The 239,441-nt window shown below is 37.8% G+C and overlaps 10 protein-coding genes across 16 annotated transcripts; 5 read left to right on the top strand and 5 right to left on the bottom strand.

The window, feature by feature from the left end:
* Positions 1 to 2,771: 2,771 nt before the first annotated feature.
* LOC115625281 (zinc transporter 2) lies at positions 2,772 to 14,599 on the top strand. 3 transcript variants are annotated; one of them, XM_030520294.1, is made up of 10 exons: positions 2,772 to 2,889; positions 10,044 to 10,806; positions 11,056 to 11,199; positions 11,345 to 11,507; positions 12,325 to 12,478; positions 12,544 to 12,750; positions 13,559 to 13,676; positions 13,805 to 13,974; positions 14,040 to 14,110; positions 14,180 to 14,599. In XM_030520294.1, the coding sequence occupies exons 2-10, from the start codon at positions 10,432 to 10,434 to the stop codon at positions 14,287 to 14,289; spliced, it is 1,512 nt and encodes a 503-aa protein (XP_030376154.1). In that variant the 5' UTR covers positions 2,772 to 2,889; positions 10,044 to 10,431; the 3' UTR covers positions 14,290 to 14,599. The 3 variants fall into 3 exon arrangements, with proteins under 3 accessions (XP_030376154.1, XP_030376170.1, XP_030376162.1); XM_030520310.1 differs by having other exon boundaries at positions 2,783 to 2,889; positions 10,548 to 10,806; XM_030520302.1 differs by lacking the exon at positions 2,772 to 2,889 and having other exon boundaries at positions 9,967 to 10,806.
* On the bottom strand, positions 6,188 to 7,064 carry LOC115625301 (putative phosphatidate phosphatase). Its single transcript, XM_030520322.1, has one exon. It carries the CDS (start codon positions 6,942 to 6,944, stop codon positions 6,243 to 6,245), a length of 702 nt encoding a protein of 233 aa, XP_030376182.1. The 5' UTR covers positions 6,945 to 7,064; the 3' UTR covers positions 6,188 to 6,242.
* A 2,734-nt stretch (positions 14,600 to 17,333) lies between the features above and the next one.
* Positions 17,334 to 45,631, bottom strand: LOC115620042 (nuclear pore membrane glycoprotein 210). The gene is made up of 19 exons (XM_030513161.1): positions 45,466 to 45,631; positions 44,310 to 45,387; positions 42,879 to 44,249; positions 42,070 to 42,820; positions 41,583 to 41,900; positions 40,885 to 41,013; positions 40,590 to 40,789; positions 40,227 to 40,490; positions 38,800 to 38,925; positions 37,231 to 37,336; positions 32,786 to 32,907; positions 32,585 to 32,683; positions 32,276 to 32,509; positions 31,994 to 32,140; positions 26,439 to 26,591; positions 22,831 to 22,966; positions 21,082 to 21,132; positions 18,243 to 18,344; positions 17,334 to 18,173 (listed from the first exon to the last, which is right to left on the bottom strand). The coding sequence occupies exons 1-19, from the start codon at positions 45,621 to 45,623 to the stop codon at positions 18,043 to 18,045; spliced, it is 5,676 nt and encodes a 1,891-aa protein (XP_030369021.1). The 5' UTR covers positions 45,624 to 45,631; the 3' UTR covers positions 17,334 to 18,042.
* A 327-nt stretch (positions 45,632 to 45,958) lies between these two features.
* LOC115620044 (hydroxysteroid dehydrogenase-like protein 2) lies at positions 45,959 to 47,167 on the bottom strand. Its single transcript, XM_030513163.1, has 4 exons — positions 47,043 to 47,167; positions 46,827 to 46,990; positions 46,559 to 46,772; positions 45,959 to 46,496 (listed from the first exon to the last, which is right to left on the bottom strand). Exons 1-4 carry the CDS (start codon positions 47,054 to 47,056, stop codon positions 46,028 to 46,030), a joined length of 861 nt encoding a protein of 286 aa, XP_030369023.1. The 5' UTR covers positions 47,057 to 47,167; the 3' UTR covers positions 45,959 to 46,027.
* A 92-nt stretch (positions 47,168 to 47,259) lies between these two features.
* LOC115620045 (DNA repair protein complementing XP-A cells homolog) lies at positions 47,260 to 48,389 on the bottom strand. Its single transcript, XM_030513165.1, has 2 exons — positions 48,100 to 48,389; positions 47,260 to 48,041 (listed from the first exon to the last, which is right to left on the bottom strand). Exons 1-2 carry the CDS (start codon positions 48,249 to 48,251, stop codon positions 47,348 to 47,350), a joined length of 846 nt encoding a protein of 281 aa, XP_030369025.1. The 5' UTR covers positions 48,252 to 48,389; the 3' UTR covers positions 47,260 to 47,347.
* A 213-nt stretch (positions 48,390 to 48,602) lies between these two features.
* On the top strand, positions 48,603 to 51,559 carry LOC115620043 (probable peroxisomal acyl-coenzyme A oxidase 1). Its single transcript, XM_030513162.1, has 8 exons — positions 48,603 to 48,783; positions 49,027 to 49,189; positions 49,248 to 49,540; positions 49,604 to 50,009; positions 50,263 to 50,769; positions 50,837 to 50,942; positions 51,005 to 51,160; positions 51,221 to 51,559. Exons 1-8 carry the CDS (start codon positions 48,660 to 48,662, stop codon positions 51,479 to 51,481), a joined length of 2,016 nt encoding a protein of 671 aa, XP_030369022.1. The 5' UTR covers positions 48,603 to 48,659; the 3' UTR covers positions 51,482 to 51,559.
* Positions 51,560 to 53,449: 1,890 nt separating this feature from the next.
* Positions 53,450 to 56,931, top strand: LOC115628546 (probable peroxisomal acyl-coenzyme A oxidase 1). The gene is made up of 8 exons (XM_030524711.1): positions 53,450 to 53,653; positions 54,024 to 54,186; positions 54,242 to 54,534; positions 54,595 to 55,000; positions 55,062 to 55,568; positions 56,054 to 56,159; positions 56,223 to 56,378; positions 56,447 to 56,931. Exons 1-8 carry the CDS (start codon positions 53,512 to 53,514, stop codon positions 56,705 to 56,707), a joined length of 2,034 nt encoding a protein of 677 aa, XP_030380571.1. The 5' UTR covers positions 53,450 to 53,511; the 3' UTR covers positions 56,708 to 56,931.
* Positions 56,932 to 57,872: 941 nt separating this feature from the next.
* On the top strand, positions 57,873 to 62,442 carry LOC115621898 (probable peroxisomal acyl-coenzyme A oxidase 1). The gene is made up of 8 exons (XM_030515731.1): positions 57,873 to 58,002; positions 58,060 to 58,216; positions 58,293 to 58,585; positions 60,553 to 60,952; positions 61,016 to 61,522; positions 61,589 to 61,694; positions 61,762 to 61,917; positions 62,144 to 62,442. Exons 1-8 carry the CDS (start codon positions 57,876 to 57,878, stop codon positions 62,402 to 62,404), a joined length of 2,007 nt encoding a protein of 668 aa, XP_030371591.1. The 5' UTR covers positions 57,873 to 57,875; the 3' UTR covers positions 62,405 to 62,442.
* Positions 62,443 to 64,549: 2,107 nt separating this feature from the next.
* On the bottom strand, positions 64,550 to 231,761 carry LOC115621866 (syndecan). Of its 5 annotated transcripts, none has more exons than XM_030515699.1 (7): positions 231,636 to 231,761; positions 230,414 to 230,724; positions 108,667 to 108,771; positions 74,154 to 74,502; positions 73,149 to 73,700; positions 66,219 to 66,389; positions 64,550 to 64,940 (listed from the first exon to the last, which is right to left on the bottom strand). In XM_030515699.1, the coding sequence occupies exons 2-7, from the start codon at positions 230,486 to 230,488 to the stop codon at positions 64,768 to 64,770; spliced, it is 1,425 nt and encodes a 474-aa protein (XP_030371559.1). In that variant the 5' UTR covers positions 230,489 to 230,724; positions 231,636 to 231,761; the 3' UTR covers positions 64,550 to 64,767. The 5 variants fall into 5 exon arrangements, with proteins under 5 accessions (XP_030371559.1, XP_030371568.1, XP_030371550.1 ...); XM_030515708.1 differs by having other exon boundaries at positions 74,367 to 74,502; positions 230,414 to 230,786; XM_030515690.1 differs by having other exon boundaries at positions 230,414 to 230,786.
* A 632-nt stretch (positions 231,762 to 232,393) lies between these two features.
* LOC115630440 (zinc finger FYVE domain-containing protein 9) lies at positions 232,394 to 238,941 on the top strand. Its single transcript, XM_030527003.1, has 7 exons — positions 232,394 to 233,398; positions 233,460 to 234,948; positions 235,011 to 235,280; positions 236,415 to 237,432; positions 237,560 to 237,680; positions 237,870 to 238,034; positions 238,089 to 238,941. Exons 1-7 carry the CDS (start codon positions 232,583 to 232,585, stop codon positions 238,239 to 238,241), a joined length of 4,032 nt encoding a protein of 1,343 aa, XP_030382863.1. The 5' UTR covers positions 232,394 to 232,582; the 3' UTR covers positions 238,242 to 238,941.
* The last annotated feature ends 500 nt before the right edge of the window (positions 238,942 to 239,441 follow it).

Below are 239,441 nucleotides of genomic sequence, written 5' to 3' on the forward strand. Positions count from 1 at the left end.
AAATATTTGCTTTTGTTTGACGGTGGCTTGGCGGCGTGCTCAGCAGACAGTCCCACTTTTTGTACAAGTTGTGGCAAGGGGGCGTATACGCAACGTTTTTCTTGTTTACAGGGGTTCGCCATACCAGTTAAGGCTGTTTCTATTAGTATATATATGTAGTATTTATGTGTGTGTCTAAGTGCGTGTGTGCTCATGTGTAAGGCGTGCCACAAGAAGTTAGATGTTGTCGCAACATTTTTACAAAAATCTGAGAAATTTAATTTATTTGACTTACTTTTTCTCTTTGCTTTAAATTTCTGCTGCGGCTTCGCCGCTTACCCGCAGACAAGATTTTGTTTTGCTAGCGAGGTGTTACAAGTACACATACATATATGAATATAAACACACGCACACACAGAAAGAAAACCCGCATACTCACACCTGTACAGCCACATGGGTTTTAAAAGTAGGGTCTAAAGCTAACTTTTGTGCTACATGAGCTGTACTTTTCATGTTGCAAACTGTTAAAGGACGAAGACGACTGTTGCAGCAAGTAGAAATTTTTCAGACATTGGGATCCCGGCTGCGGCTGTCAGCAGTCGTGCGTGTAACCTAATATTTGAATTCGTCTCAAATAATTTAATACGCTCTGTTATTAATTGAAATTTTATCGCAGAACCCATTTGGGTACATTTCAAATCGCTTTTCTTATGTGCCTCTAATAGTTAACGTTGCTTTTTGCCCCCATTTGCTATGATCAGCCAAATACAGATAGATGAAGGGAATGGAATGGAAAAAAGAATGAAGGCTGTTAAGCATCTACAAGTAGTATATCTTTTCAATTCAATTTCAGCTCAATTTGTTGTTATTACTTTTATGTGTGGGGTAAATTTGTTGATGTATTTTGTGTGATATGTTTTACGGCAAAATTGATATTTCCAATTAATATATTGATATTTGAATATGTACTAGCTGAAAAAATAAATGGTTAAAAAAAAAAACAATTTTTTTAAATGCTTGTAATTTCCACTACAACTGCAGTTCAGCAGCAGTGCAATTTAGTTGAGGTTATCAGTCAAATGGTGCAACAACCATAGCGTAATTTGTATACCCTGTACCTGGTTAAAGGGCCTACTAGAAGGTCGTTTAGACCAAATGTATGTAACAAAAAAACGGAGGCATGGCAGATCCGATGTTATAGGTACACCAACGATCAAGATGACGAAACAAATCGACAGAGATACATATGTGTTCAAATAATGATGCGCATTGTTATCATAAGCATTAATGTACTATTAATGTTAAATATTGACACATACAAATATACACATTGAAATAATAAATTCGGAAGATACACTTTGGATTTAATAAATTCTTCCACTATGTTTCAGCTATGTACAAGTATCTCGCGGCACGATAAGCCCGACCGAAATGCCTTAGAGGCATCCAAAAAATTGACAGTCATGCACATATACAAGTACATATGTACAAGTACAGTATATATACTTGTACAAAGTCTATATAGTGAATCAGCAGAGTGTTACGTGCTGTGTGAAGCATGCACGGATTTGTCATTTAATTAAATTTAATAGACAGCAGCAATAACAGCAAATAAAACAGTTGCCCATTAGCTTGGCTGTGCACTTTTCACTGGCAGCCTTTTGATTTTTTTTTATGTTTAGATACAGACACGCATTTATTTGGCATTCATATATGTATGTATATTTATAGTATATTTGTGTGTATGTATGCACCCTAAATATTTACCAATATATAATAAAAAATAAACACTTATAAAAAGCGCGCACACACAGTTTTGTTTACAAATGTCAGGCGGACACTGTGAACGATGCGAGTATAAACAACTTAATCAGCGCCCCATCCGATCGAGATACGCAAAAGTGCCAAGTTGAGCAAAATAAACTCGTAGTATGCTAGCGGTAAATACATAAATACATGTAAACATATGGAAATTTTCATTCAAGCAGAGTCAAATTAAAAACTCAAAATCGAGCACTTTCGCTCACAAAGCAAAGCACTCCACTCTTCCAATGACAGACCGCAGACTTGCAATGAGCGCTAAGTGAGCGAGTTCGTGAGCGCGTGCACTGATAATCACCAGTGTTGCCGGGTTAGCCATTTTCTGCCAGAGCTTCTCAAATGCTTTTGGGGAGAACATTCAAAACAAAAAACAAACGGCTAGTGGTATTTATGAAAGATCTTAGAATAAGAAGCGCTATGCTTTTAGCTCTACTCCACTTTCCTTTATATATTTACAAGCATGTGTTTCACTTGTCTACCGACCAGATCAGCCAATCTATGTATATCATAAAGCAGTGATTGGAATGTTGTCTTAAATAGAGCAACATTTTCGGTTTAAATTGGTTTCAAACTGCATATCGTTATATTGTAATATTTGTTTGCTGTATATTATGGCAGCTAATACTTTTTGGAACATACTTCTCCCACACCACTAAATTGGAAGAGTTTGCGGCGTTATTTGTCACATTTTCTTAATAACAAGTATGTCTGAATGTCTCATTTGTTGATCCAGCTTTTTTTGACACAACTCTAGAGTAACACTAGCACAGCCTAAATAAAATTAGCACCGCCACACAACCGGGAGCTCTAAGAGTGATTATGGCATTGCGGTTAGACACCCAGTGCTCAGTTGCTTCCTCTACTCTCTCTTCCATGCTCTCTCTCCCTCTTCATAAGCAGTCTCCTCGACTGCCGCTGCCGGAGCCGCTGCCGGTGCCGGTGCTGCTGCTGTTAGTTGAACTTCATGCGTCGCTGGCGATGAGCGCGTTTCGTGTGAAGCTGTCGGTGAAAACGTTCGAGCTTTCTTCTAATGATCTTGCTTTAAAGTTAAGCACGTGAATTGAAACAAATTTGTTAAATACACAAAAGGTGATTTGATTTGAAATCTAAAGAAATTGAATTGTTATCAACAATTTGCAATCAACAAGCAAAGCTGGTTGTGTGCTTTCTATTACGAAATGAACTACGGGTGTGTGTGTATTAAATAGTGTGACAAATTTCACGCCGCATTTTATTTGCAATTACATGACCAGGAAATTGCTTCGAGTGCACAGTTTTTTTCAAAGATTTGCGACACTGTGAAAACGCCAACATATTAACATACAATTGCCTAGAAATTCCCCAGCACGCAATGTGTAAAAAAAACACAAAAGAAATAGAGCTCAGAAGTTATGTTCGTCTGCACCGAAGCTATATACCCTTCACCACAAGGAACCACTGGGTCCATATTTGAAATTTAATTTAAACTCTTATCAAATAGTGATCTGACATGATCGGTCTCTAGGAATAGTGATTGAGCAAACGAACAAACATGTTGAAGTGGACTTATCTCGCCATGCTGATCACAAATCAAGCTCTAATACGTGGTGTATGATATTTTCTAATGGGTGTTACAAACCGCCACAGCAAAAACAGTATACGCTTAATACAGTTTTCAGTGAAGGGCATAAAAACAGCGTTTTTCATAATGAAGTCCGCATTAAAAGTCTCACAACTTTGCCGCACATGCTCTCTTGTGGTATCCGCCTGATAACAGCTTCTCGCCATTCACCAGACTCGAAATGAGAATAATTTAATGTGTTCTTGAGCTCGAGCCAGACCAGCTTTAATTTCTGCTCAACAGCGAATGCAACAAATGCACAAATGAAGCTGTAAAAGCAACAGCAACAACAATAAATTCATTAAGCAGTGGCAAAGCCGGACTAAAAACAAAGAAAGAAAATAAAACAATAACAAAACCTGTTGATAAGGTCAATGTACAACGCCTTGCATGCTGGCTGCTCTTGTTGTTTTTGTTGCAAATACAATTGCGTGTTTCAATTATTTTTGCTCTGGTTGTCATTACTTTTTATTAATATTTTAAATATCGTTATACTTGAGTGCCGTTCTCTGAACAGCGGTTTCATAGAATGAATAGCTAATTATTACTAATAGTTTATTTTGGATGTGCAAAAAATATTACTCTATTGCGCATTTCCCTCTTCTGATCAAAATATGTACATAGTATATGCATTCAAATAAAGGAAATGCTCATATTAGCTGTTTATTGTTCGGTGCATGTTTGTTTGCCCACAGAAGGCCAGAAATAAACGGGCGCTGCAAAAGGTCTAAACAAAATGCTCCAGCAGGAGGAACCCAAAAATTGTGCGCTGCCATAAATAAACTGTTATAAATTGAAGTGAAATGAAATAAAACTGAAAAGAAAAATGAAAATGAAATAACAAAAAGCAACACAAAACGGCCAATTTTGCCCACAAGATGTCTACAAATAAGTTTGTGCATGCGGGTGTATGTGCGTATGTATGGATGTGTGCATGTTTAAATGTGTGTATTTGTGTGTGTGTAGGCAAGAGCTCAACTCATGACGCTGCTGTCAACAATAAATTTCTCAAAATACCATTCCCATTCCATTTGCCCGAGCTAGACACTTCGGTTGCTTGTGTAGGGGCAAGGGCGCCCGAGCACGTACACTTTATCAATAGTCCGTTTGCATTATTTTGATACCTACCCATCGATATGGCCAGGAAGAGGAAGAGCACTATCAAAATGTTAATATATAGAGCTCATTATCCATACTAGCCAACCAAATAGATTGTTGCGATTCCTGATATATCGCCTTTATCAAAAAAGTGTAACTTTCCAAATGTAATCAGTGCTCTGCTTTGAGCTTCTAACAAGAAATAATGATCGGTAAGAGCTATTGATACAGCTATTTGATATAATCTTAAGCACTTGAAACGGATTTGTTTTTTAACGCTTTTCCAACGCTTTTTCTGCTTTTTATACCCTGTACCCGTAGGGTAAAAAGGGTATATTAGGTTTGTGCAAAGTATGTAACATACAGAAGGAAGCATCTCCGACCCCATAAAGTATATATATTCTTGATCAGCATGACGAGAGAAATCGATCTAGACATGTCCGTCCGTCTGTCCGTCTGTCCGTCCGTCTGTCCGTCTGTCCGTCCGTCTGGATGAACGCAAGGATCTCGGAAACTATAAAAGCTAGAATAACCAAAGTTGGCATCCAGATTCTCCTAGGTCCGAGTAAGGACGAGTTTAATTTTTTTTTTTTAATTTCCTCCCCCTTCCCCCGCTACAGAATTTCGTCAATAGCGTCCACATTTCAAGTGCTACCTAAACCAAACTTTGCACACATAATTTCTATACAATTATCTACTGTTGTTTAAAATTTTATCAAATTCGGTTAATTCTAAGAAAAGTTATTAGCAAAACAAATTCTCACCAGTACAACCCCCCCAAACTGCAGCAACAAGTTCGCTCTTCTTCTTCCTCTTTATGCTGCTGCTATGGGCGCATATAACTCAGTGACGGAAGTTTACCTGGGTACAGGGTATTACACTGTCGGGCTTGCTCGACTGTAGCGTTCTCTCTTGTTAGTACTTATATTAAAGACAATATCTAACTTTGATCAAAATGAATAAACAAGAGATCGGCCTTGCGAACTCTTTATTTTCTCTCTACGACAGCATATATACTTGTATATGTACTTACTATATTCATAATAAATAATAATCATAGAATTGTATGATGAGATAACGGGGTTATTATTGCTTTCGTCTGTAGACTTTCCTACCTGCACAGCAAGCATTATAATGCCTCTATGATCCAAATTATTGTCATCTCCATTTTTAGATTATTGGTTAAGTGAAAATTAATTAATAAATTGGGCTCTTCTTTTATACACAATTCTAAATTTGAAAATTTAAAAACAGTAATTTGGGAATTCTCGCAACGTCTACATATTTAAGTTAATGTTCATGACCAATTAGAAATAAAATTAGGCAATATAAAACATAATTAATATTGAATATTTTTTCGGCCTAATTTCTAGTTGCGTTTGGTCACTTATAGTACTATATATCCTAAAACTGTATGTAAGTCGGCTTTTGTTCCACTATTGCAAGTATGCTTAGAGTGTCTATGGTCTCGAAGATTTATTAGTGGTTGACTTTACTGATCAAAAAAGTGAAAGAAAAGCAAATCTACATATATTTGTAGGGAGATTTAAATAATGTTTCAAATAATAAGTAAGTTTATTTTTACAACACTTGCAATATTTTCAAGTTTTAAAAGAATTTTGAAATATGTACATAACTTAGATTCGATAATGAAGATTCAATTAATGGTTCAAAATATACATGCTATTATTAAAACTTGTATTAAGCAGGTTTATTTCCATCGGCAAAATTGGGTTTTTTGATCTCATACCCGGTGCAGTGGGGGCGCCTGTACGCTGCTGACATGTCGCAGCCGCTGCCTCTCCGCCAACGCCTCAGCCATAGCCCCTCGTACTGTGACAAAGGCAATGCTGGCACCCAGCAAAGCACCCGCCAGGACATCCGACCAGTGATGCTTGTGGTCCACCACCCGGACTAGGGCCACAAAAGTGGCGAACATCACACAAGCCAGTTGGCAAAGAGGCCATAACAATGTGCTGCCCACACCAACCGATCTCCAGCGACGTCCTCGATGCACTTGCAAGTAGAGAGCCATAAAAATCAACCCGTAGAATATTCGAGCCGAGTGGCCACTGGGGAAGGAATAACGCACATTATAGGGCATATCAGATCGGCAGGCGTAGTTTGTGTGATAGAACCCATTTGTTGAATTCAAGCAGGTACTCCCATGGGTGAGAAGCGGTTGACAAACCGCAAAGAAATACGGTCGTAGGCGGCCCACGGTGTGTTTGGTCATTCTGGCCAGCAACGACTGCGCCTCGTAGCCAAAGAGAAAATATCTCAAAGTGTTGTAAAGTGGCCAGAGATGCAGTATTCCAACATCTTTATAGTTGTATCGGTGCCAGCATTTGCACAACTCCAACAAAATGATCACCACAAGCGGCACGTAAAGAGCCACAACGAAAACCAGGCTAGAACTTACAGTGCTCTCCTTTAAAGGAAACATCAGCGTTCGATCGTCGCAGTAAAAGCCACTTTGTGTAGTCGGAAACCATAATTTCCAAAAGTTCAGAATCCACGCCAGTAATCCCCCTAACAACAATCCGTCGATCAGCAGGCGAATAAGCAAGAATTTTAAGTGCATAATGAATGTTGATGAGTACTCCGCTGAGTATAATGAGGAACTGAATGACACTGCGGAGATATTCTCATCTCAGTTTGCAAAAAAGCTTTTTCTTCAAATAGCTTATGAGGGATTATAATCATCTGGTAAAAAGTGTGCGAAGTGCAAAGTGATGAATAGCACTAGTCAACTTAAATCTTGATCATTAAAAGTGAAATATAATTGGTCTTTCGCCATAACCAATATTTTCGAAGCCTTATCGGCCCAATGGTTTTAGCTTATTGTGTTTAAAACGGAACATATTTGTAATTTCACCTTAAACTTTATTGCAACCAATTCGGAGAGAGAAATATGGCACCCCAAGCTGAAGAAAAATACTCTCCCGATATGCCGACCCATACAAAATATTTCTACGGTACACCGAACGTATTTACAATTCAGTTTGATCCTTGAACCCAACTTTCCCCCACTTGTGGTAACTTCCGTACATTTTCTAATAAAGTTCTATTTTTTTAAGTAAAACCTCAAGTTTTGTAGTCCAGTGAATTCAGCTTGTATAACTTTTTATCAGTTGAAATATAAACTGTTCGCAGACTAATTAGCAGCATAAACTGTCTTATCTACGCCGCTGATAGCTGCAGAGGCCAAATCTTAAAAACACTGGCAGCAGTCAGCCAGCTGGGGACCAGCACAGCGGTATTCAAAGATTTTGTGTATATTTATTTTTAGAGTCAGCATAGTGCTAGCTACATTTAATAATTTTTACACCATTAGAAAAATACTACCGCTTCATGTTATCAAATTGAAAAGCGCCGTTAGCTTATATCTAATCTTAGTACAATTCTTATTTATCAGAAAACAACTTAAAATGCTATAAACTTTTGTGAAAGTCAATTTGAGTTGTATGTACTATACAACCAGAGTGCCAGGGTGAATAAGTCGCATTGCCGAAGGCATGTGTGAGGTGTGGGGTGTAACTATCGAGCTCAAAAACAGTTTCAAAAAATTTAAATGTCGAAGCTCTTATCAAAGCTTCACGAACACCGCAACGTGGCGCTTTATCGCGATGCAATAAATAAATCAAACGAAGTTAACTAAAATGTGGAACAAGCACTAGTTACATGCCAAACAAAAACGAGCGATAAGCAAACTTATTAGCAAACTGAACATATGGGGAGAAACACTTTAACGACAGTGTAAATACCTTAAGGCATGCCAAAAACAAACAACTGGGGGAGAACCTTTTGCTTTGATATTGATAAAAAATATAGTTCACTTTGAAGTTATGCATTTTATTTAATTGTGTGCAACTATCAGTTCTGTTCCCGTTTTAAGAAATCGGTCATTTTTTAAATGGCGAACAGCAATTGATTTATTTGGTACAAAAAGTTAACCGCAGGGCAAAACTCAATCGGTATCTGAACGTTTCTTAGAATTGGGAGTATTGGTTAATTATACTCTGTACAAGAAATGTACAATTTAATTTATCACAAATTTCACAATTTTAGTTTTGTGCGAGTGCACATGGAACACACAGAAGGAGGCTTGGTAGACCCCACAAAGTATATATATTATTGATCAGCATGACAAGCCGAGTCGATATAGCCATGTCCGTCTGTCTGTCTGTATGAACGCAAGGATCTCCGAAAGTATAAGAGCTAGAATAACCAAACTTGGTATACAGATTCTCCTGAGACCGAGAAAGGACGAGTTTGTTCATTTTTTCTGATCCGCCCCCCCACTCCCCTTATATTACTGATTTTCTATAACTGTAATTCTTGGAATTTTGAACTAAAATTTGGTAGTCACATTAGGTTGGTAATTATATATCCGTATACCAAGTTTCATTATGATAGAATGATCGGAAAGAAAGTTATAGCCATATAACCAGGCCCAATGCACACATACATACATATGTACAAGTACACAAACACGCATAAGGCACGATTCTGATGTAAATGTAAATGTATGTATGCATGCATGGAATATTTTATATTTAATTAGTTAATATTTAGTTAATTAATTAAATTAAATTAATTAATTAATTAAATTACTTTTTTGTGGGGTGGTACAGGGTATTTAAGAGTTGAGCCTGCTCGACTTTAGCATTCCTTTCTTGTTTTTATTTAATTTAATTGATCAGAAATTGCACAATTTAAATCTCGATTGCCATCTCTTAAGTACTTAGTATGAGAATGCAGAGGAGGGCTGCCACAATATTTATTTTATTAAATTTAATTTATCAAAACATTTCACAATTTATCTTTATTTAATTTAAATTATCAGAAATTTCACAATTTAAATCTCGATTTGCCATCACTTAAGTACTTGGTATGGCAGATCCCTCATAGTATATATGTATATTCTTGATCACCACGACAAGACGAGGCGATCTAGCCCCGTCTGTCCGTATCAACACTTGGATCGAAGAGACTATAAGAGCTAGAGACCCAACCTTTTGCACAAAGATGCCTTATTTGTGTAGGCTATATTTGTTTTATTTTTTGATTTTCCCCCACCTATGGGTTATTTTAGGAAACGCCGTTAGCATAATCACCTAAATCTCTATAAGGCCTAGGGACACAAAATTTCATTCCAAGATGCCTTATGTAAACACGCAGAAAATGTGTATTTTGGAATTTCCTCCCCCCTCAGCTCCGCAATTTCTGATACCATAACTCCCGTAATTCTTGGAATTTAGAACTCAAATTTGGCAAATACCCCCAGTTTTGTTTAATTTTTTTTTTTAATTTTTTAAATTTCTATAATTATTCTACACACACATAGTATGTACAGAGTATTTCAAAGACGGGACCCGACTTTAGCTTCTCTACTTGTTGTGCGGGGAAGTATACAATTGGTTTCTGCAGCTAACATTAAGGATTCCTTAATTGAGTTTATAAATTTGATTTAAATGTCTTACGATGTTAGAACTACACACAAATATAACACACAAATTTCGTATCTATTCCCCCTTTTTAGTCCCAAAACACCACGCACCACAACCACAACACCGCAACAGATTAACAAAAGAGAATCCGCTATAATATAAAAGATAATGCTTACAAAGGCCACTCTAATACCGCATGCTAGTGCACCCGTTCACTAATTATGATAAATACACAATACACATTACACAGAGCATAGCAAGGACGAATTAAAACAAAACACAAAAACAGAAAAGAAACGGAAAGAGGAACATCAAGGAATCACAGAATCACGACAACAGTATTGAGGCAAACAGACATACAGACGAGAAAACACAGACAAGGACGAGAAAGAGGGCGGGGACAGGGATCGGGACGAAGGCGAAGGCGAAGACGAGGACGAGGACGCCGACGAGGACGAGGACAACAAACCAAACAAGACAATGTCAAAATATCAAAAGCTTGACAACGCATCGGTTCCCATAACACACGATGACTACGACGAGAGTTTTTCACTTTACTTCGATGATAATCAACACAGCAACAACAACAATTTCAGCGAGAACGTTAATGATAACAGTGGCAGCATAAGACTGAATATTGTGGCAGGCAATCACAATCACAATCACACTCACAATCACACACTCATGCCAAATGATAATCCCAAATACAGTAGTGTCGGGCGACACCACAACAATGGCAGCAGTCGCAGTGGCAGTGGCAGTGGCAGTGTCAGTGGGAACGTGGTGGCACATGAACTGGAGGAGCATACGTGGGAGGTGCCGCTACTGAGTCGGGAGGATAGTGGCAATAATCTGGCAAGTGTTATTGTTGTTATTTCTGCTTTTAGTCGTTGCTGTAAATATGCATATGCATGGGAGATGTTCATGATGATGATTGATTAATTTAAAACGCGCAAAAAACATCGCGCTGCCCTTAGTATGCCATGAAACTCTTGCGCTTTAAATATGCAACCCATTTATATGCATATACTCTCTCTCTCTCTCTCACACACACACACATACACAAAGTCTGTCATATTTATAAGCCATTTGTGGCACTTGCAGTTACATCAGCAACATCATGAGTCCGGGAATCCAGAACATTGTCATCACGCCCAGAGTGGTTTTGGTGCGAACCTCAAAAGCAAATCGGCGCAGGAGGCCAAATTTAAAATTCTGCTCGCAATTTCGCTCTGTTGCATATTCATGGTTAGTATACACGCACACATACATACAACCACACGCGCACACACACAGACACATATGTATATATATATTCACACTCACGTGTGTGTGTGTGTGGGCTTGATACTTGATTTAATTATGATAAATTTACCGGCACACTAAACCGCAGATCATTGAATTCCTTGGCGGATACATGGCCGGCAGCTTAGCGATTATGACAGATGCCGCACATTTAGCCTCCGATTGCATTAGTTTTGTCATTGGTCTGGTTGCCATTTGGTTGGGCGGCCGACCACCGGATGCGCGCATGTCATTCGGCTACAAACGCTTTGGTAAGTATCCAATTATATCCGACACTATGCTAATGAGATATGTTATGTGTCTGTATCACTAACTGTGGCTGTTATAATGCCTGTCTGCCTGTCCCGTGTTTATTACTTGAAGGCTAACGTCAGTGAAAAGCAGTAGAGAAGCATGATTACAAAATTGATTTAGTCTAATAGTTTTGACGCCTTTGAAGGACTGGCATTGATATTCCCCTATGAAATTGTCGCTTAACATGGCTTCGATTAAATTCATAGTAACTTAATGTCCTCCTCACATATTCGTTCTTATGTTAAGAGAGTGCTGCTAAAACTTGATATTAAATATAATTCAAAAACATATACTTATTAACTCGTCTTGTCGGGTTTTGTCCAATATCATCGAACTGATTAACTAGTTTAATATTTTAGTGCAGTAAACCAAAAACTTCCTAGGCGTAAATCGCTTTTAACTTTTGAACGAAAATATTAAAACATATATCGTTTCAGAAGTAAACAGAATTCAAGATAGATAGAAGATTGATTTTAAGAATAATACCTTTATGGAATCACAGTCTTTTTGAAAAGTAAAGCTTTAACCGCAACAACATCTTATTAGTCATATCTTTCTGTTTTTCTGCACATTTTGCAATATTCTTTTTTAGCTCTCCATTTTTTCATTTTCCCCACTAATTCTACTTACAAAGCTCTTGGCACGTACCCATCTCTAACCCCTGTAATTGCATTTAGCTTCCTATTATTAGCACCACATTATTAGGCCATGAACTGTCAATTTTCCCAGCGATATTATATATATGTACAAGTATATGTGTTTACCCTTTCACAGAGGTTCTGGGCGCTTTAGCCTCAATTCTGGGCATTTGGCTGCTCACTGCAATGCTGGTTGTGGTGGCCATTCAACGCATCTACTCTCGTGATTTTGATTTGGATGTCGATATAATGATGTTAATTTCGGGAATCGGCATAGGCATAAATATTATGTGAGTACATACACATGAAAGCAGAGTTTAGTGCGAACATCTAAAGTTGAAGACCTGCCCCACAGCATGATGTTCGTTTTGCACGGCTCCTGGTTTACCACAGGTCATGGGCATAGCCATGGAAATGGACATGGACATGGGCATAGTCATGGTGGACACAGTCATGCGCATGCCACGCCCCCAAGCCCAACAGCGCACAGCGGCCTAACAATGCCAAATGGCCATAATGTTGTTGTTGTAACAAATGGCTTAAAGCCGACGCATCAAAATGGGTGAGTTACTATATTTTGTTTATTTTCCAATTTATGTGTGTTTGTGATTTCCAATGGCATGCGGTTAACGGTTTTAATCGACAATTCAAAACAAATTATAAAGTGAAGTGTTGGATCAAAGGCTGTCGTTTGCTTTACCGTGCGTAGCTTAAATTTCATTTTATATCGCTAATTGGTTTGTAGATTGGTTGTTTTAATTTGTGGCTGCCCTTCTAGGAAGGGGACTTAATTACATTTGTTAGTTATCTTTTATTAGAAATTATGTTTATCATCATTCAATTCAGAAGTCAAACTCATGATTATTTTATTAATAATTTTATGTTCATTTGAAGTGAGTCATGAAAAAAATTTATTAACTGTATTCAGCTAAGATATCGGTCTTCAACTTATTACTCAGTTGGTATAAGTACGTTTCACAGAATTTAAATGAATTTGATTTGCCTTTGTCGGATGAACAATGAACGATTGCAGTAATATATTTTTCTATCCATTTGTTGGTGTAGGGTTAAAGCTGACAGACGAAATATACACATTAGCTAGAATGTGGGAAACATATTTGATAAAGTTTTATAAATAAACAATAGTTCCAGCTATTGGAAGACCGCTTCGAGAATGTTTGACGATATCGACAAAAAAATAAATAAATGAAGCTAACAGAGTGGAGAGGTTATTATTACAGCTGAGCTAATTAGTATCACATGCTTCGCGATCGTACTTTATGCCTAATTGGGAGATCAGAGAACATGACTTGCCACTCGTTTAGTAACACACTTTAATAGGAATACAAACATATGTATATTCCACACAGACACAGTCACAATCATTCGGAGCGAAATATGAACCTGCGAGCGGCGATGATTCATGTCATTGGCGATTTGGTGCAGAGCATTGGCGTCTTTCTGGCCGCAGTATTAATCAAATTTTGCGTAAGTTCGTGTCTAGACAAGTCAATTAATTAAAGCAACTATGTTTATGCAATTACTAAGGGGTACACGGAGCAATGGCAATAATTCAATTCACGTTCTCACTCTTTCAATCGCCACCCACTTAACAGCCAAGTGCCAAGTATGCGGATCCGCTGTGCACACTGCTCTTCTCGATAATTGTTATTATGACCACGGTGCAGCTGTTCCGAGAGTCTGTGGCCATATTGCTGGATGCGGTGCCTGTCGGCGTGAATCTGCCATCTCTGGAGCAAGAGCTGCGTAGCGTAGAGGGCGTCAAGTGAGTCCAGAGTACAGATTCCGCTTGAATAGAGTCATTTAACTCGAATTGAATTTTCCTTACAGATCGGTGCATCACTTAAATGTATGGCAGCATACCAGCGAGCACAGTGTGCTTATGGCGCACATAGTCATAGGTAAATGGATACTAATTACTTACAGTAGTTTCTTTTCTCATTTCCATGCTCCTCATATTCCTATTGCAGATCCATTCGCCGATGGCGACAGCGTACTGGCGCAGGCAACGCAACTGGCCTCGGGACGCAAATACAACATCAAGCATGCGACCATACAAATCGAACGCTTGACTGACTAATTAAATTATAAACAAACAAACATTAGCCATAAGTTAAATAATTGATAGCAACAAGCTATAATGCTGATGACCAAAGTCTGCGTGCTATAGCATTTTTGTGATGTATGTATGTATGTATGATTATTCACTTTTTATGACATAAGTTGCGCGCTTTTAAAACCATTTTTATGATTCCCAGATAAGTAAATTGTTTTTTTTTTGGCATTGTTCGCGCTCCCCATTTATCCAAATTTTATGTATGTATTCCATTTAAACCAAATGTGAAGAGGAAAAAAATTAAATGCAATATAAATGCAACTGTATTATTGAATTTGTAAGTAAATTTCTGTGAAACAAGCTGGATATCATTGTGTCGAGAGCGATAATAATTTTTTACCCGGAATTTAAGAAGGAAATCAAATACAAAAACCATAAATCAAACTTTCATAAATATGTTCATTTGTTTTCCTGCGAAAGCACTGTGTGATTCATATAATATTTGTGAAAGAACTAAACTTGAATTAAACTACACAAATGTATTCATTACAGCAGCGTTGTAAAGACTTTCAGCGATATTATCACTTTTAAATGTAAAATTGTAATTAACATTTTACAAAGTACAATAAATCATATGCTTTAAAGTACCAGCAACAACGTCAGCCATTAATGATAATCACTTTTCTAACTTGACAACATAAACAATGAGAGCAAGCCACAAAAAAAGAACTAATTTTAATTAGCCTAAGAAAATGAAAACGTTGCAGTCCATAAAAAGCTTTTCAAACGCACATCTATACATATACATGAAACTGTAGATGTTGTTGTAATTCATATGACTGTATAATTAATTATAATTGGCCATATCAGCGAGAAAAAATGCGCGAGAAGCAAAACTGCTTTGTCTGTTCGTCCTGCGACGGGCATAATGTCCTGAGAGGCTTGCTGTGCAATTGATGCCATTATTTCTAGCATTATTTGTATTTTAATTAAAATCAGCAAACAATTTATTGTTTGTCACAATACAAAGGAGTTTAATTCGGAAAATTGATATACTTACCTACTAAATGCGATCAAGTAGCTGAAACAGAAACAAAACTCATAACAATTACAATGGGACCATGCTCAGCAAAAGCATTCAATTGCCAATCAGACGATGAAATCAATTGAAGTTAATAAATATTATTAATTATTATATTGCGATAATTCAAGACAGCATTCGATTAGTGCCAAGACACATTCTCACACAACAGCAGACGCATAAATAATGGTCTGCTCTGCCAAAAATAAATTCAACATGAACTTGGGAGCAGTTTCGTGCTCGTACAATCCTCAGCTAACAGTTATGATTAGTCTGGGACAAAGAGGGTCAATTTCATTATATTCAAATAAATGAAGTGTTTTAACTATGAAAACTATTAAAAGCTTCGCTTACTTGTTTACTATACATTCAGGTAATTTGTAATAATATTTATTCGACGTTCGTTCGTTCAGGCCTATAAGCACACACGAATCATTTGACCCCCAAGTTATTTATTTATGCATTTGACTGCCTAACACACACACACACTACTAAGTTTGTTATTAGGTGCATATGAGTATATATAGTATGTACGTATATATATTTATGTAGTTACATATATGAACGAAATTACATGCTACTAATTGTTGTTTTAATAATTCATTAGCTTGAGGACGCACGCACACATATACACATGAGTTTTTCACAGAAACACAAGCAAAAGCGCAAATGCCGTAGTTAATGCAATGAGAAATTGTCATAATTCATATATTGGACAAACATGTAAATCCGATTAGAATATCGCTTGGCAACATACACACGCACACGCATAGCAGCTTGCTTTCATTGAACCGGAAATGACCAAATCAAGCATGCCGAATGAGCGTGCGGCACACAACTACTAACGCATATCGCTCAGTACATATTGTTAACACATGAATGAAGTCAAGTCTGAGCATCTTAATCAACAAACTCACACACTCAAACGCATTTACACACCCGCAGCATTTGTCAGTTGTTAAGTCTCGCGGCAACTTAAGCCTCTCAAGTTGGGCACCCAAGGCGATGCCCTTTTTTCTGCTTCAAGTTATTCAGTTCAATACTTTCGGACACGATTAAGTTATTTATAATTTATGAAGCAAAAAGGCAACACCGAAATTTCCATTTCACTGCCAAGGAAATTGCGTTAAAATGATGAAGCTGTAAGTCGCAGGCAAGTGAAAATTGAAAACCCTTAACCCATATGAACAAAGTGGCAATCACTCTCTGAATATACGAGTATAGTATGTGTGTACGTTAATAAATCAAAACGATGGCATATTTCGACCACTCATACTCCCATACTCCCGCACATTTTGCTCCTTTTACTGTGGGCTCATTAAAAATGCAAATGGCATATATTGAAAGACTTCACTGACCCAATTACTATATATACATAGTATAGTCGTATGTATCCTCCTATGCTGACTATTTAGTCTAGCAGATTGGACTGCTTTAAATCCATTACTATATTACATTTAATTATGGAATGACAAAAAATTGCACTCGAAGGCAAAGCCCTTACCACTCACTTTTTGCCACTTGCTTCGTTCCTCAAGTGTGTGGCACTTCAAATCTGTGTGTAAATCTAAAATTAATGGCATACTTGATGCGTCACTAATTAGAAATGCATATAACGAAAATCGTAGCATACTTTTTGGAGCAGCTGAAAAAGCAAGCACAAAAGCGCTTAAAAATGAAAACTCAAGTTGCACTTAACACTTTCGACACACACACACACACACATACACACTCGCACTCACGAATCCAGATATGGATACGGACATTGCGATTGAGAGAGAAAGAAAGAAACAGAGACAGGGCGATAGGACGACTGTAATTGAAGTGGCTATGCACGTGCACGGCACTCAAAGCTGCAGCCAAATGTGCCATGTGCCGTGTGCCACACAAGCGCACACACACACACAAACACACATATATTAATTCGGGGACAAAAATGAAAATTTAATTTCACAACCGAAACGAAGTTGGCAGACGCGTTTTTGCATTTACTCTTTATTTATTATAACATAACAAATGCAGTATTTACTTTACGCGCAGACTCCTCCATCCGTCGCACCGTTATTACAATTTACAAAAAATTCCTTCCTATACTTATATATGTATGTATTAGCTATATATAGTATGTCGGTGTTTGCGCTTAAGACTATCATAAGATTTGAAAACATTTGCGAATGATATTTATTTCTAGCTCAGAATAAAGAAATTGTCGTAAATTGTACATAAGAAATTAGAAAGAAAGGTAAGGTAAACGAAAATGTTTTTAAGCGGCTTAATAAATTTTTGAGTACTTTTTCGTTGCTGAACCTAAGCCTTAAGTAACCGGATTGCTGTCTGTAAGGATTTTGGGCATACACAGCAACACATACATGTGTGTATGAGACAATACAAAATGAGCTTATATCTAAATGCTGAATAAATTATATGTACGACTGTGCGCGATTCTCTGGCAGTTAAGTTACAACAACAAGAATAACAACAACTAATATACTGGCATTTCAAGTCGTGTGCTTAACATATAAGTATATAACTATAGCTACAGCTAACTTCCTATCAACTGCATATAACCTGAGCATTTACAATTTGGTCTTACAACTATAGCCTTAAATATGAAACTGTGGGAGTGCCATCCAAGCGTTTTATCATTTTAAAAAAGTTGAACACAGTTCAGAAGCTGCCACTGAGTGGACAGCTTGTTAGTTGTATCCTCGTCTTGCGCTCCTCGGTGAGCCCAGATGTGGATGGCCATAGATAAAGGACTCGTCACTCACCACGGGGGGACTCAAGTTGTGCTGCATGTGACGGCTTTGCGAACGTTGTTGTGGCTCTGATGAGTAGTTAAATGAGTAGTTACGAGTTAGGCATCATTAATTGTGCGGCTAGTCGTAGAACTCACCTGCAAAAGGACTTCTATTCGGGGATGCAATGAACGGGCTACGAGGACTGGACATAGGTGACGACCTTTGTGACGATATATTGGATTTATCGGACTGAAATGCTAGAATATAAAAATGTTGAATATAAAAATGGAGATTGTAATAAAGTTAAAAATTAAACCGTAATAAGGACGAAATTTGCAGTAAACAGGAGCCAGAAAAATAGGCTTAATAAAGCCTGCATAACATCGGGGCTCAAGAAGTTATGAATTTTCAAATCCACGAGTTCAGAGAGTCAAACAGATTGACAGAGGGGAAACATGTGAGTAAGATAATCAAAAGATATTGGGATGCTTATTCTAAATATAATATTTAAAAGAACGATCTAATCCCTCTCAGTGTAGATATGTCTTTGTAAGCTCTAAACTGTGCGACACGATCTCTCTGTCTTTGAGATAAAATTTCACAATTTTCAAATCACAATTAATCGATGTGTTGTGTTCAGAGCAGAACCGTTGATCTCTATTTAACTTTGTTATGCTTGTTTTGAGTTCTTTCACTTTAATATGGACGTGCTCTTGCCATCACTTTTCTGGCAGAGCTTTTGTTCTTTCTTCAGTTCTAGGCACGCCGCAATAATGATAATATAATATTAATATTAATATTCGAAATATCCTCTAATGAAATTGAATACCCTAAAAAAACAATGTTCTTTAATTGGAATGGGCTACTAACTTTCTCGCTTACAGTCTTTCAAGCTCGAAATAAATGTTGATGGCAAGTTCTCAACTTAGCCGAAGCTCAAGTTGATTTCGGTCTTCAAAAGTAGTCTTGCACATTTGACGAATACATATATACAAAGCCCTTTCATACAAATATAAATGCATGCGCAATCAAATGGACTTAATGTACCAGACATCATTTTTGTGTGTTCCTTTTTAGTTATTTCATTTGTATATTTTTACGAGTATGTTTCAATTGGCCACTGAAGCCAACAAAAAATTGCTCATGTTATATAATGTTTTCTGTTTTTCTGCCGGCCATTAAATTAGTGATAATTGCCAAGAGCGCAACACCAACGGTATCGTAAAACATAAACTTAAAATAAAAAGAAGGCGCTTGTTTAAGCTGGACAAGCTCACACACGAACCAGCAATGGCGTTCGTGGCCAGGCGCCAAGAAGTGGCACGACTCGGGCTCGGAAAGTAATTAAGGCATGTAGACAGTTTGCCGCGTCGACGAGCAAACATGAGGAATGGCAGAAAAACATTTTTGGCAACAGAACAGAACAGAACAGAACGCAGAACAAATAATTTAGCTATTAAAATTAGTGTGAAAATTACGTGAGGGTGGCAAGTTGCTGACCTCGCAAACTGCTCATTAGAGAAAATGCCTGAACGAAATCTTAAGTAATTAGACTAATTTCGTAATTAAGGTAATTTGAGCGACTTGTGGGGCGTTGGCAACTTTACTGATAAAATGCAAAATACGCCGTGCCACGCACTTATCGCACAAACAGCTATAAAAACAACAACAACCACTTGCCACGGCCACCTTGACTTTTTCTTCTTCTGCGGTTTCGTCTGTCCAGTTTATTTTGCTTCTTTGCGGTCGCAAAACAACTAAAGAACTAATGCGCAGAGTGCTGTAAATGATTTAAAGCTTACAGCATCATCTCGCATTCAAGTCAAGGACGCTTTTTATGAGCGCATCTAGTTTATGTGCTTTCTATAAATTCAATTTTGGGCGTCTTAGCAAAACATTCACCCAATTGTGCTAGTAAAAATATTTTACGCAGTTCTTTTTCATTGCATTTGACAAAAAAGACTGCTCGTAATGTTGTTTAACCTTGTGTGATGGTATGGGAGATAACGAGACTAATCAGTGCTAAGCGCATGCAAAGGCAAAGTTTAGAAACTGTCCGCATATAACACCCAATTTTATTTATTTGAGTAACGCTTTGGTTAGTTAAGATAGAAATTAGTGCGTTGCGATTCCATTATCACACTCGACTAAGAACCAAAATTAAGACTACATTCATATATGTTTCTGAAAGTCTGAAAGTTTTGTTGATGGATTATTCTTCTATCTTTGTAGTTATTTTTTGTTCGCTTGCTTAGGTCTATTTGCCAACTGAAGATCAAAATGATGTTTTCTATATAGTTTCAGTTACTTTTGAACCTCATTCTGCTAACTGGCAGCAGTCAGGCTAGCCGTCTGGATATCAGATGCTTAGAATTCTGACGTTTTTCATTTGGCTCCTCATACAGATGCTGCATAAAACGACAATAAGGTATAGGTAACTGATCTTAAAAGAAATATTGTCGTGTATGTACGAGTATAGTTAAGCAAATAATGTATTTTCTGGGACAATTTTTTGAGATAATACCACAATTCCCAACTTCATTTGCAATCCCATCACGCATATTCTTTACCCATTTTTTGAGCAGCTGACTGCAAAAACTTAAGCAGAAAGTGCACAAGCGGACCGATGCCCGTATACAGAAAAACTACGAAAATCAAAGTTTAAGTCATAAATAAAAAATGTAGTAAACGCAAGACGCCAAGTATACGATGGCAAGGCAAATCTAACGTCTCTGCCTCGGCTCCCTGCTGCTGATACTACTGATGATGATAGTGCAGAGACTGCGGCTGTTATCGCTACAGTCGCTCAAAAGTTTTTGGTATTCATGCACGAAATGACTAAAAACTTAAAACTAATAGAAGTGTAGCAAAAGTTATGCGTGGCTGCTGCTGCCATTGCCCCTCAAAAAGGGCGAGAGGTGGTGGGCACTGGGCGATGGGCGTTAGGCGTTGCCTGCCAGAATGTACGTACTCGAAATTATTAATTAAACTTACCCTCCGAGTTGAGTGTTATGACGCCCTGCGTTTGGAAGCAAGTGATGTACACTGCAAGAAAAGAAGAAAAGAGAAAAATTAATACGAAAGAAGAGCATGTAAGTACTCATGTACGAGTATGTGTATGCGTGCTTGTGCGACATCTCGTGTGCTGCAAGTTGTAAGTTGCAACTCCCTGTTGCAAGTGAAGCGTAGTTGCATGCATGGGAAATGCAATTAATCAAGTTGCAAGCTGTCGAGCGCCGTGATGTTGCTGTTGTTGCTTTTGTTGCAGCTACTGTTGTTGATGTTACTGTCGTTGTTACTGTTGAACTGTTAACCCTCGCACGCACACACACGTACGCATGTGTATAGCAGTCAGTTGCATGGAAAACGTTTACTGCCATGCAACTAACAAACAAAACTTCTTATCAGTTGCGGTTACAGAAAGAAAAAAAAACAAAGAAATAACACACCAAAAAGGAAAAACAAAACATTGGACTGCAGTAGAGGGTGGAATAGAGATGTGCTGTTATAATCCACAAGTTCCGCTATAACGAGCTTCCATACAGGACAGACTCCAAAATAAAAATTAGACATTCCTTAAAGAGATAACACAATATACATAATTAGAAGCTTAGCACACTCATCGAATCTATTTGCGAACAGGAACTTAAGAAAAAGACTTTTGACGCTGAGGGTGATGATGTTTACAAAGTCTGAAGTATTTTTCATTTAACATGTTATTTAAAAGGAAATTATAGAAAACATCTTATTCATTACAAAATGATACAAATATCCTGACTGTAACATTAATTAAAATTTGCAGTAAACAAAACTCACAAATATTTTCTAAGGAGAGTGCGTCTCTTGGTTCTCATCCACTGAACTAAGTCGTAAGTAGCGTAAAAGTGTAAAAACTAGTTCACTATTTGCCATCACTATGGTGTGTGTAACTGGAACAACAACTACTGTGCATCCTGTACAAGGTAAACGTTAAGTTTGTTAGCTACTTTTTATTGGGTGTAAAGTGTTTTCAAACCGATAACACTGCGATGGACCGACCAACCGACCGAACGAACCAACGAACGAGCGACGGACCGACGGACCGACGAACAGACCGGCATCGACACAGACCCCCTTCTACTTGTAGTCCACCCAACTCTCAACTGAACTGGCAACTGCCAACGTGGGATCCGCTGAAAAACGGGAAACAACAAATTCAAAAAGGGCAAAACTTTTACTCAACTACTACAACTACAGCAACATTTTGCTGCCAGCAGTGGGCGTGTAAAAATATCAAAACACAACAACAACAACAGCTGCAGCAAATAAAAAAATTGAAGCAGAAAGCTGAAAAGGAAGAAGCAGCAGAAAGTTTAACGAAGCGTTCTCTAAGCGCAGGTCGCTTGAAGCGTCACTAAAAAGGTCTGCCGTCAAAGGATAAAACAGCGAGTCGACTACCTGGTCGGTCATCCAGCTACAGGTTACGTTGTAGATTAAAAATGCATGGAATTTGCGATTAACTGTAGAATCAACAGCAGGAGCAGCAACAGAAACAGAAACAGCAACAACAACAACAACGATATTACAGTTATATTTTTGGATATACATATACTAATGTTGCTCTGCAAAGTTCCAATATTACACTTATGATTTATGACATTTGGCCTTACGCAAAGAAAGTTTATCAAGTTCACGGCGCTCCATAATGATTTATGTGCAAAATTTTTCCATCTTTGAATTAACCCTTCACCCATATGTACTTACCCCAGAAAGAAAATACTATGATGATGACGGTTGTAATTATGAAGCCCAGATTCTCGATAAGTCGATAAAATAATGTGCTACTATACGGTCGACTAGAGCACTTTTGGGCCAACATTGTGTTACCATATACGGGCACCTGAAATGAAAATCCAAAAGAAATATATTCAATTTAATAAAAGACGCATTTTTGAATACAAATCTCACATTTAAAGCAATTGAAAAAGAATTAATAAATAAAATCAAAACAAATAAATCAGCAGAGTTTCGTTTCTGCTTATCTTAACTGACAAGCCAAGTAATTTGTATGTAAACCTGCAGTTATTTTTACTAACAACATTTACAAAAGTTGATGCAGACTTCAATCTGGTAGACAGCTGTCTAAATATATCTGCAATGCAAAAAACTTGAGGCATCAACACAAATGGTGTGCGACCGCAGAGCAAAAGAGCAAAAGTGTTTTAATTGAACTTTAACTTTATTTTGAACTAAATTTTAAATGATGTTACGCAAAAATTTCATTTAAAGTAAGCCTTTACATCAAAGAAAACCATTAACTCAGTCTTTGGAGTTTAATAACAGTTTAATAACTTAACATTCGAATATTAGATTAAAAACATCTCCGGCCTGAAAAAAAGTGATTTGTTGCTATAACAGCCAAGTAAGCAATCGTTGATTACCGTCAAATATAAAGAAACGATATTTGGTTGCCCAGCAACAACGTTGTCCTCCCATTCTTAATAATATAAGCTGCCATAAATAGAAACTATTAAGTAACGAAAATTGAAGAGCGAAAAGGGCGGTGTGTATTGCAATTTTCCACACACTTATTTGGAGAGAAGAGTATAGTTTCAAAATGTTTTCAGTTTGCTGGAAATGAACTGCTTTTATAACCTTATTTCTTGCAAAGTTTTAATTACTTGCTTTGAAAAATATTGAATGCTTTTTTTTAAAATTCGGTTTTACACAAAATTGGCAATTGCAATGAACTTGTTTTGTTTGGTGTTACTTCCCATAATTTTGGCTAACAAATGAGCACTTGGAGGTTTATTGTCCCTACAGCCGTTGCCATTGAAGACAACGCACATATACTCGTACAAAAAAGCGATCGACTTGTGCTCCAAATTTATTGGCATGAATTGTGTCTCCCCAAGTATGGTTGTACATAGCAATCTACACACACACACACACACACACACGCAAAAAATAGAACTGTGCGTGAATGCGTGATTCACGAAATAATCACTACACGCATATAATCAAATCAAAGTCGGTAAATGGCTATTAAAATTAGGCCTTCAGAGTACGCACATATCATGAGAACTAGGTACTTCAAAAAGCAGCTTAGACAATTCAAAGTAAAAAATTGTAATTGTAGTTGAGATTAAATAATATTTTATTGCCTTTTTCAATCAATTTAAAGGTTATTCTTTTAATGCAAGAAAAAAGCATTATTGATTTGCGAAATAGATGACTATATAAGTATATAAATAAAGAAAACCTTAGTACAAAGAACACTCCCATTGATTTGTAATTCTCACAACAATGTTTTATTAAACATGAAAAATTTGTTTCACATCTATAAACTCAGGGTAGTCGTTGGAAAGTATAAAAATATGAAAATAATATAATTAAATGCCATTTTTATTTAAAGCAAGACAAAGTCCGTGAAATAATATTGCTGCGCTTAATAGATATAATGTCGAAGATCAAACGTGCATGATCGTGACAGAATGACATTATGAATCTTCGTGAACGAACGAATTTTGTTTTATCACGCACACACCTCTAAATCAAACATATAGTACATGTACGTATGAAACAATGGCCGGGGCAGCAAACTTAATGACTTTCTGCCCTTGTTTATGGGCAGCTGCTGGGCGATAGTGTTTATAGACGGCAAACATACACACACACACACACAGAGAGTGTAAATGCACATACACACACGCACTAAAAATTAAAGCACGCACCAAATCGAGCCACGTAAAGAGCTGCGCTGAAATTTATGCAACGCTTCCTTGCGTGTTGTTGTTGTTTGGTTGTGCTTTTATTTTTGTTTTTGCTGCCGAACATGCTTTACGCCATTTTGGTGTTGTAGTTATTGTTGCAGCCACGGTTGACCAACGATAGGCAGCTAGGCAGCAAGGCAGCAAGGCAAGCAACGCCTGGCAGGTAGATAGGTAGGTCTATAAAGGAAACTTATTTATGCAATTTCGTTGCATTTTGGGCGTCCGCTTTTTGCATGCAACAGAGCTTCTGTTGTTGTTTTTTTTTGTTTTTTTTTTTTTGGTGCAACAGAATGTTGCCTACTTTAATGCGCTGCAGCCAAATGTGCGACGTGCACAGGAAGTCGAATGCAACCGGGTAAACGGCAGCGCCATCTGGCGGCCAGCCAGCTTGCCCAACATAGTGAGAGAATAGGAGTGAGAGAGAGAGAGAGAGAGAGAGGGTGCGCTGGCAGCTCAGTCTGGCCAGCAAATTGATAAGCGCGTTGTTGCTATCACTATGTTTGCACAATCTAATGGCATCAGGTAAGCAATGAAAAATGGCGTATTTACTTTTGTGCTTTTCACGTTGCTCCTGCCGGCTGCGCTGCGCTCCTGCGCTGGCTATCAATGCTGTTGTGGTGGTTCTGGTGCTGTAACTAACGTTTTAAGGGAAATAAACAACATTTGCCAAATTGAAAACGTAGCCGCATCGCACACTCACATAAAAACTGCAATCTACGCTTACGTTTTTGATGAAATATTACCAAATAACGTGATGCAGCACAATAAGCACCGAGCATGTCAACAAACTTCCAACTTGGAGAGAAGAGCTCACAAGCTTACAATCTCACAAGCATTGCAATTTGCACTTATTGTTCTTGTTGTTGTGGTTGTTATTGCTCCTGCTGGTCTTGTGAATTGGTTAGCATCGGCACACAACCACTGATAGCATGACTGACTGATAGTTTACAATATTGCGTATCTTATTCACACACACTTCTATCTCACTGGCTCTAGATATACAGCCGACAAAGCATTGTATTGAATTTTTAAACGAAAAAGACAACAAAAACAACATCTGCTTTCACTATAACAATGGAAAATGGAAAATGTTTACAGAAACGTTTTTGTTTTCAGGCAAATTCAAATACACAATTGTTTTTATACTCCATTTCCGTGCCGATCGTTCCGATTGCGATGAATTTCAGAATATAGCAAAATACTATAAAAAACTCGTAAGTACTAATTCTTTTTAGAATAAGTATGTTAATAAAAAAAATGGCATCATACTTGTATCATTGTTTAAAGTTAAAACAATGCATTTCACTTTTGTGACTTCTCCTATGATTGAATAATCAAAGAATTAATCATAGAATCAATCACAAGTGTGACACAATAATATATATACTATATAGCTTTTATTAATGAAACGCTAATAACTGTTAAGATTGAGGAATATCAGTATTCAGTTCTATATTTTTTAGCATGGACTTGAACTTTAGTTATTTAGATGAATCACAATCAAATCACAAAAACCAAGTTTCTTAGTCAGTTTAGTTAAATAATAAATAAAATTCAGCATATTTACACATAAATATGTACAAGAACGAAAGCACTTACCTCAATATTTTGATCCGTTTCCGGTGATTTAACTAGCACATATAATTGTACATCCAATGGAAAATCGTCAGCAAAATGAATTTTGTATTTGCCCTGTCCGTGAGCATGCTCAATAAATTCCACAGATAAATACTTTGTGTCAGATGGTATTACCTGTTGGATGAAAATTAATACTTACTATTAATATTTAACTTATTAGTGAAACTAAGAATGATTTGAGCCAACAAATTATTGAAATGTTTCCAGCTCTTTGCTTAACACAAATAACCTTTTATACGTATATTTAATTGTTAAAAATACTTGCAATTAAATAGCAGCAAAAATTCAGCACACACCCACTAATCATTAGACAGTTGTAAGCTAAGACATCATAAATATTACATAAATACTTTTAATTAAAATATAAGAAAATAAAACCTAATGATTACATTTATGTCACACACCTAGATACACTATTTCTCTGAAGTAATCACTTTAGCATCTTGATGTGAGATTTTCGTCAGCATTATTATTATTAATGCAGGTATTTTACAGTGCAGCTTCCATGAAGAAAGCTGCCGTTCAAATGTTTTGAATGGTAATAATTTCAAAAATTAATTTCTCGAATTCATTTCACGAATAGCAAAAATTAAAATCAATTTATTATTTCAACGGAAGTGTGCAGGGCAAAAGGGCGAAAGAGTCAGCTGCTGACGTCGACAAACAATATTTCATATTAATATGGAAACAAACTACATTCATACAATATGTATGGGGGAAAAAAAGTACAAAACATTTATACAATATATTAATAATCGAAGAGTTGGTACAGTTATGGCAGCAAACGGAAGTGTGGCACATCAACAATTGCAACAAAAACTGCTACAGCAGCCCATAATGAAATAACGCTCAATGAAATGAATATTAAATTATTCATTTAAAATTATGCGAACATTGCACATCTCGGGACTGACAGAAATAATACATAGTCGGCATGTGAAAAAAGCGGACGGATGAAACTATTCAACAGCATTTATTTCAAGTCACTTGTATATCACTTTTTATCACCGCGCATATAATATATTATTGAAGCTGTTTTTGCTCCGAAGCTTGGAATACCTGTCCACATACTACTACTAATAACAATAGTAATAAACAAAGTGCAAAGTTGTAGTTTCAAGCATTTACGAAGTAACAACATAAAATTTAAGAAAGGTTTTATATTCTTAAGGCTCTAAATATTATTTAACAAAATAATACAATCAGTTGACATATCTTAATTTTAACAAGGATATTACATATATGTATATCAGCTTATATACTCATTATTTCTCATCTTGTGAATATTTCAAATCATGTGTTTGGATAAAGACTGATTATAGAACCATTATCTGTTCAGTATTAGAAATGATACAAGGGCTGTCAAAGATATAGACAAGCTTCAACGTTCATTAAACAATTATTTTAAAATAATGTTCATTTATTGTTGACAAAAACTACTGGGGAAAAATAAATTAATATGTTAATCCTATTTTCACAATTTCATAAAATGCTGATAATGGTAGATTAGTCTCATCAAATGCACAGCAAAACCTCCCGCACATTGAGCTTATTTGTAAATTCACGTTTTTAAAAGTGGTATCAAACTGATTTGTTTTTAAGCTCTTGGCGGTTTACTTCATTCATTTCCGATTTTATCGCAATTTTTGGAACGGAGTCGTCGAACCCAAAATTACGCATAACTGTATGTGCTATATATTCTTTTTCCTCAATCTAATATAAAGAAACCACAGAAACCAAGTTACTGCATAAATAATAAAATCAAACAATTAATAAATTAACCTTAAATTTTAAAATGAAATTTAAATTTAAATATTTTAAATATCTTTCTAAAATTTGTGCTATTTTGCTTTGCAGAATACAGGATACTAGTGGATTCAACCTCGCAAACTGTGAATTGGCAAATTATTTGTAGATATGTAGATACATATGTGGGTCTTCACAAAGAAATGAAAACAACAAGCATACACATTACATGCATTTCTCTACAACGATGTGCAGCTTTTAATTATGAATTAATAACCAACAGCGTTCAACTATTTATAAATATGCACATGTGAAATATTTCAACATGCATGAATTAAATGCAGTTTAAAACATATTTATGCATTTAAAAACATATTTATTTGGTATTTAAAGTTCATTGAATTTATTAAAACACTCGTAAAATAGACAAACGGGCGTCATCATCCAAAAACTGACAGAAAATGAAAAGTTCTAAAATGCCTTGCAGCTGACTAAGCTGTGCCCATTGACGAATTAATGGAGCCATTTACGGATTACGTCAAACTAAGTCGGCTGCCACTTCACAGCAACCATAGCACAAAGTGTCGACTTTTTAAAAAGAGAAGTGAAAAGCGATTAACGCGACAATAAAACGCTCAATTACAGAAATAATAATATTGACTGCTGCAAGCTTGAAGTGACTGCAATTGTCGTTGAAAACAATAAGCAACTAAAACCAACAACAACAACAACAACAGCGAGGCACATCAAGAACATGTCGCCACCGTGTTTCCAGAGTCCAGCGTTCAATGTCCAAAGACCACTTGAGCTGTGACAGCAGACAAGCGCAGTCTTTAAGTACCAATATTGAAATGGCAATGTACTAAGTTCCAAGTTGGATGGCAGTCGCAATATAAGTGAATTGAGCATTCAATTGCCTGAACAAGTGCCTCTGATGCATTTCAGTTTCAGACACAAGTAGGTGAAGGTACACACATACTTGTAACTACATGCCACACTCATGAGTACTTTAAGAATAGTCGGACATATAAAAAGGACAAACAACTACTATAAATGAGATAGCGATCCTGCTCTCAAAGTGCTGGCAAGGAAGAGAATCACATTTCAGAAAAATAAAAAGTTTCCAAGTCTGCCTGAAACAACATCTCTTGCAAACTAAGCAAAGAGGGGAATGACAGGCAGTTTCCTGTCCTAGAGACTATGTCAATGCTGGGGAATCGAACCAGACTCGTAACAACTAACTAAAATAAATAAATTAAAATCCAAAACACAAGATAAATACGGTATAAAACCATAAAATATAACCAACAACTTTTGGTTAAATAAATACTATAGACGTACATATATTCAAAACGCCGATTGGTAGCAAAAATTGTTTGAAACACAAAATAAAAACGTATCAGAACCGGAAATGAAATGCTATTCGGTTTTATTTCATGATAAAAACAGAAGAAGAACTTTGCAAATAAATAGAACATGAGTTGATAATCTCATCGAACCATCGAACCATCATTAACATATATACATAGGTACATATGCACGAATTTGTTTTCTCCTCCCACTTACAAATACCGGCTCTGAAGACTTGTCTGTATTTCATATTCCGCAGGGCCTTGAGCAGGAAGGAGGACAGTTTAACAGACTTTAAGAATATTGGTGATAATGGAGTAGGTTAGAATTATGCTTAAACAATATTTTGTGTTCAGTTTGAATTTTTCATAAAATTACACGTTGAATTGAAAAAATATTAATACACTGAAGATATGTGACTTAAAGTTCTCAAAACTTGTGCTGGCCATTTAAATTGGCAGCTGTAGGATGCCACATAAATGCCAGACAGCTATTTGTGACCAAATTGTACAAAGTGCGTAAAAATTCTGAGCAATTTTTCAAACGGTTCACTTAACTGCAATTAGAGTTGTAGAAAACGCAGCTAATAATTCAGACAAGGGGACCATAATGTCAGGGAGTACAGCAACAAAAGCAAAAATTGCTGCTCCTGCTGCAGCAAACTAAACCTCAGGCTAGCCGGAAATGGAAGTCAAGCAAAATGCTGTCATTTTACATTTTTCAAAATGCCAAGACGGCGCGTCTTCTTGTCTTCTTATCTCACTAGCCAGCCAGGGGAAGTAGGTAGCAGCAGCGACAGGGAGGCCACTTAGCCCACTTCCATTACCACATTGCAGGAACAGCCAACAGCTGCAACAGCAACATTGACATTGCAACTGCTGCAGAGCGTGAAGCAGTTGTTGCGAATGTAGACCAGCTACTTGCGGCAGCGCTTGCGGCTGCGGCATCTACAACAAAAATAGTTCGGTCGCTGACAGGCTGGTCGGTTGGCTGGAGGGGTGGCAAGACCAGCAGCCTGCAGGAACTTATACGCGTTCGAGTATTCATAGAATACTGGCTGGCAGCAATCGCAACAGCACTTGCACTCGCACTCAACATCCTTGTTGTACGTACATAATATTGTACTTTGCCAAAGCCACTCGCAGCTACATCTTAGGATGAAACAGCAGCGAACATTGTAAAGCAATTTCCTGTATTTCATTGCCACACATAAGTGTACAGAGACCAATATATTTCTAGTAGTTCATATACTCGTAGCAAGTGAGCGTCCGGCATTGTTCCCTATGATTATTCCTACTAGAGAAATGACAATAAATAAGAATCGAATGCAACTTAAGTGTAGTTCAAAAGATGACTTTAAATTAAAACTTGCGCAAATGCAGCAAATGTTATATGAAGCGTGGCCAAACGAAAAAGTTGCGCCATAAAACTTTTCCATAGCAATCAATCTTTGAATGGACAGGCGCCAAAAGTTTGCCACTGACCATCGCAGTAGTATAATGTCGTCCCTAGAGATTTTCTTAGACAACAACAAGAAAACAAAGTGCTCAAACATTGTATGCGCGAGGCTTGAAAAATATCAAAACGATATGTATGTACATAACCATATGTTTGTAGTTGGGATAAGAAGTTTTAAGAAACTCTTTGGGAAACTTATTCCCAAACTTGCCGACTTATCGAGTAGAGTTATTTGTAGTTCTTAAAACCAGCAACGTTACACTTTTAAGTAATTAAGCTAGGTATTATTTTTCAAAGTATTGATATAAATAAATATAAGACACAACCTCATATTGTAGTTTGGAATTACATACATTATTTGATACTGGTAAATAGTTTGAAAAGAAAAGAATATTACGACTAAATAGTCTGGTAATATCTAAATTATTTGTATATACATACTAGTAATAGTTCGTATCCTCTTCAGCATTTTAACGTTAATGCAAACAACCGGAATGTGTAATGCCAAAGGCCGTTCAGCATCCAATTTGTTACTGAACTTTCAGCTTCCTTTTTCTAGATGATGTTATCCTAGTTATATAACCAGGCACATTTTATTAGTTGTTATTTTGACGCGTAGCTCTATAGCTATTGCAATGCAAAATGTGTTCAGCTTTTTAATAAATAGTGTAGAAAAGTCCAGCAGCTATTTCAAACTAACATTTCGAACATAAACTATGGCCTCTTCTTACCCCACAGGCAACACGAATTTATCAAACCCGCTTTTTAAGAATTTAATTAAAGCACGCGCACGAAAGTATTTCAAAATTTGATACCGACTTTAAAGGACGTTCTAACTTAACATCAAACCAAATAAGAAACACAATTAAAAATACTCTTTTCTAATATAAAGAGAATTCAGAATTAATTTGTATAGGCTCAAGAATACTTGTATGTATGTAAAAGCTTTTTGGTAAACTCACCTGCAACTTTTGCAGCACTTTGTCCAGTCCGCTGATGAGTAAATCCTGTGATTTCAAATCACCCATTTGTAGCGCTTCAGGGGAAACTTGAATGCCGGGTACCAATTTCAAAGACATCGTATCGAACACACCGGTGGGTATTAAAGCCTGCAATTAGTCCACAATTCAACGGCAATCAGACGACAATATTATAACAAAGTGTATTCTGTTGAACTCAATTAATGTTGTTGTTGCTGTCGCACACACCAACCCCCCACACCCAAAATCCACATACACACATACCTGTATCTCCAAAAGGACATTGTTTGTCTTGACAATGGAGAGCAACTCATTGAAATTCGAAAGCAATTGCAGCTCGCAAGCATACTGACTGTTTAAGCCATCAAATATGGCTTTGACTTTGTAAAGCGACAGCAGTTTCCGACCGAGGGCGTCATTGGCCACAAGACGACACGTGAACGCATCAACGTGCACATTGTCCAAATGATTTATGCATCTGGATACGTTCTGTGCAATCTGCAGGGACGAACAAAATTTACATTGGGTAAGTCTGCCAGGATGCCAGTCGAGTTAACATAATGCTGAACTTACCAAATTTGTGTGCTTGTCTGTTTGAATGTGATTGCGCAGCACCAAATGCGCTCGATATTCCGAGCCGCTAAATATGTCAAGCGTTTTGGCAAACAAAATCTGAAAGGGAACGCAAAAATAATTTCAGTTATGGCTACGCCAATTGCGACCACAGGCCGCCGCTCGTCGCTCGTCGCTCGCCACCCGCCACTCTCCACTTACCGCATCCGATTCGCGTACTTCCAAATCATATTTGAGGTAACCGCCGAGTCCCACTTTATCGCCGCTGGTGACCACGATTTTCTCGCCCAATTTGTGCCGATGCTTCAGTACGCGTGCAATGCCTGCAAATTTGTAGACAAGGGAAACAAATTCAAAACGAAATTCATTGAACGCATATCAACATTTCAGATCAATTAAAAGGGCAACTCAATGGCAACACAACACAGCGCAGCGAAGCAAACAAACGGGCAAACAAAAATCAACTACTATTATATGGACTCTTTACAATTTGTTCAGCAAAAATTTGGCTTCAGTAAACTTACTGCAACTTGAACTACTTGAGGCCTACACTCACAGTTCAATTAACTTTTGATTTCAACGCCGTCTTTTGTGTGCGTTTAATTGGTGCGATTCGTTTTGCGAGTGCACACAAGTATGTAGCATTCCGGTAAATTAAGCCAAAACACTCGAGGGATACTCCTCAAAGCCAAATCTCAATGGGTGCGTATTCGTACAATGTGTACGAGTATGACCAAAAATATTCAACATGCGTCGCCATCTTCATCGTCGTCTTTGCGCGTGGCCAAACATTGATATTAATATTTGATGGCATTAAATATGCTTCAATGATTTTTTACCTTTGCTGCCGTGGCATGTCACATTGAATAGTAAATTACTTGGCATTGGGAACCCAGCAGCCAATGGACCAGCTTAGCTCCATCGAAGCATAAATGCTGCTCCAAATTTACTTTAAAGTGCACACAGCTGTCCAAGTCTGTTCAACTAAACTGTCTGTCGCATTAATCTTAGCATTAGCATCAGACGAGGCAGCATGCTAATGGACATTCTAAAAGGAATTTATTTTTACCGCATTGGACCAAATCAGAAATTTGTATTTTGTATTTCCATTAAAGGGAAATACTAGTATAAAAATACATTTTATTGCCTGTGCTGCACATTTTAAATTGTTCTAGCTATTAGTCATCTATTAATAGGTAGGTATCCATCAAAATATTGTGAAATTTTCCACTTTAAACTATCGACCTTTGAACAAATTCAATGTCATATGAGTGCAGTATTACATTTCGCATTTTAAAAGAAATCTGTGGTTGAGGCTGGTTATTGAAACTTATGATGAATTTTCAATAGGATAGAGAATATGCTCTCCTAGGACTTGCTAGTGGCTGCTGAAACCATTACAACAGGAGTTTTCTGCCGATGACGATGCAATTCAAGCAAAAAGAACGGTATAAAAGAAAAGGTACGACTTGTCATTTTCCAGCATCACAACGCTCGGACGCATGTTGACTGTCATGTCGAACTATCTTCGGAATGCCATCTCATCTGACTATCGCCCTATTTCATACTCCTCTTTTTGAACAGTACTCTTCACGTTTGAAAAGATCAAGCTATCATTTTTGTCGGACTATCATATTATCGAACTATAAGTCTTTGAACTATCATCCTTTCGGAGTATCATATTTTCGGGCTATCATCTTTTTTTGCTATTAATATTACGAGGACTATAATTTATTATTTAACTCAACAAATATTTAAAATTAAGCAAAAAATACGACCTTTTATAAGTACGTTGAGATCAAAGTTGAAAATACAAAATCTATGTTCTAGTTACAAATCTGTCAAGGCTTTGGAATTCCAATTCACTTAAGCTGTCAACTTTTCAGCTACAACTGTGTAAGATTTCAAGTTTTTAAGTCAGTAAATTAATTATGCTAAAAAAAAAACGAGCACTGACACTTTTGGGTATTAAGGTAAGCTGGACTTTTCAAGTAGTGCTGACAATAGAATTGTATTCTTACAATATATAAATACATATACTATTCAATTGAATGTGTAATTGAAAGCACAGCAGCAAATATCAATGCAGCCAACTGCCCTGGGAGTTTTGTTTTGTCCAGCAATGAAAATGGCACAAAATAACTTTGATTTTCCAGCTTTGCTTTTGCTAACAAAAACAACACACACACACACACACACAAAGAGAGAGGGAGGTAACTGCGTATAACTAATCCAAAGGCGTGAACGACATGGTTCACTAAATTGCTTTGGGATCTCTGAGTAGGAAACTGCCTTGAGTTATAGAAATAGAAATGCATAGCAAATGAAAAATAATATACACTTTTCTGACACATAGAACTTTAAGGAATTTATTTTCTTAAAGAGTTGCCTTAAAGTTTTGCCATTCAATTAAAATGAGGGTTTCAAGTTTTCTACATGTTGACAATTTTAAGCAGCCGGTAAGTAAACACAAATATAACTTATTCAATACGTAAACACAGAGGGCTTTCTGCCTAAAACAATAAAGCGACTGTAGGCTGTGGGTACATACTCGTATTTATAAACACTGTGTATTCAAAAACACACCCACACACAAACCAATTCCTATATTCGCGTGTGTGTGTGTGTGTGTGTGTGCAATCGTAAGTGGATGTTGTTTTGATTTGCCTATTTTTACTAGAGATTTTCATGTGTAATATGACATTGTATAAGTATATATACTTGTATAAATACAAGTATCAAATCAATATAAATGTCATTTCATATCTCATCACAAATGCTTGTAGGCCAACAAATACAGTTTATGTATAAAATATGTTCACTTTCCCAACTGCGACTGCACAAAAAATATTTTACTCAATAACAGTATACTTTTTACGTTGCCATACTAGTAACCAGTTTAAAGAAAGTTAATTAAACATTGTGATGTGACATTTTTAAAATACTATCCTAACTCCGTTCGATTCAAGCTGACATTTGAAAACAAAATAAGATCTTGTTCTGATTACAGCTTGAACCGATCTAGATGCCACTATAATGTGAAAATTTTATTTCAAACCAAATGTTAGAAATATAGTAAATGTAAATATGTAAATTTACGAATTTACGGCCAGACGATATGGCTAGAGAATCAAAGCAATATAGAATACAAGTATATCATAATCATTGTGTTTTCTATTGTTCTAATTAATATCTTTTCATAGTTTCTTGCTATACCAACCATCTTTTGTGTCGACTTGGCAAAATCAACTCTTATAATAGAACGGTTTTGTGTGTAAATAATTTGTGCGTGTCTGACCATAGCTTTAAATTTGAGAGATTTCCATCCAGGCGGGTACCTCTGATACAAGTATGTTGAATCTGCGAAGTTTTCTTCCGCCTTTCACATACACTCATACACACACACATTGGTTTCGTAGCCAAAAAAAAAAAAAAGGCAACAGAATTGCTGGCTGTCTTTATCCATTGCCTCCCCCCTCTTTTCAGTTATTGGCACACACGTCGCATATTGATGTTTGGAAATACGTTTTCTTTTTCGCCAGATACTTCATCTTTATGCTCGAGCAATGACAACAAGAACGATGACAGTGGCGGCAAGAAAGTACAAAGTCCTATAATCGCTCAGCAACAGAGCCCCTTCATCTTATACACATACATACGTATGTATGTATGTATGTATATAGTGTGTGTATTCTTATGTATCTCTGAATATGAGCACGTAAATGTCGCTTGTCTGCACGTCTATTTTATTTGCGTTTTCTTTTCGCTAGCGACGTGAAAAGTGTGAAAAATTGTTTCTACTCACAATTGAGTTCGGAAGGTAATTTTATGAATAATGCATTGTGCGGTTGGCCACGTTAGTGTCGCGTAAGTCTATATATGCGAGTATGTGTGTACATACATGTATATCTATGTGTGTGCGTGTGTGTTTTATTCATCCACATAGGTATGCAATGAAAAGTGCACTTGTTAGGAGCAAATCTACATTTATAAAGCGCTCCAAAATATATTTGTTTGCTCTAACCAATGCACAATTGCCAATTGAAAAGTTGGAAAATGTTATCAAAAATTGAAAACAGTTCTAACATCCGCCCCTCCGCACTATACTATAATCAAATAGGCAAAATTAAAGCGAGCTAATTAATGCAAAATTATTGGCGAGTGTGGCAACTGTGAAAGTTTTTATTGTCTGTTTGTTTGTAACTATTATTGTTGTTATATTTCGGTTGTTGTAAATGCAACTGAAAATAGACCTAATTGTGTTATCAACAAATCGGGCATACGCATCTATATTAACGCATACACACACACAAATTTATTTACACACGATTTAAATGCGCGAATTTGTAAACAAACCAAACTGTCAACATTTGAGATAGTACGGCAGAGTAAGTGGGGCGGGAAGGGTGTAATGGACATTCCGAAACAGCACACATCAAATTTGCATTGAATTGCTTTTGGGGCTCCCAAACAGAAAATCATAGCATTGGAAATAGTTAGAGCATAAAATTAGCGCTATTCATTGATTATTTATAAAAAGCAAAAATCTATGCAAATTAAATGAGATTAAAATCGATAAGGCACAATACGAGCATATAGTGGTTGAGAGGTATACCAAACGTGCAACGTTGCTGCAACCTACTCACCTGTATTTTTATTAATCGCCACAATCTGCTCATTGGAGCTCGTCCAAATCGATGACAATGTTAGCGGTGAATCGAAGCAAATAATGTCACCAACAGAGAAAATCGTCTGTGGGTTCGTTCAGTAATGCGCGTTCGTATTGCATCTCAATAGCAGTTGCAGGGGTGCCGGATGCACAACCGGTCGTGCCGAGATAGGCAGGGGAGGGTGCAGGATGGTTGGCGGGATACGCGTTTGTGTGCGTTTCCGTTTGGCAAATGACAAATCCGTTCGGGCAGCATGAAGTCACAATTGACGCAGGTTTGCATGTTAACAGTCATATGGATTAGATGGTGGAAAGGTAGAAAATATGAAAAGAAAAGAAAGGTACACAATTGATTTATGAGTAAGGACATTATCTCTGGCACGCACACACAAAAAGTTTGCAATTGTACTCTTCCTTAAAGAAAAACGGTCTGATTTTTTAAAAAATAAAAATTTGCCAATAATATTATTGAAACTGTCAATCCAGGCACACATTTTTGCCAACACACTGCTTAATTCAGATTGGACAATTTTTTGATGGTTGCTTTTAATAAAGATTTAAATTTGGTTTAATCTTTAAACCACTTCGCACGCTCAACCACTGGCCATAGATAGCCTAATTAGTAAGAAAATGTTTGTGTTTTGCATGGCATTTATATTTAATTTTATAAACTGCGAAGTTAATCTGCATATTAAAGATTCGCCTAAAGCATCAATTCATTTATATTCAAGATTCCTTTACACTTTCAGTCAATTCACGCATTTTAATAATATATTTTAGCGCAAAAACAGTTGGCAGACAAGCTAACAGCTGTTCGCCTAATTGATAATTTAGCAACTGTTTTTCTTTTCTTTGTAATTTTTTGCGCTCGTAAAATTGGCTGATTAAGGTTTAATAATTAAACGGTTACGCAGCTAATTAGCTTTTGTTGAGAACCTCACATTCTTCGTGTAAGAAACGAAACCTAATCGGAATACTTTTGGAGAGCTCAGAGAATTTTTAATAGGCATCAGACCCACCACACATTAAGAAACGTTTATATGCAATGTGAGGATGCCGGATGCCCGATGGCATATGAACATTAAGACATAAACCTAAATTCAAGCAAACGTGCCTCAATAAATCTCATCAGATTGCATTAAATGTGCGACAACAAGCTGAAGTAACAGCGTCTGCCTCGGCAGCAGCAGCAACACCCAACCAAGCTACATGCATCAACAACATTTTGTGGCAAAGGCATAGCCGCAAGCTGCTACAAGTGGACTGCTACCAGGACAATGTCGGAGTCGAGCAGGGGCTGCACCTACATGCCAGCTTTCTGGGCACAACTTGAGGATTATACAAAATGAATACAAAATAATAGACAACAAGGTATATGACAGCTAGGCACTCACATCCTAGCTACACATAGTACAAGTATGTGTGCATGTGTAGTTGCACACCTGTTTGTACATATCTGTGTGTGTACGAATATATACTTGATATTTACTGCTTGTTTTGTGGCCAGACAAATGACGGCACACTCTGCAGGCAACTTGCCACTCACCTTGGTAGGGAAAATATGCTCCGACTCAGCCACCGACAGTTTGATGTAATCCTCAGCATGTTTCACTCCGGTTATATCCTTCAGACTTATGGCGATCATATTGTTTGTCTCACGTGGCATATTTAGCTGTGAACGAAATTAATTTAGCAGATCAATTATAGAAAATTAACAAGTACAATGTATATTATTTACTTAAAAGTTAATCCGCAAAGATTTCAAATATAAATATATATTGCTATACATACAATTTCTTGCACAGCCAAAGATAATATTAAGCTCGTTTGAGGATCAATGTGAGCAAACAGTACAAAGTAAAAACGGACATCCATTGATTTCTATTTAAACACCAAATTTAATAAGCTATTGGTGATTCAGTTCAGTGATTTACATGAGAAGCGCAAAGGATGTCTATGTTTTAAAATAATGGTTAAACATATAATATTTCTCTGTTCTCTTACTTCTTATATTTGCCATCGATCAAAATTGATTTAAGATAAAAATAAGATGTTTTTTTAAAATATAAAACGAATATATATTCAAAATAACACATGGATAAGATATAAAGATATAAAGTTAAAATTAATTTTAACAGATTGAAACGGGCTCAAACAGAACGGATTTTGTTCTAAAATCACGTCCTCAAGGGATATACTCGAATTAGAATTTATTCGGACCATATGCTACTATATATATTTATCTTGTGCTGTTATGCTTGACAGACTTTTTTCGGAGCTTTGCGGCTTGCGGTTACTTTGCACCGATTTTAAAAAGTTCACAAAAAGCAAGCACAAAAAGAAAGCAGCACAAGAACTAGGCTTCGTCGCATTTTTGTTGCAAAAACGTGGGCACCTGGGTGCTCTGCTCAGACGAAACATGCCACAATGCTGCGCAAATCGGATGCTACACAGAAATAATAAAATATTAAAAAATAAAAAGAAACGTTGACCAAACAACGAAGAGCAAGGCGCTAGACACATTTTTTTCTGTCGCCAAGAGCGAAGTTGTGGCCTTTTGTTAAATATATATGCACATATTATATGTATGTATATATGTGTTTATGTACTTATAGTAGTATGTCAGCCGCATGAACGGAGCTTGCATTAAAATGCAGCACCTGGCCAAGAGCTAAACAGCTGAGGTTTTGTTCGGCAGCAAATATGAAATTGAAATAAGTTGCCACTTTCAGCAAACAATGGAAAGGAGGAGTTGGGCTTTAGATTTACATTTTGGCAAAATGTAACTAAGTACTTATAGCATAGCTAAGTAACTTGAAACTTTCAGCCCAATGTGTTCTTAGCCAACTTTTAGCAACTTTCAAACACCCACACACACACACCTTTCCCGCGCTCACTGTCTTCAAGAAGAATAAATAGATAAGATAAAAGTTTAGCTTTGGCCAATGTCTGACAAAAGCCTGTTGGACTTACCGCTATCGTTAGGTTATTGCCAATCTGCACATCGACCACATCCTTGGTGGCCAGATCGTAGCGCAGCCCATTCACCTCCTCGATGTTGTGCGAGAACTCATTGCCGAGATTGTCGTGGAGCGAGACTTTAAATACAAAATTCATGCCACGCGGAATTTTATGCTCCAAATGTTTCAATTTGATGTTCGGCAGCAATGTGACCAAAATATATTGTACATTCTTCACTTCGATGCCAATGGGCAGCGTTTGGTCGACAGTTTTGGCCTAGATAAGGAAAAATTCAATTTCAGACTAAAAACTAAGCGCCTTTCCACACACACATCCCACACACAAAAGTAGGGGAATCGGTTGAGAGGTACTTACAATTATCAGATCACGGCCAAGCGTATCCTTTGTGTGGACAATGCCATCTGGCGTGACGCTAACAATGCCGCTGCTTTGCGAGTCCAACTTATAGAGAGCATCGTCCATATTACATTTTAATTGCAGTGTGCTGCGTGGCGCGGTCAAAATCCAGTCCATTGTTATGGGCTTAGGCGCGACCAGCTCGAGAGTTTTGAAAACTGCACCAAACCATGTTAAAAGATAACAAATTCAATTTGAGGTTTCCTACCACCTTGTTTGTTGTCGTTATTTCGGCTGGCCATGAGCCACTTACCAATTAAGTCAACGGTCGAACTCAGTTTCTGGCCATCGGCTAAACGGGCAACGGCTGTAATGCTGACCTTGCCGGGATTCAAGGCACGCACGCGAATCGAAATCATGTCATTGCTCTTGTAGTCGATGCCTGAGGGAGTTCAAGAGTGTGAGACTTATTAATTAAAAGTACATGCAAATGAAAAACGTTGGTTTTATATAAATTATACATATACAAAATATTATATTGCTTGTTTGTCGAGACTAGTCCGTTATTTTGTTAAAGCTCCAAAGCTGTTGTAATTTTGGGAACTTATTACCCAATGTAAGTGATTATGGTTTAACATGGAAAGTTTAATCGTGGTAGGCCAACTCTATAAGGAAGTTATTGCTAAGTCGGCCAATCGTTCCTATCGCAGCTATATCCACTAGACAGTAGTACGATACGGATTTGACTGTAAAAAGCTATATTAATGGCTAACTGAATATTAGGAATATAGGATATTAAACTTCCTCTTTACAATTTCACTACAAAATACAACGAGTGAGATCTGTATGTTCCGTATCTGTTCCTACCATGAGACTCAACCGGGCAGGCTCATCGAAGAACATATCTTTGTTTGTTCTTTGTGCACTTGGTGGGCATTGATCTGAGCTCTATGACACAATGCGGTATCTGTGCACGATAGAATGAAAAATATATAAAGAATATACACGTACCTGCTGTTGTTAATACATTGAAGATCTCAACCACATCATTTTGGTTAGCACTCCATGTAATGTGCATATTCTCCAGGGTTCCCAGGACCATGGGCGACAAGTCTGGCTGGCCCCATAATGTGGCTGGCATGACGGCACCACTGCGAATTCGCACCAGGGGTGTGCGTATTTCCACAGCTGTTAGAGATACAACACGCAACTCCACAGTGTCCTCGGAAACGATCTCATCCTTGCCAGTAACAGGATTTTTGAGCAGACACTTGCCCGTGATTTTCGTAGAGCCCAGCTTGTGCGCCGTAACAATTGCGGAATTCATGGCTGTGAAATAAAAAGAGTAACATTAGATATTAATTTACTTAGGTTTTCAAACAATGGGTTTTCGCAAAAAGAAACGCATATCTTTTCCATATCTTTATAAATATGTTCTCCGCTTAGACAAACAAACATCCCCTATAAATAATAAAAAAAAGATACAATCCATACTCACTTGCCACTTTGTTATGATGCACACTATAGATCATATTGGTGTTTGGTTGTGGTCCACCCTGGTAATAGATTTGTATGCTGGAGCCGACAATGAGCGTCGAATTGCGTGGATACAGGCGTATAGGTGCAAATACTTGTACATTAAGGGGATCACTGGAGACTTGCTTGTCTCCCTTGCCGGCCTGAAATACAATCTTTGTGTCGCCAACATTATTGCCCGTTATGCTGTAGCGAATTTCGCCCGGCCCAAGGTTTTGCTGCTCGTCCAGTCGAACACTCAGAATGTTCGAATCGAATACCAATTCGCTCAACTCATACACATCCAGCTTGCTCACATCGATGTGCAGCAAATTGTCATTCGAATCGTAAAGTTTGACAATAGCATCAATAGAATGGGTGCGCTCCACACGATCGAGGGCCAACACATTGATGGCGCCTATGCCAACAACTGAGATGGAAAGATGAGCGGGTTCGTTCATCAGACAGCGATCGATCAGCTCCAGACGAACGTGCCCCAAACGAAGTGGGGTCAACAGCAACTGTTTGGTCTTCTCATCGTAGTCCACCTGCACAATGCCCGACTCGGACAGCTCCAATTGAAAGAATCCACTGCCCTGGGCTATAGATATACCCTCCCGATATGAGGGTGCCAAGTAGATGCTGACATGATCATTCGGCAAAAGCGTGCTGTTAACCGTATGGAAACGTATTTCGTTCTCAATGACTGGCTTTGTAATCACACCCGTTTTATGCTGCAATGAATGTTATGGAAATTATTGGTATTATATTATTTTAAGAAAGAAAACTTACGTTTTTAACGCCAAAGGGTGGTCTCTCAGGGTATATTTCGTTTTTGGCTAACGCTTTGTCATCGTATCGGGCAACAGTACCCTTAATGCGAAAGTTTGGCGCCACTTCGTTGAGTGTTATCACAAGAATATCACGAGCCGGCAATCTGACTGTCTGATAGTTCTCCTCTTCAGTGTGCTGTTGATGCGGAATGCTGTCTGTGTGATAGCGCTCGTCTCCAGCTGCAAATTCCCACTCCAGAACGAGGGAACTTATGTTCATGAGCTTGCGATTCTTAACGTCCTGCACTTCGATCTCTATCTCAAACTTGTCCTCGCGATCCTTGAGGTAGAGCAACGACGAGCGCTGCTCCAAAGGACATGACTTGCGCAGCTCCTGCCTGGCATAAAGCTTCAGGAAGCGTGGTCGCACACAATGCACCTTTGTCGTAATCTGAGCATTGTATGCGGCAAAGTTCGATTTGGTCAGCATGTTGTGGACGTTGTATGTGAAATCTGTGCTGCCAACTTCACGACACAGCACTGTAAAAGCGGTAATGGAATTCTGAGTATCAAATTCGATTTCCGACACTTTAATAAACTGAGCATTGTATTTGGTGGCCTTGGTCAGTGTCGCCTCCAGGGTGAAAATGCGCTGCGGTCCGTCGGCGTAAATTACATTGCGAGAAGCACCAATGGGCAGCACAATCTCATTTTCTAGGGGATTCAGCACACTTAATGGCTCGAAGACGTGCAGGTCGACCGAGTCCTGCAGCACCTTATCCTGGAAGGTATACGAGATACGCAGAGATGTGGTGCCCACAGCGGTGGCGCGCAGACGGAGCACGTGGCAAGCATCTGGAGCCAGCTTTTCTCCCTCTACATTGTTCTCCAGTTGAAAGATTTGATGTGCATAGTCCAGTTGGTACAGCAAGTTGTCGCACTTCGTGTAAGGGACATAGCTATTGTTCACATAAGCATAGATGCCTACATGCAGATGCACGTAATCCCTAAGAACTGTCTCAAAGTTGTACTGTTTGATTTCGAGTCGTTCCGGTGGCAGGAAATATATTTGTGCCATTTGTGCAACCTTCTGGTTTTTAGCCAACGCCACCTTGACAGTGGTGTGTGATGATAGCAGACTACCCGAGTCTAACAGCTCTTTAGCCGCTCCTTTTACTCGATCATCGCGTATTTCGGTAGTAGCCAAGCCTTTGCTATCAATTTGCAACACTTGGGGGTTACCGGAAAACCACACGTAGTTGCCATCGCCGCCTGTTGACACAAATTGCAGCCTCTGTGGTTTTACTGTATTGGGGTCATATGGCAATATAACTTTCATTGGCTGCAGCACCAATTTGTCGAAAATTTGCAACTCCGCTTGCGCCGAAAGCTGTAAACGATATGCATTCGCAATTACACATATAAATTAAAATAAATGGTATTTACTCACATCCTTGTACGTGCCATAGACCTGTGTCACACCAGCCTTGTACGCCTCGCCAAACAATCGACTGCCATTGCGCGTCTTTTTCAATATGGTGAAAAGAGATTCATCCAGTTCCGAGCCAATGGAGTAGCGCGTGCCCAGTGTTATCTTCTGCCCGTCGGACGCATACAAATCGAAGGCAACGTCATGTCGCTCGCCCTTAACCGTCAACCAGTTGTTGTGTGGCAGCAGACTGATGCCCAGTTTTTGCGGTTCGGCCACAGTTAGCTGTGCGCTCGGACCTTTTGGCTTTTCCGGCAAGTTGTCACTGTCGTCTCGCGGCACATTGCGGTCCCGCAACACCACAAGCGTGCGACCAAGACGCGAACCTGTGGCGCTACTGCCTTTTATGTACGCCACATTGATGTCCTCCACCTCAAAATAGTACTGATCATTCGGGGTGATGTCGTGCAGCTTTCCCATTTTCAATTGTAGAATGCGAAAGCTGACAGTATCGCCAGTCATGATATGCACCTCGGATGGCTCAATGATAATGTTGGCCAGCACACTGATGTACACTTCAATGGGCGCCACATTGTTATACTCTGGCTGTGGCATGGTTACAGTAACCTTGGATGTGCCCGTGTTGATGCCCTCGAGTAGTGTCATGTAACCCATAATACCCTCGGCTTCGAACTTCTCTAACGGCTTAGGTACGGTGTGAAACGGGCTATCCGAGAATGTCAAAAATCGCAGTGCCGGCGGCACGCTTCTGGTTGGTGACGAGATAGTCCATTTAAATTCGACGCCCTCCAGCGTAGAGAACTCGTTGCCTTGAGAGTCGAACGCGTGCAGCTCATATGTCTCGGGCGCCTCCTCTAGGTACAACTGCCGTGTCGTAGTCCGCACATTTAGCTTGTCAATCACATCAACAATCACATCACAACGCAGCGTGGCGCCCGTCGACACCTCCTCGGCAAATATAATGGCCGTGTTGCGGCGTTGCTCCCGCGTCTGTACTGTGATGAGGGCTTGGTACGCACACTCACTGAAGCCATGGTATACAGGAGCAACTGTAATTAAATCCTGCCTCGAAGAAGTCCTACAAAATACAGAAATTATATGTTAAGGTCATGCTTTTAGGTTAGAAAAAGAAATAGCCGGCAAAAAAGTGACGCACCATTTGAAACAATTATGTTCGACCACTTCCAGTGTAAAATTCACAGATTTGTCCTGAAATATTGGTAGCAGGACGCGCGGGAAATTGAGTTTCGCCGCATGTACTATATTTACTGCCACAATAAGCAATAAAAACAAGTTAAACGCAGCGGTTCGCATTTTGATCAAAGTCTTCCCGCGAAATGTGTTTACTTCATAGAGGTGAGCAAATTGTAACTATTTGTATATTTGGCACGAGTATTTCGCAATAAGATGCAATCCATGTAGTGACGAAACGATGACAGTGACGTCAATGATGACTTAATCTTGATTTAGTTATTTTAGCCAATGAACACTAAGAACTGATTGTTTTTATTAAGACATACATAATTGAAATTGAAGTAAAACAGCAATATTCGTTTCATTTTTGAATAACATCACCTCTAACAATACACTTCCAAACAGTGTGTACATAGCACGCACAATTTAAATTACACATAGTGGGCAATACTGTATTTAACGTCTTTTTATAACATATGATTTATTTTGAATTTATTTTTATCCCATCACCAAAAATTTTTGTTTTATATCTTTGCCATTGGCCCCTCATTATCCAAAAATACATCGGTTAACAGCAAATGCATATTTTCCGGTACACAGGCATATTTTCCAAAATCCTTGACACCAACATCGAGCAATATTTCATCATCAATGAAAAAATTGCCTGTATAATCTCTTGCATCGCGAGTAAGGATCGCATAGGCGGCATCTGCCATTATCTCCGGTTTCCGTGCATATTGAGCTCCAATGTCTCCATGCAACATCTCAACAGCTGCCGTGTGAATTATGGTGCGAGGCCACAGAGCATTGACGGCCACACCCTCTGATCGAAACTCCTCAGCCATACCTAAAACACACATAGACATACCATATTTGGCAATGGTGTAGGCTGTGTGATTAGCAAACCATTTCGGATTCATGTTGAGTGGCGGCGATAGGTTCAATATATGCGGATTATCGCTCTTCAACAGATACGGCAAGCAGGTCTTCGATCTAATGTAGTAAAAAACTTGAATACGGCGTTGTATAAATGGATATTTGAATGATCTACTCACACCAGGAAAGTGCCGCGCGTATTTATATTTTGCATTAAATCATAGCGCTTCATATCTGTATCAAGCGTAGGTGTAATTGATATAGCGCTGGCATTGTTGATCACAATATCGATGCCACCAAATTTTGCAACTGCCGCATCAACGGCCTGTTGGATTTGCTGTTCATTGCGCACATCCACGATGCATGGCAACGCTTTCCCACCAGCCCTTACAACTGCAAAAAAAAGATACTGAGCAGTTCAAAGTGCAAATTCCAGTAAATACTTACTCTCCTCTGCTGCTGTATAGATTGTTCCAGGCAACTTAGGATGTGGTTCTGCTGTTTTGGCCGCAATTACTATGTTGGCACCATCCTTGGCTGCCTTCAGTGCAATTGCCTTTCCAATGCCTCGAGATGCTCCCGTGATAAACAAAGTTTTACCCCTAAGCTTACTGTGGATTCGGAATGTTATACGCTGGCCTTTATCAGCTTGGCTATTCTTACCCGTTGTTCTTCATTGCCGTTTCTATTACCACACAGGTCTCGCAATCAACTGAGCAACATATAGATCAAATCAAAATATTGCCTCTGCCAATCCTTATCAGCCATAAACAACAGAAAACACAAACAGCTGTAGGTTTCAGTGTGTACACAATAAATAAATAACGCGATACATGCAGCACTTTAGTAGGGCGCTGAGTTTCAAAAATGCCAGCAAGGGTAAGACTAATTTATATTTATAAGCAATTCAATTCACTGGTAAGCAATCCAATTCACTTCTAAAGTAATTAAATAATAATAGGCGTTGATTACATCTTCTCAAATGTTTCGGTGTACGGACAACTGACACAAGCATGCGTGTAGTTGTCCTCCTCTTCATTGTAGGTCTCCGGGCCAAATTCGTGTACGTGCAACTCAGTTGTCTTCTTAGTGTAGACGCTGCTCCTAACCTCCATGCGCAGCTGCTTCATTTGCTTATTATATTTGCGCGCCTTCCCCACCTCGCGCTTATCTTCACGCGACTCATGCTGTCGCATCAGCTCCTCCTCACTGCCCCACACGTCCATGGCGCGCTTTAGCACTTGCAAATGAAGGTAAAGCTTCATCTCGCCCCAGCGCACATTGTGGGGATTCTTCCGACTAATGTAGCGCAGTGGCGGCTCACGTTTATCGAAATCGCAGTCCTTTAACAAGTACTCGGCCTTGGCCTCGGTGCGTGTGATGAGCGAGTGACGGTCTTCCGTGTCCCGGCATTTGTCGCAGACGGAATGTCCGAAGTTATTGAATAGATAGGAGTCTGCAAACTGGTCGCCACAGTCCAGGCACTCCTCATACTTCACAGGTATGTTAATGCCATCGTCAATTACTACCGGCGTCTCAGCCTCCGCGTTACTCTTCTGTCCAGGAGCTGGCAGCACGGGCTGCTCCAACAAAAACCCACCGCCACTGTCGATGTATTTAGTGCCCTGCACCTTAATCACCGAATTCCCCTCAGGTCCACCACTAAGAAAGGATTAATTGTTTATGTTAAATATGGACTTTTCATTGAAGTATCGCTTACTTTGGTCCAATTTTGTAGGGATGGGTCACAAGCTTGGCTTGCCGCAGGTTTTCCGCCTTTGCGCGATTGCGCTCGATGCGCGCTTTCTGTGCATTTGTTAGCGTGGTGTTGGAACTGCTTGCAGGCTTCTCAGTTTCCGTAGCCTCTGACATTTTCTTAGGATTTTAGCGCGACAATGTGAAATTGTTTATTACGATATTGAGACATCAGGGTTGTTTCCTTTTATTGGCACTGCCAACCTACTAAGAATGGTTATGGTCGCCGGCTGCTTACCACCAAACCCGCTAGGTGGCGTGCCGAACTAACCTGCCCCAAATTCGTTACGTTCGCTCTCTGAGAAAATCAGTTGCAAAATAATCTTGAGATATGTATTTGTAGATTTAAGAGCACAGTCAACAAATGGATTGTGTGCTTTCCTTATCAAGTGAACTATCGCATTTAATTGTGTGTATAAATTTGTCTACTTAGACAACGGGTGCTCAGTCAGAGCCAGCAACCAGTTTCGAGTGGACGTTCGTGCAAAAATCAAATCGGCTGCAATCACAAGAGTAAAGGAGGCGATGGTGCCCAACAGTGTTAATCCAGATCTGCAGAAAGAGCGCGATGGAGCAAGCTTCAATAGAGAAGAGTTTGCCAGCTGGTGGGCGGGTGGAGCGGAGTCGCTTAAATTTAAGAGAGACGTCAGTGAGTAAAGAGTAGAGAGAGAGAGAGAGAGAGAGAGAGAGAGAGAGAGCAGACAAGGTTTGTTTGTTTGTTTATTTTTTTTTTTTTGTTTATTGGCCCACTTACGAGTTCGAGTTTAAATCTAAACCATTACGGGTGTCAAACCAGCACAAACACTGCCTTATCGCTGCTGCAGCTGATAATTCGAAAGCTCAAAGTTTGCAATAATAAAATAATAATTGTTTGTGCGTCCCACCCCCGCAGAGGAGTATATGCTAAAAGGACTGAATCATGCTGACCACGCACTTTTGTACTACAAATCCCACGAAGAGATCTGCGACTTTTCCGTTAGAACTGCAATTGAGACGGGCAAGAGACTGCGCCGGCTTCAAGAGGAGCGCAATCCTGGTGGCGATGAGTACTGGCCGTGAGTAAAAGAAGGGAACCCCCTACCCCCCTTATTTAAAGTTATCCACTCCCTGCAGAGAACTCTACGCGTCGCCCGAAGTGTGGGCTGCAACGCCCGCCGGCAACCCCTTTGGAGTGCAATACGTGATGCTGGTGAAGGCGCTGAAGGCTCAGTGCACGCCGGAGCAGTACGAGGAGTTCGGCAAACGGGTTGAACGCTTCGAGGTTTGTGCCACCTATGCCCAGACAGAGCTGGGCCATGGCACCTACTTAAGGGGATTGGAGACGCGCGCCGACTACGATCGTCAAGCCGATGAGTTCGTCCTAAACACGCCCAAGATATCGTCCTACAAGTGGTGGCCCGGCGGCTGTGAGTAGCTGGATGAATACCAGCTTTTTAGCACTCCAATAACCTATCAGTATTTTTCTCAAGTGGGTCACTGCTCCAACCACTGTTTGCTGGTGGCTCAGCTGTATATCGACAACCAACCCAAGGGCATTCACATGTTCTATGTGCAGGTGCGCGACGAGAACACTCACGAACCATTGCCTGGAGTACACATTGGCGAAATAGGCAAGAAAATGGGCTTCATTGGCGTCAACAATGGGTTTCTGGGCGTGAAGAATGTTCGCATACCGCGCACCCGCATGCTGATGCGCCACGCCCAGGTGAAAGCCGATGGCACCTACGTGAAGAGTCCAGCCGATGTTCTAACTTATTTCGCAATGGTCCACACGAGATGCATCATTGCGCGCAACAATGCCCTTTTCCTGGCCATGGCTGCCACAATTGCAACGCGCTACGCTGCCGTCCGTCGCCAGAGTCCCATCAATCCCAAGTAAGTATTATCGATTGAGCTGCAAGCGTAGGAATATCCTTTCTTATTCTAATGGGACTTACAAAATTCTAAATCCCAAATACATAGAAACGGATTCATGATCAAAATGCCGAGCCACTTTTGAACCATAACAGCTAGAGACACGAAACATAGTGTGTTGACTTGTTTTATCCAAGATATAGTCTCAATTTACATAATTTCTGTTCTCCTATTATCTTTGTTAATACTGCATTGTATTCTTTTTACTACACAGAGCCCCTGAGCCGCAAATCATCGATCACGTAACTCAACAGCTGAAGGTGTTTCCCGAAATCGCCTCCAGTCTGGCGTATCATCTGGCCTCGAACAACCTCTGGGGCTTATATAGTGTTACCATTAATGATATTGCCAGGGGGAAGTACGAACGCTTGCCCGAGCTCCACTCCTTGTCCTGTGCCCTTAAGGTCCTCTGCTCGACTGATTCAAGTCTGGGCATTGAACGCCTGCGTCTGGCTTGTGGCGGCCATGGCTATTTAACTTCGGCCAATCTCTCCAATTTGTATATAAGTGCCACGGCTGCGTGCACCTATGAGGGCGAGAACACAGTCCTGTTGCTGCAAATCGGTCGTTTTCTGATGAAGTCGTGGCGTGCCGCTCTGGCCGGCGCTCCATTGGCACCAACCGTAAATTACTTGGCCGACGGGGTGAGAAATGCTGAGTTCGGAGCATGGACCGGCAGCTGGGAGAACCTGGTCGATGCCATGAAGTTTGTGGCGGCCAAGTGAGTACAATTCTGGAAAATATACATGTCTGTTGAGGCTATATCCAAGTGATGTGTGTGGTTGCAGCAAGACACGTTTGGCCTACAAGAGCTTGACGAATCGGTTGGAGAAGGGCGAAACCGAAGAGGAGGCTGCCAATCATACCGGCATAGAGCTTATCCAGGCCGCAGAGGTTTTTACTAGCAATGTTTTCTGACCATATAGAGCTCTGAATTGCAATCGTATTTCCTTTAGCTGCATGGTCGTGCCTTTGTTTTTGGCTCATTCGTGTCAGAGGTTACGGGTGCAAAGTCCAAGACACGGTCGGCCTCTTTGAATGCCGTATTGGAGCTACTGCTGGAGCTCTATCTGATCCATGTTACGCTAAAGCAGATGAGCGATATTCTACGCGTAAGTTTCAATCCACCCTAGTGCTCCCTAAGCCTAATCCTCGCTTTTCTCGCTACACAGTTTATCAATCTGTCCGACGCCGATCTAAGCAAGCTGCAGGAACGCCTCGAAACCACTTTGACCAAACTACGGCCCGAAGCTGTGGCTATTGTCGATGGCTTCGACTTTACCGATCAACAATTGAGCTCCACGCTGGGCTCCTTCGATGGCAACGCCTATGAACACATTTTTGAAGCGGCCATGAACAGTCCGATGAATCAGAAGTCTGTGCCGAAGTTCTTTCACGAGCATTTGGGCCCATTTATGAAGTCCAATATTTAGGGAATTATTTTGTTGCATATGAATTGTATATTGTTTGTAAATACACTGGTCGGCACAATTATTTTGACGAGAAGAAAATCATACATTTTTGTCAATAACTGGTTATTGGTTTAAGATATCAAAGGAAATTTTTTTTCTCAATTCCATATTGGTATTACAAACTTAAAAATAATTCAAAGGATATATTTTTATAAGGACTTTTAAAATTATAAATCAAGGTAATTTTCATGGGTTGGCATAAGTATTTTGACAATGGATATTAACAAAAAAAACAAAGCTTAATACTAAACAAAACATAAGAAATTGATGGTAGATTAATAAAATGTATACCCGCCTTTGGCTTCGATAACTTTTTGAAGACGTCTTGGAACTGAGTCCACTAAATTTTGAAGGACCTCTAATGGTATCTCTTTCCAAAGAGAAGTGACCTCGGAAATAGTTTCTTCTTCGGTTTTATGCAAAGACGCATTTCTTTTACGTTTTACAAGAGACCACACATTCTCAATAACGTTTAAGTCCGGACTTTGTGGTGGCCAATCCAGAGTAGTAACACCAACATCGGTTAAAAATGCTCTTATCATTTTGCTTTTGTGGCATGGGGCGTTATCCTGTTGCAGGATAAATGATTCTCCAATCAGCCTGTCACCGGAAGGGAATGCGTTTTCGTTAAGGGTACTCAAATATTGTTGCTGGTTCATTGAGCCGGTGATGGGAACGAAATCACCTAACCCATTGTACGCAATGCATCCCCAGAACATGACTGAGCCTCCGCCATGGCTCACTTTTTGACATACGGGGATATTTTTTTGTCTTTGAAACTGTGGGAGCCTTACAAAAATCTTTGTTTTTGATGAATTGTATTCAAAGGAGCTTTCATCTGTCCATAGAACGCTTCTCCAAAACTCTTTTGGCTTATGCAGATGCTCCTTTGCAAAAGCCAATCTTTTGAGCTTGTTCACCTTTGATATGTAAGGTATGTCCTTCGCTTTGTATGTCTTAAAATCTACTTCTTTTAGGCGTCGCCGAACAGTACGCTCACTGATTGGAGTCTTGGTCGACTTATTCCATTGATCTGCAGCAGCTTGCGGCTTTAAATGAATATTTTTTTTAAATTCCCGCAATAGGACTCGATCTTCAATGGGTGTTGTTTTGCGGTTAGCACCTGATCTAGGCAAGTTTTTGACGTGATTGTGGGTCTTATATTTGTTAATTTGATAGTGGACTGTTTGCCGCGACAAATTATATTCATTTGCAATGTCTTTTGGTGCTACGCCGGCATTAAACTTCGCCACTATTGAGGCTCTAACAACATAACTTAATTCTGTCTTTTTTACCATTGTATCGATTACTTTTGAATCAAATTTTAATGAAAATAATGTAAAAAGGTCAACAAAAATTGTTACACCAAAGTTATTTTAGTATCACTTGATAAAACGTACGCGAAAACGGCGACAAAGATTTGGTCAAAATACTTATGCCGTGCCTGAATCCGCAGTCAACTCACATTGTCATTTGTAGAAAGAAGGTGTGAAGAGTAATAGGCAAAATATTTTGCCTACATATTGTTGTTGCTATGAACTCTATATCCCGTATGAAAATTGTACCGTTATTCCTTGAAACTAAAAGCAACCAGCACCGATAGTCGTGAGTACAGTTCGTCAAAATAATTGTGCCGACCAGTGTAGGTAATTAATTACAGGGGTCTCTGGCATTTATTCGCTTAGATATGCGAACTTCATTATCTAAACACACGATCGTGGATTTTGATGTTGACTTAATAAAATGTTTGTCATGCTGAGTACTACGTAGTATCCACTTAAGAGACCTGATGTGCCGAACTACGAGCATACCGGTTTTGGCTCTGTGCAAGCTTTTATGGCGTCTGTGGTGCCCTTTGCTCCCAAAGCTCTTTACTTGCTGAGCAGCGTTCGCTCTGACATATCAGTTCGCGTGTGTAGCTCTCCAGAGGCGGTTCGGCGTGCTTAGTCAATATCTGAGCTTTATATTCCAAAAGAATTTCAAATAGAATCATGTCTGAGTTCAAAAGTGTTGTGCCCAAAACTATAAATCCCGATCTGCAAAAGGAACGCAAAGCTGCCACCTTCGATGTGGAGGAGTTTGCCACTTGGTGGCACGATGGGGAGGCAAAGCTAAGGGCCAAGCGTGAAGTCGGCATGTAGAAACAAGCTATATACTATGTATATGTTATTACATATGTTTCGACAGATAAGACAGTGCATTTCTATGCACGATTATTGAGCGATGCATGCTAATACGTGACAAAATTCCAGTGGCAGACATTAGACTCTAATTACTAAAAGTCCAAAAGATTGTGCGCCTGATATCTAGTGATATTTTCGGACTTTATTTTAGATAAGCTAACAGAATAGTGATTGGAAAGTGCAGCGCTGCTTGTTTCCCTTTCTATTGGACTCTAACTTTCGACTTTGTTTGCCGACAATCTTATCAAAACTTATCGCTAACACAACATGTCGTATGAAGTACATATTTGTAATGCTCCCGTGTTTCCAAAAATTTGCAGAGCGTCATATCTTTGCGAATCTGGAGGATGGCTATGGTATTAACCATGAGTATATGTCCCACGAGGACGTCTACAATACGGCCGTGCGCAGAGTGGCGGAAGCGGCGCCCAAGCTGAAGGCACTGCAAAAGAAATTGAATCCCGGCGGCAAGGACATTTGGCCGTAAGTCCTTAAAATCTCTACCAGAGCTGCTTAACGAATCAACCATTATTCACAGGGGTAGCCTCTTCAATACACACTCCCATGGACTGTTTCCTTCCAATCATCCGCTTGCCACCCATGCCACGATGTTCACGGATGTCATAAAGGGTCAGGGGACGCCGGAGCAGGTGGCGAAGTGGAGCGAGGCTGCGGAGAACTGCAACATAATTGGCACCTATGCCCAAACAGAGTTGGCCCATGGCACCAATGTGCGTGGCATTGCAACGCGCGCTGACTTCGATGCCAAGACGGACGAGTTCGTCCTGAACACCCCCAATCTGGAGGCCTACAAGTGGTGGCCCGGTGGTTGTATGTTAGAATTTATATTTTTATTTGCTTGACAAAGCTTTAATGGATGATATTTTCCAGTGGGTCATACGGCCAATCATGCCATGGTTGTGGCTCAGCTTTATGTCAAAGGCGAGCACAAGGGCATTCAGATGTTTATAGTGCCTGTACGGGATGCGGAAACCCACTTGCCATTGCCAGGCATTGATATTGGGGAGGTGGGGAAGAAGCTAGGCATGGTTGCCGTGAACCAGGGATTCCTGGGGCTAAAGAACGTACGCATTCCACGCACCAACATGCTGATGAAGCACGCCAAGGTGCAGCGCGACGGCACCTTTAAAGCAAGTCCTGCTTCCAGGGTCAACTACCTGACCATGGTCTATACGCGTTGTCTCATTGTCAACCTAAACAGCACGCTGCTGCTCGAGGCGGCGACCATTGCGACACGTTACTCCGCAGTGCGTCGGCAGAGTCCCATCGAGGAGAAGTGAGTTAAGGACAACATTGTTGAGAAACCTATAATAATAAACTTGTTTTTGGCATTTCAGTGCACCAGAACCCCAGATCATTGATCATGTGACGCAGCGTTTGAAGCTCTTCCCGGAGATAGCTAACGGCATCGCCTACCACTTGGTCGCCAAGCATATGTGGGAGCTGTACGATCAGACTGTGCTGGATGCGAACAACGGCAAGTTCGAGCGCCTGCCCGACATGCATATCATGTCCTGCGCCCTCAAAGTTCTCTGCACCACCGATGGCTGTGCGGGCATTGAGCGCCTGCGCCTGTCAACTGGCGGACACGGCTATCTTATTTCCGCCAATCTGAGCAACATATATGGAAATGCTGTCGCGGCATATACTTATGAGGGTGAAAATACAGTACTCCTGCTCCAAATAGGACGCGCCCTGATCAAGGCCTGGAGGACCTACACTCAGCGCGAGCCGCTGTCGCCTTCATACGCCTACTTCGAGGAGGCCATGCGCCAGCGCGAGTTCCCCAAGTGGGAGAACTCGTGGCAATGCATTATAAGGGCGCTCCAATATACAGCGGCACAGTAAGTCGTCGTTACATCGTCAATAATCTTAAATACGGACTTTCTTACGAACCTGATGCTATTCTTCTATTCTATTATGTTCCTAACCCCTTCCTGGCTGGAGTTTCGAGAAGTTGTTTAGGAACGTCCAACACATTATTAACTTTAATCTTGAACCTCCAAAGGGGGGGATTTCAGAATCAATTCATTTTGATTCCATACTATCGGAAATAATTTTCCCCAACTTTCCATGCATATTTATTTATAATCTTAGGAGTTAAGTAGAAGAACGACGAGTACGTTGAGAATGCAATTCTGCCATAACCCCTACAGATTTATCAGTAGAAGAGAGAGAGACAGATTCTTGAAGACTGATCCCCACAACAGTTATCTCGAACATGTAGAATTTGTATATCATATTGACAGACATATTATATTTTTTTACTATCTGGTTCTTAAATTAATTTTATGTTTTATTATAAACCATTTCTCCCCACCGCTTGCAGTAAGACACGCATTGCTTACGAGAATCTTGCGGAACGTATTGCCGCCGGACAGTCGCAAGCCGGGGCAGCGAATAATACCGGCATAGAGCTGACACGCGCCGCTGAGGTTCGTAAGCTCCACTAAACCCAATATGATTGGTACTATAACCGTTTAATTGTTTTATTTCAGCTGCACGGTCGGCAGTTTGTCTGTAATATATTCCTCGAGCAAATTATCGGAGAGAAGGCGAGTCGGCGCTCAAAGGCGCTTAACGATGTTTTGGAAAATGTTCTTGAACTATTCCTCGTCCAAACCGTGCTCAATAATTTGAACGACATCTTGAGAGTAAGTCTACTGCTTACAAATTCATGTCCAATATATAACGAATATTTTAAATACATTTATCTTTGTAGTTCATTCGATTGACTGATGCTGATTTGAGGTCTTTGCAAAAACGATTGGAAGTGGCTCTGGAGAAATTCCGTCCCAATGCTGTGGCCATTTGTGATGGTTTCGATTTCCACGATTGTGTTTTGAATTCGTCCTTGGGTAGCTATGATGGCAATGTGTATGCCCGTCTCTTCGATGCGGCCAAGCGCAGCACAATGAACCAAAAGCCAGTGCAAAAGTCTTTCGAAAACTATTTGAAGCCGCTGCTTAAAGCCAACTTGTAAATGGCTTATGATACGAGACTAGAACGACACTTAAAGGAATTATTTGGAGTCAGCAAATAAAATAAAAGTCCAACACACAGTTGTATTTTTGATTGCGATTCTATTTCATCTTTGTCGAGTTTCTATTCCTCAATCGAGCAAAGTCTAGTCTGGTGTATATTGTAGTATTAGGACCACTTAAATCTGTCATTGTCTAAAAAGAAAGCAATTAAAACTAAAAACTATTTATACAACTATCTGTTTTTGTAGCCGAAACCCATAACTTGCAGTGTATATGAACATATATTAAATTATTGGATACAATTCAAGTTTCATTGTACTATTCAGAAGAAGAATTTGTTTGTTAATTATTTGCCTGTCTGAACATTTCTTCAATAAACTTTCTTCCATTTAATAAACTTGGAATCATACAGAACAACAGCTAAAAACTTGGGGAAAATTATTTAAAAAGGACACCAAGGATCGGGCTACTGTACTATATTAAATGTGAACGATATGTAGATTTGCACCAACTTCCTCCACAGCTGCCATGTTTTTGAAGCTACGTATAGAAGTACCTCGGTCAATTTTGATAAATCATATACCCACATATGAACTTGAACCAAAGGTCCGATCTGGAAAGATCTTTAAAAAATTTGTTTGATCAGTGTACCATTTGAAAATGCACTTAGAGTTCATCTGTAAGTAGGCTTTAGCGAAACATTTTTATGCACCAAAAATTAACTATTTGTTTTCTATTTTATTTTATTTTATTTTATTTAAAGTGTATATGCTTCCATATACAATGTATATTTATTAGCTCCCAATAAATGGTGCACCCCTTATCAATAATTAGCTGGTTTAATCGCGAAATGGGGACCTAATGCACACCTGATGCTTGTTTGGGTTTATATTTATGGCCTTTTATCAAATTTTGTTGCATTTAGTTCGCCCCTCTCAGCTGTTTATGGCCCCAGCAACAGCTGTGTCTGAAAAAAGCTCCTCCACAGCTTTAAAAGCTTAATACTCTGAGATCGCTCTTCAGCAGCAAACAGTTGCTATTTAAGTCTCTGCGTTGGCACTTCTAGTGGCGCGTTCCAGCAGCGAAAATAGAAAGTTTTGTTTTCGTTTTTTTGCCCCATCGGTCTTTTGTTTTTAAGTGCAAGTTCAAAGGTCACTGCCTCCAGCGATGTCCATACCAAGTGCCGTAAATCCTGATCTGGTCAAAGAGCGTCAAAATGCCACGTTCGACGTCGATGAATTCGCGAGCTGGTTTTATGGTGACACGGCACTGATGGGCATGAAGCGATTGATCAGTGAGTTTTTTAATTATCCAATTTGAAAATATTGCCAACGACTTATTTGCTTTGCAGCGGAGGAGCTTTATCGGGGTTTGGATGATCCGCTTGATCTCGAGTACATGTCCTATGAGGATGTTTACACGGCGGGCGTCAAACAGGCTGTGGAGTCCACAGTACGCATGCGTAACATGCAAGAGAAAATAAATCCGGGCGGCACTGAAATCTATCCGTAGGTAGCAATGAAAGCAGCATATATACATATAAGCAGATAGTATATCTATAGACCTTTCCTTTATCAACAACAGTACATTGCTTAGCGGCCTTGTGGGTAATGCAATGATGCCCGCTGGCAATCCCATGGCCGTACATCTACTGATGTTCACGAAGGCGCTGAAGGGCCAAGGCACATCCGAGCAATATGAGAGATGGGGCAAGCGTGCCGATAACTTCGAGATTATAGGCACCTATGCCCAAACTGAACTTGGACATGGCACCTATTTGAGGGGTCTCCAGACACGAGCCGACTACGATCGCCGAACGGATGAGTTTGTGCTGCACACGCCACATATTTCTGCGTACAAGTGGTGGCCCGGTGGGCGTAAGTATTACTGGGGCATTCAGAATAAACACTATTCGGTGAGGGGTTGACAATCCTACATTATTGAGAACAATGGGCTATAAAATGTTGCAGGAAAAAAGCTAGAAGAGAAATCAAACGTTTCAAAACTTGTGTCCAAATGGTTAATATACAAGTAGTAGTAAACTAACAGGTTCCGAGCTTGTTGCAGATATAAACGTGTAATCAGCATGACAAGACGAATCGATATACATGACGTGAACGTCACTTTTTCCTTCCACCCATAGGTTCGTAATAGCACTATGCTATTATGCTATTGTATGGTTTAAACATCTGCCGATACCAAACTTGGCATGTAAACTTATCTAATCTATATCTACGAGCATGGGCAAACAAATTTATTATAGAATAGATATAGCCCCATTCTTTCACATACTATAGCTTTCATAAAAAAGTTCGGTGAAAAATCACATACTTAAGTATTCAAAAGTTGTCTGGTATTGTAATGATGTTTGGCAATTGTTGCTATTTTTTTTATAAAGCTTTTTTGAGTAAAGCTTTATCGAAGCTATAGCGAATTTATTTTTATTTAATTTAAACGATCAGAAATTTCTCAATTTAAATCTCGATTTGCCGTCACTTAGGTACTTACTATGAGAATCGCAGAGGAGGGCGGCCACAATATTTATTTTATTTTATTAAATTTATCAGAAATTTCACAATTTGTTTTTCTTTAATTTAATTTATCAGAACTTTCACAATTTAAATCTCGATTTGCCGTCACTTAGGTACTTACTATGAGAATCGCAGAGGAGGGCGGCCACAATATTTATTTAATTTTATTAAATTTATCAGAAATTTCACAATTTGTTTTTCTTTAATTTAATTTATCAGAACTTTCACAATTTAAATCTCGATTTGCCGTCACTTAGGTACTTACTATGAGAATCGCAGAGGAGGGCGGCCACAATATTTATTTTATTTTATTAAATTTATCAGAAATTTCACAATTTGTTTTTCTTTAATTTAATTTATCAGAACTTTCACAATTTAAATCTCGATTTGCCGTCACTTAGGTACTTACTATGAGAATCGCAGAGGAGGGCGGCCACAATATTTATTTTATTTTATTAAATTTATCAGAAATTTCACAATTTGTTTTTCTTTAATTTAATTTATCAGAACTTTCACAATTTAAATCTCGATTTGCCGTCACTTAGGTACTTACTATGAGAATCGCAGAGGAGGGCGGCCACAATATTTATTTTATTTAATTTACCAGAAATTTCACAATTTAAATCTCGATTTGCCGTCACTTAGGTACTTACTATGAGAATCGCAGAGGAGGGCAGCCAAAATATTTTTGAATTTAATTTGATTTATCTGAAATTTCAACATTTGTTTTTCTTTAATTTAATAGAACTTTCACAATTTAAATCTCGATTTGCCATCACTTAGGTACTTAGTATGAGAATCGCAGAGGAGGGCGGCCATAATATTTTTTTATTTAATTTAATTTATTTGAAATTTCAGAACTTAAATCTCGATTTGCCGTCACTTATTCCATCACAAATCCCACAAAGTATATATATTCTTGATCAGCATGAAAAGGCGAGTCGATCTAGCCCTGTCTGTATGTCTGTCTGCCCGTCTGTCAGTTTGTCCGCCCATCCGTCCGTCCGTATGAACACCTGGATCTCGGAGACCATAAGAGCTAGAGACACCAAATTTTGCACAAAGATGCTTTATTTGTGGAGGCTATATTTGCCTACAATGCCGATATAAATATGCAATTATACACCCATTACGTGAGTTCGAATACGAAGGGAGGTAAAATCGATCAAATTTTTGTTTAATTTGCTCAATTTTTTAAATTTCTATAATTGTTCTTCGCTGCTTTAGCTTCTCTACTTGTTTTTCCTTTATTCAAGTCACATGAGTACTTCTGACCTACCTTAACTTCTCGTATGTTCATAACTCGTTTTCAGTGGGCCACACGGTCAATTATTGCATAGTGGTGGCACAACTGTACATCGATGGCGAGAGCAAGGGGATCCATTTGTTTTTGGTGCAGGTGCGGGATGAGGAAACGCATCGCCCGTTGCCCGGCATTGACATCGGAGATATTGGGAAGAAGATTGGCATGCCGGGCGTAAATAATGGCTATTTGGGCTTGAATAAGGTGCGCATACCACGCATCCAGATGCTCATGCGAAATGCTCAGGTCCTGGAGGATGGCAGCTACGTGAAGAGTCCCGTTTCGCAGCTCAACTACTTTCCCATGGTGTATGTGCGTGCGGCCGTGGCCTTCGGCAATACGTTCTTTCTCGCCCAAGCAGTCACTATTGCCACACGCTACTCCGCCGTGCGTCGCCAGAGCCCTATTAAGTCCCTGAGTAAGTCCAGCACGCAGTTGATTGGAGAGGAAGTTTCTAAAAGTTAAGGTTACAGCGAGCCCGAACCACAGGTGTTGGATCACATAACGCAGCAGATGAAGGTGCTGCCAGAGATTGCAAGCGTGGTTGCGTATCGCTTGGCCGCTGGACAGGTGTGGTCTCTGTACCATCGCACGGCCAAGGATGTGAATGCCGGTGATTACTCGCGCTTACCGGAGCTGCACGCCTTGTCCTGCACCCTGAAGGCCGCCTGCTCCTACGACTCCACCTATGCAATTGAGCGCATGCGACAGTCCTGTGGCGGCCACGGTTACTTGGCGGCAGCCAATTTGGGCAACATTTTCGGTCTCGCCTCGGCCGCCTGCACATACGAGGGCGAGAATTCGGTGCTTTATCTGCAGGTGGGCAAGATACTGCTGAAGGCTTGGGGCGATGTGCTGGCGAAGCGTCAATTGATGCCCACCATGAGCTATTTGGGCGAGTTAGCTGCCTGGAAGCAGTTCCCCCAGTGGACCGGCTCATGGCAACAGCTGGTCGAGGCCTTGCAATATGCGGCCACCAAGTGAGTTGCCATACACTGGCTTTTCTGCCTCGGGTTTTAACAAAATTTGCATTTTTTCTCCGACAGTAAAACGCGTTTGGCCCATCAGCACTACACGACGCGTCTGGGCGCGGGTCGCACCCAGCCGCAGGCTCTGAATGAGACGGGCATTGAGTTGACGCAGGCAGCAGAGGTGAGTGGAGCTGCACCTTTTGCCAATTTCCCTCCCCAATTGAACCGAAAATGTTCGCCTTCCACAGTTGCACGGTCGCGCCTTCGTTACGTACACATTCTTGCAGGAAGTTACGGGCAAAGCGGCTGCCAAGCGATCAGCGAACCTTAATAGGGTGTTGGAGCAGTTGCTGGAACTGTATCTGGTCCACACGGTGCAACGACATATGGCCGACATACTGCGGGTAGCTATATATTTTATCGTGTATTAGACATTATGTGGGTAGTTCAGATAGTTTCGTCATTACACCAAGGACTCTTTAGATAAAGTCTAAAACCATAGATGACGAAACTAATAGTTTGTTGGTAGTATATACACAATATTTCCTCGAACCATTATCATAATCTTATTCATATATTGAAAAATCGAAGACTGATTATTGATATCTATCTTTTCTGTTTCTCGTACAGTTTGTGCCGCTCAGCGAGCAGCAGATCGATGATCTGCAGACCCGGTTGGAGCTAGTGCTGAAGCAGGTGCGCCTCAACGCGGTGGCCATAGTAGATGGATTCGATTTGGAGGACCGTGAACTAAGCTCCGTGCTGGGCAGCTACGATGGCAACGTGTACGAACGCATATTGGCGTCGGCCAAGAAAAGTCCCATGAACAAGCGGCCAGTGCCCGTTGCCTTTGAGCGTTATCTGAAACCCTTTATGCGGGCCAAATTGTGAATAAAGAGTGCTGCATTTTGTTGTTGTTTTTTAAATTAGTTTTATACCATTTTTATTATTATATTTAGCAAATCAAAACCAAATTTTCAGTACATTCAGCGCATTTAGAAAACTAGCAAACTAAACGCTTAAAAAATATTTAATAAGAACAAAAAAAATTGAAGAAACTTGAAGAGTTTTAGGTTGGTGTGAAAATAATCCTCAATATAGTTATATAAAAAGTTGCAGTTGCTTGTTTTTTACAGTGTAGAAAAGGTTGTATTAAGATTTCGTTCAATGTTTGTTAAGTTTTGTTCTGTTAGTTGGTTGGTTGGTTGGTTGGTTTACATGATTTTTTTGTTTTTCATTAGTTGTAGTATTTGTTTTCTTTCTAACATACACCATATACGTTTTGTTTCCGGTTGCTGTGTGAATAGATACATACATATAAATGTACGTATATACATATACGTTACTACATATGCATTATAGTACACAATTACACACACAATTGATTTATGTATTCGCTTAATTGTATTATATTATTAATATTATTACATACATTTAACGAAAATATGGCGTTCGAGAGCGAGTTGCTTGACTAACAAGTAAACAGTATTGCGACTAATTGGATTTGCGGTCGAATGTGTGTGTGTATGTGTGTGTGTGTGTGTGCGTATATGCCTGTATGTATGTGTGTGTGTGTGTGGTTCGTTACAACGGTATGTGTTTAATTGAATTCATTTGAACAAAAGCACAAAAATGTACAGTAATGCTAATGCTTTATTTTTCAATATATTTTTTTTAGTTCTGCCGCTTAAACTTAACAATAAAATTTGTTTACTATTGCAATTAATATGTGGCTTGTCAAGAGAATTCCAACATATGTATGTATACAAGTATAACTAAATAAATGCACATATGTGTAAGTTATTGCATAATTTTGATTCTCAGCATTGGAAGCAATTGGGTTAAGAAACAATCAAAAAAACTTTTAATTAATAGCACACTAAAGCTGATCAAGGTCTTAGAAAAGGTTAAGCGACTGACAACTCGCGGCTTAGTGCAGACACAGTTAATGCAAATGATTATAACAAAACTAAATTAATGTACAATTGCTTGCATATTCATTTGTAATTCAATAAATATAAATATATTTATATATATACTATATATGCTTCGTTTCGAGTTTAGAAAAGAGAGTCAAAATATATTTGTATGAATTGCTGTTATGATAGCTTCAACCTCTCGTACCTCTTTAATTATTAATTTAATTTAATATTCAACTTCATTTTGGTGGCCAGGGAAAATGTTTGACGCTTAGTTTTGCTATTTTGCTTTCATTTTTCTTTCGTTCTTGCTTTCTTCGTGTTTGCTTTTTATTTGCTTGTTTGTTTGTTTGTTTGTTTGTTTTTGTTGTTTAGGAATTACACTAATAATTACATAATAATGCTTACTAATAACTTAAACACATTTATGCTTCAATTTAAATGTGCCACAAAGTATTTCATCATAATTGTCTGGTTATGTAAATCATTTACTTGTCTATGCGCGTGTGTGTGTGGGTGTGTATGGGTGTGTGTGTGTGTGTTTTATTGCTCTGCATATGAAAACTTATATATGCAATTGTTTTATGAATTGGTTTATGTTTTTGTTTTTCTCGTCCAAATTGAAGTACATTTGTTTACATCTATGTGTGTTGTAAATAGTTGAGTGTTTGCTTGCTTGCCAGTGTCTGTATTATTTGCATTTGTTTTATATTATATTATTATTATTACTTTTTCTCTACATACACATATTCATAATTAATTTCCGCCCGCCCTTATAATGGTTTCACTATAAAGTGTTTTAATTTCGCTTGTCATAGTTACCTTTCTTCATACATATTTGATATTTTCCTTTTACACAATTTGCTTAAAATGTACTTAATTAATAAAAATGTGCACACACACTCAACAACATTTAGTTACAAACTCTTTGATGTTGTTTGTACCCCTTCTTTCTATATATATACAAGTATATATATATATATATGTATGTATGCATATAGATTTCTAAAGTAGATGTGTGTGTGTGTGTGCAGCATTAACTTAAGTTCAAAATTTGTATCCCCTCACGAAAAATTGTGTGATCTCAAGAGTTTTCATTTTTGTTTGTTTTCTTTTGTTTTGTTTTTAGTTTGTTGCCCTCTGCTGCGACTTTTCGCGCAGTGTATTAGTTGAGCTTAACCAATTCTATTGCGTATGCTTTTATAAATGCCTCCCTCATATCATTCCAAGTTGTTCCTTTTGCTCCTCCTGCTACTCCAGTTGTTGTTGTTGCTGTTGTTGTTGTTGTTGCTCATTTGCATTGTCAACTTAATACCTGCGCGCTGAGCCATTATCTCAGGCGTAGAACTCGCGATTATTCGCATTTTTCGCATACGAGTTGTTGGCCGGAGAACGCTTTGGCTCGTCCAGCGCATAGGAGCCCTCGTCCTTTTTCCTCATGCGATAAACAATGAACATAACCACGAGAATGGCACACAAAAGGCCAACAACGGCGCCGCCAATGACAGCTGTTAACGTGTAGAAAGAAGCAGATTAAATACATAGATCACAGATACTCGTACGTGTGAGCTTTGTCAGAAATATTAAAACCATAAAATATATTCAGATAGACACATCTCTTCACTAGCAATGTATATAAATTAATATAAATATATTGTTCAGGTCTAAAGCTTCTAGATAAATGCAAGCAGTCAATCTAAATAAATTGTATTTAAATATGTAATTTGAAAATCCGTTTCAAGAATGGTTAGAAATCCATAAATGAAATACATTTCTGTCAATCACCTGCCAAATGAGATCCCAATTTGGAAATCTCCATCATCTATCAAGTCTGATCTTATTACTCAAGCTATGAAGTTCGACTTCGATGATCTATTAAATGCGATTTCATTCCATAAGGTGTGATCTCAATGTATTAATTGTAATCTCAATCATTAGTTAAGTGCAATCCCGATCACCCGTTTTTATATTTTAATAAAAAGGGAAGCTTCCAAAACTTGGTATTAGTTATGTCAATACTTTAAAATTTATATCATTCTTAAAAAAAGAAAAACTAAAAAAAATGCATTTCGACTAAAATAAATGAAATTTGTTTAATTCGGCAGCTTAACATGGAAGTTGGCCTGCAAAATTGGTTTTAAAGATTTTTAAAATAAATCATTTTTTCCAACACGTTTGATGATATTTTAATAATATTTAATAATAAGTATTAATATTTAATCCTTTTAATTTTCTACCCAAACTTGAAGTCTAATCAGTTTAACGGCTAAGCCCATTTTTGTAAAAACATGCCTGAGAATGTTTTTTTTTTGAATTTAAAATAAAAAGTTGCACTCGTATTTTTTATTTACAAAAAAAAAAAAAAAAAAAACTATGCATCATTAATATCGATTTAAGTACAGATATTTATTTATGTGACTAGTACAAGTAAAATTCGAATAATTTTTGTGTTCAATCATAAAGACAAAAGAATTCTATCCGATTAGTTTAAAACTACACGAGGACAAGACATAGGATCATGTTTTGATTTATTAGATATATTTATAAAATGATCTATATTTTCGTTTGGTTATACTTTGTTCTTAGTTTATTAGCAGTGAAGTATAAAGAAATCAGTGGCAGCGTGGCCCTTTTCTGATCGGGTTGGGGGGCTTTACCATTATTGATGGGGATTTTCATTGGGTACACTAATTAACTATTTTCCTGTCTGACTGTGCAGGTGTTGTAGTAGAAAATTGTGCTTTCCCCCATGTTTAAAGGAACTCTACTTTATGATTTTTACATACCTGCCAAAATGCCGGGCTGCGCAAAGAAGCTCGTCGTGCGATCGTCGTCGCTCATGATGACTACCTCGTTGATAGGCGTGTGATCAATCGGTTTGGTATCTGTTGGCTGGCTATTGATGTTGTTGTTCGGGTCCAATTCGTGAATGTTGCCCTGAATGTTTGTAGTGCCCGCTGTGTGAATGTAACGAGAAAAGAGAGCAAAATGCCAGGCGGCGTTTGTGTTGAGTTGCATTCAAAAAGGATTTCGTTTTAAAAATATAATCAATAGGTAAGTATTATGTGTGTATGCATGTACATATATTGTTGTATGTGGAATGTTTAATGTGCGTGCAAATAAAGAAACTTTTTGAATACTATTATTAAGTGTCAATATTGGTTTTAATAGATAGCATGTTTGTACTGTGTGTGTGCGTGTATTCGTTTGTGTGCTTGCGTGTGTTCATGAATATAGGTATGTATTCATGGAAAGCTATGCAATGATTTTACAAAACTTAAGCCACAAAATTGCAGGAGTAGAGACAAGTTGTCAGTATATCCATAGAAAACAAACTTAAATTATATTCCTGTTGAAAATGTTAGTTTAGATTGGCAAAAAAAAGCAATATCTAGGGGCATGGGTTGTCGAGGGCCTTACTCCAAGTAAATACACACAAATTGTATTAGTTGGTTAGTTTATTTATTATTTAATATTTGTTTGACTCTGTCTGATCTTTTCTGCACGAGCACACTCAATACTTGTTTTCGCCTCAACAACTCACGCCCGACTGACTGATCTGATGCTACTTATGTTATTCCTTCGTTTCCTTTCCTTGTCATTCTCTTTGTCTCTCTACTTATGCCGACTGTCAATTTCTAAGCCGGGCTGCTTTATAACAGGGCTACTGTATATTACTCTACCATTCCTACATATTTTAAATAATATTATTGTTAGCTTTTTAAGTAGCAACTTTAAATTGCGCTACAAAGTAGGCAATACTTTTGTGCTATTTACATTATTTCCGCATAACAAGGAAATTTAAAGATGGCAGGAAAAAAGAGATGTCAAAGAAATCGCTAGACATTTTTTTCTTTTACTTATTTTGCAATCCTTTTGAAATTCCTTGAATAGAAAGTGCACTTTTGCAGACAAGTCAAACGTTGCCGTCACAAGAAAATATTTCGTATATTATTTGATTTTTCTTTTCTTTAAACAAAAATGTTTAAATTGAATTTTTCTTCATTTTACGGTTTATTTATAAAAAAAAAAAACAGATATCACAAGAATAAATATACAAATGTTGAAATTTCAACTTTAACCCGCTTAAATTAAAGTTCGGACAATTTATTGCTACTCAGTTGAATTGCTATTTATTTTTATTAAAGTTACTTAGCGAATGAAAAATGTGTTTATTTTGCTAAAATTGTTCTCTTTTCAAAAACTCTTTGAAGACATTTATAGAAAATTCCTGACACACAATGAAAGATTAGAGCCCAAGGAAAATAGCTTCTCAGAAATTTCTCAGCCATCCCCGATTGAAACGGGAAAATACTCATTACACGCTAATGAGTGCAAAGCAAGAAGTTTAAATGAGAGAAGCGAACAGTGCGCGGGGCAGATGCAGAAAATTGTCACAAATTTTCGCCCAAGTTGTTTTCCACATTTTTGCGGCTCATTGTCAGCTGCCATCGACTGACAACTGACTCTGTTCTTCCTGTTGTTGCTGCTTGCGTTGACAACTCAACTGTGGGCTGTAGGCGGTGGTCGGGTAGGTGGTTGTGAGGGCGTGGAACTTTCTGAGAGTCACAAAGAGAGGGGCGTTGGCTGCTGTTGAATTTCACACGCACCTAGCTTTTTAGATGGGCCACAAAACAACAAACTTTTGATCTAATTGGGTTTCTTGAGTTTTTTTTCTGTTTGCCACTTTGCCACTTTGCCACAGTTGGCGCATATTTTGCTGCGCATTTAATTTGCATAATTTTCGTTATTGAAAAATGAAAGCAAAGCCTTCTTTTTTGAACTTTGTTTTCTCATATTTAGGTGCCTTTGTGATAAAATTACATTAATGCCAATTAGCTGTCGACCAAACGATTTTTTATTAAATTAATCGGCATTTGTTTGTTAAATCATATCATGAGGGTCCTTTTGAGTGTACGAGTATGTGGGGGATCCTCCCATACCTCTGTTTGAGTTCAAAGCATGTTTATTGCTTGATTAGCCTTTGGGTGTTGTTTTCTTGAGGTGAGTGTTTGCTTATTTGACAGCACGTTCGCAGCTTTGTTCGTTGAACCAGCAAAGAGCGTCAATTAAATTAATTATGCAGGCAGCCCATAATAGCCACTCAATACATCAAAATATGTGTGTGTGTGTGTGTTTAAGAGTCTGTGGCTTGAACTGCATTTGCGGCATTTGATTGCGTACCCGGGATTGCATTAAATAGTAGCTTTGGGGAAAGCCGCAGGCTCAGACTAGTCTGAGTCCATTAACAATGGAAAATACTATACGTATGTACAAACATACGTTTTCGTTCGAGTTAAGCAAACAAATTAACTTCGCAACAGCACAAATAGAACGTGAGTGCTTGTTGTTTCAGACAGAAACTGTTTAAGTGTAAAACTTGAGCATAACAGCGACCGGTGAGTAAATACAGCTGTCTAAAGTCTTTATAGGATTTCAACTCAAGTTAAATTGTCCTGTGGCTAAGGAAGAAATTAAGTTGCAAGTGCTGCTGGGGATAATAGTTATGTACACAACAACTTTTCCGTGTGTGGAAAATCAAGAGCGAGACACAAAGCCAGTAAAATTGGTTTTTGCGGTTGAGGTTCTTTAAATCTTCTATGAGTATTCGGGTTACTTTAAGCTCTTACTTTGGTGTTTGTTTGCAGAGAATAGTGTTTAAAAAAAGGAAACCTAAATACGGAGTAATGAAAAAGTTGTCTAATAACCAATATAATGGAACACTCTTCCTCTGTGAGTTAAAGAAGCCCAATAAAATATACATTTAGGTTCCAACTAATTTAGGTAATCCACAGCTTCCCAGCTTCTATTTCCTTTTAAAATTATGCGCAAACGGTTCGCTAAATAGAACAACAAAAAGTTAATGCTGATACAGGAATATAACATTTTTATGAAAGCTTTTTGTTGATCTTCCAGTAGATAGTTTTATCTGTAAGATTCTTATTTTTAATTTTATTTTTTTAACGGTAAAAAACGTTAAAAAATTATGCCTGTTTATGTTCAAAAGGTCCTTCAAAATTCCTTATAATAAGTACTTTCAGAATCCCTTATAATAAGGTCTCTGTTAATTCCCTGTTTAAAGTTTTGTAAAAGCGCCAGCTCTGGCCTTTTTAAATATATTTTGCAATTGCAAATATTTTACTAAAATCTTACATCTGTATAAGGAACGGAGCAATATCATGGACAACAGAAAGACTGAATTGGAACTGCATCGTAAATAAAGTTTGGAATTGGAACAACTGTAAGGGCTGTCTCTTTGTGCGAGACGAAACGCTGATTGATGGCGAATCGGATTGCAGTCGCAGTCGAACGCAGGCAATGAAAAATTGCAGAGCCTCCACAACTGCCGTTACTGTTGCAAGCTGTCACTGCCTTAATAGCTTGACACACACACTCATACACATGCGGATGACGCATACACGCACACAAAAATTCGATTAACAAGCGACGCGCACACATTCTGGTACATTGGTGCAGTTTATGAGCGAACGTGCAAATTGCAGAGCTTGGGCCAAGCTTTTAGAAGCGTCTACTTTGATTTGGGGACGAGTGTGTGTGTGTGTTTGTGTGTTTGTGCGGGTGTGCGCTCTGCCCTCAATCACAGTTAGAGTCACAGTCAATCACCAGGATGAACTGTGCTCTCGTTGTACGTGCCAAATTATGGCAGCGCTTTGCTCGTGAATGCAAAAGTGTTGCCTGCTTTTAGGCTGCAGCGCAACGACTTTGATTTTGTGGTCCTTTAACAAAACATTTCGCTGGCCGTGCATATGGTGATGCAGAGGTGGAAAGAAAGAGTGCCACATATTTGCCATGCCTTTCAGCAACAGTCCATTATATGGGGAGCACTCGAGCCCGGCTTAAAGAGTGCTTAGCACGAAGCAGATGTGTGTGTGTGCGTGTGCTGCTTAGACTATAAATAGCGTTTGTCAGCGACAACATGAGCCAGAAAGTACTGTGAAGCATGCGCCTTAAACGGAGCCCGTGGTGGTGGGAGAGGGGGCAAGTGTAGCTGTATGAGCAACAATGCTTCAAGTAACCGAACACATACAAATACACAAACTTATATGGGAGCCGTCACCGTCGTCGCCATTGTCAGGGCTTGTGATTTTTCATTTGAAGTGCTTTGAAGCAGCGCAGCAAGTGCTTTTTTCTTCCCTCTACTCTACACATTTTGTGTATACCCTGTATGCCCGAGGAGTATACTAAAAAGCCTGAATGTATGTTGCAGGAAAAGAAAGGCGTGACAGACTGCTCGACTGTGCGAACATCGAGATCTTTTCAACCATAGCATGCCAGCAACACAAATCTGGTCATGTCGAATTAATTGTCCTACCTATAGGCAGCCGAATTGAATAGACGAAGTTTATATAGTTTCTATTGAGCCGATACACGATAAAGTAACAACATGTGGGATTCACGAGTTTCTAATAATGTCCCACTGCATCCTGAAGTTTCGTGGAAATAGGAGCAAAGGAATATAGAAGGGTGGACGGGCATAGGATATACAATAGTCAGTCTTGCGCGACTTTAACATTCGATTCATTTTTTCTTTGCAGCTGTCGTATGACGACAAACAACAACAGAGACGCGTGCAACATTGCTGCACAGCTTAGTGGGATTTTTATTTTAAAGCTCTTGACTATGAAGCAGCAGTGCGGGCGTGTGGCGCTTAGTTCGCCTGTTCGCCCTTGCGCGGTTGTTTGTTCGTGTGTTCCACTAATGGAACTTTACGCCTAAGGCAACAATTGTGAATTGAGCTTCTGACTGAGATGGAGTATTTTACAGGCAGCCACCTGCTCGCAAGTTGAACGGCTTCTGCTCTATGCTGACTCTGACTTATCGCCTGCCCATTACTGATAGTCATCAAATTTATCGTTTCTGCCGCCAAGAGTTGACGTTTGTTTTGGGCGAGGAATGAGTAATTAATGGCTTGTCCTTGCCGCTGATGCGGTTGAGGTTTCAGCTTTAACAATTCATACCCAACTCGAATATAGAAACAGACACATTTAGGAGATATAGTTGAAATGCAACTTTCAAGTGTAGACTTTTACTTGTAAGCTGGTTTATAGATTTCTGGTAATTCGATATAGTTTTAAGATTTATATCTCTGGTTGATCATATAAATAATCTCATCATCTCCAAAATTTTAACACCTTTGAAATGCCTACAAATTCTGTTATCTCGTGGTCTTTCGGTGGCCTTCCTTGGCCATTTCTGGCTTTGATAACTTTTTCCACCTGGGCAGCTTGCCGGATCTCATTTAAACGATGTTATCCAAAATGTTACTTTTATAAACGCAGGAGTAGATTTTCCTAGAGAGTCTCAATATCAGAATTTCCTTTTCTTTGATTTGGGTAATATTTTTATGACTGAATACTCCTACATATATAAGTTTTTGTATTAAATCCATGTTAAATAAATAAAACTGTCAAAATTTCATCATCAATGCTTTGTGGTTAAGGTCTATAAAATAATTGCAAATTTTCAGAAATATATGTGTGCTTGATTCATAAATGGATAATTATACCATGGTGTGCTTATAAAACGCACACATGTATGTATATACATATATGTGTATGTATATGCGTCTGTGTATCATTATTTTCGATGAATATGTGGGAATGTTTTTGTGTGGGTTGTGTGGCATGCTGGCTTGGTTCTTTTGTTGAGCTGTGCAAATGAGTTTTAAATGGAAAAACACAGCATGTTGCAACAGATACATACACATAAATAATCACACACACACACACACAGTAATGTAATGTAAAGTGAAAATGAGTAAATGAAGCGCGATTTGCTTGTATATGAGCGTGAAAATTGATTTCGTTATGATTTGACTTAGGGGAAATTTTGGTGTAGATTTTGAGTGGCTACCACAAAATGCGATTAGAGCGAGAGAGCGATAGAGAGAGAGAGAGAGAGAGAGAAAGAGTGTGGGTTCGTTGTCCGTTGTGTTACGACGCGCTTAAAAGTTGATCGCGACGTGGCATAGACCTGACACTTGACAATTTAAATAAAAGTATTGTATAAAATTAACCTAAAATGTAGAACATAAAATACAAAATTACTTATAATTACAGCATACGCTCCCTATAGTGACAACTATCGACCATAAAGAGCGTCTACTGCAGCCAAAATACTTCAACTATTTAAGCTGCTTATAAATTAAAATCAATTACAAAAATATGAATACCAACAATTAAATAAAATACATATACATACATGCATGTAGGGAAAAAGTAAAATTGCCATTGCTAATGCACATGTGGCCGAGTTGCGGTTGTGCGCCCAGCAGTATGCAACGAAATGGCAGTTTCACATTGTGAACGAAAGCAAATTGACAAAACCCAATTGCAAAATGGTCAGGGCAAAGCATAAAACCATTAAAACGGCCACAGACACATACACATGTACACACACGCACACACTAGTCAACAAGTTATTGTTGTGTGCATTTCTGTGTGTGTGTGTGTGAGTGTGCGCGTGTGTGCCTGCAGCCATTTGCCAAACCGAACATGCCGCAACAAAAGCAACTTTACGATACATACTTAACAAACTAAAGAATAAACTGAAAAATGCAAGTGCAGGAATAATTGGGAAAGCAACGTTTACAGAAAAAGTACAAAAAACACAAATGAAAGCAACAATACAATATAAAATGTGGAAACAAATTATAGAAACCAGGCAAAAGCAAAAGAAAATTAAAAACCACTGACGTTCGCGTTGGCCGGCACTGGGATCGCTAATATCCGTATATAGCTCCTCATCCTCGTCCTCACTGCCATCGATCGGAGGGTTAATTTCCTCAACGCCCTCAGGGCGTTTTGGCGTGCCCACCGACTCTTGATCTGTTTTAAAGATTTGGTGTTCGGTGTCGTAATCATCGTCACCACCACCATTGCCAACGCCCTGCAAATCATCGCCGTCGTTGTCGTCATTATCGTCATTATCATCATTATCTTCATTATCATCATCGCCGTCGGCACTGCCTTCGTTCGTGTCGTCCAAGTCAATGACATCATCTTCATCATCCCCATCGATGGTGGCATCGGGAAGAGCACTGATGGGCGTCTTTTGTGTGCTGCTTGTGGTGGAGCTTGGAACGCTCTCCGGCGTGGGTACATCGGGTTTAATAATGTGGGTATCACCGCTACTGGAGGAGGAAGAGGAGGATGAGGAAGAGGAGGAGATGCTGCTGTTGTTGTTGTTGTTGCTACTGGTGCTAGTTTGGACTGTTGTGGAGGGATGTATTGGTGTTGCTGTATGAGCTGGTGGATATAAAGATGTTGTTGTTGTTGTGTGTAAATTATTATCGTTATTATTATTATTGTGATTATTAGTAAAAGAGCTGTCGCTATTATCATCAATATTATATTTGTGAGTATCGTTTATCTTGAAAATTGGGTGTGATGATGGAGATGTGGGCGCTATGATAATGGTTGTTGTTGTAGTGGTGGTTGTTTTTGTTTTTGTAGTGTTTGGATAACTTTGATTTGTAACTTTAGAAACTGAATTGGAGTTGATTGGAGTTGAAAAATTGTTGGTAATTGTTGTTGTTTTTGTTGTTGTTATTGTTGGATTTATTGGATTGATTGTGGTAGAAATAGGAGTAATAGTAGTAGTAGAAGTAGTAGTAGAAGTAGTTGAAGAAGAAACAATTTCTGTTGCTGTTGTTGTAGTTGTTGTTGTTGCTGTAGCATTATTACTATCTTGATCTTTACCGATTGTATGACCACTGATGTCACTACCACTGCTGATGATGCCGTTGATGTTGTTGTTATTATTATTGATATTAATGTTGTTGTTCTGGTTGTTGTTGGTGCTACTACCAATGATTGTGCCACTATTCGTTTGATGGTTGTTGTTGTCGATTTGATTGTGGTGGTTGACTCTACTAGAGATGAGGTCGTTGTTGTCGTTTGTATTATGCTTACTATTTGTATTCGCGTTTAGCTGCGTATTGTGGACTCGCGAATTGTGCGAACTGTGATGATCTGTTATGGCGTCCTCGTCATCGGGTCCGAAACCGGAGCCAGAATAGTCCGCTTCTTTATCTAGATCATCGTGTACCTGCAGAAGATAAAAAATTTAAAAAAAAATCATACATTAGATTGTGTGTGAGTAAGGGGTTAATTACAGTGGTGGTATATAGAACAATATTAATTATAAATAGTGCCATTATTTTGTGGCACATTTGTGTCAAGAGGTTCAAATTATCTGAGTGGACTTTAAGTATAAAACTGCCACAAGTTTCTTTGCAACATTTATCACAATAAAAAAGGAATTTTCATTGAAAGTTATGCGACGCCCAAGTCCTTGACTTGACAGTGCCTGTGTGTGTAGTAGTGTGTGTGTGTGTGTGTGTGTGTGTGTGTGTGTGTGTGTTAGAGTGGCGCAAAATGGCTTCTGTGTGGCAGTGGGGAGTTTCTTGATTGCGGCACAAATTTCGAGCTCATGCATATCTACCCATAGTGAGGGAAAATTTTATAAATAACACTAGTTTACGTTGTAATATTTTTAGTAACAAAAAAATTACAGCAGAAATATTTAAGTCTCTAAACAATTGCTTATAAGTAGATTGTTTTTATGGGCGAATTTATAATAAATCGAGAATATTGCTTCAAAATTGTACCTTTTTTTATTTTAAATGTAAATATATAAATAAATATATAAATACTGTTTAATGAAGTTATAATTCTTCGTTATTATTATACTATCTTAAATTTGTCCTTCTTTTCTAAATTTTGCCAAATACGATCATTATTAAATTCCTTAATCCGCTTAATAGCTGTTTAGTTGCCAAAAAGGTGAAATTTAGCTCGTAAAGTTCAATGGTTTTTCTCAGTGCAGAGCCGCAAACCAAGGACAATGGCAGTCATCGTTCACACTGGGGACACATCTATACATATGACCATTGCCTGACAGTGTGTTGGCCAATGTCTCTCTGCGGTTTCGATGTGTTTGTGTTGCCAAAGTATTGCGGTTTTTGGCCGTAAATGGAACTAGACGTTTGTACCTTGGGGACTTCGCCACATATGCGTATGTGTGTGTGTGTGTATGTATGTATATATCTATGCGTTTTGTTGCGACAACTGTGACCAAGCGCGCCAATTGGCGTCTCATGGCATCGTCTCGTTGTGGAATGTGCTTGTTTATTTACTTTAATTTTGCTGCCGTTTGCTTTGTGCAACAAAAACCAACACCCGCACAAGTTGTACATCCATACATGTAGACATAGAGACACGTGCACAGCATAGCAGCGCGGCAAAGACGCAAACTTAATTGAATTTTTGAAATATGTACGAAAACATTAGAATGGTCTTTTCTAAAGAGGAATGACAAATATGTGCATGAAGTTCTTCAGCGAAAAACTTTTCTTTTAGTTTAAAATAAACATGTTCTGGCAAGAGAGAATTGAAAATATTTTCACTTTATAAAAGCTGAATTTTTATTCTGGCAATGGCAAATAAAAGTGCTTAAACAAATGTTAAGGAATATTAACTCTAGTCAAATAAATCAGTAAAATATTAATTGAAGCAAGTAAATCCTGTCCAACAAAAAGAACTAATAACAATTTGCATTTGTTTTGAGAACTAGCTGAGCTTGAATTCACGGCCTAGATGTGTTAGATTCTAGCTCTTTAGCAAAGTTTCGATTTTTAAATACCCTGCATCCACCCTATTCTTTACGACAGCTATACAATAATTGTTGTATCAATAATAACTAGTCCAGAAATATCAGCTTGTAGTGAGGCACTACTCATAAGACACAATTTTTCGTATAATAAATTAGTGTAGTGTGGTAAAAAAGACATCTACAAACATATAGAGAGCATTCAATTCAATTAAAACACATCTATATGAATTATACGACATGTTACAAAATATCTGTTTTGAAATATTAAAGAAGATTAGAAAAAAAAACGAATTCGTTCCAATTCTGCTAAGTCGATATTGGCAAGTGTTTTGAATTCCAAAAAAAAAACGATTGCGTTATTTGTTAGCTCAACGAGATAACAGGTACCCTGAATATGACTCGGTTCAAATCGCATGATTCATAAAACTACATACAGTCTTTAAAAATTTTATGAACTGGTCTATAATAAAATTAAATTACAATATATAACTGACGATATATAATATTGGTCAAAATATGTTTATCGATATTCAGAATAATGTACTTGCTTGGCTTGTTTTATTTACATTTAATACACAGATGCTCTTGACAATTGAAAAACGTACAATTAAAATTCCTTTGCACGCAAAAGACTGTTACTGAACGTTTTTCACTCGCACGACGCCTTGTTGTTGTATAATAATTTGTTGCACCACATGAAAAATTGAAAGCACATAAGCCGCAGGCCAAATTGCGCCCAGAACGAATTTCCGTGTAATGCGATTATGGAGATATTTAACAACATGCTATTGGGGCGCGGATATTTTTGTTTAAAAAGCCCGTCCTGTTCCTCTGTTTGAATTTAATTAAAATGGAAAAACGTTATATTTGTATATTTGTGAGCATTTATGTAGGTAAAAGCTTCAATTTGGTTGTGCGGCGCATTGCGGCAAGTATACACACTCGTATTTTATGGCTCAAGAGTCTACACAAACATGCTTGCCATAGCGCTAATAAATTGCCACACACACACACACAGACACACACAAGTGCGTGGCTTCAAGCACCGTTAGGCAAATGGCGACGGGCCCTCGGTTAGCCTCTAGCAAAAGCATTTATACATATCCATACAAGTCATTTGGTCAGGAGTGGCCATAAAATAAAAAAATATTCTTGGCATACTCTCCACTAGGTCATATTTTTCCCACCCCCCTCTGGCCAGTCTCTGCCATCCAGTCCCTGCGTTTTAAACTTTTGACACTTTGACCGCAGATCGTTTTAAGCAATTGCAGTACTCATAATTGTGCTGCGTAGCGTTTGTCGTAATGCATGATTTATGCAGCAATTTGCTCGGGCATGTACGCTGTTTTAATAACAAATATGATAATACCAATTTATGATATTTATGTTTATTAGCTGCTGCTGTAAGACGTACTAAATACCAATTAACTAACCGTTCATATTTCGAATTTGTGTGTGTCTGTCTGTTTGAAACAGAATTTTCCATCGCTACGAAAACGTTCGATTTTAGTTTATTTAGATAACATAGTTTTTGGGCTTAAATAGCTAAATGGTGTTGTAATTAAACGTAGACAAATGAATTGGATTATTATATTTAAATATGGAATGTACACAGAATGCATGCTATCTGCTGAGATAATTCACGCAACTTATAATTATAATAGGTTGGTATAATAATTCAAGGTTTTTTTAAATGCGAAGGCTCGCAAATGCCTAGCTCGGTAAGTTTGTAATTTGTGTAACGATATTGCAATGCTTTCAGCACTTGTATTGAACTGACATGCCTCCAGAGGAGAACAACAAATATGAACATTGGCCACATAATAGTTGCAAAAGACAGAAAATATTGTTGTTTTCTCAGTAAATGCACAAAAGAAAGCCTTTGACTATTATTTACTTGCCCGCCCAAGTACCAAGTGTAGTTTCAAAAGTGATTACTGATATTTTATAAGATTCTCTTTTTATGTTGAGTTAAAATAACTCACAGTTAGTTAACATATACTTCACTTAAGAATACATTTTTATTATTACTGTCCGGTACATTAGATAATACATTTTTCCCAATTTATTTTGCATTCTCCCAGGGCAGCAGAACATTTGCCAGTTTAATTGCCATGTTACGTGCTGAGCTCTAAAGTAAAGTAAAGTAAAGTAAGTGAGTGGGCAAGTGGAAGAGCAGCCACAACGGCCTCCTCTAATGGCCTGGCACGCTTTTGTAGGCACATTTGTTGCATACTTTTCAGCGCGCGGTGCCTCTTCTTCCCGCAGAAGGCAATTTCTTAGTCGCCCATTGCAGCACGTTTCGCATCCGTTTCGTGCACAATTGCGCCTCACCACCTCACCAACTCGCCATCTTACCAGCTCCCCACCTCACTAACCCAATTTACTGCTGTTGCTCTTGTTGCTGATGCCTCGACTACTTGGGCAAACTTACAAGTTCCAAAGTGCACTTTCATAGCTGTTTTGTTAGCCCCTGCCGGTTACGCTTACTTAGTCCGCTGGTCATGGTTGCCTGCCTGCCTCTGTGCCTGCCAGCTGGCCTAGTAGGACAAGCAGACAGACACACTGTGGCCTCATTAAGACGTTTTGCAGGCTAAACGTTTTGCCAATTTTTAAACAGCAGTTTCAGTTGTCAGTTTTTACTTTTAAATTTTAAGTTGCACCCGGACATTACGTATGCGCCACGTTGCCGAAATGCAATCGATTTAAAATGGAAATTTGTTTGCAACTCGTAAAATATGCGATGGCATGTTAAACGAAATGTATGCAATAAATTGCTTTGTTAATAAAATATGAAGTGTATTGCGGCGATGATGTTGCTGCCACTCCTCTGAGAGCAACATTGCTGACGGCTTAAGCTGCAGCTGTAAGTGGGGCGTGCATGAATTTAAATGACGTCATTTGCCAGGAGTAGGGTTCAGCTGACACAACGGTGGTCATTGCCAGTATTTAAGAATATTATAGTCCTTGGGTATTAAGCAGGCTTACAGTTCTCTAAAAATCATATGTAGCAGCATATTTGGCTTATCTTTTCCACAATGGCTTTTGTACAACAATTTTATATGCAACGGATAAATAATGCTTAAAATTTAAGCCATGTGGCTAGGGGCTTGGTTTTGGTTGCGAAAAGTAAGTAAACTGATAAGCCTTTAATGTATATTAAAAATGGCACTCATCTTTTTGGCCTTAATATTGGGTTGAAAATATCAGCATAATATGTAGAAGAAGGTATAGCATGAAACCCAGATAGACGCGTATATACTAGCTAAGGATATAAAAGTGACTCGGCTACTTTTGTTCTAAGCAAAATTTTGACTGGAGTCTCTACAGATTCATTCAGCACTATAACTAAAAAACTAAAAAATAATAATAATTTAAGTCTAAACCTGTAATGATAACTGTCGGACATTTTAATAGCTGGGAGGAACGTAAGACTTTACTTCAACAATAATATTAATTCTATAGTTTCAGGCATAAGAAAATACTTTTCAAATAATAAAATATGGAAATACAATTCAAATTTGGTTTAAATTGATTTACAATTTGTGGTAATACAACATTAAAATCAGATTCACAAAAAATGTGTAACTCCTCTCGTCTTTTCTACAAGCTTCAATGGATTTCTATGATTTTCTTGACAGACCAAGTTTCCACCGATATATAAGTTTTATAATACAGTCCCCGCAAACAACATCTAAGAAAAATGCGAATAACACGAAAGAAATTGAAGTTTATATTCAAATTTCCATTAAAATATTTTCGCGATTTCTCTTTTTTCATTTGAAACACACCGGTATGTTGCACACTCAAATAGCGTGCACCCTTGCTGCCCTTTGTCTCCCACAGAGACGCAGCAGCAGCTGCTGCTTCCAAGTTAATGGCACTGTTGCCTCAGTTGCCATTTCGTTGCATACTTACATGTTAAATATTTTTGCACTCTGCTGCTCGACTGGGTCGGTGCTCGGTAGCTGCTTGGGTGCTCGGTGCTGCATTAAATTTGCAAATGTAGCCGAGCTGGCCACATGGCGTATGCTTGACACAATTTTTGATATATGACACAGCTCGCTACTCCACGGTCGAAATGAAATATGAAAATGCATGAAAATTTCAATAAGCTCGCAGTTAAAACGTTTAAAAGTTTTTGCCTTTCGAAAACTTTGGGTAAAGTGTTTTCCAGCTTCGTTATGTGACTGAGTTTGTGTGCCAAGTTCAGGCAAGTTGAAGCTCTTGCTGCAGCAGCTGCAATACGTGGAGAGCCGAAACGACGACTGCCCGAATTGGAGCAAAACAATTTAACAACTTATACATTGTACTATAGTACAATATAAGTATTGCAAGTATGGTATATGGTATATGAAGTCAAGCGAAAATGGCAAAGTCAAGCATAAGCAGTTGCCAACTTGAGGCCAACTGGCAACATAATAAAAGCGCGCCAAGTGCTGCCTTGAAAAGCTGGCGAAAATTAATAACAGAAGGGCAAAAAATGTAATGTCAGAATAATGAAAAATACAACAAAATGAAAAGTTTCAGTGAGAGAGAACAAGCACACAACCTTCGAGCATAATGAGCGCAAATTGTGTCAGGCAGTGCGTCCAACCGCTGCAGAGGCGAGCCCTAAAGGAGGCAAAGCAGCGCGGAACGGAGCGGCACGTTGCATGCATAAACAACGAGCAATGCTGCAGTTGTTGGCATTTCTCGTTTATTCTTTTCTCTTTTATGCTTGAAAACATCAAAAGTTGTCCTGCCTAAAGATAAGTTCCTTGGCTGTTTCCTTAACCCCAAGAAACACCATCAAACGCCCAACATTGTTGCCTCACATAATTAAGACGAATTTAAATTTCAGTTTAAATCCCAGCGCTTGCCAGCTTGCCTATAAATAACTCGTGCATAAATCCAATCGACATTTTGCCAAAGCGCTCAAAGGCACAAATGTCAAAGTACGTGGCTTTATACAATAAAATCCTACAAAGTCATGTATGTATAGTATGTACATATATAAGTATATTTGTATGTATGCATAAGCCACTGTAAGATTTGCAAGTAAATTGAAATTAAACACAACGACTTTCAATTCTTTTTCTTCTGGGCCCTTATTGCTATTATGTGTATTTGTATACGCTGCGATTCAGCCAGAAGCGGCTTTGTTGTTATTATTTGTATGCCCTACAATGAGAACATTCGAGAGTACTTGTTTGTATATTGTTTTTAACATAATGACATGCCTTATTTTATGGCTACGAGGAAGTTAGTAGCTGCAGTTTCTGTTTGTATTTTCTTGTAAACTACTGTTCAAGTCAAAATTTAATTTATTTTATAAAAACTCGTGCTTGTGTAATAATTAGCATGGTAGGTTCATGTTAAAGCAGACGTTTGTTATATGCATCATGAGAGTGAACATGAGAGGTTTCCGTGAAGGATGGACAACGCTGTAGAAAGGAGTACGCCTTGATATTTGTACTATTTTGTAAAATATTCTAAATATCAACTTAACAAAAAAAAATAGAATAATATTCTGCAAAATTACACTTCATCCAAATAACAGCTACCTAATTCTTTAGCAAAACAAAATAGTAGCTCAGCAGCTGCACGGAACTGAAATAGGGACTTGAAGCCATTAGAGACATACTAAGTATGTAATTTGAACATCGAACTAAATCACAACTTCATTAAATATCTAAACACTAAACACTTTTTAAACCATTGATCATAAATCATTCTGATTTTAAAAAGACATGCAATCTAGCTGGAGTCTCGTTGTTATAGCTTTACCTACAATTAAATGAAATTCAAAATATTATTTATCATATATATTATTATTATATTAAAAAAAAACTGTTAAAACTGTTTGCATTGATTATTTTTAATTTTCTCATATTTTCGTCGTATTTTCTCGATCAACAACAAGCCCCAGCCTTCCTTTACAAGTTACAAAGAATAACCAAATGAGAAAAAAATTTAATGGGGATCACTCATGGTTGTAGAGTACTATACTATAAGTAAGTTTTATCATAGCCACAGAAAACTTTTTCGATTCATGTTGCTGTTGTAGGCGCGTGTCAAACTGCTGCAAGTGCTTTAAGATTAATTTTGTAAAAAGTTAGGGGCAAACATTTTGGCCGCAACAAAACTTGGGCATCAAAATGCCAATGCAGGAAAAGGTGGCAGGGTGTGGTGGCAACATCGTTGAAAAAGTTTTACAAGTTTTTATAACGAGTAAATTGTCGCTTTGACAAGTTGGGCTGCCCGATGCGTATTGAGCTTGCAAAATAAAGCAAACATCAGAGCCACACAAAAGTAGCAGCCAAGTTTTGTGGCAGGACTTACACACACACACACACACACACACTCACACACACAGTTGGTGGCAAATTTGTTCAGCAGCAGAGGAAGCAGCAAAACACACGTCGTTTCCGCAACAGCTTTTACTCGCTAGCTGATATTTTCGACAGGCACACGTAATATGATTCCGACTTTGTTTGGAAACTAAATGCGGTTTCTTGCACGCCTGACAGCAACAAGCAACCGACAACTAGCATAAGAACAATAACAACAATAGTTACAACATCGCTGGCTCAAAGTTTTTGTGCTGCTCTCCCTTTTTCCCAGTTGCCATTGTGCACGCATTTTCCTCTAATTTGGCATGAAAAGTACAATGTTGACCATTAGAAGCGCCCTGACCGCTTCTCCTATTGTTGTTCTTGTAGTTGTTGTTGTACACTCCTGCCTCGTATCTCCTGCTGTTCTAGCAAATGACAAAACTTTTACATTTCGTGGAACTGCAAAACCTGTAAGCTGTAAGCACAATTCTACAGCACGCTGATTGCAAAAACACTTCGTATTGTGCAAACCCCATTGGCATTATTTTTGTTGTTTGAGTTTCTTTTCCAGCTCCTGCCGTCAATTTCATTTGAAAATTGTGAATACGCCACAAACATAGGTCGAGTAGTTGTTATTTTTCCCACGGCCAGAGGCGGATTCAGACACATCAAATTTTAATTTATTTACAAGCATTTTGACCTTATGGTCTTACCCTTTGCGTAAAATAAATAAAAATAAAGAAAATAAATAAAACCTAGTTCCATTTTGCTGTGCAAAAATATCTTACGGCTTATTTTCACAACGAAATTGAATTCGTTGCAAGGGTAGAACAGTTCTCCTGTTCCTTTTTGCTTGTTGGGTGGCAATTTTTTCCGATTGCGGTTGGTCGGGACCAAGTTGATGCGGTCAACAGACAGGCGTAGCCGTCACTGACACAGACACTGTTTTCGGTATGGCCCGATAGGGACAAACAGACACGGACACGGACACGGACACGGACATGGGCACGGACATGGACCCGGGCACATTTCAGCATCATTTGGTCATTGGCCCAGTTGCGGTTCGGTTGTGGCAAATAGGATTCAAATTTTTTACTACCCCATTTCTCATCGTTTTTCCACAAAACATTTTCCAATTGCTCATTTACATTGGACCGGGTGAAAAGAATGTGTAGGTATACATACTACTTGTATAATGGACCCCAGGGAGGAATGACAGATACATACAGTATGCGTATTGAAAAGCCTAATAAGTACTTTACGTAATCGTTTTTCAAATGCAACGCTTGGAAGCCCAGTCGTATGAAATTTGCATAACACAAAACCAGAAGGAGCACGGTAAATTGAAAAAGTTGTAAGCAGTTTAAAAATAAATTCTATGCATGCTAAGAGAAGCCCTTTGGTTGGCACGACAAAAGAGTAGCACTTCCACATGAAAACTTTTTGTGTCGGGAAGGGTGTGCACTGCCAGCTGGCCTTGTCTTCTGGCCGCTCTACCAACACAAAAACAAAAGTTGGCATACTTCTGAGCACATAATTTGCCCATTGTTGGTACTGGCTTTTATCTGGCTGTTGTTAGCTTAGCAACAGCATTCGGCATGAGAGCTAACAATCAGCAAAGCTGCTCGGTGCATACTTTTCGGCGAGCCGCAAAACAATTCAACAAACAGCAAAGCAGCTGTAATACAAAACCTCAATGGCTTCCCAGGTATCCAAATTGCATGCACAGTGGAGTTACGCTGCCGAGGATTTGCAGCGAACATAAAACAAACTATATACTCGTAATGTAGCAAATTGGTTATTAAGAAATGATAATACACCTAATTCTGTTTTTACACGGTAGATTGGTCCCAGAAACAAGCGTGTAAAAAAAGATGTTGACCAAATGAAAAAAAGGAGATTGGCTCCTCATTTTTAAAGAAATTTATATGAAATTTTTAATTTTCAAACCGTGTTATATCAAAATCATGTAAAGAAAAGACCGTGTAAAAACAGAAATAGGTGGTGTATATGCAACTCGTATAAAAGGGAAGGGAAAATGTAAATCGAATCGTATTTATGCAATTTGTACAATCAAAAATTTAAATATTAATGTTATTGTAATAATTGAATTTTCAAAGAAAATACAAATTTTTTTTAAAGATTTCAATCGGACTGTTCTTTCAATGTTGCGCTCTGAAGAATATCATCGAGAATGTGTAAACCTTTATGAAACTACTTAGGGGACTATCAATAAGAATCAAACATGCAATGATATCATACTCAAAATTGGGGAAATTGGGTACAAATTAACACTTGAATTTACCCGCAACTTGATTGAACCAATTCCAGTCAGATTGCAGGCAATTATACTTCTCAACCAAATAAAATGTGTGCACCTTGGACAACTAAGCATCAGTACTTTTGCTTCTATTATAATAATATTTAAATTCTCTTTTCATTTGCTTCCATATTGATCAAGTTATGCTACTACTACTACTTTTCAACTTGCTTCCAACAGTGACAACTAAAAGCTCCCGCAGTGGAATATAGTTATAGTAAGTTAAAAATGTTCTTTGTGTAAATACTTTTGACTATCTCTGTGTACTCCAAGAGTGAGTATTGAATGAGATATAAATGAAATGCAAATAGTAAATAATGAATAATATAACGAATGCTTGTTATAGCGAAGTTCGTTTTCATGTGGCTTGCGTGCATTTGCAGATGTTTGCTTTCGTACGACTATGTAGTGTCCAGTTTCCTACTGGGCTGGTGGTCTAGCTAGCTTTTACAAGTGTTGCATTTATTTTTAGCAAACGTTATCGCGCTCTTAGGTCACCTTGGATAAGCAGCCGTAGCATCGTATGATTATGCCGTTGTTACTTATCTTATTATTGCACCCACGCATATGCATAGCATTGTTGTTGATTTAGTAAGTTCGGCTTCGGCTAAGTGCAGCTTCACGCTAACTAGCGGCGCGCCGATCGAACATTAGTACAGCGACTTTTGAGCAGTGCTGACGAATATTTCTTTTGTGCGTGTATACTATACACATATATTTAAAAAGTTAAAGCGCATGTTCTTGTTACACAACATCTAAGTGCAAGTGGTTCCTGTTTATTTAAGCGAGGAACAGAGCATTCGGAAGAACAGTATTGTGCAGTTTGTGAATTTTGGCCAGGTAAGGGAAGTTTTTTTCAAGTCGGCCAGAAAAGTCAAGTGAATTCTTTTATTCACAGTGCTTCGCGCCTGTGCCCCTTTGGCTGGGCCACTAAAACCTTTGGCTGGGCCACTAAAACCTTTGGCTGGGCCACTTAAACCTTTTTGCTGGATTTGAAACCTTTTGGCAGAGCACCTGTCTCGTGCCTGGAAACCCATTTTGGCTGATTTAAAATCGGACATAATAATATACCGTGCTTGGGAAACCCTTTTTTTTGCTGGACCAAGTATTAGTGCCTCGGAAACTCTCCACGCTTGTTTCCTTTGATGGCTGCACTATTTTCATAGACGACTGCAAGCTTTTTATGTGACCAGATTCCGAAGAACGGACTCCGCATTGCCACTCCAAAGACAAGCTGCTAGATTCCCCACTATGTGTTAGGCCCATACATACTACTCTATGTTAGTTTTTCTTTGAGGCAGAAACGTGGCCATATAAATCGTAATAAATTTGTGCTGCGACACAAAAAGCCACTAAAAGTTACTGGCGGCGACCATGATGCTGTAATGGATCTAATGCTAAGCATCATATCGTCTATAAAAATTAGTTTTGTTTTTTTTTATTTTTAAATAATGATTTAGTTTAACTTCCTTTAGTTTTTTTGTAATCGAACCTAAATTTCGCCTCACTACAAGGTTAAGTTAGGAAGTATGTATGTAGTTTAAGATCATTAACATTTTTTTTGTGCCAGCAAGTCCTCTTGAGCTCAACGACGGCAGTGCATGGTAAGTGATTTGCATTTTTATTTGATCTTTTGACATCATACTTTCAAATCTGACCTTATTTCCAATTTACGTTCGATTCCACTTCTTATGTTGAAATTTAAATGAATTTTCTCTAATGTTTTTTTTTGAATAATGTACATATGAGCCTTATTTTGGAATGTTACATACGGTAGATACTGATGCGCTGCAAACTATTTAGTATATATACCTATATATATATATATAAGAGAATGTTTTTGAACTATAAATTATATACCTTTAACTTTGATATGAATTCGTAAATTTCCTTTCGCTGGTCCATCACTAATCAAGATGTCATCGCCAAACCCAAACTTAAAGTAAGATCAATTTGCTATAGGGGCTACCGACCATTATTCTTATTTCCGGTATGCCAAGGTAGGGTGGGTACAGAATAGGGTATACCTACATCTAATACCCTAGAATCAATGTACTCTACATTAGTCTGTTTGTCCGATTCTGTCCTGATTGTGGGAACAAATCTAAATACTCCATTTGTTCGTTTTGCTAGTTTCTGTTTAGTGCACTTATTTTCTTGTAGTGGTGTGTCCGCTATGGTAAGGAGGAGAAAGAACCCCACCCCGTCCGACGAGCTAAGTTAGAGCAACGCAAGAAGTGCACGCCTCGAATCCTCCATAGCACCGTGAGAGAAGGTAGAGCACACTCGATCACCCGCTCCCTCTTCACCAGTAGCTCCCAAATTTAGGGGCTTGCTTAAAACAATAACAACACATCCCGCCACACTACACAAGTGGCGCCCAACGTGGGGCTCATCGCTGTCAGCTGGCATGACCGCTGGCACCCAAAAGCAACACCAGTTCTCAACAGGTGGTGCCGTCCGAATAGATGATGCCCGAAAGATAGATACCCGAAAGCCATCTAGGCTGAATGCTCTTATATTCCATCCAATATAGTTTCACAATTTTGAATGTTCAGTAGATTTATATGTCTACAGCGTAGTGGTTTGGGAGCTCAGAACCTCGTCTCTTGGAACTGCGATTGCAATTCGGTGGTTTCGGATTGGTCGACCAGAGCGAATCTGTTCTCCGAGAACTCTCACGCTGAAAATGTATAATATCTAAACTAAGCTTGCATTTGATGTGAGTTTTGATGGCTGGAATTGCAGATCGCTAGAGATACTTTGGTGGTCTGACCAACATCACTGTTCAGTCTTATCGCAAGTAAACAATAGAATTCATTAATTGCAATAGTAGATAAGGCAGACGAAAACTTTTGTAGATTAGATTGTCCTTTTTTTTGGCTATGGTTTTGATATCTAGTAAGTGGTGGACCAAAAGTTTTGATTGTCTTTTTTTAATCAGAAATTTGTATTTATTAGTATAATAATGGCTGTGCAACATAGTAACGAAAACTTAGCGCAGTCTTTACAAGATTTAGACCCCTTTTGTGGCATTTGTCAGGAAACCATTCGTGAAAACGAATTAGTGGCAATTGCACCTTGCGAACACAAATTTCATAATCGATGTATAGTGGAATGTCTTCAAGCGTCATCGATTTGTCCAGTGTGCAAGCGAGTCTGTTCTGTAGAACAACTGACTTACATAAATAACAATTTGGCAGTGGAACTTCAAGAAGCCAGTGGTAGCAGTGGTACTCAAGCTAACGTGGCTACGGAAGTACTTTCCGAGGCACACGGCACTTTTAGAGCTTCAAGAAATAGAGGAGCAACTCCAAGGCGGGGCGTGCAAACTCGATCTATGAGTCGTGTGCAAGGAGATGCATTACCCGATAATTTATATACTACAGAAGGCAGGGTTATAGATCGCGTAGAAGTAGCAAATTTGGTACAAACGGCCATACAGTCGAGTCAGAATCAAATGATTCAGACCATTAATTCAGTTATGGCGGACACAATTGAAAAAACAATACGTGCGCAACTAGCGGCACTACAGATAGGCCGTAGTGAGCCGAGCGAACAACAGAGTGAAGAAAGGACTAGGTTTAGACGTCCTGGTGAAGTAACCCAGTTGGCTTCGGTTCATCGTAATCCTGACGGAGCAAACATTTTGAATTTATCGAATTCTTCTATCCCTATTCAGAAGGTGTCCAGCATAATACAAAGCTGGCATATAAGGTTTGATGGTGGCAAAGATAGTATGCAGGCCCAAGATTTCTTGTACAGAGTTCGTTCACTTGCTGTTCAAAACTTGAATGGAAACTACCAACTTTTGTGTGACCATTTATACATGCTATTCGTTGGGAGAGCCAACGATTGGTTTTGGCGATTCCATCGTTCCAATCCTCAATTTACTTGGGAAGAATTTTGTGTAGAATTTCGAAAGAAATTCGACGACATAGATGACGATATGGATGTTTGGGAAATGATCAATTCGCGTCGGCAAGGCGAGCAAGAATCTTTCGAAGACTTCCAATTCGCAGTGGAGAAACTCATAGGTCGATTGCGCAAGGACATTTCAGAGCGTTCTCTTGTCCGTATTCTGATTCATAACGCTAAAACTTCTTTGCGTTATGAGCTCATGCATCTTGGTATTACCACCTTGGCTAGGCTTAGGGAAGAAATACGTACTCATGAGCAATTCTACAAACAAGTCCGATCGAGTACTGCAAGAGGAAAATTTGAGCACCGTTCTCGTGTAGCAGAGCTAGAAGTTCCAGCTCAAGAGCTTTTGAATGAGGATGTATCAGCTATTCAACGTAAACCCTTAGTGTGTTGGAATTGTGATAAGCCAGGACATCGTTTTGATGACTGTTTAGAGCAACGGAAAATATTTTGTTTTGGCTGTGGTGCCAAAAACATTTTCAAGCCCCTGTGTCCGACTTGTAACCCGTCGGAAAACCAGCATGCGGATGCGCAGGCCCACAACTTCCTGTCGCATCCGAGGCATTAAGCCCAGCTGGTCGCTTGCAGACTGGGGCCGATCAGCCCATGGAATTGAATACTCCAGTCGCACGCAACTCATCTAATTCACATTCGAGTGCAAACCAATTTTTACCTTTCCATATAAGGTTAGCCAAGTACGCAGCAGCGCGACAACGCAATTTCGCTGAGGTGAACGGTATGAACTGGAACCTTAAGCCAAGACGCTCAACTCTTCGACTTAGAACTTTTTGGAAAAAGATTCGTTGTACCCGGAAAAGACTTATTTCCGCAATTTTCCTAAGCTCAGATAATCGCCTATTTACCGAACTTACTTTGGAGAACAAAGAATATATCGCTCTTTTGGATTCCGGTGCTACAATTAGTTGCATAGGCAATCAAGCGGCTAGCGAACTCAGATTTAGTCCGAAATGCCAAAAATGTTCAGGCAATATTAAAACGGCTAACAACTCAGAGTGTTCGGTGATTGGCAAACTTACATCGGAAGTGACATATCGTGGCAGGACAAAGCCCATTGAATTTTATATAATACCAGATCTTAAACAAGACGTATATTTGGGTATAGATTTTTGGCAGTCATTTGGTTTATTGACTCACATCCTGAAACCTGGGGAACGAGTATCCGAACTCGACATCGGTTATGATCAGACCGAAGAAATTCCAAATATGCATGTCTTGAACCCCACTCAGAAGGACATTCTCGATTATGTGATTGCTAAATTTCCCTCGTACGAGAAAGAAGGGTTAGGGCGAACACACTTGATCGAGCATAGTATAGATGTTGGCAATGCTATAGCGGTTAAGCAACGTCATTGGCCTGTTTCCCCAGCTATAGAGAAGCAAATGTTTGATGAGGTAGATAAAATGTTAGACATGGACATAATCGAAGAATCTAAAAGTCCCTGGAGCAGTAATTGTGTTTTAGTACGGCGTGGAGAGAAGTTACGTTTGTGTCTCGACTCAAGAGTTGTTAACAAATTTACTCGCAAAGACGCATATCCTCTACCACATATCGACGGAATCTTAAGTCGATTACCTCCAGCTCGCTTTATAACAGGTCTCGACATGAAGCACGCTTTTTGGCAGATACCTTTAGAAGAGAAGTCTAGGCAATATACAGCGTTCACGATTCCTAACAGGCCATTATACCAATACAAGGTAATGCCCTTCGGATTGTGCAATGCACCTCAAACACTTTGTCGACTCATGGACCATGTTATTCCTGCACATTTACGAACCAGAGTTTTTGTCTATCTTGATGATCTCCTTGTTCTCTCGGACGACTTTGAGTCGCACATACTTCTTTTACAGGAGATTGCAGGTTATCTTCGCAAGGCAAAATTGACAATTAATATTGGCAAATCAAAATTCTGCATGCGCGAAATTAAATATTTAGGTTTTATCATTGGCGATGGGCAATTGAAAACTGATCCCGGCAAGATACACGCCATAAATGATTTCCCTGTCCCCAGGACGGTCAAGCAGTTAAGGAGATTCTTAGGACTTTCAGGTTGGTATAGGCGATTCGTAGAAAACTACGCCTCTGTAAGCTTTCCACTCACGGAACTCTTAAAGAAGACCAAAGAGTTAGACTGGAACGAGGGCGCGGAGAACGCATTCAAAGAATTAAAAGCTAGATTAACTTCAGCACCCATTTTAAATACACCAAATTTTTCGAAACCTTTCGTTCTGCTATGCGATGCAAGTCTGCATGGTCTCGGTTGTGTTTTGGCACAAAAGAATGAAGAAGGTATAGAGTTACCTATTGCATATATGTCGGAAAAATTAACGAAAGCTCAACGCAATTATACGGTGACTGAACTTGAATGTTTAGCAGTAATTAGAGGCATTCGTAAGTTTCGTGCATACATCGAAGGTCAAGTATTTCTAGTGGTCACAGATCACGCATCTTTAAAATGGTTGATGAACCAAAAAGACCTTTCAGGACGCTTGGCTCGATGGGCTATTAAATTGCAAAGTTTTTCGTTTGAAATAATACATCGCGGCGGCTCACAAAATGTCGTAGCCGACACCCTATCTCGACGCGATGAACCAGCGATTTGTGAATTTGACACAAGTGGTCCGATCGTAGACCTAACATCTAAAGAATTCAGCTCATCCGAATATTTGGACTTGATTCAGCGTATTCAGGAAAATCAGTCGAAACTGCCCGACTTAAAAGTGGTAGATAACTTTGTGTATAAGCGCACCGAACATGCTACAGGTGACGCAGCTCAAGAATTTGATTCTTGGAAATTGTGGATTCCATCTGGTCTGACCAAAGTTATTATGCTTAGATCACACGATTCACCGGATTCAGCTCATTGTGGGACAGGCAAACTTGTAGAAAAATTGAAGAGATATTTCTTTTGGCCTGGAATGGTGACGCAGATAAGAAAGTATGTTGCAGATTGTTCGGTTTGTAAGTCTACTAAAAGTCCAAATATCGTTTTACGACCACCTTTGGGTAAACCAATGGTTTCGGAAAGACCTTTCCAAAAGTTATATCTTGATCTTTTAGGGCCGTACCCTAGATCGAAAAGCGGAAATATTGGTATTCTCATCGTTGTTGACCATTTTACAAAATTTCATTTCTTGTTCCCTCTAAAGAAATTTACATCAAATCGGATTTGCGACTATTTAGAGAACTATTTGTTTTATACGTTCGGAGTACCGGAAGTAGTGCTTACCGATAATGGTTCTCAGTTTCGTTCTGGCTGTTTTGAGGCTTTCCTCACCCGTTTTGGGGTATTGCACATTTGCACCGCGATTTATTCACCACAAGCGAATGCCAGCGAACGACTGAATAGATCTGTTTTAGCTGCTATCCGAGCTTATATCGGAACTGATCATGCTAATTGGGACAAGAACTTAAATGAGATAAGTGGAGCTCTACGAGCAAATGTACATCGTAGTACTGGATTTTCACCATATTTCCTAGCGTTTGGTCAAAACATGGTAATGAACGGCAAGGACTATGAGCTTCTGCGTAAATTGAATCTGTTGACCGACGATACCCTCTTAAGGCAACCACAGGCGCTGCAGGTTGTTAGGCAGAAAGCGAAGCAAAACGTTTCAGCATCCCATGACATAAATGCTAGGATTTATAACTTGCGCAGCAGAACCGTGCAACTTCGAGTAGGTGACTCTGTCTTTGCACGCAATTTTGTACAGAGTAACGCTGGCAGAAAGTTTAATGCCAAGCTTGCCCCTGTTTTTGTTGAAGCTAAGGTTAAACGCAAAATTAGTCCCGCATATTACGAACTCGTAAACAAGTCAGGGAAAACCTTAGGCGTTTACCACTTGAAAGACATTCAAATAAAGAAGTGACGTACTTGTATGTGGGAAACTGTTCTTTTATTTTCAGTAAAAGACGTCTCTAGTAAGACTCTCGCCGCTTTGACTGTGGTGTAGTGTCCAGTTTCCTACTGGGCTGGTGGTCTAGCTAGCTTTTACAAGTGTTGCATTTATTTTTAGCAAACGTTATCGCGCTCTTAGGTCACCTTGGATAAGCAGCCGTAGCATCGTATGATTATGCCGTTGTTACTTATCTTATTATTGCACCCACGCATATGCATAGCATTGTTGTTGATTTAGTAAGTTCGGCTTCGGCTAAGTGCAGCTTCACGCTAACTAGCGGCGCGCCGATCGAACATTAGTACAGCGACTTTTGAGCAGTGCTGACGAATATTTCTTTTGTGCGTGTATACTATACACATATATTTAAAAAGTTAAAGCGCATGTTCTTGTTACACAACATCTAAGTGCAAGTGGTTCCTGTTTATTTAAGCGAGGAACAGAGCATTCGGAAGAACAGTATTGTGCAGTTTGTGAATTTTGGCCAGGTAAGGGAAGTTTTTTCAAGTCGGCCAGAAAAGTCAAGTGAATTCTTTTATTCACAGTGCTTCGCGCCTGTGCCCCTTTGGCTGGGCCACTAAAACCTTTGGCTGGGCCACTAAAACCTTTGGCTGGGCCACTTAAACCTTTTTGCTGGATTTGAAACCTTTTGGCAGAGCACCTGTCTCGTGCCTGGAAACCCATTTTGGCTGATTTAAAATCGGACATAATAATATACCGTGCTTGGGAAACCCTTTTTTTTGCTGGACCAAGTATTAGTGCCTCGGAAACTCTCCACGCTTGTTTCCTTTGATGGCTGCACTATTTTCATAGACGACTGCAAGCTTTTTATGTGACCAGATTCCGAAGAACGGACTCCGCATTGCCACTCCAAAGACAAGCTGCTAGATTCCCCACTATGTGTTAGGCCCATACATACTACTCTATGTTAGTTTTTCTTTGAGGCAGAAACGTGGCCATATAAATCGTAATAAATTTGTGCTGCGACACAAAAAGCCACTAAAAGTTACTGGCGGCGACCATGATGCTGTAATGGATCTAATGCTAAGCATCATATCGTCTATAAAAATTAGTTTTGTTTTTTTTTATTTTTAAATAATGATTTAGTTTAACTTCCTTTAGTTTTTTTGTAATCGAACCTAAATTTCGCCTCACTACAAGGTTAAGTTAGGAAGTATGTATGTAGTTTAAGATCATTAACATTTTTTTTGTGCCAGCAAGTCCTCTTGAGCTCAACGACGGCAGTGCATGGTAAGTGATTTGCATTTTTATTTGATCTTTTGACATCATACTTTCAAATCTGACCTTATTTCCAATTTACGTTCGATTCCACTTCTTATGTTGAAATTTAAATGAATTTTCTCTAATGTTTTTTTTTGAATAATGTACATATGAGCCTTATTTTGGAATGTTACATACGGTAGATACTGATGCGCTGCAAACTATTTAGTATATATACCTATATATATATATATAAGAGAATGTTTTTGAACTATAAATTATATACCTTTAACTTTGATATGAATTCGTAAATTTCCTTTCGCTGGTCCATCACTAATCAAGATGTCATCGCCAAACCCAAACTTAAAGTAAGATCAATTTGCTATAGGGGCTACCGACCATTATTCTTATTTCCGGTATGCCAAGGTAGGGTGGGTACAGAATAGGGTATACCTACATCTAATACCCTAGAATCAATGTACTCTACATTAGTCTGTTTGTCCGATTCTGTCCTGATTGTGGGAACAAATCTAAATACTCCATTTGTTCGTTTTGCTAGTTTCTGTTTAGTGCACTTATTTTCTTGTAGTGGTGTGTCCGCTATGGTAAGGAGGAGAAAGAACCCCACCCCGTCCGACGAGCTAAGTTAGAGCAACGCAAGAAGTGCACGCCTCGAATCCTCCATAGCACCGTGAGAGAAGGTAGAGCACACTCGATCACCCGCTCCCTCTTCACCAGTAGCTCCCAAATTTAGGGGCTTGCTTAAAACAATAACAACACATCCCGCCACACTACAACTACGAGCATTCTATGCGGTTTGTTTGGTATAATTCTGCACTAATTGGAAGACAGGTAACTGGCTTAGAGTCCTGCGAAGGAACTGTTAGACAATATTTATCAAGTTCAAGCTCGTTCGCATTTCGAATGTTTGCTCTGCTTCCGTTTTCCCTGACTGGAATAAATAGTGACTGCAAATTGATTTAACTTTCGTGCATTCTACGTACTTCTCACAAATTACTTGGCCAAGCCATTGTGCTCATTGTTATCGCTATTTTGGTAATTTTTACGCGCCATTGCCTCATTCAAGTTGCACGCCAGCGGATGCGGAAATACGCAAATATCCGCGCGTTCGTATTATACTGGAATGTTTCGCGTCGCTTGCAGAAATCGCGCTAAATTTTGCTAAATGATGGGCACGAGCGCACAGATTTCACACTTCTTTGTTTTTCATTATTTTATGGTTGTTGGCAAGCTGCTTTGATGGCAGACGCACACGGCTGGAACGGCCGACATTTGCATAAAACAAATGTCGCTGGGGGTTTTGAGTGACCGTTTTGTTTGTTGAAATTTTGCTTGGCTAATGCGATTTGTGTGTTACGCGTTTTATGTATGCTGTCGTTGTAGAGCAGAGCCTATCAATTTTTTTGTTTTTGGCACGCATGCAAAGTAGAAAGCCCGAAAAAAATACTTTTGGCACGGCTTTACTGCCATAATATTCAATGATTAATATTTATATACATATATAACAGTATATAAAGCCAAGTCTATCGTTTCGTTTAAGTGTATAAACGCAAGATTCTCGGGAAGCAGAAGTCACTAAATTTGGCAAGCAGGTATTTTAAAGTCTTATGAGGGACAAGAATACATACTAATGTATTAGAAAATTGCTGTCACAAAGTATTATGTGTATATCCTTGGTCAGCATAAGAAGGCAACTTGCTCTGTCCGTCAGTCTGTATAAACACTAGTAGCTTTGAAAATTTAAGAGCTGGAGTCACGAAACTTTGTGTGCTGCTGTCCAAACATTGACATCTAGATAAATCTACTTGCAGATTCGTGTTCTAGGTTCCTTACACCGTTCACTTTTGTAAAACTTTGTGAACTCTTGTGAATTCCTGGGCCGCATTCTTTTAGAGCCCGATTACCCACATGTGCAATTTTTTGTATCATAACAGCTCAGTAATTAAAAAAAGTATAATTAAAAATTAAATCTCCGAGAGAATAAATTGTCAATTCAAAATTCAAAAAAATTCAATTGTATACTGACAGATTCGGATAGCATTCCATTCTTCTATTTGATTACGTTCTCTCCATTTATTCTTCTTTCGATTGTTTCACAGAAATGAAATGCTAGGACACAATTCCTCCAAAGCAATACCATTAAATTTGGAAATACGTGGCATTGTTATTGTGATATTTGTTCAAAATTTATCATGAGTCATACGCCCCGTGGCATATTGATAACTTTTCCACTGAATTGTCAAAATACATAATTTGCCACACGCATATTATAATGGAAAGACACAATATTTGTTGGCGAATTGTATTTGCTTTTAAGTAAATGGAAAGCGTGAGACTCAACAGCAACACCAATGTCGCCTTGGTCGCAAAAGCACAGTAAATAATAATAAAAGGAAAGAAAATCAATAACCGCACCCAAGTTGCGCGATTTTTTTCTGGTTATTTTTTTTAACATTATTATTTTTTGACGCTGGCCATTGCGCATTTCGTTTAGTTCTGACCGGGAGATTTTTCTCTCCATCTACCAACTGTCTGAATCACAATAAATTAAACGCGAGTGTGCAGCATGCCGCATCAGCATTAGCAGCCAGCACGCTGTGTGGCAAATTATGAGCGCAAATACTTCTTGTTGACCAACTGTGCCACAAAGTAGACGACGACAAACAAACAAATCCAATGGTGGTTGTGTAAGTACGGGAGTTATTTTATATGTGTATGTGTATGTGTGTGTGTGTGTGTGTGTGTGAGTGGCAGTTAGAAATAATCTGTATTTTTAATGCGAGCGCAAATTTCATTTTCATGAAAATTTATGCTCTTTGTCGTTAATTAATAATAAAGCGCTTGAGACAGCCCTAAAAAGTATGCTACGCATTTTTTGCAAGCACGCATAACTGCAATTTATGTGCAATCCTTGCATTATATGTCCTTCCATTTTCTTCGCATTTCATCGCAGCGGCCAGCTTAGTGCGTTGGTTTGTAGACCGTTGGGCTAATTAGCTGGAAGTGCGGCTGGAAGCCCGAGTCCTGCTTCTTAATGTGTCCCTTTTTTTTGCCCCGGCCCGCTGTTGGTTATGACATAATTAATCCTATTAAGGGGTAGACGGCCAGGGAGACCTAAAAATGTTCTCCCCATTGGCCGTTTGCGTCTGACAAGCAAATTAGGAAATGAATGAACGGCTATTTTTGTTTAGCCTTTAGAGCTGTTGCGCCCCAAATTGTGTGCAGGCAAATTCAGGCAATTCAGACAGACAGGCAGACGGATAGATAGACTAATCAGCAATAATCAAATGCCAAAGTGCTGTCGACTCAAATGAATTTCAGTTACATCAATCGATAAGGAAAGCCAAATGAGCGGATTTCGTATGCCTTTTAATGAATAGCAGTTGCATCGAGCAAATTAATTCGATAGACACATGATGCGAGCACCGTTGGGGACTGTTCAGACCAAGAAATTAAGTCTATGTGACTGTAAAATACGACTGCTTTAGAGATTATTGTACGAAATTTTAAGTTATCGAAATATCCATAAAAATTATGGGCAACAAAGACCCAAGAAAAAAGGCCTATTTTTCGGTAAAAAAAACTCGATAAACATAAACGTGCAAATGTGTCTAAGAAAAACCAAAAATGTCAATTCTAAATAACATTTTCCCTTATAATCGCTCGCTGCTAAATCAGGCAAATACGGGAAGTGGTGTATGGTTAAAAAGTGACTTTTTATCACAAAATGTCCTGCTAAGGTCGAAAGATCCGACACATTTTTGTTTGTTATCAGTGGGAAACAAACAAGAAAACATTTTTCTCACACTATATGCGATAGATAGTTCATGCGGATATATAAATTGCATATTTATTAATTTGATGGCTTGGCAGTACTTCAATAAAAAATTGTTAGTTCGGGTCCATATAAATATATTGATATTAAGTCGGCATTTGCAAAATCAATACTTTAAAAAGTTTTGAACTGATTTCTAGAAAATAACAATATATAACGCTTAACCAGAATTCCGATTTAATTTACGGTTTTAAAGCAAGAAGGTCAATGCTTTGTAAAATTGTTTCCACTCCATGCTTGATGTGTGTGTTTAATCCCTGAGAAATTTGCATGTGAGTACAAGGAACGATCAAAGCTATAGCAGCATATTGCACAAAGTTGTTCAAGGGTCTAAGACCTTTTGCGGAGCTAATAAGGCAACATTCGCAAGATGCTTTCCCGGCAACAGAACAGAGACACAATCAGTGCACGCCTCATGTTGCACGTACATGCTGCAAAGGCGAAAGAAATGGCTGCTGATGAGCAAAGCTGAGCAATAAACCGTGTCAGCTTATGCCGGTAGTAGTAAAGACGTTGCTAGGGTGTGGCATGTTGCATTTTAATTGCGCCATCAACTTAAGCAGGGCAGAGCAACGGGAAGCGCAGGAAGACGACAATGCGTCGCTAGGGTAGCGGCTCATCAAGCGTAATGCGTGCCGAAGTTTCGAGTGAACTAAAGGAAGCGCGCACACAGAAAACTGTAAATGTTATGTTAGCTTAAAAGCCCTGTGCACGACAGCTGCCTGGCAATTGCTTGACTGCGGCTGCTGCCTCTTAACGTTGCACATCATTAAAATTTTAATGAGTTTTATTTGTGGGCAGCTGCCCACCAACAAGCAAGTCAGTTTCCTGTCTTTAATAGTTGCTAAGTCAATTGCGTAAGTTCAGCAACTTTCTACAACTTTCTAATGCTACAGATGCAGACTATAGAGAACGAAATAGAATGCATGCATTTTATAAAGGGTTATGTTCAATTAATGAAAATATAGTACGCTCTCTCTGACTGTTCATAGAAATTCCATTCCAGTAGAGACACTTCTCTTTTCAATACACTTTAAAAATAACAAGAATAACTGAATGCTCTCCTCTCCCTTGTTCCCTTCTTTGCGTTGCATCATTACCTTGAACTGACACTGCAAAGCTAACAAGCGTGCTCATTAGTGGCTATATGCAAAATCAATGTAACACTCTATATATACAGCTGAATGAGTTGTACGCGTGGGGGTGGTAATTCCAATTAAACCTCAGTTGCGAACAACATAGCCTTGTCAGTTGCTTGCAATTTAATTAAAATCGGAATGTTGGACCGAATAATTGTTTTGACGAGCATGACATTATGTGAAATGTGCTATGCAAACATTTAATGAAGCTAATATTTGGCTACATTCCTGGGCGACTCTAAGCCATGTTGCTATTATTCAAAGAGGTCAGAGTTGGTTAGGCTGAGGTAACTACACATGAGTATATAGCTGTGTTTGTATTTGAAAGCTTAACCTTGCGCCCTTTGTCAAGAGCACAGTGCCACACACACACACACATACACGCACACAATGGTGTCTGGCAGTGTTACACCTTTGTGCGGGAAATTGGAATCCACACAGACCAAACGTTGCATTTTAGCCAATATAAATATGCATGAGCTTTGGCATACGCTTTGCGGTTGCATTCAAATAGAAGCCACAAAGCCCAAATGCACGTACGCATACTTGCAACAGCAACAGCAACAACAATGCCAACTACTGTGGCAAATGCAATGGCCGCTTGTTCACGTAGCATCAAATGTAATTAACTACCATGCCACATTTTCATTACGTGCCAGCCAAGCTGGACTCACAGGGCTACGTCCTGCCGAACTCTTAAAGCTACACTAGAAACTTTAAGTAAAGACCCGAGTGCCGGGCAAAATAAAAGTAGCATGTTTAACTAACAAATATAAATTCGAACATGGTGCTTTACTAACTAAGCAACTGCTGGCTAGATAATTAATTTAATTAATTTTTATAAGAAAGTTACGAATTTCTTAAGAGTATTTGTAGCATACTGCAAGTAAACGCAACCCTTACATAACCTGCAATATAAAGGCTTTTACTCAAACTTTTTGAATTTAAAAAGATTCTTAAACTCATAAGCTTTTGTTAGCTGAAGACTGCCCAGTCTTAGCACTGAGTGAGTGAGGTAGAGTGCTTTCCAACAACTACCAATTAGCCTGTATATAGTTTTAAATAACTTACAGCTTAAGTAAATTTGACCAACATTTTTATGCTGTTGGTGCGGTTGTGTTAGTATTGGGGAAAAGATTTTCATCTTTGGCTTTAAGCATAAGAAACTTTATAAAACATTTAACATCCATATGTGGGAAGAAGTAGGCAAGTAGCAAGTTGTATCTGCTCTCAGCGATTTTTGTACCCATCAGAGCTCAAATTTGATTACAATATATTAATAATTGGGAAAGTCGTTGTTCCTATAGCAGCAAGAAAGTTCAATGCAGTTAATATTTTGAAAACATTAAAGTTGGTTACGATTTTGATCACCATTGAATTTTTTAAATGGTCATTTTTTTCAGCTCCATTATAGTTTTTTGCAGTGTACAAGTGTTTGGCCGAAGACTGAAACGGTTGAGGCACGTAAATTGTGTCTGAATTATTCATATCATTACCGGGCGCTTTGTATGGCAGCTGAGACTCAAGTTGCTTGACCCAAGCTCTGGAAGAAAAGTGCACAGCTGAGTTCAACAAACCCGCAAAGACATTGGCCCAAGTAGGAAAGCGCACGTTGCGCCTAAAAGGAGGCAACACACTCAAGTTTGCGGTTGCAAGTCAAATTGCTACGTGGTGCACGGAGCAAAGCAGACGACGTTGACAAACGACAAATGGCCGCAACAAGCAACACGACGAACAGTCAGCAGTCAGGCAGTCAGGCAGGCAGGCAGCTATCCGGGTTCTCTAACTGAGAGAGCATTGCCTAACGAGTTTAGTTGCTGTCTAAAATTTATGCATGAAAAACTTGTGGCAGCGCAACTCACACACACACACACAGACGGGCGAGGCAAATAAATAGAGGCAGGCAGCTCGTAGACGTTTTAACTTTTAAATTGTTGCCCCAACGAAGTTGCAGCGTGGCAACTTGCTTGATCGAGCGACGTGCAACGAGCACCGACAACATCAACTCAAGTCATGCCAAAACAGTCAAGACAAGTGGAAAGTCTCATTCAGGTATAATTGAAGTTGTGGCGTACACACGAATAATATGCACCGAAGTTGATGCTACCTGGCATTTGTAATTCAAAACGAAATCCCTTCAAGTGCTGCAGTAATATGTAGTTGCACCATGGCAAGGATTTCCTTACTGGGATATGCTTGAAAGGCTTCCTTGCCTTGCAGTATAGTGAGTTTGGATAAATATTTAAAATCAGATTATATAACAATAATATTCAAATAATTGCTAGCAAATAGAACATTTATTTATACAGAGAACAGCAAAAACATAAAAGAATAATACCGCACCTTTTTCCAAATTACTTTTAAAATAATAAATTCAATTAAATGTGCAGTTTGTTTGCATTGTTGTTTGTGTAAAAGATTGTAAAAATGCCATTAAATTCACATGTGAAAACAAAGTTTCAATATGTTGGATGCTGCCGAGTACAATAAATTCAAGTAAAATAAAATTCAAACTTGTTAAGCCATGGAAAAATTGTTTTTAATGATTCCAGCAAATTAGAAAGAAAACAAACTTTCACATACTCCTTTGTTTAATTCCATGATGTCGTTTGTGGAAAGTCAGGCATGCAATCAAATTTGACAGTAATTGCCATTTTAAAGCCTTTGAAATGTCAAAAAGGTGTAAATGAAATCAAGTTAATATTATGTTTTCGTTGTATTTGATGCGTTGTTGTGCGCAAGAAATCCTAAATCATGTAATGCTTAGCCCAACTTTGGCTTTGGGTTTGGTGTTGATGTATCCTTGACTGTGGCCTGTGAATTAAAGCGGAGTGAATTTTATGGCACACTTTGCTGCTACAAATTGTCGTAAAGTTAAGCGAATTTATTGTCATAAATTATGCATGTGAGAGCGACACCAAAGTAGTAGACGATGAAAGCTCCAAAAAAGGCCAAAACACAGTCATGGCGGCAGCAGCAACGGAGCTGATGCGGCAAACAAAATGGCGGCTCTGTGCTTCAATACATACCCCGCCCCCCTGGGGCGTCGTCAACAGCCCGCCACGGTGGCCGCAATTCAACTTTGACAACGGCTTGCTTGCCTTCAAAATGTTATCGTGGTGTTGTGTTTGTCAGCGACTTTGTTTACATATTTCGGTATGGGTTGTTGTGCCTTTAATTCAATATACTTGTCGCAACATATTGTACAGCTGTCTCTTGTTGTGCTGTCTGTGTGCCAGCTTGTCAGCCCGCCACGCACTGTGAGTTTAAGTCTACATTACGACTACGTGGCGCATACGCAATAACGTACAACCAACACTGCCACCAGCTGCCTCGTAAAATCCAAAGAGTTTCGCTCTCATGCTTTCATGCTTGTGCTCCACATTGTGAAGCTAGTCGTCATTGCTATTGTGATGTTGTTGTTGTTCTTGATGTTGATGTTGTTGTTGGTATCTGTGTACCGTGCCCGCAGTGTCATCTTCATTTGGATTACTAGGGGAATTATGCTTGTGAAATAATGCTGCATCATTTGTATTTTTGTAGACGACATTGAATAATGAATGCTTAGAAAGCAACCGGGACAGGCAAGGACACAATACTAGATTATGTCGCTCTCTCCCTGTGTGTGTGTGTGTGTGTGTGTATATGTGTCTTCCTGTTTCTGTGTCTCTGACATTACAGTCTTAGTCATAAAAAGCGCAATACGATTTGGAATACACAAATCTATCAATGTATCTAATTTTTTATAATGCTAGTTGACAGTTGCCTTTTGCATTGTCTTATTTCCTCATCGTTAGCGTAATAAAGTTATTTTGCTTTGATGTCATTGCGAAAGTAATAAATTTCTAGTTTGATATTGCACTGAAAAAAACTTTAGTTGTTAGACTTTAATATAATATTTATTTCAACATGGTTGGGAATGGGTGCGGAAATAAAATTGGAAATAAAATATATGAACTGTATAAAGTTATTTAACTGGAATTGAATCAAACAAAGGAATGCTTTTAAGATACATATTAAGAGTGCTTGTATATGTTTGCACTTTCTAATCAAAATTGCTTTAATAATTTGACCTAAAATATGGGTCAACTCAAAGATATATTATTTTTAAGCAAATTTTAGTTGTGCCGTTCGTTCTTAAGATGGATTTCCATTAAACCTTATAGAATCATATAACATATGTAGATATATATAGTTTTTTTCTGTGATATTCTGTGTTGACTGTGGCTTTTGTTTACTTTAAAATGCGTTGCACACTACCAAAAAGCAATAGTGTCGAGAAGTTATCTTCTAGTTCCCTCCAGTGGTTCTACTAGTTTTTTCTTCCCTTAGCAGATTTTCCCTTTTTGCTTTCTTCAGTACGTATTTATTTACAGGCATCAGGATACGTGAGTGCTTACTACCAAAATGTATTATGTATGTACATTGTCAACGATAAATTCCAATGTAAGCAACTGGTATTGACAGCTTGTGTGAAAAATTATGCACGTACTTAAAAGCAGACTCAAGGCAGGAAGTCGGATTGGCAAGCATCAGGGGACATGAGGGGCGCTTTGTTTTTCACACGCCAGCTGTTTACATAATGTAAAATCCATAACACGCCCAACAATGCCTCTGCTCGAGCGTACCCATATATGCCGGGTGTCGGTTTGTCTAGCATACTTTTGGACTGGGCTAAGCATAACGGATGGACTCGTTTCTAATGCCAACAACAGCAACAGTAAGAGCAACATGGCCGGTCTTGTCAATCGATGTTAATTTATTGTCAATGCACATTTACCAATGTTTGTGCGTGTGCGTGTGTGTGTGTGTGAGTGTCTGTGTGACACAAATACGACATAACAGCATAGTAGGCTGCTCCCTCTTCCAGTTTCTACCTCTATTTATTCCTGTTGTAGTGTATGTTATGCAAACAGCCGGAATGCCTGAGCTAAATCACGTGGGCCATGTGCACGATATTAATCAACAAGGACACTCTGACTAAGCCGACACGAGAAACCAAATGGGCAGCATAGTAAGAACTAGAGTTGTGCGCGTGACTAAAAACCTGTTTTCGAGCAGCTTTTGGACATTTCTGAATGACAAGCGAAAATCTTGAAAACTGTTTTATCTTGAAACTGTCTATTTGTACTAATTAAGTAAAAGTTTAAGTTGAACCAAAAGTTCAAAATCTCATGTAACTAATCTTAAGTGTACATTCGTATTTAAGTAGTAAGTTATCGGTTTCTCAGCAGCATTGAAGTTTTGTTTTCAACTACAAGTATACATTTTTGCAGTCGTTGCAATTTTAATTTCACGGCGTTTTCTTTAGCGAGTCAGAATCACGCAGGTCCTCTCGCACAGGTCTAGTGGGGAATACAACAGGAGTAGGCAGCATAAACAGTTGTTGCATGCTATAAATGCAATGTATGCGGACTATTGCGACAACAGCAACAACCACAGCAAAGGCAAGCATAGCAACTTTTGGCATGACAATGGCTTCGCATTGTTGCTCTGAGCCCAATCCCCATTCCCCATTCCCTAGTGTAGTTTATTGGCCAACAGCAGCAGTCTTCCCCTTTCCCTCTGCCTCTCTACCTATCTCTGTGTCTTTGCAGGCGGCTGGCGTTGGTCATGCTGTGCAGATATTTGCATATTTGCTGAACGCTTTGCGTGCACAACAAAAGCTCATTATCTTGTTGACACGTCTCGAAAATGCCTGTTAACCGGCAATCTCTTATATGCGTAGCATTTAGACATTTGTTTTTCCAGTGCAAATTGAACAAGTGTTAAGTGGCAGAGACGTGTTGGCAAATACATGAGCTGGCGGCAGACAGGAGGGCTTAAAAAGATGTGAATTGTGTGAACGACTAATTGCTTTCGAAGAGGAAATCCATTTAAAATAAAACTTCTTACGATAATGCACCAAGTTTAAAGAAATTGAACGAGAAGTTTAGAACAGTTCAGTCCTTTGGCCAAATTAATATGAACAGCAAGGGACGATATGGCAAACTTTGGCAATTTAATTTGCACAAAGACGACAAGCGAATTGTAAAGTTCATAAACTTGTGCTACATTAAATTTTTAAATGCCCCGCTGGGTGTCGTCGTTTAAAGTTTTTGTGAGGAAAGACAGTTTAGGCTTTTAGCGGTGAAGCTTAAAAAATTAAGATAAAATATGTTTTTGCACATTAGTGGGAACATTGGTTGAACAATGTACCGCATACCATGACATATTCTTCGCACATATTTTACCAAAACAAGTTCCAACTTATTGAGCTGAAACCGCAGAGCATGAATGCCAAAAATTTATCATAATTTATAAGTCAAACCACAAATGGTTGGCAGTTGAGCAATTCACACATAAAACCATTTCATTAAAAATCATTAATAATAATCTAATGAAAAGCAAGAGCAGGCGAAAGCAAAGAGTAGCGACGATAAGCCCCAGGAGCTGCCGCATTGTTTGACATTTAAGAGATTAAAGGATGGGGAATTCATGGCTGACAAAACATTTTTCCCAAAAAGTGGTACGGGAAAGCTATGGCGACGACAACGATGACAACAGCAACAACAACTGACATAAAAGTTTTGCAGAAAATTGAAGAGCTATTTTTTATTTCAAGATGTCAAGTGGATGGATACATTCTGTAATATACAAGAAAGAAAAAAAAACGCGTTCTATTAGCCATTCTCTCATTTACTTTAAGCCAACGCTTGGCACAGTAATAAAGTTAGAGCTTTATGTCAGCCTAATCACTTTAAACTGTGGCCAAGCGAATGCGGGCTTGCGGTTTAGCCCACTGAAGTTTACTTGCCTGGTTTGTGGGACTATTGGCCCAGTAAGGCAGCGAGCGTGTAATAAATTACATTTGTCTGGCTCTACGTAACTTTTGCAAAATGCATGAACAAGTTAGGTTATGTTACCATACCACTCGAACGCATACACACACACACACAGATACACACATGCGAGACGCTTGTGTCTGTCAGTTGCATGTATGAAATGCCAACTCATACACTGTTTGGCGTTTAGTTTTTTGCCTTGACGTTTGAAACGGAAGCTGCCCGCACTACTCACACATACACAGACATACATTCACGCACACATAGCCACAACCATAAGGCTATGTGCAACGGAAATGGTATAACGAATATGAAGAAGGGGCACGGCGTGCAGAAACGCCTTCAAGGGAAATTAGAAAATGCCACAGCGCGCATGTAATGACATTTAATAGAACGTTTCACTGACGACAAAGCTATGAGTCAACGAAAATTCCTGCGCGAGGATAAATCTGCAACTAATATAACATTCATTATAATGCGTAATGCGTGTTGTAATCTTTTATGTTAATGAGAAAGTTATTTTGTTCCACAAACAATCCAGCGATTCATGCGTAATTTTTGCTGTATTATGACTAACTATTTGGGTTTTTTAATATTGAGGTATAATATAGTTTGTTTTATTTTGTCAAGGAAATACTATTAAAGTAAAGATGAATTAATTATAAAAACCTTTTAGACTCAGTTTAATCAGCTAATCTGTGTGGTATATGTATATGAGAAGCAGTTATTGAAAATCATGTTTAAAAGCTCATGATTTTCAATTTTCCCGATTTTTTTGTTAACTTAAAACGGTTTTTTATTCATTACTTTTATTTGAAAAATATATTTTTATCTTATAAATGGTTTCCATGGAAAAAGACGATTAAATGACACAATTTATTTGTGCTTTAAAAGAATGATGTGTGTTTGTGCGTTAAATGAAATTTCTCGGAAAAAACGAAATCGCTCATCAAAAACAGTAAGCTGAGTGGCTTGTTCATGCATAACAATGTGGAGTCAGTAGCGGCTAACATGTCTGTCCCTCCCACTGCCCCTTCCCACACCCTTGTCCTTCGTTCAATGCCATTGTTGCCATCATCGACGCTGATGATGCTGCTCTTGTTGATTTAGTAACAGCGGACAAAAGTACGCGAGGCATGGCATCCTCGCTGATTGAATTAAATGCGATTCTTTCCCACTGCCCCGCTCTGCCTTGCCAGACAACAGGCCATTACTTTTTTGTAAATGCAGTCCACAAATACTAAGTAAATAAAATGGCATCCAGCATTGGGGAATATTTAATTAAATTTACGCAACAGCAATAGAAGAAATCAGAAACCGATGCCAGACAGAGAATTTAATTAAACTTTTGTATGCGAATAAGTATTTTTTTGGCACTCGTCGTTGGCAGCAACGCATTTTAATTAGTTTTTAGAAGTGTGTAACTTTGAGCATGTGCATGTGTGTGTGTGTGCATGTGTGTGTTCGTATCTGCACATACGCGTATGTAGGAGTATATGGGGCAACAAATCAAAAGTATGCGCCAACGATTGACGTAGAGCACAGTATGACATGTCCTGAATGTATTTGTATGCGTGTGTGTGTGTCGAGTGAAGCCGTCAGAAAACTTTTAAACAAATGTCGCTCACACGCACACGCACACGCACACAAAACAACAACAAAAACAGCTACAAGGTGTTGGCATTAAAATTTCATGCACATAAACAAATAAGTTTTTAGCAGAAAATGCAGAAAATGCAAAAAAAAAAATCTACAACAACACAGCATGCACCCGCAATCGCACACACACACACAAAACACACATTTCACACGCATGGTAACTTTTGATTACATTAACAGCATTGCAGGAAGACCATCAGTTGGCAGGAGAAATGTTTTTACGTTTAATGCGCAGGTACAGCAAAAGGAAGAAAAAAATGTTGAAATGGGACTGCGCGGCACTGTAAAATGAGCCACAAAAAGTAGCCAACGCGTCATTCTGTATGCAAACATTCGGCTTGTATTACGTATAGTACTTGCCTTTGGCGACCATAAAATAAAAAAACAGAAATGGACATAAAATACTTTTCACTGCTCTCTAGCTAAAAGAAAGGAACGCAGGCACTCACATAGAATTATGAAATTGTTTCGGGGTTTTATTAAAACGTAACAGCAATTTGTATGTCTCTGGGGAGTAGACTTTAAAGTCGTGCCAGCCAGACTTCAAAATTCTCTATAACCACTCTATTTTATGTTCCACACAGACGTTGTTGTGCTAAGCATTTCTATGACAGCTATGTGATATATTGAACCGATTTTGGTTATGAAACTCTATAAAAAACATATAAATACAAGATTTGTTTAAGACACCTTTAAAAATAACAAAGACTAAGTTTGTTTTCGGCGCCGATCGTGCCTTTGGCAGCTAGTTTATAGAACCACAAAACCAACAACAACAAAAACAAAAATAAACTAAGAGTGTTTTTTCTTTAAATTGTTCTTATATCAGCTATATAAATAGAGGAGTTCTAGATGGAATTTTATAAACTTGCCCTGCATATATATATGACTTTGTTGTATGTAACTGTTAAATTTCAATATTTCTCAGAACATCTTACAAATTATATTTGTTTCAAGCGTACGAACTCTCATATCTATATATATTATATTATTTTTTATACTCTCTATTTTCAAAAATTATGTAATACAAGTAGCTTCAAATAAGATATGCCAGAATTAAAACTAAATAATTGAATGAAAGTTCTTCATTTTAAATACAAGTATAATATAGAGTATATAAAAATGTGGCATTTAAAGTTTAAAAGCAAGATAAAAGTTAAATTGACAAGCGTTCACAACTTGTAAAGCTTCAATTATTGTTTGGTCAATCAGTTTTGGGTCTTTGCCACCACCAGCCACCACCAGCCACCACCCGCCCACTCTCTTGATTGTTCGCTCATCAAATGCATTTGCTTAGCAACTTTGCAGTGTAAACTGAAGTGTGCGCTCAAACAATGCCGAGAGCAAAAGTTTTGCAGCACGCCCGCACTTCAATAAAATATTTTATTTCAATTAACTTGTTTAAACTTGCGACAAAACTTACCCCACTGCGTCCGCCGGAACCATCAATGCTATCATCGTCGATATAAATTTCATCTTTGGTCGCTGACGTTGATGAAGGCGCTGCTAGCGAAGATTTAACGGATTTCTGCAAATAAAAAAACAGCCGAAAAGCATTTGAAGTTAGCAAATGGTAGAGCCATGTTCAAGCTTTTAAACAAAACAGTCTGCGAAACTGAGTGCAAAAATAAAATTCAATAAAACTTTTTTAATTTGCGCCAACTTTTATTTCAAATGCAAATATTTTCATTTAATTAATTTGAGGGGAGAAAAAAGTAAATCAAGAGTGAACCGTGCACATTTGGCGTCAAACTTTTCTGGTAATTCAGGGTTCGGCCAGCCGTGAATGACTCTCACATCTCCCGAAAAAAAAACCAACAGAAAACTATAAAACTTATGACAGTTCCGATGTTGCATTCACTTAATTAATAAGAGCGACTTTTGCTAATGAAATTTTCCATTTGTTCTCTGGACGGCAATGGGCATAAAAACAAAAGACCACGCCGTAACATATGCTACATTAATTTTAATTTGCACACACATACATCCACTTCTTGGCCTCTATAAAGGCAGCAGGAGTGAAAACAACAGACACAAATGAGAGGCGATTTATTTACAAATAAGAATATATAGCATGCTTTTCAGCGATGTCACAGTTGTCAACAACATGAGGATTATACACTGAACGGTCAACCACAACAATTTGCAAGCGAGCAACCGCATAAAGCAATTAATTAAGCACACTACAAATATATGCCACACCCACGCCCCTGGCAGACTCAACTCAAACAGCATCCCACAGCTGGTGGAAACAACAATAAATGCATTTTTTACGATGCAGTGGAAATCAATGAAAAATGCATAACACAAAGCAAGCATAAGCGACGCTTTGGGGAAGTAGTGGTGCACTGGGGTGGAGTGGGGTGGTATGGGTCGTATGTATGACCAGTGGTTGTGGCAAACTTTACGAGCAGCAAAAAGCATTGCAACAAACGCTTGCAGCATCTCTGGTCAGGTCAGCCCACAAGGCTGGCAGGCGGCACATAATTAATGCGAAACATCGACAATGCTTCCTCACGTTGCGCTGACATCGAGGTTTATAGTTTCGCACATAAAAAGCAGGCAGAGGCCAGTTGCTGGTATTTTTGCCTCATTAAGCGTGTTTGCGGCTTTAGTAGAGCTGCACTGCATAGCTCCATGGCTTAAGTGCAGATTGATGAAGCTTTAATTAAAGTTTACGATGTCAACTAGAGTAGAGCGCGTGACAAAATCTTTCCTATTCAGATATCACACTCACAATTTTTCTTTTATAAAATACTTATATATCATACATACTATATATCACTTGCATGAAGTGCAATGAAATAGCATTTTTTCTTTCTATTTTATTTAATGAACCTTTTTTAGAAACCTAAAAGACATATAATGCTGAGACATCTATTACTCCTTTGAATAATACCTTCATGTCTCTTCATTATAGAATTAATTTCGAAAACTGATTGTATTTTATATACTTTTTATCCTTGCATACCAGCTGTTGTTACAACGATTAGATATCCTGAAGCTATCACATATTTTTAGCGAAAATGTAAATGTATTTATCGCAATTCTCTGTTGATTTTGATGTGCGGATTGCTGTGAAAAGTTACATAACTTATGATGAAGATTGACGTAAGATATAAACAATAAAAAAACATAGAATCTATGAATTCTTAATACCGATGAAAATCTTACTCTATTTCTGGGTAACAGGAAAAACTATATACTATATTAGTATATAAGTACTATAGATTTTTAGTTAAACTTAAGCTGATATTTGACCAAAGCTTCCACTAGAAAATGCAAGTACTAGATGACTACTTTAAATGTTGGCATATAGGGAAGCATGCATATTTTCTAGGTTAAAAATACAATTCTGTCGCGTACATGTCGCCTATTCATGATTGCGTCTCACGTTCATCTTTTATGGCTGCGACAATGACGAGAAAATCACGTTTGTGCAGGCGGATATTAAAAAAGAGTCCAGCAGCAAACAACATCAGCACAAAGTGCTTTGATATTTGCCAACAGTTGACATAAAAAACAAAAATAGAAAGCAAAAAGCATTTCCATGCCACGCGCAACAACTATAAACCAATTTATTTAAGCCTTTTTAGGAAGCTTTTGTTATTGCTGCTCCAGCTCAGCTTAAATTGCATTCTGCAGCATTATAGATTAGCTCGGCAGCTCCACCCGGCATCCCCAGTCAAGAAGTCTAAGTGGAGAATATAAAGACGGCAACATTGACGCGAACTAACTTGTTTCTAAGTTTTGTTGGCAAAGTCAACGTGGCAAAATGTCAGCATTCAGCGACGTTGTCATTCATTTTCATGAATTTTCCGGGCATACACACATACCTGCCATGACGATGTTGTTTAGTTCTTGCCTGCGCTCAAAACAATTCATCTTTGTTTGGGTTTGGGTTTGGTTGGATTGAGTTGGGCTGGGTTGGGCTTACTTCTAGATGTAGATAGCTATTTGGCCTTTCTCTGTTGGCAGTTAAAACTTTTCCTAAAGGTGTGAATAACCGTTTTCTGCGTCTTCGGCTTCCCACAAGAAGAGGATAAACCCATAGTCATCGTCATCGTCGTCGTCAGCGTCATCGTCATAGCGTGCCAACTTTTGCATTCGTGGCAAGCGGGATAAACTTGTTTGGTTGCGGTCGGTTTTATTCTGGTCTATGATTTGCTTCTGGCTTTGCTTCTCGCTTACTTGCCGGCTTCATAAAGTTTGAAGAGTTGCATATGTGTGTGTGTTTGTCTGAAGATGTGGTTTTTGGAGTCTGTACAAAGTTGAACGCGCTCACAGACAATAGTGTGGCTATACAAATGGGCTTAACTTCAATAACCGATTATGACAATCAGGAAATGAGAGAAACGTGCATTTATGTGTGTGCGATATTTTTATACGCGGTTGGGCGTGCTTTTCTTAATAACAAAAGGAACTTTTCTTCTCCTGAATAATAATAATAATACAGTCAAAAGAGACACTCAAATGTAATTATCTATATTCCGAAAGCATCTTAAATGAAGCTATATGTATTTAGTATTTTATAGGATTTTTGTTAAATTAATTTCGAAAGGAAAAATAAATTTAAAATTCAAAATTATAACCACTTTAAATTATTTAGTATGAATAATATCAAAGCTGCATTAAAGACAATATATCGGCAATGCACTACATTTTACATGTAAATCAAAAATATCAAATTGATAACTTCATAAAAAAATGACCAATTAGAAACCAAAAATATATTAATATTCAAAGTAAATATAAATTGATAGTATTCTCTCCTCAGCCCTAGTGCTTGCATCTTCCCTGATATCGGGAGCCTAAATAGTTGTATTTTTGCGCCGGTTCTGTTGCCTTTTTTTTCAGACTATCGACATGTCATTTGTTTTCTTACGCTCCAGATTTTAACCGCAGAGTAAGAATATATGCTTACTTTGTTTTATTTTTTCAGCTTCTCGAAATGGTTTCTGCTGCAACATGTTTACCCATCTTGTTTTTTTCCTCCATGCTGTGCCTTATTTTCTTCGAACTTTGTTTACTTCATGCATAGTCCTTTGCTAGTTGAAAGCGTTCCACAATTGAAAATTTTCATCAGAACGTTGTCTATAATTTCAAGTTTGTGCTTTCTCAATTTTCTGCTATGTTTAACAGCAAAATTGGTCCTTAATTTACATACAAGTATACTCGTATACAGGCACACATATTTATGTATATGTTGTTGTACATATGCCTGCCTATTCGTCTGTCCGATTGCAATGCTTGTGAAATGCAAAAACTTTCGAATGCATTGAAAAATATTTTGCATTTTGTGCAACATGCAATCATCCGTACAACTCTAGCTACTCGCATAAAGTAAGCATTTCTGTGGCGTAAACTCAATTCCCACCGCAATTGTGTAACTGAGAAATAAAGGAGATGCCACAAGATTTGTGCGTCAATTTGATTGCAATTGCAGCTTTGGTTGCAAGAGACAAAACCTATGTACGACAAATAACATTTATTGTGTCAATCGAAATAGTTTGCATCTTTTTGTGAGCACATAACCAAAACCAAGTGATAAATCAATATAAATATTGACAGTTATACATGGGGGTATCTGTGTGTGCACAATTTATAGGCGATTCATTCACAAAAAAAAAAGTTGGTTTTTTATGCTGCCCATTTTTATGGCTCGAAAATATCGTCGTTGTCGTGCACTATTCTGCACTTTCATTTGTCATTGTTTGTTTGTTGGAATACATTTTAACCAGATTTTATTTATTCATTTTTTATGAATGCTGTGACTTTTTCGTTATTTTGTCGACCGAAAGATAAAAAAATGAATTGACATAAATATATGGGATATTTGTGTGTACAATTTTGTTTATAGTATTTTAGTTTTATGCTCTATTTTGCATAAATCCTTGATGCTTATTCAGCACTAATACCAAAAATAAAAAATGTGATTCTACATCGACTGTTGGTCACAGCTGCGAATTTCCAACAGCGACGATGGGCTGCAGTCATGAAAGTGTTTTTGGCAAAAAATGAAAATGTCCACACAGGCTTTACAGTGCTATATAAATGTATATATTATTTTAAAATCAATATTTATTGTTATGCGGATATACTTTTAAATTTTAAGAAATCTAATTCAGCCTAATTTGAATTTTACAAACATTCCTGTTATGGCAATTCAGCAATTATAATAGTTCATTTTGAATTTGGTTTCTCTGTCCGCTCTCAGCACTTGTATTGTTCTCGCACTCTCAATGGCTAAACTAGTGCCCACCAAAAATTTGAAGTTAGGCTTAGGCAAAGGCATGAATTGTAATAAACTCACTTGTTAATTTAAATAAATACCATGCAGTTGTTTTGTTTGTTCCTATTGGGAACATAGTCTGCCAATAACTCTTTGGAACCTATTAGCTTTTACCCACCGGCAATTCATCGTGTTCTGGAGGAATAAACATATGTATGCGAAAAGTCCCAGAAATACTCGATCTATCAATGGAAAAAGAATTGGACAAAAATATTATATATAAACCTACGTAGTCCCCATTTTAGCTTCATACACCATTCCCAGCCCTGTTCAATAGCTTTGATACAGTGTTTATAGTAAGAAACGTCAGCAAACAATCGTATACTTATTGTTGACAAATCTTTTACCATCGAGAAATTATTCAAATTTTTACCTGCAAATGGAATTCGCCTTCTTTGGAGTCGATGCTCGTCTTATAGTTATTTATCACTATTTCTTCGTCTCAGGCATAAAGGGATGGACCTATATTTCATCTACAGCTTTAAATTGACGCAAAAAGTCGGATTTGTGGCTAGTGCATTTTACGCACAGCATTGTCTGGCAATATGTGATGTTCAGCACTTATTGAAATGCCCACCAATTCTGTTGTAAGCGAAGGATTAGACTGCCGCAGAGAATTGTCTAGTGCAGCTTTGATATTGCAGAACTGAGTTCTTTGAAATGAATTGTATTGTAACATAACAATGTTTACAAATTCACGGAGAGCGTTCACTGATGACAGCTGCCCGAAAAATATTAAAGAACATTAGCAATCTATGATATACGTCAAATCTATTTATTTTACCTATTTAAACAAATAAATATTAAGAAAATAAATCTAATACCAAATTGGATTCAATGCGCAATGTTTGCAATTTTCAATGATTGCATTGCGCAAATTGAAAGCAAAATAATAATAATTTGCACACATTAAGGCAAATGTCAATTGCAGAATTTCCAAAGATAGTCGGACAATTTAAATCGGAATGGCACAAAGCCAGTCAAGTGCATAATGTCTGATGCAAAAGACACAGACAATGTAGAAGGGGCAAGCAGACAAGTGGCAGAACGGGCAGGAGATAATCACCTCATCAGCTGCGCTGTGAAATGAAAACACAACAAACAACATGAAATGCGCAATGTTTAGTTTTGCAGCAAATCGAAATGTTTTTATTAGATTTTCAGTCAGATACTCAAACTTAGGCAGTTAGGCAGTTTTAGGCAGATAAGTGCGTTTTGTTTAAATTATTAGCATTAAATGAAAAATTGGAGCACTACCTATATTTCAAGGTGTATATATGTTGATGATACAACTTCAATCAATTATGATACCAAGAATGGTAAACGATTGCGCCCAAGCAGGGGTTATCAACAATCACAGCCAGTAACATTTCAAGGCTGTGCGTATGAGAAGGTATTTTTTCAGTGGAAATAAGCTCTCGAAGTATTAGTTTTATTATCAATTTAAATTATTATAAGATTTTCAAGAAGCAAAAACAAAAGTGTATTTACTTTTTGATACATGTTGATAAAACATTCCTTTAGCTGCTCAAGCAGTTGTTTTTGTTTAAAATGTTTAATAACAAGTAATCCTATGTAGTGGGTAGCACTGTTGATTTTTTTTAACCCAATTCCTTTTTCTAACCTGCCCGTATCGGTTTATTTTTGCATTAATTTTCGCGGTGGTATAAAAATAGTGTGAGTGGTTTTTGGTGGAAGTGATTTCATATTTTTATAGTATTCCTACGATCACGTTCTTTTCCCTTCTCTATTCGATTTTTGGCCCAAAGCTCTAAGCCAAAACATATTGAAGCTATCGCCGTTGATGATGATGATGTATTTTTGTGTGTGTTTAGTCTGACTGCTGACTAACCACCACACTCATTTAACCTCAACGCAAGCAAATACAAATAATAAATAAACCAAATTTGATGACCAGTGTAGCACATTTTCGGCAAAACACAAATTGGCAGACAATGTTGACGTTCTTGGTGTTTGTGTTGGGCTAGGCCTGCCAGTGTGCCTGTTTGTGTGGAGACGCATTAAGGTGGCAAGAAGGTAAGATTGTTAGGCCAATAGGTTGCGCATGTTTGCGTGTGGCATTAGGCCAAATAAAAGCAAATCAAAACTTATTATGTCAGACACTAGAGGAAAGTCTTGAACTGTATTTTATTGAGGGCATAGCTATGCTATACATACTTATGCTCGCTGCGAGGGGGTTTCTTTTACGTATACATGTATATGTTTGTGCGTGCTCGTAGCTTCACATGTGTGTGCCCGTTGTGGGAAAACTTTTATGTTTATAGTAGTCATAAAAAACTTGACGGCCATTTTCCGTTTGGTTGTGTGCATAAAGCTAATTGAACAGCAAAATTATTGCATACCTTTGGGGGCAAATAAACATGACGCTTTTACGATTTCCTGCACCGGCCTCACTAAATATGCAAAAGCATATGCATATGCATGAGGGACATGTCGAACGGCTCGTAATTACACAGACATGAAGAGCATAAGGACCTTTGTTATTTGTGTTAATGAAACAATATTAAAAATTAATTGATTCGCAAATAAAAGCGTAGTATATGAACATAAAATGTTATGTGCGATGCTTGGTTCATCAAATATGCAAAACATAAATATCAGCTTTAAGTTGCCAACGGAAAGGCTGGCTTTAATCATTTTGACAGCACGTACCGAATGTGGAAATTTGCAAGCAAAATGAAAATGCTAGAAACATAATAATGGCACAAATGAGGCAGGCAACAGAAAAGAGTGTCATACAAAGCAAATGCTCCATACGCACATGGCATACAAATAGAGGCAGGACAACAAAGCCAAGCAACAACCATGTAGACTAAGAAGACGACAAAGACGCACTGAAATGTAAATAAGGCGACTCCCTGGCAAAAGAAGAAAAAAAAAGGTATGCCCTGGTGTATGAAATAGCAGCGGCTAGAAGTGCTTGACACAAAGCCAAAAGCGGAAACTTCGCACACGCATACACTAACACAAGGAAATCTGACACAATAGGACTTGAATTGACAGTTGGAAGACAGACAGGCAAGCAGTTGGACAGCGAAGGCTTAAGCGGACAATGCGAATGCCAGTGCTGCATTTGCCGCGAGAGTCAAACAGCAAAAGTATGCCAACACACAAACAAAACACTCAGCATACCCACACACGCACACACACATACACATTTGCACGGAAACTTTGTCGCCAGTGGCTGTGTAACACTGACCTACAGTTGACAAATATGTGCCTGCTACTGTTTGCTTTTAATTCGAATCAATGACACTGTGCCACATTGAAAGCAAATAAAAGAGTAACAACAAGCACACGACAACAAGGGCAGAGCACAATAAAAAATAAGGTTACAAATCTTCAAATGTATACGCACCGTTGGTCCGCAATAGCGACACCCCAAAAAGTAGGCAATGAGTTTTTGTTTTACTTTTATTGCGCATTCAATGGTGCTGCACAAGCAAGGCGGGCATTTTACACGCTGTCACTGTACACAATGTTGCCACGAATTGACTGAGCCGCTGCTCGCACGTCAGCTGAACAACCGCACACTTCACCAGAATGTTTCAAACTGACACCAAAAATAACTTACAGAGGCAACGACGACGGCTTCCCTATCTGTTGGCTTGCAGGCACCCGAGAGCGCCAAATGTTGTGATAAAACTCGCATACAAACAGAAACACATACACACAAGGACTCACCCATACATACATCGATAGAAGCATGCGGCAAAATACAATAGTCGCTTTGGTCCAGGTGGGGTGTTGCCGCATTTTGGGAGGCTGTCTTGGGACTCACACATGTTCGGGTCATTTCTCACCGCGCATATAAGGTAGAGCAAAAACTGAAAGCATACTCTCGCTAGAGAGAGAGAGAGCAAGAAGTGCTTAAAGCTCTCCATTAGGTTGCGCACCCACCGGTAAGTGTAGGAAGTTTTAAAATAAAAGCTTTTATGCTAAACAAAAATGCCATAAACCTTATAAAAAAAACAATAAGCTCTAAGGACTATTTACCTGTAGACTTTGGAAAGAGTAGTTTGTAAAAATAAATATTTTTAAAATTTGAATCTAATAATATGTTTGTTTAAAATATAAATCTAGGAAAACAAAAAACGTAAAGTTTAGGTCCTATTTCAAACTATCGTTTTGAGCTTGAACCTTGGAACTTTGTAAATCAACAGAGCTTTTACTTGAAAGTTAACTTCGGAAGAGAAGGCACAGCCTTAAAAGCGTAAATCAATCTTCGAAAAATCACGTCCACAACTTAATTTTGTTCCTTTAGCTTTCGTCCCAAAAGCTTTGCTAAAAGTCTTTGTTTGTGTTCCACAGCTATGTTTTCCACCCAGGACGAAAGGTTGAGCTTTAATCGCTAGTAGTTTGGATAAAAAAATAATAATAATAAAACACAAGGATAACGAATGGAAATCATGCTGCTACAGGCTGTGAGCAATGCACAGCAATTACCGGCCAACTAACCGAGAAGAGTCTGCAAGTTGACAAGAAATAATTATGCAAAAAATTGCAAAATGAAGAGAAATTAACAGGGAAAAGAAAAAGGCTGTGCCGAGAGCAGCAAAAAGCATCACAAAGTAGCAGAGCGCACACAGCTCATTTCCGTTTATTCAGCGTTGTCGGAACGCATAATGAATTACAAGTGTCCATCTTCATAAAACAAGGCAGCGGAAGGTGCTGTCAAAAGGACAAGCGCATAGGGCGCTCGCGTTTATACGAATATGTAGGATAGCTACCGCTAGAAAGAAGTAGAGCGACTGTCAACTGCGTTTGGCTTGTTCTATTAGTTTCGTTTAATTTGCCCATAAATTACATTTTTCATCTACTTAATACTTTTTAATGATTTTCTTGCTTCTTCGTTTCCTACTTGCCGCCTAAACTTTGACACGGAAACGTACATATATCATTATGAGTGCCTCGAGCCCAGGCATCGGTGCGTAACGTAGAACGAACAGCTGGACTCGTGAACTGCATGCACGAAGCGAGACCGGCCACCCATTTGAAGGCTTAAGCGCCAACTGACAGAAATAAAAAAGAAAACTGCCTTAGAACTTAAAGCAGATAAGTGGAGCTACAAGCAAAAATCGACTATTCAAGCGCAAGTCGCAGCAAGGCAGAAAAAGCTGATGAAAAGAGCGCCAAGCGCCTTTAACATTTCAATTGTAATTAAAATGTAGCAACAATCACAAGGAAGGGAAATAAAAACAAAACAAAATGGCCAACAACAGGCATAATTCCTTGCCTGACAAATTATATTTGTCGCGTTAAAGGAGACAGTAATAAAAATAAATTGCTTTTGCTAATTAGAAATAGGAAACGCCTACACGAATTTCCCAAACCAAAGCGTTGCAACGGGCTTTGTATCTCGCGGAAAATCTAACTTCTCCGCATTGCGGTGTTCACCTTTTCTAATCTAAAATCTAATTGCTTTCTTCAATTCGCGTTAAAACATTGGAAGTAAAATAATATTTGTTTGTACTTGGAGTATGTCACTTGGTATAGAATAATAAAAATAATAATAATAAATAGGACAAACCAATGTTAAAATATAAGTTATGCATTACTATTACAAATAGATTAACACAAGAATTGCATTTTATAGTTTTGAGTAACTAATCAGGCATTAAATTCGGATAACAACAACAAATTGAATAAAATTGAATTTTAAAATAGCAGTTTGAATACAAAACGAATAGAAAATTAGATTCCTGCTAGCCCGACTTTTAAAAACCCAGAAGCCACCTTTTTAGACTTCGGAACTTCAGAACATAGTGAAGCATTACAAAAACAAAAGAGCTTTTGGTACTAAGAGGACTTTTTGATATGGTGAAATGACTTTAAAGAAAATGTTTTTTTATACTGATCGCTATTACGGCAGCTATATACATATGTTAGATTATGAGGCCATTTACGGTTTGTAATAAATTTGCTCTGCATATTCTTAAGACGATGTGTTCACATGTACGAACACGCAGATAGAAAGACGGGCAGTATACTGATTCACCTTGTCAAGCTGATCATATACACGTACATATAGTGAAGTGCCCTAAACTTGGGAGTCTGGCATGGCTCCATCAGCCTGTTGCATACACTTTCTGTTAGAAAGGGTTTTCTTCCTTCCTTTTCTTAAAATTTCACAGCCTTGCGCACTGAGTCATATCTGCTCTCACTTTTTATAAAGTATATTAAGGACTTAAAAGCTCCCTCTTGCTAAAACTCCAAGCCAAAACCAGCATTTTGTCAGTATTCGTTTGGACCTTTCAGCAAATGATAAATGCACAATTCTCACGTATGTGGTGGCCACCGTTATGCCACACCATAGAGAAAAGGAAAGTAAAGAAAAGGGGAATAACAAAAAACAGAAAAAATAACCCAAGTACATGGGGCTACGTAAATATATGGCCGCAGTGCATTTGACTTTTGGCGCAGTCTCGCCGACATAAATCAGTTTTAATTGCTGCAAAATGTGCGAAGCGGGCGAAATAAAACAACACCAACTTACGTTCTGCTACCAGGAGATTCTCTAATAAAGTGCACAGTAAAGCAGACAGCCGGAAGTGTGTTGTTGTATCGTAAAAAAAGGCCATGTCAGACTACTACGCAACAGTGGTGTACGTTGCGTCAATGCAGTTCATAAAATATCATTTATAAATAATCAAATTGGAGGCAACAAAGCTAAGTTAATGAGCCAAATTTAAATGTTGATATTTCTGGCCAAATTCAATCAACGCATATTTTCATAAATTATGAAAATTGCACAAATAGCAATCGTAATTGTAGAAACTAATTGTGCTACACAAATGAATTTTCCAATTGCAACGAATAATGAATAGTGGACAGACGTCTAAATACAAATATTGCACGTCAACCGGCAGCAAGAGTATGTGTACGAGTATGCGTGCGTTGGTGTATGTGTGTACTTGCAGGCAAAGAACGTCTGACGGCGCTTCACAGATTAATTTTGGTGCTTGATGGATGTGTGCTAGGACATTCGTTACTGAAAACTAAACCCACTCCAAAGTACGTATTCACTGGAGCAGGCAAACTGTTCACACAAACGCTGAAGAGGAGATTAAATTGGCTTTTCTAAATGTTCTGCTCATATCCTGCCGTTGATGAGGTGCTTCTCTTTAAGCAGTTGATGAGAAACTGGAATCGTGCAATCGGGAAGTTCGCTTAGGTGCAACCACATATAAATTATTCCTCTGACAGTCTTATGTAATATTCACAAGCACATCTGATATTTACCACTCAATTGTGCTCAGATGAAAATGCAAATACAGAGTGTTTGTCAAGTGCAAAGATTGAAATATCCAATTATGCAAAGACATACGGGTTACTTCACATATTAAACAATGAACTTCAAACCTGATTCAAAGTTCATTTGCCAAACGCAATTAGTACTTACAAGTATTATGCCTTGGTGCTTGCTTCTCCTTTCAATATATTTGGCTAAATAACGTTTAAATTTCATCACCGGTTTTGACTTTTAATCACTTTTGTTACTGGCTGATAAAACTGAAGTCATAATAAAAACAAACAATAAGTAAGCAGCACACATAAAACAACAGCAACAGCAAAAATGGCATCAAAAATGTTGCATTAAGAGTTTTCATAACAAAAATCCAATTAAAATATAATACGTTATTTAATTAAATTGATGCGCATAATCAAATATAAATATGGTAGGGGAAAAACAATAAACAAGCGCATGCAGATGGATATATGTACACTGACAGAAAGAGTGGTGGAGATTTTTTTCTTGCTAATAATTTTAATAATTTAGCTAATTGTCTTTAATAAGGAGGCGAATGAATCGAGTGTAAAGCAAAAACTGGTAAAAATATTTCGTGGAAATGGTTAGAAAGTCTATGGCCAGAAGGGATCCCAAACATTTTCAACATCACTTTTACGCTTTTTACGATGGCACCCACGACAAGGAAATCTGGAGGTGCTTCGCGCAAGAAAAGTATCGTTACAACTTTTTCTTAGACTTAGCATTTATTGCTGAAAGTTAATTCTATAAAAATAGATGCTCAAGCGTAACAATTCGTGGAACAACTGCAGCTCATTGCGCAAGAACATCGCCACAAATAACATTTGTTTTTGTTTCAACATCGTTGCATTCTTATCAACGCCTTAGGCTTATAAAGGAATGATGAATAATGATTACGTGCACCAAAAGTCAATCTTATTTTTCTATTTTCATTTTCTTCGACTCGTATTTATAGCTAAAATCATATTAATTTTCTATAATATTAAGTAACGTTAAGCAAAATGTTTGGACTTGAATCTAGTATCACAGTTAAGCGAATTGTGCGAGATTGACAGGAAATCCTAATCTGTTCCTATTATTTATATTATGTAGGTTGAATTGAATCAGTTTGAAATGAATAGAGCTGAACTTTTATAAATTTTAATTATAACTTCAATCAGTGGGTTGAAAGCTATACTAATTTAATGTACCACTTGGTTTTATGGTTTATTTATGCTCTTCTACTACTATTTGATTTGGAAATAATTTTAAAATTCCTACCTGTTTTTCTCTGTGTACATACATGCCTATATGACTTGACATCTTAATGCAAATATCAATTTGTTTTTAAATTTACTTTATAATATTTTTTCATTATGAAGCTGGCAACTTTTTGCGCATAACAGTAACTTTTTAATTGATATCATGCCGAGCTTTTATTCATTCATCTGCAGTTATTTAGACCATTAGTAGTAGTGAACAATTTCTTCTGAATGGTGCAGGATATACAGAATGTGCTAAAGTTGTCATTTTGGGCAAACATTTATTACGAATTCCGTGTAAAATAAACACTTCGGCTAGAACACAGCCAACTGACGCCACATGAAACGCAAATATTTTACAATTTCAATGCGTACCACTTGCAAATATTTCGAGGGAAAAATATGTGAAAAAGAACACACACACGCACACATATTTTCAAAGGCCGAAGCGGGCACAAATACCCGAAATGCGTTGGCGGAAAATGTGTGTACGTGAATTAGGTGTGGGCCTGTGTGTGTATGGGTGTAAGTGTGGATGTGTGTGGGTGTGTATGTGTGTGCATGTGAAAAATACGGCCGACTCACATGTGCAGTCGACTGGCTGCCAGGCTCTGTAGATACACAGTTCGCGTTTGTTCTACAATTTCAACATAAACGACGCTAGAATGCCATTTTTAATTAAGTTAAGCGCTTGTTTAGACTGCTGGTTTAGTTCATTATGTCGGCACACACATAAAATACACACACACACTCACATACACATACACCCTCTATATCCGTGTCCGTTTATTAGAAATGCAACCATGCGGCCCCGCATTCGACGTGTTGCAGCAACTTTTAACGCAAATTTATGGCAAGCGGCACGGACTATACACGTAGACACTAATCAGCGATTATGCACGTGCTCAACACGTCTGGCAGCTTGCCAGCTTGCCAGTTTTGGATAGTTTTAACATGCCCATTAAAACAATGCACTTTTCGCAATATATATTGCAAACAACAGGCGAACTAAACTAAAAGCTTCCGTTCCCAGATATTAATTTCAAATATAAAAGAAAAGTGGAAATAGCTATCCATGTGTAACTTATAAAAGTTTATTTCAAAGCGACTGATTTGGGGTCAAGAAGAACTGTTGAAGGTCAAGAAGTACCTAATTCAAAGCTGCAGAAAAGTCTACATTGAAAGTTTGCTCTTAAATTTATACAAATAACAATTTCTGAAAGCATAACAAAAATTACACCTTGCGGCAATACAGTTATTATAAAGAACTTGAATTGCCTTGTAAAAATGACAAGTTTTCCTCCGGAATACTTGTTATGCGGCCCATCTGATTCCATACATTCGGTAATCATCATACCAAAATCTTTAAGAAATCTGCCCATACGTGAGCTAGTTGTCCGTTCTCCAACTTTGTAGAGAAACGCTGAAAAGGTTGCTATTATTGTAATATTTTACTTCTTAATATTTTATCTCCCTTAAGTGATAATGAAATACATTTTTGGCATAAAAATGGACCAAAAACCCAACTCAGAAAAGTGGTTGAGCATACAACTTAAAGGCGTTCGTGGTGTTTAAGCCACAGACATGTGTGTGGCCCGCCTTTTGTTTGTTGTGCCACGCATAAATTTATAAAACGATTATAGAAGATTTGCAGGCGGCCATAGGGAAAAAATAGGAAGGTACTTGTATGCATATTTTTGATAAGGCTTAGAGCGTAAATAATGTAGCAGCGTCTAAGCCTTTTGGGTATTTACGCTTGTGTTGTTAACAAAGTTTTGCGGCAACGGCATCTTACCTGCAAAGAAAAGTTGAAGATATAAATGGAAAATTAGTAAACGGAACAAAAATTAAACTTTAAGGTTTACTTCGAGTATATAAAGATAAGATAAGTCAGATTTAAGATTTAAAGATTTGTTTACTTGTCGTTGACATTTGACATGTTTTTGCTGATGAACAATAATATTTGGTCACAACAAAGTGACTCTAATTAAGAAAGAAAAGAGTGAGCAAAGGCAACAAATTACAACTGTATACAGAGTTGCTGTTGTTGTAACTTCTGGTGCTGGCAATGCTGCAGTCTCATTATTTAGCAGTCTGATTAAATTAGAATACACAGAGACAGACACACAAACACAACAACCAGAAATATTTGCATGCGAATGCTTTGCATACTCATACTCTGTCATAGACTTGCACACAGGGAGGGAGACTGACGAGAGGCAGTCAACGTCTGTCGTCAGAGTACAAAAGACGAAGCTGTTTTAATGAGTTGGCAATTAGCATATCACAGCAACCACACACACTCACACACACTCACACCCACTCACGAATACATACACACACTCAAATGCACACAAGCACGCACAATTTTGTTCTAAATACTTTTCTAGCATGGGCGTGCGGTTGCGTCTTTTATTCAAATGTTTTGCACAAATATTTTGATTGTTTGTTTGTGTGTGAACGCCACTCGTTTAAAGTTATTTAAAACTTTTGACATGGCAGGCGTTGTCAACAGCAACAGAGACACTACAACAACAACAGCAGCAGCTGTTGTTGTATTAATAGTTCTGGCAAAATCAACAACGGCAACGCCCTTGGTTGCTATAAGAGTACAACAACTACAACATGTTCAGCATTTAAAATGCGCTTAAAAGTATGCTTCAAAATACGCGTATTACGAACAACAAAGCGACAATTTTTTACTTTTGTGCTACTTTTTGTTTACTGCGTATGAACTATTTTATTTTCAAGCATCCTAGCCTTAAAAGTTTTTCACTTCTGCATAGTCATGTCCGACCCGTTGCACAATTGTCCCTTTCTTTCAGACTTAAAGACTTTAAAAGCCCTCAGCTATGCGAGAGCTTGGGTTTGTACTTGTGCATGAGTATATTTTTATATTGTTTACACCATACACACATAACTCGACCAAATGCATGGCATTGGGTTTAAAAAGTATGATAAAATTAGTACACAACTTTTATAATTGCAGCTCTCCCTTGGCACAGAAAACCAACAATTTGTGTGCAGCAAACGCCAAGCCTCGAGTTTGCTTTTGTGGTTGTTTGTGTGTGTCTTTAAGATTTATTAGACTCTGTTAGTATGCACACTTTCTGTTTGTATATGTGGCTTAATTTCTATAATTTAATAAGTTATTTCTCAATATAAATACATTTGTGAACGCTACTAAAACTTAATTGAAAATATGTATATGGGCTATGCGTAAATGCAATTTTATTTACAAATATTTTTCCTCATGCAGGTTAATAATTTATGGTGAGAACCACAAGTCTCGACATTCTTCGATGTGTACATGCAAAATTCATATTTAACTACATTCTTTGCTGCCCGTAATGTTTAAGAGAATCCGAATATTATTTAACAATGTCTGCTAGAAATCAAAGGTTGTCATGGCAGAGTGTGTGTGGTTATCTGCACACTTACCAGTGGTTAGTTTATTATTTAGTTTAAATAAAAGTTGGAATGCTTTTTATAGTAGATTAGCTGACAAGGAATATCCGAAACAAATAAAACGAGTCCGCTTAAATAATTTCTCCTTTTCAATTAATATTTTAAAGTATAAGAAAAACCACTTAAATCGGTTTATACATGCCCTGCTATTATATCTATTCAGAGGTAAGTTTAGTTGTGACTGATAGATCGATCAAAGCATAATGCTCGCAAGCAGCAATGAAGAACAGTTATATAGATTGGTAGGTATAAAATTTATTTTAATCATTATAGCCTGTACCCAAAGGGTGAAAGGCTATACTAGTTTTGTGCGCATGTATGTAACACACAGAAGGAGGCGTGGCAGACCCCACAAAGTATATATATTCTTGATCAGGATGAGAAGCCGAGTCGATATAGCCTTGTCCGTCCGTCCGTCTGTCCGTCTGTCCGTCTGTCCGTCTGTCCGTCTGTCCGTATGAACGCAAGGATCTCAGAAAGTATAAGAGCTAGAATAACCAAACTTGGTTTCCATATTCTCCTAAGACCGAGAAAGTACGAGTTTGAGTTTTTTTTCGATGCACCCCCCCACTCCCCCGCAATTCGTGTTTTTTCTTATAACTTCCGTAATTCTCGGAATTTTGAAATCAATTTTGGTAGGTACATCCAGTTAGTACTAATGTGTCCGTGTGCCAAATTTCATCATGATAGGTCAATTCTGAAGAAAGTTATAGCCATAAGTAAAATCGCTGCTCATGCGCTGCCTCTGTCGGCAGCGCTGCCCGCAGCTGTTGTTGTTGTTGCTGCTTTGGTTCAACTTTGTGCTGCATACATACACGCATATAAACACGCATAGGTACGTGATGTAAATGTATGCTGTTAAAACTAAACATAAACATATATTCTAATTTAATTTAATTAATTAATTCATTAATTTTTTTTAATAATTTAATTTTTTTTTTAAATTTTTTTTTTTTAATTTTTCTTTTTTTGTGGAGAGTACAGGCTATTTTACTGTCGGGCTTGCTCGACTGTAGCGTTCTATCTTGTTTTAAATTATTTTCTTATTTGTGAAAGTGGGGTCAAGGTATTCAAGAGTTGAGCTCGCTCGACTCTAGCATTCCTGTCTTGTTTTTAAATGTTAACTTTTCAAGTATTGTTAATACTTGATTTCAATAGAACAATTCTTGATTTTTCTCTGAGTGTTATCTTAAAGAAATTTGTATTTATAGTTGATAGAACACAGTAATAAATACTTATAATTATTATAATTATTTTGAAATGTAAAAATTAAACTCTTTCATAACTGATTCCTAAATCTTAATATCTTTAAAACTGATAAAAAGGTGGCAACACTTAGGCGTTGGCCAATTAAGATGACAATCTGCTTATCTACAACTTTAATAAATGCCTTTGGCATAACACGATAACTGAGCTATTGAAATCAAAACTCTCAGCTCTTTAACTAAAACGATACCTGAGCTCTTTAATTCAACGTTTTGGCATTACTTTCAAAATAAAATCCGGCCTTCGCATTAAAATTGTCTTTTATGGCACGTTTATCCTTTTGAAGGTAACTTTAATTAGAGCACAATGACACTTTCAAGGTAGATGCGAAAAGTTTCTTGTCTAATTGTCAAGCGACACATCAACGTACACATGTACTCGTAAATAAATAGACGGATGTATATACATAGTATGTAGTCCTCGGTGGTGGCTCACGCACACACACGCACACACACATGCCAATGACTTGCACAAGTTGGAATTTAATTAAAACTTTAAAGCATACGTTTGGGCGTCAAACATAATAAATTTATGTAAATTATGACACTTTACTAATTAAAACTTACGTTCACAAGCTCAAACGATGGCACCGACGTCTGGGAAGCCGGTTTCGTAATAGATAAAGAAGAACGCGCAGGTGAGGATAGGTAAGGACTCTGACGATGACGTTGACGGAGAGATGTGCAGGCACATGAAAGCGACAGGTATGAACTTAGCCAAAGGCGCAATAACTGTGAGTAGATGAACATTTTGCAAATCACTTGGATCTCTCCATTTTGTTGTATGTTTCTTTTCCTTAAATATCAATTTTTATTTATATCCTCGCGTTGTGTTCTGTGTGTACCTTCTTACTTTGCTATTTTGCGCACCATCAAACATTTTGATGTTGATTTATGGAAAATATATTTCGAGGCAAAAGCAACGCAACAACAACTTGAGCTAAGTGTCTCGAGAGTGCCAAGGATGAAGACTAAAAAGAGGAAATCGCCAAAGCCGTGAAATGAGGTAACGCCATGCGCAAACAAACCCAAATAAACACAAGTAAGTTGTTGGTGGAGAACCCAAACTACAATGAAGAGGTGGACAACGACAAGAAAAAAAGGAAAAGCGCACAAAAAGGAAAAACGAAAAAGGAAATGAAAATTTTAAGAAAAAGGCAGCAGAAAGTTAGGAAGTGTCGGTGTATTGGGTGGCTTCATACCACACCATACCATACCCAATCGCCTGTCACTCATTCAGTCATTGACTGGAGTTTTGGGAATTGTGCAAGCGATTTGCTTTCAAAATGAAACCCTCGAGTGGCAGTGAAGCCAGCCAGTAACCGCAGCAGTCAAAGCAAATGCCAAATTGTTCGCTAGACCAGACCAGTCCAGTTCAATTCAGTTCAATACTCTAGTTTATATTACAAAAGTTTTTATAATTTATTTTCATTGCGTTCCGTTCGCGCTGCTTTCCTTTTGGGTATATCCATTTGAAATTTGATTTTTATTTGACGTGTTGACAGTGGCTCGTGTCGATGTTGGCTCGCCATCATCTTTATCATCGATTCTTAGTAGAGCGTAAATTGAATCCAATTGCTTTCATTTAATATATGTACGAGTATATACATAGGTTTGCTCTTTTCTCTGCCCATCGAGCATTTAAAAACTTTCCTCATTATGCTCAGCCATTTGAGTTATTTGCCAAGACACTCACACTTTCATATACACACACACATGAACACTAATTAATATGTTTAACGAAAACAAAAACAACGACATCAACAACAACATCAATACGCATTATAATGCCGGCACAGAAAATAGCTAGTGAGCATATCGCGTGCCTGCGTTACATATTTTTGCATTAATTATGCAGAAACTTTATGCGCTCATTTTCATGGTTTATTTAGTTTTACTTTTTTCTCGCCTATAATCCGCAGGAATTCATGTGTCTGTACTTTATTGGATTTCATTAATTAAAATGTGTGCATGTTTAGCTGCCTTTGCCTTTGTGTTGGGTACTCATATAAATATGCTTATGCACATGTATTTATAAATATATACATATCTGTGTCACGTGCGCGTTATTGTGTGAGTCAATAGAACCCATTTGCATTGTCTTCTACCTATAATTAAATACATCCTGCTGAAAATGCACGCATGAATGATAAGCATCAGCTTTAATATGATATATAAATTACATAGTGCCTGAAATAATTTGTCGTTTTAAACAATAATCAAATAAGCTTCGTATAACAGGAAACCGAGGTTTTGCCGGTTGATGGGCTTTGATAGTAGTAGTAGGGACTTGGAAGCTTTAGTGGAATTAGAATTAGCTTTACAAACCAATAATTGAGATAATGTAACTTCTGATACCATACATAAATATTTATGATTGTTATTTCAAATGTGTTGTAGGAGGAAAATCGAAATCCAATTTACCACCTCACGTATAACTATCTATTGCCATTTCCTTAAGAAAATAGGTAAACTCGATTTATTTTCCAGCAGGATTATGCACGAATCCATATAAGTGTACAAACTATATATCTAGTTCAGTATTTGATCCAAACCGTGAAGATTTTAATGTTTAGAAAAACTTTATGTAATGAGTTTATAGGAATGATCTTATTTCAAAACAAGAAAGTGTTTATGTACAATTTCAACAACATAGATTTACATCAGAATCGCGTCTATGCGTGCTTGTATGCAGTAAAAAAATAAGTCAAAGCAGTAACCCCTGCTGGCAGAGCATGGGCAGAGATTATGTTTATGGCTTCATAATTAACCTATCATGATGAAACTTAGCACAGACACATAATTACTATATGGATGTATTTGCCAAATTTGAGTACAAAATTTCAAGAAATACGGGAGTTACGTGAAAAAAACACAAACTCGGACTTAGGACAATCTGGATACCGAGTTATTCTTGCTCTTGTACTTCTTGAGATCCTTGCGTTCATACAGACGGACGGACGGACGGACATGGCTACATCGATTCGCCTTGTCATCCTGATCAATAATATATATACTTTGTGGGGTCTGCCACGCCTCCTTCTGTATGTTACATACATTCGCACAAAACTAGTATAGCCTTTTACCCTTTGGGTACAGGCTATAATAACTTATTTCAAAGCTTGGATTAGCTCGACAATTTTCTGTGGTAAAGGCCAGTGGTGGTCATAGAAAATATTAATTGACGTTTTTGTACATTAATGTTATATTAAGATTTACTTTTAAAGTCTGCAATTTGTTTGTCTTTTGTCAACGAATTCCATAATATGTCTACGTACTATATTGCCAGAGTTGACTTTAATTATTCAAACGCCAATTGTAGGTAAACGGTGTAATATATTAGACAATTTCCAATGCAATTTCAAAGACTAAACATGGTGGATTGCAGAAAAATATACATTCCGTTAATTATCTATTTCCTGTTCAGAATATAACCCAAAATATAACCCAATTTTGACCTGTGTATATACACACAATCAAATTATAAATAAAAAGTTCACAAGATGAGAAGAAATACTGTTTAAAATCATTAAATTGCTATCTAAGCAGCTACAAGAGTAGTTTAGTCGCAAGGAACTTACGTACTTATTTAGAATTTATAAGAATTCTCCTTAACGGAATACTTCAACAAATCAACGAAGGAAGTAAAAAAATATTATTTCTGTCACAAACTACTTTAAATTGGAATTGAACAATGAATGCAGTGCTTCAGAAGTGTCGCTCACCTGCTGCTTCGCTGATGGTGATATGGCTGGCTGTTGCTCTCATATTGTTGCCATAACTGTATCGCCATACTGTTGCGGTGCTGGCAAGCCGCAGCATGCCAAAGGACATTTATCACAATCAATACGGTTCCGGTGGAGAGAAAGCGACACATAGTCGACACACACACTTCATAGACAACAAGCAGAAAGCAAGCAAACTGTGAGCAGAGTGAAGCGTGGAGCGTCGAGCGTTTGCCTCTTCTATACATAACTGTACATCATTTCTCTAACTTCCGTACCATTTTCTGTGCTTACACGGATCATTGGACAACGGATGCGGAAAAAGCGCGCAAGCGAAGCCCAGCACAGCACCCCCACCACCCATCCTTCCGCTCTAACCCATTTCAAGTGCATCTATCTGTGTGTGTGTGTGTGTGTGTGTGTGTGTGTTGGTGGCTGCCTGTTTGGTTAGTTCGCTGGCTGGCTGGCTAGCAGCCTGGCTGGCTGGCTGAATGGCTGCTTGGTTAGTTGGCTGGTTGGGTGACTGTTGCGCGAGGAGAAATGTGTCATAATTAAGTTATGCGTATATGCCAATAAGCAAGAAAGAATTCTATTAGCAGCGCTAAGTGCGGCAATTGAACTCGCTTTATGTGTAAGTGTATGAAGAGCAGAATAGAGTACATTGCGAATGTGCAATTGCAGAGGCAGGCATACATATAGTATGTACATATGTACATATATGAGTTATACGTTAATTCAATGATGCCATTTGCCTTGTCAAAGGAAACTATGTTAATAAGTTGCAGTTTCATTTTCATTGAGTGACCTCCTCTAATGAGCTTACTAATTAGATTTGGAGAGCAGCAGCAACTACGGATCTATCTTGTATCTATCTATCTTTCAAAAGACAGAGAATGAAAACTGTTTGCCTTTGACTGTCGCGCCTGTCTGCGCTCCAAGCAAAAACCAAAATATTTCATTAGAAACTGCTGTAGTCAGCAGAACCAAAGCGGTTTGTTGTCGCTCGCTGCCGAAAGTGTGGCTTACCACCAGCAACATGCCCGGCTAAAATGTACAATGTAACATGTCAGATAATGGCCGAGCGTACAAATTCAATTAAATTTCGTAACGCTCTAAACTTGCCTGCTTTGCGACACGGCCAAGCTTGAAGCCCACCATAACAACAATAACAACAAGCAACACCATAGAAATTGCACATGTTCGTCCTTGCTTAGATCAGGCAGGCCGGCTGGAAGGCTGGCAGGCAGGCAGGCCAAAGGGCATTGCATTACAAGTGTAATGCAGTCGACTTCATTACTCAAACACACGTTGCTGAAATCAGAATAGAACAACCGACCATTTGATTCGGATCAATTGCCTAGTTCTCACTGCCCACTGCCAATTGGAATAGCACTGAATGCGTTCAAGTGCGTCTCTGACTGACCCGCACACTATTAGCCGTGCCTGAATTGCAGGCAGCGTAAAATGAGGCAACAAGAACACTTGTGTCAAGTTTGTTAAGGTAGGCGGAACAGACGGGCGGGCAGACGGGCAGATAGTATGCTCCTAGTGCCAGTGGGCGATGTCGGTGGGCGTGGCTTCACCTTCACATTTTCCATGCACTTTTTGAGCGTTAAGGTAAACGTTGGTAATTGAATATTGATTGATTGCATGCCGTTGACACTGAGCATGAATGATGATTATGGGATCATTATAAGGTGTGGCCGTTTCAGGGTGGCCCAGCGCTAAATTTCTCGTTTCTGATACAACAAATATTTTGCAGAATCGATGTAGATGCACACAACACACACAGTGAGAGAGAGAAGGAGAGTCTTTCGTGTTCCAAAGATATTTATATGCACATGCATAGCGGCAAAATGTTATGAACATTCCTATCATGTTCCCAGAATAAAATACCAAGCGAGCAGTTTAAGGAAAATATTTTGCTGATGCGTAGCAAAAGCTGTTGTTGGCATGTCCGGTGGACTAGCCACTTACAATGCAAGCATCCAACAGTCAGGTCGGGCAGGCAAAATATGGAAACAAATTCTTAGAGTGTGCGTACATATTCTCCATGTTGCTGCTTGTAACTGCTTGGACCTGGACCTGCACTTGTATATGTGAATATGTATATGAAATGTGAATGAAATGCGTTGTCGACTGAATTTGTAAAAAGCACTTGAATAATATGAAAATAAATAAAAACATTTTACAGTTCCGGGCTTTTGCATGCAAAAATGTGCAAAATATAAATGTTAAAAAACAGATCAGATAATTGTTTCAAGTTTTCTGACAAACGAATAAAAAAAACAATAGAGAAAAGAGTGCTTTCGAATTTATATTTTGATAAAATCAATTACAAAAGCAACCAAGGCCGCCTTTGTTGCCAAGAAATATCAATATATTTAAAATAGGAATAGAAATACATATGAATTGCTTTTTCTTTTATCTGCCTTTAAATTCAGCCAATTTTGTCTTTAAAGATGTTTTTCCGAAATATTTTGGATTAAATTTAAACTTTTATGAAATATATTATTCCTGACGACCTTGGTGCTTGGCTAAGCACTTGTACCTGAATTGCTCTAAGTGCAAGTCATTATCGACCTATTCTCTATTTAGCCACTCATACGATTGGCAATGCGCCATTGGAAGGCATGTATATTGACAGTCGATGATCTTGGGGTACTCCTTGATTCCTAATTATACTTTCGAACTATCACTGAATTGGTTGAAAGTCAAACTATACTATATGTAGACCCCTTTCATTACATATGGCTGTTAAGACTGAAAACCCGAGATTAATTGGCAGCAGGACAATACTTAACCTAACCTCTGAGGTCTTTGGAACAGTAATGTCAATTGCACTCATTAAGCTGCCGGGCCAACGCGTCTGGGGCTTTCCATAGCGGCTGCGCTCGACACTAAGCCCTTGCCACTGAGGCACATTTGGTTTCAAGGCGATATTGACAGCAGCAACAATTACAGCAAGAGTAAGACAATTCGAAATTTGCAAACCAATCTGTTGCCTATACATTTTTGTATGCCATGTTCGAGCTGCCATTTTGTGCCAATCGGAATGTTTAAAATTAGAACTAATTGACATGGCAGCAATAGACATTAATGCTAACTGACAGTGTGTTGACAGTGAATTGATGAAACCATTTTCTTTAGCACGTTGCAGAGGCAAGGTTCGTTGGCTTGGTTGCTTCGTTAGCAGCGTGTAAGCAAATTATTGTGACAATCAAAAAAACCAGAATAGCATTTAGATAAATGCTCAACTCACGTGTACTCTTTAGAGTAGTCCGAGCTTGACAGCTTGGGTTGGAATTTGTAATTGGATTTGCTCCCTTACTGCTAATCATCTTATTTACGGTTTGGAATGTACGGTTTTAATAATGTTAAAGATTCTATTGAGCTCGGTAACAAGCGTAATATTTTCCTTTCACATCTATTATATATTATCTATACTAAACAATAGCCACTAGACTAAGACGCATTTATTATATATTCATAAAGACGGACGAACCGGAATACTATAAACAAGTGTCCATGGTGGTGCTTTTTATATCAACTCTTTGCCGTTACATTCAACAGATCAATATTATAGAACCCTATACCTTTTATGTACAGGATACAGGAACTATATCTGTACACGCAAGCAAACACATTCAAATGTATATATGTTTGTGTATGTGAAAGCACACATCTGCTAGGCATTGCGACAGCTGGAAAATGAGATGGTACTTTAGGAATATCGTTGTCATATTCGTTCAGAAACATCAAACATACAAACGCTTATAGCTTCTAAAATATATCCTGCGTACGTTAGATTTCCTGCAGCATTCATCTCACTAATGTAAGCGCGCTCATCTGTGTGCTGAGGCATATTGAAAGCTTATAGTATATACATACATGTATGTATGCACACACATTTTTATATGTGTAAGTAAAACGTTACAATATATGCAAATAAAATAAACATTTCTTGATGTTTGTCAGCGACGCTTGTGTTGCATTTCAAATGGTTGCCAACAACAGGCGGCGCAACAGGAGCAACGTTATCCGGCAGAGCAACAACAGCAACAGCGACAAGAATATATAGCAGCATTCGTCATATGTACATATATATAGAGGTGTGTGTGTGTGTGTGTGTGAGTGTGCTATACACATTTCGCTAGACTTTCATGTGTGCGCCTGTATGTATTGGTGTTTGCTTTTGATTTGCTCGATTTATACATAGGAGTATGTGGATATATATGTGTGTGTGTGTGCGAATGTGTGGATGGATGGCAGACTGCTGCTTATTTGTCTGCTATTATGCCAATGTTTGTTTATTGAAATAGCTAGAAACAAGTTTTCATTCCGTTTTCCTGCTTCTACGCGCTTAGCATGCCAGCAAAGTTTCAACCAAAAGCTTGACATGAGCTGAGAAAGGATGATTGGAGTCTTACGATATAATCAGCAAGAAACCACAAATACGACTCTGATGTTTTTCTTCTCAAGATTTCATAGATAATTATCTTAGGCTTAAATTGATGTCATGTCATATCCAAACACGTTTATAACCTGCTGCTTTGCCAAAATCCTCCTTTTTTTTGTTAATCACACAGACTGTTCATTATAGGCACGTTCTATATATATTAGTATGTTTGTTGAGCACACTTAGCTTTGCATTTTGCTGCACAATTTGCTCCCCACAATTTTTCATTAATTTATGCAAGCAGTGTAGTTTTTGTGTATACACAAATTAAAATGTGCCTACTTTTACAAAATGGCGATGCCTGTCCGACTCAACACAACTAGGAATCATTTTAGAAACAAAGAGATTTAGAGTGATAATTGTAATAGTTTGTATAATAGAAAGTAGATAGATGGGGAAATGCCTACCACCACAATTCCCTTCCTAAAATGTTTAAATAAGATTACTCAACCATTTTTCGATATTTATTTTAATTATTGCATTCGGAAACGGGAAAACGCATAATAGAGTTGAACAGTTGAGAAACATCTAGAGCTATATTAACTGGGCACATCTGCTTACCAGTATGCTGATTGATTAATTGAATATCCCTATTACAATTTTTTTTGTCGATTGATGATGGGTTTTCGTTAAATCTTTGAAGGTTTGGAATTTTTAACTATTGTAAAATCTCAAGATGATGAAGATGTTCAAAATATAATTGTCGAGATGCCGAGTTATCTATAAAAGGATCGTCTGGATGTACAACTAATGCTATCTCAAAATGGATAGATAACGACGTTGATTTCGAACCGTTTCTTAAATAAATGAAGTCCAAATTGTAAACATCAAGCGTCAGAGGACGGTTTTTGGCTTAAATTTCGAGCAATTAAATGGAGGAAATAAGAAAACGCCTATAATGCCTCTAATAGAGCTAGTAATGTTTTACTAAAGTTGTTAGAAAACTACATATCGGAAGATTAACATGACTAAAAACTATTATTACATTTTCGCACTTTAAAATGCAATTTTTAAAATTAAATATATATATTTTTAAATAACTACCCGCATACGTGTATATATTTTTAAATAAATATCTGACTTAAAATAAAAGACGTACTTAATTAATGACACCAAACTGATTTCATTATGAGCGGAAAAAATATAACATTAAGTTATGGAGGTGCTCGATATTTTCGAATGTGTTTCTAAAATAATGTGCAGCAATGTTTGTCGCGCACCTAAAAAGTATGCAGCATTAAGCTTGCCGCACGCTACGACACTCACAACATAAACATTTACCTTAAGCGCTTTCACTTGCAACTAAAACGATTTTCTTTTAACGCTTTGCTGCATGCTTTTTGACTTAGTTTATGAAACCAGTTTTCATTCGCGTTCACATGCGTATATACGCTTACATACAAGTATATGTACGCGTGTATACATATGCAGAGCATGTGAAGGCAATTTTGCACTACCACGCATCGTGCACCACACAAACATCCAAATGCATGCAGCCCTGGCCAATGTTGACCCAATTTGTAGCTGCCTTTGCCATGAAGCGAATTTTTTCCCCAGCCACTTTAAAAGTCGTGTGCTCATTTGCCCATCAACGCTAGCTGGCTGCTTGGTTGGCTATGTGGCTGCGTTGGTTGCTGGTTGGTTGTTTGGCAAGTTGGTAGTTGCCTCATCACGCTTAAAAATTCATAAAGCGCCATGCACTGACCTGGCCTCCTGCATAACTAAACAAGCCGCGGCCTAATGAGTTCGAGTTGTGCGACACAACAATTGACAGCCGACGGGCCTCAGTCAGCAATTGCAGTGCCAAGCTTTTAGGTTGCAGTATCCTTTGGGATGCAGAGCATAGGGATGAGCAATTATCCAAAAGATCAATTGTCTTAAAAATCATGCACGTTTTGAACTAATTATGAATACATTTTCAAATTTAATCATAAAACTGTTCAGACATTGTTCTGAAATCAATAAAGTTAATTAAATTGTTCAAAACATTTTTCTTTTTTTGTTTTAATTGCTTTGTAAAAATATTAACAACATTTACTTAAAACGAAAAGTTGCACATTCAATGCTATTTTGTGATGTTTTTTAGTTTCTTGATAGAAAACAAAACGAAATTTTAGCATTTTAAGTTTTATTGGACACGGGGAACGGGAGAAGAGCATAGGATGATGTGTTATCTAGACTCTAAGACAACCAACATTTAACATTATCTAGCATGTTTTCTTCATTTATTTGCCATCAATTAAATGTGCAAAGTTTTCTAACAGATCAAGCAACCAGAAAGGCCCCAAAAACCAACTAGCAAAATAAGAGACCACTTTCCCATAAGCAAGTGTACGGAGAACAATTAAAAATTTAACTAATATGTGTACAGCTCATCGTTCTTATTAGATCGTGCACGATGATCGTGTCACGCGCACATCAATAACGCAAACACACAATCACACACCTGAAAACACACTGTCATAAATGCAAATGTGCAGCACAGGAAAGTACCATACCCATTGTTTCGCACTTACACCTGAAAGCTGCTCCAGGGGTGCGGCACTGACAATTGTGCCTTGGGGAGCAACAACTATAGCGGCTGCAGTGCCAACTGCGACTAGTCGGTTTAAGGTCTTACATAATTCACAACTGTGCGACAGCTCTCGCTGTTGGGCTAAAACAGTTGAATTGAGTTGTGTTGAGTGTGGAGGCAAGGCAGGCATTAAGCTCTAGGCTGCATCAGCAGCAGGTGGTTGGCAGGTGTTGGGCACTGCCAATTACACACAGAGCTGTTTACATGCAGAGCCTGGTTTTCTGCGAATTTACATGACAGAATGCCCGCGTCAAAGTATTGTGTAATAGCGCAAATAATTGCTGGCACACACAAGAGAAGAGCATTTATTCATCCACTTGTTCCATGATAAATCAAAAAAGAAAGAAAAAACACAACCTTGCTCTTTTTCCATTCTATAATAACCTGGAAATCAAATTCGATTATTCTTTTATTGCTCTCGCAATCCTTGCGTACATATATTCACACAAACTTATTATACTATCATTTGACACCCTATGCTTGCAGGATTTAAAAATGGAAATAGTTAAAAGTTAATTGTAGGAGAAAATATAAAATTTTGTAAATTGTGTATTCTTTAAACGTTTTCCAAATTCAGACCAAAATTCTCCTCTAGTGCAGCATACTTGTATAATCGAAGTAATATAAAACAAGAAAGGAATGCTAAAGTCGAGCAGGCTCAACTCTTAAATACCCTGTACCACCCCACAAAAAAGTAATTAAATTAATTTAATTAAATTAATTAATTAATTTAATTAATTTAATTAATTAACTAAATTAATTTAATTAATTAACTAAATTAATTTAATTAATTAACTAAATATTCCATGCATGCATAGATACATTTACATTTACATCAGAATCGTGCCTTAAGCGTGTTTGTGTACTTGTACATATGTATGTATGTGTGCATTGGGCCTGGTTATATGGCTATAACTTTCTTTCCGATCATTCTATCATAATGAAACTTGGTATACGGATATACAATTACTAACTAGATGTGTCTACCAAATTTTAGTTCAAAATTCCAAGAATTACGGGAGTTATAGAAAATCGTTAATAGGGGGGGAGTGGGGGGGTGGATCAGAAAAAATGAACAAACTCGTCCTTTCTCGGTCTCAGGAGAATCTGTATACCAAGTTTGGTTATTCTAGCTCTTATACTTTCGGAGATCCTTGCGTTCATACAGACAGACAGACAGACAGACAGACGGACAGACGGACAGACGGACATGGCTATATCGACTCGGCTTGTCATGCTGATCAAGAATATATATACTTTGTGGGGTCTACCAAGCCTCCTTCTGTGTGTTCCATGTGCACTCGCACAAAACTAATATACCCTTGTACCCTTTGGGTACAGGGTATAATTAATGTATAATGGACTTTCTATACCACACATCTCCAAGACATGTCTGTCCACCTATTTATCCGTCCGTTTGGATGAAGCCTGTGACGCATTTAAATTCTGCGCCACAAATTATTATTATCATATTGAATTCACTATTTTATATTTTTGAATATTGCACATTTTGTTACTAGATTTGAGATTTCACTTTGTACTAGCCTTAAGATTCCATTATTACTGAATTACTAGATTTAAGATTTCCTATTTTTCACTACGCTGCATACAAGCAGAGTTACGAAGCACTGATCTTTTGAATAGAGGGAGAATAAACGGGCCGGCATCCCCGCCCACGCTTGCATAGGGAAAAAAGGGAATAGGGTCACACAAACAAAGGCTAGAAGGGCGAGCGAAAACGGAAGCTCGCTCTTCTCCGGAGAACCATCAAGCAAGGCGGACGTTCTTTCGACACCAGCTTCCAGCAACCGAGCATAGGAGTTAACCTAAGTTAACTAATCTAAGTAAGTCTGCGTAATCAAGCAACAATCGTGGTGCAGCATTGGGCCAACAGTGTTTATAATATAAATAAAAGGCAGTGTGCGAAATATTTCAGCGCGCATTGATTTATTTCTATTTATTTCATTATTTCTCTCTCTGCGTGAGTTCAGTTTATATACAGCGGACATTAGTCGTGGTATATTAACTGCAGCCCTCTGAGCTGAGTCTTGGTAGTTATATTTGCTGAGCCACTAACAGGCAAATACAACACCAAAACCATGAGATCGGCGGATCAGACTGGCGACGTTTTACAGTTGCTGGGCCATTAACCGCAGTTGTAAAACGGCAACAGACTGGTAGGCGCGTCGAATTTGCACCTAACATCAACTAGTGAGTACAAATTCCACGTGTCGCTGCCGATTTTCCCCTACAGTGTGCATCGAGCCCTTTGGTCACAAGGTCCCGCAATTTACAAATTTCTTGTAAGGAATCCTGGACAGCTGAGCCATTACCCCAGCTGGAAAAATAATTTCTTTACAACCCTTGGATTTCCGAAACATCAAAGCCCAAACTGGGTATTTAGACTATATTAGTGTCTAAGCAACACGCGTTTATTTCTTTGAAAATTTATATTTCTATTCCCCCTTTAGTTCGTTAATACTGTACATAATTGTAATTCGAACTCTACAATAACATAGCATTGTAATTCTCGCTTTCTATTTAAAATTTCATGCAAATTTGTTAATCCTCTGTAAATTATCTATATGGAAAGTTTGTTTGGCCCTGACAGGCTTTAAGTCGACTCCTATATACCGTTTGAAACGCAACATATCAAATTATAGCAATGCTTCATAAATGTGCCTGCCAAGTTCTTATTGCTGCCATGAGTGACTGCCGACCATAATTGCGTTGTCAGGCCGTTTCGCTAAATGCATTACGGGCATTAAGATAAAGCAAAGTGTACTGCATGGAAGGAAGAAAAAAAAATGGCAACAATTTTTTTCACATTTCCAATGTTGACTGCAAGCAATTTTGCTTAATTAAACACATCATGCTGTTGTTGTTGTTGGCGTTGGCGTGGTGTGCCCAACGCGAATAATGAAATTATATTACACAAAATGGCGGCGCACACGAAGGCTAAAAGAGAAACAAAGAAATCAGTGAATTAACGGAACCGAAGCTACGTCCGACTTGATAGAGTTACCAACGGAGCACCAATTGGCATTCAGGAATCGCCAGACAACTTCGCTCGTCCGTTCTCGGCACCATTCGTTCATTCGAATTGAATTAAAATTCCATTTGCAGTTGTCGTTTGTTTAACGTTTTATTCGTCCTGTCTGTTGCCAGTTTGTAGTTGCTTTTGTCAGATTGCCGAGCTGTTCTTTTGACTGTCTGTCTGTCTCTCTGTCTGCCTCTCTGTTTGTCTGTTTGTCTGTTTGTCTGTTTGTCGGTCGATCTGGTGATAATTTAACCATTTTATTTCATATCGAATTTCGTACAGTTGTGTGCAATTGATGGCCAATTTGATGCGCGTCTCGAGTGCAATGTAATTATGAATGCAAAGTTCTGCTTTCTTACACTACTTTGCTGGCGTCGCGTCGGCTGTAGTTTGGCTGAGTGTGGGTGGAGGGGTGAATTTTCTTGTTGCCTTTGCTTCCTCTTCTTCTTCTTCGTTTTCTTAGCTGCTCAAAAACTAAAGTTCAAACTGTTGGCAAACAACAACAGCTGTTGTGTCGATTTGTTGGCATTTTCTTGCTTGGCAATTTATTGCAAAAGTTGCCTTTCTTTTTCCCTCAGAAGTTATTTGTTTTTGTAAGTTTTTCTTTATATATATACTCGTATAGTGTGTGTGCTTGTAGTATAAATAATGGTATATATATTTTGGCGCTTTAAAAGCTACACAAGGCGCATGTCAAATCACATGTCAAGGCGAAATGGTAATGACAGTTTAGGTACAATGGCTATTCTTGGGATAGATGCTAACAAAAAGCCGCTTATATGCGGAAAAGGAAAAGGCCGCAACAACCAAGTAGGAAGGTCGCGGCAATTGGTACGCACGAAAGAACTCATTAGGCCAAAAGTTGAAAAAACATTAGCGCTAAGAGCTTTTTTATGGTGTGAAGGCACGACAGCGTCAAACACTTTGAGGAATTTATAATTAAAAGGAAAAGGGAAGCAGCCCCTTAACAAATTTAGCAAGATAAACAGTGGCGCGTGGCAAGGATGTAGGCAGCAGCGAAAAGACAACTGAAGACAATTTCTCACTTGACAAATTAATGCTACAGAAATCTTCAGAATGAATCCTTTTTTGGAGGCTTGCTCGCATTGCATAATGAGGCATAAGGGCTTGGCATAATTTCAGACCCGAATTAAATTATGTCACACTAAATGTATCTTCAATTTGATTGCTCCATTCCGTTGCAGTTCATAGGATCTTTTGTACACACATATAGTGTTTTAGTTTAAGGTCTAATTGAATTGCACCGAATTATGGAAAATTGTAAGCTGCTTATGTTAGTTATTGTTTGACACCAGTGCTCTATGCAAGTACTTGATTGTGAAATGCAATCTAGTTTAATTGTTGCATGAAACTGAATTCAATTAACCAACCTAAGTACAGACAACAGCGTATTGAGTGGCGCTGTTACTTGCTTACTCAAAAGAGTCTGTAATGATTGACTGGCACACTACTGGCGTGTAAGACATATGAGTGTGTGTGTGTGGAGCTCTTTCCTTCTTGTTGTACACCCTCAACTAAAAATCTCATCAAAAGCTTTCAATTAAGTTAAATCGCTCAGTTTGCCATGCATTCGCTAAATAATGAAAAGCCTTAAACGAAGAACATTTGCTACGTTTACGCGTGGCAAGGGCGCCAGCTATTTAGATAAAGTTTTATGACACCATAGCATCAATACAGCAGCAGCCAAGTGTTACACATTTTAAGGGTGTGTGTGTGTAGCTCTGTGCGTGTGTCTGTATGTGTATGCCACTAAGTATAACATCAATGTTATCCTTTGCTGCCATCGTTTTTCTTTGGCACCATTTTCTTTGGCGGCTCTCGATTGACAAAGTTTACAAAAAGAGAAAAAAAAGAAGTTGAAAAAAGCCGGTGAGCGTGCTCAGCATATTGAAAGAAAATGAGCGTCGCATTTTCACCTTATGGGTAATCGATGAACGAAACTTGGTCACACTGCAAAGTTGTGAAAGCACTTTGGCAGCAGTCAGTCAGAGCTCAAGCAACGAGCACTTGACAAACTTTTCGTCGAGAATAATAACCGATATCGTTTGTAATGGGAAGAGATGTAACATGCTGGTGTTATTAGCCAGCTACTTGGCTCCTAAACGGTGTCATCGAGTGCCCAAACACCTGGCCACTTATTCCAAGACAGCTCCAGTTTTGCATTAAGCTTGAAAAAATATTTAAATAATTTAAATTTATATCTTCCAAATATTTGGTTGGTGTTGAGCTTGTAAGTCGGAAAAGCTAGCAGCACCAAACCAATAAAAACTATTTTCAAAAGTTATGTATTCAAATGATCTGATTTATCACCATAATGTTTTACAATAGAGAAGAAAACGCTACAGTCGAGCAAGACCGACAATGAAATACACTGTATCCAGACTAACTTCCAGCACAGACAGGCGGACATGGCTATATGGATTCGCCATGCTGATTAGGAATATATATACTTTATGGGGTCGAAAATGCTTGCTCCTCATATCATCATAGCTATGTATTTTTATACACCTAAATCTATCATCTATCTAAATAATAATCTAAATCAAAGCAATTGATATCAGATCATTACGTCAGAGTGATTGGTTATATGTTGGAGGCCCTACTGGCTACACTAATTCATATCGGAAGAAGTCTTATACTTTTTATTTACTTTTGATTTCTATAATTTATAATTTCAACGTTTAATTCTTTATTCATTATTAACTTAATTAATCGAGTGAACTTAATACTCTATATATAACGAACAAATTGAATTATCTCCACAATATACTCATACATAGTTGCGGTCAATTGCCGAAACATGCACTTGAACTATATTTTTAGTAAATAACATGAAACTATTGTGTCAGCAGCTACAACATTTAACGGTGTTCAACGGTGCTGAGAGCCATGTTTTTAAACGCCTCCTTGGCTATCATAAATATTTTGTTTAAAAGTTAGACAGGTCTACCTGGAAACTTTGCACGTTTTTTTTTTCGGCTTCACAAATATTACAGTGCACATACCTGCAACGAGAAGAGAGTGAAAAGGAATGAGTTAGTTTTAGTTTCGGCTTAAATACATTTTTCGCTTAATAATTCGACAAAAAAGAGAGAGAGAGAAGAACAACTTTGCTAACGCGGTTGAGAATGGTGTCGGAAAAGTTTTGGCGAGTGCGCAAACGCATGCCCAACTAATCAGAAAGTTGGTAATTGTATATGCCAGGAGCAATCAGCAGGCTGTTCCTTCGCTTGGCCATATCGCGTCGACGACTGCCGTAACAAGCGATAACTCAGTTAGCAATGGCCAGGTGCAATTAAATGGCCTCCAGCTTAAAAGTATATTTTTAGAGGCATTAATGGAATTCAAGCGCCAGTGCATGCTGCTTGAACACAAAAAATGTTACAGCACTTGTAATCCTACACTTGTGCGTGTCTGATGTAATAAAATTATAGCACACACATACTATACTTCATGTAAATGGGGACCATGTTTGAATATAGTTACTGGGTTTATGCTAGCAAGCACTTGGAAATTCGAAATGAAGAAATTAAGTTTCGTACTTTGTTTCTGAAATTAGTTCTTATCTGTGATATTCTGCAGACTGGGTCAAGTTTTTACAATTTAGTGTTAACATTCGACATGAGTTTGTGAGACAACGTAATTAACAGTAATTGATGGGCTTAATCGAAAAAAAGAAGAAGAAAATATTTTTAACATTGAAAGGTCTTTGTGAATTCTCGCAATCAATAGAAAAGTATTTCGTAATACTACATACATATTCCAGTTACTTGGCATGCCTTTGCTCTAGACCTCTAATTAATCAAATAAAGACATTTGACGAGTTCTTTTGTTTTTGTACTTCTATACATATCTACATATATTAAGATAAGTATCTACATATATTAAGATAAGTATATATTAAGATATTAGGCGATATAAATTATAAATAAAAATAATCTTATTTTTCAAATCTAATAATTTTTGACGTTTGAAGTTTGAACTAAACTTAAAATCTGGCAGCACGTCGACCACGGGGCTGTACCGGATCAAAGGACGCATTCGTGCCTTCAATGCTTCCATATCTTGAAATGGTTTTCTGCTTTCGTGTTAGCGCTAATGTTATGCTAATATTATGCGCCGTATAACTTTAAAGTGAGTGCAATATTTTATAAACGAGCTCCAAGCAGGCAACAGATGTTGTTGTTTTTGTTTTTTGTAAATGTCCGCAATATAATTGCACACTTAAATTGTAATTTATGTCCGTCACAGTCACGTGAAATCGACACCACGTGTCACCGCCATCGGCAACTGCGAGCACACGGACCCTTCATTCAATTTCCCTCACTATGCTGCTTCGAGGCTCAGCAGCTGAGTATAGCGTATAACGAAAGATTTGTATTTCTATGAGTACAAGTATACGAGTATGCGACTGTGATCGTTCATCAAACTGTCACGAAATGTTGTTGCTGTTGTAGTTGTGTACAAATGACAAAATATTTGACATTTAGCAGCGTCACGTAAATTGCGGATGTATGTGTACGAGTATTTGTGTGAAGTTGGCAACACTGGCAGCAGCTGGCAACCGAAAACCGTCTTTTCCAAACATCGCACGCCATTGTATAGTTGTTATTTCTTATTGCTGTTTTCTGCGTTGTTATTGTTGTTGTAGTCAGTGCCATCGTCGTCGCCGTCGTCGTCGGCGTCAACGTCATTGTCGTTCGCTTCTCCGATATAAGTATAAACGAGCTAAAAATCACCGCAAAAATGGTTGAAGCAACCGCACGTGAGCATCGCACACAGCAAAATGGCGTCGTTACTTGCGCATTTCCTGTCAATGCGCCATGTTGTAGTTACTTTTGTTGATGCTTTGGTGCATATTTATTTTTCGTTGTTGATGGAAATGGCACACAAAATATGTGCAATATTTACTTTCAATGAAGGTATATATATGATTCAAGTCGACAAGTAATCTACATATATAAATAGCGCTGCCCATTAATTCAAAAAGTATAAATTATAAATAAATACGAGTATACTATACACAAAAAGTTGAAAATAAATTACCTACACAGGAAAACTTGATTTTATACTTTAATTCAGGTACCAGATAGTGCAGCCACATTTAATGCAAGCTACTAATCCCATTGGCTGCATATTTATCGCAATCAAACCGCAGTCTGATTAACGTTCGTTTCTACAAAAGCATTTCGGTTTACTTTGCCATTATCGTGGTTATATGACCAATTATAAATGGCCGACAACGCACAAAAATCATGTAATTATTGATTGTCGACCGAACCAAAAAGTTGTAGTTCAAATTAAAATTCAAAAACTCTCATTACTGTCGCTTTGCAAAAACCGCACAATCCACGAACCACACCGAACATTTAACATGAAGCATTGATTTTTATTTAATGAGCACTACCATCACGGTAGGACCATCAATTGCTACATTTTATCAAAACAAACAAACACACATGTCACGCCCACAATCACATACATGCACGTACATATACCTACATACATAAGCACGCAGGGTGGAAGTTGTAATTGCGGCTGCTGAAAATTGTAGCATACTTATGAGCGCGTCCGCATTCAAAGGCTACCAAAACTCTTATATTACAGATTTTCATTAATAAGGTTGCGGGTTGCGTATTAACATCATTTATTACACACGCCCACACACACATACAGATACAGAGACACTTGGGATCTCAGGACAACCCGAAAATTTGCCTGCAGCCCACGTAGCTTTTATTAAAAGTATGACATACTCGTATGTATGGGTGGGCTCGTGTGTGTTAAAAGCTGTCATTTATTCACATTTACGTCTGAATGCGTTGTGTAAGTCAAATAAATGAGCAATGCTTACAGATACGTGAATATGAATCTTTGGGGCAGTATTACAATGTCATCATTCCATATGTGGGTCATGAAAACGTGTCGAAAATTTCATATTAAATATGTGTGATACGTTGATGAACGTACACGACAAACAGGATCACACAGGATCAAAAACTACTACACACCTAATTACTTATGGCACATAAGCACACAGACACACGTGTGAGTGCTCAGCTCACACATTAAGTTGTGTGTAAGTGCGGTCAGTTTCGCATCCACAATTAAAATGAAACTTTCCTAATTGTTCAGTTTCAATTTGAGTTTGGCTGATGCGCTAATGCACTTTGCTTGTTTTCAAGCACTTTTCAATTTGACATTTTTAATGGAAAAAAAGCATCCGAAAAGTAAGCTTCGGTTGCGATAAAGTTTTATGCCCTTCTCTGTCATTTTTAATAAAATCACTTCTCGTTCGATGGACAATGACTGGTCATATGATTTAACCCACATTATAAAAGTTTCAAACAAAAAGTAGTGGCTCAGAAAGATAGGCTACTTTCCACCAAGAAATTATTATTATAACTATTATCATTATTATAATTAATATCATTATTGAATTCATATTTTTTATAATAAATATTCATTCATTATAATTATATTTTGCCTTTATAAACAGCAGTACTCATTTTAAGTCTCAGATACCAGGCGAAGACTTTTGTAGAGTTCTTTTTGAACACTACTGTTTACAAATATAACCTTCACAATTTATTATAACGTTGAAAATCTTCATTTATTCTTCATTTATTTATTTTCAAAGTAACTCTACCTGGATGGAAAGCATATATGCCAACGCTTTTTCAAATCTTCTAAGCAGTCAAAATAAATCCTCCTTTGGAACGGCTTTTCCAGAACCTTCTACGATTGGGTTTGAAGTTTTGGTACACTCTTTACCAAACACAAAAGGCCCTTGCACTTAATTAGAATAGTTTCAAATAAAAAGAAAACATATTGTTGATTATTATACCCTTTCACCCTTTGGCAACTGGGTATAACAAAAAAATTTGATTGGTAACCATAATTTAAAATTTCGTTGCTAAGGTCACACAGCTCCAATGTTAGATAGTAAGTTCATGCGAATATTACATTTTGAATTCGACTGAGATACCACAAGTTACAACAAATAAATACAACGCCACACAATTAAGATGTCTTTTCTAATTTTCTGTTGTTTGCACTTTCCACTTTGCACAAAAATGATAAAAATTAGACAAAAGTTATGAGTGTACCAAAAAATTGCAATTGTGCACACCAAAAACTTTTGCTGACAACTGCGAAACACATACACATACACATATATAGTAAATTTATACTCGTATATGTATGTCGTGCATCACAACATCAACACCAACACCAACAACAACGATAAACGCCACAAACAACAGCAACTTGCAGTCCTTTTTATTTGGGTTGGCATCGTATTCCTTTCTGCCTCCCCACCGGCATAAACACACCTTATAAATTTCAAATGCAATGTCGGAGCTTATACGAATACATATGCTTGTCCCTCTTGCTCTTGCAGTTTATGCAAATTTTCTAAAAACAGTTTTAAAGCTTATAAAAATGACAAAAACACCGCCCAAAAAGTACCAAAAGCAGCAACAATAAGCACAACAACAACAACAACAGCACTAGCAGCCGCACTGGCTTGTAAACTTTTGTAATAAAATTGCAAAACACACAAACATAGTACTATATATATATAAATATATAAACATACAAATATACCAAAGTAAAGGGCATGGAAAAGGTGCAGAGTTTTGGTCATGCTGTCTACAGCACACAAATTTTTGGCTTTTTGTTGTTATAATGGCAGAAATTATGCAAGTTGTTTGCAAATTTTTTGTTTCACTCATTTCCAACCTTTTTCGTTTACTTTCAAATGCTGTAGTATACATTTTATTTTGTACAGAAGTGTGTGTATCGAGTGAGTGTTCTTGGTAAACAATAAGCATTTTGTTTGAATTTAAACCTGAAACTTTACAATGAAAGTAGCCAAACGCTTTGTAACATAATGTATTTCCCCTGTAGCATTCAACTGTATAATACAGGGTGACAGTTTATAATTTCTTATCGAAAAGCCAAATGACACACTTTGAAAAATTCAACTTGCAGTTCTCAGACACTCCTGTGACTTATATGCATATGCCAGAAATAATTTGTAATTAGTATTGTCATAAAGTTTACTACAATATATATTTCAGGTTATAGTTACATGCTTCTTTAAATGCCACCCTATAAACGCAAAGAAGGCAATTGGGCAAATGTTTGGGTTAAAAACATTTGCATACGAAACAAATTGATTTTGCTATGGCAAAGGAATATTTTTAAAATAATCAGATTTAGAAAATTGTATTTCTAAACTTTATAGCATCAAGGCAAAATAATCCTGAATTCATTTGTCTGTAAACGAATTTAATATCGGATTTTATCAGGTGTGTCAGTATATAAGAAATTAATTTTATGAGCAAGTTAAACGTAAAGTTTTGTATTTTTTCTCAATTTGAATAAATACGTTTTATTGTCGTCTCCTGACTTGGACTTGCCTATAAAATTAGCTATTCCACTCGTTTGATACTTAAATCGAAACGTGAATTAAGTTATATACAAGTATATGTTTCTTTATATTTTCATTTCACAAAAATTTAAGGTTAATATAATTTAATTTAATTTCAATATAAAAACAGTAAAAGTCTGTGTATTCAATTTAAATTATTCCGAACGAAATGCCTCAACTTATCAAAACTATTTTACCTATGTTCAGATCTATATCCGGGTTCAATTTCATTTACCTTTGATCTCTACCTTTTCGCCTTCTTTAGGAATCAAACGTTGTATCGCTCTACCTATATTTCCAATACAATGTAACTCTTGTATATCCTTTTTTAATGTCTACTAGTTAGAAATTAGTAGTAGGCATGTAATATCTGCATATATAAATATATTTCGTAGTTTTTTGAATAACTTTATGAGGTTTATTCAAACTAAGCAAATTTTCAACTTATACTTGGGCCCTTTGATATTATTAAAGAAATGGTTTACCTTCGAAAACAAAACAAAATAAAAGAATGAATTGTATGGCGACGGCGACGATGCTTCCAAATGTTTTACTTTCTCAGATCCTTGCATTATCCTACATATATAGTTTGATGACTTTAATTACTAGAACTACATTTGTCATTAATTTATTTTTGATTGCCCTATATATTAACTTACTTAATTGAATGAAAACTTTTGCACTTCAAGCAAAACGACGGCTCTCTCATCATCAATAAACTCAATAAACACTTGACTGTCGAACAGAAATTAAACTTCCTAATAAATACGCAAATATATATACTATGTGTATATATATATAGCTTAAGCGATCCAGCTTCGGTGTCAGCCACGCTATAGCGTAATTACGTTTCTGTTGTGGGCGTTGTAGGAGGAGTGCCGTGGCTGAATGGGAAAACCCTTTGTTTGGCGCTGATTGAAAAACCAAGAGCAAACAAAGCGACGAGCGTGCCACCAGAAACCAGATAGGCGACATTGCAGAAATATTCCATTTTTTATGTGTACTTTTAATTAAAATATTCGCAGGCGGTAGCATACTCGTACATACGTTGTTTATTTAACGTAATGGAAAAAAGTAACCAATTTTCCCTGAACAACAAAAGTAATAACATTTCAATGATTCACATGTGGAAATCAGTGAACGTTGAAGGTCAGTGCGCAGACACCATTTCGACAATTGATTTTCTTTTAGAGAGGTATGAGCAGGGAGTTATGGGAGCATTCAAATGTTAATGAGTTGCTTTGAGTTTAATTAAAACTTGAAGACGCGCATTTGGGCGTTATGCAAATTATGACACAATTAATTAAAAGTTTTGCCTACAGCTTTCGCTTGCTGTTGTTTAACTTTTATTTCTGTACTTATGTCTGTCTGTCTGTGGCTAGATGTTGGAAGAGTCAAAACCTCAAACTGAAACTGAGCGAGCCTTGATCTCAAGGACACTACTGTCAGGCATTGGTAAGAGGTGCTTCAACCTTCTCGTTTGCCGCTTACCGTAGTTTTGCGCATCATCAAACACAGTTATGTTGATTTATGGAAAAATATCTATTTTCTCAATGGCGTAAAGAACACTAAACGTAAAGTTGGCAATCTACAGTGGATATAAAGCAGAGGGTTGTGCCAGCTTTCCTCATATATATAAACATACATACATATAAACATATATAATATATACATAAACTGAGGAATCGATTGGGATTGCGGCAAAAGCAGGATTCACTAAACGGCTGTCATGGCTGCAGCTGGCAGTTGTGGGATTTCAAATGGTATGATATGCTTCAACTCGTAGTACTTCCATTCGTTTAACAACTATGCCAAGTATTTGTGTGTGGCTCCACTGTTAGGCGCTGAAGTGCGAACACGAAACACAAGGGGGAATTTCAAATTTTTTTTACCGTTATTTATGATGTGCGACAAATGTGATGCCAAGTCAGTTTTACAAGTATAGTTGTCAGTTGATGGAATTGAATTTTACTTCAATTCGCAAGAATTTGGCACTAAATCAATTAAATCAACAAATATGAATGCTTAAATGAAGCGTATTGCAGCATCTTTCAATGTTATGTGCAACAAACACTGGACAACGCCTGCAGGACTACTGGCATCCTTGTTGTCAACGAAATCGAATTATCGAATCATACAAAAAATATTCTCTACGAAAATTGAATTTGCTTGCACACTTTTCAATATGAAATTCAATAAAATTGTACTTGCATATGCAATTTTGTTTTAACATGCTGGTTCTAATCAGATTATAAATTCCATTTAAATATGCCTTTATTTATTGTGTCCTGTTGCAAAGTTTTGTGCATATTTGTAGTTTAGACATTCGCCTGAGTACCGTTGTTGTAGAAACGTTTTTGGGAAGCGAAAAAGCCGTGAATATAAGAGTCTGCGAGTCGATTGTAACAGCAGAAAAAAAAGAAAGAATATTCCATAAATTACTTGTCTTGGTATGTTATTTAAAAAAAACAAAAAGAAATTAAGGAATATTCCAAGAATAACAGAAAGAATTATAATGAAATATACCGGCCGAAGAAATGATCATCAAAGCAAAATAAACTTACCCGCTATAACATGTTTGGCATTTATATCTTGTATGCCTCACAAAGCAATTGCGTAGATAAAAATTCCCAGAGTATAAATTCTTGTGGCATCTATCATACATACACAATTACCTTCTGTTCAGCATTCGGGTGAAGAGTATAATAATTAAATACATACGTGTACGCAAGATCACAGAATATATAAATGTATTAAAATTCGTACACAGGCGTAAAACGATTTGTAAAAAATTTATAAAAATCGCAAAACATAACTGATTGTCTTGTGCAATGTTTCTCCCAGGCACTTGTCATTTTGCTGTGCAATTAATTATGCTCGAGTGTTAATTATTTTCCCATTTTGCTTTTTTCGTAATTACATCTTCCGTTGGCATATAGCTGCACTTCCTTTTGTGGAGCGCGTTGGTGTTGCTCCCATGATAATTTGCCTTGGCAAGCACATTTCCGCTTCCGCAAGTTTTTGGCACAACCGAGCGCCCCCTTGCCCACCGACAAGTGCAACAAGCACTCCAACATACACACACATACACCCATACATAGAGACACCCACAAGAAATGGGAAAATGTAAAGTGCTTAGAATATAAATGCGTTGGTATGAAAACGCAAATGAATGAATGCCAGTTAGTAATAAATCAGGCGGTCCTTCTTTGAGTCTGATGTTTCGATACCTGACTCACATTTCGAGGTTTTCATTAGTGCACTGTGAAAAATTACTAACGCTATGAGATAAAAATTTGTTTATAAGCGCATTATAGTTAAGTTAATCTAAATCTATACTAACTAGTATATTGGAAGAACTGCAAAATCGAATGGATCAAATTGTGGACATATTTTTGTTGAATATATTCTTCATTCAGTCAAATTTGATCAGATCTTACGATATCTTATAAAACAAATAAGTCAGTTATTATGGTTCGAAAATGCTAAATTTTCATACGGACAGGCAGAACGGACACAACAAGCCCATACTAGTTTATATCTGTAACATGGGGCCCTCCATCTGTCAGTTACGGACACCGAGACTTTATATGTGGTATATTTAAGTGAACTCTAATGTTAAATATTCACTCAATTGTATTTTCAATTGAACTATGTTTTGAGTGCATTGACACCGCTTTAATTGCTTCCCTCACAACGACAAACATCCTTTAATGCACAGTTCTGTGCTTTGGTTCCTGCTTGCCGGTAAGGGCTGCTCTTATAATTTCAAAAGTTTTGATTATTGCTGCCAACTGCAGAAACCATGCACATCATAGAGTGTTCCGGCTGCCCATCAACGGTTCTGAGCCAAATTGGGGCACCGTTAGCAAAGATTTGTGGGCCTGCAACCTGCAGGCAGCATTCGTGTAGTGGTTGATTTTACGACCGACCGATCGACTATCCGAGCAACAAAACATCGTTGTTGTTGCAGCTGCTGCTGCTGCTGATGCTGCTGCTGTTTCTGCTGATGTGGTTGTTGTTCTTATGAATTCAATGCGGCAAATTGCATTGTGTTTGGGTGCCGACGTAGTTGCAGGCAACAGCGAGGCATCAAGTTCTGGCCACAATGGCGCCTAGCATGAAGCCAGGCCAGCAGCCTGCTTGCCAGACACTTGACACTTGACAGCACAGAATGATGAAAACTTTTCGACGATGCTGATGACTAGTTGTGCAGTAATTAACAAGAAAGGAATGCTAAAGTCGAGCAGGCTCAACTCTTAAATACCCTGTACCACCCCACAAAAAAGTAATTAAATTAATTAACTAAATTAATTTAATTAATTAACTAAATTAAATATAAAATATTCCATGCATGCATACATACATTTACATTTACATCAGAATCGTGCCTTATGCGTGTTTGTGTATGTGTGCATTGGGCCTGGTTATATGGCTATAACTTTCTTTCCGATCATTCTATCATAATGAAACTTGGTATACGGATAAATAATTACTAACCTAATGTGACTACCAAATTTTAGTTCAAAATTCTAAGAATTACGGGAGTTATAAAAAATCGGTAATAGGGGGGGAGTGGGGGGGTGGATCAGAAAAAATGAACAAACTCGTCCTTTCTCGGTCTCAGGAGAATCTGTATACCAAGTTTGGTTATTCTAGCTCTTATACTTTCGGAGATCCTTGCGTTCATACAGACAGACAGACAGACGGACAGACAGACGGACAGACGGTCAGACGGACAGACGGACATGGCTATATCGACTCGGCTTGTCATGCTGATCAAGAATATATATACTTTGTGGGGTCTACCAAGCCTCCTTCTGTGTGTTCCATGTGCACTCGCACAAAACTAATATACCCTTGTACCCTTTGGGTACAGGGTATAAAAATTTACGTCATTTACCTGCAAGTAGAAGTAGAAGAGGGAGAGAAAAGTTTTTTAATACAAAAGTTGCTTACTCAAAATGGGTTTTGACGACAAAAACAGTTTGTAACTAACTTAACCTCATACCGCAACATACCCCAAGACAACACAACACAACACAACAGAACAGAAGAAAACAAAACTAGAAATAACAACTTCTTAAAAGTATGTACTACGAGTATAAGGGATGCTGGTGGCAAAATTTCATTTTAAGCAATACGCATAAAGCAATCTGCCAGTGATAGGAGAGCATAGTTAAGTATCTCATTCATGACAAACGCAATTTGTTTAACGGTTGTTCCTTTTATAAACTTCGCACGATACTAAGTTTTAATGCTCTCGAGAAGTGGCAGCTCCCGCCTGTCTGAGAGCGACCAAGAGTGCGCATAATTTCTCATTAATTTTTTTTCCCGCAAAGTCTGCGCTACTTAAGTGCCCCAACAGCGGGGGCCACAATCCAACAAACTTCAAGCTGGGCGCTCCTTAAAGTATGCAATGCGAAAATCATTTTTATTGCATAACAAAGTACGTATGTACTATATACGAGTATAGTATGTATGTAACATCGCATGGAAGCAATTATAAAATTACACACTATTAAATTTCAATATAGCCCGACATCTGGTGCTCTGTGTGCTTTTAAGGCGAAATTTATTGCCTAACTTTTGTTCACAAATGAAGAAGAAAAAGTTGGCAACAAACACACAGCAATAGCATAGTTCGAGTACAAGTATATGCAAGAATCTAATCAGCATAAGAGCACTAAAACAGAAAGTCTTCCAGCATTGGCAACAGAACACAATTACAAACAATTTTCCCCAAGTTGTGCTTTCTTCTGCAGCTCTAAAAACAGCGTAGTTGAAGTGGATAAAGAAATAAACAAAACAAAACAAAACAAAACAAAACAAAGAAAAACAGGTGCGCAACATTGCAAAGGAAATCGGGTAGAAAAACCATTAGCCAGGTAGGGACCTCCGAGACCTATGGATGAATGTATGTGTGTGTGTGTGTGTGTGCGTTACATATAAAATTAGTTTGCAAATTAAGTGACCATCTGTTTGGAAGCGCACTCAGGACAACATCAGAGCATTTTTCGATATATTTTTTTTGTGCTCAATGAGCCCCGAGACTCTTAATGCGAATATAAATCTATCGCCTACACTCGCCCTGCAAAGAAACAACTTCATCAGCCACCACACATCCCAAAAGGTGTAAAAAGGGGGGTGTGGGAGGAATATGTTATATATATGTGCCAGTAGACACAATGGCCTGAAGTCTGTTGCATAATTGCACATTCATTTTGCCGTTGGAAGAAAAATGGGGAAAGAATAGTATTAAAGTTACAATACTTTTCCGTTTTCGTCAAAGTTTCAATTAAACTGATTACATTTCTTTGCACACAGTTGCAATTAAAATCAAGAACAAAATGCAATGAAATGGACAACTGCATCTTTCTACTTTTTTTAGTTCATTGCAATTATATTTTCCTTCTTCAAATAAACAAAATGCTCCTTTTCGGAGCATTTAACTAGCAGAAATTGCACAACATATTTTGTAAAATGTAGTAACATTTTAGGTATTTCCATTAATTAAGCAAATATTTATACTTGCACAAAATTAGAATGAGGTCGATTCATTTTGGTCTAGTCTAAAGAAATCCAATTTGTGTATTCGAGAAAGGCCACCTGGGTTCATTGGCCAACTCTATATAAGATACCCACAACACTCCTAAACCTAAAGAGGATTGAAGTTCTGCCAGACTAAATAGGTATTACATTCAATGATTTCTGCTGAAGCTATAGAGACAAGGAAGCTTAGAGCACCTTCTCTGTTATGGTTCACCAATCAGCAGGCTCAGGGTCATTGCTCTCGGGCAACCCTTCTTAAACAAGCTCATAGATGTACTCGTATAAAAAATGAGGAATCTAGGCCTAAGTGTGTGTAAAGCCCACTCAATCTAACCTACTTATATATGTACATATCTCATCAAAAAAAACCTATACCAAATATAATGTAAGCTAATTTATTCTCTTCTTCTTTGAAGTGGCTGGCATTTTCAACATATTTTTCGTTTTCCTATTTCTTCAACTTTTGCAACAGTCATCTACTTATTTAAAAATTGTGGAAAAACAGCTGTTGGCTCTGAAATTAAAGGTATTGTGTCAGCAAAACCAGAAATATGTATAAAGTGTGTCTACGACCTTCAAGCATATTTTTGTTACAATTTAAGCACAGAATATTATTGCCGACCACCCTGGGGACCGCCAATCCATTGTAAAATGCCTTTACAGTGCTCAGCTGTTTCCCTTTTTGTAAACACTGGCAAACACCTTCAACGCTTACAAAGTCAACAAAAATGCCTGACATTTATGTTACGCATTGTACGCTCTCGGTGCTCGGCGCTGGGCCTACATGATGGCGCAACGTAGCGCGGAGTTTGCGCATTGATATGCCACAAAGAGTGGCAGCAATGGCAACGAAAAACGAGCAACCAAAAAATCCATACATCGAGTCAGTTCAAGCATGTGGGGAGGCAGATTACAAAGGTTTTTCGAGCACGCACACAGACGCACATGTGACAACGAGACGAGACTAATCAAAAGCGTAAAGACAATGGCCGACCCGACATTAAATGAGTTCATAATGCTTGTGAATTGATTGGCTCCTGGATCCGGTGCTAGGTGGAAGGATTTCTGGGTATGCCAGGCACGTACACAACTGTGACAACAATATAAGGGTAAATATTTAAATTTAACGCGCTGCCAAATTATAAAACAATTTCGGCCAAATGGGCAACGCAAAAATGGAAAACCAACAACAACAACAGCACATTTCCTAAAAAGGTCGAAATCTGCAGCCATAGTCAGACAGTTGTCGGGCTTCATGTCAATTATAGCTACAAGCTTTTTTTCAACAGGCACAAAAATGTTTTAAAACATAAACTGAAAAGGAGAGGAAAAAGTTTTGCATGCAAACTGAAGTTTTCGCTTACTTAACAACGACAATTGAACAAAGGGGGAATCACCTATCGCTCGATTGGATGAAGTTTCAATACCCTTCAATGCCTTTTATAAAAGAAATCTAATCTTCAAGATGCTTTATTTTCTTTGTTATACCAAAATGTATATTTATACCGTAGAGTTTTTCGATCTAATTTACTTAATTATTTATTTTGTTTTTATAGTGAAATGTGCACTGTTGGCGTATTGCCATTCGTGTTGAATTTTTTCCAACAAATCTGGTCCCAAGAAAAGTTTCAAAAAACCATCAACGTAGTTTGATTTTATTGTCTTCTTTTTTACTTTCGGTTGAAAAATTAGAATTTTTGCTATAATAACTGGTATAGTTGTTTAAAAGACAAATAAAATACTAGAGTTTGATTCATTCACAATTCTAACTTTATTTATGATCCTCTTTATTTTGAAAGTTTATTTTACAACGCTGTTTTACGACATTTAGACCCAACGGATTATGTACTTTATTCAAACTTGTATTTTATCGTTGGTAAAATATTTTCACCCTTTTTCCACCACAGGAAACTTCTAAAAGCATGCACAGCTCTTTTCCTCATTTAGTAGCTGAACGAGGTTGGCTTCCTTTAAATTTGTCACAAGCTTTCAAAACAGAAGCAAAACTCCTTTGCACTTAAAGTGTAGGGTATTTAACAACAACAACAATAATGCAGGTAAAACAAAACACGACAACATCAAAAGTTAAGAAATGGCACGGTTTGGGCCCGTAGAAGCCAAACGAAAAGCGGATTAGAACGCATTCAGGCAAAATAAACCGACATACATAAAAGGGGTAAAAAGTTTCGTGCGCACAACGTGGCTAATAAACTGCCAGCTGTAGAAATAGAAGGCGCAAAAAAGCAATTTACCTGTTCACAATATAAAGAAATTGTTGTGACAAAACGGAACCGTGCAAAAAGGGTAAATGTAGAAGTAAAACGGTCACAACGGTCTCTGGCAGACAGTCAAGAAGGCAGACAGGCAGGCCAGAATCGAACAGAGCAGAACCGAGAAAACTCTGCAGGCCATTTATAATTAAAAACGCAAAACCTTAAACAAATTTTTACTTAAGGCGCGGCGTGTGTCACAACTGTCAGGGCACTGTTTTTCTGAGAAACAAAAGAGCAGACAGCATTAATTTGTACAGTAACTTGACAAATTAAGCGACCGCAATTTAACTTAGTAACAAATAGCTGGAAATGAAATGTAACTTCTGTTGGCGGCGCAAAAAATAAATATCTCGAAACAAACAAACTAAACTCCCCAAAATACTTGTAATGTATTCCATCTTTTCAAATGATTTCAAACAACAAATAACCATGACTCCACAATGTTGCTATTTAGTGTATCCTGTAAGTATAACATTGTGTATTGAAAATGCCTGTTATTTGTGAAAATTGCACAAAATACATATATACAAGTATGTGTGTTTTGATTCCGTGGGCCGGAAAGGTGGCTCGCATGATATATTTGTGTATAGCATGCGCATGCAAAGGCGTTCTGAAGTACACGTATCCAACCATCCACATAACTCAGCATGAACGCTGGAAAAACTCATAATTTTAGTTTTTGGATGTCGACGCCGGAGCTAGCGCCCAAAGGGCATAAATCAATTTTAATGCGCCAAAAGAAATGCACGTGATATCCCATACACACACACACACACACACACATACGAGTATGTATGTGCATATAAAAGTAATGCACAAATTCACACGCACACTAACACGCAAATAAAAATGTATGAATTTGTTGATTTATGGCAACAGTTTTGCGTCGATTTTCCCAAAACGGCCCAAATGCATAGCGGCCCCATTAACATTGCTCTACTCGAAAATTTCCTTCGCTTAATTAATACAGGAAAAAAAACTTTGGCCAAGTTTTGCAAACTTTAAAGGAAACTTAAGCTTGTGTTAGGATGAGAAAGTAAAGCTCTCAGCTTTATGTCTAAGCTAATAGTGCTCTGCTTACTCATAGCATGGCTGGCACACAGCTACCATTCATTTTTTATGCAGCCTAATGGCTGCCAATTTTGATTCTGAATGAAAAGTGCGTCTGCGCCTTTTCAAGTTTAAAGCAAAGAGCAAAGCAAGAGCAACGAAATTTCTGTTCTGGAATTTAAAAACATGGAGGATTGCTTCTTGTTAGTGACTCGACATTGGAAATGATTTTAGGCATTTGATTTTGCATTTTTGTCTTTCTATCTCACAATTGCAACAAAGCGACTGGGACACGAAAAATGTGTGATTGGGTTATTCCTGTCTGTGACGTCCTCCTTCTCGTCTGCTATGCTGCTTTGAAGGACATTGAATGCTGTGGTGCTGGGTTTATCTCTAAGCCTTTTTAAATGACCAGCAGCTAGGCAGCGGCCACAGACAAATGCCAAGCACTGCTAAGCTCCCACACACATACTTGGACACACACTTACACCCACACTCACACATACACGTGAGATATTTGGAGTGCGTGTTTGTTGTTTTAACTCGCATGTTTTAGCAAGTGTAAGTGGCTTTCACGCAGCCATTTTGTGTATTCGTCTGTGTGCGTTTTGCTCTGCTTTAAGCAAACAATAAAACATAATGAAAGTGTAAAGCTTTTGAGCCAAGCCAAAGTCCTGGCCAACTGGTCGCCACTTAACTGAAGCATCAACCCAAAAACCTAAAATGAACACCGTGCGAAATAAAGGCTAAGAAAACGGGTCAATTGCCAACTCGAGTGCCACAAAAACGCACATAAATGTGATAGATGTGCGGGTAAAACTGACCCGCTAACTGACAAATGTGCGTGGCTGCTGGTTTTTAGATATTTACACTACTTGACATTAATATGCGGACATGGATGTCCATACCAACAAGTTCTAAGAACACAAGTTCTTAAACACAACAAAAACATGAACAACAAAGACATGGGAAAATAAAACATAAAATAAACTTTAAACAAAATTGCAAATTGAAAACAACCAAGAAATTAATAATACATGCAAATTATACTACAAATAAAGAAATTAAATGCTTATAAACATGAACTATGAATTGTGAGTAGATACATATACCTTCAGAAAATTTTCATAACAATACTTTCTTAACCCCCCCTTCGATTATACTTGTATTGTGGGAATTTAGGAATATCACCAACAGCGTTAAAAAAAAGTCCCCTACACAAAGAAAATTTTAACCTTTTAGTTAATTAATAAATATCAATTTGATTTTGGTGTTTTGTGGCGACAACTTGTCACCGTACATTTTGGCGCTACTGTGTCTGAATGCATGTTTGTGCTCTTTTAACAATCACGACTTAAAACATAAAATTTAATGCCAAGAGCTGACAAATGAGCACAGCTCCGGCACAGCGCGAGCTTTGTTGAGCGTTCCTAGCTTTTCTTTCCCTTTTGCTTCTCTTTGGAAGCTGCACTAAATGCATCGAGCAATGTAAGCTCCGCTACGTTTGCCATTTGCCTTCTGTCACTTGCAGTTGGTCATGGAAACGCCCACAACAACAACAACAATAACAACAGTCCCAGTAACAGCAACATCAACCACTGGATGCGCCCACATTTTAACCGCACATAAGCAAGAAAAATGGTTAAGCTTTGTGGTTGAGTAGACTAACTCGGCGAAAGGACAACGAGCTGATTGTTCGAGCTGCAGTTTATTCTTTCGATGTTGGACGGATGTTGGTCTGTTTACTACATGCTGAGTAAATTTTAACATTTAATTATGAACATGTCATTGCGGTAAGAGGTTTATGAAATGAACCGCAGACAGAAACACACACATCAAGTCCCACACGTTGACTGACGTAAAGCGGTTAATTTTCTGTTTTTCGTCCATTCCATGTGGCTCATAAAAAACACATAAAAACGTCAAGGGCAGCACACATTAAACCGTAACTGCAACGACATTTTTGGGTCAGCAGTTTTTAAATTAAAATCATAAAAAATGTATAAATAACATGCCGTATTAAACACCCATAAATTGCTGTAATAACTTGGCATTTATCAAAGTAAGTTCGCATTGCTCATACGCCGCGTTGTGCAGAGAAAGTAAAACGCAATGCAGCCACACCGTCACAGCCATAATATTTCACATTGAGCAAGCAATCGATATTTCCTTTGTTCATTAAGAAGTTGATAAATCACAAAAACTGCGCAACTATTGAAGGCAAATAAAATCAGACGAAGGCACGCACCTGAAGCATCCAAAAGGGGCCATGAAAAATGGAGTCAGGTTGTGCCAAAAGGAAGCAAGAGAAATAAAGGAGGTGTGTCTCAATGAGCTAAACTCTTCACTTTGGTGTCACTAATATTTCTCGAATGAATGCACCCACCCACGTGTATTCGATCAACTGGTCGTGTATAGTGTCTGGCTTATCATGTTCAGAAGCAATTGAACTCAGTTGTAAGCTGATTTACTAGTTTAGAAGCGATTGACATGCACACACATGCACAAATTAATGCGCCAAGTGGCTTAGCAATACTCGATTTAAAAGCAAATGAAAGGACTTTTTATACCCTGTACCCGTAGTGTAAAAAGGCTATATTAGGTTTGTGCAAAGTATGTAACATGCAGAAGGAAGCATCTCCGACCCCATAAAGTATATATATTCTGAATCAGCATGACTAGAGAAATCGATCTAGACATGTCCATCCGTCCGTCTGTCTGAATGAACGCAAGGATCTCAGAAACTATAAAAGCTAGAATAACCAAAGTTGGCACCCAGATTCTCCTAGGTCCGAGAAAGGACGAGTTTATTTTTTTTTTTTTGAATTCCCCCCCCCCCCCCCCCTTCCCCCGCTACAGAATTTCGTCAATTCACATTTCAAATATTACATTAACCAAACTTTACACTCATAATTAATACACAATAGTCTACTTTCGTTTCAAATTTCATTTAAATCGGTTAATTCTAAGAAAAGTCATTAGCGAAACAAATTCTCTACAGTACAACCCCCCCAAACTGCAGCATCATCTTCTTCCTCTTTTTGCTTCTGCTATGGGCGCATATAACTCAGTGACGGAAGCTTACCTGGGTACAGGGTATTACACTGTCGGGCTTGCTCGACTGTAGCGTTCTCTCTTGTTATTACAAAGGAATTGCATTTTAAGCCAGCCAGTAAGGAAAGATGAACCAATATAGTTAAAGATTAATTTAGATAGTAGCAGATGGCAATCCTTGGGTTTTAAATTGCTTTAAATAACAAATTGTCGCCAACCAAATAAATTTCAGATAAAACAAAACGTTTTGCACTTTAGTTCGTGTTTAAATATAAACATGTTCATTGCACTCACGCAATGTCAAGTGCTTTACAAATATTTAAAAATAAACATGTTAATTGTTTAGTTACAATTTTTGAATACAGTGTTTTATTTCCGGTTCAATTGGTATTTGTTTGTGTTTCTGTTTATTTTTTCACATTCTATCTTAACAGCAGCTTAAACTTTTGGAATATAACACCACCAAGTTTCTAGTTTTCGGTAAGTAATTATTTTCAATCACAGCAATGCAGTTAATGCTCATGAAGAATATTATGAAGTCGATTGAGGTAACAAATATTTGTTTACATCCAAACTGAAAACTGACTTTCCATTTTTCCTTTCTATCTTTCTCAAACGCAACAGATCAAACAGAAAGCTTCGTGAGTCTGAAGCATTAGAAATACTGACAGTCTAACATGTGCTTGGCTGCTGAACACATAGCAGAAACATTCGCAAATAGTAGACCAAATTGATGAGCACAGGTGCATGTGAGTCTATCAGCAGTTCTAAGTAGTAAATGAGCTTAATTAACTGGTATGAGTGCGTTTTAGTTTTGGGCAACAACATGTATGCCATATGCATGGCCATGAACGCCCGGAATGAAGAATACGCTTCTCCTACCATTTGGGTTTGCAAAAAGTTGCAAACACTTGTCTGCTTTAGACACACAATAGAATAGTTTATGAATGTGTATGCACCTGCTTTACTCCTGTAATGCAATTAGCGTTTACTATAAACCAAAACTGGCAGCTAACCGCAATCATGAAGTTAACATTTTTAATTGCGTGCGCTCAGAGCAACAATCAGCCAGGCAGTCAACGAGCTCGCAACTCAATAGCTGTGAGCGTTTTTGTGGGAACCGACGTTTAAACATAAATACAAGCCCCATGCAAATGTAATTTAACTCTTCTGTTAAGTGTAGCGTTTTATTTGTCTGCTTGTAATTAGCGCAAAATAAACATTTCTTCTTCTAACAGCTTTTATTACAACACATTAAACATTCATTATTCTACCTACAACATTTCAACTTAACCTCACTGATATTTAGCAAACATATATTTGAATATTGGTTGGTTATTGTTTTTGTGGCAATTTTGTATGAAAACTGGTTTTTGGTTTCAATTGGGAATGTTGCACAGAAACAATAAGAATTGTAAGCGCATTTATAATGTTAGCTCACCCGAATTGTGCACGTAATTCTACTGAAAGCTAGAGCAATTATGAGTAAATGGAGCACAATTTGCAATTGATTGCCATTTAACTTTGGCCATGGTTCACTGCCAGACCAGGCGAGAGTAACTCAATTTGTTGCCACTTTCCATTGTTACTGTCAATACACAGCATGCGAGAGCATGAAGAGACCAGATGCCGGCGAATCTGCTCCCCACCTTTACAATTTTATTGCATTTCCACAGCAGAAGCAAGAACTCGAAGCTGTAAAATTGCATTTTCCAGCTAGATTTTAGTGAGAAGTGTGTGTGCTTGAAAGCAATTTATAATTGTCAACTATATGCAAAGATAAGACAATACTATTGCTGGCAATTAGCAATTGGCCAATTAACGAGCGTTGCGACACTTACGAAGTTAACTAATGATTTCTCATCAGAAAGATTTCTCACCTGATAAAAGCAACTGGAGCAGAGCTGTAGATGTTCTTATTTAGCAAAACGCATGCTGTGAGTAGCTTAGCTTTTGCATAACTATTCGTTTATTCATTCCGTGTACTATCACTACCACTTTTCAGTTTTTCGAGGTAAAAGTTGAAGTTTTATTTCATTATCCTTAGTACAGCTCATCAGCTCTCGTTTCTGTTGCGACATCCAGGCTTTATATAGTATAGAAAAATACATATATGAATGCGAAGCATCGCCTCACCTCGTTACTTACCGCTCTTATATTATCGCATCGTTATATTATTGAAATGTTTATTTGAGATGCCAATTATAAAATATAGGCCCACAAATGTAAGGAGAATAGCGGACTTTAAGGGATGCAGCCATGGCAAGGGACCAACAGATAGTATCTCCGGTATCTCTGGAACTTGGCGAAAAATTCAAGATTCCGCATTGGTGAAACAAGTCAAGCTGCAGATAAAAAGTCCAGAACCAACAATTGGACTAATGGGCGTAAAAACATCCTTTTATTGCCTTAGAGTTCCTGAATTTGTCAAATTACTTTTAGACAGTTTCAAATTATTTGCGAAAATACACTTAAAATGTATATTAAATATTAATTTGTCAAATTTGCGTGAATGGGTACAAGTTGGGGGAAAGTTAAAAGCCCTGCCTCTATATTTGTTTAAGTCGAACAACTTGGCAGCGAAACACTTTGCTCTGAAAAAATTGACAAACGTAGTTATCGTGAAGCATGTTTACTTATATGGCTTTAATAATGACATCCCGAACAAATTTAGTCGCATTGCCTCAAGTGTATATATACTATAGTGATTGACAAGCCGTAAATTGCGTTTACAAATGAGCTTCTTAATAAGCTTAATAAAGCATGGCCCCGAGGTCGTGTGCATAATTAAGGGCCACATTGCTCCTCAAAGTTAATGAACGAACCGTGCTCCCGAAAAGTATGCAACAATACTCTGGCAGCTCTGTCCGCCACACAACACGCGTGAAAGTGCAATTTCTTCAAGTATGAGTGCAACATGTTTGGCTTTGTGCTTGACAGGGCCGACAACATAAGGCCCACTAGCCAAACAGTAGAATTGCCACGCGCATCCACAAACACACACAAACATACTAACCGAGCAAGGGACAATAGTACACTATGTACTACATATATATGTATGTGTGGGGGGGCTAGCTTTTTCCTCTCGGGTTTGTTTTTACAGCGAGAGCAGAAAAACAGAACAACAACAAGAGCAATGAACTTAACAAACAATTTGAAAAAGTTTTTCCACTCACACTCGACAGGACTCAACTGTCATTTACATATACATGTAATTACCTTGTTTGTGCTCATTAAATAAAAATTAACATTTCATGTCATTTTTCCTGTGGTTTCTGACAGCGCCTGAAAACAGGCATGAAAGGAATTTAAAACATGACCGGAAAACTAATGCATTAATGGAATACTTGATGTATAATTTTTATTGAGATTGAATCTCATAGAGGTCCTGAAATTCAAGCTTTCAACATGACCCTGCAAAAAGTTGAAACTTTGAAAACGTCAGACGCAGGCATTTTATTATAACAATAGGGATATTAATCGAATAAAATAAATAAAATACTCTGTAAAGAATGCATACAATAATAATTTTGCACAATTTTCAATATGAAATTAAAATAATCAATTCGGAATTGAACTGTAAAGCGTAGTTTAACAAAAGAGGCTCAAGTTGAGGTTGGCAGCCCGAACAATAGTTGCGATAAACTGTTACACATGCTGACGAAGTTTACAATTCTATAACAAGCATCGCTATCGACACCACCAGCCCCCCTTTCGGACGTCTGGAAACAATGGCAAGTGAAATTGGTTCGAAATAAAAACATCAAAAACCGAAAAGGGCCAAACAAAGCGGAAGCTTCCGAGCAGCCATTTTTGTTATCGCGTGAATGTGGGCGTGGCGCTTAACCGTGGGACCAGCATGAATAAAACGGAACATATAGATTTTGTTATTTACATGAAACGGCAGGCAGGCAGGCGGATAGCCAACCAGGCAACCATGCAGCCACAAACCAAACAAAAAGGCAAACTCAATTGCACCATCAACTAAATGAAAATCAACAAAAGCTGCAAACGGAAGAGGATGCAACATTCACACTCATGTACATATATACATTTTGACGGACAATGCGTCGGGCGTGTTGCATGTAAATAAACAAACGGCAGCAACAAGAATCAATTTTACAATGACAAAAACGAATTAAGCATTTCACCACTGAAATGAAGGCGAACGCAGCAGTGTCTGTGAGCACACTCGTACATACATACATATGTAAGCCATTGTGTTTTCTAAAAGCACACCACTTCAGCTTTTACCCAAACACAAGCAAATAGAAGGAAAATATTGTAACGTTGACAAAAGGTCTAGTTAGCGATATTTATTTTAATTATAGAGCAGATCAAAAGGTGAGTTTATATGTGATGTGAAATCAATATACAAACATAGATTACAACTATAGCTCAATGGCATTAAGCTTAATCTTCTATCCTTGCAAATTTCGATAACAGCAGTTGTTTTTATCAACTTCTTGAAAACAAATGCCTTTTAAAAATATTTGAACACTGTATATATATTCTAGATAAATATGCTACATTACTAATCTGCACAACAAGCACTCTTTAATTTCAAAAAAAAAAAAAAAAAAAAAAAAAAAAAGTATTCATCTGGAAACATTGACATTGTGTCCTGAGATCAATACTTACTCGGCCTCTCCTAAACTTAAAACATATTGTACTCAACCCATGCAGTTTTCATTTTTCATTTAACACTCACTTTGCACCCTGCTAGTGTTTCATGCTCGTCCCAACGATTACAAACAACAAACAAACAAAAAATAATGATAACTGTGGGAACTTATTTTACTTTATGTTTCTAAATATTTGTACAACTTCAACAAAAAAAAAAGAAGAGAGTATTGAAAATTCTGCTTGGAAAGTATATCCAAAGTTGCTGATTCTGCGAAATGTTTTGTAAATTTTGTTGCATATACGAGTATCCTTTACACAAACACACACATAGAATAATGCACTCAGTGGCACAATATGGCGACAGATTTTTGAACAACGCAACGACGCCATTTTGCAAGACATTTGTGGCAAATGTCACGTACGCGAGCGTTGGGAGCGCCAACTCGACATTACTTCGAGTTTTAGTTTACGACATGACAGGAAAACAGTAAACAAAGCAAACATGCCACACACTCGCCGCCAACGGCAACAGCAGGCAGCAGCGCTAAATTCGTTTTGCGGTTTAATGTCAAATATTTCCCAAAAACTTCTGTTGCAGTTGCAATGCATATATACGAGTATGTATATGTGTTTATACGAATTGTTGCCGTGCTCTGATTGACTTTTAAAATTGTGCATTTTTGTATTCGACTATTATTGAGTTTTAAATTAAAAGTCAATTGGAGTTTATTTTATTTTTTGAGCAAAAAATCATTAATGGCTATTTGTTGAAAAACAAATGGACTTTTTTAAATATCTGACAATATATTCATATGGATATAAATATATTTTTTATTTTCCTCTGCACACGCATAAAATTTCTGCCCATATATAAAAAGTAAAACGCAATAAACTTAAATACGCACATGTGGCACTGCTGTATATATGTATGTGTGCACGAGAATGTGTGTGTGTGTGTGTGTGTGCTGCCCACATGAGTGTGTGTTTCTGGCTGTGATATGCAACTGAAAGCCTCGAGTGCTGGTGGGTACGCCTAAAGTGCAAAATTATGTGACAGTGACAGCAGAAGCAGCAACAACAGCAACAGCAACACAAACAACAACAACAACATCATCATCATCAAGAGCAACAACAGCAAACAACGCAATGGACCGCCCGCCAAGCAGCGCTTAAAATACGCGCACATTTTCGAGTGTTGCGTCACCATTTAAGCCAAGTGCCACTTGGCTTTACCACCACATGCAAACAACAGAAACAGCAGTAGCAGCAGCAGCAATGGCGGTGGCAGTCGCCGCAACAACAAATTTCATTTTAATGAGCACCAAATGGACGCCGAACGCGCCACAACATTTATATTGCATATAATTAAATGCACAATAATTCACAGGCAAAATCATTTACGCATTTGTTATACGCTTGGCCAATAGCTGTCACGGCGTGGCAGATTATGGTGCTGTCATGACCATGGCCCAGACACAATTTGATGGTCAACAATGTGATGGTTGACACCAATAATGCAGTTGATAAAGTTGATTTTAATTTAATCGCAGGTGCTTCCAAATATTATTATTATGAATGCGACATTTAATTTTAAAATTTTATTAGAACAAATGCATTCATTTGATGCAGTGACGAGTAAGTTGTGTTCTAAAATGCAACAAGTGCCGCAAATAATCAGCAGTCCTGACCATAACTATCACAAAAACCTGCTGCATGCAGGCTTAAATATATCTACATATATACTATCTTTATAATTAAAAAATAATAATAATAATACAAGTTTTGAATGTTAACATGGGAACTCTTTTAAATTTCATGAGCTCGGGTCCAAAGCATCGCAGATAACTGTAATTATTTGCAAGATATTTAAGGCTTAACAAGACTGTCCTTATTAAAACAAATGGTTTTCAGCAATGTTATTATTAACATTTTAAAATGAGAAGATTAGTATCATACTGGACAGCTATGTTTTTTGCTGATCCTTTCATTTCTTACTTATTTGAAAAGTTTTTAATTGCACTTTTAATATAAATAGCCAGAAAACTGAAACGTACATTGTTTTTTCTATCGGGAACAATGGCGTATAGTTTTAATTAAACATAAACAGTTTATTTACTTTTCTTTATTTTTAAAGTCATCGATAGAACTTATTGTCTGCGTGAGAATATATTGTGCGTCAAATCCAATATTGAAACCTTAAATTTGTAATCAAATTAGTGCGATTTCTTTGCATGCTTCATTTCCATATTTATGATGCAGCAAACAATTACAAACTATCTGTCCGGCACGTATATTTAAATGGAAAACCGGATTGCCCAAATATAAAACTTGTGCGTTCATCTGTAGTAATCGTTTTATGCCTGATTTGATGCTGATTTGGCTGCTGCTGTTGTTGTTGTTGCTGCTGACATGCAATTGATTCTCAATTATGGCAACTGTGCGGCAATGCTAAGTGAAAAGTGTGGTCAACAAAAACAATGCCTTAGGCATTCATGCACATGTTTGTACATACATACGAGTGCGAATATGCATGTGTATGTATGTATGTATGGCAGCCAGACTAACCACAAATCAGAAAACGTTGCATTATGTTGCTGCAATGCCAAAGGCCTGCAGACAATTAGCAGTGCTTCAATTGTTCATGTACGTCTGGGCATCTGTGAGTGATTTGCGATTTGTTTTGGCTTTAATGCATTTGTGCATGTAGTAACGAGCATGAAATCGTGCTCAATAGCGCGCAAAACATGCAAGTGATTTGCGGTCAAAAGCAGCAAAGTAGATGTATCAAGCACATATCGTTTGCGCTTATTTAACAAGGTTTGGTGACGATGAAATACTTTTTAATGATTTTCAAAAACAACTTTCGTATGCTCACACATCCATATACATGTACAGCGCACCCACACACTATACGAGAATATACATAAATATACATGCATTCAACAAAATGTGACGAGTGGTGAAAAGTTGCTCAACTTGATATTTAATTAAAAAGTTTATAGCATACATTTGTGCGCAAAGGCGGCTTGCCATACTGATATTTTAACAAATTTGTGACACTCTGTTAATTAAAAGTTCTGTGTGCATGTATAAACAATGGGTGTGTCAAAATCAGCACACGTTATGGCTATTATCAATTAAAATTTGAGTGCAACTCAAACAATGCCTCATTTGTATAGTTTCAAAAGCAATTATCCACCACCCCGAAATGAATTGAATGCGTTTGCGTTTGCATAAGTAAAGACTACATCATTTTCCTATTTGAATCGTATTTTGTTCAAATTAATGTGCAAATCTGCATTTTTACATATTTTTTTTAAATTTATAAATCTAAATGCTTTGCTTCTTCCATAAGGTTAAGCTGTGGCTAATCAAATCGTTTATGCTCATTCCTTCTGGCCACAGAGCTTTTTAAGGCACAATTTAATGCCAAATCAGTGCATTACTTAATGCAATTCGATTCGAAAACAAATCAAATAAAATGCAATTTATTCTGTATTTCACATTCAATTTTGCATACTAATTCAACTTGCACATTTTGCCGCGATGACTGCTATGGCTGTGCCTGCCTCGCCCTTATCCGTTCGGCTACGCCCATGCCGACTGCACCCTCAATTGGTTAGCGCATAGCCTGCGGCTTAATGGCGCCGTCGTCAAGCGTGCTGAGCCGTCGAGCCGCTGCTTATATGATTACGACCTTACACTGAGGCAAACATTTCACATATCGCTTAAATTTGTTAAGCTTGCAATAGTTATGAAAAACTGAGACTAACCTTTTAAAAATTCAGTTTAAAATGAAACTGAGTTCAAATTGCTAAAATTCCGTTTTAAAGTAGTAAATGCTTAAAAAAGATTGCAATTTTTGAAGTGAGTTGAAATACGCATGTATCATAAATTATTAATAAAATAAAGCAATTTTTATAAAATGGAAATTTAAAGCAAAATTCGTAGATTGCCACATTTTTATTCAATTAGGTTGACAAAAATGTATAAATTAAAAATGAAGAAGCCTGTCTCTTATTTTTGTTGTTTGTTGTCGTGTAGCGTTGCACGCGCAGGCCAAAGCGTGCTCGCTTATATTAAATACATTTTTTATAAAATTTCCGATCTTCTTCTTGGCGGCTTTATTTTCTTTTCTTTTTTGCAGCCTTTCAGGTTCTTTGAATGTGTTTTTCTTTGGCACTTTACATTTTATGCTCAAAGCAACGCCAGCGTTGGCTGCTGTTTTTGTTGACGGGCTCAGCCATATAAAAAATGCAAATAATTTGCTAGCGCTTTACGGCGATGGCGACGACAACGCTGGTTGGTTGGATGGTTGTGTGTTGCTTGGTAGCCTGACTCTGGCTAACCTCAACGCCGGCTGGATGGCTGGCTGGCTGGCTGCTTGGTGGCTTGTGTGAGCACCACAGCCGCAAGGCGTAACATGCGATATGGCAGACTCTACTCGACGCGACTCTACTCGACTCGACTCGGCGCATAAAGTCAAACCGTTTTAATATTTATGGCACATTATATAGCTTGTGGGCTTACTTGCTCAGCGCCTCAAATGCAGGCCCCTTCTCTCCATTTTCCTTTTTCTTCCTCTACTGTTCCAGCTGCCCATTTTGAATTGCGTGTGTGTGGCAACAAATGATGATATTCACGATATATATTCTGTGTACATAAATACAAACACACAAATATATTTGTGTGTGTTTGGATACGACGCACGGCTGCAGTTTGGCAACGCAAAGCATGATAAATGTATGAGCAAATGTATGTACAAGTATGTATATATTTTTTGTTATGCTTTATATGTATGTGGCAGCGTCCGCCTAAATGTATGCTAAACGTTTTTCCTGCTATGAGCTTTTTATGCCGTAATTCCAAAATCTTCAAACAACAACAAAATCGAATAAAACTGTCATAAATATAATTGCAGGCAGCAAAACATAAAATATAAATACATACTATATACAGGCCATAAAAAATAAGAACGCCTGCAGCTCTAGCTGATGGCTTCTTAAAAAAACAACATGTTTGCTTGTATATGTGTGCACGTTTCTGTGTGAAAAATAACGCGAAAAGTGTTAAACCCAATAAGCTCTTGTGGCGGGCAACAACATTGTTGTTGTCGTTAATAAAGAATGTCAAGTCGGATAGCATCGTCAAAATAGTTGAAAAAAAGGCGAAAACAAAATACACGCTTGTGGCAACAACACCAACAACAAGTCGTATATAGATAACATTTATATGCTTCCGCTCTTACAGCTTCCGCAAGACGCAACTCATTAGCCGCAGCGACTTCGGTTGCACGTTTTAAAGTGTCTGCCGCTGAACTTTCGAAGCGCCAATGCGAACATTTTTTCGCAATCAACTTTGTTGGCGCGCGCTCGTCCTACTTCCACTTGTAAATAGCAAAAAGCTTTTCGGGTCGGCAACGGAAAAAATGCTTAGCACATTGGCTAAGTACCGTAATCAAAGTTTAATTACACGGACAGTGAGGCGACGCCGCTAAGAACGCTGCAGGCGTGCTTTATCTCTTTCCACTCGCTCTTCCACTCGCTCTCCATCTCCGTCTCCCAACATCTCTCTGTAATTATGGACGAAGCGTTGAACTGGTTAATTAGTAACGATGGTGATGGCGACGGCAACGGCGATAATGCTGACATGGAAGCGATGGCGACATTGCCTCTGCCTGCTGCTAGTTATAAGGCTTCTGACTCTCAGAGCTGGGCAATGAAAAATCTTATATTTCTGTACGTGCTTCAAAATCAGCGCAATGTCTACTTAAGATGTTACCATTTAAACATGTTTCCAACTATGCCAGAAACCTTAGCATTGCTGTAAGGAATCTGAACACAAGACATATTTAATGCAGCCTTCTTTTAGGCATTGAAATGTAAACTAGCTCCGAGAGCGGACTTAAGAAACAAATTCATTAAAACACTGTGTAATTTAAAGAAATTTAGAAAGCATTACCTTGAGATAATTCAGTTTCAGTTTAGTTTGAACTATGAACGAAATTGTGATTTCTTTCATACGTCTACTTGCACTTGTTGGCAACTAATTGGAAGCAAAAATTCAACTCTTGCATTTGTGACATTTATCAGCACTTTTACTGACCTAAGGGTATATTATCACATGTTTGAAATTCTTCCTATATCCCTTTTGAAAGTTAGCACTGAAGTTCATGTTTCTTAGCGACGTACACTTGAACAAAAAACACTCAAAAATAAAAATTTAAGCTTAATTCAAGTTAAATTTATATGTTTAACACTTAAATTTGTGTGTACATATTTTATAAAAAAAATAAAGAATGCATTTGTTTCCAATTTAGTTGTCAACAACTGTAAATGTTTGAAAGAAGAAAAAAGACTCATAAAAAATTATATATAAACTATCGTTTTAGCCAGCTCCCACTGACAGAAATTTAAAGAAAAATAAGGAAACATGCAATGGTTTCATTGTGAAATGGCGAGCAACTTGGTGAGTAACTAATTTCGCAATATAAAATAAAATTTGTCATACATGAAAACTAACGAAAATCAAAACAAACTACTAAGAGGATTTCATCGGATTATCAAAACAAATCGCACAGCAAACGTGATACATTCAAGAATGCTACAAAATCAAATGCATTACGTCACACTTGAAAATTAGCAGTAGAACTAACAAATATCCTTATTTAGCTTACGCATTCGTTAGTTGAAAGACGGAACAAAAGTGAGATTTTTTTATTGCATAAGGACTTACAGTTCAACAAAGATTTTAATTTAGATTAGCAATTGTTACAGATTTTCCGCAGTGTTGCCGCACAGTTTGAATTTGATTTGCAGCATTAATTTAATTGAATTGGAAATTTAAATTTGTATTTGTATTTGTGTTTTTGTTATCTACAGTGACATTCAGACTTCGCACATGCTTGTAAAATAAACAAGTCATAAAATAAAATAAAATCAGAATCCTGTAATATTTTATAATAATAATGCCAAGTCATGTATTTGTGTGTGTGTGTGTGTGTATGTGCGTGCGACAGTGCATGGAATTATGTCACTGTGCGAGTATGTGGACATTTGAACGTTGTTGTTGTGGTGTGTGTGGATGTCTGTGTGTGTGTATTTGACAGCTATTGTATGAGTTGTAATTTGTGGCCGGCCTCATGTTACATTCCAAGCTGACAATTTCATTTAAATTTAATGCAAGACATGTGGCAGCCGTTGCAACCTGGCGCCTGCCACACCAACAACAGCAACAGCATCAGCAACAACGGTCGTTAGCCAAATTGTCTTTAATGTTTGCCACATATAAACACACATATATACACACATACGCACGCACATATGCCAGAAATTTGGCTGGCTAACCAACTAACATGGCAGCATTTTGGAACATTACGTGATTTATTATGCAAAATGTAAAACATATAGAAGCACAGACTCACCCAAACACACACACACACACACATACTCCGATATGTCCACAGAGGCGTATAGTGATTATGGCTACTTAAGTTTTGTAATTGAAGTGCAATTTAATGAACAACAAATATGACCGATAATATAGTCCGAATTAATTGCATATTGGTTGGTGTGAGGTTAAACCTTATAACTCATGTACTCATGTACACACACACAGACACACACATACACACAATGTACATCTCAAATCATCAGCGTGTTAAACGCCATTTTCAATTTGCTTTCTGCCAACTGAGTTGACCAATTGAAATGCATAAATGGAGCTCGTTAAAGCGTAAGGAGAAATCAATGTGTGAGACACAAACACACACACCGACACACACCCACATGAAGCATAAATAAAATGCACAACACGCATACGCACTGTGGGTGGCATTCAAGTCCAATTCTCCTGGCAACCCCAATAACGTACGAATGTATTGTTTACACACTACGCACCATTAGTAAATGCACGGAATGAATCCTACTTTTTACTAACAATTAACACTTTAGTAACTACAGTCTAGTTAATGGGAAATTGTGAAATGTAAAGGATGTTAAAAAGTTTTGTTTGATATTTAAAAGTGTTGAAAGGCTATTTATTTTATAACAACTATATCTTAAGCTTGTGGCAATTAGGCCAATATTTGAGAGCGCTTAACATTTATTATATTCGTTTTCAGTTTGAGCGATGCTCTGCCAAACACAATTGGTTATTTTAATTGTTTTTATCACTTTCTTTCTCTATTTTATTGATCAATTTTTATTTTTGTGTGCCATAAACGTTTGATTGCCTGCAGAGGCAAATCACATTCCTATATAAAAGTTTTCACTCTTGTTGTTGATATCCTTCAAAATGTTTTTACAAAATATCCATTTCAACAATAAATATGTACATTTTCGTATTTTTACGTAAAAACTAAAATGATGAAAAAAAAGCCATTACTTACTTTTCTATCGAAACTAAATAAGTAAAGGTCGGTAGTATATTGCTTAGTAGCTCTTATATTTTTGTTTAAACGAAGTTTTTGCAGAGGTCGAATAGAAGTGAAGAAACCATTTCACTTTCAGGAACCAGGTATTTTTAAAAATTTTATTTTTACATTATTTTAATTTTATTTGATATCTTTTTTATGCTACATATATTTAAATTTATATCTATTTAATTTAATTTACTTTCATTTTATTTATTTGTTCATTTATGTGATTGTATACTTTATTTATGTAATTTTCTGGCTCATTTAATTTTATTTAATTCTGTTTGCCTTGTCTACAAAATATTGCCATCTAGTGTGTGTCTGTTTGTATACATACATTGTATGTCTGTAGTCTGCAGTCTGGATGCCGGACGGTTCACCGAACAGTTATCTACTGTAATTGGCAACTGTATTGGAATCAATGTTGCGGTTCACTCGACGCAAAATGTGAATGGCAGAGCACAAAAGACTCATAGATTGCCACTGCAGGGCTATTCTAGCACAACAGCCAGACCAGCACACAAGTAAGTCGTTGTAAGCGGGCTTCCGGTCGCTGCAGCACATGGACCTATGGCTATTACGGAGTTACTACCCATGGCCTTGCCTGCGTAGCAGAGGCTGAGGTGTGCCTAAAATGCAGTAATCGAATATTGATTAAGTGCACAACGCCGTGAGTGGTATGCATGATATTGCAGTTAAACGTTGCTGCGGCTTAAGATTTTGTTAGCCCTGCTCGTCCACTCGTCGGCTCGTCTGTCTGTCTGTCTGTCTGTGTATGTCTCACTGTACATTGTACGGTTGAGTGCGGTGACGCCGTTCGAGCTGCCGTTGTAAGTTGGCAAGGCGGAAAATTGAAGCATTTGCTGTGTGTAGTACAAGTATGTACTCGAAGGTAGGTAGGTTGGTTGGTAGGTAGCCTGTTCTTTGTACTGCATTTCCGCAATGGAAAACAACGTGCTACCCACGGATAACATTGGAGTAGGTCGTTCGATAGGTTGGCTTTTCATACACACGCTCATACATTTTACTCGTTTTGGCATTTTACTCGAGTTTTGATTGCTTTTACTGGGCAGCGGCAACAGCAGCATTTGGGTGCGGTGACCCCATTTTTTTTCTTCTCTTTATCGATTCGATGGCCCACTCGAAGCAGCTGGGAAATAAAAATAAACAAGAAAGGAATGCTAAAGTCGAGCAGGCTCAACTCTTAAATACCCTGTACCACCCCACAAAAAAGTAATTAAATTAATTTAATTAAATTAATTAATTAATTTAATTAAATTAATTAATTTAATTAATTAATTTAATTAATTAACTAAATTAATTTAATTAATTAACTAAATTAATTTAATTAATTAACTAAATATTCCATGCATGCATAGATACATTTACATTTACATCAGAATCGTGCCTTATGCGTGTTTGTGTACTTGTACATATGTATGTATGTGTGCATTGGGCCTGGTTATATGGCTATAACTTTCTTTCCGATCATTCTATCATAATGAAACTTGGTATACGGATATACAATTACTAACTGGATGTGTCTACCAAATTTTAGTTCAAAATTCCAAGAATTACGGGAGTTATAGAAAATCGTTAATAGGGGGGGAGTGGGGGGGTGGATCAGAAAAAATGAACAAACTCGTCCTTTCTCGGTCTCAGGAGAATCTGTATACCAAGTTTGGTTATTCTAGCTCTTATACTTTCGGAGATCCTTGCGTTCATACAGACAGACAGACAGACAGACAGACGGACAGACGGACAGACGGACAGACGGACATGGCTATATCGACTCGGCTTGTCATGCTGATCAAGAATATATATACTTTGTGGGGTCTACCAAGCCTCCTTCTGTGTGTTCCATGTGCACTCGCACAAAACTAATATACCCTTGTACCCTTTGGGTACAGGGTATAAAAAGCAAAATACCGGGTGCCTGCAATTCAATTGGTGGCTACACACGTGCACGGCTGTGTTCGTATGTACGAATGTGTGCATGTGTTTGTGTGCTTTAAGGGCCGTGGCATTTGACAGCACCAATTTAGGCACCAAATACTCGTACACATAGGTTTTTTTTTTTTACAAATTCGCGACACTGGAATCACTTTAAAAAAGAATTCGCGAGCAACATTAATTGAAATTGTCAGCAACACTTCCAAGAGCGCCATCAAATCAACGCTAAAATTGTTTTAATTAAACATTTAAGCTTGAGCGTTAAATTGAAAATTTGTCACGTTCGAAGTAGCACTTCGGGCACACTAGAACAACAAGCTTAGGAAGCAATAACAACGCTATATACACACATATACTACATACATACAGGCGTGCAAAGTAAATGCATTTGTTTCTCTTATAACACAATGTGCGCGAAAAGTATACGTTCTAACATTATGTATATGTCCCCCCTATGTATGAAACAAAGATATGAACAAACAAGTGTGTATGGCAAACTAAACAGGACTTTTTAAAAATATTTTCTATTCTTTCTATTGACACTGCACTGCCCTTTTCAACATTTCGCCAAAATTTCATAACAATCGGAGGGATAGAAGCTGATATACCGCCCTCAAAGTAACACTCCGTCTATTATATCGGCATAAAAAGGACGATCGAACAGGGAGCTACTATTAATAACCTAAAATATAAGTGCAAGTTTTTTGTGACAATTTTGTCAGGAACCGCGAGCATTGTATGTGACTCAAGAACGGCTGTAGAAAAAGTGCATGAATTTACAAAAAATCTGGCAAAATATTTGTTGAAATTAATAGAAATAGAATTAAAAATCTGCAAATCAACGATTCATTATATTTTAACCGAACAATTGGGTCTGAGAAATGTGAGTTCTTGCTTTGGTTATCATTCTCATTATATTAGAAAAACCAGCACGAAGTCATTTATTAGTGTTCGCCGTATTCGGACTGAATATAGTAAAGAAGAAAGTTGTCACTTGTTGCACGTCTGGCACTTTTAACTAATTTTTAGGAAAAAAAAATAAAATAATAATAATATTAATAAATCACCAACAAACAACAGGTATCAAACAGTTGCTTATTTTATTTGCCGACAAGCTTCTTAATCCCGCAAAACGCTCATTGTTTTGGGTAAAATATTTATTCAATCAGCTTGGGAGCTTTAGCAGAGGTTAATAATTATAACAAAGTCTATAAATATCAGCGTAGATACATACTTCTTTCACCAATTTTTTAAATATCTTCAGCTTTAACCTTTTTGTTTTCGACAAAAAAAAAATGATTGAATATATAAAGAAGGAGCATTAACTTCACTTTTCTAAGAGTACCTTCGAAGAGAATGGTTCGATGCTCTATTTCTAATCCCAATAAACCAGGTCAGCTGTATAATCTGTATTCTAGTACGTATGTATCTTTCGTTTAGCCGATCTTTGCAATTATTCAGATTGCTCTCAGGCAGAAATATTTTTGCCTAAAACTGAAATAGGTATTTCCGGATTTCAAGCGTACCTAATATACTATAATGCTGGCTGCTGTATTTCTACATCAATTCAAAAAATTTACAAGCGCAGTAGCGTTTCTGTTGGCATTTCAAACATTTCAGCAGGTTGATTAGGGTCAGGGGAAAAGGGTGGCGGTTGAGCGCTAATTCACTTGATTAGTTGATATTCCAACGTAACAAATAAAAACATAAAAAAATACCCCTTGGTTTGTTTTTTGAGACCACTTTCAAAGATTGTATTTTAATTCAATTTATTTTACCCGCTGTGGCTTGAATATACGTATTTTATTTTGGATGATATGTACGTTCATTATTTTTGCAGCCATATTTACTAAGCTAGAAAATAATTTTCTGAAAATCCAGCCAGTAGACAGACAATTTGCCACTTGAGCACGCAGGCTGCTGCTGCAACAACAACAAAGACAACAACAACACAAAGCCGACAACAAAATCTCTTTGAATTGAAGCTCTGGTTGCTACTTCAGAAATGTTGTAGATTTTATGCAAAATTAATGAAATATGCAATATTGCCTTTTGAGACACACACAGGAACTTGACTGGAAAGCTCGAAAAACGCTACCACAAAATTTTTGAGCACGCAGTCAACAGCTGCCACAAACTGGCCGTGACACGCTCCGTCCCTTTCTCCAAGCATTCGCAAGGACTGGGCTGGAGTGCAGGACTGCAGCAAGCCAGCCAGAGGCAATTGTCGCTAACACTTCAAGGCAAACCACTTGTACACTTGGCGCTTGTTTCATTGCATCTGCTTCGGAAAAGCCAAACCCAGCCACTTTTCCTAATTTCACAAACTTGTCCCTGTCACTCAAATCCAAACAAGAAAGAACTCTTTTGCTGGAAAACTATTGAGTGGGTGGGAGTGCTGCTGCCGCTGTTATCATTCCATTTTAATGCCGTTGTGATTGGACAAATCCGGAGAACTGACAAACACCAAGCAACCAGCCAGCCAGCCAGCCGCATATGGTGTCAAGTGGCATTTGTAAATGTTGTGCTGTCATTTCGTTTGCTTGTTTATTTATTCATTCACAAAGTGCAACCAACAAAGATCAGCAAGTTGCTGTCTAACTTTTCATTGGCTATTCTACAACTACAATGCAGCTGCAATGCAACTGCAGCTACAACTACAGCTGTGGATGCTACATACTATACATGCATACTCGTATAGTATACATATTTCCCTTCTCTTGTGTTTATTGTCGAGATGGGCTTGATAGACGCATATGCGACCGCTTCTTTTCATAGTTGTTGAATGATACAATCAAGCTTTTCTATATTCTTATTGTTAGAAATTTGAAAGCATTAGACCTCTGACCCCTTTTCGTATTGTGTAGCTAACAGAAACTTGTTTGATATATTCAATAAAGCCAACTATTGCATACTCGTGTATGGGAGCAAAGTCGAGAGGAGAGGAATTTCATAAATTGCTATTTACGTTATGATGGTATTTGTTTAAATAATTGACACACGTATTTTAGGTATATATATTTGACTCTCTTCATCTATAGATTAATATGTATTCCTCTTTAAACTATTCCATTTACCCTATTGGTGGGCTGGCTGTGCATCGACCAGACTATTCCCGCCACAATAAACTCTATGTGGATGATAATAGTTCCAAATATCGTGCATTTATCTTCTGCATATGCACCTCTGAAATTTAATTCATGTGCCCATTTTTCTGTGGGTAGCTGTCTGTATAGTACTTGTATATCCATAAAGTCTACAGCATTTTCAAAAAATCTAAAACCCAATTAGGCGTCCGAAATGCGCATATAATGTACGCAAAGATGTATTTCTAAATTGAATCATTGACTAGCTTAGTCAAAAGGAGGGCGGGATAATCAGTGTTGAATGCTTTGCTGTCACACGTTAAGAAATAATATTGTAATTAGCAACGACAATTTCTGGACGAATATTTATTATTTTTGGTGTCATTTCGAGTTCGCTATTTCGAACACTCTCCATTAAATTTTGCACAACACCCCCTACGTTACAACAACCAAAGCAACAGTGGAGGGAGCGCTCCAGTTTGCAGTGGTGGGCATAGGAATACCAACAAATAAATGGCGCTCAACACAATTAAAATGAAATTTTCATAATGAAGTTTCCACGATGAAGCCAGCAACAAAGTTAGCATAGCACAGAACCTAAGGGCTTGTTACCGCAGACGTGCTGCAATTATCATGCCTTGTTTTATTTTTGTTTTTTGTTATTTTTTGGTCGCTTTGGATGGAACCACGTCTCGCCAGCGGTCAGTGTGGCCTGCTGCTGTTCGAGGGCTTTTAGTGGGGGATTACCTCCTTTGTTGTGTTGAATATGCAAGTACCTGGCAATATAATATGGCATATCAACAGAGTTGCATTTCATGTGCTGCAAAAAGGTTTTTTGTTTTACAAACGTAATGCAAAACGAGCAAAAATTTGCTCCTGTTTTAATGTAATTTTAATTTGTTTATAACTTAGCAAAAGTTCAACAAAAGTTTTAAGGGCATGCTCTCTCACTCGCACGTAGACACAAAAAACACAAATACATACATACATATGTATATACATAGATGCGTAGTCTGGATGGCTAGAGATGATGTGTATAGCAAACCAATATAAAGTACAAAAATCAAAATGGTGCGCACAAACGCCAAAAAACTTCAAACAGAAGTTGAAACTTTTTTCTAACAAAATGTAACACAAATCCTCAAAGTGGAAAATAGAATGAAAACTTTTGCGTTTTATCTGCAGTGCACAGAACAGAAATGCTCGACATTTCTGTCGCTTCGCGCGCATGTATTTGTATGTGTGCGTGTGTGTGTAAGTGCGTGTGGGAAAACTCATCATCAAACAAGATTATTTGATCAAGCTACCGCCGCCCCCAGAAACCGCCAACCAACAAGCGCGCCACGGCTGCTTGTAAAGCCACAACAACGCGAAACTTTTGCTGCCGCACTCATTTGCTTTTAGCAGCAAACCACAGCGAGTGAACTTAATACAAATGAGAACAGAGCCATCTAGCCGTCCAACCACCCACTCTACTATCCGCCAAAGGTTTCAAGTTAAATCAAGCGGCAATGCTATAAAAAAGTTTGTGATACCCATACCTTCATTCTATTTAGCGAGAGGCAATTTAGATAGGCATTTGACTTGATTTCTCTTATTATGAAGAGAGTAGAAGCGAAAGTGGCCGAAATTAGAACAGTAGACCCAAAATGGACAAATTACATTTTAGTGATGCCCTGCAAAAGGATATTATGAAAGCATTGCTTGGCAAGTAACGCCCCTAAGTAAGAGTATAAATTGGAGTACTAGTTACAGATGTGGTTCATTTGGTTATAAAACTGAACTGTATTACTATACTGACTATATTATTATTTTTAATGCTTTTAGGATTTACATTAGAAATATTAAAAAGAAGAATATTAACAAATAATAAATTAATAATTTAATAAATCAATTTTGAAATAAACATATCAAAAAATTAAAGAATTGGAATTTTTTTTGGCTTATTTTTATTTTTAATTTGAGTTTTGCATAAAATATTTTTTTTTTTTTGTAATTATTTAAATGTTTTTAAGAATTGTGTCTTAGCAGTGCAGTGTATTTTAAAATCGACTAATCGACTTCGGAATAATCGGCTCCTGTTTGTTGTTGTTTTAAATTTCTTTTTTTTCCCTTTTACTGTAGCCTACTTTTTCGCGCAAGCAATAATATTTTAAGAAACTGGATCTTGAATGTGTGGCAGTTGGGAACATTGCTAATTTTTAATTTAGCATCACATAATTTATTCATTCCGAGCTTTAATTTTGCATGCACATGGGTGTTTATTTAAGTCCCCTGCAAATTGCTGTCTATAACAAGAACAACGACAGCAACAGTAGCAGCAACAACAGTTTGAGCTGTTTTGCAGTCTGGTCTATCTCTCCTGCCTATCACAGTCCGCTTTGAGTATTAATGCGCCGGCATAATGTGTGCGACAAGCGTCAAGGTTGAATCACTTTACGGTTCGTTAAATTTTGCAAGTTCTAACAACATTGGACGGTCCAAGCGGCCTCTGGCACAACACAGAACAGCACAAACGAGCCTAGCCACGCCCTGTCCCGCCCCAAGACTTTCACTTTTTTGTTTTTTCTTTCTTTCGTTTACGGGTCGTCAGCATTAATTTTCATTACCCGTCGTCGTAACGATTCGGCTTGTTGACCATTCATAGGATCTGCTCTACACTTTAGTGTTCTCGCAAATTGCGCCAGTTTGGTGCCGGCATCAATTTGCCTTGATAGCGCAACGTCAAGGTTTTGGTATGTCGTCATATTTAAGGGTTTTTGCGCTGAAAACTGTTGCTATAATGGGCCATTTTGTTTAGGTAAATTTAACCCAAGCGCTCACCAAAAATTCAACTTACAGCAGTTAGAAAGCTTCGTTTTCTTTACGACCATAAAATACTTGTTAAATATTTACCTGCAAGTACAAGAAGATATAAAACGAAAGTTAGTAAAAGTCAATATTAACGAGCAGCAATTTTGGTAAAATTAACTTGTTTGAAACTTTCGACTACTGATTATGTTGAAAAAAAAGGAAGTAGATGATAAAACATGCGTCTAATGCTATCGGCGCATAGAAAGCCATCAAGTCTTGTAAGAAACATTGTTTTTTGATTTTAGCATTTCTTAAAAAATACTTTTAAATCCTTTAATAAATAACAATTTTGAGATTAAGGCAATAAGTACTTGCAACGAATAGGTTCTAAAGGAGTGCGATTGCAAAAATTCCAAATCAAAGTTCCAGGACCTACTAGAAAACGACTTTAACGGAAGTGTAAGGATGCTTTAAAAATAAAGCTAGTAAAGGCGGAAATACAATGAAATAAAAACAAATGTTAAGGACAAGGCATGAACACTATGAGTTAATCAATTATTAATAACCACAATTTCGGCTCTTGGGAATACTAATTGCCTCGACTCTCTCGTATAGGGTTTACTTTTCGAATCCTGCACTGTAATTCGAATAGTTCTGGCTTCGGTTGTTGTCATTTGAAAAATGTGAAGCAACAGAGAGCCCTGTCCCGAAATTAGAAAAAAGCCCACATTTCGGCTTTTTGTATTTCCTATAATGATAAATGTTGTGAATAATTTTGCAAAATATAATTTGTCGTGAAGCAGCTTGAATATTTATCTCTCAAATGATAAACGGAAACCATTTTCCAATACCAAGCGCACGCCTCTCCGTCATGTACTTGTATTCATGTCAATGACATAGCACAGCCTAAAAATCAAATGGTGCTGAGCACAATTTGCCCATCATAAATCATATTTTCCAGCGCATTCAGCGAAAGTGGAGAGAATGCAGTCTCTATACATACATATGCTACTTGTACATACTCACACATCTTTTCGTAGAACCTGTGCACGCACACAGGTACCCACACTAACCCAATTTATTTGAGTGTGAAAATTGGCTTTTACACATTTCGAAATTCTAAGCTGCTGATGGCTTCGTTCGTTCACGTTAGCTGCGCCCTCAAGCAAGCCCACACACACACACACACACACACACACACGCATACACAACATACATATACATATTTGCACACTCACACGCACTTAGAACCGTTAAACGAACTGTGCTGTGCATTAGTGTGCATGAGATTGAATACAGCCAGCATTTTGATATAAAAGCGAACACAAAAATTGGCTCACACACACATACACTCACTAACACACACACTAGCCGACTAAAGGAGAACGCACGGATTAGATGGGAAATCAAAGGAAAGGCAAAAAAAAAAAGAAGCGAAAAACTGTAACATTCTGAGCCCCACATGCAAATGAGTTCTGCTGCTTGCTTAGATTGGCTTGCTAAACCTTCTGCTACCCCCCCCCCCTCCCCCTCTCTCTCACCGCCCTACACAACCCCCTCTGTAAAATTCGTTTTGCTTTCCCAACTAAAACATACGCAAATCGCTTTAGCATTTTACAATTACTTAAGCTGCCGATGACTGCCGGCTGACGGGCGCTCACTCTCGTTATATAGTGCCAAGTGGCAATAGCCATACACGAATTGGCTGGCTTTTGGCTTAGTTTGCGCTTTTATTGGCAGTGCTTAGTGTGTGCATGCAAATCGATTGGTAGGTGGGGGCAGAGATGGGGCTGGGCGACGCTCAAATTTGAAGTTATGGATGGGGGTTTGCGGCTACAGAGGCCACAACGTATTCATTTGCATAGAAGATCGATGTGAGGCATTAAGCTATTTTGTGAGTGAGTGTGTGGTTCTCTTGTTGTTCTCGCTAAAACGCTTCTAAATGATGTACTTTCTATTTTTTTCTTAAAAAAAAGGAGGAAAAAAGAATAAGTAGCATTTGATGAATTTATTTCCAAAGTAAATACGAGTTCATTTATTAGTGTCTTACCAATATACCATGCATACCCTTTCATAAGCCATTTCCTTGGAAGCCTTTCATTTTCCAAACCTTTCTAATCTCACCTATTGCCCGAGATTCAGTGAGAACTGAACATTTCTTTTGTCATTTTAACAATATTTCAATTAATCAAAATAAAATTACGTAAGGGATTGAAAGAACCAACCAAAGTGTGATTTTTGTTATTATACTTTTCAGGACTATTACGAACAGTAATAGACTTTCGTCATTCTGGCAAAGAAGGATCATATATAAAACTTTTCAGACTCATATATTTTGGGGGAAAAACGATTGTTTGTTTCCTAAGGTTCAGGTCATAGACACGCCCAAATTTTGACATATTTATTTCGTTGCAATTCCCATATAGTGGAAGCACAGTAAACACGTCATTCTCAATCAATAATGAACTTTGGCCAAAGAAAGAATACAAAATTTGCGCCAATCTTCATTTGTTCATTGAAATTAAATTGTTGATTGATTGCACATTCGAATTTATGTGTGTGTGTGTGCGAATTTAAATAAATTGCTTAATTTTCGAAAGCAATAACAAGAGGATACTGCAATGTTAGTCATTAAAATACAATTAATATCAATGAACAAGACCATAAAATAAGTGCGACTATTAAACACTCTATAAAGTCATTGAAAATATTAATATAATAGAATCTGGCTAGTTTTTCTGGTTTGGCTATAAAGTCCTTCAATTAGGACAATTAGCTATTAACAGGAGTTAAGAAGAGTTACATAAGTTATGAAAATCAGAAGCAGTTCCAAACCCTTTCCCCTTTCTCAAACATGTCTACTATGTTATGAGATTCCAGCTCATACAGTATTTTCCATCATCGAATAGTCAGAAAAATTGACTTCATCGAAACTTTGAAGAAGACTTATCCTTTTAGCGCACTCATCCAGTAAACATATCCATTGGGTGCAGGGTATAAAAACGCGTTAATTCGCCCCTTTACGCATTTTCGTCATTTTGTGCAATTATCGGTGATTCCGATAGCTCAGTGAAACTGAAATAAAAGGCAATGTAAATGTGTAATAATTGCGAAGAGACCGGCGGGGCGATGGTGCATTAAAATTGCCAAAAAGTCAATTACAATTTGGCTGCGCGACTTAATCACCTGTAATCCACACACAAATACTACGGACCAACCTCTTTGGCAGAAAGTGCTTTCAGGTCCCAAGCGCATATCCATTCGATTATCCTGGCCATTGTTACTGGCCGATTTGGTCCGTGTTATGCTGCGCCGCGCATTGCTTAACACAGTCACTTTTTGAGTTTTTGCATTTCATTTTCACGTGCGTAGTAAAGCAAACATGAAAAGCAATAATGAACGTTGTTGCTCTTGCTGCTGTGCTAATGCTTCCCTTTCTGCACTTTCTTTTCAATTTGGCGTGCATGTTGTGCATGTCTCTCAGCCACGGCCACAGCCACAGACATGGCAGTGCACCACCGCGAGCTGCCATGAAGAGTAGGAGTGGCACCAGTCTGCCTATCTCCCGGCTCTTACCGACCTCGACCTATCTGTTCATGGATGAAATGCAATGGTGCACATTGTCAATGGCGTTTGCAACTATGAAGGACTCTGATGGGGGCGCATGAGTTTGTGTGTGTCTGTGTGTGTGTATGGACTGGTGCTAGGAGCATATCCTGGCGTTCTGTTAACTTATATGGTTGCGTGACTAAGATGATTATTCCTGTGACTCTCCTGATTTTTAAAATAAAATGAACAATTTTTTTGGCTTAAAGAGAGAAGCCATTGATTTTTCGTTCTATTATAGAAGGGTATATTGAAATAAATGCTTGAACTATTGCATCGAATTTTATAGTAATTAATTGTATGCTATATCTGGTCTGTTCTAATTTTTAATACAATCTAAAGAGTTTTTGGAGTATAATTCAATTCAATTCGTACTAGTAAATAGATCTCATATCTCTTATATAGTACACGTATGCATAGGCAGGCAATACATGTTTTAATCAGAAAGCTAAGTCGTTGCACAGATTATTTGCAAAAAGGCAGCAATCGCTTTTTAAATTAAATATTTAAAAGGTTCAATGAATTCTTAAATGCAATACAATTTGTCAAAAAAAAGTTCGGTTCGTCTTATAAGTGGCCTTAATTTGAAGATTTGAAGAGCTCCTAATGACGAATGGTCTTTTAATGTGAATTTGACGTTAATGTTTAACAAAGGAACATAGAGTTGATAAAAACAGTTTTTACATGAAGGTTTTATCAATCGAGATCAGGATACTCCTATAATTCACGAATTGTTCCCAGCTTCGATCGTCCATCTCTAAATTGCAACAATGTGTGCGTATGTAGGTACACGTACTATATAGCACATATGTGCGGGTGAGTGTACTTGCAGCCTTGTTTTTAACAGACAGCAGAACCTGCAGCCTGGCAACACCGCCTCGTAGAGCAAACACACATACGAACACATAGCTACTAACTAAATAGAATAGAATAACAGACATTCGCATGTCGAGCTAACGAGTTTAACAGCCCCAACATCAAGGAGGAGCAGCAGAAAGACAATGGATATACGCATACGCTTGCCCACATCTACAGATCACACAATTGTACACTTGCAGGTCTCCTTAGACAGGCAACAACAATCAAATGGGGAATAGCAACAACTAGACAATACGCTTCGCCAGGCTTCAAGTGTCATAAATGAAAATTTATTCGGGCCTGTTTTCTTGCAGCCAGGGCCAGAGCCAGTGCCAGACGCCAGCCAGTCAGGCAGCCATTGCTCTTTGAGTTTCGAGTGTGTCTGTTGGAGCGCGCTCAGGTGGCAAATTTGTCGCTACTGGCTATGTTTGCCCATGGCAACCATTTTATTGTTGTTGTAGAGCTGTGTGCGGGTTCGTGAACCTGCTCATAAATTTCACAAACAGCTGTTGCAGTACTTAGTCGCTGCTTCTGATAATACACGCACACGCACACACAGACACCTACATCAGCAAGAGCTCAGCGATATTATAAATTATAATTATGCCATTTTCTAGTACATCATACATATATACATGTACAGACATACGTACATTATCCATTATTTCCGACCCCTTTGTGGCCCGTACCTCAGTGGCCTATTGTGCATTTTACTGTTGGCCAGCAACAAAAATGCTTTCCCATTTGCATATTTGACAATGTAGTGGCGCATTTTTGCTGCCAACAATGCAGACAAGTCCATGAACTGTGTACGTGTATGTATGTTAGTGGACCGCACTCTGTAGTCGATGCACAATGCATGCACTCTGCCCTGTTCAGGTCACACTGATGACGATGGCGATGACTGGCTAAGAGCAGCAATAACAATAGCAATAGAAACAGCAAAACATTTCGCCTGCTCCCAACAATGGATTGGCCAAAGCGTTGTCAATGTAGTAGTACATCAAAAATAAAAGGACATATAACAATAATTTCACAAAAATTAAGTTCAATACAGCATCTCTACAGCAACAAAAAATAAGTGAGACGTACCAGCTGAACACTTGAATACCCTGTACCCATTTTTTTTCCTGTCACAACTAAAATAAACTCTTTTGTGACAATCATTCAAATGACAGCTACATATGATGTAGTGAGCTGATTTGGTTGAGATTTCTTTTTTTTTTTTTTTTTTTTTTTTTTTTTTTATTTTACATATATACAATTTATTAAACTAGTTTTCTACTACCAATATGGCAGCTTAAGCTAGTTGAAAGTTAGGGAATACAAAAGTTGTCTATAGTAAGCATCTATAGGACGCACTTATATCTATGTACATATATACAATATTTACAATGTTTTACATGAAAAATGATTATATTTTATGATATATACTATGTATTTTATACAAGGGCTCTTGTGGGGAGATCCTTTGGATGGCACTTCTTCAGTCTTCTCTTCTTAGATTTGGACAGGAGCCGCCTCGCTAGTGCGTTGGGGTGACTGCCGAGTCGCTTCTCGTAATTGCTTGCGTGCATTTGAATGACATCGCCAACCTTGGGGACACATAAGTCTCTTTCGATGTCCCTAGTGCGCATATACCAGGGAGCGTTGCATATTTTTCTGAGTATTTTAGCTTGAGCAACTCTTATTTTGTTTAGGTTTGAAGCAGCGGCAATGCCATAAATTGGTAGCGCATACTTCCATATTGGACTTAATATGGACTTATATACTGTCACCTTACTGTGCAGGGACAGCTTGTTGCATGGTGCAAGCAGCCATGCCATCTTTCCGGCTTTCGCCATGACCGATCGCTTGACCATTGTTGTATGCTTGCTGAAGTTGAGTCTTCTGTCCAGAATTACACCAAGATATTTGTGCGAATTTGTATGACTGAGCGTGGACCCCAACATTGTGATATCTCCGCATGACGACGGCCTTGTTGTAAATGTGACATTCGCACACTTGCTGGCGTTGATACCAATGTTCCAATTCAGAGCCCACTTCTCGAAACTACTTACATACTGCTGTAAGGCTTCCGAAGCTACATCGATATCTCTGCTTCTGGTAAGCACCGCAGTGTCGTCTGCGTAAGTAGCTATTAGTGCGTCATCCTCGTATACTCCAATGATCTCTTGCGGTGCAGGCATATCAGCAGTAAATAATGTATACAGGGTAGGACCGAGAACACTGCCTTGGGGCACTCCTGCACAAATTGAGCGCCTCGTGGATTTCACTCCATCAACAGCAACTCTGAAGCTTCTGTCCCTTAGAAAGCTTTCGATGAGTTGAAACAATTGAGGAGTTAGCATGCCTTTCAATTTGCAGAGGAGACCATCATGCCACACTCTATCAAAAGCTTGTTTAATATCCATAAACACAGCCACTGAGTACATCTTTTGCTCCATGGCTTCCAGGGCGAAGTTGACCACACGGTGGAGCTGTTCCGGTGTTCCGTGACTTCTTCGAAAACCAAATTGCCATTTTGGAATTCTGCGCGTCACGGCTTCGAGCAGACAAGTCCATGAACTGTGTACGTGTATGTATGTTAGTGGACCGCACTCTGTAGTCGATGCACAATGCATGCACTCTGCCCTGTTCAGGTCACTCTGATGACGATGACGATGGCGATGACTGGCTAAGAGCAGCAATAACAATAGCAATAGAAACAGCAAAACATTTCGCCTGCTCCCAACAATGGATTGGCCAAAGCGTTGTCAATGTAGTAGTACATCAAAAATAAAAGGACATATAACAATAATTTCACAAAAATTAAGTTCAATACAGCATCTCTACTGCAACAAAAAATGAGTAGAGAGACATACCAGCTGAACACTTGAATACCCTGTACCCATTTTTTTTCCTGCCACAACTAAAATAACCGTTGTTGTGCCAATCATTCAAATGACAGCTACATATGATGTAGTGAGCTGATTTGGTTGAGATTTCTTAATAAATAAAAATTGTATCCCACTAAGAGTGATTTTTACACCGATTGGTCTTATGGCAGCTATATAACAATTATTTATTTATATTCTCTACAAACCAAAACTTATGTCTCTAACTGTTATGGGTCCACGGTGCTCGGTGTTCACACGGGCGAACATATCTATATATGTACTTCTGCCTGTTAAGTACATTTGGCATTTATAAGTGCTTTACTCTTCGGGTGTAGGGTATCAAAATAGAAGCAACAACTGTAGATAATTGAGTGGGCTTGAATGCAGTCTTAGAATTATAAATGGGTCGGTTGATGAAAGCCGTTAGCTCGAAGTAGACTTCCATCTAGCAAACGAGTTCGACTTCTGCAAGTCCAAATGCATTTGAAGGAATAGCATGATGGACGTCGTTTGTAGTTTGTTTTTATGCCGCATTATTAATTTTTGCGTTTCTTAGTCAAAATACGTAATCTAAAACGATGGCTTTATTGTAGTGAAAGAAATAGTTGATATTAGTTGTCAGATTTGAATGTTTTTTGATATTTTTGTGGTTTTTAAATACAAATAGTATTCCCATGATAAAAAAAAAACACTCAAACCTGCTGCTAATAATAATATATCCTTTTAACCCTTTCAATACGGTGTATACATAAAGAAGTTAATTAATTCAGTAATTATCACAGAAAAACTATTGATTTTTATGATAAAATAAAATAAATAGTAGTACAAATAATAGTGTTATTTAAAATGAGTACAACTTAAGACTTTGGTTCACAATGAGTTTGTTCATTTCTTGGTTTTACAAAATGTGCCAGGAAATGAGAAATCAAAAATTAATATAAAATGTTCACTTTCTTCAAAAGTACTGTTATGGCTGTTTAAATAAACAAATAATTAAATTTCCTAAATAAACAGTTAATTAATTCCTCAAATTTAAATATCATTATAAGTAAAAGGTATAAAAAATATGTAAGCTGTTTAATATTTAATACAAATAGCTAGTAAATTAATTGGTTTTAAATAATATAAATAACATAAAATAAATATAAGATTTTTGTTCCTCCGTCGTTCAATTCAAATAATGTGCACACTCCCACATACTGGCGTACTTGTCAAACAAACTTTGCCCAACAATATAGAAACACAAGTGTTCAAATATTTATATGCGGGCAGACCAACATGAAACACCAAATACGTGGCCTTGTCAAGAGTAAACTAAAATGGTTTGCTTGTTCCTGCAGCTGCCTTTATTTTTGATTTTGTTTTGGCCAACCTCGTGGCAAAATCGTCTTGCCTCGTAGTGTGCGTCGACGTCATTTTGTTGCAAGCATGTGCAAGAATTTCGCCTTTTTGCCGCCATCGCTGCTTGCAACCTAAAAAAAACTTTTGGCAAATATCAACACAAGCTACAGAAGAATGAGGAGCACTAGTTGACTGACTAACGGCTGCCAAGCTGCCAGGCTGCCAAGCTGCCAAGCTACCAGGCTGCCAGGCAAGTAGTTCAACAGCAAAACACACAGACAAAAGTTAAAGCTCCCCAATTGCAGGCAACTTAACATCGTATTAGTGCAAACAAGAAAAGTTTCGGCCTAACATTTACGAAATTAAAAAAGATTGTATGCGAGGCGCGTTTTTGCAAAAACATGCTGTTGAATGGGGCAAGTGAAACAATCAAATACACAAAACAACACAATCACAAACATAAATGTAAATGCAACAGCACGTATTCGAACTGGAACAGAAATTCAATTTAGGCAACTTGAAATGGCACAAAGCTCAAATGCTGGTAGCTTGCCAGCAACACCCATGCGTGTGAATGTAAGTTTGTATGTATATACATGGGTGTGTGTGTGTGTGTGTACATGTATGTAAGTCGTTTGTTAGGCTCGAAACAACGAAGGCAAGACAAAACAACTCAACGCGGCAAAGCGGAAAACTTGTTCAATATACAATCAAAGCAAGCAGCATGTCGGATGCAAACACTCGAACAAAATGTAATTTATTTGTTTCCTTTTCCTGCTCAATTCGGTAAAAGATGGCTACCATTTTGTTTTAGACACACACAAATACAGACGCACCCTGCTAATATATGCATTTGAGATAGACTTCTTTGTATGTGTATGCAAATAAGGACGTGTAGGACGTGTCATTTCGAGCCAACTCCTTGCATGCTCATATCATAAACGCCACTACATACATCGCATTGTTTTCGCCTCCATTTTGTTTTAGAAGCCAACAATCCCAGCTTGCGCATACTAAATGCCATGCCCCAGCCGTTTGATGGCATTACGACTCAACCGCACTGAGATTCGCTCACTAACACACACCCCCTCGCCTCCACTCTGCAGCAGTTCAAGCTGCCCGCCCTGCCTAGATTTGTTAGTTTTCCTCTGTTTGTAGAATGTGTGCAAGTGCATAAGCAGGATAAGCGCCTGGCAGAGCATTATGTAAGCTCCGCCAAAGCTGCACTTAAACTTTTGATATCAATATAAAAAATACGCAAAGAATGTGGCAAAGCGCAAGGCAAAGTAGCAACGAACAAAAAAACGGCAAGCGCAACAAAAATCATCTCCAGCATAGCCAAAAAAAGAAAGTGAATTGAAAAACTTCAAAAACTAGCATCGCAGAGGCGCCAGCTTGAATTTTTTATCCAACTCTTAAATTAAAAAAATATACACGAGTATACATTTATATATAGTATACATAGGTACAATGGAAAAACGCCGAAGATTTTATGCCTCTTCCATCATTTTATTTAATTAAAAATTACTTAAATAGTTTTAAAACAAAATTTGTGAGACTTTTAATATTGTTCAGACTTGTTTCTTATCTAGTATGTATACTTATTTAGTAGTAGATCGATTGATGGTTTATATGTAGTGTAGGTATAGTTTCAGCATTTTATATTTGTAAACAAAGTAACTGAAATCTTTGATTTTTAAACGGAAAGATAGTTGTCGCAGAAATAGCATTAACACAAATTTTGTCTACTCCATTAACTGACCTTTATAATATTTTAGATTCCCACAAAATCTTTATTCATTTATATACAACAACTTCATTTTGTAAATCTAAGTGCATTAAAATTTTGCCCGTATCAAGGATTTTGAATGATATTGTTATTTCCTGGTTTGTCAACTATTGAAATTTGAAAAGTGGCAGACCGGACAAAAGCTCATCACATTCAGGAGATAGTTGATTGCTTCTCCGATTTTGTAAATGTACACAAGGATTTATCAAACTGATTTTCTTAACCACATTTGTCTCCATTGTGTTTGGGTTAAAACACCCGACGTACGCTATAATACTCTTCGAAAGGGTATGGAAAATCTAATGCAAAAATGTCATTTCGAGCTTTTCTTATTTATTTTGATGTCAGATGCACGTGCGACAGCCAACCAGCCAACCAAGCAGCCAGGCAGCATCCTGTTGCAAATGTGTGTGCGACGGAAGTCATCAGGAAAAACACAAAACAGAAATAGAAAAAAAAGAGAGAAAATGGCAACACGACAGGCGCACGCTCTGTCAACGAAAGTTGACGTGTCGCCTGCCAGAGTGCGTAGAAAAGTGGCGGTGACTGTGACTGCGAGTGTGTGAGGAAATGTGAATGCACAAGCTTTGACAAATTTAAGTTTTATTATGATGCGGTTTGACGTACTGGCGATGACAAAACCAGGCATTCCAAATTGTGACTATATGAAAATCGCACTTATTGCAACACCCTATACACCTAATTCTGTTTTTACACGGTAGATTGATTCCAGAAACAACCGTGTAAAAAAATACATTGACCATATGCAAAAAGAGGTTCCTTATCTCTAATGAAATACATATGCAATTTTTAATTTTCAAACCGTGTTATATCAAAATCGTGTACAAAAAGACCGTGTAAAAACAAAATTAGGTGTACTTCTCTTTGCGATTTTTGCGCAAATCACGCAAGCTTTAGAGAAATACACAATTAGTTGTAAGCAATTGACTGTTCGTCGTCAACAAATATCTCACTGCACTGTTTAATGATCGCTTTTTGAAGCCAAATTAATCAACTTCAGATACATTATCCAGGAACTTAATGTTCAAAATTCAAACGCAAACCTAACAAATAAACACTGTCGATTCGACTATGAAAAAACGCGTCCTGCTTATTCACTTCCAACAACAGAGCCAATTTTCCAGTCAACTCAGATTCCATCTGCCATATCTGATCACTGATCGATCAATGAATTTCGATTATAACATTATGCAAGGTGGTATGCATACATTCCTCTCGTCTCCATCATCTTCCCTGTACTGGTCATTCATACCTTTTTCTTGGCAATGACTTAATAGGTTTCTGGTATGTATTCCTGATTCAAATTTTTCACCTTCATCTGAATTTATTTTAAAAATATGATTCAAAAGCTTAGAGAGCTGAAAAAGGCTACGTTACTCAAAAGGCCGTTTTCAGTTACCTTTTACATCGTGGACTAAATCACAGCTTGTACTTGTATATTTTCTATGCACATCTCTAGTGCTGGTTGACAGCTGCTGTTGTCACTTGATTGAACAAAAAAGTGAATGACACTGTTGTAGTTCATAAAGTTAAAGCGAGTATATGCAAATATATATACACAACCATGTACATATATACGAGTACTTGTAGACACTCAGACACTACACATACTAATACAATTTGGAAGAGTAGTCGATACAGAACAGTTTTGTTAAATAGTGCTGAAGCCTAGCTAGTAATATAATCAAATACAGGCCACAAGAGACTTGGCAAACTGTTTTGTTTGATTGAATTGAATTGAGAACAGAATAAACTAGACACACACATACACTCACAAACAAATATAAATTGCAGACACAAATAAAGGCAGCAGCTGCCCCCTAGCTGTCACAAAATCAATAAAATAAAGGAAGAAAAAAAAATTGGAAGCAAAAAACAAAAGGAAAAAACTTTGGCTGTGATGGCGACCTACAAACCATCGCAGCCAAATCGCCGCTGATGCTCAATACACAACGCTAACCCATGCGACCGACCTCCGTAATTTCGATACAAGTCTCAGGGGGCACATTAGCAACATGTGTCGCCCTGCAGCTGAAGAACCAGAAGCAGAAACTGACACAGAAACAGAAGCCGAAGCCGAAACCGAAGCATCAAATTTGTAAGGCTAAACTTTTGGCCAATAGAAACAACAATAACGATTGCCACATCACATCGTATGCCCAAGGAAGTGAAGAAGCAACCAACATTTTGATATGCCAAGATATTGTTGTTTTTGTTGTTGTATGTTATGTTACATAAAACACAAATAAATAGCATTATTGCCCCACAAGAGTTCGAGTGCTCACTGGCAGACACTTGCGATAAACGTCAAGTGTATCAGAGTTCAGATTTATATTCGCCGGATATACGCATGTGTGTGTGTGTGTGTTTGTGTGTGCATGAAAATAATTGGGTGTTGCCATTTTAGTGATTTATATGCACTAGAAATGGAAGAATAACTTGATTGAAAGGAAGAAATCAGCTTTGAAAGAGCTTTAACCCTCAGAATTGTTAATAATTTTGCACTTAAATATCAATGTAGATTGATAAGGTTTCAAATTTGGATTATAATAGAAATGGAATAGAAATATAATATATAGTATTTAAAAGAAATTAGGAAGAAATTAGAATTGTATAATAAACAAAATATAAATATTATGGAAACAGAACAGTAACAGATTACAATGGCATTACAATGGATTACATTTTGTTTACCTATACTTATAATAAAACAAGAGAGAACGCTACAGTCGAGCAAGCCCGACAGTGTAATACCCTGTACCCAGGTAAACTTCCGTCACTGAGTTATATGCGCCCATAGCAGCAGCAAAAAACGAAGAAGAAGAGCGAACTTGTTGCTGCAGTTTGGGGAGGTTGTACTGGCGAGAATTTGTTTCGCTAATAACTTTTCTTAGAATTGACCGAATTAAATAAAATTTTGAACAACAGCAGACAGTTATATATTAATTATGTGTGCAAAGTTTGGTTGAGGTAGCATTTGAAATGTGGACGCTATTGACGAGGGGGAAAATTCCAATAAATAAAATAAACTCGTCCTTTCTCGGACCTAGGAGAATCTGGATGCCAACTTTGGTTATTCTAGCTTTTATAGTTTCTGAGATCCTCGCGTTCATCCAGACGGACAGACGGACGGACGGACGGACATGTCTAGATCGATTTCTCTCGTCATGCTGATTCAGAATATATATACTTTATGGGATCGGAGATGCTTCCTTCTGCATGTTACATACTTTGCACAAACCTAATATACCCTTTTTACCCTACGGGTACAGGGTATAATTAGGCTGGCTAGTGAGTATTCCCCACTCCAACAAATTACAATTAAAAAGCCATTTAATTAAGTCAAGATGTGAGGATCAAGATTTTTGGGAATTAAGGGCTTTTATTTTCTAAAATTGCACACAAATGTGAATCCGTCTTAAATCATGGAGACGCACACTAACCAAAGAAAGAACATTCATCACAGCCGCACCTAAAAAGTTCAATGATAAGCCAACAGCTCGGATAAATTTGCATTTGTGAGCCAATTTCTAGCTAGAGCTCGCGGCCACTTCACGTCGCGCTACGGTTGGGCATCGTTAGCGGTTGACCGCGAAGATGCTACAGCTGCTGCTGAGATGCTTGGCTGCTGTTAGCCGCAAGCCAAGTTAGCTATGGAAACTGCAAACTGCAAACTGTGGTAGCAAATTGAAAAACGGCAGCAGACGGTGCAACAGTCGTGCTCAAGCATTAAGTAAGCCAAAGCCGTGCCAACAAGTTGTGGCGGCAACTTAACGCCAAAACCAACAGCATCGGGAACAGTAGCAGCAGCAGTAGCGAAAGCTACTTCAGAACCCCTACGGCTGCCGACTGCCATATCTTTTGCATTATCCAGGATTCTTGGCCAATTTTCAGCTGCACGGTTCGCGCTTAAGCAGCAAAACAAATGCGCAGGAAAATGCTTAGTTACACAAGTAAAAGGATTAGATTTGCAATTTTGCGGCGAGTTTCGCCGCGAATTTCTCTCAGCGCTTGCTCTCTAAATATTTTACTATGAAATATAAACCAAGTGCTGAACAAACACTGAATTGGAATCCGTGGGTATACGTATTGTTACGTTCTCTAGTAGATTTAAATGTGGTGGCAAAGCTGCTGAATTGTTAATTTTAAAAAATAATAATAACAAACTAGTTCCAATATGACGAAAAAATATGATATTGGCCAACATCTTTAAATTTGAGGCTCTCTTCCTGGCTGATGCTTGAACGTATAAGTAAGTATATGCCATGGAAAAAGGAATTTGAAAGCTTTTTACAAGGACTTCCACTTGTGACTAACTAAAATTTTTACAATATCTCTGTTTTTTCAATTTGAAAAATAAAAAACTGGCCCTATCATAACTAAAAATACTATATTGGCCAACATTTTTAAATTTGAGACTCTCCTACTGGCAAGTATGCAAGTATAAGCCAGTGTGAAAGGAATTTGAGAGTTTTTTACGTGAATTTCATTTTAATTTAAAATAAAAAAAATAAAATAAAATGTGAAAACTTTGAATATAAATATGTTGAATATTAAGGTGGGTTTGTTAGATGATTGTCCATCCCTACAATCAGGTGACAATTTTAAATTAAACCCTATCTTTGCCAATTGTAGAAAGTAAAATTGCATTTCTACAAATGTTTTCTAAACATACTATAAGACTATAAAACAAATGTGATGATGCTGCTGCTGAGCATCAATTACACAAGGCCTAAAATTGTATAGTTTAAATAATTACGTCTTATGAAACGTATGATCAAGAGATTCTTAAAGATTCACTGAATGATAAAGTAACACTTTAAGTAATTCAGTATTTTCTAAATTTAAAATAGATTTTACTGGCAACAGGCTTGAAAAAGTTGTATTGTTCTGCACACAAAATCTAGGAAAGAGCACAAGTGCTCTAATGGGAAGGAACAAAAAAAAAATCGTATGAAAGCTTAGTAGAAGCGCAATTTACGTGCGCGTAAAAAAGGCACCACAATGAAAATCGAGCAGAGCACAAATAAAAATAAAATGGAGGAAAAAACGAGTTTCGTAAAGTGTCGTTGATGAGCGGTTTACCACTTGCTCAGACCAGGAAAAGCTCCGGCCAAAACGAAAACGGCAAAAATACAGAAGCAAAAAAAAAAGACAAACGCAGCAGAGAAGGCACTGAAAGCTGAAAATGAAATGGGTGCGAGAATAAACACGAAATACAAAACAAAACCATAATACGCCATGTGGTACGTATGCTGGAATTCAGAACAAAATAAATGACTGCACAAACGACAAGCACAATAGTAGAATCATTTACAAAGTAAAAGATGAAAAGTGCGAGATGAATTGAAATGAATGCGCCCAACCAGCAGCCAATGAAATGCTGAAGCAGCACAACCCAGAGACCGAATAAAGAAATGAAAGTGCGCGCAGGGCGGAAGTTGATGAGGGAAAACGAATAAAGACATGTTAAGGATTTGCACTTGTACGCGTATGTTCTCAGCCTTATGTCTGAATGTATATTCAGGAAACAATACAAGTGCGCCAAGAAGGCCCTTCCCCCCTCCTTCTCCACCCTTAAGCGCCCAAAGCCACTTCTGATGCGGCCGATGCTGCTGCTGTTATGGCAACTAACAAACAAAGGTTGACAGTAGTTTTTTTAACACGACTGACAATCAATGTTATATATACATATGTGTATGTATATGGACACACATACATATGTACGTATATATATGTTAGAGTCATATAAAAGTCAAATAAAATTTTATTTTGCGCATTAAATGACAGAAACACACACATTTTTACACTTACGAGTACGCCCTGCATTTACTGCATTTGGTACCTTCTATAAATGTGGCGCCCCAAGTTATGCTACAAAAATGTTTAGGCACACAGAAATTATACCTCGCATTACGTAATACGTATACGTATGTATTTTTGTATGTATGTATATAAATGTATAAACGAATGAACGAACAGCCCTGAGCTATTTAAAACGTGTCCGCAAAAGTACATATACACACAAATGATTATCTAATGTTTGCACAGTAAAAACGAAATTATGTTTGTGGTTATAAAAATATTCATGCAGATACTCGTATATGTATGCTATATACATATAGTATGTATGTATAAATATCAGACTCGTTCATCAACCGCAGTATTTGCATATGCAATGAGAACAGTGGTTTTCAATTCTTATGCAAAAATTCACATTTTCGTCACAAATGATAAACAAGTAGATAGATAAAGTGCTTTAATGAGGTTAATTTTATTTGCCATCTCGTGGGCAATGACTTCGTTTAATTTATAATTCTAAAGAAAATTAGTTTATTTAGCCACACAAAAAAAAATCAAAATGTTGGAACTTACACATAGAGTATTCTCGCCAAATACATGTTTATATTGGTATTTTCTCAAAAATAGGACTCAGAGGGTGTTGCCCTACTTCTCCTTTTGGTGTTGTACCTCCCGGAAGTCAAACTGGCCCTTTGTTCGTGACTTGGCCAATTATTCACTTATGCGACTGACATTATATCAATGCAAAGTATTTTTAAAGTCAAAGATCTTGGATACATTTTTGATTAACTTCTTTAAACGTCGTTTACCACTCAATTCAAGCAGACTTCTGCTTATTTATCTTCCGTCATTGGCTATTGTGTTAATTTACTAAATTATTTTTGGGTATATAGGAAGCATATAGGTTTATCTACTTGTTGAGGTCGTTTGTTTTTATACCCTGTACCCGTAGGGTAAAAAGGGTATATTAGGTTTGTGCAAAGTATGTAACATACAGAAGGAAGCATCTCCGACCCCATAAAGTATATATATTCTGAATCAGCATGACGAGAGAAATCGATCTAGACATGTCCGTCCGTCCGTCTGTCCGTCTGGATGAACGCGAGGATCTCAGAAACTATAAAAGCTAGAATAACCAAAGTTGGCATCCAGATTCTCCTAGATCCGAGTAAGGACGAGTTTATTTTTTTTTTTTTTAATTTTCCCCCCCTTCCCCCGCTACAGAATTTCGTCAATAGCGTCCACATTTCAAATGCTACCTAAACCAAACTTTGCACACATAATTTATAAATAAATATCTACTGTTGTTTAAAATTTTATTCAATTCTGTCAATTCTAAGAAAAGTTATTAGCGAAACAAATTCTCGCCAGTACAACCCCCACAAACTGCAGCAACAAGTTCGCTCTTCTTCATCCTCTTTTTGTTGCTGCTTTGGGCGCATATAACTCAGTGACGGAAGTTTACCTGGGTACAGGGTATTACACTGTCGGGCTTGCTCGACTGTAGCGTTCTCTCTTGTTTTTGAAACTACACTTGGCCGTAAATTCTAAATTCGCTGGCAGCTTGGCAAATAATGTTCCTCAAATTAATTGGAGATTAGGCAATAGGCCTATTTTACACGGTCTTATTTTACACGGTATGAGAATGAAAAATTTTACATATGGCTAGACGACTTTTTTTTCATACAGCACAATTCATTTTGCATATGATCATTGTCGTTTTTTAGACGGTTTTTTTACACGACGTTTTTAGGAACCAATCTACCGTGTAAAAACAGAATTAGGTGTATTTATTATACACAAGAATATAAAACTCCTATATCTTACTTCACTACTACAAATCCACTGCTATAATAAACACATTGCATATGATTCGTAATCGGCAGTGAAATGGTTCTAGAAAGTATTCCTTTCAACGGCCTTCTAGTAACTCCTTTGACGTTTTCAGCCCCAGCTAATCATATTATTGTTGTTGGAACTTATAAAATTTAGACCCACTGTTCTGAGTATGTGGGCGCGCTTAGATTTATCTACACAATCGCAATATCATTGACCGTGTTTGCCTTGTTCCCTTTCATATGCATGCCAAAATGATGGCTCGTTGAAAAGTTGTAAGTACTGGTATGAAAACATTTTTCATTTTCCCAAATTGTTTTTTGTTTTGCCGGTTTCCAGAGTCTGCCTCGCTCCGCTCCGCTCCGCACCGTTCCGCTGACATTAGGCACTCCAATAAGCCCAGCACCAAATCAACAAGAGTTGGTGATGCGAGCGGCGAAAAATGTTGCCCTTGAGTATAAATTCCATAAAACAAAAATATTGACATTGGCGCTTTGTGCATTTTGTAAAAATTTATTTTAGCAACTAGGCAGTTTTTATGGCTTACCGCAGCGCAGGCACACACACACACATACACACATCACACATCCAAAGGAAAATATACACATGGAATTTTAGAATACATTTTTTCTTACTTGCATGGCAACAGCCATCAAATCGATTACATCAGCATGCCAGGCGTCGCACAATTAAGTTCAATAATAAATTGGAATATGCGAAAAAAAACCAAGTGTACATACCTGAAAAAGAAAAAAGAAAAAATATTATATTTTAATTGTTTTAGCATTTTTATACACTTTACTGAAAAGTGTAGGGGTATGTTGTTGTAATTGTTAAGTGTGCAACACCCAGAAAGAAAGAGAAATGTTAGACCACATCTCAAAGGTACATACGAACAAATGCAAATCATGTATCTGTCTGTCTGTTTTAATCACAACCTATCCCACAGTTTTTGAGCTATCGCATTGAAACATTGCACCGAAGCCAATCTTTGACCTTCATCATATAGCTGTTATAGAACCAATGTGATTAGGATATATGTTTTCTTCAAAGATCTTGCTCAACCACTCTGCATATTGAGAATTCTGCAACCATATCTGGTTCTTTTGCAAAATAAGTAAAAAATATTTTGTAATGAAAGTACGGTTTCCATGTATTATAAAGCGCAATGAAAGGGTATATGTAGTTCTAAAGCAAATTTTTTAGCTCGTTCAAGCGTAAAATTTAGTAATTTTTGAATTCTATCCTTTGGGAAAACCTGCTAAAGTAATCAAAATTAAATAAATTCCATTTAAACGTTGATTGCCAGATTAGTTTCGTGTGCCAAAAAATTCAGTTCGAAATTTCTGTACAATTTGCAGTTTTGTTTTAAACAAAATAAATTAAATAAAATATTAAATCTGTGCAAAAAAATGACAAATAGAAAGTATAGTATATACACATAGCACACAACGACTTTTGTCTGTATTTGTTGTCTTGCCCATAGGCTGAAACGTCTAACCGCACACCAGACTCACGCAAACTCAGTGCCATTGTTATCCAATTACAAACATGATCCTTTTGAGCGTGAAACAAAAGGTGCTCATTTGTCATTGTGGCTTTTATTTTTACACAGCCCATGAACTTGGAAGTTCATTACAACACAACTACATAATACCTATTTAAATTATCATGTCTGTTAAATTGTCTGGCAAAGCAAACGAAAAAAAATATATGGAATATCAGTAAGAGTGTCTACTCTTTAAAGCGTCGGCGTTGAGTTTTCGCAATGTGTGGGCGCCGACTACAATCCATGCAAAATTTATTATGCATTTCGCATTTTAATTAATTTGTGCACAACACTGCAGCATCACAGCAGATATTTATTGTTTTGTCGTATGTACAAAGCATAAAATTTATTGCATTATTAATGTTGTTTCTGCTTCAACTTGTTGTAGTTGCAAAACATTTAAATTAATGGGCTTGTTTTGATGAAGAGGGCGCACAAATAGCACATCGTATGGTCTGAGTCATGCATACTCTTCAACACAAAACTATAAAAGTAATTCGGGGGTGGTCCGATAAGTACTCAGCCTACAAAAGAAAAACTATAACAGTCCATAATTGGACAGTTTAAATTAGATGGTATTCGTACCCACAGGGGAAAAAGGTTACAAAAAGTTTTGTGCAAAGTAAAGTAAATATAAATAAATATTCATGACTTGAATAATCGATATAGCTATGTTCGTCTGTATGACCGCCTGGATTTTGGAAAAGGCTTAACCCACATGGCCCAAACTTGGTATATGTACTTTCCTAACGCCTATACATAATGAGTTTATTTCCTAACTCCAGTAGAGTGTTATATTGTTCAAAGCCTCATAAACTAGTAGCTAGTAGTAAATAAAAGTAATCTTTGGATCGTCAAAAACGGAAAGTTATCTGTACATATTGGTTTATATAACCAGTCTTAACCAAATTCTCAAAACGAAACTGAATACATATTTGCAGGGTTGACAAAAACATAAAGCATCTAAAGAACATTTCCATACGCTGCACTTCCCTGAATATTTGGAAAATGCCAATATGACGCCTTAACAAAAAAAATCTATCGTATCGTCTGTGTTTGCTTTTTTAAGCATTTAACAATTTTATGTTTACAAAACTATTACAAACTTTGCCTGTTTACTTCATTGCAAATATTTTTCAATATGACAACATATAGTACATATTTGTTATCAGATATCTGACGCCTAATTGTTTACAAATAATAACACTGGAATGCCAACTTGAAGCTTATTGACAATATTGGTACGAATAGAAATCCAACAACCCTGTTTATACTGAAGCTCGCCTTCCAGGGGCTATTCGTATGCGCCATAGAATGCAACAAAGGAGCAAACAAAGCCGACCATTGTATATGGAATATGAATGTATGTATGTATGTATGTATGTATGTATGTACGTATTTATGTACATACCTATGTATTTTGTACATGATGGCCGCCCATGCGTATACTCGTACTACTTTGGCTAAGCCCTGCTGTAGAACCCTTTCAAACTAATTGCAAGATAAAACAAACCATTTACCAAATGCTTTAGTGACACAACCGCAAACATGAGAACACGAGCCGGCGTTGGAATTGTTGTTGTTGTTATTATTATTGTTGTTGTTGTTCTGAGGCATGGCACAGTGGTGCGGCTCAAGTTGCCAGCAAACATTATGTCAGGCACATTATCTAAGCTTATTTCCTCATTAACTTTTGCATGTGTGTGTCTCTCTTTCTCTCGCAGCCCCACTGCACTGTCTTTCTTTTTACCGTCGAGGGTCTTAATATGTTTCAAGTCTTTTGTTACTGTACTCTCGTTTTCTTGAGGGACCGACTGCAGCCTCCCCGCTATCTAACCAAATGCTGCTTGTGCTGGCTCTGTCATGGTCAGTGCACGTTGCCAAGGCAAAGAAATTATGAAGCATATTTACTGCAAAAGCGAGGAGGAAAATAAAAAAGTGCAAGGCGCTGCTAACAAGCAGCTTAAAATATATGTATGAGTAGTCTTTTTTCTTCTCTGTAGCTTCTTGTTGCCTTTCCTCGTTGTTGTTGTTGCTGTTGTTGTTCTTGCCTGTGCTCTCTGGAGGGAATTACATTCTTGCATAGGTATGGCAGAAGTTGAACGCTGACAGACAGGGAGATAGACAAAAAGAAAGACAGCGAGACAGAGAGACAGTTAGACGCACAGCGCTCATTAGCATATGCCACAAGTCAGTGTAAGCTCTGGGTGGTTTAGGGGACCCAGGGGTGGCGGCGCAACATTGCATTCATGGCAACATTTTATGCGATACTCTATTGCCCTGTCTGGCCTCTCGTCTCTCCCTTTTACCATTTCCAGGGAAGCTTAAATGCAATTTTTTCTGCTTGGGGACGGCTTTTGCTGCTGACTTTTTATTCTCCATTCGAATGACGGGAACTTACCCCGATAGTCGACATTTCCAGCATATGCCAGAGTCAACGGACAATTAAAATATTTTAATAATATGTATTCGGTTGAAAACATAGTTTACAGTTTTTGCTCATTGTATTTCCCCATTTCAGTTGTTTATCAATTTGAGTTGTTATTGTTTACTTTATAAGCAGCACAGTTTAGCCAGAAAAATAAATGGAATGCGTATTTTCATAGCATGACATTCGATAATAACACAGCAATTTTTAATTATCAGCAACTAATTGCGCTGCCGATGATAAAGCAAAGCAAAAATAATAACATTTCAATGAATAAACAAATCTAATTCAAATAAATAACAGACAAATATTTCTCGACAACACTAAAAAGTATGCAACGCCTAAAACATATGCAATCCCTCATAATCTAATGCCAATGTTTAATAATTAGTTTGTACTTGTATTTGCAGAACATGTGCATTACAACATTTTCATTCAATTTAAAACATGTAATTGATTCTTCTTCATTTACATTTACTTTTTTTGATTAAATAGAAATGTAATATTTACTAAAGGTTATATTTTATGGAGTAATTCAAAATAATAATTATATTTAATTTAATAATAATACCTTATAGACTACAGAGACACTTAGAGTTAGGAATGGTTACAACTTTGTTTAAATCAATTCCCAAAATAGCGAGTTACACCTTTTTTATTTAAGCTACTTTTACAAATTAGTCCTGCAGTGGCTCACAACTTATTGTGGGTAAATCGCTCTCGAGAACACTAAAATCTGTTTCAAAATCAATTCCATTGAAGCACTCTTTAGGACCAAGCCAAAGTTCATATTGATTTTTTACACAATTATTACAAATTATTTAGCACAGTCAGTCAACTGGGTCAAGAAATTATTTATTTTATTAGCTCAATAGCGCATAGTATTTTTCTGCAGCAAGCAATTGCCACTTTCACAGCAAAGTTTGCTTCGGTGAAAAAGGAAAAACCAAACCGTGCTGTTAATGACTGAAATGCACGATACGTAGGAAAAACCACATAATCGATTTTTATACATTACGCTTTTATTTCGGTGGGTTTTTCGCAAGGTGAATGGGTAATTGAGTCGTTGGAAAATGCCGTTGTAATTTGTGGAAATTGTCGATTGTATTGATTCGTATAAAGAGCTGTCTGTGGGAGGGGGTGGTGGTAAAACCCTTATTAACACAAATTACACACTTGACTTTCAGCAGACTGTTTGAGATGCGTTTTTGTTGGCTCACCATTTTCCACCATTCACAATTCACATTTAACTTTATTTAACATTTTTCATTTGCGATTCATTTGCATGACCCTTTTATTTGATTACCAGCTGCAATTTTTAATGGCGGCCCATTTTTTTGGACGCACTCGTATATAATTAATTGTTTACTTGGCCATTTAGTGCCGCTGAAAAAAGTAAAATATTATGCGCAACTTGCCGATTCGAATTCATTTTTTTGCGTTTCACATTTTGCAGCGCCAACAAATAAGAGCATAAACCTAAATGCAAACAAACAATTTGCTTTATCAATATTCACGATTGCTGCTGTCGCTGCCTTCGGCGATACCCATGAATATTTCATATTTATGAGCTCGCGCAACCCAACGAATTGGCAAAAGTGAGCCAAAGTGCATTTGACAAAACAACTATGCAGGTAATTTGTAATGCTTTCAGCTGGCCATGAAATATGCTGGGAAGTCAGAAAGTTTAAATAAATTACCAACGTGCAGACGCGACGGCCTTAATCTTGCACCAATTTCGTGTGGCAAACAAACTGGCGCCAACAGATGATAGCAGTAACAGGCACGTGCGCTCCCATTTTGAGCCACACGCGAACACTTAAGGGCGAGATGGAGCAGAGGGGGACTGCTGCTGGTAAGGGACGATTTACACGTGCCCAATCGGATATGGAATTTGATTTACTTTTGAAAAGGGGCATATATATGTCTATAGGTATATGGTACATGCATCATGACAGTAATAAAGTATATATTTAAATTGCAAGCAAAATGCACATGCGTTCACCTTTTCACATCGACATGGCGCACATTTGCAACTTGACTATACTACACATACTATAGAAGAAAATTTAGCCAGCATTGTGTAGCGTAAGTTATGCATAAATTCAGTATCGATTGGTATTCCCGACAAGACGTTGATTATAATCACACTCTGTTAACATTTAACTCGTTATACCCTAGTAGGTGGTTTTGCAGATTTCAGAAACTATACTTAGTATTGATCAGTATATCGAGAAGTGCACGAGCTGCGTTCGAACTAATAGTTTTACCAGTAAAAAAATCATTTTAATTAAAAAAATTAATTAATTAATTTTTTAATTAAATTTCTTTTTAAGTATAATAATTGCGAAACACGTGTATACACAAAGATAAGGTCGACGAAGCGATACAGATTGTAGAGTCACGGACCACGACAACAGTCAACCAACAGTCAACTCTGCGAAATCATGAAGCGCCATTTTCTGTACCGGACTTATGTTGACATATGTATGTACAGTTGTGCTCAAAATAATAGTAGTGATATTTTTCACTACGTTCTACCGTTCGTATTTTTGTGTTTCCTTTCATTTTTAATCCTTTCTTTCTACCTATGTGATCTACAACAAGAGCACAATAAAATGACGCTTTACTTTAGCTTTTTGTGCACTTGTTGTTGTTGTTATTTGCATTTTCCACAGCTAGTCCCTATTCTACGCGCTCAAAATAATAGTAGTGCTTGCACAAACATTCCAAAAATATTAAGTGTGTCGCTCCTTAAGCTCACGAAAAGTTGCTAATAGTAAGTTCTATTATTTTTTAATAGTTTACAATAGTTTCCAATACACATTTTAGTTTGTTTTTTTTTCTGAAATGGGTAGAGCCAAGCACTGCGCTCCTGAACGACGTGCACTCATTCAAAAATTGATATCTGAGGGAAAAACTTACAATGAAGTCCAAAATATAGTAGGTTGTCCTCCTACAACGGTGTGTAATGGTATAAAATTTATCTCAGGCCCCTAAGCACGTGGAAGACCTCGCGCTATGTCAGATAAATTGGCGACCCTTGTAGTGAGATACTTTAGGCAGAACCCATTTGCGAGCTCTACCGATATAAGAGATGAATTAAATCTCCATACTAGTACACAAATAATACGGAGATGCCTACTGCAAAATAATATGGCAGCTCGGAGTCCAAGGAAAGTGCCCCTTCTCACAAAAAAACATCTGGCAAGACGAATTAAATTTGCACAAGACCACATTGATTGGCCAGTGCAGTACTGGAGAAACATTTTGTGGTCAGATGAATCGAAAATCACGCTTTATGGTGGAACTGGGTCTCGTCAGTATGTTAGGCGGCCACCAAACACTGAATGCACCCTCGATTCACCACGAAAACCGTAAAACACGGAGGAGCTCGTATTATGATATGAGCCAGTTTTTTATATTACGGCACGGGGCCTTATATTGGCTCCGGAATGTCATGGATCGCCACCTTCATGTGCATATAATGCAGAATATTATGCTGCCATATGCCATTGATGAAATGCCACTGATTTGGGTATTCCAGCGGGATAATGATCCGAAGCACACAAGTAATGTTGCCAAACAATGGTTTCAAACTAACAGGATCAATGTACTAGAATGGCCGGCACAGTCTCCAGATCTCAACCCGATTGAGAATTTATGGTACGATGTAAAGAAGGAAGTTGCCAAGAGTAAACCAACTAATTTTGAATAGGTTTGGGGACCAGCTAGACATGCTTGGAGCTTCATTCCTTCTCAAAGATGTCACAATTCCGTGGACTCCATGCCAAAGCGATGTGCTGTAGTTCTTGCACACGATGGCTATGCTACAAAATACTAATATTATTTAGAAAGTCCTAATATGAGTAATTAAAATAATAACCGTATTATTTGGATCAGTTGGGACAAGTAAGAGGCCAACAAATGAAACACTACTATTATTTTGAGCGACCAAATTAATGAAGTTTTGGAAAAAAAATTATTTAAATTGTTATATGACCAGAATTTGTTATTATTTCTTTATAATTTACTTGTTAATATACTATACTTAACAATACAAATTATTTTAAGTTCATTAAATCACCATTTCATACATTTTTTGAACGAACTAAATTTTTATGAAAGCACTACTATTATTTTGAGCACAGCTGTACATATGTATGTACTTTTTTTTATGTATTATCATCCATACTTAAACTGCATAATTAAGTTTTATGAAGAAAATCATAATGAAATAACAACTTCAGTGTATATAACAATCAAACGAAAATCGTTCTCAAGGTTGATTAATATAGTCACTTAAAATTAAAGTAGTGTTTAATCTTATTAATTAATTAATTATAAGGGTGACATAAGCCCCACTAATTTAATTTTAAAAATGATTTAATAAGCTTAATTTTTATTTTATTTTTATTGCGTGATTAAGTAAACTTTTCATCTTGATTCTAATTAAGGAAGGCAATGTAGCTATCAAAAAGTAAGCTCTTTTACAATTATGATTAAGCGTGCAGAAGAACAAGAGATAATAGTTTAAAGTTTAACTATTTTAAAGAGAGAGACCTCTTTCGTCAATTCTTTCTTGTCTATCGAGCGATCCTTGGGTATTTAAGACTAGCTTAGCAGCACACAAATGCAACAACACTAACATTGGATTATTTTGCTTTGCATGCGGAATTGGAAAATAGTGGTCGTACAGCGATAAGGGGCCTGCGCCTCAAAGCCGCTTTCATAGAATGGTGCACTTTAAGAGCGCAGCAAATATTTCACATATAAACAATAGCTGGCTGCTGGTGTCGATAGTGATATGGGTTGCACAGTAGACCGCCGAGTTGCCAGGATTGCTGCCACATCCCCTGCTGCTGTCAACGATGGTAGTGCAAAAGTTCTACGAACTCAACTGCTCCACATCTCTTGACTTTCTATGAGGCGCACAGCAACAACGACGACGTCGACGACGTTTGCTGTCAAAAAATCTTCAATTAAACGCAAGCACAAAAGCTGTCGCAACAAAAAGTAGAAAAATACAAAATGAAAAGGGTAAAGTAAAATGGAAAATGGAGAAATGAGAACGTTCGCACACATATCTCAGAGTTGAGATGAAAAGCCAAAAGGAGAAGGAGGCGCGGCGGACAGCCGGGTAGCCGGGCAGCAGGGCGGCCGGCAAACGCTGAAATGAGCGCAATGCATAGCAAGACAATGATGTCAGCACCAACGTATGGCATGCCTACGTCGACGTCGACGTCAACGCCGACGACGACGTTGCTGTTGTTGTTGTTGTAGCACGTTGCAAGTGGATTCGTAGATGCGGTGGCGGTGACTATCTACCAAGCAAAAGTTGACAGCGCGGCCCTGTTGGCCACATGCCTGCTGCACAAGTGTTTGTGGATTTGCCATTCACAATTGTTCGCATATTTGCATGTGTGTGTGTGTGTTTTCAGTGTGTTTGTGTGGGACAGTCAATGCAAAGTTTGCCAAACGTTGGCAACCAACTAACTGATAAGCAACGGAACTTGCATCCACAAATGATTTCCTCCAGGGCTGGAAATCGATATGGAACTCAATAAAATACTGTCTTCACTACAAAATTATTAAGTCACATTTGCAGACTCTAAAAATAATGGCTAATAGGAAATTTGTTAAGCCTATTTATCCTATTTAATAACAAGAAATAGCTTGACTATCAGAGGATTGCTTTAATTCTGAAAGAAGTAGCCCTTTGAAGACAACACAGAGATTTGAGACGAATAATTACCCGCTTATATGCTTAGCTAAATAATATTAGAAAATAATGATAGTTTATTAGTAAAGTTTTGTATATTGGCACTACTTTGCAGCCCTGCTTTTTCCCTTTTTCGCCATACAACTTTGAGGACATGTGCTACCTGTGACAAAGAAAATAGTCTAATACTTCATTTTCATTTTGCTGGAAATTCGAGCTTTACTTTTGTAAACGAACCCAACGGAGGTCTTCACACCGCGTTGCTCAGCTCAAGGGCTCAGTCGGTGACTTTTGTAATGCTTTGAAGTTTGCAGCATAAAGTTGCAAGCAAATGGCAAAGGCAAAGGCAAAGGAAGCAACCGAGCTTGTTTTTACCTTTACGGATTATGCGAATATAATGACGCTAACGAAAACGCAAAAAAAAGCTTAGGACATAGAACACACAGTCACACTCATATGCAACTAACTATACCTATGTATGTGTGCATAGAATGAAAATTCACTTTAAATCCGTTTCACAATTTACTGATGTGCTGTTAGCTACGGGGTTAAGTTTATGCAAAGGAGTACCATGGATAAAAGGAAAAACATAAAAAACAGCGTAATGTACTTTATTCTTTTTCAGAACACACAAACCACTTTTGAAAATAATAATGAAGTACAGTTTTTTCATACAAGCGTTGAAGCCCCTTTCCCTCCTTTCTCAATAGTGCTCACCCACATTTCAGCTTTCTAGCTCTTGCCATTTGAGCTGTGCGCTAATCACCAATCAGTGAGGATATATAAATATATTTGAGGTCCACTTTTTTCAGAAAGTCGCTAAATGTTTAAATCTATAAACTATTTAGGAGGTATGTGGTGGACCAATTTCAATTATTAGTTTAATATATAATTGGTAGTTCCATTTTTTCAAAATTTAGATAAATTTAGTCTGTTTTTGTAGCTTGATAAATCTTGTGATTTCGTTAATCATTGATTTAGTTTTTATAATGTATTCAAACGTATATATTTAATCAAAAAAGAATAGCAATTCAATTAAAATTGTCTTAAAGCTCGACATTGTAGCTTTCGCTTTAAACTATGCAGCAACCTTATCAATATTCGTACAGAGTTAAATGAAGGCAGTCAATAAGCAATGTGCTTAATTTGGAAATGCATTTCTGTGGAATTCTGTGCAGAGCAATGACATACAATACTCGTATCTAGAAGTATGCCAACGCCTAGAACTGTGCTACAAAATGCCACTCACACACACAAACACATTGTTCGAATAACACAAAGTGAATACAAAAAGCCGAGCATGCATTGAAATGTTTTGTTTGCTCTGAACCAAAAACTAGCAACATGCGACAAAGCGATATCTTTCCTGCCATCGGCAACAAACAATGGCAACCACAAGCATAGAGAGCAAGAAACCAGCATTGGAAGCACATTAGGAACTCATTATGCATACTGACACATACATACATATTTATACTGAATTTCGCATGCCCAAATATTTGTTGTGTGTACAACTACAAACATTTTAATTGCATAGGACACACACAACACTAATCGATTTACTACCATTACTATTGTGATTGTTGTTGCCATCAAGAGGCAGTCAAGGACCCATCTACGCGCCTATTGATATTGGGAGTACATGGCAAATTTGCACAATTTAACGAGCTTTTACTGTACTTCCTATGCCTATGTGCTTGGCATCGCAATGAGCTTTGTTTCATTCCAGACATGCAGCTCGCCGTTTTCCTTTGCCGACACAAATATATACATATACATGTAGATATCTGTGTACATACTTATGTACACATAGACATAAAAATGCTCGTGCACATAAAGAATTAGCAACTAAGTACGTGGGCACATTGCGCTATTCCCAAATGGGCTGGCCGGCAACTTTGTTGCTGTTGTTGTTGCTGCTTCTGCTGCTACTGTTGGTTAAATACACAGCAAATACATGTAAGTAGGCAAGCACATGATTAAAAATACACACACACACACGCGCGCGCACATACAAAATTAAATATGCATGTAAAAGATATGCTGCAGTAGGCGCTTTTTTCCAGCTACTTTAACCCATTAAAGTCAACCACTAATGACACACTACCTTTAGATGCAGCTAATAAAGCAGTACAGCACAAGAAGGCTTACAAAAAACACAAGTAGTTAGGAGGAGAAGTAGATAGTTTCAAAAGCTGTCAACATTTTATTACTATCCAACTCTTAACTAAATAGCTTATGGACAAATTACAGATATACTATATGCGTAAAAACAAAAGTACAATTTTTTGTATATTTATATAATTTTGAAGACCCAAAACCCACAGCAGCGACTGTCAATTGCGGAAAGCAAACCCAAAAGAATCAGCAACAATAACAGCAATAGCTTCGGGAAGGAAAGTTCTTGGATTAACCATCTTAAGCAATTTGCCGTCACAATATTATATTCTTTTAAAAGTACAAAGAGCTTCAATTACTTTTAAAAAGCAACAAAAATTGTGTTAACTAATTAATTCCATGTATTCGTTAAGAAATAACAGCGCACATAGCAATGAACTTTAGTTTCTTGCTTACAGCACACATCTGTTGTTTACAGCTTAACATTAACAGCAAAGTAACAGTAACAGCTTCACCATTTAACAGCTCACTGTGGCGAATTGATGATGTTTTACATTAAAATTCATTTTTGAAAATGTATATATACAGAGTATATGTTTTTTGCGTCTTTAGTGGGTTAACGGACACTTCCGTATCGTGCAATGGCACAAAACACGAACGCGTAGTGGTCATTAAACTTTGCAGAGCATGCAAACAAATGCCAGAGGCATATAAAGTGGCTACCAGAGAGCAACGTTGAAGGCCCATAGCCATCATCGTTGCTGTCGTCGCCACTCGCGTACTGCGAGACCCACCAATAACTTTATCTTAATTTGCCTTTAATTACATTATTTTGCATTACAGTATTCCGAAAATTAATTGGAATATCAGCACACAGATTAAAGTATAACTAAATAGGCCTGTTAAAATTGGCTGAATTTTTGTAAAAGGAGCCAGCATTGGTTATTTTGTTTAAGCTTGATTTTGCAGCAATACCATAAATTTCTAACGCATATTTCAATATATGGCTTAGTATATTATAGAGAGGCATTTTGTTTCTAGGTGCAAGCAGCCACGGCATCTTTCCAAGGTCAGTGTCCTGTCTAGTATGACACCAAGGTATTTGTGGTAAGCCCATTATTAAAAAATAAAATGCATATATCTGCCTGTTAGTTTCATGAAACTCACTCACAATTTAAAAGGTCCTATCACTGGTAAGGAACATAAAAATGCACAGGATGATAGCCAGTAAGCCGGCAGTGCAAAGGGCATAGCAAATGCGAGCGAGGAAGTGCTCCTAACGGACCATCTACTGGGCTGCGTGTTGCATACTCTGTGGCAGTATGGCAACAATGAATGCCTTGCAGACACAGACACACACACACACACAGACACACGCAGGCTGATGCAAAATTTACATAATATGTAGAGCCAAACTGACTGACCTGTCAGGCAGGGTGAGTGGCGAGTCGAGTCATTTGCTGTCGAAAGCGGCGGCAGTAAGCGAACTAAAGCCGAGCGAAGCCCCCAGACCCAAAATGTAAATGCAAGTAATACGAGCAACAAAAAATTTGCATAAATATATTGTCGTTATAAGTGTATTAGTGTTGAGTTATCGTCTTCAACTTTTTTTTTGCACGAATATTTGTACTTTGTTGTTGTTTTTCTTTAGTTTTTCACTTTAAGTTGAGTTAACTCGTGTACGATTTGGGCTTTTGCCCAAGCGTGTGATACGAAACGTTACGAATGAACAAGAGAATGGGAGAGAGGATTTGGTCACGGGCCTGGGCAATGAGTGGCCGGTTCTTTGGCGACTGCACGATAGATGTGACGTTGGAAGTTTTTGAAGGCCATGGCGCAGCATAAAAAGCAAAATAAAAATAAAACGAAATGAAAACGGTTTGGGCATAGCAGGCGTGCGTTTACACTGAGTGCCAAATGTATTTTGACCGAGGCAATTTAATTTAACATGGATAAGAATATTGCATTACTATGTATGTGTTACATATTTCAGATAAACCTATTAAAGTTTGACAACATTACGTTACAGTTCTGATTATAAGTTAATGACTTCTGAAGTAGGGTTTGAGATACATCTGAGCTGGCTGGGGAATTGAATCTGTAGTTGGAAAGGAAGAAATATTGTGTGTATTGTTATGGTCCCCTCAATGAGTTGGTAATATCGACAGTTATCCAGAAATGATTAAGAATCTACCAAAATATAGAATTGAAAGCAATTTAACAAAAAAAATCATCAGCGCTTGGAAAACGGACAGTATTCAGGCCGGCTTTAATGTTTATGCCAATACTTATTACAGACCGATATTTCAAAACGGTTCAGATATGGAAGAAATATGGCAAAATTGGCTAACTATGTATTTGAATATAGGAGGGCTTATTTTTATAATATCGTACATTATATTATGGCAATAATATTTGCATAGCAATTTATTTTCAATTCGATTTAAATGAAAATATACTTTTGTCGACTAACGTAGATGTGTGCGCATTGAAATTTTGAGCAAGCGTGCTCTAGAGCTTGTGCTTGTTTTAAAAGGGGCGGCTTGTTGTTTTTCCCAAAAGCGATTTATGTGAATGTATTAAATCTAATTAGTTGTGGCATAAAACTGTAGCAGACAAACGTAATCGTGAATGGACGACAACGCCATATTAGGCACAGCATCTACTTACTATATACATATGTACATATAGTATGTCTATATCTGTATGTTTTAGTGTGTGGGACCACTAGCTGTCTAGAGCATAGGGCGGAATTCGAGCAAGTTGCCGACGGAACCACAACTGGCATGGGCTCAGGGGTAATTTGAAATGCAAACATTTCACCCGCCATCAACATCCTTTGGAACATCAGGAGCAGCTGCATGGCGACGAAGACGGCGACGAAAGCCAAGTGAGAATTGTTGAGAGAAAAGAGAAATCATATAAAAAATAAATAATGAAAATGTAAGCAGCACACGCATACAAAGGCACTCACAACTGCAAAAAAAGAACCACACACCCGCATATACCCTAAAAGAAAAAGAAATGAAGGAAGAAAAAAAACAAACGACACCGCAGCAACAAAACGAACGTGGAAAATTGAAAAATATAAAGCGGCAGCAGGCAGGATGTAGGTTGTAGGTTGTAGGTTGCAGGGTACATAGAATGTAGGAGGCTGGGTGCGCGGGCTGGCAAAGCAAACAACATTTGAAAATATTATTTGCATATGAAGCGGCAGCAGAGGGACGTCTGCGACGCACGAAAGCCCGGTAGAGTACATTACAACAACAAAAGCACGCTGGCGCTAACGGCGCGCTACAGCGCTCCGCTGAGCGGCTATGTATAGGAATGGTGGGTTGGTCGACTGCTCGGTCGGGGCGGTGCTTTATATTTGGTTTTTAGCAGCAGACCAACACGCAGCAACGTGTAGTTGTGTAAATAATACAAGTAAAGCAACAAACGGCAGGCGGTCGCATTGAATATGAATCCTACGCTCATTTCAGGCGTAAATGCAAATGGAAATTCGCCTAAAGTGTATAAAAAAATGTGCTCTCGGGAATGTGGATGCCACAACAAAATTAACTTCAATAAGCTGTAAAACATGATCCTTGCCTTGAATCAGCTTAGAAACAAAAGTCCGGGCGTAAAGTGAAAAACAATCAGCAAAAGATAAATATTATTTAAAAAACACACACTCCTACTCAAAAAACGAAGATAAATCACAGAAGAAGAAGAAATAATAGACCATATAGATACTATATATAGATACCGAGTACACACACACAAGATCGTATTATTGTCAGTGAGAAACTCCTAGTGATAGTGGACATGCCTCGGTTCGTAGCTCTCTCATTTGAAAAAAGTCTAAGAATTGTTAAAAACCCAATATTTTCAGGCCAAATCAAAAATTGAATGCAATTTATTTTGTATTCTTTGTTAGAGTATACAAACCAAGTTTACAGTTAATCAAATGGACCATTGAGATTTTTCATAGAAATATTGAAGCCCGTTTTCCTCCTTTTGGAGTTCGAATTTTCAAACATCATCTACGCTGTGAAAGGAAACTTTTATCCAATAATTCAAGCTCTTTAGCTCTTACCATTTTCTCTGGGTTAGTGTATGGATATAAAGATTTAATATTTTTGTGTATTTTTATGTCTATAGAGTTCTACAATGGTTAGCATATCTTAAATGTCTTTTGTTTTCAAATCTTTTCAGTGCAAAAAATTACAAAAATGTGTAATTTAAAACTCTGAACTCTTAACTATTTGTTTTGGTTCATTGAACTGCGCATTAGAACCAGGTCAACCAGGTTTTCATGAGCTCCGCAACATAATACTGCCGTCTCAGTGACTTACTTTTTAATAAGGAGAGTGCACTTTTCTGGACAGTTTCCCGTTTTAATATAACAAACCCAGAGTACAGCACGCCAAAATTAAAGGGGGCTGGTTGATGAATTTTCAGGCAAATTACAAGCGTTTCATTTCTTAGGGCTATAAAATAAATTCCTCTTACTATAACATACATATACATATGTATGTATAGTGTATTATTAAGCCGCGATCGTTTTGGCTAGTTCGATGAAGGCAAGTTGGCCACTTGTTTTATGCTTATTATCTTGGCAGTACACAGTTCGGAGTGAAATATTATAATTAACATAAAAACCTTGAACTTAAATGATTCGGAATTTCAATTCCACAGAAATGGTGCGTTATCGGAAAAAAAAACAGTGCTAAAAATGTTTTGAAATTTATTTCATGTAGAGTGCAATGATTTCTTTCTAATCTTTTCAAACCGCAAACCAAACTGCGCAGTTCTGACTTTAAATTTCCGAAAACAAATCTTTATCTTTAAAGTAATAAGCCCACATGTGCGCGAATCGATTTATCGACATAAAGAAAACAATTTGTTTTATTTTAACTTACATACATTGGAAAAAAAACGGATGTTAAAAAAAAAAACTAAAAATAATAAAAAACAGTGCTAAAAATGTTTTGAAATTTATTTCATGTAGAGTGCAATGATTTCTTTCTAATCTTTTCAAACCGCAAACCAAACTGCGCAGTTCTGACTTTAAATTTCCGAAAACAAATCTTTATCTTTAAATTAATAAGCCCACATGTGCGCGAATCGATTTATCGACATAAAGAAAACAATTTGTTTTATTTTAACTTACATACATTGGAAGAAAACGGATGTTAAAAAAAAAACTAAAAATAATAATTAATTATTTAATTTAAGCAATTAAAGCTAAAAGAATTAATCGTACATTTATCTTCAAAAGTTGACACTGACATTTGAACAGTTTTATGCCCGTCTAAAAAAAATATAACAGAGTTCGCACAACAGTTTCTCTAGAAGCGACAACAGTGAGAAAGAAATACATTTCTTGAAGCATCACCCCAATCCACTTGAAATAACGTTTCTTTTTTTTTTTGTATTGATAGGACAAATCATATCACACTGGTTCAAATATGTCCTAAACTGAATTCAGTTGCAATTGTTGTGATATGGAATACCTATTGTTGGGAACTTGACATGAATTTAGTAAATTTGTATGTTTTATATTGGGGGAGGGGGGATTTCCCCATTTATAAGATGTCGTATTCTTAAGTAAATATGTTTTGCGAACTATATACATATGTATACTTCTCTTATCTTTAATACACATACATAAAATACAAAATAAATGAATGTACTTGATATCGGTTAATTTAAGCTACTGGTTTAGTCATAATTCCAACAGTCGGAGCTGTAAGAATGAAATTGGAATCGTCTGATCGATGCACTGACTCAACAACAACAGAGCGGAAAAGATAAAGCCTCATATAAATATTCGTGACGATATGTATGTCTGTATGTATTCCTTTATTACTGAAGTATAAACTGTAGATGGGTCTTTAAAATCCAAACAGATATACATACATACATATGTACTTATCCAGATACATACAGTATGCGGAGAGAGCGAGGAAAAGAGGTAGCAAGGCGATAGTCCGTAAAAGCTGCTGACTCAAACGCTCTTAGCATTGCAAGTCAAATCAAAGCGACAAACCAAAAGGAAATCAACAAATTGTGTCGCCAAAAGCGCAATAAAAATAAATATTGGTTAATGTGACAAATAGGCATAATTTAATGCAAATATTTACATAAATGCCATAGTGTCTATCAATGCGTATGCGTATGAGTGTGTGTTGTGTGAATATGAATGTGACAATTAAAGCGTAAAAGTGGAGGGCACGCAGCCTAAATCCCAGCCAAACAAAGTCAAACACGATTTGTGCATAAATTTATTGATGTGCAAAAAAGTATGTGTGCTCGGCCACAATGGGAAGGGGGAGAAATAACAATGAGATGACATAATACAACAAATGAAACAAAATGCGACATTTGAAATATTTAGCACGTGCCAAGTGAACAGCAATAAAACAGCAACAAATAGTTTTTGCTATCATCTTTTTGCAACAAATTTTGGACAGCAATTTTTTTTACGACCAGGCAAACAAGCAATGGAAACTGATGGCTAACGACAGCATTTGGCTGACAGGTAAGTATCTACATATGTGTGTTTATATATGCATGTACATTTGTGTACATTTGTGTGCAAATATGTATGTGCATACATATGTGTGTATGTACGTATGCATAGTTGGCGACAACAAACTCTTGAAACTTCAAGTTGCTGGCAAGTCAACAACCTGACAAACCAAAATAAAAAACGTCGAAAAAATCAGCATTGTGGGTGCAACAAAATAAGCAACAGCAGCAGCTGTCACCCTCTCAGCAACAGCAACAACAACAACACCGGCTGCAGCAATCATTGACTTTCGGCAAACTTTCGGCTGCAATCTGTTGCAGAAACGGAAGGTTCGCCAACGCCCTGCTGTTTGCATGTAATGAGTATTCGGTTTCATAGCAAGATGTTAACAGCAACAACAACAACAACACGTGCAACAACAACAACAACAACATGTGCAACAACATTACTGAACAGCCTCGCTCTGGATCGCAAATTCGGAGGCCGCCAGCACAGTTGGGATGCTTCGTCATCATTAGCACACGGTGAAAATTTTAACGAGCCCTGCCATATGCAATTATATTACATCAGAAACATTTAAAGCTCGAATTGATTCACCATAGTGAGATATCAGATTGCTATTTCCTGATTTGCGTAATTTACAATTAAAATGCTTACTTCGATGCTCTATAAGGTTGAGAATATGCACACACGATTCTAAAGAAGGCTTGGCAAACATGTACTTACTATCTGCATATGTATAAGAAAACATTAAAGCAAGTTTAACCAAATCAATACTGCCCTGCGCCCTCTTAGTCAGAAACGATCGAAAGCAGAAATTCAATTTATATATTAAAAAAGTGTTGTTTCGAAAATAATTAAAATCAATATTATAATCCAAGCTAGAATGTAAATATTTAAAAATTTTATAAAACAAGAAAATAATGCTAGAGTCGTAATTTGTTTTATTTATTTATTTACCCTTTGGGTACAGGGTAAAAAATTTAATATTTTGAAAGAAATGTAATTTAAATTTCCAAAATATATATATAAACAACGATATTTTGAATAACCACCACACTCAAAATAAACTTGGGACTTGGAGAGTCGACATGCCAAGATCGGATAATATAGCCGTTTCCGAAATCCAGAGGCTCATCCAAAAAGACGAACGAACGGGTATGTCTAGATTTGATATAACATTTGTCTGCTTTTCCGTATTTCTAGCACAGGAAGCTTGAAAAATGCATTTCAAGAGGAATGGTGGATATCAATCCAGAAACAACACAGAAACTGCTTGACTTAATGCAAAATCGACAGAAAACTCTAATATATACAAGTATTACAAATATTCACGCATCTTAAGTTAACGTCATAAGGTGCACGATTTGAAAAACTGTTTTGTTTGTATATTTTTATACCCTGTACCCAAAGGGTACAAGGGTATATTAGTTTTGTGCGAGTGCACATGGAACACACAGAAGGAGGCTTGGTAGACCCCACAAAGTATATATATTCTGATCAGCATAACAAGCCGAATCGATATAGCCATGTCCGTCTGTCCGTCTGTCTGTCTGTATGAACGCAAGGATCTCCGAAAGTATAAGAGCTAGAATAACCAAACCAAACCAGCCCCCCACTCCCCCCCTATTAACGATTTTCTATAACTCCCGTAATTCTTGGACTTTTAAACTAAAATTTGGTAGTCACATTAGTGATTATATATCCGTATACCAAGTTTCATTATGATAGAATGATCGGAAAGAAAGTTATAGCCATATAACCAGGCCCAATGCACACATGTGTACATACATATGTACGAGTACACAAACACGCATAAGGCACGATTCTGATGTAAATGTAAATGTATGTATGTATGCATGCATGGAATATTTTATATTTAATTTAGTGAATTAATTAAATTAATTTAGTTAATTAATTTAATTTAATTTCTTTTTTGTGGGGTGGTACAGGGTATTTAAGAGTTGAGCCTGCTCGAATTTAGCATTCCTTTCTTGTTTTATTTTCGAGAAATTATTTCCCGAGCGTAATAATATGACGCGTTCTTTAATATGACTTATTTCATCGATCCCTCGTTCGGTTCTAAAGGTAAGCGGACTTGTAAATATAAATTATATGCTTGCATGAAATAGGCGGGCATTCATTATACCCGTATATTACTTTAACTATTCTAGTTCTAAATGGTACATTGAATTGTACGCATGTACTTACAAACATACATACCTATACATACTATATATGTATCATAACTATACATATATATATGTACATACATACGAGTACATTTGTATGTGCTTTTTCTTGTTGTGCTACAATTAATTTGCAAATGAATAACCAGAAATATAATACATGCAAGGAGAGCAAAGTTCAATTTGAAATGTTTATTAATAATTATTAATTATTATGCAAACTAGTTTAGAATTTGAATAGTAATCGACGAATTAATATGACCTGATGACCTCATGAAGTGATTATTGTTGTCTTAAAACTTCATTATTGTTCATACTTTGTTTGTGTTTCATTTCAATATGTATATTTCAAACTTCTATACAAAATGAAAACGCCCTTTACCCAAAGGCAAAAAAGCGTAAAAAATCATAATCGGGTGATGGGTGCGTTCCAAACCAATATGAGATTAAACATTAAGCTCATTGGGGGAGAAACGAAGAACACAATTACCAAGCACTTGGCAAATATCGATAGTGTCAATTAATAGTTTTAAAAAATTCGATAAGCACCTATTTTTACGTGCTTTTGATAGTCGCGAGTACATAATGGCCCTATACTATATATGGGCATATATACATACATATATAGAGTAAATATGTATGTGATTCACATGTTTATATTTTTCACATTTCCCTTGCGATTAAACCAGATACATACTGATAGCATGTCAGAGGTCCGAAAATATAACAACATCAAATTCAAACCAGCTTGACTAATGCGCTACAAATTGGAACAGTAAATAAAAGTTCGACAGGTATGTACGAGTATGTACAGAAACCAATTTTTAGCAACAAAGAATTTTCGTGAGACACCCACACTGGAGAAACAGCATCAGTTAGCGACCTCAGAATGGACTCTCTATTAAAACATGAAAATTGAAAATGGAAATTTTTAAACAATATTTTCCAAGTATAAACAAATCTTGCACGGGTGTATGTGTTTCAATATTTGTATACGAATTTGCGTTTGTGTTGGTATTCTGTTTGGTTTGCGTGGGCATTCGAGAAATAAGAAAAACAAAGGAAATTTGGTTTAATGTGCCGCGCACAACGGAAAAAATATAACCGAGCATTTAACGGCCGAAATACCTGTATATAAAAAAAGACACGAAAAAATGTGTTAAAACAACAGAGAAGAATGCGAAACAGTAATGTGGAGAAATGAAACAACAAGAATATAAAATTGAAAACTACAATACTTAAAATGAGCAGCAAACTTGGTTATGCTGGCATACATATTTGTACATATGTACGTAATACATATATGTACGTAATACATATATGTACATATGTACTATTTTTTACATATATATGAACATTTGTTTTTATGCATAAGGTTAATGCTTTTCACCAACAACAAGTCTATGGACATAAAGCCTTTTGCTGGTATTTGAAATGTCTGTATGTACTATTAATGTACATATGTATATATATATGCGAAGGCACATAACTTCATAATTAAGAAGGTGCATACGGTTTTTATGTAGGCAGCTCTGTGTGTGTCTCTTTACGTAGGTATGTGTGTGTTTATGGTCGTGTGTTAGTTGCATTTGCGTGGGCCGCCATAATGTGGCCAAGGCTTAACTGTCAAGCTTTCCTACAACGAATTTGATTGTCAAGTTATTTTAATTTAAAGTTTAAATTTGTATTTTAATAACTTCATCGATTTAAAGCTCGTGCCACAATTTCTGGATAAAATTTAGTTAAACTTAAAGCATCGACGTTGAAAGGGCATTTGATTTTCGTAATAAATAATCTATTTCAATTCGTTATAAAGAAGATTCACTGTATTTTGTGTACATTAACGCCAACGCATTTTAAGCCATCGCGCGTCTGGCTTACATTTTGTGTGTTAATGATATGCAAAAGAAACAAACTGTGGCAAATACCGCCAACATCGTGTGGAAAACACCACAGGAAATACGCACCATATAGTAGAAGGCGAAAGGGACAGAGTACGCCCGGCCACATAGGCAACCCGGCAAACAAATAGGAAGAGCAACTGAAATCAACAAATTTTTCGCCCGATTTGCGTCAATGAAGAGTGCGACCGACGAAGCCGACATGTTGGGCGTGCCTCCTTCTATTCTCTTGATCCCGCTTGCTACTCCTTAGTTTCATTTTTCCATTCGTCAAGCTTTTTTTGCAATTAAAACCAGAAATATACGGCAGAATAGAGGGGAGAAAATAAACTTGGTGCACTGTAAACAAATCAAGTGCAAATTATTAAGAAGTGGCAAAGAAAGAAAGATGCGCCATATGCCCGGCGAGCGTCTCTCAGCATTACCCCTCCACCCTCACCCATTCCCCCACAGCACTATAAAAACAAAAGAAAATTGCACTAAAAATATATGCAAACAAGCAAGTAAACAACAACAACGACGACGACGAAAAATCAACTGAATCAGCAAAGCAAATTATGTGTGTGTGTGTGTGTGTGTTTGCGTATATGTATGGGCTGAGCGCTGAGCAGACAAGAGGAAGCAATAATATTGGCGGTTGCTAAATCGTAGTAGTCGCAGTCATTTTTTTGGAATAGTGTTGTGCGCTTTAGTTCAATAGTAAAGTTTCCGAGAAATTAACCAATCGTTAATTGAGTTTCTATAGTTGATTCGGAAGTTTCGTTCACTCATAAGTATTTTGTTTTCTGCTATTCGTTAAATGTTAACTTTATCTGAAGTTTTTCAGAAGCTAAGCCCAATGATTAACATAGTTCAGTAGTTGCTTTTGAAGTCCCTTTGGAACTAGTTCGGGGCAGACTAAACCAAACACTACTTTCAAGTACGTTGGGGCACCAGCAGCAGCGCTCAATAAAAATGGCACGAATAAAAATACAAAAATAAAATAATAAAAATATAACAACAATAACAGCAAAAGAGAGCTAACCTCACAAAAACAAAATTGTAAAAACCAATAAAAACACAAGCACGCACATTACAACGCACATAAATGGAAACAGTGCGCGCGAGAGAGAAGAGAGGCGAGCGTAGGTTTGAATAAGCGGTGGTGAGCACAGATACAACTTGTCGTAAGCAAACCGCAAAATGAAACAAACTGACTCGAACATATAAAACAACGCAGCGGCAACAACAACAAGAGGAACTGACTACAACAACGACAATGAAATGTGGCAACAACGCATCATGATTATTGACATTGCCTTACCCTTCTTCTTCATCTTATGAATGCGTTGTGTGGTTCAGTCGGCTGCAAGTCTGTATGTATGAATATCTGTTTGTGTCGCTGCCGGCCTGCTTGTTGTTTACCTCAGCATAGGCCGACACACACACACACACACATACACCCATTTGCTGTCACCACACAAATGCCGTCTCAGCAGAAACTGAAATTCAAGCAAAGCAAACACGTCAACATAACACACACATATGCATCTATGTATGTACATATAAACACAGTTACACACATACATATGTACATACAAACGCACGCGCATACGGCCAACAGACAACCTCGCCTCCAATGGTTTAGTTGCCTCTTATGCTGCCAGAGCTAAAATTCGAGCTGAACGCGGCGACATGTTCGTGTTGTTGTTGTTGTTCTTGTCTTCATTTCTTTAACTTCGTCTGCTACTTTGCTGCCTCTTCTTTGAACACATACGCACAGCGCCGCACACATTTACATTTTATGTTGCCAGTGATATTGTTGTTGCTATTTGGTTTTGCGCCGGCTGCACACACATTTATATTCCCTTTTCTGTAGATAAAACAGCTGATGTACGTACATTCATACATATACAAAATTTATATAAATACATACATATGTGTAACAATAAATAATTAAATTGAGTGTTCATAAGCTTTTGAAAGGTTTTCCAAATTTAATAGAAATGCAGATATGTAAATAGTTTTATACTATACCAATTTTTGATTTAATATAAGATTGCATAGTTTGTTTCAATTTAAATTGTTGCTTTCGCAACAAATATTCCTTCAATTGTGACCTTTCTTTTTGTTTACGGTTTGTTTTACATGTCACATTTTGCTGGCTTGTCCAAAAGTCCTCTCACGATGTGCGCTCACTTCCTCTCTCTGGCATGCCATTCACGTTGTAAGCGTTCGCCCTCGCATTTTGTTTCTTGTAATGCGACGCATTTATTGCAAATATTTTTGATTTTGGGAATTTGTTGTGGCAACCCTATGGGAGATGTTATTGCTGTTTGTGTATGTTCCTTGCCAAGTAAAGCTCGCTAATTGGATTTGTGTTGATGGATGTACAAACATATGTACATATATACATACATATGTACTTATTTATTACTTAAAATTCTTTTTTTCAGCGTAGATACATTTTACATGCATATGTATGTTCATACATGAGTACATACATACATGAGTGCAACGTCATCTTGTTAATTAGAACCATGCAAGCATTTTCATATATTATACTAATCGCGTTAAGACACACATAGATATGTACATATGCATGTAAATAAGTGTGTATATAAATATGTACATACATATGTACATATATAAGTAAGTTTAGCAATAAACTCGTCTTAATTTATTTACATACTTGCACTCTTATAACATTTTACTGGAAATTGCCGCTGATAATTGGAAAGGGGTTTATTATAGGGGGGTTTGTTATAGAACACTTAAATTTGAACTTAGATTAGAGAGTGCAACTTGCATTTATGCACACGTGTTTGTATGTATGTACATATGTACATATATAGATTTGTACATTTATATGTATTTGTGAACGAGCTTGTGCAATGTTTACGTGTATTGGTGCCGTTGACATTTTAAAAAGGCATAAAAACATTTGATAACATCTTGACATCAATGACGGCAACGGCGACAATATAAGTAACAAGGTGCGACTGCAAAAACAACAACAATGGCATACCCACCCTCTCATTCTCTCTTAATATAAAAGCAAACGCAAGTGAATATTAATTGTAAATAACAAGTACAAGCAGAATAAAAATATATGTACGTGTGTGTTTGTGAAGGTTGCCATTTGATTGCCAGTTAGTAGTGATTCAGTAAAATTGTCTACAACAGAAGCATCGTCGTCGTCATTAACATCATCATTCAACGTCACGAAGACGGACACATACATACATGCCAATAATGCTAATGAGGACCAATGCGTAAACGAGCCAAAAACAAAAGGCAGTTGACAAAAATGGGGTGGTAGCAGCCACACACTAAGGCACACACACATACATATGTACCAATCACCGTTTCTCCATCGTCCTAGTAGAGATGGGCATTGGCTGGCGTTTTTCATGCTGCGAAATGAAAACACACGCAGAAATTTGTGGTTACGCGAAAATACTGTTTATCTTAATTTCAATCATTAACAGAAAGTGAAAACTATTTTGAAATAAATGTACATATATGTGATGGCCTTTGATGAAGCTCCAATAAAGAAAAATCCACATTTCACTGAAGCTAAATTCCAGTAGTAATGAAATAACTGGGTTCAAAATGGTTAATGAAATTATTTAAACTGATATTTATTGTATTTGCTTCATTTATGGCATATATTAATTTATAATAATTTTATTATTGTCATTATTTTGCCCTGCATTTTTTAAAAACGAATACAAAATACAAACACGCGTGAGCACGGTGGGCCATGGGAAAGCCCACCTCTATGCTCCCCGCACACCCAAAAACCCAACATACGCACATTCAGAGAGATAGAGAGAGAGAGAGAGTCAAGCGGAGGCTCATCAATGTGCTGTGCACGTTCTTAAAATGTTTTTGGCGACAAAAGCAACAGCAGCGGGAGCAACAACAACAATAATAACAACAGCATAACCACAACTACAGAGAAAATCCAATTTTGGCAAAAACAAGTGACAAACAGAGGCGAACCGGACGAGCCTCTCCAACTGCGTTGAAGAGGAGAAACAGTAGTTGGTGGCTAACAACATGCAGTCAGTCAGTCTGTCAACCCATCCTTCCTAGCTAAGCGGCGACTACTGGCTTTAGTTTGCTGAGTATGGACCGAACTGGTCAACACTTCCATACGTATGTGTGTGTATGTCTGTGTGAACTGATGTGAGCACAGTTTTGGGCCAATAAGTCACACACATGTATGTACATATATGTATGTGTGTTTGTGTACTAACCAGCCGACAAACATTCTCGAGAAATTGGCAAGAGTCAAATAGTTGGCCACCAGTTTGGCCAACGATCGACGCGCCATTCGAGTTGAGGAGTGAGAATAAAAAATGATGCGGCAAGCTTCGTACAACTTCATTTCAATATACCCTTATATTAAAGCTGAAATTAAATAGCCCTGAGGGTACAAAAAAATTGTATTTCTGAGCTAAGAAAGCAAACTAGACCAAAAATACAGTATTATTTATAGAACATTCATATTATATTAATATAATATAATATTGTTCTATATGTTATTCTATTTGTTAATGATAAGGTATACATAATTTGAGTTTATTGAATATTGTTATATTTGTAAGAATTGTTGCCTAGAAAACAAATCTCCATGGTGAATTATCGAATAAAAAACAAGTTCCTCCACGTTTTTTAAGTTTCTAGAACTTTTTTTCTATAGAAAAGCAAAGTAACCTAACTTGCAGCTAATAACTTGTTTTGAGGTTTTTGAAATCTATATGTATTTTCTAAAATTCTTTACAAAAACAAAAGAAACCGAAATCATTTTCTGTTCAAACCATTCGCCATCAGCTTCAATTTAACATTTTCTAAATCGGATAGCATATTTCTTTTGTTAAAATATAAAAATCGGTTTGAAGACATAAAAAATAATTGAAGTCCGTTAGACTGCAATAACTTTTTTAAGCTGCAAGCAATTTTTAAAGCTTTTATCTATGGTATTTAAATGTAATGTGAAGCTAATCTGAAGGTATAACTAATTTACTACTTTTCTAATTTATCTTAAGGCTCTCGATTTCTAAATAGAAACTAAATATAAACTAAAAAGCGGAGAAGGAATCTGAAGGTATAATTAAGGTATAACTAATTTACTACTTTTCTAATTTATCTTAAGGCTCTCGATTCCTAAATAGAAACTAAATATAAACTAAAAAGCGGAAAAGCGGAGAAGGAATCCTTTTAGTTTTTGTAAATATCATCTCAAGACAATCAACAATTATTCGAACTTTGAACCACATTGTGTGATAAATAAGGAAAGCAATTAATTCAGTGGAAAGTACGAGGCACAAACATACATACATATACACACTATACACTATATACAAATATTGAACTATGGGCATTAGGAAAGTCAGCCAATGCCAGTGTTGTGTACAAGTATGGGTATATACGTACATATACTAACATCTGTATATAGATGCGTATATACTTTGTGTTGCCGTATTTATGCGCTCACATTGCAGACGTTTTTAATGTCTTTGCAGCTTCTCTTCTCTTTATCTTCATGTACGCATTTTATTTGTTTGCTTGTTGTCTGGCTGGCTGGCTGGCAACTGCAACAAATGAGGCGTCGATTGCAACAACAAGAAGAACCAAACAAGCAACGGCAACAGCAACATGGCGGGCGACTTTAAGTGCAACGACTCAGATGGTTTTATGCCACAACACAGTTGGCTTTTCTTCTTGCATATTTTTGCATCGACTTCCATAAGCATATTTTCCTATTTCTCAATAAAAGGCAAAGAATCTGACATTTTGTTTAATCCCTGCAAATATCCACTGAAACCTCAAGCACACAAAATAATGAAGTATAAAACAAGCAAACAAACAAAGGCGAAGAATAAGAAATCTATTAGATTTATATAATATTCTTGCGTTTGCCTTAAAGCAAGTCACCAAAACTAAGTTTATTTGGAAATAGAGTAAAATAAATTTGTATGCTGCCTCTACTGTTTTTAAAATTCGTCGTTTGAAAAACTAAACTATAAATGAGAATTCCACACAGACCTAAACTGGAAACGTTCCTCGAATTCTTCTATTAAATGCCAAGAAAGCGATGAATAACCGAATTATTCATGTAAATGAAAAGGGCTACTTCAGCAATACTTCGTTAAGGAATTTTTTTTTAAATAGTGGTACTTCTGCGTTAAATTTAAGAAGTTTCCAAACCCCATATGCCTTTTTTCGAGCGCATTTGGCTAATCCACAAATACATTTCGGAACATATCACAATCCCAAACATCTGTCAATTCTGCAACGCTAATACTCTACCCCAGTATAGCATTTATTTATTTAACAGTCGCAGGCAGAAATACTTTGCAACTAAAGACAAAGATTCTCAAATAGTTTCTAAAGGTATCAAATCGAATCCAGAAATTACAGAGTTCCCATTACAGCTTTTCTTTATATAGTAAATAAATCATGTAATGAATTGTAATTTCTTCTAAGCTATACACATATATGAATAATTAAACAAATTTAAAAGTATATTAAGTTGAAAAATTAATTGAACTATACTGTACACTTTATTGAATGGAAGCAAACCAATAGAGTGACAAAAGTATTTTTTATATCGCAATCAGCTGTCGGGTTAATATCCTTGTAACGAACTTCTCAACTGTATTTCACTGTAGAGTGTGTATAGAGGAGCTGTTTTACTAAATTAATTGCAAATCGAAATTTATTTTAAAGTGAAAACATAATTACTTCCAATATTCAAGTGCACGTGAACTCATTTTGTATTTTCTTGATTTCTTGGTTAGGTACGGAACAGCTGATCGAAAAAACAACACAAGAAAACCAAACGAAACAAATTCATTTTTAAAGCTTTTATTAAAAGTATAAGGAGGCCTAAGTATTGGTAATTTAAGGGCCTTTGCATTAGCAATTCGATCACAGAGTATTTCTATGTTTTTTGAACGCTTTATCCAGTCAAAAAACTTTTCAGATTATAAGCAACTGGACTTACCTCATCAGCAGCTTGGATGGCGGCCATGAAGAGTCCGATCAGCATAAGGATGAGCATATGGTTCCTCGACTGCATTTTGATAGCGTAGAGTGTGTGGGCGGTAATGCAGATTTTTAAAATAGTTTAATCCAAATGCTTAGTGAGCAAGCGGTGGCAGCATACAGCTTATTTGTTTCACAAAATTTGTATTTAGTTAACTTTGATTTTTGTAAATGCAATACAAAAGTTGTCTTTTGTATTTTGTATTTATTTTTCTATTTCTTCATATACAATATATGCGAATGGAAAACTGGTTTCACACACGAAATACGCTAACGAATTGGATACATACATATATATATAAGCACATGGTTGTTGCTGGGCAATTAAAACACTTTAAAACAAACACAATACATTTGCCAATGACATAAACATTGTAGATTTCGGGTAATTTATCAATTAAAATCGAAACAAAGCGGCGCGCGTACGTAAATAAAGCGAATTACATTCGCGTGTGTGTGCGTGTGTTCTGAGTGCATGTGTGTGTATGACGATCAGGGCAATAGAATTACATTTGTATTGTCTTAAATGTTGTAAATTAACAACAATTTTTGTACGCGGCAAAAATCAAAGCATTCTAGAGGCAGTCGGTTAGTGTGATGGTCAGCGAGGGAGGCGCGAGTGTAAAGAAGAATAAACAAAAAGATTACTGCATCAAGAAGCAGAAGAGGAAAAGAAGCGCAAAAACAAAACACACGATAAAGTGTGTGTTAGATAAAGTGAGATAGAAGACAACAAGAGCGCAACGCGGTGACTTGATAGTGTATGTATGGTATGTGTGTGTGCGTGGGATTTTTGGTGGTGGTATTGGTATTGGCGATGAGCAACTACCACAGAACTGTAGAATTTCCGCAGCCAAATTAAAGTAATTTAATAATATAAATTATTTAAATTAAGTAAACAAATAAATAAATATTTGTTATTAGCGATATGAAAAAAATTTGCTACAAGTTTGTTTTCCACGACGATGCCAAAGACAACACACGTTTGAACGCCCACCTCGTCTACCTACTCTCACAAACAGACACACACACACGCACACACAGGCAAGAGGCGGCAACGAGACACACGCACACAAACGCAATTCGATGCGTCGGTTTCTTTTTGTTTTTCTATTTATTGCTTTTGAAATGTTCGCTTGCAACTTTTTTCGTATTTATGTTTTTGAACTAATTGGTCGCACCTTTTATTTAAATTGAACTTAGAATGCTTTGCGCACTCGTATTACAACAAAACGGTTGTAACTAATTATGCATTTATTGTAAAAATTTCTTTACATCCGTGCAGAAACCCTCCGCACACAACCTCACGGACAAAAACCGAGAACACGACTGATGGCATCGATGAACGATAGGTTTGCACCAGCGACATTGTCACTATTACAAAAATCGCGTATCGAAAAGTCACAATATTTCCCTCGATAGCTACACACCTAATGTAATGTAAATAAATAAAGAAATCAATTTGTAAACAAGTACAAATAACATTAACATTTTGCTATTACACATTTAGTTCAATGGACCGAAAGTAAAAATTAAATAAGTCACAAGGTGTTTGCTTGCTGGTCAATATGTAAATATACAAAATGTTGCTGTAACGGTATTTCCAAAACATGTAGAATTATTCCAAACGAGTTGTTTACTTATAAACATGGCATTACATAGATTTATTTACATATTTGAAGTAAATGTGTTCCGCGGCAACAAATTTTGAATTCTTGAAATACCTGCAGCAAGTTTGGACACACTTGACTTTAATATCGATAATTGGAAAGTGTCTTATCGATAGTACTATCTAACATTGCACATCTCAATCGTATAATGTTTTTGCAATACAGTTATTAATTTGAGCAATAGGAGCTTAATTTAGGGTAAATATAGCGCTTGAAAATGCAATCTCTGTATTTCTCAACATGCGCAATACACATAAGCATTTGAATTGGCTATCAATTCGCACGATTACGCTCCAAATCACGTGAATCATCACAGTATTTATTTGCTTTGTTTTTGTTGCTGCTTTTTCTTGTTTGGTCGTTGGCGCCCCACTCCCCCGCAGGGTGAAAATTTTCAGCAAGCTCGGCTCAGCATCTATTACGTCTTTCGCTGCAGATTAAATGTAATCCCATTAAACATGGATCTAGTGGATATAGATCAGGTCTTGGATAATTTGGAACTTCGCGTTGCCGAAGATGAGAAACAAAGCAGGAACGCTGCCGCAGCAGCAGCTGCACTCGCTGCTGCGCCGAGTGTGGGCGCAGAAACCCGACCCCTGGGCGATGGCGCCAGCAGCAGCGCTGGCTGCAGCAATGTTAGCAATGGTGTGCCCAAAAGTTTTGTAGGCGTCTCGCACGTATTTAACAGCCTGGACGACTATCGCAAGGATGTGAAGAGCCTGGAAACGGTGACAAATCAGAATTACAACTGGCAGTTGAGTGAGGCTGGAAATATTATTGATGGTGCCAATGATGAGGATGAAGCTGATGCAAAGGACGACGACGATGCCCTCAACCAGGAGGACATAAACAAGTACAGCGAAGCATTGGAAAAACAACCAAAACTGCAACTCACCCAGGATGGCGAAGCAATTGTCTCATCTTCGGAATCGCTGACGACATCATCCTGCTCGACGTTCTCGTCGGGACCGTCGCCCGGCAACTCTGAGGAGTTGACGACACCGCCCCAAAGCGAAAAACCCAGCGCCCTTGAGGTGCTGCCTAATGTTGCAGGCGCCAAAAACGAGCCCAGAGCAGTCGAGGATTTGGCCATTGGCCTGTCCTCAATATCCATTACTAACACCTCCGAGTCGCAGTCCATTTTGCCATGCGAAGTGACTGCCTCCTCTGCATTAGGCAAGGTGCTTAATGAGCTCTCAGCTGTGACAGAAACAGAACTAAATACCCAAAGCCAATTACAACAGGGCAAAGGATTGGCAGATACTATGCCGTTGGTGAGTGGACGACAAAAAATTTAATTATTTATTTTTCAAATTCGCTGTTCGTTCTTTACAGGATCCAACTGTGAACGCAAAACCACAAAAACAGCAACAAGAAGTTCCACCAAAGCGCAGCCAGCCCATTACCTTTTGCTCGACGATGGACGAAATATCGGACACTGAGCTGGACAGCATGTTGCAAGAGATAGATATCGATGATGCTCAAGAAGAGTTGGTCCCTAGACGTGGACCGCACGAAATGATTGACGATGATGATGATGGAGATTCAACCTCGCCGGCTACTGAGGAGGAGTCGGTGCGCATTCTTTCCGAGCAAGAAACCGCATCTGCCGAGCAGATGAATGTCGACAACTTCTCACAAGCATCGACTGTGGAGTTTGCAGATTTGCGCGCTCAAGAATCAACACCGGTAACAGTCATGGGCGAGGATATCGCATCGTCTTTTAGCAGCACCGAATCCTCGCTCTCGGGTCGGAAACTAGAAGATGACGAGGGTGATGAAATTCTAGCCACCGATGCACTCGAAACGCAGGAACAACGCCCAGAGCGACCCACAACTCTCGATCTGAACAGCTGCAATACACAAATGTATGTCAATGCCGGACAGACGCCACCGGGGGAAACGATTCAATCAAGCGATGAGACGGTCCCACCTGTTGAGGATGTGGAACCCAACTCACATGAGTATCAGGAACAAGCTACTGCATCCGCTAATACGAATGATAGTCCTATCTATGAGGCCGTCGGCTACAGCGATCCGTTTGCCAATCTCGGCAAAGTTCCCCCTATCTGGGTGCCCGACAATATGGCTACCGGCTGCATGCAGTGTCAGCAGAAGTTCACTATGATTAAGCGACGACATCATTGCCGTGCTTGCGGCAAGGTGCTCTGCTCCGTCTGCTGCTCGCAGCGTTTCCGCCTGGAATTCGCCAACGAGCCGGAGTCGCGTGTGTGCGTCCAATGCTACATGATCCTCTGTGAGCGTCAGGATGCGCAGCAAGTTGATAGCAGCGGCAGCGGCGGTGGAGGAGGCGATGAGAGCTCCGAAAATGCTGACGCGCTGCCACCAACACCAATGCGTTCGCCAAATCCAAACAATCCGATGGAGTACTGCTCGACAATACCGCCGCACCGGCAGGTAAATGCAACCCCGGGCGCTCCGCCACCCAGCGTAATTGTGCCCGTCGGCGTGCTGAAGAAGAACAACGACAGCTCATCCAACTCGTCAAACTCCAGTGGCAAGAAGGCGCGCAAGCGAAAGAGCGTCATGTTCAGTGATGGCATTGCGCCCGGCAGCGAATTGGCCGGCGCCATGGAGCAGCAGTGGAGCGAGGCAAAGCAGGCACGACGTGGTCATCATAGCGATCGTACAAATCGATCCAGTGCCAACAACAAGCCGCCCACACCAGGCACCAACGAACCGCGCAGTATTGACACCACCACAATGGGTCTAATGGCGTCCCTATTTCGTGGCTCCATACCGCCAACTGCTGCTGTCGCAACCCTAGCAGCTGCTGAAGCCGGCCACACTAATGCAAACGCCGGTAATTTCAAAATTTCAATTCCTCTTAAAAACGGCGTTTCTAATTCGATGTTCTTTGCACAGAATCTCGCGTTGCATCGCAGAATTCGCCACGTCGCAAGGCAGAGCCAACGCGCAATCGAAAGCTGCCCAATGGCGATGCCCAAGGTTGTTTCATTCCGTATGATGAGCACGGGCTACCGCCCATTTGTTTGCCCAGCCGCGAGGCTACTAACTGTGATTTCGAGTACAAGGATGTGCGCAACGATGCGGAACTACTGGACCGTCTGCAACGTGAAACATTAAAGTTTATAGTCAAGAACAATTTCTTTGTCCTGGTCAAGATAATCAATTGTGAGTAATAATCTATGGAAACTATTTTATGACTTCTCATAGGCTAAAATGTGTTTGGCAAACACTAGAGTTTCATCCTACGATAGACATGGACTGATTTTTCAATTACTTTTCAACTTGCTATAAATTTCTCTTTTAACTCCAACACGAACTCCAACACAAATACAATTCCTAACTGTTCTATACATCATACATTATCACTAAAACTTGGTGGTTTTAAGTTAATTACTATATTGTACCTATTTGTAGACATTTTTCAACGTAAGAGACAAAAATTTATTTAAAAAATTTTATTTTTGCGAAAAACAAAAGATTTGTTCTTAAAACTTAAATAGTCTCTGAAGCAGTGGAGGCCAATTTATTAGACAGTCCGGTAATCTAGGCTGTTCATTTTTTAAGAACAGCGCATTAAACAAATATATTTAGACTTTAAAAATCTTGCCCAGCTGTAATTGATAAAGTGTTTAGTGTTTCTTTTTATAAATTACACTGAAGAATTCAGCCAAAAGAATGTACAAATCGTAGCCCTTACACATATTCCAAAAAAAGTCAGGAATAATCTTACAAGCAATTCAATCAAAACTAATAGCAATTCCATTTTAATAGTTAGTTTTTGCTAATATCTTTATAAAGTAAAGCGTTTGTGAGCCTACTTGTACATACTCTTTGCAGATCTGACCCTAGCTTTATAAGTAATTCTTAAAACTTAAATAGTCTCTGAAGCAGTGGAGGCCAATTTATTAGACAGTCCGGTAATCTAGGCTGTTCTTTTTTTAAGAACAGCGCATTAAACAAATATATTTAGACTTTAAAAATCTTGCCCAGCTGTAATTGATAAAGTGTTTAGTGTTTCTTTTTATAAATTACACTGAAGAATTCAGCCAAAAGAATGTACAAATCGTAGCCCTTACACATATTCCAAAAAAAGTCAGGAATAATCTTACAAGCAATTCAATCAAAACTAATAGCAATTCCATTTTAATAGTTAGTTTTTGCTAATATCTTTATAAAGTAAAGCGTTTGTGAGCCTACTTGTACAAACTCTTTGCAGATCTGACCCTAGCTTTATAAGTAATCACAGCATTAGTATACGATTAGATCGTTCATAATTTGTCAATTGTTTGTCTTTTTCAGTGAGCTGCTGCATGAACTGCTGGGTCCTTAACTTTACCACCTCGGGCATGCATCATGTGGGCAACGATGAGGTCATTATTTTACTGGAAATTAAAATTCCGCAGAAGGGTGAAACTCTGAAAGAGCCGCCCGTGCCGCGGGACATCTTTCAGCATCTTTACGAGCTGTACACGGAAGCGGAACATGCGCGTGCCACCGTCGAGCTGGACTTCTCTAGTCCACGCAATGCCAATTTTTTGGGCTCACGCGAACATGGTGGCTTCATTTTTATTCGGCCCACCTATCAATGTCTGCAGGGCGTTATTGTGCCGGAGAGTCCGTATCTGGTGGCTGTGCTTATACATCGGCATGAGGTGCCGTGGGCCAAGGTTCTGCCGCTCCGTCTAATACTACGTCTGGGCGCACAATATCGCTATTATCCGTGTCCGTTGATCTCGGTGCGTAATCGCGAGTCAGTGTATGCTGAGATCGCGCAAACCATTATCAATTTTTTGGCCGATTTTCGCAATTACTCCTATACATTGCCCGCCGTTCGGGGCCTCTACATACACATGGAGGATCGCCAGACAACAATCGTAATACCGCGTTATCGCCACAGTGACGTCATCAAGGGCATTGACAATGCCAGCGATCACATCTTGGCCTTTGCCGGCAACTTCTCGAAAGTGGCCGACGGCCACTTGGTGTGCATGCAGAATGTGAACGATGATAAAGCGGAGATGTACTCGTATTCCACGCAGGCCATCAACATCCAGGGCCAGCCAAGGAAGGTGACGGGCGCCAGCTTCTTTGTGCTAAACGAGGCGCTCAAAACGAGCAGCGGCCTAACGGGCAAATGCAGCATTGTGGAGGATGGTCTGATGGTGCAGATACTGCCCACAAAAATGGAAGAGGTGCGCAACGCACTGCGAAATCAAAATGATATTAATATCGTTTGCGGCCCCATTGGCGCCACTGAGGAACAAACTGAAATTGTCAGCATCAAGTGGGTGGACAATGAACGCGAGATCAATGTGGGGTAAGATTTCGCCAAAACAATCAGGCCTGTTTCCATTTTGGAATGCGAGTCGAAATGAATTTAATTTCAAATTGGGTTTCCATATTTCTCCAATCTAATACATAACTCCATCAATTTTGTATTGTAGCGTAAAGTCTCCCATTGATGACAAGCCCATGGATGGTGTGGCCAACATTCGGGTGCATGGCACTTTAAACTATTCCAGTACTAACTATATTATACGTCTGACCGACGTATTTATACTCAAGGTAAGTTCCAAAAAAGGTTCTAGAAAAATTATTTGACAAATGTAAAGTAATTAAAATGAAGAAATGTTTGCTCTTGAAGTTTAGGGGCGGCAAAACAAATAAAAACAAACGATACAAGTTCTAAGATATTAATTATGATATATAAATTAAATACTTACATTTTAAACAATGAATGTATTTTTTTTTCAGTGTGATGACTGGTATGCAACAAATGCGGAAAACTTCTCGGACATTGCGCGCATATCGGAACAGCTTGCTCGAAGCAGTGCGATGGCTCTGCTTCCATTCCTCGACCTGCTGGCAGCTGCAGGAATATCAAAAATTGGCTTACGAGCCACGCTGGATCAAGAAAATGTAAGGAATGTTTGCTTATTGTAACGTCATAATACCTTATTTGTACCGTTACAGGTTTGTTACGAGGCGGGTGCTCGGGGCTCCAAGCTGCCGCCACTCTATATGAACGCTTTGGACAACCATTTGATACCCACATTACATGGCGAGTCCTCTGGCGTTGAGGACTCGATCATATTGGAACTGGTTTTCCATATACTAAACTCTTAAGTTTCACGCGGCAATAACAAATAGGAACCGGTGTACTTTACGTGTATCGTGTACTCTACGAAGCAGAACACAAGAATACTTTTACCTTTTAAACCATTGGTTGAACGCGTTGGACAACCATTCGATACCAACATTACGCGTTGAGGATTCGATCGATCATTTCGGAACTGGTTTCCCATACATAGAGTTCTTAAGTTTCTCGGGGCAATAGAAATTGGAACCGCTGTACTTTCCGTATACCGTGTACTCTACGAAGCCGAACACAACAATACTTTTACTCTTTATAACCACGCTCTAGTTATGTAAGCAACAAAGTGATGAAGCGATGTGCTCTCCGATGCGACGACAGGCCTTGTTTGTTATCGTTACATTCTCCTGAACAGTTGCGCAAACAATTTGCGCTCACATCGATGACAGTTATTGTATATAAATAAGTAGTCCATGAAGAATCGGTGTTATGTTTGTTTAGAACGCCATACAGTGCGTCTATTATATGAAATTCGTATTTAATTTTCAGTCTTTTCTAATTTAATGTGTAAGGACACAGAACATAAATGTGTTAGTCATTATCGCGTACAATTTTTCAGTTTAAATTCCCCATTTCACTATATGTGCAATTAAACAACAAGAAAATGTTTTCAAAGTGCTTTTCTATATTCTCTGTATATTTTTCAATATAAATACGACTATATAAATGTTATATTTATGTTTTACTCTGGGGGAATGCGTAAAGTTATAAATATGTTGGGGGAAGCAAATAAAATGTATTCTTAGAGTTTTTTTTCTGCGCAATTCCGCTTTCATTTTCAAGATGGAAATCTACGAACTTGTGCGTATAAAGTAGTGAATATGTATGTGGAGCTTAGCAATTATTGCTTTGTACTTAAAGGGGTCCTTCGATTTCGGGTGTTAATTTACATATAAATGTGGTAAAATTTTTTAAAAGTTTGATGGGCTCAGTATTTTTGCTTACAGATATAAGTTTATTTACAATATTCTATTTCTCTGCCGATACTCTAAAGTTTCTAAAGGAACTTCCAATACCAAATTACATTGGTACATTCCGAAAGCTAGGGCATGTACTATAGTACAATACATATTGTGACCACACACGTACTATTTGGATGCATACATACATATGTATATTGTAAAAAAAAAAGTTTACAGTTGTCGTTAATCTGATGAAAATTGTAGATTTTT

This window comes from Scaptodrosophila lebanonensis, unplaced genomic scaffold (genome assembly GCF_003285725.1).
Source record: "Scaptodrosophila lebanonensis strain 11010-0011.00,11010-0021.00 unplaced genomic scaffold, SlebRS2 tig00000001-arrow-pilon, whole genome shotgun sequence".
In the NCBI taxonomy this organism is placed as follows: domain Eukaryota; kingdom Metazoa; phylum Arthropoda; class Insecta; order Diptera; family Drosophilidae; genus Scaptodrosophila; species Scaptodrosophila lebanonensis.

What these genes read in the sequence shown, in the direction of transcription:
- LOC115625301 (XM_030520322.1), bottom strand. Translation starts at nt 6,944, where the DNA reads ATGTTTCCTTTAAAGGAGAGCACTGTAAGTTCTAGCCTGGTTTTCGTT.
- LOC115625281 (XM_030520294.1), top strand. Translation starts at nt 10,432, where the DNA reads ATGTCAAAATATCAAAAGCTTGACAACGCATCGGTTCCCATAACACAC. An exon ending in ATTCGGCTACAAACGCTTTG is followed by an intron (nt 11,508 to 12,324) that starts GTAAGTATCCAA and finishes ACCCTTTCACAG; the next exon opens with AGGTTCTGGGCGCTTTAGCC. An exon ending in GGCATAGGCATAAATATTAT is followed by an intron (nt 12,479 to 12,543) that starts GTGAGTACATAC and finishes CCTGCCCCACAG; the next exon opens with CATGATGTTCGTTTTGCACG.
- LOC115620042 (XM_030513161.1), bottom strand. Translation starts at nt 45,623, where the DNA reads ATGCGAACCGCTGCGTTTAACTTGTTTTTATTGCTTATTGTGGCAGTA. An exon ending in TCTATGGCACGTACAAGGAT is followed by an intron (nt 44,250 to 44,309) that starts GTGAGTAAATAC and finishes TATCGTTTACAG; the next exon opens with CTTTCGGCGCAAGCGGAGTT. An exon ending in TTGGCCGTGATCTGATAATT is followed by an intron (nt 40,491 to 40,589) that starts GTAAGTACCTCT and finishes TTCCTTATCTAG; the next exon opens with GCCAAAACTGTCGACCAAAC.
- LOC115620044 (XM_030513163.1), bottom strand. An exon ending in CTATACAGCAGCAGAGGAGA is followed by an intron (nt 46,773 to 46,826) that starts GTAAGTATTTAC and finishes TTTTTTTTGCAG; the next exon opens with TTGTAAGGGCTGGTGGGAAA. An exon ending in ACGCGCGGCACTTTCCTGGT is followed by an intron (nt 46,497 to 46,558) that starts GTGAGTAGATCA and finishes TTACTACATTAG; the next exon opens with ATCGAAGACCTGCTTGCCGT.
- LOC115620045 (XM_030513165.1), bottom strand. Translation starts at nt 48,251, where the DNA reads ATGTCAGAGGCTACGGAAACTGAGAAGCCTGCAAGCAGTTCCAACACC. An exon ending in CCCTACAAAATTGGACCAAA is followed by an intron (nt 48,042 to 48,099) that starts GTAAGCGATACT and finishes ATCCTTTCTTAG; the next exon opens with TGGTGGACCTGAGGGGAATT.
- LOC115620043 (XM_030513162.1), top strand. Translation starts at nt 48,660, where the DNA reads ATGGTGCCCAACAGTGTTAATCCAGATCTGCAGAAAGAGCGCGATGGA. An exon ending in ATGAAGTTTGTGGCGGCCAA is followed by an intron (nt 50,770 to 50,836) that starts GTGAGTACAATT and finishes GTGTGGTTGCAG; the next exon opens with CAAGACACGTTTGGCCTACA. An exon ending in AGCTTATCCAGGCCGCAGAG is followed by an intron (nt 50,943 to 51,004) that starts GTTTTTACTAGC and finishes TATTTCCTTTAG; the next exon opens with CTGCATGGTCGTGCCTTTGT.
- LOC115628546 (XM_030524711.1), top strand. Translation starts at nt 53,512, where the DNA reads ATGTCTGAGTTCAAAAGTGTTGTGCCCAAAACTATAAATCCCGATCTG. An exon ending in AAGGGCCAAGCGTGAAGTCG is followed by an intron (nt 53,654 to 54,023) that starts GCATGTAGAAAC and finishes AAAAATTTGCAG; the next exon opens with AGCGTCATATCTTTGCGAAT. An exon ending in CAGAGTCCCATCGAGGAGAA is followed by an intron (nt 55,001 to 55,061) that starts GTGAGTTAAGGA and finishes TTGGCATTTCAG; the next exon opens with TGCACCAGAACCCCAGATCA.
- LOC115621898 (XM_030515731.1), top strand. Translation starts at nt 57,876, where the DNA reads ATGTCCATACCAAGTGCCGTAAATCCTGATCTGGTCAAAGAGCGTCAA. An exon ending in GGCGGCACTGAAATCTATCC is followed by an intron (nt 58,217 to 58,292) that starts GTAGGTAGCAAT and finishes TATCAACAACAG; the next exon opens with TACATTGCTTAGCGGCCTTG. An exon ending in CAAGTGGTGGCCCGGTGGGC is followed by an intron (nt 58,586 to 60,552) that starts GTAAGTATTACT and finishes ACTCGTTTTCAG; the next exon opens with TGGGCCACACGGTCAATTAT.
- LOC115621866 (XM_030515699.1), bottom strand. Translation starts at nt 230,488, where the DNA reads ATGCAGTCGAGGAACCATATGCTCATCCTTATGCTGATCGGACTCTTC. An exon ending in CAGTGCCGGCCAACGCGAAC is followed by an intron (nt 66,390 to 73,148) that starts GTCAGTGGTTTT and finishes ACATTCACACAG; the next exon opens with CGGGCACTACAAACATTCAG. An exon ending in GCAGCCCGGCATTTTGGCAG is followed by an intron (nt 64,941 to 66,218) that starts GTATGTAAAAAT and finishes ACACGTTAACAG; the next exon opens with CTGTCATTGGCGGCGCCGTT.
- LOC115630440 (XM_030527003.1), top strand. Translation starts at nt 232,583, where the DNA reads ATGGATCTAGTGGATATAGATCAGGTCTTGGATAATTTGGAACTTCGC. An exon ending in CCGACGTATTTATACTCAAG is followed by an intron (nt 237,681 to 237,869) that starts GTAAGTTCCAAA and finishes TTTTTTTTTCAG; the next exon opens with TGTGATGACTGGTATGCAAC. An exon ending in CCACGCTGGATCAAGAAAAT is followed by an intron (nt 238,035 to 238,088) that starts GTAAGGAATGTT and finishes GTACCGTTACAG; the next exon opens with GTTTGTTACGAGGCGGGTGC.